The sequence below is a fragment of the Chiloscyllium plagiosum genome, unplaced genomic scaffold (assembly GCF_037043375.1).
Source record: "Chiloscyllium plagiosum isolate Xiang-an unplaced genomic scaffold, Cpla_swu_hap1 HiC_scaffold_47, whole genome shotgun sequence".
Classification (NCBI taxonomy): Eukaryota; Metazoa; Chordata; class Chondrichthyes; order Orectolobiformes; family Hemiscylliidae; genus Chiloscyllium; species Chiloscyllium plagiosum.
Window position 1 is genome coordinate 4,140,712 of NW_028270185.1, and position 207,296 is coordinate 4,348,007.

Here is a 207,296-nt window from a genome sequence, read left to right on the forward strand (position 1 = left end):
TTCTGAGGAAGGGTCACTCGACCCAAAACTTTAACTCTGATTTCTTTCCACAGATGCTGTCAAACCTGATGAGCTTTTCCAGCAATTTCTATTTTTGTCTCTGATTTACAGCATCTGCAGTTCTGTCAGTTTCCATTTCCAGCACTTGGCCCATCTCCTTGAATGCCCTGCAGCAACATCATTCAGGCTGTGTACAGACTTATTTAACTTTCACAATGTCCCCATGACATTTCATGCCTCTTTAGGAGAATGAAAAAAACCTTCCCTCTTGTGCTGATCTCTCTGAGGAAATGCAGTTTTCATATTCATTGAACTACACTTCCAAGCACTTGTCGTTAACAAAGCCAAAGCAAAATTCAAAATTGCTTTTCCTGCTATCAGTAAATCTTGATCCCAAAAACCTTGCTTCATTATCCTCGCTGTAGCCTTAGAAATCAACCCTTCAAGGGACACCTTTTTGGTGTATTATCCCATCTATCTAATGGAGCTAATTGTCCCCTAACTGGCACCTCAGTGTAAATTCTAAATTCTCTCCAGCTTTGTAGTTCATGTTACTTGTCAGGTTTTCTGTCTGTCCGTCCCCCGTCACTTATTGATCAAAAATCTGCCTAACTCAGCTGAGAATATATTAAATGACACAGCCTCCACCAATACTCTCTCTAAATATTGTGTTGGTCTGCAGACCACCAAAATCCATGTGCTGCTGTGGTTTCCCAAAGCAGAGGGCAATGTGTCAGCACATCGACTGATGTGTGTAGAACTTTGAAGGAAGCTCAGAGCAACTGTATGGCCTCCAGGGCTATTTGGAGAAGAGATCTCCATAGACAAATGACATGCAGTGTGAAAAAAATTCTCCATCTCTTTTCATTTTACTTTAATTTCCAAACTGTCTTCCCCAATTCTAGACACTAAGAGTCTGGCAAGCTGAAGTAATGACAGAAATACTCAGCAGGGGAGACAGCATCAATCAAGAGAGGACAAGAGCTAACAGAGTCCTCTTACCTTGTTCTTTGAACAAGGAAGAGATGGAATGGTGTTTAATCATACAGAGGCAGGGATAGATGAAACGTATGGAGGTTGGAGAAGATTAAATAACCAAAGGATTTGGCGTGAGGCAAAATGAGGTGGTGAGTTTGATTTTGAATTAGAAAGGATACTCTTATGCTTCTGAGAGTTGAGGGGAGGAAGAGGTGAGAACAGAATTGAACAGCCTGCAAATGAGATGAACACACTCAAGGGACCTCTCATCCATGGTGGAGGAGAATCCTCAACTGAGAGAAAAAGAAGGCTTATTGGAATGAAAGATTAAAAACAGAGAAACTGGGAGAATGGAACTGAGTTAGAACCAAGCTAGCTCTAAAGGGTCCATGGGCTCACTACAGCTCTGAGTCCACAGCTGACTGACAGAACAGACAAAGTCAGAAGTCACACGACACCAGGTTATAGTCACCTGACAAAGGAGCAGCGCTCCGAAAGCTTGTGATTTCAAATGAACCTCTTGGACTATAACCTGGTGTCATGTGACTTCTGACTTTTGCCACCCCAGTCCAACAGCAGCTCCTCCACATCGTGGCAGAATGGAGTTTGAGATGGGGAGGGAAGGGATCCAACATATATATAAGATAAATGTGATTTTAGGAATTGGCAGCAATTACAAAGAAAGCACAGGCCCAGCCACTTTTAAATCGGAATTAGGCAAGAGCTTTCAAAATCCGATTGGGGGCAGATGTTCGCAGGTAAAGGGATGGCAGGAAAATGGGAAGCCTTCAGAAATGAGATAATGAGAGGCCAGAGATAATATATTCCTGTTAGGGTGAAAGGAAAGGCTGGCAGGTGTAGGGAATGCTGGATGACTAAAGAAATTGAGGGTTTGGTTAAGAAAAAGAAAGAAGCATATGTAAGGTATAGATCGTGTGAATCCTTAGAAGAGTATAAAGGCAGTAGGAGTATACTTAAGAGGGAAATTGGGGGACAAAAAGGGGACATGAGATAGCTTTGGCAAATAGGGTTAAGGAAAATTCAAAGGGATTTAATAAATACATTAAGGACAGAAGAGTAACTAAGGAGAGAATAGGGCCTCTCAAAGATAGCAAGGCAGCCTTTGTGTGAGTCGCAGGAGATGGGGGAGATACTAAATGAGTATTTTGCATCAGTGTTTACTGTGGAGAAGGACATGCAAGATATAGACTGTAGGGAAATAGATGGTGACTTCTTGATAAATGTCCATATTACAGAGGAGGAAGTGCTGGATCTCTTGAAATGCATAAAGGTGGATAAATCCCCAGGACCTGATCAGTCGTACCCTCGAACTCTGTGGGAGGCTAGGGAAGTGATTGCAGGGCCTCTTGCTGAGATATTTGTATCATCGATAGTCACAAGTGAGGTGCCAGAAGACTGGAGGTTGGCTAACTTGGTGCCACTGTTTAAGAAAAGTGGTAAGGACAAGCCAGGGAACTATAGACTGGTGAGCCTGACGTCGGTGGTGGGCAAGTTGTTGGAGGGAATCCTGACGGACAGGATGTACATGTATTTGGAAAGGCAAGGACTAATTAGGGATAGTCAACATGGCTTTGTGCGTGGGAAATCATGTCTCACAAACTTGCTTGAGTTTTTTGAAGAAGTAACAAAGAAGATTGATGAGGGCAGACAGTGGACATGATCTATATGGACTTCAGTAAGGTGTTCGACAAGGTTCTCCATGGGAGACTGGTTAGCAAGGTTAGATCTCATGGAATATAGGGAGAACTAGGCATTTGCATATAGAACTGGCTCAAAGGTAGAAGACAGAGGGTGGTGGTGGAGGGTTGTTTTTCAGACTGGAGGCCTATGACCAGTGGAGTACCACAATGATCAGTGTTGGGTCTACTACTTTTCAGCATTTATATAAATGACTTGGACATGAACATTGGAGGTATAGTTAGTAAGTTTGCAGATGACACCAAAATTGGAGGTGTACTGGACAGCGAAGGTCACCTCAGTGTACAAAGGGATCTTGATCAGATGGGTCAATGGGCTGAGGAGTGGCAGATAGAGTTTAATTTAAATAACTGCAAGGTGTTGCATTTTGGGAAAACAAATCTTAGCAAGAATTATACACTAATGTTAAGGTCCTGGGGAGTGTTGCTGAACAAAGAGACCTGGGAGAGCAGGTTCAAAGCTCCTTGAAAGTAGGGTCGCAGGTAGATAGGATAGTGAAGAAGGCATTTGGTATGCTTTCCTTTATTGATCAGAGCATCGGGTACAGGAGTTTGGAGGTCATGTTGCAGCGTTACAAGACATTGGTTAGGCCACTGTTGGAATATTGCATGCAGTTCTGGTCTCCTTCCTATCGGAAGGATGTTGTGAAACTTGAAAAGGTTCAGAAAAGATTTACAAGGATGTTGCCAGGTTTGGAGGATTTGAGCTACAGGGAGAGGCTGAACAGGCTAGGGTTGTTTTCCCTGGAGCGTCGGAGGCTGAGGGGTGACTTTATAGAGGTTTATAAAATCATGAGGGGCATGGATAGGATAAATAGACAAAATCTTTTCCCTGGGGTTGGGGGAATCCAGAACTAGAGGGCATAGGTTTAGGGTGAGAGGGGAAAGATATAAAAGAGACCTAGGGGAGCAACTTTTTCACGCAGAGGGTGGTGCGTGTGTGGAATGAGCTGCCAGCGGAAGTGGTGGAGGCTGGTACAATTATAGCATTTAATAGGCATCTGGATGGGTATATGAATAGGAAGGGTTTGGAGGGATATGGGCTGGGTGCTGGCAGGTGGGACTAGATAAGGTTAGATATTTGGTCAGCATGGACGAGTTGGAATGAAAGGTCTGTTTCTGTGCTGTGCATCTCTATGACTCTATGACTCGAATAAAGCTTTTCCTCTCCACAGGAGCTTCCTCCCACCACACACCCCACCCACCCACACCCCCACCCCCAAACCCCTGACACCATTTCTCAGAATGACCCAATTTAGCCTGAGATTCACAAGTTGTGCCTTATTTATTCCTTGCATCATGTCTGCCTGACTCACATAATGCACACAAGCCCTGCGGAGGAAGTGAATGTGATGAATGCAGCGCATTAACACTGCTGAAAGTCACCCTGAAGGGAGGCGACATTTCTCGATCTTTGCGCTGGTGGCATTCTTCATCTTTGACAGTTTCTATTGTATAATTAGATTCAGCTCCATATCTTGGCAGCAAGACTGATTGTCAAGGCCCATGCTGAGCAGCAGGCGATTTATTCATGAGGTGACAGCGATGGTACAACTTTCTGCACACGCTCCATCATGCTTCTGTACAGCAACATAACAGCAATTGCCACTGGACAGATGAACCAGATTGGCAGTGATTAGCTTTGGAATAGCAGTGACCTGGATGCAATAATTGCCCTGATAACAAGAACAAATGCTGACCCTTCCTTGAGGTGAATACATCTCAAAGTGCTTTGAAGCCAAGAAAGTGGTGGTTGCCTCTGTTATAAAGTGAGAAACATAGCAGTCAAGGTCCAGAAGTCAAAACAGAAACAGTAAATGATGGTAATACCTATCATCCTCTGTGAGTTAACATTTCAGGTCGATGACCATTCATTAGAATCAAAATAGGATCATCATGGTCCAACTGAGCCACAGGGCTACTTTCTCATCAGAGGAAGGCAGCCAGCACAGTTTAACCTGAGGGTTGTTATGCCTCAGGTCATGGTAACCTCAGCCCATGTTGGAATTGAGCTGATGATGTTGGCATCACACAGTATTACATACTAGCTGAGCAGCCAACTGAGCTAACCCGCCCCTTTGTCAGGGGACTTGGTGCTGTCAAACTCAGCCAGAAATGGTCTCGGTGACCAACCTGATATGGGACAAAAAGGGATCACTGGCATGCCACCATCCTGAGCAGTCAGAGATGAGAGCTATCTTCTGGTAGAAGGGGTGGTGGTGTGGTGGCAATGTCTAGTAACCCAGAGGTCTGGTCTTGTGTTCTAGGGATATGGGTTTAAACCCCACTAGGACATTTGAGTTCAAAGCATTAATAAATTCAGTTCGTTACAACTCTGACATGTATATCTGGCCTTGGTGATGTGAAAAGATTGCTTCTTTAAACATTTAGCTCTCTGATGTCCTTAGGGAAGAGAATCTTACCCAGTGGCTGAGAGTCACAGCAATGTACTTGGCTTTTAACTATCTTTAAAGTTGCACAGCAAGCCACTGAGTCCAAGGTAAATTAAGGATTGGAAATAAATGCTGGACTGCTCACCGACACTTCCATCTCATGAATAAATAAGCAAACAATGTGTTTAAGCTTCAGTGGGAGTTACAAGAATAATGGAACATTTGAACTTTTTAACCGGCCCATTCCATCGTGAGCAGGCAGATTCAGGAAACCTGCAATTGAATAATAGAATTTGCGTCAAAATTGAACTATATATAGAAGATGCTTGCTTTGAATTTTAAGGGAGGAAAATTACTAGTTTGCCAGATAACACAGGTCATTGCACTCAGAATCCTTATCAGATGAGCTGTGAGCAGGAATAGAAGGAGAATATATTAGAGAAGAAAAGAATTTCTGAAGAAGTCATGCTGGACTTGAATCATTAACTCTGTTTCTCCATCCACAGATGCTGCCAGACCCGTGGAATTTCTTCAGTATTCTCTCGGCTTGTGGATGAATTGAACTTAGCTCCCATCAGCCCTGATTGTGCCGGAGGACTTTTTGTTCACTATTGGGGCATAGCCATTGCTGGTTGGACCGACATTTATTGCCCGTCCCTAATTGCCCCTTGAGAAGGTGGTAATGAGCTGCCTTCTTGAACAGCTGCAACCACCTACTGTGGGTTAACCTACAATGCCTCGAGGGAGGGAATTCCAGGATTTTAACCCAGCGACAGTAAAGAAACGATGATATATTTTCCATGTCAGGATGGTGAGTGGCTCGGAGGAGAAGGTACGTTCCCATGTATCTGCTGCCGTTTTGGGTGCAGGTTTGCTCGCTGAGCTACAAGGTTCATTTCCAGATATTTCATTACCTTACTAGGTAACATCTTCAGTGGGCCTCAGGCGAAGCAATGCTGAAAATTCCTGATTTCTATTTATATGTTTGGAACATATATGTTCCATAATGTTTATATGTTCCTGCTGCTTTTGTCCTTCTCAATGGAAAAATGTTCATGGATTTGGAAGGTGTTGTCAAAGAATCTTAGGTGAACTTCTGCAGTGCATCTTATAGATGGTACACTCTGCTACTCCTGAGTATCGGTGGCGGAGGGAGAGGATATGGTGCCAATCAAGCCGGAGCTGTTCTATCCTGGATGATGTTGAGCTTCTTGAGCATTGTTGGAGCTGTACCCATCCTGGGGCAAGTGGGGAGTATTCCATCACACTCCTGACTTGTGCCTTGTAGATGGTGGACAGGCTTTGAGGAGTCAGGAGGTGAGTTACTCGCTGCAGGATTCTCAGCCCTGATTTGTTCTTGTAACTACTGTATTTATGCGGTGAATGTAGTTGAGTTTCTCATCAATTGTAACTCCCAGGATGTTGATAGTGAGGGATTGGTCTTCACTCTCTGAAACACACTTTGGAATGTCATGGGATTGTAAAAGGGTGCTTTGGCATTGTTATTTGCTGACGTTACTAACAAATTAAAAAATCATAACAAGCCATTTAATTGGCAGCAAAAACAGTTTGACTGATCACGGTCAGGAGCTGAGCACGTGAATCCTTATTGAGCTGGTATCAACTTGTACACATCGTCAGTGAAATTGTTGCTGAAATCGCCACTGTCGCCCCTTTAGAGCTTTTCGTGAAATGTTTCAGATGTTAAATATATTCCCAAATGGCACCTTGTGGCAACAAATGAGTACTTTTAAGAAACAGCTGAAAGTTCAGTTTAATCCTCCAGTAATTTTATTGCAGGTAGCTGTTTCGATGACAGGGTACAGTACAGCAGTACGTCTATGCCAGTGTATTGCTGTGTCTAAACTCTCTTGTCCAATGGCATTATCCAACCCCTTCCCCACAGCCTGTAATACTCCTTTTTATCCATCAATTTACTTTTAAAAACCCTTATGGTTATGTTTCACAAGTTTTTAGCTGAGATTTGAACATTCTAATCACCTGTAAAGTACGTTCCTTGTATTACTCATCTTCAGTCATTTTCTCTCCAATCTGCATATTTTTTCCATCTCATACGGTCCATCAGGATTTGAGGGTGACTTTCTCCCAATGGGTCTTGAGTTAACTAACATTCTAATGCTGGATCCATGGGTGCAGTGGGTGGTGGGGGATGCTCACCTTTTCATACTCTCCCTCCATTTTTGCACTTTTTCCTCAAGTTGGAGGTCTCTCGGAGACCCTCGAGATGTTCAGCACCTTTGTAGCTGCTCCTTCGCCAGTGCACACTGACCCGGTCTATTTTTGCAGCTGAGCTGACCTCTACCACACCTGCACCAACTGGGTTGGCGAGGGTACACTCTTTCATATCTCCGTCCAGGCATGATCCAAGCTTCTCAACCACAAGCTTCCCAGCTACACTGAGCAAATACTTTGAGTTTCTTTGAGCTCCAGCTCTTAGCTGCAGCAGGGGGCCATCAATAGTTCCAAATGGGGAATGGATTATAAATGAAGGGGATGTTTTACTGCAGCTTCACTGGGTGCTGGGGAGATCACATCTGAAGAATGTGTACAGTTTTGGTCTCCTTATTGGGGAAAAAAATGATACATCTGTTTGAGAAGCAATTTAGAGAAGATTCATGTGACTCATTCCTGCGGGGAAGGATTTATGTTAAAAATTGAACAGGTTGGGCCTGTATCCATTTGAACTCAAGGTGATCTTATTGAAACGTACAATGACGTGGAGGTGCCTTTGTTGGACTGGGTTGGACAAAGTTAAAAATCATACAACACCAGGTTTATTTGGAAGTCCATTCACAGTGTATTTCTGCAGTGCATCTTATAGATGGTACACTCTGCTACTCCTGAGTATCGGTGGCGGAGGGAGAGGATTTGGTGCCAATCAAGCCGGAGCTGTTCTGTCCTGGATGATGTTGAGCTTCTTGAGCATTATTGGAGCTGTACCCATCCTGGGGCAAGTGGGGAGTATTCCATCACACTCCTGACTTGTGCCTTGTAGATGCTGGACAGGCTTTGAGGAGTCAGGAGGTGAGTTACTCGCTGCAGGATTCCCAGCCCCTGATTTGTTCTTGTAACTACTGTATTTATGCGGTGAATGTAGTTGAGTTTCTCATCAATTGTAACTCCCAGGATGTTGATAGTGAGGGATTGGTCTTCACTCTCTGAAACACACTTTGGAATGTCATGGGATTGTAAAGGGTGCTTTGGCATTGTTATTTGCTGACGTTACTAACAAATTAAAAAATCATAACAAGCCATTTAATTGGCAGCAAAAACAGTTTGACTGATCACGGTCAGGAGCTGAGCACGTGAATCCTTATTGAGTTGGTATCAACTTGTACACATCGTCAGTGAAATTGTTGCTGAAATCGCCACTGTCGCCCCTTTAGAGCTTTTCGTGAAATGTTTCAGATGTTAAATATATTCCCAAATGACACCTTGTGGCAACAAATGAGTACTTTTAAGAAACAGCTGAAAGTTCAGTTTAATCCTCCAGTAATTTTATTGCAGGTAGCTGTTTCGATGACAGGGTACAGTACAGCAGTACGTCTATGCCAGTGTTTTGTTGTGTCTAAACTCTCTTGTCCAATGGCATTATCCAACCCCTTCCCCACAGCCTGTAATATTCCTTTTTATCCATCAATTTACTTTTAAAAACCCTTATGGTTATGTTTCACAAGTTTTTAGCTGAGATTTGAACATTCTAATCACCTGTAAAGTACGTTCCTTGTATTACTCATCTTCAGTCATTTTCTCTCCAATCTGCATATTTTTTCCATCTCATACGGTCCATCAGGATTTGAGGGTGACTTTCTCCCAGTGGGTCTTAAGTTGACTAACATTCTAATGCTGGATCCACGGGTGCAGTGGGTGGTGGGGGATGCTCACCTTTTCATACTCTCCCTCCATTTTTGCACTTTTTCCTCAAGTTGGAGGTCTCTCGGAGACCCTCGAGATGTTCAGCACCTTTGTAGCTGCTCCTTCGCCAGTGCAGACTGACCCGGTCTATTTTTGCAGCTGAGCTGACCTCTACCACACCTGCACCAACTGGGTTGGTGAGGGTATACTCTTTCATATCTCAGTCCAGGCATGTTCCAAGCTTCTCAACCACAAGCTTCCCAGCTACACTGAGCAAATACTTTGAGTTTCTTTGAGCTCCAGCACTTAGCTGCAGCAGGGGGCCATCAATAGTTCCAAATGGGGAATGGATTATAAATGAAGGGGATGTTTTACTGCAGCTTCACTGGGTGCTGGGGAGATCACATCTGAAGAATGTGTACAGTTTTGGTCTCCTTATTGGGGAAAAAAATGATACATCTGTGTTTTAAAAAATTCTCAAGGTCAGGTTCGTAGGAGAGTAGTCTGACACAGAACAAACGACCAAGAGGCGAGTCTGCTAGAATATGAGCATTTTATTCCCCGCAGCGTCGCCACAACCAGGTCTCATACTTACAACGGGTCTGGCTTATACTCACTCTACATGTTACCGGAACTGGGAGCCGTCAGTTCTCGTAGAGCGGTTGCCAACAACCCACGCTCGGCGGTTAAACGTAACCCCGGAGCAGACTCTCCGAACTGGAGACTTTTCCAGCTGATATACTCTTTTCCAGATATAAACATTCATGTGAACAGCAGAGCAAGGCTAAAAAACACATTCCATTCTGGTTACATACAGATAAGAAGATTCACACGGGGAGGTGTGTAATAAGATTCACACGGGACTAAGCAACACCTCCATTCCGGTTAGATTCACACATGTATTGGGACATAATTTTTAACCGTTTCACCACATTCCACTGCTTGGCCCAATACATGTGTTACATTATGATTCACACATGTATTGGGACATAATTTTACACCACATTCCACTGCTTGGCCCAATACATGTGTTACATTATGCTTAATTCAGTTCAATTCGTTTCAGTTAATTTCAGTTCAATCAATTCAGTGTAGTTCAATTTATCTCAGTTCAGGTCTGTTCAGTTCAATTCAATTGTGTTCAATTCAGTTCCGTCCATTTCAATTCAATTTAGCTCAGTTCCATTTTGTTCCGTTCAATTTGATTCACTTCAGTTCCACTCAGTTCAGTTCAGTTCAATTCCATTCAATTCTGTTAACTCCGCTTCAGCTTTTTGGACATGCCCACATCCTCCGCTGTACCCCAGGCAAGGGGTTCTTCGGCAGGACTGGGATCCTCTCAAGGGTGGACAGCAGCGACCCTGGGGTTCCTCCGGTCGCCCCCCACCATTTCTCAAACAAACTGCCACATACATGCCCACATCCATGCCATCCCGGGACGGTCGGGACCTCCACAGTTTGTTCTTCTGGTTTCTTAGTCTTTTTCCAAAACATTGTTCTGTATCAAAATCTCTCCTCAATTGCGATTGACCCTGCTCGCTGCGCCAAAATGTTTTAAAAAATTCTCAAGGTCAGGTTCGTAGGAGAGTAGTCTGACACAGAACAAACGACCAAGAGGCGAGTCTGCTAGAATATGAGCATTTTATTCCCCGCAGCGTCGCCACAACCAGGTCTCATACTTACAACGGGTCTGGCTTATACTCACTCTACATGTTACCGGAACTGGGAGCCGTCAGTTCTCGTAGAGCGGTTGCCAACAACCCACACTCGGCGGTTAAACGTAACCCCGGAGCAGACTCTCCGAACTGGAGACTTTTCCAGCTGATATACTCTTTTCCAGATATAAACATTCATGTGAACAGCAGAGCAAGGCTAAAAAACACATTCCATTCTGGTTACATACAGATAAGAAGATTCACACGGGGAGGTGTGTAATAAGATTCACACGGGACTAAGCAACACCTCCATTCCGGTTAGATTCACACATGTATTGGGACATAATTTTTAACCGTTTCACCACATTCCACTGCTTGGCCCAATACATGTGTTACATTATGATTCACACATGTATTGGGACATAATTTTACACCACAATCTGTTTGAGAAGCAATTTAGAGAAGATTCATGTGACTCATTCCTGCGGGGAAGGATTTATGTTAAAAATTGAACAGGTTGGGCCTGTATCCCTTTGAACTCAAGGTGATCTTATTGAAACGTACAATGACGTGGAGGTGCCTTTGTTGGACTGGGTTGGACAAAGTTAAAAATCATACAACACCAGGTTTATTTGGAAGTCCATTCACAGTGTATTTCTGCAGTGCATCTTATAGATGGTACACTCTGCTACTCCTGAGTATCGGTGGCGGAGGGAGAGGATATGGTGCCAATCAAGCCGGAGCTGTTCTGTCCTGGATGATGTTGAGCTTCTTGAGCATTGTTGGAGCTGTACCCATCCAGGGGCAAGTGGGGAGTATTCCATCACACTCCTGACTTGTCCAACAGGTTTATTTGGAAGTTACCTGATGAAGGAGCAGCACTCCGAAAGCTAGTACTCCAAATAAACCTGTTAGACTGTAACCTAGTGCTGTGTGATTTTTTAACTTTGAAATGTATAAGATCTTGATGGGACTGGACAGCGTGGCTACCTGGGGATGGTGTTTCCACTTATGGAGGAGATTAAAACTAGGGGTCATAGTTTAACAGTATGAGGTCACCCCTTTAGGATGGAGACAAAGAGTCTCTCAAAGGGTCATTGAAATGTGGAATCCTTTCCCTAGAACAAGGAGTCTCAGAGTCACACAGCACGGAAACAGACCCTTAGGTCCAACCAGTCCATGCTGACCATGTTCCCAAAATAAACTAGTCCTATCTGCCTGCTCCTGTCCCATATCCCTCCAAGTCTTTCCTATTCATGTACCTATCCAAATATCTTTTAAATGTTGTAACTGTACCTGCAGCCACCATATCCTCTGGGAGTTCATTCCTCACATAGAGTCATAGAGATGTACATTACGGAAACAGACCCTTCGGTCCAACCTGTCCATGCCAACCAGAAATCCCAACCCAATCTAGTCCCACCTGCCAGCACCCGGCCCATATCCCTCCAAACCTTCTTATTCATATACCCATCCAAATGCCTCTTAAATGTTGCAATTGTACTAGCCTCCACCACTTCCTCTGGCAACTCATTCCATACACGTACCACCTTCTGTATGAAAACGTTGCCCCTTAGGTCTCTTTTATATCTTTCCCCTCTCACCCTAAACCTATGTCCTCCAGTTCTGGACTCCCCGACCCCAGGGAAAAGACTTTGCCTATTTACCCAATCCATGCCCCTCATAATTTTGTAAACCTCTATAAGGACACCCCTCAGCCTCCAACGCTCCAGGGAAAATAGCCCCAGCCTGTTCAGCCTCTCCCTATAGCTCAAATCCTCCAACCCTGGCAACATCCTTGTAAATCTTTTCTGAACCCTTTCAAGTTTCACAACATCTTTCCGATAGGAAGGAGACCAGAATTGCACGCAATATTCCAACAGTGGCCTAACCAACATTCCGTACAGCCACAACATGACCTCCCAACTCCTTACTACATGAAACACTCTATGTAAAAGTGTTGGCTCTCATGTCTTTTTAAAATCTTTCTCCACTCACCTTAAAAATATGCCCTCCAGTTTTGAACTCCCCCATTTTAGGGAAAAAGACCCTGTTATTCACCTTATCTATACTCTGACAAATGTTATAAACCTCTTTAAGGTCTCCCTTCAGCATCCTACACTCCAGTGTAAAAAGTCCCAGCCTCTCCTTAGAACTCAAACACTCCATTCCCAGCAATATTCTGGCATATCCTTTGTGACCTAACATAGTGGAAGCTGAGCCTTTCAATTCATTCAAGGTTGAGTTAGAGAGAGCTTTGATAGACAAAGGAGTCTAGAGTTGAGGGTGGAGGTAGAGTGGGGTCTGGGGCAGAGGTGCGAGGACTGCAGAACCAAAAGGTGGAGCAGAAACCTAAATAGGGTCTTCATCATCATCTTATTGAATGGTGGAGAAAATACACTGTGAATGGTGTCTTCCTGCTGCTAATCCAATGTTCCTTTCACTCATGGGGGCGTCAGGAACCCCAGACTGCTCAGTTACACGGAACCAACTCTCCTCTCTCCTCCCACTAAGCTGCTGTTCACTCTGACACTTGGACAGATCTATGTGATCTTTAACATCTCCCAAAAGGAGCCAACCCCTGCTTTAAGGTGGAATATGATGTAGTTGAGTTGGATACATTCTGTGGATTAAATATTACAATCTCTCATCAATCAAATGTCACACCTATAGTTGCTATAGTGGGCAGCACGGTGGCACAGTGGTTAGCACTGTTGCCTCACAGCGCCAGAGACCCGGGTTCAATTCCCGACTCAGGCGACTGACTGTGTGGAGTTTGCACATTCTCCCCGTGTCTGCGTGGGTTTCCTCCGGGTGCTCCGGTTTCCTCCCACAGTCCAAAGATGTGCGGGTCAGGTGAATTGGCTATGCTAAATTGCCTGTAGTGTTAGGTTAAAGGGGTAAATGTAGGGGTATGGGTGGGTTGCGCTTCGGCGGGTCGGTGTGGACTTGTTGGGCAGAAGGGCCTGTTTCCACACTGTAAGTAATCTAATCTAAAGTAATCTAATCTAAAAAAAACATACAAATAAAAGCAAAAATCCAAAAGAATATTCATTCTGCCCTAGTATCGAGTGAGTAAACCTATTCTTTTTTTTTACTGAATGCCATTGTTAGCCCTTTGAGAGTGAAGTGTTTGTTTTGGTTTTGTTTACTGGCGATTCCCTCGGGTTGTGATAAATTAACTTTGAACAGCCTCCCTTATTGGGAACTGGATTGGAATTGGATTTTGTAAAATAAATTCACAGGATGTGTGTGGGAGTGGGGATCGCTGGCTAAGCCAACATTTATTGTCAAGCCCAAGAGCTATTGAGGTGGGTTGGTGTCACTGATATTTTGGCCTGATGCTGACCACCAGGTGCACTGTGCTGTCAGCAAGGGAGTTCCTGAAGTTTGACCCAACAACAGTGAAGGAACTGAGTCAGAATATTAGATGAGGGCTGGGGTCTAATCCCTGTACAGCTATTGTCCTTGTACCTCCAGGTGGTGAAGGTCATCAGATCATGTATGCCATTAGAAGGCAGCCCAGCCATTCAACCCATCATCTCTATGCTGGTTCCACCTTTCCATCATCACAGCCCTGCAAGTTCCTATCCAATTTCCTCTCCAAATCATGGGTTGTTTCCATTTGTGCCTCTCTTGTAAGGCAGCAATTTTCCAGGTTATAACCACTTGTGCTATAAAAACATTCTTATGTTAGATTCCCTATAGTATGGAAACAGGCCTTTTGGCCCAATAAGTCCACAACTGACCCTCCAAAGAGTAACCCACCCAGCCCTGATCCCCTACTCTATGTTTACCCCTGACTAATGCACCTAACATTATGGGCAATTTAGCATAGCCAATTTACCTGGCTTGCACATCTTTGGATCGTGGAAGGAAACCCACACAGACACAGGGAGAACATGCAAACTCCACACAGTCACCTGAGGTGGGAATTGAACCCAGCTCCTTGGCACAGGGAGGCAGCAGTGCTAATTACTGAGCCACCGTGCCACCCCAACCCTCTTCCTCAGAACCCACATCCACCTCTTGGTTGAAACCTTAAACCTGTTCCCCCTAGTCCTTGTATCATCTGCTGCACCGTCAATGGGAACAAATAGCCTTTTGTCGCTTATCAAAACTTGTCACAGCCTTGTACACCTCTATCGAATCGAATCTCAATCTCCTTTGCCCTAGGGAGAACAATTGGAACTTCTCCCACCTTGTCTCTTGGTCCTTGCACATTCTTTGGAACAGTGCCATTAAATCCCTTACCCTTCTGAGGATCACAGGGTTGGAAGGAGCCTTGCTGAGTTGAGGCAAGTGTATCTTGTCGATGGTGCCCACTGCTGCTAATATGCACTGCTGATGGCGAGACTGGTGCCAATCAAGCAGGCACTTTTGCCCTTTATTCAAAAATGGAAACAGAAAGCAGGAAGTGATAAGCCAGGCAGGACAGGCCAGGCTTATATCCAATGGAATTTAGATAGGTAAGAGTTATCTTGATTAAAATGGAGCCTGACTGGGTAAGTGTGAAGAGTGGTTCCTTTGGTAGGAGAATGTGGAATTGAGGTGGTGGGGGTGTGGGCTGGTCACTGTTTCAAAATAAGGAGTCTCCCATTTAAGAAAGAGACGATATAAAAAACATTCTCAAACAGTTGTGCGTCTTTGAAAATTTCTTTCTCATAAGATGATGGAGGCAGAATCTTTGAATACTGTTAAGGCAGAGATCAATATATCCTTGATATATAAGAGGGTGAATGGGAATGTGGAGGTCTCATCAGCCATGATCCTATTGAATGGCAGAGCAGGCTGGAGGGGCCGAGTGGCCTTCTCCTGCTCCTAATTTGTTTGTCTATAGGTGCAGGATAGTGTTGAGTAGTAGAGGAGTAACAAGATACAAGGAATATATATTGAGCAGCAAGCTATTGAAAAAAAGAGTGGCTCAGTGGTTAGCCCTGCTGCCTCACAGCACCAGGGACCTGCGTTCAATTCCAACCTCCAGCCATGGTCTGTGTGGAGTTTGCACATTCTCCCTGTGTCTGCATGGGTTTCTTTTGGGTGCTCCGGTTTCCTCCCACAATCTAAAAATGTGCAGGTCAGGTAAATTGACTATGCTAAATTGCTAAAAATGTGTTGCTGGAAAAGTGCAGCAGGTCAGGCAGCATCCAAGGAGCAGGAGAATCGATGTTTCGGGCAAGAACCCTTCTTCAGGATTCCTGAAGAAGGGCTCATGCCCGAAACGTCGATTCTCCTGTTCCTTGGATGCTGCCTGACCTGTTGCACTTTTCCAGCAACACATTTTCAGCTCTGATCTCCAGCATCTGCAGTCCTCACTTTCTCCTATGCTAAATTGCTCCAGGTTATCCAGGAATGTGCAGGTTAGGTGCGATAACCACGGTTAAAAACTCCATGGGTGTGTGTGGTAATAGAGTCATAGAGATGTACAGCATGGAAACAGACCCTTCGGTCCAACCTGTCCATACTGACCAGATATCCCAAGCTAATCTGCCAGCACCTGGCCCATATCCCTCCAAACCCTTCCTATTCATATACCCATCCAAATGCCTCTTAAATGTTGCAATTGTACCAGCCTCCACCACGTCCTCTGGCAGCTCATTCCATACACGTACCACCCTCTGCATGAAAAAGTTGCCCCTTAGGTCTCTTTTCTATCTTTCCCCTCTCACCCTAAACCTATGCCCTCTAGCTCTGGACTCCCTGACCCCAGGGAAAATACCTTGTCTATTTACCCTATCCATGCTCCTCATAATTTTGTAAACCTCTATAAGGTCACCCCTCAGCCTCCGACGCTCCAGGGAAAACAGCCCCAGCCTGTTCAGCCTCTCCCTGTAGCTCAAACCCTCCAGCCCTGGCAACATCCTTGTAAATCTTTTCTGAACCCTTTCAAGTTTCACAATATCTTTCCAATAGGAAGGAGACCAGAATTGCACGTAATATTCCAACAGTGGCCTAACCAATGCGCTGTACAGCCGCAACATGACCTCTCAACTCCTGTACTCAATACTCTGACCAATAAAGGAAAGCATACCAAACACCTTCTTCACTATTCTATCTACCTGCGACTCCACTTTCAAGTAGCTATGAACCTGCACTCCAAAGTCTCTTTGTTCAGCGACACTCCCTAGGACTTTACCATTAAGTGTATAAGTCCTGCTAAGATTTGCTTTCCCAAAATGCAGCACCTCGCATTTATCTGAATTAAACTCCATCTGCCACGTCTCAGCCCATTGGCCCATCTGGTCAAGATCCTGTTGTAATCTGAGGTAACCTTCTTTGCTGTCCACTACACCTCCAATTTTGGTGTCATCTGCAAACTTACTAACTGTACCTCTTATGCTCGCATCCAAATCATTTATGTAAATGACAAAAAGTAAGGCACCCAGCACTGATCCTTGTGGCACTCCACTGGTCACACACCTTCAGTCTGAAAAACAACCCTCCACCACCACCCTCTGTCTTCTACCTTTGAGCCAGTTCTGTACCCAAATGGCTAGTTCTCCCTGTATTCCATGAGATCTAACCTTGCTAGTCAGTTTCCCATGGGGAATCTTGTCGAATGCCTTATTGAAATTCATATAGATCACATCTACCGCTCTGCCCTTATCAATCCTCTTCAAAAAACTCAATCAAGTTTGTGAGACATGATTTCCCACGCACAAAGCCATGTTGACAATCCCTAAGCAATCCTTGCCTTTCCAAATAGATGTACATCCTGTCCCTCAGGATTCCCTCCAACAACTTGCCCACCACCGACGTCAGGCTCACTGGTCTATAGTTCCCTGGCTTGTCCTTACCATCCTTCTTAAACAGTGGCACCACGTCAGCCAACCTCCAGTCTTCTGGCACCGCACCTGTGACTATTGATGATACAAATATCTCAGCAAGAGGCCCAGCAATCACTTCCCTGGCTTCCCACAGAGTTCGAGGGTATACCTGATCAGGTCCTGGGGTTTTATCCACTTTTATACGTTTCAAGATATCCAGCACTTCATCCTCTATAATATGGACATTTTGCAAGGTGTCACCATCTATTTAACTGCAGTCTATATCCTTTTCCACAGTAAACACTGATGCAAAATACTCGTTTAGTATCTGTGGTTCCACACAATGGCTGCCTTGCTGATCTTTGAGAGGCCCTATTCTCTCCCTATTACCCTTTTGTCCTTAATGTATTTGTAAAAACCCTTTGAATTCTCCTTAATTCTATTTGCCAAAGCTATCCCATGTCCCCTTTTTGCCCTCCTGATTTCCCTCTTAAGTATACTCCTACTGCCTTTATATTCTTCTAAGGATTCACTTGATCTATCCTGTCTATACCTGACATATGCTTCCTTCTTTTTCTTAACCAAACCCTCAATCTCCAGCATTCCCTATACCTACCAGCCTTTCCTTTAACCCTAACAGGAATATACTTTCTCTGGATTCTTGTTATCTCATTTCTGAAGGCTTCTCATTTTCCAGCCGTCCCTTTACCTGCGAACATCTGCCCCCAATCAGCTTTCAAAAGTTCTTGCCTAATAACATCAAAATTGGCCTTCTCTAATTTAGAACTTTAACTTTTAGATCTGATCATTCCTTTTCCATCACTATTTTAAATCTAATAGAATTATGGTCGCTGGCCCCAAAGTGCTCCCCCACTGACACCTCAGTCATCTGCCCTGCCTTATTTCCCAAGGGTAGGTCAAGTTTTGCACCTTCTCTTATAGGTACATCCACATACTGAATCAGAAAGTTTTCTTGTACACACTACAAATTCCTCTCCATCTAAACCTTTAACACTATGGTAGTCCCAGTTTATGTTTGGAAAGTTAAAATCCCCTACCATAACCACCCTATTATTCTTACAGATAGCTGAGATCTCCTTACAAGTTTGTTTCTCAATTTCCCTCTGATTATTAGGAGGTCTATAATACAATCCCAGTAAGGTGATCATCCCTTTCTTATTTCTCAGTTCCACCCAGATAACTTCCCTGGATGTATTTCCAGGAATATCCTCCCTCAGCACAGCTGTACTGCTATCCTGTATCAAAAACACCACTCCCTCTCCTCTCTTGCCTCCCTTTCTATCCTTCCTGTAGGACTTATATCCTGGAACATTAAGCTGCCAGTCCTGCCCATCCCTGAGCCATGTTTCAGTAATTGCTTTGATATCCCAGTCCCTTGTTCCTAACCATGCCTTGAGTTTATCTGCCTTCCCTGTTAGGCCCCTTGCATCGAAATAAATGCAGTTTAATTTTTCAGCCCTACCTTGTTCTCTGCTTTGTCCCTGCCTGCCTGGACTGCTTGACTCGCTCCTTTTGCCAACTGTACCAGTCTTGGATTGATCTCTTTCCTCATTATCTCCCTGGGCTCCACCACCACCTCCCTCCCCCTCCCACAACTAACTTACTAGTTTAAATCCTCTTGAGCAGCTCTAGCAAATTTCCCAGCCAGTATATTAGTTCTTGGTGGGATGCTCTTCAGAGGGTCAGTGCTGGCCGCATTCTGTTCTGTAGGGATTCGATATTACGTGTCGTTTATGTAATGACCTCCTGGTTAGATCCATCATAAAAGTGCCTGTGAAGAATGAGAATGGTTGTGAGGCATTCATAAAACAATAGAATTAGATCAAGACAGGATTTTCACTCCGTACTCCTAGACCCTATTTGCAAAATAGACCTAATTTATTCATTTCAGGCCCCTCTGCCCTCAACTCTTTAGTCCCAACTTGTCTGCAAAATCCCTACGAGATAAAATGCTCAGAGGCAGCTTCATGGAATTGTCATTGATGCTGTTTGAGTTTAAATTTATTTGACTTCCTTCAAAACAGGCGAGTGTGAGTGACTCTGCATGTGGTCCAGGATGTTGCTCCTCAGACATTGGTGTCAACATGTTCTCAAAAGTGACACATAACTGAGTCATTCCCGCTGGTTTCCCTGGAAGCAAAATAAGGCACTCACAACCGTTGCCAGGCAACCTGAATTCGGAGTGCTCTTGCTCTGGAGATTAACCCAGGGAGTTGTTTGGCCCTCACTCTCCTAAACATGTGTGACCTATGCCAATACAGAGGAGATTGTCTGTGATGAGTACAGGCTGTTCATCATTAAAGCACAAAACAAAACAATTGAAGGAGCTCTTCAGTTGAACAGCAACATTTAAAGAAAGCAGTTAATATTGCACACTCTTGTGGTGTGCTGGTACTGCCTCTGCCTCTCGGCCTGAAGCTCTGAGTTCAAGTCCCCAAATGTAGGTCTGAACAAGTTATTCAACAATGTCTTTAACATTGTACAACACAGAAGGAGCAGTGGGCAACTTTGGAATGAAAGCAGAGTTTGGAAAGTGGTGAATTTGGATTTTTGCAGTGCAGGGGGTGGTGAAGGCCCACCAATTCTACCTTGTCCTGCTTTTTAAACCCTTCTCGGATCTTCTCTCTTCAAGTGCATCCCATTGGGATATGTGCTCTTCCAACTTTATTTGGTCTCCCCAGCCCATCAGACACTCTTTTGCGACCTTTGAGTTCTGTGGGTTGGAATGGGAGCCTCCGCAAGAACTGATTTACTCTCTTTTCTTCAGGGTTTCCAATGACCTTACACTGACATCATGAACAAACAGTCCGAAGTAGCACCCACATTGGTCTACCAGTCTCTCATCACGCAAAACCATACATGAAACCTCAAATTTCTAATGAGCTTGGGGCAGCAGTAGGGGGAGTGCCTTGCAGGTTTGAAAGAGAATGGATGCATTGATGGGGTCATGTTTGTTTGTGTGTCTGTCTGCACAAATAGGTCGTCCATAGCTACAAATGTACACATGCGCACAGTGGGGGCATGAGTATTTATGCTTTCTTTAATACTCTCATGGAATATAAGGCCAGCATTTATCGCCTGTCTCTATTTGCCCTTGAGAAGGTGAGCTGCCTTCTTGAACCACTGTTGTCGATTTGGTGTAGGGACACCCAGAATACCATCGGGGGTGAGTTCCAGGATGCTGACCCAGCGACACTGAAGGAATGGTGATATTTTTCCAAATCAGGATGGAGAGTGGCTTCAAGGGGAACTTGCAGGGGGTGGTGTTCCCATGGATTTGCTGTCCTTGTCCTTCTAAATGTAGTAGTCATGGGTTTGGAAGGAGCTGTAGGAGAAATTTTACTGAGTTACTGCAGTGTCTTGTGTAGATGATATTTGCTGCAGCTACTGAGCGTCAGTGGTGGAGAGAGTGAATGTTGAAGGAGGTGGTTGAGGTGCCAAGTGGGCTGCTTTGTCCTGGATGGTGTTGAGCTTCTTGAGTGTTGTTGGAGCTGACACTATCCAGGGCAAATGGGGAGTATTCCATCACACTCCTGACTTGTGCCTTGTAGATGGTGGACAGGCTTTGGGGAGTCAGGAGGTGAGTTACTCATCTTAGAATTCCTACCTTCTGACTTGCTGTAGTAACCACTGTGTTTATATAGCCAGTCAGTTTCTGGTCAATGCTAACCTCCAGAATGTTGATAGTGGAGAATTCAATGATGGTAATACTATTGAACATAATGGTAGAATGGTAAGATTTTCTCTTGTTGGAGATAGTCATTGCCTGCTACCTCTGTGAGGTACATATTACTTGCCACTTACCAGTCAAAGCCTGGATATTGTCCATATTTTGTCGCATTTGAACATGGGCTACTTTAGTATCTGAGGAGTCACAAATGATGCTGAACAGTGTGTAATCATTAGGAAAAATCCCCACTTTTGACCTTATGATGGAGGAAAGACCATTGATGAAACAGCTGAAAGCTGGTACACTATCCTGAGGAACTCTGGCAGAGACATCCTGGAGCTGAGGTGACTAACCTCTAACAACCACAACCATCTTCCTGTGTGCCATGTATGACTCTAACCAGCACTTTTTACTGAAAATAGATGTAAGTATCTCAGCTGTGCGCATTGATGAGCTGGGCATCCTCCCGCATAATTGAAGACAGTGATCATTGTGGATCCTTAACCTCCGATTGGTTAATTAATAATCCACCATCATTCCTGACTGGGAGTGGCAGATCTGAGCTGTTGGTAAGGATAGCAATATTCCTTCCTGAAAGAGCATGAGTGAACCCAATGCATTTTGAAACAAACTGACTATCTTTGTAATTTCAGATTTTATTGAATTAAAATTTTATTTTACACTAAATCGACAGGACATTGGTCTGGGGCTATTATTCCAGTGACATTATCACTGCTAATGTGTATGTGTACAGTGTGAGTTGGATGAAAGTAAGAACAACAATTTCTGTTTTTGTTTCAGATTTCCAGTGTCTACAGTTATTTCTTTCAGTATTTAACTCACTGCCACATCTCTTACACCTTGAAGAAGTTTTCATCTGCTTTCTGACAGGACTTCCATTCCAATCTGTTTTTCTTCTTCTTGTCCACTGTCACTAATTTCGCTGTCACTCCTGGTGTTTGACCAGGTATTTGCCAAAACTCACTTCCACAGCCACATCACATTCCTCAGTGACTGCCTCGGGCTCCGGCTCCCTCCACGTGGATTCCAACTCAAGTTTCGTCCCTTGTGTTTTGAATCCACCCAGGATCACAGGTATCTCCATGAGGTCCAACATTCCTCAGATAGTCCTTGCCACATCCTGAGATCAACACTCAGTGCCATGCATCGCCACATGCACACTCTCAATCTCTCTCCAACGGCACCACCTCACACCAGCTCCATGTCATCCTCCAGTTCATTCAACGTTCCAACAAGGAATTTCTTCACTTCCTATCAGGCACTATGGAACACAGATGCAGCAACTCAGAGGTACCCACAGCCCTCCAGAACAATCCTCCCCTCCCCTTCCCTCTGACTTCATCCCCTCTCCCAACCCCACCTCCTGTCATGTATTCACTATCCCTCATGATCTTTCGCTCTCTGATGCTGAATGTCCTGTGCTCAACAAAGGTCTTAGTTTTCCCCCTCTGTTTCCCATCTTAATGAATTTCGGGAATGACATGACATTGAACTCTTCTTCTGTTGTCTTCACCTCCGTGCCCATTTCTTTGGACAAGAAATCTTCCCATCCCCCAGCTCCAATATCCTCCATCCACCAGAACCCCTCCCTCTGGCCTATTACATGCACTCTATCTGTTCATTGAAAACTGTTGACGTGACATTAGTCACCTCTACCTCCCCTTACCTATTCCAACCCGTCTCCCTCTGAACTGCCTGCACTCCCCGCTCTCAGATCCCACCCTGACTTTGTCATTAAGCCTGGGCTGGCAAGGGTGGTGCTGGTGCACTGACTCCTACATTGCAGAGGCTGAGCGCCGGCTCTCAGATACCTCCTCCTATCTCCCCTGGACCATGACCCTGCCACAGAACATCAGGCTATTGTGTCCACAATAGCTCACTAACCTTATTTCATCTGGTAATCTCCCCAATCCCCACCACTGCATCCAAGCTCATCATCACCCAACCCCACACAGCTCGCTTCTCCCTCCTTCCCAAAATCCACAAACAGGATGCATTGTTTCTGCCCGTTCCTGCCCCTTGGAACTCATTTCCTCCTACCTTGATTTAATCTTTTCTCCCCGTGTCCAGTCCCTTTCCACTTACAGAGGGATTCCACTGATGCTTTACGTAGGTTTCAGAGTTTCCAGCTCACGGGCTCCAGCTGCCACCTCTTTACCATGGAAATGCAATCCCATTACATCCCTGCCAGGATGGTCTCAGGACTCTACACGTCTTCCTGGAAAAAGGAGGTGAACCATCTCCATTCATGACTGCCCTCCTCTGCCTGGCCCAGCTCATCCTCACCCTCAACAACATCTGGAACAAAACCAGGAATTGCTGGAAAAGCTCAGCACGTCTGGCAGGATCTGTGGAGGGAAAGCAGAGTTAATGTTTCGGGTTGAGTGACCCTTCCTCAGAACTGCTCTTTTAACCTTCTTGCTTTCCTCAGGTCAGACGGGGCGGCCATGGGTATGTGCATGAGCCCCAGTAATGTCTGTCTCTTTGTGGGGCACGTGGAACATTCCTTGTTCCAGTCCTATTCCGGCCCCATCCACAACTCCTTCTCTGTTACATTGATGACATAATCAGTGCTGCTTCCCTATGCTCATCTGGAATTGGAAAAGTTTATCAATTTCGCTTCCAATTTCTACCCACTCTCACCTTCACCTGGTCCACCTCGACTCCTCCATTCCCTTCCTTGACATTTCTGTTTCCATTTCTGGGGCTAGACTGACCATCAATATCCACTACAAATGCACCATCCCCCACAGTTATCTGAACTATACATCCTCACGCCCTGCTCTCTGTAAAGACTCTATTCCATTCTCTTAGTTACTCCCATCTCCATCACGTCTGATGATGCCAACTTTGAAAAAGGGGCTTCTGAAATGTCCACCTTCTTCCTCAAACGAGGATTCCCCAGCACCATAGTTTACAGGGCCCTCAGTCATCTCCCACATTTCAGCCCTCAGCCCCTTTCTTCCCTCAACAATGATTGGGCCCCCCGACACTTCACCTACCATTCCACCTGCAATAACATCCAGAGGTGGCCATTTCGCCACTTCCAGCAGGATGCCAGTACTAGATGCATATACCAATCCCCTCCCTTGTCAGTCTTCTGGAAGGACCATATTCTCTGGCACACCCTGGTCCACTCCTCCCTCACCCCCAACATTCCCCCACAGCTCCATGGCACCTTCCCATGCCACCACAGAAAGGGTAACACCTGATAGTTTACTTCCTCCCTCCTCAGTGTCCAAGAGACCAAACACATATTCCAGGTGAAGCAGTGCTTCACATGCACTTCACTCAATCTAGTCTACTCCATTTGCTGCTCACAGCGTGGTCTCTACGTTGTGGAAATGAAACGTAGGCTGAAAAAGACCTTGAGCTCCCAGTTGCTTGCCACTTAAAGACATACCCTGTTCTCCTGCCAACATCTGTATCAGGTTTGCTGCAGTGCTGCATTGAATCTCAGCGCAAGCTGGAAGAACAGCACCTCATCTTCCACTCGGGAACTCCGCATCCTTCTGGATTTAATATCGAGTTCAACAATTTTACGGATTGAGGTACCTTTTCCCATGCTTTCCCCCCACCCTCACACACCAGACCTTGGCATCACATGGGCTGCTACCACACACTACTCATTATTGGTCACTAACAGTCCCCATTAGCAGCTTCAATGCCCCAGACTAACCTTTAACTACTCCTTTGTCTGTCCAACTGTTTTTTCTCTATGTTTTGGCTCGACCTTGTCCCCCTCCACCCACTCCATCTTCTGTATAAAAATATCCTTTTTCCTAGCTACCACCAGTTCTGAGGAAGGGTCATCAACCTGACCCGTTAACTCTGATTTCTCCTCACAGATGCTGCCTGACCTGCTGAGCCTTTCCAGCTATTTCTGTTTTTGGTTCAGATTTCCAGCATCCACAGTTCTTCTGGCTTTTTTGAAGGTTAGAGCATGACTGAATTTGCTTAAATTTGGACAGAGTGATTAGCGCTTGGTGGTTTATACCTGAGGAGTTAGTTTCTTCAGGGGATTAGGATGAAAAACATATCTAAGAGAACTATTTAAAAAATAGGTATGCAAAGATTTAAGTGTTTTCAGAAGAATGAGTGGTGAATACATGACAATATTTTTATTAGGCTTCATGTATTCATGTTGGAAACAATGATAATAGGGTGAGCGTGTTATCAGACTAATTCTGGAAAACTGCCCAAAATAGTCTTCTTAAAGTTCCATTTCGTCGTACTTTACCATTTCTGAATAAAGTGCTGAGGGGAACTGTTATTTATATCTGTTATTGTAAACACTTTGAATGTCACATTGAGACAGGAATTACAAGTTGTCATGGTGATGGTAGCAGTGTTAGTGAAGAGGTCAGAGTTCATGCAATAGCAAGGTCAGGAGTAGTCCATTAAGGAACACAAATTCTCTGTATAATGGGGTTTTAAGCACCCATGGCTCATCATTCACATATTTGGCATTTTCTTTTTATTTTCTATAGGTTCCTCTTAACGTATTTAGACAGGGATAGAGACTGAAATCAACCTCCACATCAACCCCAACCCTTCAAATTAAAATTTCCTCACTTGTTTTTTTTAAGAAACATGGCGATTTTTCTTCCAATCTGGCTTATTTCAAACCTGCCAGCTTCCATTTCTCACTGAATCTTTCTCTCGCCCCCAATTCCACAAAACTCTGTGACGGGGGTGGATTAGGAAAGATCTATTTGCCTCAGCAGTGAGCCTGGTGACCGAGGGCATGGATTTAAAGTGGAGGGAATTCTGAAGAAATGTTTTCATCTCCCCGACTTGCAGATGGTACAGGGGTCTCCTTGTTTGGTTACTAGAGCCAGAAACCCTCACCCAGTTTCGAAAAGCTTGCATAATTAACTGAAGTGCTGTAGCCTACATAGCTACAGACCAGTGGCTGGGAAGTGGGATAATGCTGTGTGGTTAGAATGTGGAACAGTACAACACAGGAACAGGCCCTTCAGCCCACAATGTTGTGCCAAACCTGACACCAAATTAAACTAATTCCTTCTGCCTGCCCTTGGTCCATCTCCCTCCATTCCTAGCATATTCATGTGCTTATCTAAAGATCTCTTAAATGCCCCTATCAGATCTGCCTCCACCACCATCCTTTGCAGTGCGTTTCAGACTCCTACCACTCTCTGTGTAAAAAACTTGCCCCTCGCATCTCCTTTGAACCTCCTCTCTCTCACCTTAAATCCATGCCCCCTAGTTTTAGACATTTCAATTCTGGGAAAAAGATTCTGACCGTCTACCCTATCTATGCATTTCAGAATTTTTCAGATTTCTAATAAGTCTCTCCTCACCCTCTGCTGCTCCAGAGAAAACAGTTTTTCTAGCTGCTCCTTATAGCTCATACCCTCTAATCCCGGTAAATATCTTCTTCACCCTCTCCAAAGCCTCCACATCTTTCCTGTAATGTGGCGACCAGAATTGAACACAATAGTTCTTTGGTTTTTTTGTGGTCAGCATCAACACCATAAGATCGTGAGGAGGCCAATTCGGCCCCTAGACCCTTTTCCAACCATCCAATAGGATCATGGCTAATGCAGCATTCCTCACATCCACTTTCCTGTATTTCCCTGTAATCCTCGATTCCCTGACTGATCAAGAATCTATTGATCTCAGCCTTAAATATACACACGGGCTCTGCCCCCACAGCTCTCTGGGACAAGGAGTTCCAAAGACTCAAACCCTCTGAGGGAAGAAATCCCTCCCCATCTCAGCCTGAAATTGGTGTCCCTTTATTTTGAGACTGTGCCCTCTGGTTCTAAACTCTCCCATGTGGGGAAACATCCTTCAGCATTGACCCTGTCAAGTCCCTTACAGAATCCGAGATATTTGATTGGGATCACCTCTCATTCTTCTCAACTCCAGGGAGTAGGGTCTCAATTTTTTTAACCTTTGCTCATAAGACAATCCCTCCATATCAAGTATCATGCTAGTAAACCTTCTCTGAACTGCCTGCAGTGAAATGATACCTTTCCTTAAATAAGGTAATAATGGCTCCTTGCCTCATAATAATTTTTTCTGATTCTGTGATTCCATGTAAGTTTCTATCAGTGAAAGCTCTTCATCATCTATTGTGGACTGCCCACCCAACCTCAGTCATTATTAATGGAGCCAGGAGTAGGCAACAATAATTATCTGTGAGCATTAGTGGACAAGAGAGGGAAGGAAAAAGATGTGACCTCATCAGACAGCCTAGCAACAAGACTGAAGTTTGACAAAGCATTGGCTGGGTCTTATAAATCAAGGCTTCTTCACAAAACCTGCTAAAGGCAACAAAGAGCAATGCATTCAGAAAACTCCACTCAATCCTAATTACCTCTTCCTCAAGACGGGAAACAACAATGACCATTGTCACCCTTTCTGTTTGGTAAAAGATGAAGTTTCTGAACAGACAAGACCTGGAGGGATTAGCAACCAGCAACGATCTTGTTCCAAAAAGACATGCCTTGCCATGTGCCGTTGCGAGAGATTAAAAAGTTCAGTCTGCAATGTGAGGTGCCCATCATCTTAATATGACTTCACCGTAGGCTGGACACAAATTGCTTGTTAAATCATCAAACAATAGTCCTGACTTAAAAGCCTCACAGCATTATTTAAGGTGGCCTAATTTCCAACATGCTGTTTCCCAGTACGATCGCATTGACAGACAGATTGTCTTCCAATCTGATTTCCTTCCGTTCCCAGGAAAGAGACTGCAGCCATTCACCAGAACACTGGTCAGTTTCTGGCTTCAAGGCTGTCAAGGCAACCTTGGAAAGTGCTGTTGAAGGAGTGTCAGTGAGTGCCTGCTGTACAATGGGATACAATGCTGCCACTGTGTGTGTTGGTGACCAAAGGGCTGAACCTCCAAAGAAGTGGATGGGATGCCAACCAGATGGGCTGCTTTGATCAGCTGTCAGTTGGAGGGGTCGATATTAGGCAGGACTCCTACTTTTCTCCAAAATATTATCATAGGATTTTTTACAACCACTTGAGAGAGATCAGGTGGGGGTTTGAATTAATGGTTCTGGGTACAATCAATAAATGCAGATACAAAAGTGTCCTTTTGCAATATTTATTTCATTTTCAAAACATAGATCTGATTCTTCTAAGAAAAATATTTTGCAAACTTGACCTCTTTTATCTTTTCTTATCACCTTTTATAAAGAATTATCTTCTGGAGTAGTAACATAAAGAAATATAAGGCCATAAGAAATAGGAACAGAAGGAGTACTAAGTTAAAACTCACACAACACCAGGTTATAGCCCAACATGTTTATTTGGAAACATTAGCTTTCGGAGCGTTGCTCCTTCAGGTGGTTGATGAACCTCCTGACGAAGGAGCGACGCTCCGAAAGCTAGTGCTTTCCAAATAAACATGTTGGGCTATAACCTGGTGTTGTGTGAGTTTTAACTTTGTACACCCCAGTCCAACACCGGCATCTCCAAATCAGAACAGGAGGAGGCAATTCAGCCCCTCAAATCTGTTCCACCGTTCAATAGGATCATGGCTGATCTGATGGCAAGTAGAAAATGAAATTGGCATTTGAATTTAGCTAAGGTTTTTGACAATAGGATGAAATTAAATTATCAGGACTGATGTTAACTTAATGATTAGTGGTAACTTAACCTGAAAGTCAGCATACCTCAGGCAAGAGAGGGGTTGAAAAATAGAGCCCTTCGTGGTCACATCAGTTAGTGCAGGAATTAAACTCATGCAATTAGATTAGATTACATTACATTACATTACATTACAATGTGGAAACAGGCCCTTCGGCCCAACAAGTCCACACCGACCCACCGAAGCGCAACCCACCCAAACCCATACATTTACCCCTTACCTAACACTATGGGCAATTTAGCATGGCCAATTCACCTGACCTGCACATCTTTGGACTGTGGGAGGAAACTGGAGCACCCGGAGGAAACCCACGCAGACACAGGGAGAACGTGCAAACTCCACACAGTCAGTCGCCTGAGGCGGGAATTGAACTCAGGTCTCTGGCGCTGTGAGGCAACAGTGCTAACCACTGTGCCACCGTGCCGTCCGTATCAGTATCATGCTGCATCACGGACCAGCTATGCAGCCAACTGGGTTAACCAATCCCCAGACAGGAGAATAGTTCAAATGGTGACATTCAGCAGTATTCAATCAGTGATGCTGACCATGCAACTTTCTGTGTGTGTGTGTGTGTGTGTGTGTGCGCTGACCATGCAACTATCTGTGGTAACCATACCCGATCAATGAATATTTTTAACATGTATGCCTTGAAACGGAAGGTGCATTAAAACAACACATTAATGCAAATTTTTTTAAAATTGCAATTGTTGGTATTGCTAGTTGCCCCTTGAGAAGAGGGAGGTGAGCTACTTTTTTGAATTGCTGTAGTCCATGTGCTGTAGGTTGACCCTTAGGAAGGAATTCCAGGATTCTGACCCAGTGACACTGAAGGAACGGCGATATATTTCCCAGTCAGGACGGTGAGTGGCTTGGAGGGGATCTTTCAGGAGCTGGTGTTCCCATGTATCTGCTGCCCTTGTCCTTCTAGATGGAAGTGGTCGTGGGTTTGGAAGGTGCTACCTAAGGAGCCTTTGTTAGTTTGTACAAAAATAAGAGAATTCAATTCTGTGAATTGATGAAAGAAACTGTGAGAATTCTCCTTAGCACAGACGTTTATGAGGATATTGAATAGAAGTGTTCAAATTAAACGATAGAGTAAATAGAGTCATAGAGTCATAGAGATGTACAGCACGGAAACAGACCCTTCGGTCCAACCCATCCATGCCAACCAGATATCCCAACCCAATCTAGTCCCACCTGCCAACACCCGGCCCATATCCCTCCAAACCCTTCCTATTCATATACCCATCCAAAGGCCTCTTAAATGTTGCAATTATACCAGCCTTCACAACTTCCTCTGGCAGCTCATTCCATACATGTAACACCCTCTGTGTGAAAAAGTTATCCCTTAGGTCCCTTTTATATCTTTCCCCTCTCACCCTAAACCTATGCCCTCTAGTTCTGGACTCCCCCGACCCCAGGGAAAAGACTTTGTCTATTTATCCTATTCGTGCCCCTCATGATTTTATAAACCTCTATGAGGTCACCCCTCAGCCTCCGACGCTCCAGGGAAAACAGTCCCAGACTATTCAGCCTCTCCCTTAGCTCAAACCCTCCAACCCTGGCAACATCCTTGTAAATCTTTTCAGAACCCTTTCAGGTTTCACAACATGTTTCTGATAGGAAGGAGACCAGAATTGCAGGCAATATTCCAACAGTGGCCTAACCAATGTCCTGTACATCCGCAACATGACCTTCCAACTCCTGTAGTCAACACTCTGATAAATAAAGGAAAGCATACCTTAACTATCCTATCTACCTGCGACTCTACTTTCAAAGGAGTTATGAACCTGCATTCCAAGGTCTGTTTGTTCAATAATACTCCCAAGGACCTTACCATTAAGTGTATAAGTCCTGCTAAGATTTGCCCTCCCAAAATGTAGCACCTCGCATTTATCTAAATTAAACTCCATCTGCCACTTCTCAGCCCATTGGCCCATCTGATCAAGATAAGGAGAAACTGTTTCTGGGGCCAGAAAGGTTAACAACTAGAGGGACGCAGATTGAAGTTAATTGACTAAAAATATAAAAGGGACCTAAGGGGCAACTTTTTCACACAGAGGGTGGTGCATGTATGGAACGAGCTGCCAGAGGAAGTGGTGGAGGCTGGTACAATCGCAACATTTAAAAGGCATCTGAATGGGTATATGAATAGGAAGGGTTTGGAGGGATATGGGCCGGGTGCTGGCAGGTGGGACCAGATTGGGTTGGGATATCTGGTCGGCATGGACGGGTTGGACCGAAGGGTCTGTTTCTGTGCTGTACATCTCTATGACTCTATGACCAGAAGGAGTGGAAGTTGCGAAGGAAGTTTTGTTTTTGCAGTGAGTTGCTGTGATCTGGAACACACAGTGAAAGCTGAGCCAATAGGAACATGCAAAAGATGAACTTGATAAGCATTTGAAAAGGAAAGTATTGGCACCTTTGAAGATCCTGCGCTTGCACAATGGACTGGTTCTGTACTGTCGAGAGAGTATCTTTAATCACACTCTCCACATTTTAGCTTCCTGGCTATGGTCGCACCTGAGTGAATGCTATCACAGAGGAGGGTCACAGATAGCCAGTTCAAGGCCCTGCGCACCATAACACCAGCAGATAGAGGAGCAGGGGTAGGCCATTCAGTCTGCCCCTGCAATTCCACGAGGAGAAAGTGAGGACTGCAGATGCTGGGCTGATCTGATTATGCTCAGCTCCATTTTTCCTGCCATTTCCCTATAACCCTTGAACCCACCAGCCAATAGTTCATTTCAGAGTAAGAGGCAATGGCCTAGTGGTATTATGTTGGTCTGTATATGTGTGGGTGTGTGTGTGTCTGTGTGGGGGGAGCTGTATGTGTGTATCTGTGTGAGAGTGAGTATCTGTGTGAGAGTGTGTGTCTGTGTGTGTGTGTGTATCTGTGTGAGAATGTGTGTGTGAGAGAGTGTGTGTGTGTGTCTGTGTGGGGGGAGCTGTGTGTGTATCTGTGTGAGAGTGTGTAAGTGTGTGTCTGTGTGAGAGTGTGTGTGTGAGTGAGTGCGATGGTGTGTGTGAGAGAGTGTGTGTGAGTGAGTGCGATGGTGTGTGTATGTGTGTGTGTAAGAGTGATAGTGAATATTTGTACTAATAGGTTACAAACATTAATGACCCATTTTGCAACCGCTCAGTTATTGTTGCTATTTACTCCTTTTCTGCAAAACAGCAGAAATTAAGTTCTACCTTTACAAGACCCTCGTGTCCTGGCCTTGTGAGCGCAGCTGGCTGTTATGAGTTGTTATGGTTACTGATTTACTCCAGAACTATAAAGCTGTGCAGCAGCTCACAGGCTTCGGAGAGAGAGAGGGGAACGTGCAGAGTTACAGTTACAGAGACAGAGACAGAGACAGAGACAGAGGGAGAGGGAGCGATGTCGAAAGTTGCAGAGAGAGGCAGGCAGGAACAATTGGGCACGGAGACTTTGGTCTGTGCCATGCAACAGGGACAGAGACGGCTGGCTCAGTTTGTCCTGGAGGCACTGGACGGGAGGATTGTCAATAGGAAGCTGGAACAGGGCAGAACTCCCCTGATACTGGCTGCACTGCTGCCTGAAGTCAAACAAAGTGTCAGGTTTGTCAAGTTGCTGCTGGCCAGGAAAGCTGCAGTAAATTGCCAGGATGCCCAGGGCAGGACCGCTCTCAGCTATGCCTGCCAAAGTGGCAACATCGACGTAGTTAAACTGTTGGTACAGTCCAACGCAGACCCAGAGATTGCAGACAACTGGGGAAACAGTGCCCTGATTTATGGGGCTTTCGCTGGGCATTCACTGGTGGTGGACTTTCTAGTGAGGTCCTTCAAGCGCCTGGGGCTGGACGTCACTAGGACCAACTTGGCCGGCAACTCCTCCATCAGCATTGCCCTGGATCTGGGGCACCACGACTGTGTGCGGATTTTGACCAGCCAGGCCAGGAAGCAGTCAGCTGGCTCGGTGGGTACAGCTGGTTCCCTGGAGGACATCACATTCAAGAGAAGCCCACATGGTCAGAACCAACCCTCGACTGAGGAGGGGGGGAGAGTGAGAGGATGGGAGCTGCCCCGAGTCTCTGGTGCCAGGGCTCAGCAAGGGCACAACGTGCCAAGGGGTAAGTGGCGAGACCAGAAAAAACCCCCACAGGACGTTCGTCTTCCGGAGAGTCTCCCTGGATGTGCCCGCAATGCGCCCCCCAGTCCTGATCCTTGCCCGAGATCTATCGGACTGCCCTCTGTCGCTGACCGGGCGCACGGAGCTCACTGCAGCTTTGTTCAACTCATCGAAGCCCCCACCGCGAGGGACCCAGGAAAGGCAGGGAGAGCTCGACAGCTTCTCTTACCCTGCATTGGAGTAGGCGGCCAAATCAATGCAGGCTGCGACAGATCTCCAGAAAGTCCAAGGCCCTGGGTGAATGAAAACTGCAGCCCGCACTCAGTGTCACGCAGGAGGGGACAAGGGGCTGGACCCAGCTGCTGCAAGGGCATCAAAGAGGGGCATCTTGGAGACTGCTGCAGACATCTAGAGGGACTGGAACCTCCAGATGGAGATGCAGAGGATCAGCCTCTCTCCAGGAAGCAGGACTCGGACACACCCCTGCCAGAGTCTCAGGTCTTGCCCCCACACCGGGTATGGGGACAGAGCAAGGCTCCCCGCTGTCTGTGCAGCCCATCTCACGGGGATGTACCCGTTGTGGGGAAGCAAGGGGTGACGGCGCCCTTCTCACCACAGGGTGATGGGAAACACGTTGAGAATGCCACATCTTCCTCCAGCAACCTACGGTCTGAGCACCCCGTCACTGTGGGAAGAGGGATGGGGCCAATGCAGAGGAACATTGGAAGCGAGATGGCAGTGACCTCACCCAACCTGGCTCCTCCATGTCCAGATATCCATACAGTTCCTGTGCCCACCTTTCCCAGGGGTCTGGAGAGCATGTTGAGTGAAATCTGTGTGCCAGGCGGTGAGATGTTGGGGAAGGTCGTCAGTCTGAGTGACTGTGAGCTTGAGGAACAGCCATTCTTTGACACCCACGGGCAGAGACGTTTCCTCTTTCCCCACCACCCCTGCCGTCCGCGAACCAGACCCAGGATCCCGTTGTGCCATCCCTCAACCACAAGCTGTAAGTCCAGCACCTCCTGCAGGTTGCTTGGGCTCTTCCGCAGGTTCACCGCCCCCCAGCTGAAGGCTGGCACTGAGGACAGGGAGGCTCTTGGGGGCTGCACACTGGGAGCTGGGAAGACTCTGTGCCGCTCTGAGACCTTCCCCCAACATCTCTCCAGCTCCAGGGGCAAGCCTGCAGCGGCCTGATCAAACAGCAACTCAACATTAGCCCCCAACAACCGAAACCCCAGTAACATTAAGGCACAACGGACATAGGAAGATCCCTCCACTGGACTTTACATTGCTAATATCCCCATGATCACAGTTGCATCTGACTGTGGTGAAGTTATAGACATTTTATTCTGTGGCTGCTTGAGGAACTGATGTAAAGTAGTTTAAATGCTGCAGTCTGGACCTGAACTTGTGTTACGTTATGTTTATCACCATCCCCAATGTCACTCATCAGCTTTGAGTCCAGACACATCGCCCATTTCAAACTTCACTCCCTTGTTCTCAAATCCCTCTATTCTCTTGTTGTGTCCCTATCTCTCTCACTCCCTCCAGCCTCTACACTCCTCCCCATCTAGGTAACTGCTTCTGGACCCTACACCCCTCCCTATCTCTGCAACCTCCTCCAGTCCCTTTACCCCTCCCTATCTGTGTAATCTCCCCCTGATGCACCAGCATCTCTTTGTCCCTCACACATCCTCAATTCTTGTTGATTCACCTCCAACTGCCTCTGCTCCAAGAGCTCCACCTGTCTCGACTCAAAGAATTCCTAGTGTGGGAGGAGGCCATTCAGCCCATCAAGTCCACACTAACTGGTCAATCCACCCTAACCCACACATCTTTGGATTGTGGGAGAATGTGTGAACTCCACACAGACATGGGGAGAATGTGTGAACTCCACACGGACACCTAAAGCTGGAATCGAACCCAGGTCTCTGGTGCTGTGAGGCAGCAGTGCTAACCACTGAACCACCTGGCTACACCCCATCCTTTCCTCCTTTAAACTTTCTTTAAAACCTACCTCATTGACCAAGCTTTCATTCACCTCTCCCAATATCTTCAATGTGACTCAGTGTTAAATGTTGTCTGATTATTTTCTTGTGCATCAGTTTGCTGCTTTTGACAACATTAAAGTTGTTATGTTTTGATTTTAAAAAAAAGGAGTGGTCTAAGACAATCCTTGTACTGGCAAACAAAGGCAATTGGAGCTAAAAAGAGCTAATCACATCTCACTGGTTTGTTTTTCTGGCTGTGAAATCTTGGCATCTTCTAAAGGAGATGGAGGCCTGAATACTGTAGAGAGTATTCAGTTATACTGAAAACATCAAACTCTCACAGTTTGGAGCTGTTTCTATACCCAATCTTAGTGACAGCCTGTGATTCTGGTCTTTGGCTTTCACTGAGGTGTGCGAGAAGTAAAACATGTAATTCAATTGAAATAATACAAAAGATGACCAAACAAACTGGATACCTTCTCGTGGTGCAGTGGCAGCGACCCTATCCCTTGTCCAGGAGGCCTTGGTTCAAATCCCACCTGGTGTAGGATAACATCTCCAAACAGATCGATCGGGAAAAATAAAGAATTGGATGAAATGATTCTGTCACAAATTCTCATGTCAATTTTAAAGATTAAGTTAGCCACATGTAACAATCAGATTTTATTTTTCACTCAGCGCAGTCCAATGCAATGACATTCTGATTTTCTACAATATCTTTAACATTGGAAAATAACACAACTGAACTTAAGAGATGTGAGCAGAATTTTGGCCAAGGAGAATTTTACGGACGGAGAGGTTTAGAGAAGGAATTTCCGAGAATGGGATTGAGGTAGAGACACCAATGGTGAGGAGGAAAGTCTAACTGGGAGACCCAAGAGATTTGTGTCATTGGAACTGGAGGTTGTGGGATGCAGGAGGGGGAAAGGGATGGAGGCTAATGTAACCCTGCACTGTGGAAAAATTATAAACGGAATAGTGTCAAAATTCCATAAATCTCTGTAATTACTTTATTCAAATGTGCGCATTACGAAATTAACAGGAAAAACCAGGTTAAAGATAAATTATTTCCACTGATTGGGGATTCTAGAACTGGTTCGGGGCATAGTGTGAGAATTAGGGCCAGAGCATTCAGGAAAGATTTTAGGAAACTCTTCCACATACAAAGGGCAGGAAACTCTCTTCCCCAAATGAAAGTAGATTCTGCATCAGTTGTTAATTTTAAATCTAAGCTAGATAAACTATTGTTCAGCAAAGGTATTAAGGGAAAAGGGCCAAAGGAAGGTATATAGAGTTAGGTCGCAGATCATCCATGATCTTAAATAGTGTAACAGGCTTGAGGTGGTTGAGGTCTGCTCCTTTTCCCATGTTTCTAATTTTCTCTGGATTGTAGGCAAAATGGTGTGCCTACTGTGCCATACATATTGAAAATAATTTATTGCATCCATATCAGTGTGATTTTCATTCTCAGATAATTCTGTTTGATAAAAAGTAAAAATAAAAATGGTCACTCATGTTTGAAGTGAGCAAACTTGGTCCCAGTTTCTTTATGTAACCGGTTGAGGAGGAGTCTGGGGATAGGGGCGGCACTGTTGTTGCAGAATGTCTTTTTTGGTTTGAATCCAAGTTGACAAAAGCCTCCTGTAAGAGTTCTAAAGGAAATGTCGCCTTGAACACACAATGCAGGGTGATGTTCTCATGGCAACTACAATGCTGTTTGTGGGATCTTGCTGTGCACTAATTGGCTGCATTTCCTACATTACAAGAGTGACTTGTTTGCAAACATTGTTTCAGTGTACTGGAAATGGCAGTTTTTCTATTCCTCTTCTGTCTTGGTTATATTAACTCACTGCCCCAAACAGCACAGCACTAGGGAGCTGAGCACAGAGGGGGGATGCACATAATTGTCACTGATATAGATCGGCACTCAGTAAAACCCATCCCTGCACCTTCTCCCCATCAGGTGGAAGCACCACATGCAACACAGAAAGGCAACTCCAAGAACAAATTGCACAGGAAGAGTCCATTCAGCCCTTAATGGCCATTGTTCTTAGCTCTTGCACAAGTCTCTTCCCAGCCCATTTCATCTTACACAATTAGCATTCCTTCCTGATTGCCTTTCACGAATCTTCCTTTGCTCCATTTTCAATTTGAAAACTCCAATCTCATTCTCCTGCAGCAGACCTCCCCCACGCCCCCCTCCCCTCCCCTTCAACACCCACCATCCACAGCCCATTGGTGCAGAAAGAATTCCAGATTTCTTCTTTGTTACTTGTTCCTTGGGAGTTTGGAATCTCTGACAAGCTCAGTATTTCTTGCCCATCTGTCATTGCCCCTTAAAGCGTGTGGAAAAACCCAGCCGCGTTTCTGTGGGTTTGGGTAAGGGTGGCAGATTTCCATCCCTAAAGAGCTTTAGTGAACTTGTTAGGTTTTTCCTAAATGCTAATTTGAGGGCAGATTCATAACACCACTAGACTATACTCCAGATAAATGAATTGAATTTAAATTCCACCAACCACTTCTACTATCCTTAAAATCTTAGCCTGTATTCAACACAGAGTTCATAGAGCCCATACAGGTCCACAGCCTAGAAACAGGCCCTTTGGCCTAACATGCCCGTGTCACCCAGTTTTCACAATTTAATCTAGTCCCATTTGCCTGGGTTTGGTCCATATCTATCCCACACACGTACCTGTCTAAATGCTTCTGAAATGACAAAATTATACTCGCTTCCACCACTACCTCTAGCAGTCTTGCAGACACTCACCACCCTGTGTGTGAAAAAATTGCCCCCTGGACCCTATTGTACCTCTCCCCTCACACCGTAAACCTGTGCCCTCTAGTTTTAGACTGACCTACCCTGGGGAAAAGCTGTCAGCCACCTACTGTATCTATGCCTCTCATGACTGACAGGACACACACCCTTTAAGTCAGAAATGTTCAGGTTTGGGTGAACCATAGGAAATTACCTCTCTGTTACAAACTTGAAACTTTATGGAACCTGGAAATTAACATCTCCAACAAAAGAAATAAAAAATAAAATAAATAAGGCATCCTGGTGCATTCCTACACCTCAGAGAACGCACTAAATAGGACCCTTCAGCCCATTGAGCCTGTTTTACTGCCCAGTGTGATGGTGACTGATCCCTGCTTTCAACTCAACTTTACCTGTCCACTTGTCTTATCTCTAGATTCCCAGAGAGACCAACAATGCCGGTCCTTGCCGAAAATATATTTGGCAAAACAGAATCCATAATCAACACAGAAAATGTTGGAACATCTCTGGGACACACACACTCAACAACCCTGCTGCCCTATGGCCAACCACTTCAACTTCCCCTTCCACTCCACCAAGGATGTGCAAATCCTGTGCTTCCTCCACCTCCTGACAAAGGACTCCTGCCCAAAATGTTGTATCTTCTGCTCCTTGGATGTTGCCTGACCTACTGTGCTTTTCCAGCACCACACTCTCGACACCAAATCCAAACCAACCAATGACTAGAGGGGGAACACCTCATCTTCTGCCTTGGGACCCTTCAATCACATTGCATCAACATCAACTTTACTAGCTTCCAAATCTCCCCTCCACCCACCTCATCCCAAATCCAACCCTCCGACTCAGCATCGTCCTCGACTTGCCCCACCTGTCCATCTTCCTTCCCACTAATACACTCCACCCTTCCACCGACCTATCACAATCACCCTCCACCTACATCCACTTTCTCAGCCACCTCACCACCCAACGTCCCATATATCTCTCAGCCCCTTCCTCCCGCCACAGTCCTGGTGAAAGGCTTACGCCTGAAACGTTGACTCGCCTGCTCCTCGGATGCTGCCTGACCAGCTGTGCTTTTCCAGCACTGCACTTTTCAACTCTGACTCTCCAGCATCTGCAGTCCTCAATTTCTCACATAAAATGTTGGGGAAGCTATCAAGTCAACAGAATTTGTGAAGACAGAAACAGAGCTAACATTTCAAGTTAGGTATGAATTCTTGAGAAGTATGTCATGAGTGTCCTGAGTTCCAAGGAAGAGTCACATCAAATTCAAAACATTCACTCTGTTTCTCTCTCCTCAGATGCTGCCAGACCTGCTGAGTTTCTCCAACAATTTCTGTTTTTATTTCAGATTTCTAACAATTACATTTTGCTTTTATGTGAGAATCCTCAAGCCCTGGAGTAGAAAATCCAAAGATCCACAAGCTTTTTGTGTAAGGACCTTTCCTTTCATATCTGCCCTAAATTCTCAGACCATGGCCCCAAATTTTTGTTTCCACTAGTCAGAATGTATCTTCTCCTTCATTTATACATTGCAGGCATCACTGGTTAGACCAGTGTTTATTGCCCATCTCTGATTGCCCTTTAGAAGGTGATGAGTTGTCTTTTTGAACCACTGCAGCCCTGTATTTAACCTATTAAACTCCTCCAGAATCTTATATGCTTTAATGAAATCACCTAAAATAGACAGGCAGGAGACTGGAAGAATACAGCAGACCATGCAGCATCAGGAGGTGTAACCCTTCTTCAGGACTGGGGGTGGGTGTGGGGGGAGTTGCAGACAAAGGGGGTGGCAGAGGCGGGTGGTGAAGTGGGATAGGTGAAGATGGGTAGAGGGTACGATCTGGTTGGTCAATGGAAAGAATGAAATCAGTTGGTGGCAGGGAGCAGTGGAAGGGAGGGGACGGGGTTGGGAAGGGAGTCGGGGGATGGGAAGGGGGGTTATTTGAAATTGGAGAATTCAATGTCGAGTCCTCCTGGCTGTAGGCTGCCCAGGCGGAAGATGCGGTGCTGTTCCTCCAATTTGCAGTGTGGTTCGTTTTGGCATTGGAGGAGGCCAAGATTGGTCATGTTGGAAAGGGAATGGGAAGGGGAATTGAAATGGGCGGTGACTGGGAGGTCCGGCTGGGATGCTTGGTGAACTGTTCCTTAAGTTTACGTTTGGTCTCCCCGATGTAGAGAAGACAACATTGGGAGCACATGATGCAATAAACTAGGTTGGAGGAGAGGCAGGTAAATCTCTGTCTCACCTGGAAGGACTGTTTGGGGCTCTGGATAGAGGACCAGCCAGTTTTATATCTTTTCCGGTTGCAAGGGAAGGTACCTGGGGGTTTGGGGAGGGGAGGGGGGGGGGGGGGTCGGTGCGGAGAGTGTGCAAACCAAGGACTGTTAGAGGGAATGATCCTTGTGGAAGGCAGAGAAGGGTGGGGAGGGGAAGATGTTCTTGGTGGTGGGATCTAGTTGGAGTTGGCAGAAGTGTTTAAGGATGAAGTGTTGGATGCGGAGACTGGTGGGGTGGTAGGTGAAGAGCAGGGGGACTCTGTCTTTACTGTGTTGGGAGGGAGAGGGTTTGGAGCAGTGGAACAGGGAATGGAGGTGGTCCAGTGGAGGGCTGTCTGGATGATGGGGGGAGGAAAAGCAAATTGGTCAATGTAGGTGGACATCTGGGAAGTCCATGAGTGGAATGTCTCCTCATCCGAGTAGATGCTTTACCTGCATCAGGTGCGCCCGGTATGGTCTTCTCTATCGGGGACACTGAATGTAAACTTAGGGAACGGTTCACCGAACATCACAGCTGGGCCCACAGGGGCCTTCCGGACCTCCTAGTCACCGCCCATTTCAATTCCCCCAACCATTCCCTTTCCAAAATGACCATCCTTGGCATCCTTTATTGCCAAAATGAACTACAGTGCAAATTGGAGGAACAACACCTCATCTTCTGCCTGGACAACCTACAGCCTGGAGGACTCAATAATGAGTTCTCCAGTTTCGAATAACCTCCCTCCCCATCCGCCTCCCTTCCACCAACTGGATTCATATTTCTCATTGACCAAACAGGTCGTACCCTCTACCTGTCTTCACCTATCCCCCTTCACCACCCTGCCCCTGCCACCCCCTTTACCTGCAGCTCCCCCCACACCCACTCCCTGTCCTGAGGAAGGGCTACACCCAAAATGTGGACTTCTCCCCCTCCTGGTGCTGCCTGGCTTACTGTGTTCTTCCAGCCTCCTGCCTGTCTATTTTTGATTCCAGTGTCTACAGTTTTTTTGTCTCAATGAGATCACCTCTCATTCTTCTAAATGCCTGAAAATATAGGTACAGTCTACAGGGTCTCCTGTAGGAATTTGAAGATTTAGATTATTGTGGGCGGTTTTGGGCTCAGTATCGAATGAAACGTGTCAGTTTTGGAGGGGATCAAGAGGAGATTTACAAAAATGGTACCAAGAATGAAAAGCTTGTCATATGCATATGAGGATTGGTTAGAATTAGAATCCCTACAGTGTGGAAGGGTCTGGATCTGACCTCAATGGAGTTTAGAAGGCCAAGGGGTGATCTCATTGGACTTTACAGAGTGGACATGGAGAAGATGCTACCACTTGGAGCAGAGACTAGGATCCAAGACAGAGACTCAGAGTCTTTAGAATTGAAATGTAGATGAATTTCTTCAGCCAGAGGGTAGCAAATCTGTGGAACTCATTGCCAAAGAAAGCTGTAGAGGCCAAATCACTGAGTGAATTTCAGGTAGAGATAGGGGAATCAAGGGTAATGGGGAGAAGGCATGAGAACGAGGTTGAGAAACATATCAGCCATGATCGAATGGTGGAGCAGTCTCGATAGGCTGAATAGCCTCATTCTGCTCCTATATCTTATGGTCAAGATCACTGTGGTGCCAGAAAAGCACAGCAGGTCAGGCAGCATCTGAGGAGCAGGAAAATTGACGTTTCGGGCAAAAGCTCTTCATCAGCTCATTCCTGATGAAGGGCTTTTGCCCGAAACATCAATTTTCCTGCTCCTCGGATGCTGCCTGACCTGCTGTTCTTTTCCAGCACCACAGTGATCTTGACTTTGATCACCAGCATCTGCAGAACCCATTTCTGCCTCCTGTATCTTATGGTCTGAGGAAAAATCAGACAGGCTTTAAAAAATAGATTTCTTTCAACAAGTTTGTGTACAAGCTCTGGAGTTACAGAGAAAATTGTTGACATTGATGTTCGGCCAGTTTGTTTTCCAGTTGGCTGTGGGAAATTTGAAAGTGGACAAAACCTCCAGGATTACTTTCAGTTGGAATTCGCAACTTCATCTGCCATCTAGTGGTTGGTTACAGAATATCAACTTATTTTAGCCCAACTGCAGAGGAGTGGGACACAACTGATTAAGAATGAAACATCAAAATAGACAATAGGTGCAGCAGTAGGCCAATCGGCCCTTCGAGCCAGCACCACCATTCATTATGATCATGGCTGATCATCCACAATCAGTATCCTGTTCCTGCCTTATCCCCATAATCCTTGATTCCACTATCTTTAAGAGCTCTATCCATCTCTTTCTTGAAAGTATCCAGAGACTTGGCCTCCACTGCCTTCTGGGGCAAAGCATTTCATACATCCACTACTCTCTGGGTGAAGAAGTTTCTCCTCATCTCTGTTCTAAATAACCTATCCCTTATTTTTAAACTGTGTCCTCTGGTTCTGGACTCACCCATCAGCGGAAACATGCTTCCTGCCTTCAGAGCGTCCAATCCTTAAATAATCTTATACATCTCAATCAGATCCCCTCTCATCCTTCTAACCTCAAGTGTATACAAGCCCAGTCGCTCCAATTTTTCAACAAATGGTAGTCGCCCCTTTCCGGGAATTGGCCTTGTGAACCTACGCTGCACTCCCTCAATAGCCAGAATGTCCTTCCTCAAATTTGGAGACCAGAACTGCACACAATACTCCAGGTGCGGTCTCACCAGGGCCCTGTATAGCTGCTGAAGGACCTCTTTGCTCCTATACCCAATTCCTAGTTATGAAGGCCAGCAAGCCACTAGCTTTCTTCACTGCCTGCTGTACCTGCATGCTTGCTTTTATTGACCGATGTACAAGAACAAAATGTTAATATAAACTTTGCATTTGGAGTTGGCACTGACTAGAACTGAATTTTAATAAATCTAACTCTCCAATACCAATCCCGGGTGCTGGATAGTCTATTATCATCAAAAACAGGAAAGCATTGTTTGTTCCTTTAATTCACCTCTCCGTGTGAGAGTGCGCTAAGAGAGTTCTGACTTCTCGCTCCTCATCACGTTGTTTGTGGGAGCTTGCTGTGCAGGCAGGAAGTGTGTTTTCTCCATTAAACAGCAACTGTCCTTCAAAAGCACTTCATTCATTGTTTCGTGTTTTGGGGCATTGAGGTCATGGAGGTCGCAATAGAAATTTCAAGCCAATAACAGGCAGAGCCATCAAGTTGTTGAGTTGTGGGAGGAGGATAGAAAATGAAGGTTGGTTAAGGCAGGTGGTGTAGTGATGTTGGGATAGGAGGAGGATTGGGGAAAGTGAGTGGCATTACAGGTAAACTTCCCTTTCTCCAACATGCATGCAAGATCTATCACATTTCACTTAAGGGGTGAAACATTCGAATCCATCGCTGCAAAAGCATATTCTTGTGTAAAATACGAGACACAGAATATTGGTGATCGAACACACATCATTCTACCTCTAAACTCTTCAATGCTCTAAGTATGGATTAGAGTGGTGCTGGAAAAGCACAGCAAGTCAGGCAGCATTGAGGAGCAGGAAAATCAACGTTTCGGGCAAAAGTTCTTCATCAGGAATGCTGACAGTATATCAAGGTTGGCCATTATTCTCCCTCTCTATTGTTTAGCCAACCACTTGTTTTTGCAGGCCTTATTGCCATGGCTAGTCCACACGAATATGCTTTCCCACATTCTTACATCCTCCAAAACCAGATGACAAGAGGAAATCAGAGGAAGGGCACCAGATGCAGTCGAGAGATTCAGTGCTAATCTAGTGTACTCTTCCCAAAAGCTGGAACTTTTCCTGAGACATTCCGACATGCAACATATTTCCAAATAGGATACAATTGTTGGAACAATATATAAAGGCTAGTGGGATTGGCACAGAAAAATGGAGATTCTATAAATAGAAAGCAGGAATTATCAGCCTGAGACTGAAGATGTTACCTAGTAGGGTGATGAAACATCTGGAAATGAACCTTCCAGCTCAGCGAGCAAACCTACATCCAAAATGGAGACGTGAGGAAGTTTCATCATGATGATGCTAGATCATCTTTGCTTGATGGGAGGCAGCAATGTAACCGTGATACCAATACATTACTGATTTCAGGGGCTCGGATAATGCTCTGGAACAAGGGTTCAAATCCCATTACTGTATCTGGTAAAATTTAATCAATCTGGAATTGAAAGTGAGTCTCACTGAAAACTACCATTGATCGTTATAAGAATAAACTATTTAATTTGCTTATGCTCTTTTAGGGAATGAAACCTCTCTAATGATAGTCTGACCTACGGGTTTCTCCAGATGCTATTAATTGTCCTCTGAAATAAGCCAATAGGACTATTTGGAATGGGCATTAAATGCCCATCACAGAAAAGAAAGTGCCAAGATTATATGTCAGGGCAAATCTTGCACACTAATAGGTATTGGTATCTGGAGAAGCAGCAGGAATGATGTATTATATCCCAAGCTTGCAATCAGGGCATCACAAAGGATGCAAAACAACTGAGCCATATGCAGTGACCTTCAGAATGAATTTACAGTTTATGGTTGCATACAGGAAGTATTTTCTTCACTCCTTGTGAGAAATGCGCTGTTGTCACTGATGCAGATAATTGCTTCAAGAGTTTGGAAAGAGTACGCATGGTCAATTACCATCATCGATTCTTTAAGAGAATTAATTATTTCCTAAATTGATCAGTACATGTAGATTGAGGGTTTATAGTCTATAGCATTCATTGAGTTTAGCTAGGTCCTGGAGGTGTGTCATAGCATTTTTGAACAGTCTGATAAAATCATTTTACATTACTATTTATGGCAGCTTGGTGTGCATATGCTAGCTGCTGAACGCTCTACAATGCAGCAGCAATATACTTCAAAAGTATTTCTTTGGCTGTAATGTGTTTTAGCACCTTGCAAAGCTGTGAAACAGGTACAGAAATGTACAGGTACAGCCAAATCTTCGACCCGTAAGGCAAAAGCCACGTTCCAGCTTTTGTCTCCAAGTAATAATGGAGTTATTCAGACCTGGGCTGCAGAGCCGAGACCGACCACAAAGGTGAAGCACAGATACAAGGGGAAAAAATCCTCGAAAGGGAGGGAGTGTTTGAGGTGTGCAATCTACTGCAAGTTCATATCCATCCCTATCATGGGAACTGCCTCATGAACAAGCCACACTGCAATAATGGCCTCCAGTCAGAGGTAGCGTTACACAGACAATGGTAAATTCTAGATACAAATAACATCACGAGATATGGGAACAGTGTGGGTGGGAGTGAGGAATGGATCCTGTCATCAGTGACATTGTCAAGAATGTGGCAAAAGCTTAATGACCTCAAGTAAGTAACAGATTCCTGCAAATTTCACTAGGGTGGTAAGCTCCTCTGCCACCAATGGCAATGCTCAACTTAAGGGTCTTTTTAAAAAGCAAATGTTCTTCAGGACAGTTAAAATGAATCCCTCAAAGTGAAACAAGTACTTATGCTTGATCTACTCATGAGGAGCTGAAACCATAAACACTGAGGTCAAATGCTCATTACTTAACATGCATCACTCACTGGCCCATGCCAAGGGTTGCACTGATGGTTTGGCTCGCTCCAGGAACAATATATTTGATTTGTGAGGAAAAGGCAGAAACTGATAAAATGGTTTAAGGTGAGGGAGAGTGAAGATATAAACGACACCTAAGGGGCAACGTTTTTACGCAGAGAGTGGTACGTTTTTGGAATGAGCTGCCAGAGAAACTGGTGGAGGCTGGTACAATTGCAACATTTAAAAGGCATCTGGTTGGGTATATGAATAGAAAGGGTTTGGAGGGATATGGGCTGGGTGCTGGCATGTGGGACTAGATTGGGTTGGGATCTCTGGTCGGCATGGAATGTTTCCATGCTGAACATATCTATGACTATGTAACTTCTATATAGTGAGGAACAAAGCCTTCTGCTGGTGGGTTTAGTGCTGCTCTAATTGCAGAAAAATATCAGAAGGAATTACAAGAATTGAAAAAGGTGCAGAGGGAACTATTCAGCAACCATTCCCTCCTTGTTCCCCAGTGCCCAAGATCAGAGGGGGCAGTTGTGAATACATTGATGAAGCAGCAGACTGACATCCTGAGTCAAATGATCTTGTGCTATGGCTGTAATGAAGTTTTCTATACTCACAGGTTATGTGAAACGTGTCAGAATTTGGGCAGCTGGAGTAAAGAGTTCCAGGTTTAGACTGATTCACATTGCAATACAATGCAGTGTACCGTGTGGTGAGATCTTGGATTCTAGAGTGTTCCAAGAATGAGGCAAAGGAAGAGTCAATCATATCTTTCAAAAGGGTATCAGAACATTTCTTGAGGAAAAGACATTGCAGAGCTGTGGAGAGAGGGCTCCAAGTCGCTCTTGCAGCAGGCTAGTAAAAACATGAAGGCCCAAAATGGCCTCTTGCATTGAAAGCTTTCCACAAGTCCATTCTATAATTAGAGGTTAGCCTCAAATAGGAAGCATCATTGATCTGATGAGAAATAGAGACAATTCCAATTGTTTAGTACACACTTTGACTTAAATCTTTTTTGTTTCCTTTGGAATAAAGAAGGGGCAAAGTTAGATTAAAAGGTTCAGAATTATTCAAACTTATTGCATATCAACACATAACTCAGGCATTCCAATAAAAAGCAAAAGAACTACGGATGCTGTAAATCAGAAATGAGAACAGAAATTGCTGGAAAAGCTCAGCAGGTCTGGTGTCATCGGTGGAGAGAGAATGACCCTTCCTCACTGGACGTGAAACATTAACTCTCTGAGTTCTCTCCAACAATGCTGCCAGACCTGCTAAGCTTTTCCAGCAATTTCTGTTTTTGACTCAGGAATTCTAAATAGTTTCACCTATGAATTACTGGCATCAGCTTACAAGCCATCACCGTGGGCGGCACGGTGGTTAGCACTGCTGCCTCACAGCGCCTGAGACCCGGGTTCAATTCCCGCCTCAGGCGACTGACTGTGTGGAGTTTGCACATTCTCCTCGTGTCTGCGTGGGTTTCCTCCCACAATCCAAAGATGTGCAGGTCAGGTGAATTGACCATGTTAAATTGCCCATAGTGTTAGGTAATGGGTAAATATAGGGGTATGGGTGGGTTGCGCTTCGGCGGGTCGGTGTGGACTTGTTGGGCCGAAGGGCCTGTTTCCACACTGTAATGTAATGTAAAAAAAAAATGTAAAAAAATCATGTAGAAAGCGAGAATCCAGAAAGCAGAAGTGAGATCAGTGGTAGTGTTGCTCAGGAGAATAATGCTAGCCATTGCAGTAAAACTCTCTGCCCTTCTCTGAACTGTACCACTGGACCCTTTTGCATTCACCAGCCAGACTGACAGATCTTTGCTTAGCACCGCAACAGACAACAGTTATGCCACTCCTTCTGTTACACTGACTAACCTTTTCCATTTAACTTTAACCCTTCTTTATTCCAAGGGAAATGAAGGATGCCAGTCAAAAAAAATCCCAATAGAGTAAAAAAAAATTGAAATTGTCTAACTCGGCCAACATTGTTCCATTGACTTGGCTCCTGGTGCAAAAGATCGAACCATTTGAAGGCAGAAACAAACACAGAACACTGGAAAAACTGGCAGCACTCCGTCAAACAGAGGTGACACTAAATTTAAAGCATTAACTATGTTTCTGTCTCCACTAATGTTGCCAGACCTGCTGGGTTCATGCAGCATTATTTTGATTTCCAGCATCCACAGTACTTTGCTTTTATTTGAAGAGAGCGCCTTTTTTCGTGTGCAGCTGATTCGTCCAAGTCTGTTTCAATCTTTTTGTACAAATACCCATGCTTGTTTAGAAAGGGGTCGGTTTATGCTCAGCCTACACCAGAACACCCAGCTTGCTACGCAGCTTAAAGGCATTAATCTTGCCTTCAATGAGAACATTGGGAATGGAGTCAAATCAAGAGGGAGTACGTGAAGAATAGAAAGAGTGGGAGAACAAAAGGGCAAGATTGAGGTTGGGATCAACAGCTGGATGAGGGTAAAGCGGTTGATGTGGTGTATGTGGACATTTGATAAGGTTCCTCATGGTAAGCTATTGCAGAAAATACAGAGGCATGGGATTGAGGGTGATTTAGCGGTTTGGATCAGAAACTGGCTAGCTGAAAGACGATACAGGGTGGTGGTTGATGGGAAATGTTCATCCTGGAGTTGAGTTACTAGTGGTGTACCACAAGGATCTGTTTGGGGCCACTTTTGTTTGTCATTTTTAAAAATTACCTGAATGAGGGCGTAGAAAGATGGGTTAGTAAATTTGCAGATGACACTAAGGTCGGTGGAGTTGTGGATAGTGTTGAGGAATGTAGCAAGATACAGAGGGATGTAGATAAGCTACAGAGCTGGGTTGAGGGGTGGCAAATGGAGTTTAATGCGGAAAAATGTGAGGTGATTCATTTTGGAAGGAGTAACAGGAATAAAAGAGTACTGGGCTAATGGTAAGATTCTTGGCAGTATAAATGAGCAGAGAGATCTGTGTCCATGTACATAGATCTCTGAAAGTTGCCACCCAGGTTGATAGGATTGTTAAGAAGGCATATGGCGTGTTAGCTTTTATTGGTAGAGTGATTGAGTTTCGGAGCCACAAGGTCATGCTGCAGCTGTACAAAACTCTGGTACAGCCGCACTTGGAGTACTGCGCACAGTTCTGGTCACCGCATTATAAGAAGGATGTGGAAGCCTTGGAAAGGGTTCAGAGGTGATTTACTATGATGCTGCCTGGTATGGAGGGAAGGTCTTATGAGGAAAGGCTGAGGGACTTGAGGCTGTTCTCATTAGAGGAAGTGGTTGAGAGGTGACTTAATAGAGACAAAAAAGATAATCAAAGGGTTAGATAGGGTGGACAATGAGAGCCTTTTTCCTCAGATGGTGATGGCTAGCACGAGGGGACATAGCTTTAAATTGAGGGGTGATGGATATAGGACAGATGTCAGAGGTAGTTTGTTACTCAGACTAGTAGGGGCGTGGAACACCTTGTCTGTAACAGTAGTAGACCTGCCAACCTTAAGGACATTTAAATGGTCATTGGATAAACATATGGATGTACATGGAATAGTATAGGGATAGATGGGCTTCAGATTGGTTCCACAGGTCAGCGCAATATCAAGGGCCAAAGGACCTGTACTGCGCTGGAATATCCTATGTTCTATCTTGAGCAGGGGTTTCCCATTTTGATCAGCACTTCACAATTCACAGCAGCATAAACAAATATATACACACGCATGCACACAATAAATGCAGTATGAAACACAACAGAGACGGAAAACTCTGTAAAACTGTTTTCTAATCAGTAATTAGAAAATGTAAAAACCTTAAGTTCACCCTCTTGGCACAGTTTTGAAAAACACTCTTTAAACAGTAAATCTTGTTGTAAAGTAGCTACTCAAGAAAATAAGTTGCTGCATTCTCAAAAAAAATACTGTATCGTGTTACAAAAAAATTACAATATAAATATCCTTAAACAAAACCAGGCAAAGCCATTCAGTAGTCACTTCATCCATCCACACCGAGAGTGAAGCTGCATTCAGGACACTGGCTCAAACACAACTTCCCCGGGACACTGCTGCACTGAGCTGCCAGGAAACAATTTGTGGAAACCCTTCTATTTTAGATGAGACTTCTACAAGGGCATGGATTAATCTCAAGTTTTCGAACCAATTGTTCACGCGCGAGCCAGTCCTCTCAGCCCAGTTAGATAAATGCAAACCTCTAACGTCAGGAAGGTTGACAGGGCTTGCCCTTGTTGGATTCCACATCTCTGGAAACTGGTCTGGTTTCTTCCAATCCCCCAATGCTGGGAATGGGGGTCGTCAGTGTTGAATGGCGAATTGTGGGCACTGGGCTGTTCTCTTGCACAGAGGGATAACTGAATTAGAAGATACTGATCACAGGAGACCTCACACTTGCCAAAGACTGCTCAGCCTTTCACTAAAGAAAAGGCCAAAATGAAAGGTGCTCTCAAAAGGGACATGAGGAACCATACAGAGCTAACAGGGATTTCTTGATGAACCACCTCCGAATTTATGCTGTGTGGCCATCTCACTCTGAATAAGCATCCTTTTGAGTTTTTAATCACACCCCCATCATTGTCAAAAACACGTTAGTATGCGAAGTAAACCAGACTAAATAGATATAGATCCCCTCAGCTAATTCTTCTGACCTGCTGACAAAAAGTGCATTAGTAACTCCTTTTACTTGGCAAAATTATTCTGAGGAAAACCATTCTTTTAGCACTCTACAACTTCTTTGTTTGAGATGAAAAAATGCCAAAGGAAATGATCTGAACGAAGAGGCAGGAAATTCCAGCATTGCAACGTTTGCATAGAGGCTTCCACAAGGTGCATCAGTCCCTGGTGAACAGGTACCAGCGTAGATAGGTGCCACTAATTTGCCCCAATTCACAGTGTCTACAGTTAGTGTCCTCCTTTTCGAACCGAGGGTGCTTAATGCTTTGTGACATACACAGTGTCCACTACTTCGTGCATTCTACTGCCCACATTTATCATGCCTGATGTGACCCCAGGGTGCTAGGAGAGACTGCCGTTCAAAAACTCTGCATTATCAACTACGTCTATGCACACATCCCCCATTTTCCATCCCCTTAAACTGACCAAATGGTAAAATAAACATGCACAACCAATCGCTAAGTCCAATGGGATGCAGAAAAGGCACTGAATGTACACATCATCACTCTCGCTCTGACAATACACCAGCATTCTTTGCCAAGATGAAGTCAGAAGATCGTTTCACAGGTAGCATCCCTCATTCCCTCCCTTACCCTCACCCTCCCCCCTCCCCAGCCCCACCCCATACACACACACACATACTGAATCCCGATGCATGCTCCATCCTGGTACAGCCACTATATCTAACAGTGTTTAAAATCAGCTCATGATTTGGAGGAAATAATCAATTCCAGTGTAGATCCTCTTAGTTGTTCTGTGTTCAAGCTACATTAAATCAACTCTCTTTAAGCAGTCTCTTTAAGTTACACTTTATAAATCAAAAGTCTTGGAGTTCAGTAGTATTCATATTCCTTTGTGGTTCTAACCCCCTTGAAAACAGTAGTGTCGAAGTTCAGAGTCAGAAGATCCAGTTGAAATGGGTGGTTGCTGAGGCAACAATTTGCCAGGGGTAGAAAGCGAATCTCTCAGGCCCACTATTCAGACAGGAAATTACCCTGTTCACATAAATGCCAAATGATTTATTTATGAGATATACGTTTCGAAAGTTTTAAATCAGATTCTTTCTGTTTCTCTCCCGATGCTGCGTCCTGCAACTTGTGAATTCTCTCACTTTATCCGATTTGCTCTCATCAGTAGTACAATGCAGGACGGAAGCCCAGCCTTGCTCAGGAAGGGGTGTTTCAGTAATTCGGAAGCCACTGCCCTCTGGGCGGGGTCTCGTACCAACAGCCGGTCCAGAAAGCCTTTTAGCAAAGGAGAAACCTAGCAGGAGAAAGGAGAAAAGAGTTCAGAAATAAAAACATTCCGAGAATGGACACATACTGCCTACATTGCTCAACTGACAGCAGTCCTGAGACCTGGAACAGTCACCCAGAAACAAAAGCTCAAATCCTTCCACCACAGTAGGGAATATAACATCGAGTTACTCAATTACGTTTGGAATAAAATTAATGGAGATTGTGTAAATAGCAGATTATTGGGAGCTCTTGTGGTGCTGTGGTAGTGTCCCTACATTTCAGTCAGGAGGCCTGTTTTAAAGTCTACCTGCTCCAGAGATTGTGTAATAATATTTCTGAACAGGTTAATGAGAAAACATCTTAAATACAGATTGTCCTAAAAGCCCATCGAGTTGGTTAATGCCTTTTAGAAAGGAAGGTCGCTTTCCTCTCATGCCAGAGATCTCAGGAATTAAGAGAACTAGGCCATTTGGTCCCTCTGACCTGTTCTATCACTAATCAGATCAAACAAGATCTTACTGACAGCCTCAAATCTCACCCATTCCCAACAGCCTTAGATTCTTGACTCACAACGGAGTCAATCAGTTTTGAACATGAATATCTTGAACAAAGTCAGTTACTTAACAACTGAAGGGAGAGGGAGGTTAAAGTCAGAACCACAGTCCTGGTACTGGGCTCTGACCCAATATTGACTGGAATTTGTTCCTAAGCTTTCTCTCTTCCCTCGAGCTGCTCTTTAAAACCTCGGTCTTTGACCAAGCTTCTTGCATGGCTCAGCATCAAATTTTGTCTGAGACGAACTTTCCTTATCAATTGCTTTGAATGCAGACTCTTGAATGCATTCAGCCTTCGATAAGAAAACAATTTCAGAATTTGGGATGCTAAGGCAGCTTTGAGGGAGGCAAAAGCATTAGTGAGGCAATAGCCTCATGGTATTATCATTAGACTACTAATCCAGAAACTCAGCTAATGTCCCGGGGAATGTGGGTTCGAAACCCACCACCACTGATGGTGGTATTTGAATTCAATAAGAAAAAAATCTGGAAAGAAGAATACTGAATCCATTGTCAGAAAAACCCATCTGGGTCACTAATATCCTTTAGGGAAGGAAACTGCCATCCTTACCTGGTCTGGCCTACACGTGACTCCAGATGCACAGCAAGGTGACTGGCTCTTAACTGCCCTCTGGGCAATTAGGGATGGACAATAGTGCTGGCCTGGCCACTGACAGCCTCATTCCATGAATGAGTAAATAAACTACATAGTGAGTTTTGAGAAGAACTGTAGCTCAGGTTGAGGTTCATGATGTAGGTTTGCTTGCTGAACTGAAAGGTTCATTTTCAGACGCTTCGTCACCATACTAGGTAACATTAGTGAGCCTCCGGATGAAACCCTGGTGGTATGGCCCACTTTCTATTTGTGTGTTTAGGTTTCCTTGGGTTGGTGATGTCATTTCCTGTGGTGATGTCATTTCCTATTCTTTTTCTCAGGGGATAGTAAATGGGATCCAAGTTGATGTATTTGTTGATAGAGTTCCAGGTGGAATAGCAAGCTCCTAGGAATTCTTGTGAGTGTCTTTCTATTTGCCTTGTCCTAGGATGGATGTGTTGTCCCAGTCGAAGTGGTGTCCTTCCTCCTCTGTATGTAAGGATACTAGCGAGAGTGAGTCATGTCTTTTTGTGGCTAGTTGATATTCAAGTATCCTGGTGGTTAGTTTTCTGCCTGTTTGTCCAATGTAGTGTTTGTTACAGTTCTTCCAAGGTGCTTTGTAAATTACATTAGTTTTGTTTGTTATCTGTGCAGGGTCTTTCAAGTTCATTAGCTTCTGTTCTAGTGTGTTGGTGGGTTTGTGGACTACCATGATGCCAAGGGGTCTGAATAGTCTGGCAGTCATTTCCGAGATGCCTTTGACTTAGGGGAGAGTGGATAGGGTTTCTGGATGGGTTTTGTCTGCTTGTTAGGGTTTGTTGCTGAGAAATCGGCGGACTGTGTTTACTGGGTACCCATTCTTTTTGAATACACGGTACAGGTGATTTTCCTCTGCTCTGCGTAGTTCTTCTGTGCTGCAGTGTGTACAGTATCCTTACATACAGATAAGGAAGGACACCACTCCGACTGGGACAACAGGTCCAATTGGACAAGCCAAACAGAGACATGCACAAGAATTCCTAGAAGCATGGCATTCCAGCCTGAACTCTATCAATAAACACATTGACTTGGACCCCATTTGCCACCACCTGATAAAAAGAATAGGAAATGTCACCACAGGAAATGACGCCACCAAGGAAACTTAAACACACAAATAGAAAGCGGGCCATGCCACCAGAGGGTCACTGATGATACCTAGTATGGTGACAAAACAATGTCTGAAAACAAACCTTCCAGCTCAATGAGCAAACCTATATCCATAAACTACATAAATTCAGACTTCCGAATGCATTCAACTTTAGATAAGAAAACAATCTCAGAATTTCTAAACTTATATAAATAAAGCCAAATAGACAAAGGTTGTTATTTTTGCAAAGGTTTTCCACCCTTAATAAGTTGTATGCTTTTTTTTTGTTGCAGCCAGACACAGCCATTCTCTGGGGGTGAATGGATAAACTTGCTGAGCAGCATTCTCTCACTGGTTCGGGCGAGGGAAAGTGCAATGAAAGTTAATCGTGATCTGGCTCTGTATCTGCAAGCAGCTGGTTGGTGGCTCACAGTCAGCTGACTGGGTGAGGAGACACCAGCTTTGGAGCTGAAGCTTGCTGTTACAAAGAAACTTTGGTGTCTCTCTCAACTCCAGGGCGATGAAAGTGATTAGGTTATGACTTTTAAGTTTCAAGAGTTTAAAAGTGATCACTCCAGTAAGACACACATTTCTCCAGAATTGTCAGCAGTCATTGGAGCTGAGTAGATTGTACGGAGATGTTATTGAAAGGGGGACTTGATAGGGCAGATGTGGCGAGATTTGTTTTCCCTGTGGGACAGTCCAGGACCAGAGGGCACAATCCCAGAATAAGGGATCACCCCTTTGAGACAGAGATGAAGAAAAAATCCTTCTCTCAGTGGGTGGTGAATTTGCAGAATTCTTTACCAGAGAGTGTTGACAAGGCTGGGTGTCATGCAGTATATTCTAGGCTGAGAGAGACAGATTTCTAGGGGAAGTAGGTAGGTGAATTAAGGATTATAGGGAAAAGGCAGGAAAGTGGAACTGAGGATTATCTGACCAGCCACAATCTCACTGAATGATGAATGGTTTCTACTTCTATGTCTAAAGATGTTAATAGTCCCAAATTCCTGCGACTGCTCAATTCACTGAAGCAGTAAAGATGAGGAACCTATTTTTATAGGTGTTGCCAATCTCTGGATTGTTCCACTTCTCTAAGTGCAGTCCATTCCTCACTGAGGTGAAGAATACTTCTGCATTAATGAATTATGCACATTACCTTTTGGCCATTCTTCAGTTTGGGCGGCAGATTGTCCCGTATCATTTTCATGGCCTTCAGAGGAGGTTCATTGAAATATGGAGGTTCCCCATCGACCATTTCAATTACCATGATACCCAAAGACCAGATATCCACCTGGAAACAAAGCGAGGGCCATGAGTTACTCATGCTCAACAAAAAGATGAACAGCCCTTGAACCCTTCATGCAGTTAACAAGGCATCAAGAAAGAAACCATTGAAATATTTTTAGAATGATAAAAAGCAGACAGCTAATAAAGACAGTTACTTGTAGTGATTGTAATGAGATTGCCAGATGGACCTCATAATGGGGCTCAAGAGTGTGGTGCTGGAAAAGCACAGCAGGTCAGGCAGCATCAGAGGAGCAGGAAAATTGATGTTTTGGGGAAAAGCCCTTCATCAGGAATGAGGCTGCTTTGCTTTTCCAGCACCACATTCTTGACTCTAATCTCCAGCATCTTCAATACTAACTTTCACCCTGATTGGGGCTGTTAAACTGGTCCAATCAAGGAACCCTGGCTGACAGATATAAACAGGAGGGTCCCCCTCCAACTCTATTTTGATTTAGTCCCTACCCTCCCCTTCACTGTTTTGATCACACAGCACTGCCCTTTGATGTGAAGGGCAGTGTTTGTCACTGGCCACCTGGGTGTTTTCCTATCTTCCTGGTGGTGGAAATTGAATAAAGATTCGTGCACTTTGTAAAAAAGAAAAAAAAGAAAAGAAAAAAAAAAAACAGGAGGGTCAGAGGTTCTGCTCACTCTGGGAGCTGGCTCTGAGGAAGCTGGAGCCTTGTCAAGTAGCATGTAAATGTAAAGAAAGGTTGACTGGGTGACAGAATACCAGCCTCTGGAGAGTTATTTCATATTCACTGAACATAATGATACCAAAAAAAAGTTCCTCCGCTGCCTTCTCAATAACATAGCAGATTTCTCTCTGACCACATATTTATGACAAGAGGAAAAAAAAATTCTCGTCAACTCCGATCAAACAACTAGTTTAATCAGAGAGTGTCAAATTTAGACTCAGCTTTAGACACAGCACCCTAAAACCTGTGTATAGGTGTCCATAATACCCGAGGACTGGAGACTGCAGTCCTGAAAATGGCCGTTCCTCACAAGTAGTTTTAGAAAGCTATTTGACTATGGAGAGCATCGCCAAACTAGTGCTCAGCCAACATCTTCTGATTCTTTTCATAGGGCGCTGACGTTAAGTGTTCAATACTTGATTAGTATAACTCAGCCAATAGAAAAGGTCAAATCTGGGTGCTCTTGATTTGTTCAGCTTACTGCTGTGGTTGTGTGCTGCACTTTTGTTTTTACAGAAGCACAGCTGACTTATTCCACTGTGTCAATATGAAACAGGCAAGTTTAATTTTCTGTGAAAAGGCATTTAGTTGGTTATATTAATATGAATGCCAAATTCAATTGTAAACGACGTACTGACTCTCCGTCATTTCCCAATGCAGGAATAAACCAATGAGGTTACCTCTGGTCCATACGGCAACCGAGAGATTAACTCTGGTGCCATCCAGTAAGGAGTGCCCACCAGTGACTTGCGTCTTGGTACATCTTTCGATACCTGGGCACAGAATCCAAAGTCTGAAAGCTTCACCTTTAAAGAAAGACAAAAAGAATGACAACTAGGCTTCACAGACATTAACTCAGAGAAACAAAAGCTGCCAGAGAAACCCAGCGTCTGTGGAGAGGAAGCAGTTTGTGTTTTGGGTCCCATTACCTTTCTTCACAACTGGGTCACTGGACCTGAAACAGTGACTCTGCTTTCACTCCAGATTTGCTGAGGTTCTCCAGCAACTTCTGCTTTTGTTTCAGGTTTCCAGCATTTGCAGCTCTTGGTTTTTTTTTGGTTTAGCGTACAACTCAGAGACTCTGCTTTCAAACCTGAATCAAGTTGCAAGCGACCCTGTTAGGGTGATTCCTTTCTAGTGAAAAAGTCAATGTAATTTTGGTGTATCCTCTAACATTTCAGATCAGATTATTTCAGGATGGACTACAGCCCCTTAAAACCTCATGTTTATATTCAAACCCTCCCACTTGCCCCATTCTCACTCTCATTCAGATATGTTTACTCCCATGACACCATGATACCAGTGAGTTTGATCCTGTGCTGACCTATCAGCAATGTGTAGTAATATCCCACTGTGGGTTACTGGGCATCAAGCAAATCCAGGACATATTGAATGCAACCTTATTATCAAGTGCAGGGAGAGCTGTTAACCTGGGGCTGATGCTGGCGGCGCTCACAGGACAGGTCAAGTCTAGGGACCTGTGCATTTACTCATTAAGCCACAGGGAGACAGGAGCACATACAGAGCCAATCGTGAGACGCCTACATGGTGACCGGCTACCCTCTTCCCTATGAACGAGAGCAAAAGTTACTTATCACCAGGCAAACAGAAAAGATTGTAGTATTGGATTAATTAGTTTCTCATCCTAAAACAATCAAATTAGCAAATGTTATAGGATGTCATTTTGAGGTTGTACAGGACATTGGTGAGGCCTCTCCAGGAATAGTGTGTCCAGTTCTGGTCTCCCTATGATAGGAAGGATATCATTAAGCAGGAGAGGGTTCAGAAGAGATTAACCAGGCTGTTGCAAGGAATGGAAGGTTTAGTTATAAAGGAGAGGTTGGATAGGCTGGGACCCTTTTTCACTAATGCATAGAAGATTAAGAGATAAACTTATAGAGGTCTATAAAGTCAGGAAGGGTGCAGATATGTTGAGTGGTCGGTGTCTTTTCCCTAGGATAGGGAATTTCAAGACTATGGAGCATATTTGTAAGGCTGGATGAGAAAGATTTATAAAAGACATGACGGTAATTTTTTGTTTTTACAGAGTGGTTCATGAGTGGAATGAACTTCCAGAGGAAGTGGTGGATGTGGATACAGTTACAACACTGAAAAGATATTTAGACAAGTATATGAAAAGGAAAGGTCTGGAGGAAATAAGGGCCAAGCACAGGCCAGTAGGACCAGTTTGGTTTGGGATTATGGTTGGCATGAACTGGTTGGACTGAATGGTCTGCTTCTGTGCTCTGTGACTCTAGGACTTCGTGACTATAAACCAAAAGAAGAATTTTGTGCTAGCTTTCACAACAGGACAATTCACGAGAAATACCAACGTAAAGGGAAAACCACATTTATACCGTGAGTATTTTTACACGCACAAAAAACTTTGACAAGATGTGTTTATTTCATTATTATTCAATTCTATATGAAAAAAAAACAATTTGTAAACAAAAAAAAGCTTTAACTTTGTCTCTCTAATTTCAGACAAGACAGATTTAAAATCTTGCTTCTGGGAAAAATCAAGTTCAATTTTGCCCTATGCAGTGCCTTTTGCAGCCACAAAGGGGCATCCAAACCCTACAAGATGAGAATTATTTCAGTCACTATGATTATATACGTTCTTTTCATGACTGGATTTATTGAAGTTCACCAATACCATTTTTACTCCACAATTGAAGGGTATGATCACAGCCCAATTGAACAGAACATCTACAAATGAGCAAGAAACAGTTTTAGGGTGGAAATTCCTTTTTTTTTGACAACCAGTGGTTTTCATGGATCTGCGTCCTGTTCCATCTGACTGCTGGCAGTCAGTCTTTCTAGGTTTGCTGAGGACTTTGGAGACAGAAACTGTGCCTTATGGACAAGGTGGAGATTTTATTTCTTACTGTGACGTTTCCAAACGGCAGTCCCAAGCACCATCCATTCACCAAAAATGCTCCCCAAGATATGAGGAAGTCAGTCAGTCAGCCAGCCAGTGTAAGCAGGAGACCACGAGCTCACTGCATTAGGACAAGGGAGAGTGAATGAGTGAGAAGGGGAAAAACAGGTGAAGGGCTTAGGGCAGGTGAAGGTAAATGAAGTAACAGAGCACATTTCAGAGAAGGAAAGCAATTGAACAGATGAGGACTGGGGATTTCAGCACCTACAATAATTAATTTCATAATGTTTTTGGATGTAGGTTTGCTCGCTGAGCAGGAAGGTTTATTTCCAGACGTTCCATTACCCACCAGGTAACGTCTTCAGTGGGCCTCAGATGAAGCAATGCTGAAAATTCCTGCTTTCTATGTTTGGATTGCTTTGGGTTAGTGATGTCATTTCCTGTGTTGTTATTTCCTGTGGTGAAGTCATTTCCTGTTCCTTTTCTCAGGGGCTGGTAGACGGAGTCTAACCCGACGTGATTGTTGATAGAGTTCCGGTTGGAATGCCATGCTTCTAGGAATTTTCGTGCATGTCTTTGTTTGGCTTGTCCCAGTCGAAGTGGTGTCCTTCCTTATCCGTATGTAAGGATACTAGTGAGAGAGGGTCATGTCTTTTAGTGGCTAGTTTTCTGCCCATTTGTCCACCTTAGTGTTTGTTACAGTCCTTGCATGGTATTTTGTAAATGACATTAGTTTTATTCATTCTCTGTAAAAGGTCTTTCAAGTTCATTAGCTGCTGCTTTAGTGTGTTGGTGGGTTTGTGGGCTACCATGATGCCAAAGGGTCCGAGTTGCCTGGCAGTCATTTCCGAGATGTCTTTGATGTGGGGGAGAGTGGCTAGGGTTTCTGGACGTGTTTTGTCTGCTTGTTTGGGTTTGTTGCTGAGAAATTGGTGGACTGTGTTCATTGGTTACCCGTTCTTTTTGAATACACTGTATAGATGATTTTCCTCTGCTCTGCACAGTTCCTCTGTGCTGCAGTGTGTGTTGGCTCGTTGAAATAATGTTCTGATGCAGCTCCGTTTGCGAATACCGTGCAAGAACTGTAACAAACACTACACTGGACAAACAGACAGAAAACTAGCCACCAGAATACATGAACACCAACTAGCCACAAAAAGACATGACCCTCTCTCACTAGTATCCTTACATACAGATAAGGAAGGACACCACTTCGACTGGGACAACACATCCACCCTAGGACAAGCCAAACAAAGACACGCACGAAAATTCCTAGAAGCATGGCATTCCAACTGGAACTCTATCAACAAACACATTGAATTAGACCCCATCTACTGCCCCTGGAGAAAAGGAACAGGAAGTGACTTCACCACAGGAAATAACACCACCATAGGAAATGACATCACTAACCCAAAGAAACCCAAACATATAAATAGAAAGCAGGAATTTTCAGCATTGCTTTGCCTGAGGCCCACTGAAGACATTAGCCAGTAGGGTAATGGAACATCTGGAAATGAACCTTCCAGCTCAGCGATCAAACCTACATCCAAAACCTCAACCTGAGCTACAAATCTTCTCAAAACTCGTTAATTTCATACAGTTACAGAAATGTACAGCATGCAAACAGACTTTTAGTCCAACTTATCCAAATCGACCAGATATCCTAAATTTTTAGTCCCATTTGTTATCGTCTAAACCCATCCTATTCATATACCCATCCAGATGACTTTTAAATGCTGTAATTGTACCAGCATCCATCACTTCGTTTGGCAGCTCATTCCATATATGCATCACCCTTTGCCTGAAAAAGATGCCCATTAGGTCCCTTTTATATCTTCCCCTCTCACCTGAAAGTTATACCCCTAGTTTTGGACTCCCCTACCCTGGGAGAAATATTTTGACTATTTATCCTATCGACGCCCCTTGTGATTTTATAAACCTCTATAAAGCCACCCCTCAATCTCCATGCTCCAAGGAAACCAACAACAGCCTATCCAGCCTATCCCTATAACTCAAACGTTTCAACCCTGGCAACATTCTTGTAAATCTTTTCTGCACCCTTTCAAGTTTAACAATATCTTTCCTACAGCAGAGAGACCAGATATGAAGTCATAATTTCTGTAGCAAGGTCTCTATAAAGGAGAAGAAACAGAGTAACCCCCATTGGTAAAGTGCCTATGTAGATTATATGTGGAGATTGGGGCCATCTTCACAATTAAAGGGGGTTCGTAGACCCAATAATTCAGCTCCTTCATAAAGGTGTCCAGTTGGGCGAGTTCCCAGTGTCCTTACCAATGTACCCCTCTTTCCACAAGCATTTTATCAGGGTGGGGCTGGGGGCAAAACATCATGCAATGCCGTGAGGGATAAATGACTGGTTGCTTAATTCAAAAACAATAATGTGACTGTTGATCCATATCCCAAACTTTAAATGTTCAATCGTATGTATTTTGCATTGGATATGCACAGCCTAAAGACTATTCTTACCAGGAATAATGCAGATAGATAGGGGGATTCCCAATCGTAGTTTAAATAATAAAAAGATGCCATTTTCTATTCCATCTGTTTTCCCAGCCTTGTCCTTCAAAGTGAATTAATTAGTATTACACTTACCCTTCCATCGTGTGTCAAGAGAATGGAGTCACTCTTAATGTCTCTGTGGATCACACCCTGCGCATGTAGAACAGCTAACCCCTTCAGAACAGACAGACAAACGGTTGCTATCTGCTCTTCATTCATCCTGTGGTACAGAATTCAACATTTGTCAGGTTGATTAATGCCAGTAACCTTAAGGAGAAAGATACTCCAAGACAATTTTAATTCTTTGTTACAATAACAAGATAAAGAGACATTTATAAAAGGCTTTGCTGCTGCCAAAACTGAAGTGGCTCTTGTGGCTCTGTGGTATGGTCCCACCTCTGGGCCAGGAGATGAGAGTTCAAATCCCACCTGCTCCAGAGGTGGGATTAGAAAAAGCAACCAAAATGAGGGTGCATGTTTAAGTGGAAAAGGCTAAAATTTAACGACAAGGAGAACACATCATAATTGTCCAAAATTGAACTCAGGAGCGAAATGCATTTTCAAACTAAATGTAATCATTTTAGATTAAAATTTCCACTTTGCTGTGCGCCCTTCAGCTGTACAGTGTACATTTTTAAGTACATCTTCACAAATCTGTGTTGCACATTATTCCTGGATTGCAGTAACCATGTATAGGCATATGATTTAAGAACAAATTCTTCAGAATGTAGGAACCTTTTCTCCTCCACAGAATTGCAGGTCTCAGAGGCTGATGTCTGGCCTATTCTAACTCTTTTTCAATGGATGGCTCTGGTCAACAGTTTGCCTTTGCCTCACTGCTCTCTGGACCAGCTCAGCTGAAACCAGCCAACTTAATGCACACATCACTACAGCACCAGCTTGTAACTGATTCCCACCCCGCCATCTCCATCATACACCAACCCTCTTCAGAGCTGTCGCCCTCACTCCTGCAAAGCAATCAGGAGCTGTTTGCAGAAGTGATCAGAGAAGGGAGTCATAGTTGCACAGCAATTGCCATTTCACACATTTATGTGCCACTGCAGACGCTGATCAGTCTTGCATTAAAACATCTCATCAGTGCTCGCTCCAATAGGCGATCCATACCTGGTATGCGTTACAATGTCAGTTAGTGCCCCTCCTTCCAGGAATTCCATCACCACCCACAGCTCGTCATCTACCAGGTAACTATTGTACATTTCCACAACATTTTCATGATGGTAGTCTCGCATTATCACAACCTGCAGAGAAACAAAGGAAGGCATGTGTGTGACTGTGACTGAGCTCACACAGACAGCTCAGTTATAATCTAAAGAGGCAATCTCCCTCACCAAAATTTATTGCTCATAAAACATTTTATAGCCAGATCGTCGTGCTATCCTCAATCTGTTATGGGACAGCCACGCTCGCATCTCGGTTTCAGTCAGACTGCGGCAGCCTTTTACATCAGATAGGTTTTTTCAAACTCAAGTTCCAAAACACATGAAATATATTGGAATGTAAGTTGCTTATTATTAATAACCACTGTACAGGAATGTAAGTCCAAGCATCAGAGACTACAGTTGCAAAGTGTCTCATGGCATAGGACAGGCAAGTGTTCAAACCTGACCTCCAATTTGCAAAAGGGAACTCAGCAAATCTGGTCCTTGGGGTCAGAAGATTCCAGTCTAAGTGAAGGGGTTTAAACACACTACACAGAAACAATATGTAGCCCGAACAGTCAACAGTAATGCTACACACAAGCCTCACCCCCTTCTCTACTTCACCTGCCTTTGTATATTTAACTAGAACTTAAATATATTTATGCCACTGAACTTACTGCCATTGGGATAAGTTCCAGGTTCTAACCACTCTGAATATGGATGCTTTCCCTGAATTCCTTATTCTTAATATCTTCTGGAGGTGGCCTAGCAAGTTGTTCATTGCTTAATAAAAAAAACCCAAGGCACCAATACTCCAGGCCTGTAATAAACAAACATAGACACACGTGGACTGCAGTAATGCATTGTCATCTTCTTATCAGCGTTTGGAAACTAGGCAATAAAATGGTGGCGTTGCCAGTAATGCACACATACTGTGCATGAAGTATTTTCAAAAATATTACGGTCATGATGGCAGGCACTCAGGGCCATTGCAAACATTCATCAGTAACCTTCAAGCACAACTTGTGTTGAGGAGCTTCTGCTTTGCAAGTCAATGCTACAACTGCGATTAGGCTATGTGCAGCCAGACCTACTCTGGTATCAGTAATGGCTTTTGCAAGTAAACACCAGACTTGGCATAAGTGTATTTATCATCCTGAAATTCCAAAGTGACTGCAAAATAAATGCTCAGCGCGGCTCCAATTCTTCTGTACTCCATTTAGCTTTCCTTAAAAACTCAACTCAAGAGTTTAAATTCCCACAGGGATGGCTCCTTCTTACAAAGCTGGAGGAACGCCTCATATTCCTCCCTGGGACCCTGCAACCAATTGGGATAAGTGTGGATTTCAACAGCTTCCTCATTCCCTCCTCCCCCCACATTATCCCAGTCCCAAGCCTCCAACTCAGCACCACCCTCTGGACCTGTCCATCACTCCCCCCTCTGACCTGTCAGCTTCTCCCTTACCTTCATCCACCTATCGCTTTCTCAGCTACCTTTACCCCAAACGCTACCCCCTCCCATTTATCTCTCAGCCCCAGCCCACAAGCCTCATTCCTGAAGAAGGGCTTATGCCCGAAATGTCGATTCTCCTGTTCCTCGGTTGCTGCCTGACCTGCTGTGCTTTTCCAGCACCACACTCTCGACTCTGATCTCCAGCATCTGCAGTCCTCACTTTCTCCTGGTTTCTCTTGTGCCAATGCAGTCCCAGAGCTGGACCCCAAGAGGATGCTCATTAATGCCTGAGCACCACATCCTCATTATCCACTGTAAGATCAGACCAAGTTCACAATGGAGCCTAACAGAATTAACATGGATCCACTTTACATAACCAGGTTATATGGAGGCCACGTCATTTGACGGTGGGATATTATTTTGCCAAGCCATGATTCCGATCATTTCAGGAGAAATCCTCTGCTCCACTGCCTTGAGGTCAGCCAGTAAATATACCAGGCAACAGAAACGGTCCAGGTTCAATTAAGGTCCACACTGCCTCAAAAGGAGACTTTCATAAGGAGTGCTCCCAGCATATTTAGGTTGGGGCAGCATGCTAGACAGAGCAAATCAATTGCAATTCCCTTTCCCGGTCAGAATCTGGTGGTCCCTGCACCAGAAACTGCATGGGGATTTAGCAAGGTGGTGACTCTCCCATAGTCGAATAACCCACAAATTCTAATCATGGAGGCTCACAAATTACGATTTCAATGAAGCTTTAGTTCTCATCCAGTCCTCAACCTGTCTCACCAACACTGACAGGAGAACACTGAGCCAGGGGATACTAGCAACAGGGGAGTTGGAACTGACTGACTGGTATGAAACAGGTTTGTGGTTAGTTACATTTTCAGGCCAGAGGAAGATTTAATGTGGAATCCTCCAGGGGTCAGTGTTGGGACCTTTACTTTTGTTGATATACATTAATGGCCTAGACTTTGGTGTATACAACACAATTTCAAAAGATGCAGAAGATATAAAACTTAGAAGCAATGTGAGTTGAGAGAAAGATACCGTAGAACTTCAAAAGCATGGAGACAAGGTTGTGGAATGGCGATTTTTTAAATTCATTCATGGATGTGGCTATCACTGGCTAGGCCAGCATTTATTGCTCAGCTGTAATTACGCAGACAGCAGGCCACATGTAGGCCTGACCAGGTAAGGATGGCAGTTTCCTTCCCTAAAGGACATTAGTGAACCAGACGGGTTTTTCAAACAAACAATCAACACTAGATTCATGGTCATCATTAGACTCTTAATTCTAGATCTTGATTGAATTCAAATTCCATCATCTTCTGTTGCAGGATCCAAACCTGGATCCCCAGAGCATTACTTGGGTCGGTGGTTTAACAGTATAGTGATACCATGAGACCACTGCCTCCCTTTGAAGTGGCAGATGAAGTTTAATTCAGAGAAATGAGGGGTGATTCATCTTTATAGGAAGAACATGCAAGGACAAGAAGAAACAAAGGAGCATCTCTAAAAGGGGGCACAGGAACAAAGGGATCTGGGTTTGGACATTCAGGGATCATTGAAGGTGAAAGGACAGGTTGAGAGAGCAGTTAATAAAGTGTACAATATTCTAGACTATATTAAAAGGGTACAAAGACAAGGCAATCATGTTGTACTTATGGAAGACAATTATTTGGCTTCAGCTGGAATATCACATCCATTTCTCAGTGCTGCACTTTGGGAAGGATGTGAAGGCATTAGAAAAGGTGGAGACAAGATTCACAAGAATGATTTCAAGCATGGGGAACCTCAGTTAAGAGAGGGCAGAACTGTTTTTCTTGAAGAGAAGTCATTTAAGGTATGAATAGAGTAGATCAGGAAAAACAGTTCCCACTCAGAGCCTCTACAGTGTGGAACTAAGCCATTCAGCTCATTGAGCCCACCTAGACCTGTCTGCCCTCCTCTCTCCCTGTAACTGCATTTCCCATGGTTAATCCACCGAGCTTGCACATCCCTGGACACTACAAGCAATTTCCTATGGCCAATCCACCTTAACCTGCACATCTTTGGACTGTGGGAGGAAACCGGAGCACTCAGAGGAAACCTACGCAGACACGGGGAGAATGTGCAAACTCCATACAGACAGTCGCCAAGAGTGGAATCGAACCTGGATCCCAGGCACTGTTAGGCAGCAGTGCTAACCACTGAGCCATCGTGCCATTTTCCTCAAGAAAGGATCAAGAACAAGATTTAAAGCAAAAGACTCAAAGATAGAAGACAGAGGGTGGTGGTGGAGGGTTGTTTTTCAGACTGGAGGCCTGTGACCAATGGAGTGCCACAAGGATCGGTGCTGGGTCCACTACTTTTCATCATTTATATAAATGATTTGGATGGGAGCATAAGAGATACAGTTAGTAAGTTTGCTGATGACACCAAAATTGGAGGTGTAGTGGACAGCAAAGAAGGTTACCTCAGATTATAATGGGATCTTGATCAGATGGGCCAAAGGGCTGAGAAGTGACAGATGGAGTTTAATTTAGATGAATATGAGGTACTGCATTTTGGGAAAGCAAATCTTAGCAGGACTTATGCACTTAATGGTAAGGTCCTGGGGAGTGTTGCTGAACAAAGAGACCTTGGAGTGCAGGTTCATAGCTCCTTGAAAATAGAGTCGGAGGTAGATAGGATAGTGAAGGCGGCGTTTGGTATGCTCTCCTTTATTGGTCAGGGCATTGAGCACAGGAGTTTGGAGGTCATGTTGCATATGTGGAGGGCATTGGTTAGGCCACTGTTGGAATATTGTGTGCAATTCTGGTCTCCTTCCTATCGGAAAGATGTTGTCAAACTTGAAAGGGTTCAGAAAAGATTTACAAGGATGTTGCCAGGGTTGGAGGATTTGAGCTACAGGGAGAGGTTGAACAAGCTGGTGCTGTTTTCCCTGGAGCATCGTAGGCTGAGGGGTGACCTTATAGAGGTTTATAAAATCATGCGTGGCATTTCCCTGAGGTGGGAGAGTCCAGAACGAGAGGGCATAGGTTTAGGGTGAGAGGGGAAAGATATAAAAGAGAACTAAGGGGCAACGTTTTCACTCAGAGTCGTATGTGTATGGAATGACGAAGTGGTGGAGGCTGGTACAATTGCATCATTTAAAAGGCATCTGACAATCATCTGATGAAGGAGCGTTGCTCCGAAAGCTAGTGTGCTTCCAATTAAACCTGTTGGACTATAACCTGGTGTTGTGTGATTTTTAACTTTGTACTTAATCACTGATCAAGTTTTTTTTTAATATCACTTTTACTTGGAGTCATAGAGATGTACAGCACGGAAACAGATCCTTCGGTCCAACTCGTCCATGCCAACCAGATATCCCAACCCAATCTAGTCCCACCTGCCAGCACCTTGCCCATGTCCCTCCAAACCCTTCCTATTCATATGCCCATCCAAATGTCTCTTAAATGATGCAATTGTACTAGCCTCCACCACTTCCTCATTCCATACACATACGACTCCGAGTGAAAAAGTTGCTCCTCAGGTCTCTTTTATATCTTTCCCCTCTCACCCTAAACCTATGCCCTCCAATTCTGGACTCCCCCACCTCAGGGAAATGCCCCGCATGATTTTATAAACCTCTATAAGGTCACCCCTCAGCCTTCGACGCTCCAGGGAAAACAGCACCAGCTGTTCAACCTCTCCCTATAGCTCAAATCCTCCATTCCTGAAGAAGGGCTCATACCCGAAATGTCGATTCTCCTGCTCCTTGGATGCTGCCTGACTGCTGCGCTTTTCCAGCAACACATTTTCAGCTTCAAGTATGAGTAACCTACGATTACCAGTGTCCAGAGAGCTCAGTGCCCACATTACCTCATTGAAGAGCAGCTCTCGCCTCTGCTGTTTCCGCAAGTCCATTTTCTTCACAGCGACCAGCTGGCCTGTGCTCTTCACCGTGGCAATGCAGACGATCCCTGTTGACCCTTCGCCAATCTTAATAAAGTTTTCCAGATACGTTCTTGGGTCGCCAGGGTCCACCACCATCTGGAGAGCTGCCTTGAACTGCTGGTGGGACACCCGCTGTGGCTCACGATGGGGTGACTTCGACTCGAGTCCTTGGGGCTGTGCTGGGTACGGAGCCTGAGAGTTCGGCTGTGCCACACGTGGCAAGTGTGTGTCAGAGGAATGAGGCACCAAGGCCTGGTGTGGCGGCTCAGAATGGCCCGGCCTGTGCTGACCGCGCTGTGCTTTACTCGCGTGACCCAAAGCCAGGTTGGGCCCATTGTGTCGGACATCATGGGGCATTCCTGCTCGATGATCAACCTTAACAGTAGACAGGGAGAAAAGGAGATGGTCAGCATTGTTTACACAAGGACACATGCACATCCCTTTTTAACTTTCATGGGACTCTCCCCAACTACAGCCTTAGTTATGTCACCACCTTAATTATCAACATTAACAAGCATCATGGAACTCAACATATTGGTATCAATATAGAAGCAATGTTCCCTGTAGTCACATTCAAAAGCAACTTAGAAAGTTCTGAACTGCATGACACAAAAACACATTCCCTATGTGACCCACTCAATTCACAACACAAAACTACCTCCACCAATGAACTGTAATCGTCAGTTAGCGCTGGAGAGTTAATGTTGTACAGAGCTGTCTACCACCACTCTAAGCTTTAATGTAAGGCATTAGACATATTCCTGCATGATTAATCACTAAACAAACACAGACTGTCACTGTGCAATGTCAGATGCTCCAAGTTTCTCAAGTTAAATTGTCGCTCCTGGTTCTCCCTCATCACTGTTGTCAGACCAGGAGCCCCCAGTATCTCACCTCAAAATTCATTAATAGATTTCAAGCCAGAGGGTGAAAAGTGAGACTAGATGCAAATCTGTTCCTTTACTGAGGCATTAGATATGTCTGCTTCCTACTTACCAAGCCAGCAGACCCTCTGTACAAGTCCCAAGACATTTTCTAATCACCTCGTCCACCCCCCGAAACAGAAATGTTCTAAACCCAGACTTCTGGAGCCAGATACTTATCACTGCACCACAAGAGCCCTCTCCGTACTTTTAATCAGCCTGCTCAGATTATGTTATGATACTTCTCTGGGGCAGATGGGACTTAAATTTGAGCCTCCTGGCTCAAAAGTAGAGGCCCTATCACCATAAGAGCCTGTAAAAGTAATCAAACAATGTCCTTCACACATGGATCTTAATATAATTAAGATTAGGAAAAACGACCACTTGAAAAGGGAAAATTCTATATAGTGTGCTTGAGACTAAAGTGGAGATTATAGATTTTAGCACATATTTGAGTGACAGCTCTATGTTCTCTATATTGCCATATAACCCTGATCATCAATGGTAAACTACATAGCTGTGATAGAAATGGCCTGGGTACGCACATCGCATTCCGACATCAATGCCATGTGGCAGGAAGTTCATGCGGAAACATAGATACATGCCAGCCCTGCTCCATTGTGTCTAATCCCACATCCGACACCATCTTAGTTTGAGATTCCTGGTACATCACAGGACCAAGAAGGGAGCCAGACTGCTCCAATGGTGCCTCTAGACTATTGTAGAGTCTTATAGCACAGAAAATGGCCATTCAGCCCCACTGCCCTGTTCTGGCTTTCTGAGAGCCTTCCATCTTGTAAGCTGTCCAATAGGACGTGGTCAAATAGGGACAGAATGGAGGGGGCAGAATCACCAGGAAATTGTCACACGCCTAGTCTTGGCTGGTTCGGAGATAACCTTTCACCTCCACAACTAAGGTGTAGAACTGAGAAGTCATCAGAAAGTAATTAGAGCGTAACCTAGCTTTAAAGTGATATCAAAACATACTTACTCCTGTAGAGATCCTACTCTTGACCTTATTCTGACACACAAGGTTTTTGTTAAATACAATGCAAAGACCATACACCTCAGAAAGGTCCAGCTGTAACAAGATAAACCATTGTTCCTAAAACATTGGGCCATTCAGCTCACTGCCTTCACCACATCCCCTGGCCCACATCAACCTGCAATTCAACAAGGCTCATCTTCTACTGTTAGCTGATCTTAATTTCATTCAAATTACCCAAATCCCCAAAACCTATCAGATTGTCTGCAACATATTCATCACTGTGCATCCTCAGCCCTCTGGGCTATAGAAGTTACCAGACTCTCAACGTGTTTATCATCTCAGTTCTTAATAGCCAACACTGTACACTAGGACCACTAACCCTGCTCCAATTCTAGAATCACCAGTGTCTCAAACTTACAAGTCACTTCTTATTTTACTTAATTTCTCCTCACAGGACAGTGCACTGTCCTGGGAGAGAGATAAACATGTGCCAGAGATTGCAGCAAAAAAAAAGTGTGCCAAAGTGAATGAGAGCGAACGAGAGAGAGAATGCGCGAGCCAGAAAGGGGAGGTTGGGGTGTGGGAAGCAGGAGGGACAGCATGCCATAAAGGAGAGAGCAAGCGCAAGCCAGAAAAGGAAGGAAGCAGTTACTGCAGCTGACTAACTTATCGCAAATTACTCTATTAACCACTTGAATATCTGTATCCTAAATGTCATTTAGGGCTCTCAATTCTCACAGCTCACATTGATCTGCATTCACCAAACTGATGATTTGCCAAAGCTTGCCGCAGAGAAATCTCGTAATGGTTCGTATCTGGTAACACTTTTTTACTGAAATATTAACCATCAGTTTAAATCTTCAACTTACATTAAATGCTCTGATGTCACAGCAGCATGTGTCATAAAGCAGTTAACTGCCTGAAACTTTTAACAGTCCAAACACAACAGTTACTCCCCACAAAAAACATCAACCCTCCCAGCTCAAGCCACTTACTTGGGGCGATGAGATTGATAACACTCAAAGCCCTGACTTAAATCATGCCACTGCACTGCAAATATACTGCTTATGTATTCTTCAATAGTTTTCTAAAACTCTTGACTTCCACCTTTTCGAAGACAAGGGCAACTGGAACATGGGAACACAGTTCCAAGCCAACTTGGAAGAGATTATCATCTCTCTCCTTCACTATTTCTAGGTCAAAACCCTGGAACTTCATCACCTTCCCCAGCCCCAGTAGCAGAGTGGTCCAACAACACTAACTCCAGCACTTCAAGGCAGCAACTCACCATCTCCTGAGTAATTCAGGATGGGTAGTAAGTGTTAGCCTGGTCAGTGACATACATGGTAACAATTAAACTTTTGAGTATAAGAGCTGGGACATCATGCTGAGGTTGTACAGAACATCGGTGAGGCGTCTTCTAGAATACTGTGTCCAGTTCTGGTTGCCCAGTTATAGGAAGGATATTATGAAGCTGGAAAGGGTTCAGATAAATTTACCAGGGTGTTACCAAGGTTTGAATTATAAAAGAAAGACTGGGACCTTTTCTCACCGAAGTGTGGGAGGTTGAGAGGTGATTGTACAGAGGTTTATAAAATCATGACGGATATAGATAGGGTGAATGGTAGGTGTCTTTTCACTAGGATGGGAGATTTCAAGATTGGGGGCATATTTTTAAGGTGAGAGGTGAGAGATTTAAGACCAACATGAGGGGCCAATTTTCCATGCTGTATGACTCTCTGGCGGAAGGGAATGGATCGGAGGGCGAGAATGCTCCCGAGATGCTTCTTAAGGCCAGATTCAGCATGACATCGACAGGTACTGAAGGGTCAGCAGAGGAAAACATAAAGAGGGTGCCTGCCTGCATGATTTAAACAAATCTTCACCCCACGCATTCTGGAATGTTCACAGGCAGGCTACAATGGTCCAAATGTAAACCCCACACTTTAAGATAAATGTGAGAGTCTAATTATGGTTCAACAGTTGCATTCGTAGAGAAAACAATTCATTTCTCTGTTATAAAAAGCTCTGCAATTAGGTAATCACCAAGTGAGCAAGATGCACTTATTCCAAGAGTTTCCACAGCAGTTTATCTTTTGGGATAGGAGCACCAGCGTGGATGCTCGGCTGAATACTAAAAGGTGCACACTGATTGACTGGACTTGTGTTACTGATCACAGTTCATCATTAAAACCAGATGCCTTGTATCACACAGAGACTGGATACAGTTGAGAAAAGTAAACACCAAAATAATTGTCAAATTCCCAAAGACAGTGCCTATGCTATTACATGGCATTTTCTGGAAATCACAGCAGATTCAAATCCACAAGTGAGGAGTTACATTCAGTTTTATAAACTGCACACCTGCCCTGGGGGCCTCACCTTACTACTGTACTCAAAGGAGGAACTGGAGACAGCCATTTGGCCTCTCAACTGGTTTAATCAAATCATGTCTGATCTGTATCTTAACTACATCAAACTTCCCTGGGTTCCATTCGAGTGAGAAAATGCTGACTCAGCACAAACTCCATCAATCACTGACTTTTGAAGTTTTCAACTAGCTTCTGGCCTTAGCAGTTTAGGGGAAGGAGCGCCTCAATCCTTTGTGAAGTGCTGCTTCCTGCCATTAGCCCCATCTCAAAATGTTAAGGTTATGCTCCATCTTCTGCATTCGATCAACAGAGAAAATAGTTTCTCTCCATCTACCCTGTCAAATCTTTAATCAGTTTAAACAATTAGATGATCCCTTAATCTTCTCTACTTCAGGGAACTCAAATTCATTTATATGCAACCTCTCCTTGAACCTGAACCCTTTTGTCGGTCTTGAAATCAAAATAATGCATCCGTGCCACATTCCCTTGAAAGGAATGGCATCCAATCAGAGCAGGGTGATTTACATGAGTCCTAAACAGAGCTTTACACAATTGTCACAGAAATTCCAACCATTTGCACATTACAACCACTTTCAGCCAAAGGCCAACATTGCATTAACCATTTCAATGATTGCTTTTGCACCTGTGATCCTGGACCAGGTTACACAGTCTATGGTTTCTCCCCATTTGGTACAATAAGTGTGTACATTTCTGCCTACTCACTTTAACTAATTGCTCACAAGAACTTTAGCATAGAGTGTGGAGTATGTGGTTTACAGACCTGACTGCTGCTCCCTCTGCCTGCTCCTGTCTCAGCCATTGGGTACGTGTTGAAAGGCCTCCCGGTCTGGTGCGCAGTCTTCACCGCTCCATCTCCACCAGGAGCATGTGGAGGACGGATGTTTGGGCCAGAAAGGGGTCGCTTGTCCCTTGGAGACTGTGGGCTGGTCTGGCCTGTGTGTGTGGATTTTGGCCTCTTGTCAGAGCTTTCCTGTTTCTCTCGCCTCGACGCCCGTTCCTGAGAGTTCGTGGGCTCGCTGAAACCAACATGGTTTCCTTCCCGATCACCTGGCTGGTCTCTCCTGCCATCTGTCTTGTCGTGAGGTTTGCTCTTGTTGTCAGGGTGCCTGTGGTGGTCAGGCCGGGCCTCCCTGCTGTTATGATGATTGGGCCTGCTCCCCCCAGTCCTGCTTGGCTCCTGTCCCCTGGGCTGCTGTGGGTGTGCCCGGCTGTCTGCCCGCTCAGCATTCCAGTTCTTTTGCCTGTCGTCCCTGCCTTGGTCACGCTCATCCCGGGATCCTTGCTTGACCCTCTCACCTCTCCCCTTGTGGTCATGGCGTCTGTCCAGTTCAGTGGGGTAGGTGCTCTTGGGAGGGGTCTCGTGCATGCCATTCTTTTGCATTCCATCTTGCATGGGCTCTTGACGGAGTAAAGAAGGTGGGCTTCCTCGTCGCAGGGAGTTGGAACGGGTTACAGAAACATTCTCAAATTCATCCAGAAGCCAATTCAGAGAGCCATCGATTCCGATTTTACTTCCTCGGACAATGGCCTGAAACACAGAGGAAAGAATGATTAGATGTTAAATCAGAGAGACCCGTGAGAAATATTCAGTGAGGAACTACTTACTGAGGTAAGAATCAGAGTCACAGAATCATACAGCATAGAAACAGATTCTTTGGTTCAACCAGTCCATGCCGACCATGTTCCTAAACTGGAAAAAAAATGAAAGAACTGCAGATGCTGTAAATTAGAAACAAAAGCAGAAGTTGCTAGAAAAGTTCAGCAGGTCTGGCAGCATCTGTGAAGAGAAATCAGGCCTGGCCAGAACTGCACATAGTACTCCAGAAGAGACCTCATCAACACCCTGTACAACATGACTTAATGAAATTGGAAATGTCCACAACTCAGAGGATGAGATTCCTGCCTCAGGATCAGATGGTCATGGGTTTAAGACGGACTCCATAGATGTGAGTAGGTAATCTGATGATGCAATGCTGTGCCAGGGAAATAAAAGCAAAATACAATGGAGAACAGGTGTCATATCGGACCCAAAACATTAACCTTGTTCCCTTCTCCATAGGTGTTGCCAAACTGGAGCATCTCCAGTACTTTCTGCTTTTAGATATTGAGGAAGTGTTGCATTGTTGGAAGTGTTACATTCAAGAGGAAATTGGATAAGGTGCCAAACTGAGAAACTATTGGCCTTTTCAGATGGAAGCATTTGAAGAGCAGAACAATATCCTAATGTATGGGCCAATATTCCTCCTTAACTCTCTCGTGACTGTGGGAATAACATTGTTCCAGAAGCACCAGCAACTATGCTTCCATGCTGTACGACTCTATGACTATAACTGTGTGAACATATTGATTAGCACTTTTGGATGGGAACTAGAGTTTCAAATTGCCCCTGAACAGCTTCCATGCAGTCTGAGCACGTAACCCTTAAAAAAGTGGAACAGATACAAGAAAATTGAACACTAACTTTGGAACGCTGAAACAAGCCATTGAGCTGTTGCACCAAAGATGTTAATAATAAATGAGCTAGCATTATCTCATGCTGTTGTAAACAGTGCTCCTTAAGCTGAGCCATTTAAAACCTGCAGTTCACATATAGAACCCCATCGACGCCCAAATGCATTTAAAATAACTGCCAGCAGAATTTGGATTAAAACATTTAACAGGATTAAAGAATGCAATATGGAGACAGGGTGTATGGTGAATGGATCCCACCCAGTGTTGTTCTTGCTGAATCTCAGATTACTATCAGAGCACTCTGTCTGGATGCATCACAGCACGGTTTGGCAACTGCTCTTCCCAAAATTACAAGAAACTACAGAGTCATGAACACAACCCAGTCCATCACACAAACCAGCCATACTTCCCACTGCCTCAGGAAAGCAACCAACATCAAAGACCCCTCCCACCCTCGTTATACTCTGTGCCATCCTCTTCCATCAGGCAGAAGACATAAACGTTTACATAACCAAATGAATAGATTTAAGAACAGCTTCCTCCCCACTGTTATTTGACTTCGGAATGGACCTTTCAAATTTTAAATTTAATGTTGACTTTGCTTTCTTTGCACCTTCTCTGCAGCTGTAACATTGTATTCCTCACTCTGTTCCATTACCCTATGCACTTTGTATGGTGTGATCTGCCTGTACTGCACACAAAACAGAACTTTTCACTGTGCCCAGGTACGTGACAATAATAAAGCAAATCATTGATTTTTATGAACTCAATACAGGCTGTTTTTTTTTATTATTTGTGCTTTAAAACGTTGGAGAGCAAAGGGAAACCTAAGACCAGTTGTGTTGCAGGTAGGGCCATAGGGGACAATGCCCTGTTGCTTGTCAAGAGGAGGAGGAAAATGGAAGAGCCTATAGTGAAGAAGAGGAGGAAGACACTGCAGTAAATAGGGGACAGCAGAAGAGGGAAATAAAATGTTATATACTCATTTACAATCTGTTCATTTCATGTTAATCTTCAGTGATGCATCGTTCTGTCATTCACATATCCACTTTCAGATTGTAGCATGGGACTGCCTTGCAACATGCCTCTGAGGTATGTTCATCCACCAAGACATCAGGTGAATAACATTGGACTTACTGAATAGAACATAGAAAAATACAGCGCAGTACAGGCCCTTCGGCCCTCGATGTTGCGCCGATCCAAGCCCACCTAACCTACACTAGCCCACTATCCTCCATATGCCTATCCAATGCCCGTTTAAACGCCCATAAAGAGGGAGAGTCCACCACTGCTAGTGGCAGGGCATTCCATGAACTCACGACTCGCTGAGTAAAGAATCTACCCCTAACATCTGTCCTATACCTACCACCCCTTAATTTAAAGCTATGCCCCCTCATAATAGCTGACTCCATTCGTGGAAAAAGGTTCTCATGGTCAACCCTTTCTAAACCCTTAAACATCTTGTACACCTCTATCAAGTCACCCCCAAATCTTCTTTTCTCCAATGAAAACAGCCCCAAGTGCCTCAGCCTTTCCTCATACAATCTTCCTACCATACCAGGCAACATCCTGGTAAACCTCCTCTGCACCCGTTCCAGTGCCTCCACATCCTTCCTATAGTATGGTGACCAAAACTGCACACAATACTCCAGATGCGGCCGCACTAGAGTCTTATACAACTGTAACATGACTCCGGAACTCAATTCCTCTACCAATAAAAGCCAGTACGCCATATGCCTTCTTCACAGCACTATTTACCTGGGTGGCAACTTTCAGAGATCTGTGTACATGGACACCAAGATCCCTCTGCTCATCCACACTACCAAGTATCCAACCATTATCCCAGTACCCCATCTTCTTGTGAATCACTTCACACTTACCTACATTGAACTCCATTTGCCATCTTTCTGCCCAGCTCTGCAGCTTATCTATATCCCACTGTAACCTGCCACATCCTTCCTCACTGTCAACAACTCCACCGACTTTCATATCATCCGCAAACTTACTCACCCAACCTTCTAGCCCCTCCTCCAGGTCTTTTATAAAAATGACAAACAGCAAAGGTCCCAAAACAGATCCTTGCGGAATACTGCACTCCAAGATGAACCTTTACCATCAAGTACTACCCTCTGTCTTCTTCCAGCCAGCCAATTCCTAATCCAAACCTCCAACTCACCCTCAATGCCATACCTCCGTATTTTTTGCAGTAGCCTACCATGGGGAACCTTATCAAACGGCTTACTAAAATCCATATACACCACATCTACCGCTTTACCCTCGTCCACCTCCTTAGTCACCTTCTCAAATAATTCAATAAGGTTTGTGAGGCACGACCTGCCCTTCACAAAACCATGCTGACTATCCTTGATCACATTATTCCTATCCAGATATTCATAAATCCTATCCCTTACAATTCTCTCTAAGACTTTGCCCACAACAGAAGTGAGACTCACCGGCCTATATTTACTAAGGTTATCCCTACTCCCCTTCTTGAACAAGGGAACCACATTTGCTATCCTCCAGTCTTCTGGCACTATTCCTGTAGACAACGAGGACATAAAAATCAAGGTCAATGGCTCTGCAATCTCCTCCCTTGCTTCCCAGAGAATCCTAGGATAAATGCCATCAGGCCCAAGGGACTTATCTATTTTCACCCTTTCCAGAATTTCCAACACCTCTTCCCTACATACCTCAAAGCCGTCCATTCTAATTAATTGTGACTCAGTATTCACATCGGCAACAATGTCCTGTTCCTGAGTGAATACTGACGAAAAGTATTCATTCAGTGTCTCCCCAATCTCTTCCGCCTCCACACGCAACTTCCCACTACTATCCTTGACTGAACCTATTCCTACCCTAGTCATTCTTTTATTCCTGACATACCTATAGAAAGCCTTAGGGTTTTCCCTAATCCTACCAACTAAGGACTTTTCATGTCCCCTCCTTGCTGCTCTTAGCTCTCTCTTCAGATCCTTCCTGGCTACCTTTTAACTCTCAATCGCCCCAATTGAACCTTCACGCCTCATCTTTACATAGGCCGCCCTCTTCCCTTTAACAAGGGATTCCAATTCCTTATTAAGCCACGGCTCCCTCACACGACCCTTTCCTCCCTGCCTGACAGGTACATACTTATCAAGGACACTCAATAGTTGCTCCTTGAACAAGCTCCACATATCAATTGCGCCCTTCCCTTGAAGCCTACTTTTCCAAGCCACGCATCCTAAAGTCATGCCTCACCGCATCATAATTTCCCTTCCCCCAGCTATAACTCTTGCCCTGCAGTGCACACTTACCCCTCTCCATCACTCGTGGTCACTGTCCCCAAAGTGCTCACCTACCTCCAATTCTAACACCTGGCCTGGTTCATTACCCAGAACCAAATCCAGTATGGCCTCACCTCTTGTTGGCCTGTCCACATATTGTGTCAGGAAATCCTCCTGCACACATTGGACAAACACCGACCCATCTAACGAACTCGAGCTATAGCTTTCCCAGTCAATATCTGGAAAGTTAAAGTCCCCCATAACAACCACCCTATTACTTTCACTCTTCTCCTGAATCATCCTCGAAATCCTTTCTTCTAAGTCTCTAGGACTATTAGGAGGCCTGTAGAAAACTCCTAACAGGGTGACCTCACCTTTCCTATTCCTAACCTCAGCCCAAACTACCTCAGATGGAGAGTCTTCATCCATCGTCCTTTCCACCGCTGTTATACTATCTTTGACAAGCAATGCCACACCTCCCCCTCTTTTACCCCCACCTCTGACCCTACTAAAACATTTAAACCCTGGAACCTGCAACAACCAATCCTGACCCTGTTCTACCCATGTCTCCGTAATAGCCACAACATCGAAATCCCAGGTACCAACCAACGCTGCAAGTTCACCTACCTTATTTCGTATACTTCTTGCAGGTCCAGGTCCTGCACCCTAAAGCTACAGTCTAGGTTCCAATGCCCCTGCAGAGTTAGCTTAAACTATAGAAACAGGCCAGGCTGCATTAGACCAGTGATTATGTTCCACATGAGACTCCTACTACCTTATTTCATCTAACACTGATATAACCTGTTTATTTTTAGCACATGTTCTTCATTTCCAACAACAAGTCCCATCTCACTATCGCCTGGGAGAGAGAAAATAAAGTTCCTCCTGAATTGTCAAGTGGATTTATCAGTGACTACCTTTTAATGGCTCCTGAGCTCTGGCTTCCTTCACAAGTAGAAACACCTATCCCTGTTATCAATCCAATCAAAACCCTTTATAACTTATGAGGTGCTAATCAGACACTCTTCAATCTTTCCTTTCTTAGATAAAAGAGCCCCATCCGATTCCTCTTTTTTAGTGACTATATTCTCTCAGTTCTGGTATTATGCTGGGCTGGTATTAATCGTTAATGGTTTGAGTGGATAATTGTGGACTGCAAACAGCAAGAGATGTCTGCTGGTCGACTTGCGGAGCAACATTCCACTACATCAGAGAAATAGTCTAAATGTGGGCAATAGGAATATCAGATGGGCTACATTCCAATCTCTGGGCCACACAGACGGCTCTGTTACAAGTCGAGAATTAATAACACACGGGTGCTCAAACCTATATCATCAGCAAGAATGTAAAATATAACTGACGTGTTCTCAGTACAATGTAAACACTCACTCAAACTATCCTGAGGAGAATGTGGAACTTGCTTGCACAGGGAATAGTTGATGCAAATACAGATGCACGTCTGATGACTTTACATAAACACAAAGAGAAAAGAATGGGAGATTATGTTAGATAAGGGAAAGGAGGACTACAGATGCTAGAGATCAGAGTCGAAAAGTGTGGCATTGGAAAAGCATCATAGATCAGGCAACATCGAAGGAGGAGAGTCAATGTTTCGGGCATAAGCCCTTCATCAGGAATGGGGGACGGATAGGAGGGGGCTGAGAAATAAATAGGAGGGTGGGGCTGGGGGGTGAGGTAGCTGGGAAGGTGATAAGTAGATGCAGGTGGAGTGTGATGGGGATAGGTCAGAGGAGAGGGTGGAGCGGAGAAATGGGAAGGAAGATACATAGGTAGGACAGTTCAAGGGCAGTGCTGAGTTGGAGGTTGGATCTGGGATGAGGTGGGTGGGGTGAGATGAGGAAACTGGTGAAGTCGATATTGATATCGTGTGGGTGGCAGATCCCAAGGCAGAAGATGTGGTGTTGGGAGGATGGCTTGGATTTGGCGGTGGAGGCGGCCCAGGACTTGCATGTCCTTGGCGGAGTGGGAGGAGGAGTTATGTTAGGTAGTTGGGGGTGGAGGAAGGAGTTAGATGAAGTAAGATAGATAAAGACCTACGGGCAGCTTAATCACTAGCATTGACCAATTAGGCTGAATGACCAACTTCAGTGTTGCTTGAAATTTATACAAGTTCCAACATGCTTCAAAAATGTTGTCTCTACAATGCGGTACAGTTCCAATGGAGCAGCGCAGTGGCTTACAGATGAGGCCTTAAATTGCAGACTTGTATACCTGTTTGAGCCAGTACAAAAACCTAATGGTACCATTACTTCCTCAATCAACACTATCAAAGGTTAACTGGCAATTATCCAGTGGTCTGAGATCATGATATGCACCAAAAGGCACTTACCTGCACATCCAAAAGCAATCTATTGAACTCGAAGCATTTTGAGACATACAGAGGGAGGGCAAGTTACAGTGCCAGTGAAATTTCTTTCTTTCCTTCAACAGAGGTGCTGACAGGAAACCAACTGATCATCAAAGTACGAGAACAAGACACACAAAAATCAATGCTGCAGAATTTATGGAGGAACCAAAACGCCTGGACTGTCCCTTCACAAATGCAAGGGATCATTTATTTTTGTTCACTGATAAATGCTGTGACTGGTTGGCTGGGTCACTGCAGTAAAAAGTCATGGGTCTGTTGCTGAACATTGTGGGAGGCATAATTGGATATACACTGAGACTTAACTGCTCGACATGTTTGCTGTTGAATTAACCAATCGCACTTTAGTCAATAATCAAATGGCCTTGCATTGCAACTGTGGTGTTGAATTTAATGTAAAATTGATTTGGTATCATTTTCACTCAATGTTCTGAAGCACATCTGATTCACTGACACACAACAGCTGCAGCAGTAGTTACTGCTCCCAAAGCGTCACACAGGATGTTTTACTAATAGTCATTTGTTCTCACAAACCACAAGTTACGCGGACTAAATAATGACTGGTGTATGATCAAGTCAAAGAAGAGTAAGTACAAATGTGCAGAGAATAGCAGTTGTTTCAAATTCATTTTATGCAACAAAAATTGAAAAAATGCTCTATGCTTATTCCCTGCTCATGCTGACAAAATGAAATACCCTGGAATTCCGGGAGTGGAAGAGGGTAAGAACAGAGATTAGGATATGGGTGATGAACATTGGTCCAGTAAATAACTTACAACATAAATTACACGCAATGATTACAAGAGCGTACCTGAATGGACCCTCACCCCCTCTATCTTAATTTATTGCTTTTGTATCCAGAATGGTATCTGTAATTCCCCTGAACAGCCTTGCCTCTAAACCAAAGTGTATTTTATCTCATCTCTGCATATGTAATGTCTAACTCAATGTTGGTACCCCACAATGACATGTATATAAAAATTCACATAGAAAATTAACTTGTGAATTATTCATCTTATTATTCATTAATGGGATGAGGGCATCTCTGGCTAGAGTCATAGAGACGTACAGCTCGGAAACAGACCCTTCGGTCCAACTCATCCATGCCGACCAGATATCCCAACTCAATCTAGTCCCACCTGCCAGCACCTGGCCCACATCCCTCCAAACCCTCCCTATTCATATACCCATCCAGATGATTATTAAATGTTGTAATTGTACCAGCCTCCACCACTTCCTCAGGCAGCTCATTCCATACACGCACTACCCTCGGAGTGAAAAAAATTGCCCTTCAGGTCCCTTTTATACCTTTCTTCTCTCACTCTAAATCTATGCTCTCTAGTTCTGGACTCCCCTACCACAGGGAAAAGACTTTGTCTATCCTATCCTTCCATACCCCTCATGATTTTATAAACCTCTATAAGGTCACCCCTCAGCCTCCGACACTCCAGGGAAAACAGCCCCAACCTATTCAATCTTCCCCAACCCTGGCAACATTCTTGTAAATCTTTTCTGAACCCTTTCTAGTTTCACGACATCCTTCCAATGGAAAGGAGACCAGAAATGCACGCAATATTCCAAAAGTGGCCTAACCAACGTTCTGTACATCTGCAACATGACCTCCCAACTTCTATACTCAATGCTCTGACCAATAAAGGAAAGTATACCAAACACCTTCTTCACTATCCTATCTCCTGCGACTCCACTTTCAAGGAACTATGACCGTGCACTCCAAGGTCTCTTTGTTCAGCAACACTCCCTAGGACCTTACCATTAAGTGTATAAGTCCTGCTAAGATTTGCTTTCCCAAAATGCAGCACCTCACATTTATCTAAATTAAACTCCATCTGCCACTTCTCAGCCCATTGCCCCATGTGATCAAGATCCTTTTATAATCTGAGATAACCTTCTTTGTTGTCCACTACACCTCCAATTTTAGTTAAGTTTGCAGATGACACTAACTCTACCTCCTATGTTCATATCCAAATCATTTATACAAATGACAAAACGTAGTAAACCCAGCACCGATCCTTGTGGCACTCTACTGATCACAGGCCTCCAGTCTGAAAAATAACCCTCCATCATCATCCTCTGTCTTCTACCTTTGAGCCAGTTCTGTATCCAAATGGCTAGTTCTCCCTGTATTCCATGAGCTTTAACCTTGTTAACTAGTCTACCTAGAAAAGCACAGCAGGTCAGGCAGCATCCGAGAAGCTTGTTGAATGCCTTACTGAAGTCCATATAGATCACGTCACTGCTCTGCCCTCATCAATTGTCTTTGTTACTTTTTGAAAAAGTTCAAGAGACATGATTTCTCACACACAAAGCCATGTTGACTATCTCTAATCAGTCCTTGCCTTTTCAAATGTGTGTAAATCATGTCCCTCAAGATTCCCTCCAATAACTTGCCCACCACTGACGTCCGGCTCACCGGTCTATAGTTCCCTGGCTTGTCCTTACCACCTTTCTTAAATAATGGTACCACGTTAGCCAACCTCCAGTCTTCAGCAAGGGGCCCAGCAATCACTTCCCTAGCTTCCCACAGAGTACTAGGGTACACCTGATCAGATAGGTGAAAGTTAGGACTGCAGATGCTGGAGACTAGAGTCGAGTGTGTGGTGCTGGAAAAGCACAGCAGGTCAGGCAGTATCCTAGGAGCAGGAAAAGCGACATTTCGGGCAAAAGCCTCATTCCTGATGAAGAGCTTTTACCCAAAATAACAATTTTCCTGCTTCTCGGATGCTGCCTGACCTGCTGTGCTTTTCTAGCACCACACTCTCGACCCTACACCCGATCAGGTCCTGGGGATTTATCCATCTTTATGCATTTCAAGACATCCAGCACTTCCTCCTCTGTAATATGGACATTTATCATGAAGTTACCATCTATTTCCCTACAGTCTATATCTTCCATGTCCTTCTCCACAGTAAACACTGATGCAAAACACTCATTTAGTATCTCCCCCATCTCCTGCGACTCCACACAAAGGCTGCCTTGCTGATCTTTGAGGGGCCCTATTCTCTCCTTATTCTTTTGTCCTTAATGTATTTATAAAATCCCTTTGGATTTTCCTTAACCCTATTTGCCAAAGCTATCTCGTGTCCCCTTTTTGCCCTCCTGATTTCCCTCTTAAGTATACTCCTACTGACTTAATACTCTAAGGATTCACTCGATCTCTCCTGTCTATATCTGATGTATGCGTCCATCTTTTTCTTAACCTAACCCTCAATTACTCTAGTCATCCATCATTCCCTCCACCTGCCAGCCTTTCCTTTCATCCTAAAAGGAATATACTGTCTCTGGACTCTCGTTATCTCATTTCTGAAGGCTTCCCATTTTCCAGCCACCCCTTTACCCGCGATCATCTAGGCCAGTATTTATTGCCCATCCCTAATTTCCAAGAGGGCAATTAAGAGTCAACCACATTGCCGAGGCTCTGGAGTCCCACATAGGCCAGACATGGTAAGGTTGGCAGTTTTCCTTCCCTAAAGCTTTGTCTTATCTGTGGAATACCCTACCCAGTGGAGCAGTTGAGGCTACCTTGTTGAATGTTTTTAATGTAAAGATAGATAGATTTTGAATAGAGAAGGAGTTAAGGATTAGGGTGAGCAGTCAGGTAAGTGGAGCTGAGTCCACGAAAAGATCAGGCATAATCTTATTGATTGGTGGAGCAGCTTGACGGGCCAGATGGCCTACTCCTGTTCCTATTTCTTATGTTCTTACAAGACTAACAATTTGACCCACCTTCGACAGTTGAAAAGTGTGGTGCTGGAAAAACACAGCAGGCCAGGCAGCATCCGAGGAGCAGGAGAATCGACGTTTCGTTGATTCTCCTGCTCCTCGGAGGCTGCTTGGCCTGCAGTGTTTTTCCAGCACCACACTTTTCAACTCTGGTCTCCAGCATCTGCAGTCCTCACTTTCTCCTCGTCCACCTTCGACAGTGCCATACTCCCTCAGTAACTTCACTGGGAGTTTTAGCCAAGGATCTGTGCCCAAGTGACTAGAGCAGGGTTTTAATCCACAACCTTCTGACTCAGATGAGAAAGCTAGCCACTCAGCCCCAGCATTTCACTGACAGACTTCAACTGTTGACAATAGATTTTGGAAATCTGATAAAATCTCAGATTTCAGATGGATTTGCTGCTCAAGTAATGTGCTTTGCAGGGCAAACACTTGCAAATAAAAAGTAAATTTGCAGTGTCTCAGAAATATTTATATGAAATTTATACGGCGGAGAGTGGGGGGGGGGGGGGGGGGGGGGGGGGGGGGCGGAGAGGGACGGGCACAGGCACACATGCACAGACAGAGCCAGAGAAGCAGAAGTACAAAATCAAATTTAAACCAATAGGGAACAGATTAATCTGTGAAGTCCACTGTATATGATAAGAACTGCCTTAAGCAAAAAGTGGAAAGTGAATTTCTTGCTCAGCTATTATGAGGGATGAAAGGATACCTGTTATATATGGATAATTTTATACATGTTTATGCATAATCAGGTGTAAAGTAGGGTAGACTGAATAGCTATTGCTATTACAAAGCTGTTGACAGGCTATGGTCAGAGACAGCTTCTCTCAGGCTCCAGAATCCCAACGTGGGAAACAGCAAGAAAACTGGCCACTCTACAGAAATAAACACAGCTCAGAAACAATGCGACTGGCTCCTGCTCCCACCACCCTGTCACTGAGTCTCAAATCACAGCCAACTTTGTGCTAAGGCAGATTCCTTCCTCTTCTCGTTACCCAAATCATAGGTCTCTAAGCTCAACGGAATGTGACCAGAATGGCAGTTGAAGAAAGAATAAGTCAGAGATGGGGGAGGGGCTGTACAGTGGACAGAGAAAGCAGCACAATGGACAGAGAAAGCAGCAGTAGAATCTGGTCCCATTTAAACATTGCTACTAAGGCAATTGTTCTGATTGGGATTTTATTTAATACATGATCTTAGCTAACCTACCTTAGGGGGCTTCGTAGTTTCCATGCACCATTTCTGTAAGTGTGCAGTGTTTTCTTTCTGGCTGTAATCAATATGCTAAAGCATTTACAAATCAGCAGAAATGATGTTATCACTGGGCATTTTGAAACTGATAAACGAACCACCTATCACTGCTGCAATACAGTGCTCATTGCACAGTCAAAGTCTGGCAATAAAATGCAAATGAATGACACGTTTCTGATAAGTTGCAATATCCAGTCTCCACCGCCACTAAGATCGCAAAGGTTCAATGCAAGGTCTCTCCCCTCACTGTCACCGTGTCCCCAACTTCAAGGACTATGGTCACGGCAGTAGGAATGGAAAGGAAACAGTGCCCTTGCAAAAGCCTGTGGACCTCAGCCTCCTATCAGCATATTTAAAATACACTGGGCCGGGACAAACTGTACTCTGTTTTAAGATAACATCTAACGAAAGAATTGTATGATTTCAGCATTGTTAAGTTTTTAAAGTCCCGGTCAAAACCTACTTTCGCCAATATTCCATGTCATTTGCGTCCCTTTGACCCATACATTAAATAATGTCTATTGACTTTTGTTCTTTTAAAACCTTCACAGCATTTCAGATGCTCATTCAATTGATTAAATGGATACTTCCTTCGAAAACTTCACAGTGATCTCGTTGCACATTATAGTAACTTCTGTTGAGCTGGATGTGGAGAGGGACAACGCACTGGACATAGCAGGTAAAAAGTAGTGAATCAAGATTGGCTGCTCAGGAAAGCTGCCTGAATCCCTATTGAGTTTCCTCTGCAGAGAGGGAGTCATCCAGTGGCTTTTCCAGATAGGGACAGGCTGCAGGTGCTTGGAGCCATTTGCTGATCAGTAATGCTATCTTAAAGTGATGCCCTAGCAAAACTAAAATGAATGAGTATTAAGAGGCAAACTCACCATTGATTGGAATCATACCTGGCACATAGAAAAATGGTTGTGGTTGTTAGAGGTCAGTCATCTCAGCTCCAGGACGTCTCTGCAGGAGTTCCTCAGGATAGTGTCCTAGGCCCAACCATCTTCACAGCTACTTCAGCAATGACCTTCCCTCCATCATAACATCAGAAGGTGGGATGTTTGCAGATGATTGCACAATGTTCAGCACCATTTGCGACTCCTCAGATACTGAAGCAGTCCATGTCCAAATGCGACAAGATTTGGACAATATCCAGGCTTGGGCTGACAAGTGGCAAGTGATGTTTGCACCACACAAATGGCCAGGTTATGACCATCACCAACAAGAGACAATCTAACTGCCGCCCCTTGACATTCAATGGTACTACTATCACTGAATATTCCATTAACAATATCCTGGGGGGATTACCATTGACCAGAAATTCAACTGGACTCACCAATAAACACACCGACTACAGGAGCAGGTCAGAGATAGGAATGCTGCGTGGAGTAACTCATCTGCTGACTCCCTAAAGCCCGTCCATCACCTACAAGGCACAAGACAGGGGCGCAATTGAATACTCCCCACTTGCTTAGATGGGTGCAGCTCCAACAACACAAGAAGTGTGACACCATCCAGGACCATGCAGCCCCCGCTCAATTGGCACTACATCCACAAACATTGATTCCCTCCAACACCGATGCTCAGTCGCAGCAGTATAGCATCTACAAGGTGCACTGCAGAAATTCATCCAAGATCCTGAGACACCAACTTCCAAATCCACGACTGCTTCTATCTAGAAGGACAAGGGCAGCAGGTACATGGAAACACCACTCCCCGCAAGTTCCCTTGCAAGCCACTCACCATCCTGACTTGGAAATATATCACTGACATGGGTAGACATCCTGGAATTACCTCCCTAAGGGGCATTGAGAGTCAAACTACAGCACATTGACTGCAGCGGTTCAAGATGGCAGTTCACCCCCAATTTCTCAAGGGCAACAAATGCTGGCCTGCCAGCAACACAAATGAATAAAAATAAAGCCTTTGTTGCGCCACTTAACGAGATCATGGTTGACCTGAGAGACTTAATTCTGTAGCCTTCTGCCTTTTGGCTAACAATAATGTATCTCAGTTTTATTCATCTCATTGATCTCACATCATCTGCCATTTGCAGGGAATTGTTTCCAGGACACAAAAGATAGATATAGAGATATTGTCATTTCTGAAGGAGACTGAAATTAGATGCCATTTGTGGAAGATAGTCTATATAAGGTAATTACATCCAATAAGGAAGTCAGGAGTAACCTTCACTCAGAGTGGTGAGAATGTGGAACTCATTACTATAGTTGGTAGTCAAGACAACTAGCACCAGTACATTACACACAAGTTAAGAAAGGATTAGAAGGGAATATTAATTAGGTTCGATGAAGTCTGTGGGGATGGTGCATTTGTATTAAAACAGACCAGTTGAGCCAAACTGTCTGCTTCTGTCATGCAAATATTATGCAATTCTGTGTCAACCTTACACAACACTGGCAGATATAATACATTATAAGAAGCACCTTTGAAATCAGATGCAATATGCTGATGACAAATGACCAGTATCACATTTCAGGAACAGAATAGTTACCTGCTGTAATTGAGGATACTATATCGTTGAGACTGTAATGTTGATGACTAAAGTTAAGAATCAGTCAGAAAGGTGGTAGAAAGGAGAATAAAAGGAATATGGTGACAGGATGGGCATGCGGGATTAAGTCAGAAACAGGATAAATGGGGTTATAATTCTTCTGTAATTGAACTTTCCTGTTCTACGGCATAACAGCAATGCTTTGATTACACGTAATGCTTGGGTTAATATGTGGCTGCTTGCCTGGATGTCTCAAAACTATACACTTAGAGTAGACATTTACTATTTTTATACAGAATTGGAATATTTATCTGTAGGACGCAACCAAGGACCAAGCGGAGGCTATTCAGGTCATCAAGCCTGTTCCACCGTTCAATTCGATCAGGCTGAACCGTATCTTAACTTCATCAGCTCACTCTATAACTCTGAATATCTTCATTGAGTAACAACTGGTTAATTTCAACTCTGAAATTTTCAACTGACCCCTTCCCACTCTAAATCTCAATAGATTTTTTTAAAGTGGAGAGAAATGAATAGATAACAGGAATATGACAGTAAAACACTGGTGAGAACCGCCTATGCGTGCAAACACAATCATTAGATTAAGGCTAACACACATGCATTTCCTACAGGTCACAGCTGCACTGGAAACAGAATTTGGATTCAGGGAATTACAAAAATCCACATCATATTGCATTCTGTTAAGCACACACAGCTCCATTTGGTAATGAAAGGTGCCTAAATTAAGACAGAATTTCAGAATGCGATACCCAAAAGACCAATAAAAACACTTGACTAACACGTAATAAAAATGGAATTTGGCCAATTCAATCACAATAAGGCAGTGGCCTTAATTATGGAGAATAGTAGTTCCTTTGTACATTACAAGCAAGCTTTTCTATTTACATAGAAATACATGCGATTCACAATGCAATTACCAAATCAGGAGCACTACAGCATTAATCTCATGAGGCCCACTCAGTCACTGTGAACGAGGGACTGGGGGCAATAGCACAATATTTTATTCAGTATGCAATGAGCTAAGTTGTAGTTACTCTGCAGATGGGTTCACACAATACAAGGGACAAAGGCTTGGGTGAAGATGGATAGGTTCAAGTGTGAGCTGGTCATGATTGAGCACTCAACGAGTCATAGAATCAGTCAGTGTGGAAACAGACAAAAACTGTACACAGTACTCCAGAAGAGACCTCACCAGCGTCCAGTAACCTCAACATAACATCCCAACTTCTATACTCAAATGTCTGATCAATGAAGGCACGCATGCTAAACGTCTTCTTTACCACCCTGTCTACCAGTGATGCAAATTTCAACGAATTATATACTTGACCCACTAGATCTTTGTTCTACAACACTACTCAGAGCTCTACCATTAATTGCACCATTCCTGTGCTTGTTTGTTTTACCTAAATACAATACTTCACATTTATCCAAATTAAACTCCATCTGCTATTCCTCAGTTGATCAAGATCTTCAAAGTTTGGGAGAAGATCCTCAGTTGATCAAGATCTCTTTGTAATCTTAAATAACTTCTTCACTCTATCACCAATTTTGGTGTCATCTACAAACTTACTAACCATTCCTCCTATAATCTCATCCAAATAATTTATACAAATGACAAACAAAAGTGGACCCAGTACCGATCCCTGTGGAACATGGCTGGTCACATGCCTCCAGTCAGTCTTCTACCAGAAAGCCAATTTTGTATCCAGTTGGCAAGCTCATCCTGAATCCCATGTGATCTAACTTTCTAATTAGTCTACCATGTGGAACCTTGCCAAAGGCTTTGCTGAAGTCCAAGTAAGTAACTCTGCCCTCGTCAATCTTTTTGGTTACTTCATTAAACAAACTCTATTTAAGTTTGAGAGAGAATTTTTCTCACACCAAACCATGCTGATTATTCCTAAACAATCCTTGCCTCTCCAAATGTACGTAAATCCTATCTTTCAGAATCACTTCCAATAACTTTTCCATCACCAATGTCAGACTCACAGATCTATAGTTTGCAGGCTTCTCCTTACAACCTTTCTTAAACAATGGCACATTAGCCATCCTCCAGTCCTCTGGTGCTTCACCTGTGTTTATAAATGATACAAATATTTTTGCTAGGTGTCTTGCAATTTCTTCTCTAACTTTCCAAAACGTCCTGGAGTACCACGTGGTCAGTTCCTGGAAATTTATCTACCTTTATGTTTTCCAAGACATGCAGCATTTCCTCTTATGTTATGTGGACTATTTTCAAAACATCAGTATTTACTTCCAAGTTCTCCAGCCTCCATTCCTTTCTCAACAGTAAAAACTGACGCAAAATATTCATTTGATATCTCTCCCATCTTCTGAGGTTCAACATAAAGATGACCTCGTTGATCTTTCAGGTGACTTCTTTCTCTCTATTTGCTCTCCTGCTCTTAATATATCTGTAGAATCTTTTTTGGATTATCTTTAACCTTATCTGCCAAAGCTATAGTATATCCCCTCTTTGCCTTCCTAATTTCCTTCTAAAGTATGCGCATACACTCTTATACTCTTCAAGAAATTCAGTCGATGCCAATTGTCTATATCTCAGTCATAGAGATGTAGAGCATGGAAACAAATCCTTCGGTCCAACCCGTCCATGCCGACCAGATATCCCAACCCAATCTAGACCCACATGTCAGCACCCAGCCCATATCCCTCCAAATTCTTCCTATTCATATACCCACCCAAATGCCTTTTAAATGTACTAGCCTCCACCACTCTCTCTGGCAGCTCATTTCATACACGTTCCACCCTCTGCGTGAAAAAGTTGCCCCTTAAGTCTCTTTTATATCATTCCCCTCTCACCCTTAAACCTATGCCCTCTAATTCTGGACTCGAGCACCCCAGGGAAAAGACTTTGTCGATTTATCCTATCCATGGCCCTCATGATTTTATAAACCTCTATAAGGTCACCCTGAGCCTTCGATACTCCAGGAAAAACAGCCCTAGCCTATTCAACCTCTCCCTATAGCTGAAATCCTCCAACCCTGGCAACATCCTTGTAAATCTTTTCTGAACTAATACATGATTCTTTTTTACTCTTGACTAGAATCTTAATATCTTTAATCATCCATTTCTCCCAATCAAATCAATCTTGCTTTTCACTCTAATAGGAGCATAAGGTCTCTAAACTCTCATTATCACAATTTTGAAAGCCTCCCACTTATCAGTCACCCCTTTACCTGCAACTAATCTACTCCAATCAAATTTTAAAAATTCTTGTCTTATCCCCTTGAAATTTGCCTTACCATGCTTAAAAATTTAACTTTTATGGAAGACTTATCCTTTTCCATAACTATTTTAAAACAAATAATATTAAGATGACTAGTCCAAAGCGTTCCCCTATGAACATTTCAGTCATTTGCCCTGTCTTATTACCCAAGAGGTCAGGTTTTGCTCCTTTTCTCATAGAAACATTTACATTTTGATAAAGAAAATTTTCTTGAACACATTTAACAAATGCTTCATCATCGAAACCTTTAACACTACGGCAATCCCTGTCAATGTTTTGAAAATCAAGTCCCCTACAACTACAAACATTTTAAAAAAATATTTGAGAGCTCATTACATATTTGCTTCTCAATTTCGCAGTGACTATTAGGGACCTACAGTACAATCTCATCAAGATTGTTTCAGTTGCACGAGACTGTAATCGTTTGCTATAAAATCTGTTTTGATACCACTCCACAGCTACCTGAAGGAGCAGTGCTCCAAAAGCTTGCGTTTCCAAATAAACCTGTTGGACTATAACCTAGTGTTGTGTGATTTTTAGCTTCCTTAACTGTGTTATTTCTGCCAATGAGTACAACAAATTCTAGCTCCTTACCTTCCCCTTTGACAATATGCTTCAAATGTCTTGAGATGCCCTTAACCCTGGCACCAGGAAACCAACATATTATCCTTACTGCTGCAGAACCTCCTGCCTGTGCCCCTTGACAGGAGAGTCTCCTAAACAATTATTCTTTTAAATCCTGACAAACCCTGTTTAACATAAGATTCATTCTTAGTGCCCAAGATCTGACTACAACTTCTGTTTTCCTCTGAGAGGCTGTCTCTACCCAAAACAGAATATCTGCTTCAGAGGGGAATAGCCACAGGAGGCAATGCTCCAGTTCACAAATAAAGGAAGGCCACTTGGTTGAGGAACAAGAGAGCTGCAGCATTAGTGGTCAACAGTTATGGCAGAGAAGAGCGAGAAACAGAAGTAAAGATGGATTTAGGCCAAATTTTCTATATATGATTTAAAAAGTCTCAAATTCTCTGCAGTTTCATATAGAATAACCACCAATAGCTATATGGTGCCTTTAAAGTAATAAACAACTTCAATGTGCCTCATAGGAGCAATTATGAGGCTGAGCCATATGAAGTGATAGTAGGTCAGATGAGTAAAACCTTGATCAGAAGATAACAGCTTTTATGCAGTGTCTTAAAGGATAAGAAAATTGGGGAAAAAAAAATCAAGGAGCTGGAGGTTAGACTTCACACATTGCTGTTTATACTGGGTCAGAGATATGCAAATCCAGCCAGGATTTCCTACCTACTAAACTTATGCCCAGTAAAGTGAATGACCTGTTGATGCCTGCTATTCACTCTGATTTTCCTTTTCTTTTTTATTCATTGGTGGGACGTGGGCATCACTGGCCACGCCAGCACTTATTGCCAAGCTATATCATGCCTCGGTTTGAACAACCTTGATGCCATTTTGACAAGATAGGATCAGAAAACAGCTATTGACACAGTGCATATCAATCTAGTGTACAAGATTACTCTGTTTTCTCAGCCCCAAAGAACACATTCTTCCACCTGCTTGACGAGTCAGTAAACCTTTGTTTTTCAGCTATAAGGTACAATTCTTGCATAAGCAATTAGGTTCGATTATTCACCCAGATGCATGTTTTACTTACTGGTACCTTTTTACTGGACATGAAAGTCAAGCAGACAATATGGCCAATGTTGTGAGGAGTTTAAGATATGCCTACACAGAACAGATCCCAAGTGGTAAATGACAAAAACGCGATAACCACCCAGACCAGCAGTTCACTATTCTACTCACTGAATGGACATCTAGATTGCCCTTTGCTTTGCAGGTATTCTTCAAGGCTTCAAAAGTTAACTTACAAAATGACACCAGCAGTAGGTGCACATCACACCATCTCACACTCACACCAGCTCAAAGCCAAGCCCCTGCCAGCCACCTTTTCAAGTCTTACTCCAAACGTCAAAGTGAAGAATAGTAGGGAAGGCAAGAAAACAATCAAAAGGTTAGGGCGGCACAGTGGCTCAGTGCCTAGCACGGCTGCCTCACAGCACCAGGGTCCCAGGTTCAATTCTAGCCTCGGGTGACCGTCTGTGTGGAGTTTGCACATTCTCCCTGTGTCTGCGTGGGTTTCCTCCAGGTGCTCCGGTTTCCTCCCACGGATGTGCAGGTCAGGTGAATTGGCCATTCTCAATTGTCCATACTGTTAGGTGCATTAATCAGAGGGGAATGGGTCTAGGTGGGTTACTCTTCGAAAGGTTGGTGTGGATTTGTTGGGCTGAAGGGCCTGTTTCCACACTGTAGGGAATCTAATCTAATCTAATCAAATCATAGAGGAAAGTGGTTAATAGAAGACTTAGTGAATAAAAAAAACTGACAAAGATGGAGAAGACTGAAAATATTCAAGAGCTAAAACAAAATGTACATTTTGTTCTGTGTTATACATCTCTATGACTCTATAATGAGCCAGTCATACCCATAACTATTCAAAGATACGAACATTTTAAATTTGTGTTTAAAGTTCGGTCATCTTTGATCGGAATACAAACAGACTCCAACCTCACACCTCTAATGCATCGTCTGAGCTATCACTTTTTTTTAATAAACCCTTAAGTTATCTTGGGAATGTGACTTGAAAGAAGTTCTTGGATTTACATATTAATGAATTGAAACCTGAAATCCATTCTTAAAAATCAAAGACTTGACAGGAATCTAGCTTTGTTCAATATATCGTATCAGTTGCATGACACTATGATCTTGAGCTATAAATTCTGTGTCTCATGATCCTGGCCCACTAGCTACCTGCTACCTCAAAGCTAGTACTTCCACCAAATAAACCTGTTGGACTATAATCTGTTGTGATTTTTATCTTTGTTCACCCCAGTCCAACACCTGCACCTCCTCATTTTAGCTGCTATATTTTGTCCACTTAAATTGTTTATACCAGACATTTGGTGGCAAGGGGATGGATGAGCTAACTTTTCTGTTCAGAAATGGATCCTGGGAAAGCAAGCTCTAGTTATCCCAGTCAACTATCACTCTCACAAGAAAGCTACTAGCCTTTGCTTGGGGTGTCCATAAAAAAATGTGACTGAGTGTCAAAACTCATTTCATGTGACCAATTTCAAACTCATATCTACATTGTAGTGCTACACCAATGCACATCAACACTTTTCACTCTAAGAAACCTAGGCTGACAGAAGATTACCTGTTTACTCGTCAACCCCAATCAATTATTCTGATTATTACAATTATTACAGTTACAGTACTGAAGAGTTGTGATGGCACAATTACCACCCAAATCCCCAGTCACATTTCTCTGTTTTGCCTCACGTCCAATAGAGATAGAGAATGGATAAACAGACAATTCATCTAGTTTTGTTTCCAACTCCCCCCCCCCTCCCCACCTCCTATTTCAGGGCTACCATTCCCTTATTCTCTGCAAAATCTGCCCCTTTGTCTTCTGAACGTACTACTGCTGAGGTACAATCGACCCCAATTAGCAGCCCTACTCGCAGTGTGAATTGCTAAGCAGTCACGGATGGTGTTAGGCTTTGCTCCTCTTTGCTAGTTTTTGGTCTTAAAAATAAATCGAATTGAAAAGGCAGCTATTTACAATCCCCATGCAAAATTAAACCAGGATTAAGCCTGAGTTTAAAAATACCAAAGTACTGCTCATTAAAGCAGAAATCTTTAAAATATTTATAGGAAACCTCATCAACAGATGTGTCTATTGATTTGTTAATATTTACAAGTGCCTTGATGAGAAGAATGAATGTTGACATTTGTGCAGAGACTTGACACCCGAATAACCTGTACTGCTTAACGCAATTCACCAGATAAAAACATTTCATCGAGCAAAGACCTGATGTAATTAAACATTCTGTACTACGCTGTATTCCTGAATGCCATCTATTGACAAAAAGACGGTTATATAAACTGAGATCATCCTAATGAGACATTTATTGAAGCCAGATTTCTTTTAAACACTGATGTCTTTAAAATCTAGGAACGTTTTGCCAAGTTAATGAAGAAATGAAGACAACCTAAACTACAGTCACATAATCCACTGGCTAGGATGTCTGTGCAGCTCAGTACCAGTCAGTCCCAGGCACAGACAGCTTCAGACCGACACTAGATTCCGTGAGGCCCATCTCAAAGCACATTTTTTCCTCCTCAATTATATTCTCGTTGTGCCTCATGATGGAGTGCTGCTGTCACCTCCCACTCCTCTGCAGAAACCTGCATTTACTCCATTTTAAAGACACTTTAAACATAATCAAGAGACAGCATATCTTAGTGCACAAAAATGACCTCAAATGTTTGAATCTTTATCGTTAGCGTTCATAGTTAGATCATGAGATAGAAAAACAGGTGACTAACAAGGAATGGCTAAATGCATGAATACTGAAAAATTAATTCAAAGAGATGAACCTGAGTGAGAAAGGGAAAATCTTATACCATAGTTGCACAAGAGGATCCACCAAAAACAGATAAAGATTAACTGATTATTTGAAGAAACCAGTTACACAACCAAACACAAACTTGTGTATACCTGCCATTATTTGTCCACAGTGATTTGAAAAACAATTTGACCCACTGAAAATCCTTTACTCTCTCCGCATTTTTTAAAAAAGCCTCCCCTAGTCTTGTGAAACTAACATATAGACCTTGTATACAAACAAAACACAGAAGTTAAGGAATGTTATGTATGGTTGCAAAGGGTGCAATAGATTAGGGGAGTCCTTGATGCGAGACCAAAATACTCCATGCTTCTCAAAAGTCCCTATGTCCAATTGCAGCAGAAAATTGGATAGATTGTAAATGATGCAAATAACAGCTGCTTGCTTCTTCAGATTAAAAGGAAGAAAGCACTTGCCTTGGAAGTGGTGGAGTTCAGAAATGATTTAGAAGGATGTTGCCAGGGTTGGAGGATTTGAGCTATGGGGAGAGGCTGAACAGGCTGGGGCTGTGTTCACTGGAGTGTTGGAGGCGGAGGGGTCACCTTATAGAGGTTTATAAAATTATGAGGGACATCGGTAAGGTAAATAGACAAAGTCTTTTCCGTGGGGTCAAGGAGTCCAGAACTAGAGGGCATAGGTTTAGGGTGAGAGGGGAAAGATATAAAAGGGACCTAAGGGGCAATGTTTTCACACAGAGGGTGATACGTGCATGGAATGAGCTGCCAGAGGAAGTGATGGAGGTTGGTACAATTGCAATGTTTAAAAGGCATTTGGATGGGTATATGAATAGGAAGGGTTTGGAGGGATATGGGCTGGGTGCTAGCAGGTGGGACTGGATTGGGTTGGGATATGAGGTCTGTATGGACGGGTTGGACCGAAGGGTCTGTTTCTGTGCTGTACATCTCTATGACTCAATGAGTGAAGTTTCATCACACTGGCACCTGGGAAGAGAGGCAGAGTAAGCCTATACCATCTGGCGTTGAGAAGAATGGGAGGTGATCTCATTAAAGTATACAAGATTCTGAGAGGGCTTGACAGGTTAGATGCTGAGGTTGCCTTCCCCGGCTGGGGAACGAACTGGCGCTTTCACAGGATAATCATCGGCCCATTACTAAGGACAGCAATGAGGAGAAATTTCACCATTCAGAAAACTGCGCATCTTTGTAATTGGCTGTCAGAGAACATTTTGGATATTCCATCCATTAAACAAATCCAAGATTGAGATAAATCAAAGGATACAGGGGAGGAGGCAGGAAAGTAGAATTGGGCTAAGAGATTAACATGATCAGATAAAATGGTGGAGCAGATTCATGGGCCACATGTCCTACTCCTGCCTTTACTTCTTCAGCTAAATTCTTAATCAGGTGCACGGATATATCCGGCAGAAACAATTTGCACGTTCTGACAGTTCCAAACTGTTTCACCCATTACCACCTCATAATCGAGCAAACAGAAAATGAAACCTGAAAAGGTGGTTCCAAAATCTCAGAAACAAACAAGAATTCCAATGATTTTAGGGACTTTCAGTAAAAGGCTGGGTTTCAAGAGGATGACAAAATTGCAAAGTTGAAGCATTTTGCAAACAATCACCATTAGAAGTTTGGATGCTCGGGACACAGACGTCTTAAATTCATAGCAGTTACAACATTCATTCAATAAACACAAAGAAGTGCAGATATTGGTGATCAGAAACAAACAGAATGCCGGCAGCATCTGTGAAGAGAAAGCAGAGTTAGGGTTTTGAATCCTGAATTTCACAGGACTCGAAACATTAACTTTGTTTTCTTTCCATTGATGCTGCCAGAGTCTCTCCAGCAATTTGTGTTTTTGTTTGTTTGTTTTAGGTCATTCATTCACGAGGTAACTTCAGAAAATCAAAGAACTAGCCTCAAAGTTCACTTCAACTTTGTCACTTAAACAAAATGGATACAGTCACTTAAAGAGAAAGCAGTCATCAATAGGATAGCAACTTGAGGTATCAACTTCTTTTCAATTTATCACTGGATTTGGTAATTCATTTAAGCAATAAAATGTCAATGCCACTGAGGATGAATTCAGGGAAGCGCTGAATCTAACAGACTGAGTAAGTAAACCAGTACTGCAGGCACACAATTGAAGTGATGATTAATAAAATACTTGTGTGTTTGTTAGGCAAGCAACAGTCCCTATGAATTCTGTCAAAAGGTCATCAATCTGCAACGTTAACTCTGTCACTCGGCACAGATGCTGCCTGAACTGCTGACCAACACTTTGTTTATTTTTCCAATTTCCAGCATCCACAGTATTGCCAAACTATCTAAACACTGTTTTGCACTCAGAACACGGAGGTGTGCCAAAGGAGAAAGTGTGTAATTCTGTGTCAGGCAAACAAACTCCAACTTAACACGGCTCTCTGTAGCTTGGACATCATAGCAACTGTCTCCATGCTTAAAGAATGCTAAATCAGGCTGGTCAGAAATAAATACTGGTTCATGCTAAACTTCAGTATTGAGACTCAGTGTCACAGCCAATGGCATTAGAACTCAATTCTTCTAAATAAATAAATATTATCAAACCAAAGTGGAGTGTCCAAACTTGAGACACACATAGCTGCCCAAACCTTGGCAATATGACTCTGGAAAGGTTGAAAAATTTCGTCTTAGGGGTGCATGTAATTCTTTACTGCTAGTTTGTTCTGTTTAAATTTCATGACCTTGACAGCCTCACTGGAGGATTCATTCTAAATAGGAACACCCAGGATGTGTCAGTATCAGCAACTCAAGATCTATGCAAGTTCATGTGAATAAATAGATTTTGTGAGCCCCTCCTCTGGATTTACAAGACAAGTGTCTCTCAAAGTTTGCCCCTACTGTAAAAAAAACTGAAGTAATATTAGAACTTTCTTTTGTTTTTCTACCCCACATGTGACACATAATCAGGTGCTTACATTAAGAATAGCACTTACATCAGAACACACCCAGAATCTAACCCTGTACAAGGGATTGTGAGGATATATCGTTATAGTTGAGCACAGGTCAAAATGTTGATGATTCAAACCTCTTCAGCTCAGAAAGCCAATTGAAGCACCAGAGCCAATTCTAACACTTGACCCCATTTGTCTGGGTGAGCACTGCAAGCTCAGCACACTTCAGGGATCTGCCACAACTCAATACTGCAATATTTACCTGCAGTCACTGGGGAGCTTCTGACAAATCGCTTTATTTATCTTTGAAAGTTCTTGAAAAATAGTAGGCGCCTTGGCAGTTGCAAGATTATTTTAAGTAACAAAGCCATTTGCTTATGACACAAAGGATGCCATTTATCCCCCACTAGCTGCGCTATGTCTTTGTTAAGACAACTGAAAAGTAATTAACAATGTTATGCTTTCCTTGATACCTCCTGTTTATAAAACTTGCATTGGGATACTCAAACTCCATTTCAACCATTGCCTGAGGCAAAGTACTTGATGTTCCAACTAGCCAGTGTGCAAGTTTTTTTTCAACTTCGATTCAATTTTAAACTGCTGACCCTCTATGACCCTTTACCATTTGATCTCCAATTTTAAAAAAAACTTTGACTATCTGCAACATTAAAAATCTTAATAATTCTCAATGGGAACAGCCCCAGATATTTTCACATCTCTTTTCAAAGATTTCACAGCCATGGAATTATCCTTGTTTAATCAATGGTTTATCACATCTTAAATCCTAAGGCAGTTCTTGTAACCACTGTGCAACATACCTTCCGCGGAGCAAGCTGAATAGGTGTTATGTATGACGGATCAACCAGTGGTTTAGGACGTTTAGCAGTGTCTTCGAGGAGGCTCTCCCATTGCCTGGGAAGCCCAGTAAACTTCTGCTCCTGCTGATCGAACCCAGTGTGAACACGGTGCTCAAAATTCACAGGTGCTGAGATCTCGACTCGCTTTTTCTTCTTTCCGAACATGGTTGAGATGAATGTCAAATCCTGCCAGGGTGAAAAGTCACTGTAAACCACTTCTCAAGCGACACAAAATAGAACCACCAAGGGTCTTTACAATCTACAAACACTAGCTTATTCCATTGCAAAATGGCCGCAAATTAAAAAATATTGAGTCATAAAATTTCCCATAAAATGTAATTATGTACAAGCACACCCTAACCACTGCACTCTAGAATTAATTCAACGCGTGAAGTGTTTTGAAGAGCTGTTTCAATATAATTTATAACTTATTAATGACAGAAAACGTAGGCAACATTTGCAGTATTTCACTGCTAGCTGAACACTGCAGCAATATAATGAGGCTGTTAGGTCTACATCTTACACAAATCCTGATTGTTTTGTTTTTGCTGTCTCCACATAAACTCTTGCTGGTTGTTCCATGATATTCTGCCCAACTACTGAATTGCCATGTTGGAACCTGGACAATAAATATGGAGTGCAGAAAACCCAAATGCATCAGCTGATCCCATTTTTCACCCTGTACATACACAATGGAAAATGGGATCAGGAGTAAGAAATTCAGCAGACATTTTTCTTTCATACATTCATGGTTTATGAGCAGGCTGATAAACCCAGCATTTATTGCCAATGAGAATGTGATGAGTCACTTTCTTGAACTGTTGCAGTCCCTGTGGTGTAGGTAGACCCACTGCTTTGTTGAGGGGTGGGAGTTACAGGGTTTTAATCCACCAATCAAACTCCTTACCAGCAACAAAATTGGAGGTGTAGTGGACAGCAGAGGGTTACCTCAGATTACAACAGGTTCTGGACCAGATGGGCCAATGGGCAGTGAAGTGGCAGATGGAGTTTAATTCAGATAAGTGCGAGGTGCTGTATTTTGGGAAAACAAATCTTAGCTAGACTTATACACTTAATGGTAAGGTCCTAGGGAGTGTTGCTAAACAAAGAGACCTTGGAGTGCAAGTTCATAGCTCCTTGAAAGTGGAGTCGCAGGTAGATAGGATAGTGAAGGCGGCGTTTGGTATGCTTTCCTTTATTGGTCAGAGTATTGACTACAGGGGTTGGGAGGTCATATTGCAGCTGTACAGGACATTGGTTAGGCCACTTTTGGAATATTGCGTGCAATTGTGGTCTCCTTCCTATCGGAAAGATGTTGTGAAACTTGAAAGGGTTCAGAAAATATTTATAAGGATATTGCCAGGGTTGGAGTTCTGAGCTACAGGGAGAGGCAGAAAAGGCTGGGGCTGTTTTCCCTGGAGCGTCGAAGGTTGAGGGGTGACCTTATAGAGGTTTACAAAATTATGAGGGGCATGGATAGGATAAATAGACAAAGTCTTTCCCCTGGGGTTGGGGAGTCCAGAACTAGAGGGCATAGGTTTAAGGTGAGAGGGGAAAGATATAAAAGAGACAAAAGGGACAACTTTTTCATGCAGAGTGTGTTACGTGTATGGAATGAGCTGCCAGAGGATGTGGTGGAGGCTGGTACAACTGCAACATTTTAGAGACATTTGGATAGGTATATGAATAGGAAGGTTTTGGAGGGATATGGGCCGGGTGCTGGCAGGTGGGACTAGATTGGGTTGGGATATCTGGTTGGCATGGACAGGTTGGACCGAAGGGTCTATTTCCATGCTGTACATCTCTATGACTCTAAGTCCAGGGGTGCTGATGCTTGGAAAGTCATTGCAGACAGGAAGGCATGCTAGAGGTGGGAGAATTTTTAAATTGAGACTGTCCTGCTAGGAGCCTATGTAAGTTAGTGAGCACAGGGTCGATGGTGAATACGTAACATAGCCTGATGCTTTAATACTATACTAAAGGAGTGCTACAACGCTGAACATCTAATTAGATACTGAGCCAATACTGTTCTTCTGTTTGAGAGGACATATAGCACTACTGGACAATGAGGAGGAGTGCTCCCTGTACCCTTATCAGTATTCATCCCTTGATCAATATACCAAAATATATTTATCAGCCATTTCTGGGATTTTGGTATGCGCAAATTGGCTGCCGTATCTGTCTTGAGCCTGACAGTACGAAAGTGTCACCAGGACCCAATGGTTTACAAAATTGTGACACGAACACAAAAGACCTAAAATGGCATTGCAAATTCCACATTGTAAGGCTAAACTGACTTCCAATTGCTTTTACATGCTTCAATAAACTTTATATCCAAGCTCTGAAATTATCCAATAATGCCAATGCAAGTTCACATAATATTATACAAATTCATATTCAGTCATCGGAACTGTTAAAATCATACGTGTGCTCAGACCTTCTTTGTATTGCTAATATCTGCTCTCTCTTATGATGATCAGAAAATCCAGTCCATGAAAAAATACTTGCAATGAAAAAGACACTGCTGCCTCGATTCATTTTATTGATTTACAGTCAGAAATCCTAATACCAGGTAGTACTGATGGATTACAAAACTGACATCCAATTGAGAACAAGTATTCAAATATAACAGTCTGGAGTTCGCTGCCGAGGGATTGGTGGATAAATGGATTACTTGGTGGGGTATGGAGTCTCTCAGACTGGACATTACCAGGTTAAATCCTCACTCCATGCTGAATTTAGTCATTTCTAGCAGAGCAGCTGTTGGGATTCTTTGTTTGGGTTCAGCAGCACAGGGTCACTGTTATTACCCTAGATCACAGCTTAGTGCAAGTGTGAGGACAGCCTCCAATATTGAACTGCCACCTGGTCAAGGAACCTCCCCAGACTCATGCCACAGACATTGCAAATATTTTTTGCAGTGGAGAGCAGAAGGGCTTTTTGAAAAACAAACGAACTGCAGTGTTTCCGTGAATAGAAACTATAATATTATAAAAACCACTATAAGGATCTCTACGCCTTAATTATTCTGTCACCAGTCGAGGTCAGACATTTCTGATAGTCAAAAATGTACCACACTGTCTCTAATTCCCAGTTGTTACTTTAACATTTGCAACTGGAAAACCCAAGGGAGAGCCTTATTAGCTTGCAATAGGTCACAATTTCCTAAAGCAAACGACATTTCTCAAATTGGTGTGGTTTGAATACACATTAGCACAAAACAACAGAGCAGAGGAAATAAGCTTGTTAGAATTCAGATAGCCAAACAGAGCTGGAAAGAACACTGGAGCCCAGTCTTTATCCACTTACAAGGAGAGCCACACATTGCTTACTGCACACTTCCAGCCAAAAACCCCTCAGCCTCCAGCCAAGTACACAGAAAACTTAATCAACATGTTTGGACATGCTATAACTAACCTCTAGAGCAGGTAGGATTGAACCAGAACCTTCTAGCCCAAAAGTAGGGGACAATACCATTGCCATATTGGCCCTGGGAGCTGCCAAGTGAATGCCCACCAACTGAACATAATTAACTCCCAACTGATTTTTTTTATTTAACAAAATTTATCTATAGTTTTGGAAAGGTTAACAATGCCTGGTTTAAACAATTTAATGAGAAACACACAAACATGAGCATTGACAGAATTCTTACTGACACCAGTTTTCAGAATATTAGATGAAAGCTCTATTCTAGAAGGGGACAGCTACCCTTTTATTACCACAACGCAAAGTCTAAAGTTAAGATTTTCGGGATTCTGAGCTCTCCTGTTTAGCGAGAGTTGCTTAACGCTATTTTATATTCGCATTTTTACTCTTAAATTGAGCAATAAAGTCAAAACATGAAGGAAAAAAAATACCTTTTAAAAAGAAAGATCCCCTCTCACAGTTCCAGTAACTGTTGCAGTGTACAGTAAAAGCAGTGAGACCAGTGGAGAACCCTGACGTGCCCTGAATCGAGCTTTTAATGTGGGCTGGAAACAAGATGGGAACAGTTGGCTATGTCCAGAGTGCCTTTGAAGTGAGTCCACATTCTGACCTGGAAAGAGAATTGAAACACAACATGATATCAGGAAGAATATGCTGTCCTGCACACAATCAAAAAGGCAGTACTCTTAAAAAGGTCCAGAATCAAACAATGGAATCAGATTTACGAGCTGCTCTGCAGCACAAAAGTCAACCATCGTGGTTTAGTCAGCACATAGCAATGCAATCAGTGTTTCAAAGCACAGTGTGCTTCTTGAACTGACATTGATAGAGGAGACAGACTCACAATCAAAGGATTAGCCTCTTCAACAGATGAGTGGGTGGAATAGTTTGTTTGCCTTTAACCAGTAAAACCCATTTTAGAAAGAAAATGAACAAACAGAAATATCAGATATACGCTGTTCACATTAAAGACATTTACATGAGCCAAGTTATTCTGTACAGAAAGATGAACAATGTATTGCAGCACAGAATTCAGCATTTCTGCCACATGTTAAGAGTTAACTTTGCAATAATGTCATAAGAAAATTAGTTTCATTAACCTTCAAGCTGCAATATTATTGAACAGTGAGATATAATTTCAATTTCAGTAATTCAAAGTGCAGATTGAGAATGTATTGTTTGAAACATACACTACAACCAGAGAAGGACGTTTCATGCCACTCCTGAATCAGCTCAAACGGCAAAGTCAGAACTTCAGTGATGGTGCAATTCAAAGCCATGGAATTAATGCAAAGAATGCCCCATCAATTGATGTTTGTTAAAGATTAGAAATTTTGAGACTTCTTTCCATGTAACATGGTTGCTATGATATGGGATTTCAGAACAGAAACAGTAGTGGAAACAAAGTCCAACTTTTTTTTAAAGAAATAAACAGGCAAATATTTGAAAATAAATATTAATAGGGTAAGTAGAAATAGCATAGGGTTAGGAATAAATGGCTGGATAATTTTTGGAGATGTCACATGGATGATGAAAGAGTTGCCGTATTCTAGCTGTAATAAGCAACAACAGCTAAGCTGGCCCTATATAATATATAATTATTGGCCCTATACAATATATTCGCGAAAATTATAACTTGCTCCAATTAATTAGTATTGTATTGTGACTTTCAACCAATGTTTGCAGAGGCTTTCGATGTTTAATAAGAATTTATGTTGCTGATACAGAACAGTTCTGACATGACGGGCCAAATGGCCTCCTTTCACAGAGCCTGTGTGCCCTTGCATTTAAGGCACAGAATAAGACGAAAGAGATACCCAGCCACACTACCAAGAGACCTGCGAGTGCATGAGTGCTGGCCAGAGAGAAAGCAATGTTCAGCTGTGATGCCCACAATGGTCAACTTGTGCAATCCACAAAATGCCCAAGCTCATGTATAAGTAGTGGATAGGATTGGTAAATGGAATCTATACTCACAGGGGAGGGGGATAAATGTTAATTTGGTAAGGAGATCTTTGAGAGAATATTAGTTTAATTAAAAAAAAAACTCCATTAGGTTTCATCACCAGCATAAGCAACATTTTTACATGTACTTCGCATAAATAGAAAGAGATATAGAACATGCATGAAAAAGGACGCCTCTAAAGCACCACTGCCGGTCACTTTATTCACCTATACTCCCACTTTCAAGCACTCTCTTTACTGGGTTGATGAGAACTTAGTGATGGGTTAGACCCAAATAGCTTCAAAAAGTGCTGGCTGTCAGGGTGATCACAGGCCATCCCAGAGTTTGTACTTTTTAAATAATTCTCTCTCAAATTCCAGGAACTAGCTTCTTACAATGAAATTCCTTTCACATTTTGGATTATGTTTTACCCCATCTGCAGCATGCTAATCTTTTGAATTGCATCACTGACACATGCAGTCAGAACAAAATAGCTGCTGTCTCTTTAAAGGCAAATTTATAATTATATTACAATTGGGTTTGGCACCATTAGGCAACTGAAAGGGACAAGGAGAATCAAAGTCTCCACTCCTGATTGCAATAAAGTGAGTTAACTTCAAAAGCAAATGTTTAAAAAGGTGCGGTGAACAATGCCTGCACATTGAACATTCATGCTCAAAATGGAGGTAGCTGCTTAGGTGAGGTTTGTACCAGAGGAATTTTTTTTCTCAAACACTAAAGCACCGGAAATACTCAGTAGGTCAGGCAGCTCATGTGGACAGAAACAGAGTTAACAGCACAGGTCAAAATGACCTTTGTACTGATGGCTTCTGATGAAAGGTAATCATGACCTGAAAACATGTGGAGAGACACAGAATTAATGATTCAGGTTGAGATGACGCTTTGTCAGTATCCGGCTTCATCGGCAGTGCTAACTATTTCTCTGTCCACAGACTCTACCTGACCTGAACACTTCCAGCAGTTGGGCTCTTATTTCAATTTTGCAACATTTGCAGTTTCTTAATTTGGTAGTAAGATATCCTTTCTTAACACTTAGGATAAAGTCAGTATTTTCAAGTGAAAATGAGGATAAAAAAAGGATGGAGACTTGTAACTCATTTCGAGGATTAAGTGAAATAGACTAAATCAACAACTAAAAGCAACAATTAACTAGAGTGAAACTGACTGCAGCATTTCAAATTTCCATATTAAATTGCATCTAAATGCTACAGTGAGCAACTACCCCAAATCACATCTTAAAACAAGATCCATCAGATGCCCTGTTTAGGTAGATAGCTCACACAAAATAGAAGAGGAATAGATGATTAATTAATGATGATGATTTAGGGTAGTGAAAGAAAATCCAACTCAAATTGTCAGAAATTATGGAATGTATAATTATCTTAAATACAGCCAGAATGTTATGGACCAGACCAAACCACCTCAAAATATATGAAGCATCCATCCTAGACCCTAACTTTTTCTTATTTTAAAGGCAGGTTCCAAGTGTCTCATTCTGCATGCAATTTGATTTGTCAAACTAGCTGTCTTGGAACAAAACACACTTTATTCATACAATATAATTAAAATACATGCAAAATAAAAATAAAATTGGCTTAACAGTAGCTCTATCAAAACGCTTAACATATTAACTACCACTACTTAGCCATTTCAAGATAGTAACATCCCATGAACACACCAATGGTAAAGCAATTTCAGTAAAACAGGTTTCTTCTTATGCAATTCTGGTAGCAGGAAGAGAACCACAGCTTTAGCTGTAACAGAGAGGGGAAATAAGAGCTTCCCCATCCAGCTTCAAGATCCCAGCAACTGCTGCAAGCTAAACCAAAAAATCATAGTTCGATGAGAGCTTGAGCACACCTATTCCGGCTGCTTCTATTGATAACTTTAAAAAAAAACCAAGGCCTCAAGTTGTTGACTTTATTGACTCTGGAGTAGACAGCCGGTCACCTTGGTCTCAAGTTCTTTTCATTTAAAGAAGGACAAACACAATAGTCACAATGTGAAGCAAGGCACAGGATGTTGTAAGAAATACACAAACCATTAATATAATATAAAATTAATACTGAACAGAACTGAGTGAACATCTAATTTGTGTACCAGGAAGAGTCAAACAAAATCCAATTAAATACTTGTGGGAATTTTGAAGAAATCCCTGAGCAGGGTAGTCCAACAACTTGTATTTTTAATGGAGCTTTTAAATATAGAAAAATGTCCCACGGCACTCACTAAGGCACAAGACAAATAGATGCCTGGCGAAAGGGTGGAAGATGTAGGACAGCCAACTCTGTTAACGAGAGGAGAGTTTTAAAAACAAGAATCTGAAAAAGAAGAGAATGCAGTGGAGGATGGAAGCCTGTAACTTAGGGTTAAGGTGCAACTGCCATATACCATTGAATGTAGTAGGGAAGGAGGATGGAAGGAAAAGGCATTGACAGTTTAAAGAATAAGTTGAAGGTAGTTAGAGATGGGGAGCAAATTATAAACAATTGAGTTATATATTGCATAGAGATTTCCAGCTTAATCCTTGGTTTGTCCTGAGTTAACCAATGGAGAAAGTGAGGACTGCAGATGCTGGAGATCAGAGTCTGTGGTACTGGAAAAGCACAGCAGGTCAGGCAGCATCCAAGGAGCGGGAAAGTTGATGTTTTGAGCATAAGCCCTTCATCAGGATTGAGTAAACCAATTTCAATCTAAGTGTGATCTTTGATTTCTCTTACCATCTAACCTTCCCCTCTGTTCCACTTGCTGCTCACCACTGAAATAACTCCACAGAGGCTGGTATTCCGTCACTAAGTCACCCTTTATTTACAATTGGACAATCCTTAACACTGATCAAGTTCCCTCAGAGCCAGCTTTGAGTGATTAGAATTTCTGATACTCCTGTTTATAATCGGTCAGCCAGGACTCCCGATTGCACCACATTGATAGCCTCAATCAGGGAACTCCTGCAATGAGGTCCATCTGGCTGACCTCATTAAAATCACAACATCCCTCCCCCTCGGAGTCAGAAGACTTGGACTGTTTTTTTTGTAGCTCCTCTTGGGGTATTCCAGAAGTGGGTCCTCCAACTCTGCCTCTGACACGAACACACAGTATCTTGCCTTGAGCTCCCATAGCGTCTCAGAAGAAATTCACTTTCTTCTTGAAGTGGCAAAGGCATCAAGACAGCAACATCTGCCGTGTCCATCTAAAGGTATAAATCCACCATTTTCCCTATGTCTCCAGTTCTGAGGAAGAGATTCACGTTGGACTTGAAACATTAACTCTTATCAACAGAGGGGAAAGGCAGGGAAGCAGGCAGCCATTACTGAAGTTACATTATTTGGGCCTCCCAACAGAGAGGGTAGCATAACAAAATATTTGGGTACCACAATACATAACACTTATCCTTGGGACAGTATTAAAAAATGTAATGTGGCCACTGGAATCCGAGCAAGAAGCCTTCAGAATTTCTGCATTAAAGGCAGACAGATGTCCTTTTGGATCCATTCTACCAATTGCTGTCTCACCCACCATTAAGATCCCATTCTAAAATGGTTGCGTCTCACAACACAGCTGAAAGATGTACATGGTACATGTGGGAAGTTCTGCTCATGCACTTTGAGAGACATTCTAACAGCATAACCATAGTGGCACCTAAATAAGCACAAACATTATGAACAAACAGGGTGGAATGATGCAACTGGCAATACTGGCCAGGGGGGTGTCATCAGATATTCATTCCGAAAATAAAAGTTGCACCTGCTAACTGTGTATGTCAAGTGCTTAAATGCTATAAAACCTTTGTGACTCATCATTAGATCACACCCTATATTCAGTTGCCGAGTTGGAATTTCCCAAACAACAGCTCATAAATAATCACCTTTCAGACCTGCAACCCCTAGCCTTCCAAAGAACAAGGGCAGCAAATGCTTGGGAACACCACTATCTCCAAGATCGCTGCTGAACCCAAACACCATCCTGCCTTGGAAACATATTGGTGCTTCATCATTGTAGCTGGGTCAAAAGCCTCAAACTTCCTCCCTAACAGCGCAGTGGGTTTATGCATACCCAAGAATAGTAGCAGTTCAAGAAGACAGCTCATCAACACATTTGTTAGGATAATTAGGGATGAATAATAAATGCTGGGATAGTCAGTGATAACCTGTGAACACACCCATACGAATATAAACATTTATATAACATCTTTAGTATCACAAAATGCATCAAATTGCTTTACAGGAGCATCCCCAGACGTTGGGAACAAAACCACGCAAGAAAGTAGGACAAGTGATCAAAAGATTGGTTCAAGATTTTAAGGATCGTTATTACAAGAAAAAAAAGACACAGATTTTTAGGGAGGGAATTCCAAAGCCTAGGGTTCAGCTAGCTGTAAGCATAGCTACCAACAAATGGAACGATTCACATTGGGAATACTCAACAGACTATGTTGATGAAGGTTATTGAAAGGGGGGAAGCATGGTCATGGAGAGACTTGGATACAAGAATGAGATTTGTTAAATTCTGCCAGGCCATGGGTCAATATAAATCAGCAAACACAGAGTGATACTTTGAATGGGATTTGGTCGTGTTTTGGTTACAATAAAGGAAAGACACAACATATGATCCACATTAACTATATCACAAAGACCAAACACTGACTTCAGTAATTTATCTGAACCACTGTGCACTGCCTCGGTATGGCAAATGTCCTGTACACAAGCAAACTGCATGCATACCTTGAATAAGCCACTCAAACAGGATGTACAGTAGCTGGTCTCTATAACTACACAGAATGCAGAAGCACTGGAAAAAACGCAAAATAATATTTACAAGTATAATACGGTATTGATAGATTGGAACACGAAGTCTGACCAGGCTGGGATGACTTTCACACAAACAGCAAATGCTGAGAGGTGACCTAATAGAGGCCTTGCAAAATTATTGAAGGAATTGGTGTCGTGAAGATGGAGGGAGCTGGAGCTTTTCTCATGGGAGCGAAGGAGGATGAGAAGTACAAGATGATGAGAGGCAAAGATAGAGAGGATAGCCAGAGACTTTTTCCCATTGACAAGCTGGTTCAGTGTGCTACGTGCTTGATGTAGGAGGTCAACGACTCTGGTGTGCCTGGCCCTATAAGTGTGGAAAGTGCGTGCACGTTCAGCTACTGACAGAGCACATTGCAGCACTGATGAAAGAACTCGAGGACCTTAGGCTCATCCGAGAGAACGAGATCTTTCTGGACAAGACTTTCAGCAAGGTTATTACACCAACCATACCAGAAAAGAGCAGAAGAGAGCAGACGATGAGGAAGGCAGAAAGGAGACAGGTGCAAGAGACCCCGGGGGAAGTACCTGTCAGGAACAAGTTGAATCTTTTGGAAACATTAGAGACAGATGACACTGCCAGTCCGCGAGGCAACCAGGTCTGTCAATCAAAAGTTGGCGTGGAGACAGAGCGGAAGAGTCGGACATCGCACAGAGCCGTGGTAATAGGGGACTCCATAGTGAGAGGAACTGACCGGGGTTTTTGTGGCAGCAGGCGGGACTTAAGGATGGTGTGTTGCCTCCCTGGTGCCAGGGTTAAAGACATCACAGACAGATTGCAGGAAATCCTCAAGGACGAAGGTGAAGAGCCAGAGGTGGTGGTACATGTCGGCACAAATGATGTCGGGAAGAAGAGGAGGAACATACTACAGCGGGACTTCGGAGAACTAGGAAGAAGGTTGAAAAGCAGGACGTCCAGGGTGGTTATCTCCGGTTTGCTTCCAGTTCCTCGGGCTGGTGAGGCCAGAAACAGGGAGATAATGGACTTGAACGTGTGGCTGGGGAACTGGTACAGGAAGCAAGGATTTAAATTCTTGGATCACTGGGGTATGTTTTTGTGGTAAGCATAAATTATACGAGAGACAGTTTGCACCTTAATAGGTTAGGGACCAGCATTCTGGCAGGCAGGTTTGCTACAGCTACGTTTAAACTAAGTAGCGGGGGGGAGGGGACAAACTGGATGTTTAAGAAGGAAATTGAAGGGAAAGTTAGAACAAGGGAAGTCAAGAACAAGGGAAGTCAAAAAAGACAACTGTACCAATGAGGCAGAAAACTCAAAAAGGGATCACGCTGTACGGTTGAGTGAAATAGGAGTTGATTGGAAGGGTGAGGGCAGTAACAAATTAAAAATACTATACATGAATGCACGAAGAATCAGACATAAGATGGATGAGCTTGAGGCTCTTTTGGAAATTGGCAGATATGATACTGTGGGGATAACTGAGACGTGGCTTCAAGTGGACAGGGCCTGGGAAATGAATATTCAAGGCTACACGTGCTATCATAAGGACAGACTGACGGGCAGAGGGGGTGGGGGTGGCCATGTTGGTAAGGGATGATATTCAGTCCTTTGCGCGGGGGGACCTAGAATCAGGGGATGTAGAGTCAGTGTGGATAGAGCTGAGAAATTCTAAGGGTAAAAAGACCCTCTTGGGAGTTATCTACAGTTATCTCCCAAACAGTAGTCTGGATGTCGGATGTAAGTTGAATCAGGAGCTGAAATTGGCCTGTCGCAAAGATGTTACTACAGTTGTTATGGGGGATTTCAACATGCAGGTAGACTGGGAGAATCAGGATGGTATTGGACCTCAAGAGACTTTGTGGAGTGCCTCCGAGATGGATTCTTAGAACAGCTGGTGCTGGAGCCTACCAGGGAGAAGGCAATTCTGGATCTGGTATTGTATGCAATGAACCAGAATTGATTAGGGACCTCGAAGTGAAGGAGCCATTGGGAAGTAGTGACCATAATACAATAAGTTTCAATCTGCAATTTGAGAGGGAGAGGGTACAATCGGAAGTGACAATATTTCTGCTGAATAAAAGGGAACTATGGAGCTATGAGGGAGGAGTTGGCCAAAGTTCAATGGTGCGACACCTTAGCAGGGATGACAGTGGGGAACAATGGCGGATATTTGTGTATAATGCAGAAGATGCAGGATCAGTTCATTCCAAAAAGGAAGAAAGATCCTAGGAGGAGGCATGGGTGGCCGTGGCTGACGAGGGAAGTTAAGAAACATATAAAGTTAAAAGAGAAAAAGTGTAACATAGCAAAGATAAGTGGTAAAATGGAGGACTGGGAAGCTTTTAAAGAACAACAGAGGATTATTAAGAAGGAAATACGCAGAGAAAAAATGAGGTATGAAGGTAAACTGGCCAATAATATAAAGGAGGATAGGAAAAGCTTTTTAGCTATGTGAAAGGCAAAAAAATGGTAAAGACTAAAATTGGGCCCTTGAAGACAGAAACAGGGAAATATATTACAGGGAACAAAGAAATGGCAGAAGAATTGAATTGGTACTTCAGATCCATGTTGACCGGGGAAGACACAAGCAATCTCCAGGAGGTAACAGTGGCTGAAGTACCTGAACTTAAGCGAATTTATATTTGCCAGGAATTGGTGTGGGAGAGACTGTTAGGTCTGAAGGTTGATAAGTCCCCGGGGCCTGATGGTCTACATCCCAAGGTACTGAAGGAGGTGGCTCGAGAAATCGTGGATGCGTTGGTGATTATTTTCCAGAGTTCGATACATTCGGGATTAGTTCCTGCGGGTTGGAGGGTGGCTAATGTTATACCACTTTTTAAGAAAGATGGGAGAGAGAAAGCAGGAAATTATAGACCAGTTAGTCTGACCTCAGTGGTGGGAAAGATGCTGGAGTCAATTATAAAGGATGAAATTATGTCACATCTGGATAGTAGTAACAGGATAGGTCAGAGTCAGCACGGATTTATGAAGGGGAAATCATGCTTGACTAATCTTCTGGAATTTTTTGAGGATGTAACTCTGAAGATGGATGAGGGAGATCCAGTAGATGTAGTGTACCTGGACTTTCAGAAAGCTTTTGATAAAGTCCCACATAGGAGGTTAGTGAGCAAAATTAGGGCTCATGGTATTGGGGGCAAAGTACTAACTTGGATTGAAAGTTGGTTGGCTGATAGGAAAAAAAAAGAGTAGTGATAAACAGCTCCATTTCGGAATGGCAGGCAGTGACCAATGGAATACCAAAAGAACCAGTACTGGGACCACAGCTTTTTACAATATATGTTAATGATATAGAAGATGGTATTAGCAATAACATTAGCAAATTTGCTGATGATACTAAGCTGGGTGGCAGGGTGAAATGTGATGAGGATGTTAGGAGATTACAGGGTGACCTGGACAAGTTAGGTGAGTGGTCAGAAGCATGGCAGATGCACTTTAATGTGGATAAATATATGGTTATCCACTTTGGTGGCAAGAACAGGAAGGCAGATTACTACCTAAATGGAATCAATTTAGGTAAAGGGGCAGTACAGAGAGATCTGGGTGTTCTTGTACACCAGTCAATGAAGGTAAGCATGCAGGTACAGCAGGTAGTGAAGAAGGCTAATAGCATGCTGGCCTTCATAACAAGACGGATTGAGTATGGAAACAAACAGGTTCTTCTGCAGCTGTACGGGGCCCTGGTGAGACCACACCTGGACGAGGTCAATTCCTGGAATGGCGGGATTACCTTACACTGAAAGACTGGAGCGACTGGGCTTGTATACCCTTGAGTTTAGAAGACTGAGGGGGGATCTGATTGAGACATATAAGATTATTAAAGGATTGGACACTCTGGAGGCAGGAAACATGTTTCCGCTGATGGGTGAGTGCCGAACCAGAGGACACAGCTTAAAAATATGGGGTAGGCCATTTAGGACAGAGATGAGGAGAAACTTCTTCACCCTGAGAGTGGTGGCTGTGTGGAATGCTCTGCCCCAGAGGGCAGTGGAGGCCCAGTCTCTGGATTCATTTAAGAAAGAGTTGGATAGAGCTCTCAAGGATAGTGGAATCAAGGGTTATGGAGATAAGGCAGGAACAGGATACTGATTAAGGATGATCAGCCATGATCATATTGAATGGTGGTGCAGGCTCGAAGGGCAGAATGGCCTACTCCTGCACCTACTGTCTATTGTCTGTTACGGAAATAGCTATCAGGAGGTGGTATAATTTTCAAGTGATTGTGTAAAAGTGATGGATGCATGGAACGCACTGCCAGCAGTGGTAGTAGAATCAGATACATCAGGGACAGTTAAGCGATTCTTGGATCAGCACATGGAAGATAGTACAATGAAGAGTATTTAGGTTAGTCTGATCTTAGAGTAGGATAAAAAGACAGCACAACATGGAGGGCTGAAGGACCTGTACTGTGCTGTACTGCTCTATGTTCAATATCTTAAGATGCTGCCAACATGTTGGGGGTTTCCAAATTAGGCATAAATCCAACAGGTAACACAAGCAAAAGTGTTCTTTTTTCCAATTCATTCATGGGATATGGGTGCCTTGGCTAGGCAAGCATTTATTGTCACTCTAACTGTCTAGTAGAAGACGCTGGTGAGCTGCTTTCTTAAACTGCATTGAAAATCACACAACACCAGGTTACAGTCCAACAGGTTTATGTGGAAGCACTAGCTGTCAGAGTGCTGCTCCTTCATCAGGTAGCAGTGAAGCAGGAGCATAACACACAGAATTTATAGCAAAAGATCAGTGTCATGCAACTGAAGCGATATATTGATCAAACCTAGATTGCTGTTAAGTCTTTCATCTTTTAGAATGGGTTGCAGGTTTCAGTTCATTAATATGTAAATCCCGGAATTACTTTTAAGTCACATTCTTGAGATAACTTAAGGTTTGATATAAAAAGGTGACATCTCAGCACAGACAGTGTATTAAAAGTGTGAGATTAGAGTGCGCCTGTTTCCCCATGTTGATTGAGGTTGCCCCATGGTTCTATTTCCAAAGTAGGAATTTATAAGATGTTACATAGATTGACTGTCTGCAGATTGTGCTTTTTGAGCAAAATAGAATGTGCCTGAAAGGCAAATTCACTCCATAGACTTGCGTGCGCGCAGGGGGAGGGGGAGGGACAGGGAATGTGTGTGCGCGCATGAGTGTGAGTGGGCGTGAGGGAGCATGTGTTTGCGTGCTTGGTAGAGTGTGTGCATGAGTGTGACAGAGTATAGACCTGAGACAGGCTGTGTGAATGGGTGAGAGTGTGGGGAATATATGCGCGTGTATGTCTGAGAGAGCACATATATCCTCCAAGAAGCACTTAGGGATATGCTACAATGCAGAATGGCCAAGCAGAGGCTGATAGCCAAGTTCAGTACCCATGAGGATGGCATCAACCAGGACCTTGGATTCTTGGCACACTGCAGGTGACACCACTATACTATACACCTACAAGCACATATACAGACACACTCTTACGCTCATGCAGACCCCCTCTCATACAAATGCTCTCAGACACACATACATACAACCCCCACACTCTCGCACACACCCTCTCAAAGGCTTGTACTCCGCCACACACACTCTACCAAGCATGCACACAAACACACTCTCTCATGCCCACTCTCACTCCCTCCCTCCCTCCCTCACATGCATGGACACAGACATTGAAGTCTATGGGGTGAATGTGCATTTGCACAATTATATTTGCAGATACATTCTATTTTGCTCAAAAAAAAACACAACCTGCAGGCAGTCAATCCATGTAACATTTTATACGTTCCTACTTTGGAAACAGAACCAGTCTGACTCAAGATTGGGATATAGACAAACTCTAACCTCACACCTTTAATGCATTGTCTGAGCTGAGATGTCACTTTTTAAAAAAATAAAGGAAGTGACTTAAAAGAAGTTATGGGATTTATATATTAATGAATTGAAACCTACAGCCCATTCTAAAAGATGAAAGACTTGACAGCAATCTAGATTTGTTCAATATACTGTTTTAATTGCCTGACACTGATCTTTTGCTACAAATTCTGCGTCTTACGATCCTGTCCTGCTGGTTTCTGATGAAGGAGCAGTGGTCTAAAGGCTAGTGCTTCCAAATAAACCTGTTGGACTATAACCTGGTGCTGTGTGATTTTGAACATTGTCCACACCATTCTTAAACTGCTGTAGTCTCAGGAACACACAACAGTGTTGCTTGGAAGTGAGTTCCAAGCTTTTGACCCAGCAAAAGTGAAGGAATAGCAGCAAGACAGGAGGATGCACAACTTGGAGGTGAACTTGTAGGTGTGTGCGCTAAGAGTGTTGAAACTTTTGCCTGACAAAGGGAGCAATGGAGGGTAAAATGTCAGATATATTTAAGAGGAAACTTAATAAATGTGAGGGAGAAAACAAGAAGAGATGTTGACTGGGTATGATGAGGAAGGGTAGGAGAAGCTGGTATGGAGAATAAATGGCAGAGTAGACCTGTAGGGCTTATAATTATTGCACTATACATATTATGTAACCGGAACCCCACAGAGCAGAGAATCCACTGAACACGATGACCTGATCAGAACTCCAAACAATGCAAGAGGAATACACTACCTGACAAGTCTTTGCAATATAAATACAAGAGTCAATCTTAATTCCATTGTAAAGTTTATCTGCTAAGTCACTTCATTTAAAAAAAAGTCAAAATATTAATACTTCACTACCTTCAGCAATTTATGGACCTCACCCAATTATTCTCATTAAAAAGTGACTTTCTGCACGGTGAATCAAATCATTGTTCAAGTTAATATTTGCTGTAAATAAATTATTTCAGTAGTTGGATAATCTGGTAGAGTAATGTTCTGTAACAAAGTGCTTTAAGACTTACCTTCTTTAAAAAAAAGGTATGAGTCCTGAGACAGCAACTCTTGTGTCCAACTATTTAGATTTGTTGACTGCGCTACTCTTTGAAATTGTAGTTCTCCGAAATAAATTTGTCTTTAATGAAAAGTCACCAACCTGAAAAGCTAACTACTTGCTCAACATTGCCTATGTTTTCTGTTATTGTTTTGCAGTGACTGCTCTTGAACTGTGAACATTAAATCATCAATTTTGGGCTGGTTTTCCCCCAAGTAAATCAATGACAGTGGCCTCAGCAAATCCCCACCTGAACTTATAATGCTGTGAAGCATCTACAAGCTGCAGAAACCTTGAGGGAGTCTCTGCGTGTAACAAAATTTCCATAATTCAGTAGCTGAACAGCAGCCAGGAGTGGCTGAATTCATGAACAGGGAAGCATCTCTAGACTCTAGGGGGAACAGTGTTATCAGGTTAAAAATAAACTGTAGCACATTCTAAATTCAAAGAAGCTGAAACAAGTATGCCTGCCAAAGTAACACATTTCATACAAATACACAGACTGCTATTTAAAGTAGGTGAAGGAAAGGGTGAAAGGGATTCCCTAGTGATTAGGGTAGTATGTGAGCTACAGAAAAGAGAATGTCTGCCTCCATCACCTGTCTGCAACGTCAAAAATCAAATGACGTCAGGTCATAGTGTAACAGGTTTATTTGAATTCAAGCTTTTGGAGCACTGCTCCTTCCTCAGTCCAACTCCAGCATCTCCACATCATACCTGCGATGGGCCTCCTTGGCTCCGCAGAATCACAATAAAGGATCACACTGGCCTCAAAGCAGAAGAGTAAGTGAAAAATCAATAAAGTCTTCGGCCCTCAAATCTGCCCTCTCTTGCCTCTGTGTTACACTTTACATCCCTACAGCTCTTTATCCACTAATGACAGAGGTGTGCATTCATAAGCATCAGATTCAGAATGAGCTGTGAGGCCTCTGACAGTTGAATAGTTTGCAGTACTTATCTGGTCTATCTGGCGCGATATCACAGAGAGACATGGACAGAAGCACGGATGGGGGAAATAGAGGAGCTGAGGTTGGGAAATATTAAAGAAACAGCACACAGGCAAGGTTATTGAACAGAATGGCAAGCTAATTGGGGATCATAGGAGATTAAGTGTGCATTCTAAGGAATTCATTAAAGTACTAATAGGCCAAGGGCAGGGAAATGTTTTATAAGGTGAAAGACTTTCATGGAGAAAAATCATTCCTTTTGGCAAGTGGCAAGTCACCAGAGATCTTAGATTCAAAACCCACTGGTGAAGAGATCTCAAAGAGAGACTAGGGAAGTTTTTTTAGCTCAGAGTTGTCAAACTCTAGAATGCTGAAAGGTGGTGGAAGCATAATGGCTCAGTGGTTAACACTGCTGCCTCACAGAGCCAGGGACCTGGGTTCACTTCCAACCTCTGGCGATTGCCTGTGTGAAGTTTGCACTCTCCCCCAATGTCTGCATGGGTTTCCTCCCACAATCAAAGGATGTGCAGTTTAGGAGAATTGGCGATACTAAATTGTCCCATAGTGTTCAGTGACGTGTAGGTTGGATGCATTAGTTAGGGGTAAATATAGGGTAAGGGAATGGGTCTGGGTGGATTACTCTTTGGAGGGTCAGTGTGGACTTGTTGGGCTGAAGGGCCTGTTTCCACACTGCAGGGATTCTAGGATAGCCAGAACATGGCATGGGAACGAGAGCCAGCACAGGCCACTACGGGCCGAATTGAACCCTCTGTGCTGCAAGACTCAGCAGTTCTATGAAAGGTTAAATGAACAAGGCAACAGATTGGTAATTTATAAAAGCTTGTAAGAAGATTACACAGGATAAAACCAAAGCTGGGAAGACACACCAATTTGAGGAACAAGAAGAATAATGAAATAATGCTCTGGGACCGTCTGATAAAGAAAGAACTTCCAAATTTAAAGTTTCATTCAAAGCAGAGCACCTTCGGGAATATAGTACTTCCTTGGTTAACTATAACTGTGCTCAACCCGAAACCTTTTGACTCAGAGATGAGCGGGCTGCCCTTTAAGAAGCTTCAGCCGCCAGCAATGTACAGCAGAGGTGCTGTACACACCTCTTGTGAGGACATCAGCATTTTTAGCGCAAGTGGTCAATTCAGTAACAATATGTAACATACCAAACTAAGTTTTGGTTTATTTCAGTAATATGGCTCGCTCCACTCAAATGGTTGCTGCTCCCTGGCCTCTTCCTTGAAGGAGGTCACTGAAGTGGAGATTCTCTCTGATTCAGTGGCTTAACTCTCTATGGAAAACAGCCCAGAAAATCATTTACGCAGAGGCTAAACTGCCAGGAACGGTTTAAAAGCTAATCCCCGTGACTGGCCTCCTGCCAATAATCATCCAACAACACCCCCTACTCCTTTATCAGAGGCTGTTTTAACATCTCATTTGGAAAACAGAGGCCCTATCTGTTGATTCGGATGTGTGCAAGAGGTCATATGCCACTCTTCCAACAAGCAAGGGAGTTCTCCCAATGCCTCAGCCGAGAGTCATACCTCAACTGACACCTAAAGATAATCAACCAGCTCACTATCACACAAAAGACCCAGATTGTTTGTTAAGTCTCTCATCTTTTAGAATGACCATGTTGATTTCAGTTCAAACAATCCAGGTCTTTACCAATATATCATTTCAGTTACATCATACTGTAAACTTGTGCTATAAGTTCTGTGTCTTAGGATCTTACACTCCACAACCACCTGATGAAGGAGCACCGCTCCAAAAGCTAGTGCTTCCAATAAGCCTGTTGGACTATAACCTGTGATTTTTAAACTTAGTACACCTCAGTCCAACACCAGCACCTCCAAATCTATAAAAGGAAGCTACATATTACAGTAGGAGGAAATGTTCAACATTACACCACCCAGAAAAGCCATTATTATCACATCACTACGACAGCAAGTCAGAAATGAGGAATTTTGTGACAAAGAATTCACCTTGAGTTTACCCAATGCCTGCTCACCATCTACAAGGTACACGTCAGGAGTGTGATGAAATATTCCACGCTCATCTGGATGAGTGCAGCTCCTATTTGAATCTTGACACCATTCAGGAAAAACGTTGCATGGAGAGAGAAATGGTTCATGTCAAGTGTCTGGGAGAAAGAAAGGACTGCAGATGCTGCAGCACAGAGTCAAAAGTGTGGTGCTGGAAAAGCACAGCCAGTCAGGCAGCATCTGAGGAGCAAGAGAGTCGACATTCGAGCATAAGCTCTTCATCAGGAATAGTCTGGAGTCTGATCTACCTCTCGGTCAGAACTGACAGAGGCTGGAAATTGTAGTTTTTTATGTTGTAGACAGAGCAGGGAATGAGAGTGAGGGGAACAGATGGTGAAGCTGCCCGGAATGTAACCTGTCAGGCAATAGGTTTAAGGTGAAAAAGGGGTAGCTGAGCTGAGGGGTAGCTTTAAACGGGAGCTGAGGGGTAGCTTTTTCACCCAGACGATACTGTGCATGCAATGAGCTGCCAGAGGAAGTGGTGGAGGCTAGTACAATTCTAACAATTAAAAGTCATCTGGATGGGTACATGACTAGGGAGGGTTGAGATGTATGGGCCAAATGGGACTGGATCAGATTGGGATGTCTGATTGGTGTAGACGGGTTGGACCGAAGGGTCTGTTTCAGTGCTGCATGACTCTGTAACTGTAACAGCTTGATTGGCTCCCCATCCTCCAGCTTCAATGGTACTACCTTCACCATTGACTATTCACCACACAGTACTGTATATAATATCTACATGGTACACTGCAAATCGACAGTACCTTCCAAACCTGCAACCTCTATCACTTAGAAGGGCAAAGATAGCAGATGCAGGGGAACATCATCTACAAGTTTCTCTCCAACCCCCACACACCATCCTGATTTGTAACTATGCCACCATTCCTTCTCTACTGCAGAGTTACAATCTTGGAACCCCCTCCCTAACAGCACAGTAGGTCTCTCTATATTCCCAAGGACTACAATAGTCCAAGGTGGAGCTTACCACTGCTTTCCTGAGGGCTTTCAGAGATGGTCTCCCCGTGCTTATGTAGGTTTCCTCCAGGCGCTCTGGTTTCCTCCCACAATCCAAAGATGTGCAGGTCAGGTGAACTGGCCTTGCTAGATTGGCCATAGTGTTAGGTACATTAGTCAGGGGTAAATATAGGTAGGGGAATGGGTCTGGGCGGGTTACTCTTCGGAGGGTCGGTGTGGACTTGTTCGGCCAAAGGGCCTGTTTCCATACGGTAGAGAATCTATCTAATCTAATCTAATCCTAGAAGAGTATAAATACTGGCCTAGCCAGTGACATCTATATCCACCAATGAATTTTTTTTTAAAAATTGGAATTTAATTCTCCACAATGCAACATCGACACGTATTGCAGTCAACTTGGCCAAAAGGAGTTGTTTCATTTGTCTGAAAAATACTTTGTGAAGAAGGGACTGCAGGCTATGATTTCAGCAGGCTATGATTTTTGGGTAACCCTTGTGGCAAGATTTTCATGTGTCAAGTTGATAGTTGAAATGATTATTTACTGCAAATATTGCTCTCTTCTGAGAGTCAGGAAGTTGTGGTTATGTGGGAAGAAATTGAGTTTTTGAAAAGGGTAAATTGTAGGGGGAATGAATGATTCGGGAAGGCAAGGAACTGAACTGTTTTGAAAATCAAAGAATGGACAAGTCAGAGTTGGAGAGGAGCAAAAGGCCTTGGCTGCAATGCTGTAACCACCTTGGGAAGAGGGGGATGATATTGATGAGCATATCTAAAAGGATGGCACAAGAGCATGATGAAGAATATCCCAATGAGAAAAAAAATAAACTTGTGCAATTATATTACATCCCTAAATAGAATCCTCGGCAAATCAAACACAGAGAAGAGGAGGTGGTCAGAACAATCTCTGGGCAAATATCTGTAAAACAACACAAGGGAATTAACCCCTCGAGCAAACAGATGAGTGATGAATGCACAGTGCATCTCTGTGGAACTGCTAATAGGATTATTTATGTTTGTCTCCCTTTGATTTTTTTGGTTACTCCTCATTGCTCACTAACACCATCTCATAACCTTCTCTCCCATTATCACTTCTCATGACTGACTGTGCCTTGCACTCAGTTCATTTCACCTGTTCACCTTTTCAGCATCTAAAGCAGTTTGCACTCCAACACATTTCTCCCTTTCTCAGTGCTTGCCTTTAATCAAGAAACGGTCAGTGGAAGCTTGCAAAAACAGCAGCTTAGAATTAAGTTTAGAATGACTGAACACCACACCAAACAGAGCTGTTGCAGATAAGTGAAAATAAAATCCAGACAATGGACGACAGTTGTATTCAGTGGCTGCTTTTAAAAAGACAAATCATGACCAAAAGGTGTTAGCTCACCACTACTTTCTCAAGGAGAAAGTGAGGACTGCAGATGCTGGAGATCAGAGTCAAAAAGTGTAGTGCTGGAAAAGCACAGTAGATCAGGCAGTTTCCAAGGAGCAGGAGAGTCTACATTTTGGGCATAAGCCCTTCATCAGAAAACGTCAACTCTCCTGCTCCTGAGAGGCTGCCTAACCTGCTGCGCTTTTCCAGCACCACACAACTTTTTCAAGGGCAGTTAGTGATACTGGTGCAGACCACTCATACTGCTGCCCATGAATATATAACAAAAATATGAAATGCACAATTTTTTTCCTCTACTGTATATCTCTATGACTAATTATTACCAATGTGGTCACCCATAAAATTCTTTAATACATCATTTTGATATTTATAATCACAGAATCATAAGAGATGTACAGCATGGAAACAGACTCTTCGGTCCAACTCGTCCACGCCGACCAGATATCCCAATCCAATCTAATCCAGCACCCGGCCCATATCCCTCCAAACCCTTCCGATTCATATACCTATCCAGATGCCTTTTAAATGCTACAATTGTACCGGCCTCCACCACATCCTCTGGCAGCTCATTCCATACACGTACCACTCTTTGTGTGAAAACACTTCCCCTTAGGTCTCTTTTATACCTTTCCCCTTTCACCCTAAACCTATGTCCTCTAGTTCTGGACTCCCCCACACCAGGAAAGATACTTTGTCTACTTATCCTATCCATGCCTCTCACGATTTTATAAACCTCTATAAGTCTCAGCCTCCAACACTCCAGGGAAAACAGCCCCAACCTATTCAACCTCTTCCTATAGCTCAAATTCTCCAACCTTGGCAGCATCCTTGCAAATCTTTTCTGAACCCTTTCAATAACATCCTTCCGATAGAAAGGAGACCAGAATTGCATGCAATATTCCAAAAGTGGCCTAACCAATGTCCTGTACAGCCGCAACATGACCTCCCAACTCGTGCACTCAACGCTCTGACCAATAAAGGAAAACATACCAAACGCCTTCTTCACTATCCTATCTACCTGCAACATCCTTTGCCAAATGACTGGCAAAGGCAGGATTGATCCTGGCTGCACTACCTATCACTCTAACAGCCTGGTAAAGCTGACCAGCTTGGGTATAAGGCAGGGAAGATTTAGCACTGCCCAGAGAACTGCCCACCCAGCAGAAATCAATGGCCCCAGAAGACAATAAAAGGTAGCGGAGAAAGTGGTTAGCTCATTGTGAAATATACATAACAATGCACCCAATCCACTATTTGTAATGTTCAATGTGATCAGGATAAAAAAGGAGAGAGGGCGTGGAGAGGCAGAGTCAGGGAACAAGTGTATGAATGAGTAAATGCAAGTGCTTTCTGTTGTCCTGCGTGCGCGCCTGTGCAGGAGGGTGTGTGGAGTATGCTGCGGAATTCTCTCTCAATTTGTTCTCACACTGCTGGTGAGTTTTAAAAGGGTTCAGTGAGCTCAGATTTCATCCACTCACTCCACATGCACAAGGTCCTCAATCACGGGGAACTGAATCAGCCAACACGCTCACCATTAAAACTCCTTAACATGCCATGTAAACTCTTCACTTCCAATATCACAAGCACAACCTAAACTGGCAAGGGGATCCTTGCTGTGCTATTGGGGGTGCAGGCGCCTCTCTCTGGAACAGCAGAAGCAGCTTTTGCTGGGCCTCGCTTTGCCTTTTTTTTTCCCAAACAGCCATGCTGTGTTTAATCGGTGACTCATTAACAGACAGCCCTCGACTCGATCCAACAAAACAAAAAACGGGATTAAAAAGGCCCAACTCTCAGAGAAGGGGCAAGCGCTTACCTTACAAGCTCCCCAGTTCTTTGAGATTTTTATCTTCACGAAGGGACAGGGATTCTGAATACTTTGCAAGACAGGATCATTTCCTCATACTGCTTTCAGCCTCCCAGATAAAGAAGTCAATGTTTTCCCTACCGTCACAGGGATTATGTTACATCAGTTTCGTTGGCTCGGTCCTTTAACCACTCCAAACAAGTTTCATGACGTTTACCAAAGGCATGGCTACGCCCCCTGATTCGGCACAAACCACAGGAGTGTAGTTTCACGCAGAGCTCCGAATCCTTCACTAACACTCAGAGCCTGAGCTGCTGCAGTCTGCTTTTTCACTCCAGGGCAGTCTTCTACTAAAGCGAATCTTTTCACTCTCCTTGCCACCAGAGCCCTGCACAAACGACCCTAGGAGGTGAAGGAACAAGACACACCGACCTCTCTCAAAGCAACTGAGCTGCAGATTAATGAGTTCATCTCCCTCCCCCGCACACCCCACCCCCTCAAAGAAACTCCCGTTTGATTTCTTAAATTAGTTTTTCCTGTGCAATGACGAGAAAGTTTAGTAGCTAGCATCCCTACACTCCTCGCCCTTTAAGCAGCAAAGGCTTGACTGCGTTGCATATAAAATCGCAGCTCTCCGAAAGCTAATAATTCCAAATAAACCTGTTGGACTATAAGCTGGTGTGTGACTTCTGACCTTGTCCAACACCCGCACCACCACATAGCAAATAAATAGGATGCAGGGGTTTATATTTTTGTTTGCAGCACATCTCAAGTATTCAAGTGCTTTGCGTGCAATGGATTTGCTTTAAAGTGCTGGGAATGCCACCAGCCTGGCAAACGGACCCGTTGAGGTCTCCAGCAGTTGTGGTGTTGGGGCAACACAGTGGCTCAGTGGTTAGCACTGCTGCCTCACAGCACCAGGGTCCCAGGTTCAATTCCAGCCTCGGGCAACTGTGTGGAATTTGCACATTCTCCCCGTGTCTGTATGGGTTTCCTCCCACAGTCACAAAGATGACTGTGCGAGGCACGATGGCACAGTGGTTAGCACTGCTGCCTCGCAGCGCCAGAGACCCGGGTTCAATTCCCGCCTCAGGCGACTGACTGTGTGGAGTTTGCACGTTCTCCCCGTGTCTGCGTGGGTTTCCTCCGGGTGCTCCGGTTTCCTCCCACACTCCAAAGATGTGCAAGTCAGGTGAATTCGCCATGCTAAATTGCCCGTAGTGTTAGGTAAAGGGGTAAATGTAGGGGTATGGGTGGGTTACGCTTCGGCGGGTCGGTGTGGACTTGTTGGGCCGAAGGGCCTGTTTCTACACTGTAAGTAATCTAATCTAATCTAAATGTGCAGGCCAGGTGAACTGGCTATGCTAAATTGCCCATAGGTTAGGTGTGTCATTCAGAGGGAATGGGTCTGGGTGGGTTACTCTTTGGAGGGTTGATGTGGATTTGTTGGGCCGATGGGGCTGTTTCCACATTGTAGGGAATCGAATAAAGATGATTTGACTCTCCTCCCCCTACCCCCCACCCCCCCCTCGTGGTTCTGGGTGCTCAAGAAGTGGAGAGGCCACAGTTCATTAATACTAATTTGAGACAATTTGCAAAATACAGAAACAAACCATTTTAGCCATGAAAACCATGCTCCACACCAGCCACCTCACTTTTTTTTTAAAGGAAACACCCAAGTGGCTAGTGACAAGCAGTGTCCTTCTCAGAGAGCAATGCTGCGTGATCAAACAGTGAAGAGGAGGCCAGGAATTAAATCAAACTAGAGTTGGAAGGGGAACTAAAGCACCCCACTCCCTGCAGTGCCCACTTCTCCCCGAAATTCTCCAGGGTGTTGGTAGACACCTCATGCTCCTTCACACCCTTCTTCACTTCACCCAATTAGCATATCCTTCTATTGCAGAGGCTTCTTGTAGCACACTGGTAGTGACCCTACCTCTGAGCCAAGGTTCAAGTCTCAGCTGCTCCAGAGATTGTGTCACACAGCACAGAAACAGACACTTCTCTCTAACTAGTCCATGCCAAACACAATCCCAAACTAAACTAGACCCACCTGCCCATATCCCTCCAAACCTTTCCTATTCATGTATCTATTCTAATGTCTTTTAAGTGTCATAATTGTACCCATATTCACCACTTCCTTAGCAAGTTCATTCCACACATGCACCAGCCTCTGTAAAACAAAATGCCTCATGTCTTTTTTAAATCTCTTTCCTCTCACCTTAAAAAAAAGTGCCCCCTAGTCTTGAAATTCCCCCAGCCTAGAGAAAAGACAACTATCATTAAATCTATCTATACCTCATTATATTATAAACTTTTATCAGCTCTCAACCTCCTATGGTCCGGTGAAAAACATCCTAGCCTATCCAGCCTTTCTTTATAACTCACTTTCCCTATCTGGCAACATCCTGGTAAATCTCTTCTGAATCCTCACCAACTTGATAATACCCTTCCTATAAACTGGGTGACCAGAACTGGACACAGTACTCCAGAAGACATCTCGCCCAATGTCCTGCACAACCTCAACATGACTTCCCAACTCCTATAACTCAAAGGACTGAATAATGAAGGCAAGTGTGTCAAATGCCTTTTTAACCACCCCGTCTAGATGTGATGCAAACTTCAAGGAATATGTACCTGCACCCCAAGGTCCCTCTGTTCTACAACACTACCCAAGACTCTACTGTTAATTGTATAAATAACTGTATTAAAAAAAATCATCTTTCACAAGGTGGGTTAAACCAAGGCCTGCTCTGGTCGTCAAAGTGGACTTAAAAAAAATCAATATAAAAACCACTGCATATTTCAAACAACAGGGCAGTTCTCCCTGATTTTCTCGACAAGAAACCAACTGCTGTTAGTGGGAGCTTGCTGTGTGCAAATGGACTGCCCCATTTCCTCCATTATAACAATAGCTATGCTTCAAAAAAGTGATTTACTGAGGCTCTGAAGGACAAAATGCAAATGCAAGTTTAGTAGACACAGCCAACATCCCCTAAACTCACCAATGAAATCATTCAGATAGGAGGTATGGAAAAAATGTCTTGAGGTCAGGACCGAGACATGTTGAGGTAGAGTAGAAGCCTTGCTCTGTATCTGCCGTGTTGCAACATTACTGAATGCTTGACCTTGACAACGAATGCTTCACATGGGTGGACATTAACAAAAATCCAACTGAGCCACGGGTCTGGTGGGCAGCAAGATGCAAGGGAGAACAGCTTTGAGAATGCATCAAAGTTTCAGCCTCAAGTATCTTCTTGTTCTTCAGTCTTCTGGTATAAATGCTCCCAAATTTTAAATCATTTCTACAGAACAGGTCATTAAATTGCTAGGAGCGAAAAAGTGAAATGTACAAGTCTCATAAATCTGACCCAAGCACGCAGAACATGAGCGCACACAATTAAACTGCTGTCTGCCTCCACTGTCTCCAAGATCACATTATCGTTTGCCTGACAACAGAGTTGAGCACTGACAGCATAAATATTCTTTTGCCTGACAAGAAGCTGGCAAAACGGTGGAAAATATAACAGATGGGAATGAGTATGGGTGCTGAGGGTGAAAGAGAGGAGTTAGCTCACTTTTGTTTTTCATCGATACAGCACACTGCAGAAGGACTCGTTTTTAACTGGGAACGAGCAAGAGAAAAAATTAAGGCAGCCTCACTTTACGAATTACTTGGGTTTATCTTTTTCCCCACCTTCAGCCCCTTGACAGTGCAGACTTGTATCCAGTTTCATAGGTCCAGATCTACTGCTGCTTTAACCAGGGGTGATTTGCCACATCTACACACAAGTAAGGATTGGAAGGCTGTGGTGGTAAGGAATATGGGAAAAATAGAACCATAGTTGATCCCACACCAATCCATATCCGCAGGAACTCAAACTGATCTTCCCTTTGCCGAGCAGAGGCCAAGGTTCTCCTGTTGGTACTCGGCTAGTTGGTATAAAACAGATCGCTTGAACTTTAATGGTTAAGTTCACAATGTGGACTGGAGAGATTTAGGGAAGGCAGTGACGTATTGGCAATATCAAGAGAAAGTAAGGACTGCAGATGCTGGAGATCAGAGTCAAAAAGTGTGACGCTGGAAAATCACAGCCGGTCAGGCTGCATCCGAGGAACAGGAGAGTTGATGTTTTGAGAATAAGCTCTTCTTCAGGAATGTGGGGGTGCTCAAGGTGGCGGAGACATAAATGGGAGGGGGGGAAAAGTGGGCTGGGGGGGGGGGGGAGAAGGTAGCTAGGAATGCGATAGGTAGATGAAGGTGGGGGATGATGGTGATAAGTCGGAGCAGAGAGGTGGGAAGGAAGATGACAGATAGGACTGTTCAAGAGGGCAGTGCCGAGTTGGAGGGTTGGATCTGGGTTAGGTTGGGGGTTGGGGAGATGGGGAAACTGGTGAAATTGACATTGATCCCGTGTGGTTGGAGGGTCCCAAAGCAGAAGATGAGGTGTTCTTCCTCCAGGCTAGGATTTGGCAGTGGAGGATGCCAGGCATTTGCATGTGCTTGATGGAATGGGAGGGGGAGTTGAAGTGTTTGCCACAAGGCTGTGGTGTTGATTGGTGCACGTGTCTCGGAGATATTCTCTGAAATATTCCGCAAGTTGGCATCCTGTCTCCCTAATGTAGAGGAGATCACATCGAGACCAACGGACACAGTAGATGAGGTGTTTGGAGGTGCAGGAAAACCTCTGTCGGATATGGAAGGATGCTTTGGGGCCTTGGATGGAGGTATGGGTGCAGGTTTTACACCTCTTGTGGTAGCAGGGGAAGGTGCCAGGAGTGGGGGGCGTGTACCTAATGAGGGAGTTGCGAAGGGAATAGTCTCTGCGGAATGCAGAAAGGGGTGGAAAGGGAAATACCTCTCTGGAGGTGTGGTCTGACTGTAGGTGGCAGAAATGGCGGAAGATGATGCATTGTATCTGATTGTTGGTGGGGAGGAAGGTGAGGACCATGGGACTCTATCCTTGTTGCAGTTGGAGGGGTGGGGTTCCAGGGCGGAGGTGTGAGAAGTTGAGGAAATCCACTAGAACATGGAATCAATGTCGATTTCACCAGTTTCCCCATCTCCCCTCCCCCAACCTTATTCCAGATCCAACCCTCCAACTCAGCACTGCCCTCTTGAACTGTCCTACCTGTCCATCTTCCTTCCCTCCTAACCGCTTGACTGTGACCTATCACCATCCCCCCCAACTTCATCTACCTATCTCATTCCCAGTTACCTTCCCCCCCAAGCCCCCAGCCCCATCCCTTCCCATTTGTCTCTCAGCAACCCCCACATCCCTGATGAAGAACCTATGCTTGAAACATTGACTGTCCTGCTGCTTGGATGCTGCTTGACCGACTGTGCTTTTCCAGCGCCACACTTTTTGACTAATGGCAATATCAATGGCCTAGTAATCCAGAAGCGCATGCTAATGGTTGAGGGACATGAATTCAAATATGACCACGCCAGAGAACAAAATTTGAATTTAGGAACAAAATTTTGAATTAAAAAGCTAGCCTAAATGGTGACCATGTAACCGTTGTCAACTGCCATTCAAACCAATCTGGTTCAGTAATGTCTTGCAGGGAAGAAAAGCTAGCATCCTTAAGTTGGCTTGGCCTGCATGTGATTCCAAACCCACAGCAATGTGATTAACTCTGAAATGCCCTATGAAATAGTCCTAGCAAGCCATTCAGATCAAAAAAATTGACAATAATTGCCAGCACAGCAAGCAACACCCACATGATTATTTTAAAAAGTCATATGATTAATACAGGTGCATATCTGATTGTTTACTCATTAACATGAGCAGAAAAGTGGCGCAATAGGGAATTTACACTTAAATACAATTGGAACTGACAGACAAAATTATACAATAACGTGGGAAGTATTTTAAAATGCAAGTTACTTTCAAATGCGCATCATTTTAAATTTGGAATTCAATAAATGAGGGTTCATATGCCAGTTTGCCATTTATATTGCTAAATAAAATGGTAGAGTTCTAAATGTTAGATGAAGAGAAACACATTTAGCGGCATAATCAGTAGGAATTGGTTCGGGAGTGCTTGTATCCTGGAATTAAAACTGCTCTGATAATAGGAACCTTTTTTTTTAATTTATTCACTAGATGTAGACATCTTTGGCCCCTAAAAGTTAAGGGTTAAACATATTGCTGTGGATCTGGATTCACACGTAGGCCAGGCAGGTAAGGATGGCAGTTTCTTTCCCTTAAGAATATTAGGGAACCAGATGGGTTTTCTGACAATGGTTTTACGGTCATTATTAGATCCTTCATTCCACGTTCTTTACTGAGTTCAAGTTTCCACCATCTGGCTAGCGGCAGGATTCAAACCCGGAACCCAGAACATTACTTGGGTCTCTGGATGAACAGTCCAGCAATAATATCATGAGGCAACTGCCTCCCCTTTAACAAGTCAATGAACACTTCCTCAAAAGATTACTTATCTTTAGTTTACTGCAGGTTAAAACTGCAACTGTGGGGGAGGAAAACTGATTTGAAACAAAGCTAAGTTACACGAGAGCACCTCACCAAGTCACTGATACTCAATAATGCATCAGGGCTTTTAGTTGGATTTTAGTACAGCAGAAGGGCGTACAAAAGCAAAATGCTGTGGACGCTGGTAATCTGAAATAAAACAAAATGCTAAGAGAAATTCAACAAGTCACAGTGGCTCAGTGGTTAGTACTGCTGCCTCACAATGCCAGGGACCCAGGTTCGATTTCCATCTTGGGTGACTGTGTGGAGTTTGCACATTCTCCCCGTGTCTGTGTGGGTTTCCTCCGGGTGCTCTAGTTTCCTCTCAGTCACAAAGATGTGCAAGCCAGGTGAATTGGCTGTGCTAAATTGCCCATAGTGCTAGGTGCATTAGTCAGAGGGAAATGGATCTGGGTGGGTTAGTCTTCGGAGGGTCGGTGTGGACTTGTTGGACCAAATGGCCCGTTTCCATTTGTAGGGAATCTAATCTGAAAAAAAAGGTCTGGAGAAAAAAAAGTTAACGTTTCAAGTGCAGCACGACTCTTCTGTGTAATTGAAAGGAGCTAGAAAATGCTGTTTTTTATGCTGTAAAGAGAGGAGTGGCAGAAAATGGAACAGAATGAGTGTATGCTCAGAGCAAAAGACATAAGCAGGTGATAATGCTGGTAAAGGGAAGTTAAAGAGATGTAAAATAAGTGCAAATGTTAATTGTGAAATGGAGAAAATGGATCCGTTCTGCCAGCCAGACACAAAGAAGACATCACCAAGAGCTGTAAGAAAGTATGAAGCACAAAGGTCATCTTCTGAATTTGTGGAACTCTGAGTCCAAGAGGCTGTGAAGTGTTTAAATGGAAACTGAGACGTTGTTCCTCCAGCTTGCACTGCGCTTTATTGGAACACTAGCAGACCGAGGATGAAAATGTTAGAAGGGAACAAGATGGTTTGTTATAGTTTAATATACAATACACCTACTTATAGAGCATCCATATCATAATTAAGATTCAACAACAAAAACAGAAATTGCTGGAAAAGTTCAGCAGGTCTGGCAGCATATGAAAAGAAAAATCAGAGTTCGCATTTTGGGTTAGGTGACCCTTCCTCAGAATCGGACCCGAAATGTTAACACTGATTTCTCTTCACAGATGCTGCCAGACCTGATGAGCTTTTCCATTGTTTCTGTTTGTGTTTCTGATTTACAGCAGTTCTTTCGGTTTTTATTCAGAATTCACATTATTGATTTTATTCCTTCAAAAGTAGTTTGTATCTGAAGATAGTGATTACTTTATCTCACATATAAATTATATAACACAAGGAGCAAGCACTGTTTTTACGTCTTGACAATTGCATGTGAATGGTTTTGATGAATATAAGTAATGAGAACCTGCTTTTAATGGAATACAGAGGGCACAAATTTAAGGTAATTGGCAAAAGAACCAAAGGAGAGATCGGGAAAAATATTTGCTCAGAGTTATGATTTGAAAGCACTTCTGGAAGTGGAGAAGGAAGCAGAATTAATTGGACAAATTTTGAAGGGAGTAATCTGATACGGTTGCGGGGAAGCAGTCAGACGGCAAAGCTAATTGGGTAGCTTTTTAGAAGGAGAAAGTGAGGTCTGCAGATGCTGGAGATCAGAGCTGAAAATGTGTTGCTGGAAAAGCGCAGCAGGTCAGGCAGCATCCAGGGAACAGGAGAATCGACGTTTCGGGCATAAGCCCTTCTTCAGGAATGAGGAAAGTTTGTCCAGCAGGCTAAGATAAAAGGTAGGGAGGAGGGACTTGGGGGAGGGGCGTCGGAAATGTGATAGGTGGAAAGAGGTCAAGGTGAGGGTGATAGGTCAGACTGGGGTGGGGGCGGAGAGGTCGGGAAGAAGATTGCAGGTTAGGAAGGCGGTGCTGAATTCGATGGATTTGACTGAGACAGGGTGGGGGGAGGGGAAATGAGGAAACTGGTGAAATCCGAGTTCATCCCTTGTGGTTGGAGGGTTCCTAGGCGGAAGATGAGGCGTTCTTCCTCCAACCGTCGTTTTGTTGTGGTCTGACGATGGAGGAGTCCAAAGACCTGCATATCCTTGATGGAGTGGGAGGGGGAATTGAAATGTTGAGCCACAGGGTGGTTGGGTTGGTTGGTCCGGGTGTCCCAGAGGTGTTCTCTGAAACGCTCCGCAAGTAGCCGGCCTGTCTCCCCAATATAGAGGAGGCCACATCGGGTGCAGAGGATGCAATAGATAATGTGTGTGGAGGTGCAGGTGAATCTGTGGCGGATATGGAAGTCTCCTTTGGGGCCTTGGAGGGGCTGGAATAGACACTGGACCAAATGGCCTTCATGTTTTGTATCATTGTAGGACTGTACACACAAAACTACAAAATTAATGACATATGCCCTATAGAAAACTAGCATTGATGCAGTAAGCAAGTTTATGATTAAACTGGTCTACCGTATCATCCCCAATTACAAGTGACCGTTCATGTCACTCCACTGCCCCTGGGATCTCCCCTTCTCTGCAAGGCCAACTCTTCAAAGGCATGTTATTCAGTTTGCCCTGTGGCACTCTGCTGTGTTTACGCATTGCTGCTGCTCATTGTCTAACTACAGTGGCTAGATTTCTTTTTGAACAACAGCCTCTCTTGTCTCTCTGCCAGTTGCTCATATTAGATTGGTGGAGCAGGAGACATTTCAGTTTTGCTAATAAGCTGGGAACAAAAATTTTGAATTATTACAGTACTGCATTATAAATGCGAGCAATCTATTTTCTGACCAGCAAAACGTACAAAGAATCTCAGCCCTGTGCCAGTTTCACAAATTATGCTCAATTTTAAATTAACTCCCACTTATTGCAAGTCCACTTCATTCATGGAATATCTCACAAAGATAAAACTTCACTGACAGCACATAGGAATGAAGAAAAAGGCAGAATTATTCCTCCAGGTGTCTCAAAGTACTCATTTATCAATGCTCTGGCAATGCAAGTTTATTGCCTGAACAGTTTACTTCCGATGAATGCTTTGCTCGGACTGGAATTTTCAAACATTTTAGACTCTGCCATCTAAAGGAGAAGGCTACCTTCAGGGAGGAGAGAATATTAAGTTTTAAAAATTTTTCTTAGCTAGGCAAAATATTCTTGAACACACAATCACCAAGTCCCAAAGGCCAAACAACTCAATGTTTTTGCCTGGTCCTGCCTACAAAATCCTCACATCGCAGTACACGTTGTAGCATTTTTCACATCCTTAAACTGCTTCACAGATAAGAAACTACTTTTTGAAAAGCAGCTGCTTAGTAATTGTGTAAACGTGGCAGCTAATTCCTTAGAGCAAAAAGCCGGAAACAGCAATAAAATAAATGATCAGTTAATTAATGTTGGTGGCAGAGGGATATATATTGATCCAGAGCACCAGGACAAATTATCCAACACATCTTCAAAGAGGACCATGAGATCTTTCACTACAACAGTGGGTATAACAACTCACGTTACTAGGAAATTATTCTATTTTCCACCCATCTAGCCCCACCTCTCCAAATTCTCATTTGCCTTAAAGTGATTGTTAAACACACAAAGTGCTGGATGTCGAGAATGCAACTGATAATACCAGCCAGTTCCAGCTGGTTCAGGAAAGTAAGTTTAAAATTAGCAATGCTCCCAGTGTACTCTTCCTGCAGCCCTGTGGGGCTCCTCTCATTGCCACACTTCAAACAGAATGCATCAACTGGAGAAGCTTCACGAAACTGACAGTATTGTATACTCTCGACTGCCTGGTAGTGGATGTATTACGCATTTAAATCAAGAAGAATTAAGCACTGTGCATTGTTAGCAAAATATCAACAACAGTACTCCATCAGTTATCATAGTCACATTACTCTGACAAGTCATATTAAAAAACAATTATAATTTAAACTATTCTTGATGAAACTTAAACTTCTCCTTGTTAATGTGGGGATCCTTGCCATATTTCAGAAACGTGCTGTGGCAGAAAGAATAATATATTCATATGCATCAACTGGTGTGTTTTAAGAACACCCAAATCAATTACACCAAGGTTCAGGCATAGTTAAGGAGAGGAACACAGCAACATTTGCATACTGTAAAATCGCACAAACAAACAACACCAGCCAATTCAATGGTTCTTGAAGAATGTTAAGAACACTGGGAGAATTCACTCTTTGTTCACTACTCTAGAGTCTTCAGAGTCCTCCTAAAGGCAGAAGGTTATCCATTTCAGGTTCTGCCCACATGCAGCACCTCCAACAATGCAGTACAGGTTTTCCCTTTGCACTGCACAAACGTACATATCTACATTTTGTACTATAGTCAAGTCAAATCTGTGTCCGTTCAATAGAGAACTAGGCAATAGATCTGATAAGTCTTGCATTCCATTTCTGGCCTGTAATGAGTTAGGTGAACAGGCTAAGGCTATTTTGGCTAGAATGACAACTGATTGGATGGAAGCATTTAAGATCAAGAAGAAATTTGATTGGGCAGGGAAATACTTCCAGTTCCGAAGAATCGTACTGAACTCGAAATATTAACTCTGTTTCTCTCCCAACAGAAATTTCCTGACTCATTGGATTTCTTCAGCACTTTCTGCTCCTTGTTAGGAATGTTTCCAGTTGTGTGGGGGATTGGGAAGGATCCACAGCTATGGATTATAAATATAAGATAGTCACTAAAAAAAGCATTTCAGGAGAAAGAACTTTACCCCAGAGAGTGGAATTCAAACAAAAGCAGACAAAGTTAAAGTTTTTTTTGTCTTGAACTCATCAGGCTAAGACACGAGATACAAACTTGTAAAAAGAGCTAGGCAAAAGTGAGGACGGCAGATGCTAGAGATCAGAGTTGAGAATGTGGTGCTGGAAAAGCACAGCAGGTCAGGCAGCATCCGAGGAGCAGGAGATTCGACATTTTGGGCAAAGGAGCTGCCAATTTATACAAACTGATTAAATGCTGCTGATTGATAGTGTTAAGATAGACTTAAGATTCAGAGTTCATTGTGCTTGCTGCAGCTCCATGGCAATAATGGCCCACCAATCAGAACCCTGTTCTCATGCTGTATAAATCAGTGCCTCTTTGCTTTGTCTTTGTTTCCTGTGTCCTAGTCCTGACGCGTGCACAGCAAAGAGATTCACCTTGTTTTCTCCACTGAGCAATGTTTAAGTTCTGAACTAATGAACAATTACTTAAAATAGAACTCACCACCATGTGAAGTGTCTAAAGTGCACAGCATTACGCATTTAAGATGAATGTAGATAAGTCCACGAGGGAGCAAAGGATGGAAGTATATGTTAAAGCTGTTTTGGAGCATAAATATCAACACAAACCATTTGGCCAAATGCTACATAAAATGCTAAGTAATTAAACAAATTGTCCCAAAGTTTTTGAAGAAAGTAAGTTTGACTGATAACAAAGGTTACAGTATCATTATGCAATGATGCACATGCTATTTAAGACCAATTAGAGCGTCAACATCTAAGGAAAGAATCCAGTGAGCAATACTATACAAAAACTACCGTCACAGGGTGCCAATGTCTGCTTACTTAACTGCTGAAACAGTTAAAACAAAAAAAAGCTTACTCGCTGAACCCACGCTTGTTCCTGCTGCTTTTAGATGTATCATATTCATTTAAGACCAGAATGTAACTGAAAATACGACAAATGTAATTCTTAATTATCTGTATATGCACAAGAAAGCTTTCGGAAGGTGAATAAAGGGAGAGGTTTCAACTCTGAATACTAGCTCACAGTCAAAGCTAATGTCCCCAAGTGGAATTCCAGATATCAACTATTTAAGCTCCTCTGGAGCCTTTACCTAACTCAATTCCCCAAACCAATTTACTGCAGCTTTACTTAATAATTATCCCAACCAACCCACAGACAAATTAAAAGGGAGAAAAGAGCTGACAGCATGGAGGGCCAATGTAGTTTGATAACACTGAGCCACGTCACAGGGATAGGACAAAACACTCTCTTCCCCCTATTCTCTTGTGATGGGATCAGCACAAAATAAAATGTGTGGGTGGTAAAGAAAAGGAAACTACAGCTATATTCATACCTATATCAGCTAAAGGAGGAGGAATAGTTTACTCCTGTTCCTAATATATATGTTTACACATTATGGGCTTACTCATTCCATTAACAATACAACGGATGCAAAATGTTATGAACTAATGTTCTTGAAAAGCCCTGAACAGCCAAAACAAAACCCAGATATATTAATCATAGAATTTTAAAAGCATAATGCAAGTGAAATAAATTTCAATCTCAAGTGCAATGCATACAATTTTATTGAAATCTAAAATCATCCTTTCAAAGAACTGGCATGACTTATCCACCCATTTCTGTTTTTAAACAGTAAGCCAGTAATTCCAAGGTTAGCTATGTAGTTTCAGAGGTAAGTATTATAATTCATTTCCAGTGGATCACTTGGTAACAAGTACAGTACAGATGCAGGATTACCCAAAGCCTCACATTGTCAACAAACCTTCCCCAACATAGCTGTGCAGAGATAGATCTCTGAAAACTCTGCAATAGCTACAGTTTATGGTAGTGTTGTTAAAATATAAGGTACATGTTTAATGCAGTTCTGATTATAATAAATGTTCCCAGGCTGGTTAGTAGCAGCCTGGGAACAGAACTTGTCTAGAAACCCAGATTTAAAATCTTCATAAATTTCCAATCTAGTGACACTCAGTGGAAGAAACAAGCCCTAAACAATCACAAGGTCATTAAAGAAGGAATTCCACACTGTAGAAGGTATAGTTTGCTTCTAACCAGCTTAATCATAAAATGTTGCAGAAAATAACTTAAGTTTCCTTGTTTGACTAGTCTCCCAACCTCAGTGGTTCAAGATTGAGCTGATGTTTCTGGACTTAGAGTTCAGTACAAAACCAGCTGGAATTATCTGCCAACTACCCAAGATAAACAAAGCCAGCACTCTGACTGCTGACAAATGCCTGTAGTTTAACATTTTAAATCTTAAAATTAGAATGAAATAATTCTAAGTTTTCAATCTTTCCTTCTTACATGTTGATTATGAAATTGCATCTATTTTCTCATTTCTTCACAGTATCTAATCCCCAATTTCTCTTCAAAATAAAACCTACAGCCTGTTAGTACAGGGTGCACTGACAAGTGGGGTTGACTCGAGAGCCCCTTAAAAAGTGGCAGACAGGACCCCATTCCCAAACTTTCCAATTTTCAGGAGTGCCTTATAAGGGATTGAGCTGGTTCAGGTCAAGACTCACACTTGCCACTCACTGTTCGGCCAGCACCAATGCACAGATTGATACAACCAACTCCTCTTGAATTTTCATGAAGTTGGGCCTGGTTTTTAAAGGCTTGTGGTTCAAGGCAGGAGAGGTGACCTGAACCAAGCATGAGGAACCTTCAAAAGGCAAGTTTAAAATATGCTCATGATCCCTTGCCTCAGTACATTCCTGATGAGGGGCTTTTGCTCGAAACGTCGATTTTCCTGCTCCTCAAATGCTGCCTGACCTGCTGCGCTTTTCCAGCGCCACACTAATCTAAACTCTGGTTTCCAGCATCTGCAGTCCTCACTTTCACCTCGGTACACGAATGCCCAGCCAGCCCCCAAAACAAGCTCCACAGCTATGCCTCTCTTCCCAGGATTCTAATCTGAGCTCTCCACTGGGAATACATAATAAGGCTTAACTGAGAGACCCGAAATCCATTATTATAGTCATTGAGACATACAACATAGAAACTGACCCTTTGTTCCAACTCATCCATGCCCAGCAAGTTTCCCAACTTAGGTGCATTAGTCAGGGGGAATGTAGAGCAGTAGGGTGGGGGAGTGGGCCTGGGTAGGATATTCTTCAGAAGGTCAGGGTGGACTTCTTGGGCTGAATGGCCTGTTTCCATACTGCAGGGATTCTATGATAATCCCATTTGCCTGTATTTGGCCCATATCATTCCAAAGCTTTCCCATTCATATTTCTGTCGTTTAAATGTTGTAACTGTACCTGCAGCCACCATTTACTCAACTTATGAACCACCCTGTGTGTGAAAACATTGCTCCTCAAGTCCCTTTTAAATATTTCTCCTCTCACCTTAAAAATATGCCCCGTAGTTTGAACTCCCTCACCCTAGGGAGAAGACCTTTGCTATTCACCTCAAAAGGTCACCCCTCAACCTTCTACACTCCAGTGAAAAGTGTCTTAGCCTATCCAGCCTCTCCTTATAACTCAAACCCTCCAGTCCCAGCAACATCCAAGTAAATCTTTTCTGAATCCTCTTCAGTTTAATAATATCCTTGCTACAGCTGACCAAAACTGTAAACAGTATTCCAAAAGTGGCCTCACTAACATCTTGCATAACCTCAACATGACTCCTATACTCAGTGATCTGAGCAAACTTGCTAAACACCTTCTTAACCACCCTGTCTACTTGTGACACAACTTTCAAGAACTACGTATCTGAACCCTTAGGTATCTCTGTTCAAAAACACCACTGAGGGCCCTACCATTAACTGTACAAGTCCTGCTTGTTCATTTTACAAAAACGCAATTCCTCACGTTTATGCAAATTAGCACTGCTGCCTCACAGCACCAGGGACCCAGGTTTGATTCCAGCCTCGTGCAACTATCAGTGTGGAGTTTGTACATTCTCCCCGTACCTATGTGGATTTCCTCCGGGTGCTCTGGTTTCCTCCCACAGTCCAAAGATGTGCAGGTTAGGTGAATTGGCAATGCTAAATTACCCATAGGGATGTGTAGGTTAGGTGCATTAGTCAGGGGTAAATATAAGGTAGGGGAATGGGTCTGGGTGGGTTACTGTTTGGAGGGTCGGTATGGACTTGTTGGACCGAAGGGCTTGTTTCCACACTGTAGGGATTCTATGATGACATCACATTCTAAACTCCATCTGCCATTCCTCAGCCTATTAGCACAATTGATCAAGATCCCTTTATAATCTTAGATAACCTTCACTGTCCACTATACCACCAATTCTAAAAATGTCCTGATAAATGGAAGTATTCTTATACTAGATTATATAATGAAAATTAATTTTGATGGGGATGGGTCTGGGGGAAGAGACGAGAAGGTGGGAGGATTTACTAATTAAGACCAATTCAAATAAGTTGGGTGAATCAGCTAGTGAGAAACAATTGTCAATAAACAAGCATATGGCAGTGTACAAAGTTGATTAAGTAAAATCCTGGATTAATTATTGGCTGTTTTAATGATGCCCAAATTCTGAAGATTGCTAGTGACAGCCACACATTCTGAAATTATTTCATTCATTCCTTTTAATATCCCCTTGTTTAATCCAGTGTCAATTTCTTGATTACACATCTTATGACGAGATTTATTTTTAAACATTAAGGATGCAATATAATAGCCAGTTGTATCACCAGGTCCTCTCTGCCTGGAATAAAGCGTTTTAGTGAAGGGTTGGCGAGTACAGTGCATTCTATACATTTATGATACAACCAACTGGATGCACTCAATGAATGAGATCTGGATCCATTGAAATGCAGAGAAGGAGAAACGAAACATGTTTCAGATTCAGTCTCATGGCAATTAAAATACTGTGAAGTTTTTCAAATTTGCTAACTGAATCACCACTCATTTATTTAACACCTGGTGAAAGACTATATTCAAAATTCATAAAAAATAAAACTCCAGTAACAGCTGTCAGGAAAAACTATCCTGAATGAAGTGCCAATTTAAAACCCATCACATGCGGATTACATACATGGAAATAGTTTTTTAAAAACTGGAAATTGATGTTCGTTCCTCACCCATAAAAGAATTAGGAATCCAAATTCAACTGAATTTTTTGTTAGTAATGGTTTACGCAGGACATGACCCTTTGTCTCTGATTCTATGCATTTAAGATGTTTAGAATTCTTAATAAACCTGTTCAATGACACTGAAATAACATTTTGAGTGAAGCTGACTTTGTTATCTGTGAACAAGGAAGGGTGCTTGAATGAAGGCACGAAGACAGGACTGCGTACACAAGAGATACAATTATTCTCACCAGGGTAATGGTTATCTTTAGACATTTTGAAAAACTAGTCGATAGATGCTGAATAAAAAGAGCAAGGTCTCTGGGCTGACTGTCCACAAGCGTGGGGAAGAAAGGAATAAGATGAAACAAAACTTCAGAAATCGTTATAGCTCAGAATTTTTCCCTTACCACAGCATTGAAGGCTCATTCTAAAGTCTCGCTATTAAAAGGATAGACACCTACCAAATGGAGTCTTCTACATTCCTGAAGTGATATAACGTTTTCATATGACAAATGACTATAGACCAACTGGGTCAGTTAGCTCCGTTGCTGGTTTGCAATGCAGAGTGATGCCCACACTGTGGATTCAAATCCTGCAGTTACTATGAAGGTCTCTCCCATCCTTATTGCAACCAAAGTGTGGTGACCCCCAGGTTAAACTACCACCAGTTGGCTCTCTCAGAGAGCAGCCCTATGGTCTGGTAGGAATATGGCAACTTTACCTTTTATAGACTTGTTAGAAAGACAAATGGCGTTGTACGGCAATCTATTCCTGACAAGGCATCCTCCTCCATTCTGCATGCAGTCCTTTCCAAGACAAACTTCAGAGTCTTGGACCCTTCCATGCTAATCCTCATTTATTAATATTTCTCCGTCCTGGAATAATCAAGAGTGCATAAGTTGGTGCATGATTGCTGCCAAAACAAAATTTGTCTTGCTTTTGTACAATTTATCATCTTAGTATGTCATTTCTTGGAGGCTTATAGCCTGATGACTACCAGCACTAACAACACAGGCACACCAAACTTGAAAGCCCAAGAAAGCTAAGTTATCAGAATGTTTGCTGACCTGTCTAACTAAATCAGTCATCACATTGTGGGACTGCAGGACAATATTTGATGTAAAATATAACACAAGTAATAATGAGATGAATGAACTGGTGTTACAACACTGGGCATAGGACTTGTCCCATCCAGGAGTTCCTCAGAAGGGCATGAGAAGCCAAAGTGAGGGCTGGGACCCTCGTGGGGTGGCAAGCAGAAACTTTGGGTCATTCAGAGGCAGAAATATTTTTCTCTTTTTATAGGTCTTCGCCAGCCATTCCCACAGCTCTCCCATCCCATCAAAAGAGGTACAACTATTTTTAAGCTATGAAGTGGGGTCACAGTGGGTAAACATTTAGGAAGCCCTGGTGTGGAGGATGCAGAATTGTGATTTATACATATTCAAATTTTTTTTTGGATTTTTGCATTTTTAACTAGAAGCATAGGTACTCTATATATGAAATGGGTTTAATGATTAACTAGTAGGTATGTTGTAGCTGCCAAAGGAAGTGGGGGAGGCTGGTACAATTGCAACATTTAAAAGGCATTTGGATGGGTATATAAATAGGAAGGGTTTGGAGGGATATGGACCGGGTGCTAGCAGGTGGGACTAGATTGTATTGGGATATCTGGTCGGCATGGACGGGTTGGACCGAAGGATCTGTTTCCGTGCTGTACATCTCTACGACTCTATGACTCTAAAACACAGTATTAGAGAGAGACTTCCCAGAAAGTAATGAGGTCGTTCATATTGGGAGAGTTTATGAACAAAATAAATAGAGTCATGATTGTGCTTTCAAATTCAGTTTTCTGGAATTTACTTGATGTGGAAGATACACCCATATCTTGGAAGAATCCTTTTTAGTTTCAGGAAGCTTGCAGAAGTCTTGGCTGAAGCAGTATGTGTAAAACAGTTGCTCCGGAGAAAGGGAGGCAGTTTTAGGACTGTGAAGTAACCTCTTTTGTCAGTGTAAAGAGTTTAGTTTGAAAGTTCCAGACCAGAGTGTTTGATTAAAGCACTAAAGGGGTTATTTGAAGGTAAGAAAGTATAAGATCAATTCTACGAAGCCTCCAAGAACAGACTATCAAGATTTTTATGATGGGAAAGTGAAACCACAGTTAACTTAAGTCCAATGGATTTAAAGAGAAGGAAATTCTCTCTGGTGTGGGTACTGTTGTTGAGATTAATGGAATAGTATTTTACCATGTGTTTGTGAATTTTAAAATATATATGTAAATAGTTTATTATGTTGCATCTTCATTCCTTTTGTGTAATAAACCCAAACTACAACATTGTGTACTTGCATTTCAGTGAAAGATCACCTTGGTAAAACAAAAACATATATCCATTCAGATTTCAATGCAGGTCACATCTTGTCCAGTAGTAACATCAGGTGGAATCATAACAGAATGATTCCAAGAATGAATGATAAGGTATCAGAACACGTACGATAATCATTGGTAGGGATGATATTAACACTAAGGTCACTATTATCAGACTAATTAGTATTATGATTCCAATTTAATCATCCAAGAAAATACTTAATAGGATTTAGCCTCCATTATTTCAAATTGCTACTCTATTTACTGTCCTGCATCAGCTCATATTCCCATCATTCCAACCCATGGTCTTCTCTCTGAAATGTGAGCATTGTTTTTCTCTTTAGCGGCTGCACAGCCTGTGGATTATACCCAGGGTTTTCTGCCTTTCCTTCCAACCATGTTACACAACTCAAAATGTCCTTTCCAAACACAATGCAATTTTGGACAGACAAAATCTATCCAAGTGCTGAGTGTTTTGAACTATTTAAATACACAAGATCTTTCAGTTTAGCTGTAGCCCTAATGACAACAATACGACTTCTCAATGTTGAAACATGAAAAATGCTAAAAATTCAGTCATTGCTAAGACAAATAGCAGGTTAACACATTTGGGATGAATTCTATTAATGCACATACATGTCAGTTTTCTGTCTAGAAATCCCCATGCTGAGGACCATAATAAATCAGTGCAACAGATAAGCTTAAATGTTTGCAGCCATCTAAGGATCCTAACATTACAGATGCCACTCTTTTGCCAACTTTTTTCAGTCCACAGAGGAGAATTCACTGGCTATAGCAAGGGCTATGGGCTATGTCAACATCCCAGCTGTAGCTCCAAAGAATTGAGCTCCAAAACCAGCCTCACTCTTAGCCAAGTTCTTTCAGTGCAGTTACCTGCAGTGCAAGAAAGCTGCTTAGCACTTTTTCAAAGAGCAATTATAGTTGGTCAACTTTTGGCCTTACCAACTTCCAAGTGCCAAGTCAAATATTGAAGGATGCACTCTGCATTTCTAATATTTTCTCTCCCTCGAGTTTTGGATATCCAGTGAAAAAGACTTTTTTAAATCAGTTGCAAAGTTAACAAAATAAGTTTAAATGCTCAATGCATAATTTTACTTCAAGGCTGCTGAAATTACCCAGGTTTAAGATGTCTTCTAACAGTACGTTGCATCTGATATTATTGCTTGTGTTTCTGGACAAAGAAAGGATAATTGCAACAGTTCAAATCTCAAATTACGAATATAGTTGGCAAAGTTTGAGAAGTATGATGTTATGAGCTCTCTCAACTTTTGTATACTTTTTAAATAAACAAGCAAATACACCAAATATAATGTTAAAAATCACATAACACCAGATTATAGTCCAACAGGTTTATTTGAAAGTACAAGCTTGTCCACCCCAGTCCAACACCGGCACCTCCATATCATGACCAAATATATTTAACAGCATTCTTTTCTGTTTTTGAGATATGGGTGGCTCTGACGAAGCCTACATTACTGCCCATCCAGAGGTGCCTTGAGAAAGGCTGGCCTCCCTTTGGAACTTGCTTGTCCTATGAAGGAAGTGTCCAAAGAATTACAGGACATAGATTCAGCGTGCAAAGTAAGTCTCACTACATGGTTTCTGCACAAAGATCAAGGCTGGCTGTACTGAGGCAACACTGCACTGTTGGATGTGCCATCTTTCTGATGATACATTTAGTAGAGCCCAGTCTACCTGCTGGGATGGATGTAAAAGATCTTGTGGAACTATTTTGAAGAGCAGGACAGTTAACCTCAGCATCCTGGCCAATAGTTCTCCCAAAAATAATTCTCTAATCGTTACTACATTGGCATTTGTGAGTGTTGGTGGGAGAAAGCAGGAACAGGGTACTGAGTTGGATGATCAGCCAAAATGTTTGAATGACAGAGTGGGCTCAAAGGGCTGAATGACCTGTTCATGCTCCATTTCCTATGTTTCTATGTACACATTTTGGAGGTCAGGTTTTCTAGACTGCAACAGTGGCTATACTTCCAAAAGTACCGCATTGTCTGTAAAGTACTTTGAAACAACTGGTACTTGGAAGAAGAGCTATATAAATTCAAACCTTTTACTACAATCAGATAAATGGCAATCAGACAAGTCAAATAGCATTTTGCAAGATCTGGAATTCCCTTTGTATGTAATAGCAAAATGTTCACAATGTCAAATTTTGACTGAAGAGAAAATATCCCTGAGCAGAAGGCTAAACGGTTATGACCAACTGAGATGCAAAGAGAAAGATAAAGTTTGAGATTCCTTATAATGTATTGATTTGAATAAATTGGAAAACAAGGAGTAGCAGGAGTGAATGGTATGGATATATTTAAATGGAAGCTAGATAAACACGAGTGCTACGGTGAGGGAAAAAAAAGAGCTCAAATTGCACTCCACAAAATAATGCTTAGCCTGTGTATATTTCTGGATCACTAATTTTTTAGATTGGTAATACACAATAATTTTGACCTTGAAAAGGCTGCAAATACTGTTAGAATGCCATTTGCATTCCCAAAGCCTCACATTTTACAAATAATCTTTTTACAGCAGCTCCAAAGGGGGTCACAAAGTTTACCCAGTGAGTAACTGAGCTACATAATCCAAGGGGGTCCCAGGTTAGAGACCTTGCCAGTGTTGGAGCTGTTGGTTTTCTGCCATCTGTCTTCAGTGGCACTCACTTAGGGAAGGTCAAAAAGTCAGCTATTAACCAATGATTATCACTGTGTGTGGCTCTCAGGCCTGGATTAGTCTTTCCAGGATAGTACACTTGTCTTGAAGTCAAACTGAGAATGTGTGTAGGGTTAAATTCTGTGTTTTGTGAAACAAGAGGTTCAGCTGAGCATGACTCAGAACAGATAAGAACTTGCAGTTAACGATGGGGTGTTGGATTCGTGGATAATGGGTTAACAAGGTGGAAAAACATTCATTATGTAGAGCCATTTAACAATATTGGCAGCATTTAGTAAGTAAGGTCAGTTTAAAAAGGTTGAAACTTTATTGCTGGAACAGCACAGCAGGTCAGGCAGCATCCAGGGAACAGGAGATTCGACGTTTCGGGCACAGGCCCTTCTTCAGGAATGAGCAGAGAGTGTTCAGCAGGAGAAGATAAAAGGTAGGGAGGAGGGACTTGGAGGAGGGGCGTTGGAAATGTGATAGGTGGAAAGAGGTCAAGGTGAGGGTGATAGGTCGGAGTAGGATGGAGGCGGAGAGGTCAAGAAGAAGACTGCAGGTCAGGAATGCGGTGCCGGGCTGGAGGGATTCGGCTGAGACAAGGTGGGGGGAGGGGGGATGAAGAAACTGGTGAAGTTCAAGTTCATCCCCTGCGGTTGGAGGGTTCCCAGTCGGAAGATAAGACGCTCCTCCTCCGACCGTCGCGTTGTTGTGGTTTGGCGGTGGATGAGTCCAATGACCTGCATATCCTCGGTGGAGTGGGAGGGGGAGTTGAAATGCTGTGCTACAGGGTGGTTGGGTTGGTTCGTCCGGGTGGCCCAGAGGTGCTCTCTGAATCGCTCCGCAAGTAGGCGGCCTGTCTCCCCAATATAGAGGAGGCCACACCGGCTGCAGCGGATGCAGTAGATGATGTGGGTGGAGGTGCAGGTGAATCTGTGGCGGATATGGAAGTTTCCTTTGGGGCCTTGGAGAGAAGTGAGGGGGGAGGTGTGGGCGCAAGTGTTGCACCTCCTGCGGTTGCAAGGGAAGGTGCCGGGAGTGGAGGTTGGGTCGGTGGGGGGTGTGGATCTGACAAGGGAGTCGCGGAGGGAGTGGTCTCTACGGAAAGCTGATAGGGGAGGGGAGGGAAATATATCCTTGGTGCTGGGGTCTGTTTGGAGGTGGCGGAAGTGACGGCGGATGATGCGCTGTACATGGAGATTGGTGGGGTGGTAGGTGAGGACCAGTGGGGTACTGTCCTGGTGGCGGTTGGAGGGGCGGGGCTCAAGGGCGGAGGAGCGGGAAGTGGAGGAGATGCGGTGGAGGTTAAGAACATTCATTGTGTAACAGCAGATGGCTTAATCTTTACTATTGACACTCACTGATTGTAATGGTCACCCAATTAATATGTATGTTGCCTTTTTTGGATGCTCCTCCCTGTAAAATGACTATATAATTCATTAAGAAACTACTGTTCAAGAGAGAAGACTGAGAACTCACGTCCCTGGGTACATGGGCAATTGTTCTCTCTCCCTCCAGGGCCCAGAATAAAGATGAAGGAGGTAAAACTATACTACGTCTCTGAGCATTTTGCTTTGACTGAGGGGGAAAACGGGACGATAAAATGGTTGCGCTTTTGAATCTCATGCTTGAAGCACAAAGTCAGGGTTCATACTTCCAGTGAAGTGGACTGCACCACTGTGGCGGAGTCATTTTATAGATGATAAAAACCAAGACTGCATCAGCCATCTCTAGTGGATGTAAATTAAACCGTGGCACTACTTTGATACAGCAGAGTGTACGGGCTGAAATTTATCCTGGTATCAAAACACAAAGAAATCATTTCATTGCTGTTCGTTGGGGCTTACTCTAAATGCAAAAACAACTACATTTCAACGTTCTTCCTTGATAAAGCACTTTGGGATATTCTGAGATTGCAAAAGATGCTACATAAACGCAAGTTCACTCTTTCCTTGGTCTGTGATGCTGTGCTGTCCTCCCTCTGCCACCAATGAGTTAAAATGGCCTCCAGTGACTGGTAATCTAGCGACAGTAGCCACTTGGAGGAGGTACTAAAGGGTAAGTCAGTGGACCTCAACAAAAGCCTGTACTTTCAGACAGACGAAAATAGGAGAAAAAGGCAAAATGGATAAAAAGAAAACTTTAAAGTATCCTGAATCCAGATTTTGGACCTTGGGTCTAGAAAGCAACAGCCATATCCTGTGAATGAATAAAAACCGATTGTATTAATTTACTTTTGCAAGGGTGGACAGCACACCAGCCTGTGGCAATGATGCTGGTTCAGACCATATGCTGTGCAGCCGTGCTCACTACCTTATGGAATTGGCCCCGTGCACCAGAGACCAAACATTACTCTTGAATGTCACTACAGCAGACTTCATTGTTATTAAAATGTCCTTTTGGTGATCGTTTAGAAGCTTTCTTGAATGAGCTCGTCACACGTAACCCAAAAGGAAATACAGGGGAGCACTAAATGACAAAATGCACAGGATGCATAATGCACATGGCCCTTCCACTGCCACCCTCCAAGAAAAGGTAAAGGTAAAGATGATGACAGCATCAAGAGAGAGATGTTCAAGGATAGGTGGAGGTGGTGCAATTAGGATGGCAGCTTGAGAGCAAATGACTTAAGGATCAGCTATCTAAGAGGTTGGAATTAGAGTAACAAGAAACCAAGAGGCAAGTAAGGCTGGAAAAGGTGCAGAGGAAAAAATGGAAGAACTTAAATTTGGGAAAGTTTAAAATTCAATACATCATTGGGTTAGGTGAGCAACGTAGGTTGGCAAAATACACACTCCTTTTTCTCAAACTTTCTTGTGCTCAAATGACTGGATGAACTTTGGACTGGCAAAATGTCAGTGCTGACATCAGATATCCCGAGAGAATGACATCACCCAGAAGCATGCTGCAAGGGGGAATGGAAAGCTGCCGAACTCACATGTCACAAGTCTACACTCGGCTCTGGTCGTGCCCTAATGTACAGAATTTTCTCAAAAAACACCAAAGTCCATTCCCTTCAGAGTTTGCAGCTGAAAACAAATTAGCCTCTTCGGTGATCTCAGCCATGAACTCTGAAATATAGCCCACACGTACAACTGAAAATAATCCATCATGCTGCCAAATGCCAAGCCAGCAAAGACATCAAAGAGCTTGGGACCGTCTCCTCCACTTAAGAACAGGCACATAAAATACTTCAAATTCCAAATAGGCGATTTTGGAACCTGGAGAACTTCCAGTCCAGGAAAAATACTTAAATTCTGCTTTTATTTTAAAGAACAAGTAAACAGCAAATTTTCTAAACTCATCCGCATGTCAGAGAATGCCCCTTGCTGAGTTTTACATGCTTGTCAACTGTTAATGGTGTATGGGTCTGCAAAGCAGATCACCTTCAAGAGCTCCAAATACAGGTGTCCCCACGTAACTGCGGGTGATACGTTCCAAAACCTATCACGGATGTCTGAAATTACAGATAGTAGTGAACTCTATCATATAAATGAGAAACTCACTCCCCGGAAACCCCCGGAATTAATTCTGGAATGTTCCGCGTAATGTTTTCGAGCCGCAGTAAACAGCGGTTAACTGCAACCAGTGAAACCAAATCCGTGGATTCGGGGGTTCTACTGTAAGCATTCTCCACATGTGAGACTCAATTGCAGTCAAGAAGACTATTCGTTTTGAAAAACTTCTTTGGCAATCCGGACATGTGATATTCGTTGGATTTATGATTAGTGACTAAAGTGGTCTCAGTCATTCCTACACATAATTCTTGTAAGGATTTAAATAAGCAGGTGGCTGTGCACCTGTCATTACAAAGACACAAGCTAACTGCGCAGCATGTCACAGCAGCCAGGTGAAAGGATTAGTAGCTAACCTTAAACTAGACAATGGAACAAACACATTGGCATTAATGCAATGCCTTTCAGGTCCTCAGGACTGTCAAAAGATTCTTTTCAAAACATAGTCAATGAAGCAAAACACGTTCTTCAATTTATACACGGCATGGCATCACCAACGGCAATATGGAAAATTATAGGTAATATACATTCATTGGCCTTTTTTTCTGAAAAAGGACAAATGTTGAGCCAAGTAACTGGGAGAACGCTTCTCCCCGGAAGCATCACATTACATGTTATATCTACTCAAGTCAACAGACTGGGATCTCAGTTTAACAGACGAAAACAGCGTCTTTGACAGTGCAGGATTGCCTGATGATAAACTGAAGCCTAGATTATGAGCTCAACTCACCGAACAGGGTTCAAACCTAAAATTTATACAATCCCTACAGTGTGGAAGTAGGCCATTCGGCCTATCAAGTCCACACTTCCAAAGAGCATCCCACCCCATGTAGTCTTGCATATCCCAGAGCTAATCCACCCATACATCCCTGGAAACTCTGCAATTTAGCATGTCCCATCCACATAATCTGCACATCTTTGGACTGAGAAAGGAAACCCACGCAAACACAAGGAGAATGTGCAAACTCAAAACAGACAGTTGTCAGAGGGTGGATTTAACATGGGTCCCTGATACTGAGAGGCAGCAGTGCTAACCACTGAGTAACCATGCCAACTTGAAGAGAAAACTATTCACTGAATTAACACAAGTAGATTTGTTATTTCTTTTTAAAAGGTTCATGACATGGACCACTATGACTGAATTTAGTGCCCTACTCCAGTTATTTCCATAAGAATTAAGATAAATATACCATTCGATCCCTCAAACCCTATTGACCATTCATAGCTAATCTATGCCCTCAATTCCACTTTAACGATGGAGCTCACTAAAATGGTGAACAAATAGAAAACATTGATAAAGACAATTTTCTAAAATGGGTTAACACTATCCATTTGATCTGGAGGGTTTTAAAGATTATATTGAAAGGATGAAACATTCAATTGTGCAACGTGAGGAAAGCAACAAAGCAATACAATTACATTTAAAAGGCATCTGGATGAATATTTGAATAGGAAGGGTTTTCAGGGATAAGGGCCAAGTGCTGGCAAGTGGGACCAGATTAGTTTAGGATATCTGGTTGGGATGAATGAGTTGGACCAAAGGGTCCGTTTCTATGCTATACATCTCTAACTCTGACTCTAAATAATATTGTTTTTCAGAACTGGTTCAGCAACTCTGAAGAACAGTCATAGTGGATTTGAAACTTTAACTGTTTCTCTCTCCACAGATGCTGTCAGACCTGCTGACTTTCTCCAGCATCTGCTGGGTCAGATTCCAATATTTCGCTTTTACTTAATCAATAAATATTTCAGTGGTTGGAAAATTTTTCAAAAGAAGTGAATCCATAAGCTTCCCAAACTATTTTTGTCTCTCTCCTGAAAATAATTCACTTTGTTCTTCCAATTTTTTCACCTACACCCTACGATGTAAATTTATTTGCACATTATATGAGTTAGTTAGTACATCATTTTAAAAACATTAGTTCCTCTCTCAAGATTTTTACCCCACCCTCTCTTCCTCCTCTTTGTTCTTATTCCACCCTAGGCTACAGCCAAGAAGTTCCCAAGTTTCTGGTAATATTTTTATTTGACAGGTGTGTAGAACAAGAGCAAAAACAGGTTGGAGTGCTCTCTTTCTCCTTTTTCCCCTCCAGCAGTAGTGTACTTGTCCTGGCAGGAACAATTCAACATTTTCTCGTGGTCTCATTCGACAATAACTTACAATCTGAAAAGGGACATCGACAATGCGAAAGCCAACAGAACATGCTTGCGCCCAGGCATGTGTTTTAGCAACTCAATGTTAGAAAGTGAAACTTCAGCCATGGGCCTGGTACAAATCCACATGTAAAAAATAGGTACAATGAGCACGTCCAAACCTCGGTGACATCAGTGGTGCTTTTGGTAGAGTCAGAAAAGTTGGAGAACCAAGTCCCAATTCAGAGACATTAGCACAAAAGCTGAGCTGATGCTCTGAAGTTTAGAATTAGAGTCCCTACAGTGTGGAAACAGGTTCTTCGGCTCAACAAGTCCACAAGTCTGAAGAGTAACCCACCCAGACCCATTCCCCAACCTGTTTTTACCCCTGACTAATGAACCTAACCTGCACATCCCTGAACACTATGGGGTAATTTCCCATGGTCTAACCTGCACATCTTTGGATTGTGGGAGGAAACCGGAGCAACCAGAGGAAACCTACACAGCCACAGGGAGAATTTGCAAACTCCACACAGACAGTTGCCCAAGACTTGAATCGAACCCAGGTCCCTGGCGCTTTGAGGCAGCAGTGCTAACCACAGAGCCACAGTGTTGCGCAAAGTATTGAGAGAATGATGCATCAGAAAGACAACATTAAATCAAAGATCCGTTTATCCTTTCCAGTTGACAAAGACCCAGTGTGAAGAGTAGGGCATTTCTTCTGGGTGACCATACCAGTTTGCGATTTTTGAGAAGATTTGTAGCTTAGGTTGAGGCCCAGGTTGAGTTTGCTCGCTGAGCTGGTAGGTTTGTCCTCAGACATTTCAACACTAACATCATCAGTGAGCCTCCGATGAAGTGCTGGTGTTCTGTCCCACTTTGTATGTGTGTGTCTTGGTCTGTTATGGTGGATGATATCAATTCTAGTTCTTTTTCTTCGAGGTTGGTAAATGGGGTCTAAATTAGCCTATTCAAGAACAATGGTACCTGATAAATAGTCTGCAGATTCTTAAACAACAAACTCAAACAACAAGACATAACACATCCAGAGAGAGACTCTAGCCACACTACCATACATCAAAGACATCTCAGAGATGACTACCAGATGACTCTGACCCCTTCGCATCATGATAGCCCACAAACCTACCAACACACTGAAACAGTTACTGATCAACCTAAAGGATCCTGTACCAGCTACCAGCAAGACGAACATCATTTACAAAATACCCTGCAAGGACTGTAACAAACACTACATCGGACAGACAAGCAGGAAACTAGCCACCAAAAGACATGACCAGCTATCACTGGTATCCTTACACACAGACGAAGGACACCACTTCGACTGGGACAACACATCCATCCTAGCACAGGTTAAACAAAGACACACACGGGAATTCCTAGAGGCCTGGCATTCAAATCGGAACTCCATCAATAAACACATCGAAATGGACCTCATTTACCAACCTCTGAGAAAAAGAACCAGAAATAATATCTTCAACCTTAACAGACCAATACACACAGATAGAAAGCGGGACAGAACATCAGCACTTCACCAGAGGCTCAGTGATTATGTTATCTAGCACAGTGATGAAACATTTTAGAACAGACCTACCAGCTCAGCGAGCAAACTTACAACCTGATCATACCAGTATTTATCCCTCAATCAGCATCACTCAAACAAAATTATCTGGTCATTATCATGTTTCTGTTTGTGGGAGCTTGCTATGCACAAATTTTATGGCACTTTATAACAATGGCATGCTTCAAAATTAATTCATTAGATACAGAGTACGGTGGGATGTTATCAAAGTTACTACTGACACTTTCTTGCCAGCTACCTATCAAGTTTTGAAGAAATTCATTTGAATAAATTCTGTTTATGTGGTCTTTCAATTTGGGACCAATTCTCAATAGTAGAAAGTGAGGACTGTAGATGCTGGAGATCAGAGTTGTAAGTGTGGTGCTGGAAAAGGTCAGGCAGCATCCGAGGAGCAGGAGAATCGATGTTTCAGGCACAAGCCCTTCATCAGGAATCCCTTTCCAGCACCACACTCTCAACACTAATATTCAATAGGAGTGTGTGAATAAAACAATGGGAAGATGGTTAAATGCACAGGTAAGTCTAAAGAAGGTTCTGAAGAGGGTTCTGAAGAGACTGTGGGGGAAACAGATAATAACATAATAAAGGAATTTGCAAGAAATTTGTAGAACATAAAAACAAGACAGCTTCAAAAAAAGGGGTAAGGGAAAGATGCAAGTAAATTCATTTCAGAACAGCATAGGGTACAAGTTAGGGTGCAGGGCAGGAGGTGGCAAAGTAGAGAGACTGTAAATAAATTGAAGAATACACTCTTCTTCTGAACATCCTGCCACAGGAAAATCTAATGTATGTTATTCATTCCTGAGGGAGATGGTGGCCTGGTATTATCACTGGACTGCTAATCTGGAGACTCACTTTATGTTCTGGGGAACCCAGTTTGATCCCACCATGGCAGATGGTGGCATTTGAATTCAAGAAAAAGAATCTGGAACTGGGGGACTAAATTATGTCAAAAAATCCCAACTGATTCACTCATGTCCTTTAGGGAAGGAAACTACCATCCTAAACTGATCTGGCCTACATGTGACTCCAGACTCACAGTATTGACCCACAGACTCTTAACTACCCTCTGGGTATTTTGAGATGGGCAATAAATTCTGGCACGTCAATGAATAAAAAATTTGTTAAGATCAGTCCTAAACAAGGTAGAGTTTTAGTTCTAAAGCCACTCATGACATCATTCATGATATTAATCTTTAGCTACTGACTGAAGGCCTCCACCATCTACAGCAATCTGCTAACCTTAGTCATGTATTAAATTTGGGAGGCACAAAATATTTCATCCCCCAGCTGGGAGAGAAAAAAAATCACCAGCAACAGGAGTTTCCATTTACTGTGTACAGCATCTTTAACACAGAAAGGCTGTTATGGGCTGAACATAGGTATGAACAAGAGTGATGCTGAGTCAGAGGCACAGACAGGTGTGAGCCAGGATGTTTTTAAGGAAGGTCTTAAAGAAGAAAAGAGAGGAAAGTTGACAGCTTGTACATAAACTTCTAGAGAAAAGAAACCTGGCAGCTAATAGCATAGGCGAAAGTGAGGACTGCAGATGCTGGAGATAAGAGTCAAGATCAGAGTGGTGCTGGAAAGGTGCTGAAGAGGGTTCTGAAGAGAGTGTGGAGCAGGAAAATCGACGTTTCGGACAAAAACCCTTCATCAGGAATCAGCTAATGGCACAGCCAGCAGAAGTCAGACATAACACGGGTGGAGGCTGAACCAAGTAAGTTACAAGGATGATCACAGAGAACATGGGGACACTGGGATCTTGGATGATATAAAATGATCTTAAAAATTTACCAAGCGTAGGGCAAGAATGACATAATCTTAACACCTTGCGCTTAACCTGTGACTGACTACCTCGCTTAGAGTGCAGGTAGCGTGTGGCATGGTGATACTAAGTAAGAGTGACAATTTAAACATTCTCTTTGCTCCAGATTAAAGAGCTCTGATTAAAATGCTAAGTACAAAAGCTCCAAAAGTACACAAGCTTTTCTTGTTTCACCTTCTATTGCAGAGGGTGGAGAAGGGCCTTTATTCCTGATGAAGGGCTTTTGCCCGAAACGTCGATTTCACTGCTCCTTGGATGCTGCCTGAACTGCTGTGCTCTTCCAGCACCACTAATCCAGAATCTGGTTTCCAGCATCTGCAGTCATTGTTTTTACCTCGTTGGTTTTAACCCTACTGCGAATCCTCTTGCAAGGATGCCTGCTTTGAAGAAGTTTTCCTCCTCTCTCTACAAGAATCTCAGGGAGTCCCTCTCCCACTGCAACTCCTAGGTCATTTCCTCTGCCTTGAAGCTCTTCAACCATGTCGTGAAACAAACTCAACTCTATGCTACTTTCTCCCCACCCCTACCCTCCTCTAGCTTATCTCTCCACGCTTCAGACTCTCTGCCTTTATTCTTGATGAAGGGCTTTTGCCCGAAACGTCAATTTCGCTGCTCCTTGGATGCTGCCTGAACTGCTGTGCTCTTCCAGCACCACTAATCCAGAATCTGGTTTCCAGCATCTGCAGTCATTGTTTTTACCACATCTAAGGCAGACTGGGTTAGGATGGCACATTTCCTTTCCTAAAGGAACATTTAGTAAACAGATGGATTTTTAGAGCAGTCCAGTAGTTTTCTGGTCACCAACACGGATACAGCACTTTTTCTCAGATTTAGTTAATTGAACTTAGCTTTTCTGTTATGATTAGAGGCCACAGCTCTGGGCAAGGGGGTCTGGTAACCTAACCATTGTGCTACCACCCCACACTACTTCCAAACCTGACAGAACTCACGCCTTGCACAATCACATCAATCATACTTCAACTTCCATGACATACAAGGTCACATACAGATTGCAGTAAGCAAGCGCTCAGTTACAAAGTAGTTTTTGGCATTGAATTGAGGAAACTATGCATGCAAAAATGCAGAAGTATAAGAATACACACTTGGGAAGGAGAATGTACGCAAAGATCCAGAGAAAGAGGTGTGCAGTGGTATGCTGGGCTTTCATTTTGTAAATGCTTTAGTTAGGACAGGCAGCTTGGTGGCTCAATAGTTAGCACTGTTGCCTCACAGAGCCAGGGACCCGGGGTCAATTCCACCTTCAGCGACTCTGTGTGGAGTTTGCAAATTGTGCCTGTGTCTGCGTGGGTTTCCTCTGGGTGATCCACTTTCCTCCCACGTTCCAAATATATGCAGTTTTGCTGGATTAGCCATGCTAAATTGCCCATAATGTCCTGGGATGTGTAGGCTAGGTGGATTAGTCATGGGAAATAGGGTTATAGACTAGAGTGATAGGTCTGGGTTGGGTCTTCGGAAGGTCAGTGTGGACTGAATGTCTGAATGGCCTGTTGCCACACTGCAGGGATTCTAAAGAAAATGTTTACTTTATCCACATCCACTTGTGAAAATCTGAAAAAGAAGCATCAGTCTACACAGTGAAGTGTGGAAAACACAATACCCTTACTTAGAGTTATATTCCCACTGCTGGGTCAAAATTCTGGAAGTCCTTCCCTAACAGCACTACATGCATTCTATCTATATCCCAAGAGAGAACAAAAATTGTATAAGAATTTAGGGTGAGTTAGAGAAATCCGTTATCACAACTATATAAATCAGTCCATTTAAAGTCAAAAAGTGTGGTGCTGGAAAAGACCAGCAGGTCAGACAGGATCGAGGAGCAGAGTCAATGTTTGACAGTCCATTTCTCAGGAAACAATATGATTGCTGAGACACAGACAAACCCCCACAGTCTTTGACAATCCAAAAGGGGAAGAATAAATTCAGGGATTTTTTTAAAATATTGAAACTATTGCATTGGACATTATTTAATAAGTGGGAGAGAAAACTACTTTAAATGCACACAATTTATCCATTAATCTTAACTTTACTACACTTTTAGATTAACATTAATCACTGCAAATTGCTATAGTAAAGCTTCCCCATTCAACTTTACAGTGCCAACTGTCAGAGTGTAGCCCTGGGCTCTGATGTATTTTTAAGCCTTACATACATTAAATAGCCATAGGGTTGATTAATAGATAGCTGCTTTAAAGATACTGGCTCAACCATAATGGAACAAATGGCCTCCCTTCTATCCGCTCTGCAATTCAAATCAGCTTTAGCCAATTAAGAATTTTTAATTGAAAACAACAAATGCTGGAGATCACAGCCGGTCAGGCAGCATCCATTGAGGGAGTAAGCTAATGTCTTGAAATATCTGACCTGCTGTGATCTCCAGCATTTGTTGTTTTCAGTTCAGATTCCAGTATCTGCAGTAATTTGCTCCTAAAAATGTTTAGCTGATGTTTTTAATGTCACTGCTTCAGGGCAACTCTCTGCCAGCCATGTCAGAGAGAACAGTATACCCGATGTAGCTGAATTCCATTCAGTTACAAATACAGTTTGTAAGCATTACATTGACACACCAAATTTTCATTTCCCTAGGGGGAAATAAAGAAGTTAGGCTACACCTTCATCCAATGAAGGGTCACTCACTGAAACATCAACTGTTTCTCTCCAAAGAAGCTGCCTGACTTACTGTGTTTCCAGCATGCTCATTTTTATTACCCTCAATTAACAACAGGGTGCAGTTTAAACATGTGTTGAGAATTTTTAAAGATGGAAATATTAACTCAGTAGAAATTATCAGATTTACAATTCCTTTTCTCTTTGAACTTCAAATATACCTTTTTATGGTAGTCATTTCATTCCAAAAACAAATTCATTTGCAATAATGCTGAAAATTGTATTTGTTTGAAGAAGTTGTTTTCTCAAAAATCAAGTGTGGTTAAACATGTTATTGGAATCATGACTGACAGCAAATTGCACCAGTTCAAATAGAGTTGCTGAAGCACAAATCTGCAGCATTGCTGTAGAATACCAGGATACTTGGAACAAAACCAACTACAGCACTAAAATCAAAACATTGACTGCCTTGATGTATTGAACCTGAATTCCAAATGAACATGGGGCATGTAGGGTAATTAATTGCACATTGCCTGTCACGGCTTATAAACGTAGGGGACAATGAAGAGAAATCTATTCTCCTCAATAAACATTCACTTTAAGGAGCAGAGGAAGATTTATGTTGAACATTTCCCTCCCATGCTAGTTCAGATTTCACACTCACCTCTTTGGCCTGTACTGATCTAGAGAGTGTGGAGTGTGCGTGTGAGAGAGAGAGAGAGAGAGAGAGAGAGAGTGTGAGAGAGAGTGTGAGAGAGGGTGTGAGAGAGAGTGTGAGAGAGAGTGTGAGAGAGAGTGTGAGAGAGAGAGTGAGAGAGAGAGTGAGAGAGAGAGTGAGAGAGAGAGTGAGAGAGAGAGTGAGAGAGAGAGTGAGAGAGAGAGTGAGAGAGAGTGTGAGAGAGAGTGTGAGAGAGAGTGTGAGAGAGAGTGTGAGAGAGAGTGTGAGAGAGAGAGTGTGAGAGAGAGAGTGTGAGAGAGAGAGTGTGAGAGAGAGAGTGTGAGAGAGAGAGTGTGAGAGAGAGAGTGTGAGAGAGAGAGTGTGAGAGAGAGAGTGTGAGAGAGAGAGAATGTGAGTGTGAGTGAGAGAGAGAGACAGAGACAGAGAGATGTGAGTGTGAGAGTGTGTGTGACAGAGAGAGACAGAGAGAGACAGAGAGAGACAGAGAGAGACAGAGAGAGACTTTAACTCCATGTAATGACTGATGAAGTCACAGGGCAATCATCTCACCATTCAGATTGCAATGATTTTCTTTTCCCAGATTATTAGATTGAGAAACTGCAGTGCCAAGGAGTGGAATATTTACCCATTTTGCAGATACTTAGAGCCAGCAAGCACTCCGAGCACTAGTACAAAAAGGTGAGAAAAGTGAAGATGCAGGATCTTCTCTAATTAATTATCTGGACTCAAGATGACTCTCAAATTACACTTCATTCTCCCTGTTCCCATAACAGCTCAGTACATGTTTGCACGGATAATGGGAATGTGCTATCAGATAATGTTATTTTTAATCAATCTTGACTGATGGTAATCATGATTTGGAGGTGCCAATGTTGGACTGGAGTGTACAAAGTCAAAAATCATGCAACACCATGTAATATTCCAACAGGTTTATTTGGAAGCACTAGCTTTCGGAGCACTACTCCTTCATCAGGTGGACAACTATCTGATGAAGGAGCAGCATTCCGAAAGCTAGTGCTTCTAAATAAACCTGTTGGACTATAACCTGATCATGTGTGAGTTTTAACTTTGGCTGATGGTAATACTGACGGGTCACATGCCAGAATGAGAGCTCTTGTGGCACAGTGGTTGTATCCCTACCTCTGGGCCAGGATACGCAGGCTCAAGAACCACTCACTCCAAATGTTTGCAAGAATATCTCGACTAGAAAATATCTGGAACATAACGTAAGATATGCACATTTCAGGATACGGGTAGTGATGTGGCTTAGTAGGTTTAAGCACCTGCCTAATAAATAGGAGATTCTGAGTTCAAATCTCAGTATCTTTCTTCCTAATTAGTCCTTCGATGAAGCTGGCCATAGAAAAGTAGCTGTGTCACGATGCTTGCAATGAAAATGAAAGTGCAATTATTCTTCTTTCTGCATAAGCCAAGAAGTAACCAAGACCTGTCAGAGATAGAGACCTGAGGCTTTTGTGGCACAATGGTAGTGTTCCTATCTCTAGCCCAGGAAACCCACATTCAGGTCCTACATACTTCAGAGATGTGTAAGAACAGACCCGAACAGACTAATTAGAAAATATCAATGGCAGAATAAGACCTAGGGTGCTTGTGATGGAGTGGTAGTGTCCGTGCCTCTGAGCCAGAGGGCCTGGGTTCAAGTCTCGCTTCTGGGCTGTGTAATAACATTTCTGAACATAGTGTCATAGTATGGAAACAGACCTTTTAGCCCAACTTGCCCATGCCGACCAGATATCCTAAATTAATCTAGTCCCACTTGCCAGTATTTGGCCCATGTCCCTCTAAACCCTTCCAATTCATATACCCATCCAGATGCCATTTAAATATTTACCAGCCTCCACCACTTCCTCTGGCAGATCATTCCATACATGCACCACCCTCTACGTGAAAAAGATGTCCCTTAGGTCCCCTCACCTTAAACTATGCCCTCTAGTTTTGGACTCCTCCCACCCCATGGGGGGAAAGACTTGTCTATTTATCCTATCCATGCCCCTCAAGATTTTATAAACCTCTATAAGGTCACCTCTCAGCCTCCAATGCGCCAGGGAAAATAGCCCCAGCCTATTCAGCCTCTCCCTGTAGCTCAAACCCTCCAATGGCAACATCCTTGCCAATCTTTTCTGAACACTTTCAAGTTTCACAACATCTTTCCTATGGAAGGGAGACCAGAATTGATTGCAGTATTCCAACAGTGGCCTAACCAATGTCATGTACAGCTGCAACATGACCTCCCAACTCCTGTACTCAATACTCTGACCAATAAAGGAAAGCATACCAAACGCCTTCTTCACTATTCTGTCTACCTGCAACTCTACTTTCAAGGAGCTATGAACCTGCACTCCAAGGTCTTTTTGTTCAGCAACACCCCCGAGGACCTTACCATTAAGTATATAAGTTCTGCTAAGATTTGTTTTCCCAAAATGCAGCACTTCGCATTTATCTAAATTAAACTCCATCTGCCACTCCTCAGCCCAGTGGCCCACCTGATCAAGATCCCGTTGTACTGAGTTAGCCTTCTTTGCTATTCACTACATCTCCAATTTGGTGTCATCTGCAAACTTACTAACCATACCTCCTATGTTCACATCTAAATCATTTACGTAAAATGACAAAAAGCAGTGGACCCAGCACCAATCCCTGTGGCACTCCAGTCTGAAAAACAATCCTCCTCCTCCACGTCCATCCTCTGTCTTCTACCTTCAAATTAGTTCTGTATCCAAATGGCTAGTTCTCCCTGTATTCCATTTGATCTAACCTTCCTAACCAGTCTACCAAGGGGAACCTTGTCAAACGTCTTACTAAATTCCATATAGATCATGTCCACCACTCTGCCCTCAACAATCCTCTTCATTACTTCTTCAAAAATCTAAATTAAGTTAGTGAGACACAATTTCCTATGCACAGAGCCAAGTTGACTATCCTTAATCAGTCCTTGCCTTTCGAAATACATGTAAATCCTGTCCCTCAGGATCCCCTTCAATAACTTGCCCACCACTGACGTCAGGCTCACTGATCTATAATTCCCTGGCTTGTCCTTACCACCTTTCATAAATAGTGGCACCCATTAGCCAACCTCCAGACTTCTGATACCTCACCTGTGGCTCTCGACGATGCAAATATCTTAGCAAAGGAATCGCTTCCCTAGCTTCCCACAGAGTTCTAGGGTACACCTAATCAGGTCCTGGGGATTTATCCACCTTTGTTGATCAAAAATACTTAATGTCTCAGTGATAGACCATTATTTTATTTCACTTTACCACGAAAGTCAATCACTGAACATAGTCACAAGAGGCTGCCAATACACTTTCAACAAAAGAAAAACATAAAACTAAGTTAAACTATACAAGACAGGCAGGATGGTAAAGAAAGCATGGTTTCTTTCATTGGACAAGACTCTGAACACAAAAGCCAGTATGGAGAGAGTGAGGATGGCAGATCAGAGTTGAGCGTGTGGTGCTGGAAAAGCACAGCAGGTCAGGCAGCATCCGAGGAGCAGGAGAACTGACATTTCCATCCTGATGAAGGGATTATGCCCGAAACATTGATTCTCCTGCTCCTTGGATGCCACCTGACCTGCTGTGCTTTTCCAGCACTACACTCTCAACAAAAGCAGATATGTAATGCTGAAACTATGAGAGATGCAGTTTGGCTACAGCTGGAGTTTATGCACAGTCCTGGTCACCATATTGCTGGGTACGATACATGTGCTGTACAGAGAGTAGAGGAGGACCCTTTTGCTAGGGTTTGAAATTGCAGCTATGAGGAACAATTTAACAGGTTAAGGTTGATTTTCTTAGAACAGAAGAGGGATGACTTAATTCAGGTGAACACAATCAAGAGGGGCTTAGACAGAGTGGATAGGGAAGACCATTTCTCCCAGCAGAGACGTCAATTATCAGGAGGCACAAATTTAAATCACTTGGAAGAAGGATTGCAGATAACGTGAGGAAAACATCTTTCATTGATAGGGTAATGGGTCTCTAGAATTCGCTACCCAATTTGTTAGTCAAGGCAGAAACCATCAACTCGTTTAAGGAGAAGTTGAATTCACACTTGAAGTGCTGGAACGTGCAAAGCTATAAACCAGGGGCTGAGGAGTAGGATTAGAAATACGTAGCTAGTTTATTCAACTAGCCAGACATAGTGGGCTGAATGGGCTCTTTTTCTTTGCCATAATGTTTCAAATCGAACCATAGAAACAATCTCATTGCAACTATCAGAAATAAAGATTCAAGCCTTTTACCCCCACAACATTACAGAACCTTAAATCTCAATGCAGGGTTACCCCAACCTCCACAGCAAAAGCTTTCTGCAGCTAATACAGATGTTACATTTAATTTTAGCTAGTCCCTGAATTCATAGAACCCCTACAGTGTGGAAGTAGGCCACTCGGCCTATCAAGCGCATATCAACCTTCCAAAGAGCATCCCACCCAATTCTTGTAACCCTGCATTTCCCACAGCTAATCCACTTAGCTTGCACATCCCTCAACACTATGGGACAATGTCCCATGGCCAATCCACCTTACCTGCACATCTTTGGTATGCAGGAGGAAACCAGAGCACCCGGTGGAAATGCACACAGACATGGGGAGAATGTGCAAACTCCACACAGGCAGTGGCCCAAGGGTAAGATCGAACCCAGGTCCCTGGTGCTGTGAGGCTGCAGTAATAATACCACTGCGCTGTATTCATTCAATGCTATTTTCTTGAGTTAATGTCTCTTCCCGAAACCTTTAAACAAACTATAATAGCTATTACCACTTAACATGGGTTCCTTAACCTCACATCTTTAAGAGCTTTGTAGGATGTCTTCCCCTCTGACTCACCCACAAGCCTTCGGTTTCTGATTTCCTACTAAGCAACTCAGGACCTTTGCCCCGGTCCTGGCTGCCTGGATTGCTAAAAACCTCTATGAAATCCCTTCCCAAAGTTGCTTAAAAGCAGGAATTATAAGCACTGACCTACCTGTAAACCTCATCAGCCACTTGTCCACAGGCCAGCCACTTCTATATATTAATCCTTCTGTTTCCTATTAGCAGTGTAATTGGTTATTAATTCCATGAGCTTTAACCTCTCGTTTCATTACATAGGTTTGTCAAATGCTTTCTGGGACTGAAGACTGTAGATTAGTGAAGCATGACTCCAAGCTTCCTAATCTATGGTGACAATTTCTACAGAGCCCTCTGGGCAAGGACCAATAGCACGTTTCAAAATTTTCTCAAGCATTTTCCACACCACAGAATGCAGGCCATTCGCAGCATAGTCTTCCAGCTACCACTCCTATGTTTTTCCATCCAGATCTATGTCTTTTTGGTCCCATGTTTCTAGGTTTTCCCATTCAAAATCTAGGATTGTTGTATCCCACAAAAGATCCTGTTACATATGTATTTATTCATTTAATTTGGAGCTAATCTATGCATTTCATAGATTATCACCAACTGACTAAATTTGTTCCCATTCCATGGTGATCATGCCGATGTTGGGTAGAATAGATTTGTTATTGGATATGATGTTCAAGACCAGTCCATGCACAGACCCAGCAGCTATTCCCATTTTGGTTTGGAAATTAAGACATCTCGTTGAGTTGTCGTCGAGTTACATTTGTATAGGTTTTTTCACAAGATGAAAAAACCATAGGCATAAAAGCGAGGTGGTATATTTTAGTTGTTCATGTGAAATTGTTCTGAAAAACAACTTTGATTACTTCATAATATTATGGACGAGTCACACAATATAACCATGTCAATATGATAGTATCTAGGGATAGCCAAGGTTTAAACTGTCTACGAAATCTAGGCACTGAGTAGATTTTTCTCAAAACATACCATGGCAACACTGCTGCTGCAAACCGGGGTTGGAAGTCCATGTAGATGGAAAATAAATTAGCAGGGACATTACATTTAAACTCTCCATATCACTTCCTTCGTCCTTTGCTCTGGGAACCCTCACAATCTGTGCCACCTGTGCCTTCTCCCCCCGCCCTCTGTCAAGAGCATAAAAACCACCACTTTCCAGCTCCTTTCACTTCTGAAGAGGGGTCATAGCTGATTCAAGATATCAATGGTTTCTCTCTACAAAAAAGATGCTGTCAGATCTGCTAGGTTTCTTAAACACTTTTTGTTTTTATTTCAGATTTCCAGTATCCATGGTATTTTGCTTTTATTGCACTTCACTTCAGTGCACTCTATAATCTTCAGAATTACACTTCCCACTATTAAGAGTATGTGGACTCAAAACTACTTTGCCTCAATGGAAAAGTGGTCATATAAATACAGCCTAAATACAGTAACCACAGTCCCACCCATGAGAATGTTAGGGTGTATACCATCTTCATAGCACATTGGTTACTAATGTCTACTTATGTTGTAGACTCCAGAGCCAAAATGTCTGGACACAAGCCTTGACCGCAGTTCTAATTGTGCTGAGCTTAGTCCACACAATTTCCTCAGCCTCTGTAGTACCGCTTCCGAAGTTAAAACCCAAGGAATCCATCTGATCTCCACAAGGCTGTATACAGCTTGGGTATCGAACTCTGGGTCACTTATGCTGCTGCTTTTTATATGCTGCAAATTTATACAGGATGTTTTTTTTAATTAGTTCAAACTGATCCACAAATATTTAGAGCAGCAAACACAATCACAGGCAAAAAAAACTACAGAAAATCTCAGATTTATGAACATCTGATTTACACAAAGTTACTTATGGATTACAATCCCATACAGGAGTGTAATTTTAAAGACCATACAAACATCTCCAGTACTTATGAACAATTGCTTTACATTGTCTTGTATTGTGTTACGACCTAAATTGACTTGTGAACAGAACTTGTTTGCAACTTGGGGGCTGCCTCAATACGGTACAATAGTCACAGAGGTCCAAGGCACAGAAAAAGGCCCTTTGGCCCATCAAGTCTGCACTCGCCAAAAGCAAGCACTTAATTATTCTAATCCATTTTTGACCACTTGGCCCATAGCCTTGTCTGACTCGGCATCGCAAGTGCACATCTACTCTATTTGCAAAGATGGCAAACAGATTAGAACAACTGAAAGCAGAATTCCATGGATAAGTCATGAACATCAGTCAAGGATGGCTTCAAAATCTCAACTGCTCAGAACTGAAGAATTATCATCAGAACTCTATTTTCTTTGCACTTTCATCTCTCTCTCTCACTCTCCTGTATTCAACAAGATATTTATGCTAAACACTCTACAGTGCCCCTCCAAAGTAATCAGTGTATGAGCATATGTAAAATCATGAATTTTGAGGGTGGATAACAATACGGTCACCTCTTATGACACTGGCTACGTTCAGGAAGTTCTTGTCCGCTGAAAGAGCTCAGTGTCTTCCTGCATGTGGGTGCCAAAAAGGGATGCAAACTGGTTTTGCTGATGAAGAGCCAGTTTCAGGTTGGAACTTGGAAGAATGGAGTTATGCAAAATCTATTCAAATTAAACTCTTGTCAGTACAGACTTTCCTGGTCATTTTTATAGCAAGTTATATATTTGACACAAGCCTAAAATCATAACACCCAGTAATCATTAGTATTTAACATAAGCAGAACATTTTCATTAAAATGAGATTGTTATTAACAACTAAACACCAGTGACTTTCCAGGCAGTTCTAAAATCTGTGCATTTTTGTTTTTAAACATCTCCCTGAAGGCTAGCATCCTGCAAACTAGTAATGTCCAGAATGCTTATTCTGGCTTCCACAGTTCCAAACAGGGCGACACCCAAGACCAAGTGTAAATATACAGCCAGCAAGAGAGTTACACCCTTCTTCCTCCCTGCCTTTCTTTTAAATCAAAAAGGGACAACGTGGAAGAGTTTATTTTTGGGATACAAGTGTTGCCAGAACCCACAGGGTCATTGCCTCAAGATGGTGACACGTAAAAACAGACTTACACAGTATTACTGGAACTCAACCAGGCTCCCCAGGGTTGGTGGGGTGGGGGAGGGTGTGAAGGATAACAGAAGAATAAGTGATAGCTGCTTATCTAGTCCATCTTGTATCTTGCCCAGATTAGCCTAATCAACACAGACTGCACACCAAACTCAGAACATCCTGGTCTAGGAAAATCTTCGCCGCCTTAATTTTGCAAGGAGGTAACTGAATGGTGATCTAAAAAAAATTACAATTATGCAGCATCAGTAGGCCATTTTAAAGCAGCTTTAAAACCAATGACCTACTTTTGAAACTCAGTCAATAATGTTTTGTAAGTAGAGTCTCTCAAACTGCCAACGAATAAACTGGCTGAAGCCATACCTAGCACAAAGGACGGAGATAGTGGTTGTGGAGACCAATCACCTCAGCCTCAGGATATTGCAATGGGAGTTCCTCGACCAGCTTTTGATGCCGTTAACTCCAACATGAGGTCGGAACTGGAGATGTTCACTGATAACTACAGGGTGCTCAGTACCATTCACGGTTCCTCAGATACTGATAGAGTCATACAGCATTGAATCAGACCCTTTGGTCCAACCAGTCCAGGCCGACCATAATCCCAAACTAAACTAGCCCCACCTGCCTCAACATAGCCCATATCCCTCCAAACCTTTCTTATTCATGTACTTACCTAAATGTCTTTTAAATGTAACTGTACTCACATCCACCACGTCATCTGGAAGTTCTCCCATGAACCATTCTGTATATAAAAATTGCCCCCATGTCTTGTTGAAATCTTTCTTCTCTTACCTTAAAAATATGCACCCTAGTCTTGAAATCCCCTGCACCAGGGGAAAAGATACCTGTCATTCACATACCTACATCCTTCATGATTGTACAAACCTCTATTAGGTCACCCCGAGCCTTCTACGCACCTGTAAAAGTCGTCCCAGCCTATCCAGCCTTTCCTTATAACTCAAACCCTTCATTCTGACAGCATATTTGTGCATAGCAAAACCCAAACAATAGTTCAGACTTGGGTTGAGAAAAGGCAAGTAACATTTGTGCTACAGAGGTCCCAGGTAATAGCCATTTCTAACAATTTAAACACCACTACAGCCCCCCACACCTTCACATTTAACAGAATAACCATAGCTGAGCATCCATCAAGATTCTAGTTCAGTTACTATTGCTAGGAACTTCATTGAACAAATTACATAAATACTATGACAGAAATAGCAGGTCAGAGGCTAGAGGAGGCAGCATATGCAAGTTCTCCTCCAAATCTCAAATTATCCTAACTTTGTAACTATAGTGGCATTCTTCACTGTCATAGAGATGTACAGCATGGAAACAAACCCTTCGGTCCAACCAGTCCATGCCGACCAGATATTCCAACACAATCTAGTCCCACCTGTCAGCACCCGGCCCATATCCCTCCAAACCCTTCTTATTCTTATACCCATCCAAATGCCTTTTAAATGTTGCAATTGCACCAGCCTCCACCACTTCCTCTGGCAGCTCATTCCATATAGGTACTACTCTGTGTGATTAAAGTTGCCCCCGTACGTCTCTTTTATATCTTTCCCCTCTCACTCTAAACCTATGCCCTCTAGTTCTGGACTCCCCCACCCCAGGGAAAAGATGAAGAACCTATAACTCTCTCCCTAACAGCACTGTGGATATACCTCGGCAACAGCTTAATTCTGCGACTATCAGCAGAAGATATAAAAGTTGGTAGACACGTACAAACAGATTCAACTATGGCTTCTTCCCCGCTGTTATCAGACTTTTGAATGGACCTCTCAAATGTTCATGTTGATCTCTCTCGCTCGGCACTTTCTCCGCAGCTATAACACTGTATTCTGCACTCTGTGCCACACAAGTTGCATCAGGATAGCAGAACAATCTGCCTATATAGCACACAAAACAACATTTTTCACTGTATCGCAGTACATGACAACAATAAATCAAATTCAAAATTAGAGACTGGCAATAAATGTCGCCCAGATCTTAAGAAAAACACAAAATATCCTTTATGTTACTTGATGCCACAGAAACAAAAAAACCTAGAAAAATGGTTCAAATTAATAAACAGCAAATTTAGGACACTAAGAGATTGACAGCTTATTATGGGGTGAGCAATTTGTGGATTAAATCTAGTAGACAATAGAGGAGACAACAATTCCTGGAAGAAATTGAGAGTTGGATGTTTCAAGGGGAGAGCTGGATGATTTTTTCAGATGGAGAAACTAAAATAGACTTCTCATCTTTCACTCTTGTAATCTTTAAGGCTGCACAGTGATGAGTTTGCTCATTGAGGCACTGGGAGAAGCCATCAAATTAAACTATTAGAAATTGTTTGGGAATACATGCTTTCAGGTGTCAGATTACACATTTTCAAAATAAATACTGGAAATTATAGACAATGCAAATCAGGATGCCAATCAGGAGTTTGCATTTCCACATTAAAACTGAGCAATACCATTACATTATATTAAGCTACATTAGAGTTGCTTTCAATCATGGCTCAAATTTCAATGAGAATTCTTGTCCTTCCTCTTTGTCATCTTGCCAATTCTTGTTGGAACACATTTGCAAAGGCTTCATCCAATACCGTGTCCCAGATGCTCAAATTCTGTGAGAGAGATAATGGTATTGATTGTTAGCAGACTACATGTTAGTTCAAGCCTACCCTCACCAATTAGAAGACCTGCATACAAAACCAAACTGCTCTTATTACACAGGAACAGGATTCCTGGATTGCTCAACATCCTGGGGATTACCAACCAGAACCTGAATCAGATGAGCCAAATACTATAGCTATAAGAGCAGGTCAAAGGTTATGAATTCCAGGGTGAGTAACTCACTTCCTGTCTCTCTAAATCCTGTCCACCATCTACAAAACATTAGTCAAGAACATAATGGTGTGTTCCCCATTTGCCTGCAGCTCCAACAACACTCAGGAAGCTCAACACGATCCAAGCCAAAGCTACCCACTTGATTGGCACCCTATACACTACATTCACAAGATGTACCATCTACAAAATGTGCTGTAGTAACACACCAACGTCCCTCCAACAGCACATTCAAACCATCGACCAATACCATCTGGAACAAGGGCATGGGAACTACATCTGCAACTCCCTTTTCAAGTCACACACCATTTAGATAACAATTAAGCCGACAGTGAGATAAAGTTAAAAATCACACAACATCAGGTTATAGTCCAACAGGTTTACATGTAAGTACTAGCTTTTGGAGCACAGTTCCTTCATCAGGTAGCTGTGGAATAGGATCATAAGACACAGAATTTATTGCAAAAGATCACAGTGTCATGTATGCAACTGATACGATATACTGAACAAACCTAAATTGCTGTTAAGTCTTTCATCTTTTAGAATGGATTGCACGTTTCGGTTCATTAATGTGTAAATCCCAGAAATTCTTTCAAATCACATTCTCAAGAAAATGTAAGGTTTTATTCAGAGCTGTACGTAGATGTTGTCCTGAAGGCTGGGCCATTTGCTGCAAACAATTGTCTGTTTAAGGTTTGGCGGTTGTTTAAAAGCAAGAAGTGGAGGCGCAGGGAAGGTCTTGGCGAGGTACTCATCCTCATCGATAATAGTCCAACAGGTATATTTGGAAGCACTAGCTTTTGGAGCACTGAAGAAGGAGCAGCGCTCTAAAAGCTAGTGCTTCTAAATAAACCTGTTGGACTATAACCAGGTGTTGTGTGCTCTTTTTAACTCTGTACACCTTAATCCAACACCAGCACCTCCAAATCATGACTCTCATCGATAATGTGTTGCAGGTTGCGAAGAACATGGCGTAGTTTTTCCGCTCCCGGAAAGTACTGGACAACGAAGGGTACCCAATCGATTGTATCCTGTGTCGGTCTCCTGAGGAGGTCATTACAGTCTCTCGTGTTGGCACGTTGGAACTGGCAATCGATGAGTTTGAGCATCATACCCTGTTCTTAGTAGGGCGTCCTTCAGCATTTTCAGGTGTCCGTCGCGTTCCTCCTCATCTGAACAGATCCTGTGTATGCATAGGGCTTGCCCGTAGGGGATGGCTGTTTTAATATGTTTTGGGTGGAAGCTAGAGAAGTGCAGTATTATGAGGTTATCTGTGGGTTTGAGGTAGAGTGAGATACTGAGGTGCACGTCCTTGATGGAGATGTGTGTGTCCCAGAATGAGACAGATACTAAAGAGGAATCCATGGTAAGTCTGATGGTGAGATGAAACTTGTTGATGTAAGACTTAACAGCAATCTAGGTTTGTTCACTATATTGTATCAGATGCACGCATGACATTGTGATCTTTTGCTATAAATTCTGTGTCTTATGAACCTGCCCCACTCGCTACCTGACAAAGGAGCAGTGCTCTGAAAGCTTGCACTTCCAAATAAACCTGTTGGACTATAACCTGGTGTTGTGTGATTTTTATCTTAATCCACCCCAGTCCAACACTGGCACCTCCACATTAGTGAGGTAGCTAGAGGAGGAGCGCACCTGGAGAAAGACAGACAGAGACGAGGATGTAGAACTCCTTACCAGATGGGGTTGAAGCAAATGCATTTAAGAGGAAGCTAGATAAATAGGAGAGAGAAAGGAACTAAAGGTTATGATGGTAGGAATGGATGGAAGAAGGGAGTGAGGAGACTTGCATGGAGTATAAAAAAACATGGATAAGTTTGGTTCAGTGGATACTTTCTGTGTTGCCCATTCCAGTTAATTCTTGAACAGAATGTTTCAAACTATCATGGTGCAAATGAATGCAACGCACATACTGCCTTCTGTCTCAACACTTTTACTTGTGATGAGCACTGTGCAAACCTTTTGATGTGATTCACATAGTCCTGAGAATTTTCATTTTCAGATTACAGTGGAACACTGTTTTCAACACAGTTTTGAGATTTCTACAGGCTGGGCAGCCTTTTTGTCTCCCTGCCATTGGTCAGAAGGGAATACTGGCTTCATCCCGGTTCAACAGTTTAACATCTGTCCAGGGCTGAGACAACACCCAAATTCAACCTTCAAAATATTCTCCTTGTACCGCACTTGTTGTGATAGACAATATTTTGAGGGGAGGAGAACAGAATGAAAAAAACATTCCTGAACATAAAAATTGGAGGATGTTTGAGTCTTTCTGTTCTGAGGTTCAGTGCTCCAATGTAGTTTATTTAAATCATAAATTTTATGTTGCTCAATTCTCAGCCTCAGCTTCAGGGACACCCACTGAGCATGATCCAGCCACTTCTCCATGGAGAACAAAAACTGTAACCACCCACCTCCACCACCCACAGGCCTGCTTTCTCGCAAACCAGCAAGCAGCTGAGAGCAGGAAACGCAAGAACTGGAAATTGCAACGTCGACCTCTTGGTACATGTCTTAAGAAGGGCAATGTGGCATTGGGGGATTTCTCTTCCTTAAGAAAAGGCCATAGCAAAAGTGTCTTTAACTTCCGTGAAACCCGCTCAAGTTAAACCATCTGTTGAAAAAGCCGCCTCATTTCTCAGAGCACCACCTGCATTAGATTATATTTCAGCACCAGCTATATTTAACACTTGGCCATTTCACGAGATAGTTGCAACCCTGCAGGCTGCAAAGGTTACAAGGGGAAAATTACACAATGTCCAACACATTTTATCAGTCTGAATTCTCAAACGGAGGAATACTGAGTGCACTGTTGAAATGTTAGCCAGATGTAGTAAAACATTACTTTGCCAGCAGACAAACAACTTACATTTATATAGCACCTTTGAAGCAGCAAAAGGCACGGCTCAGGATCACGATCCAACAAAGCTTGAAGCTGAGCTACCTAAGGAGACATAGAATGGGATTTATTTTCATTGAAATAGTGATTTAAATACCACAATGCAAAAAAACTGGGAAACTCACTAAGTTATCAGTGTCCCTTCTCTTGGGAGGGTTAGAACAAAATCAGGCCAGATTGATGCAAAGAAGTTCAGTTTTTCTGGTGATTGCAAGGGTCTCATAAAAGATAAAGGTCAAGTTACTCTCAACCAAGACCCTCAGCACAATACTTAGGTTTATATTCTGAATTCTGGAGATTGATATTTTGTGCTGTTTCAATATTTGAAAAAAATGAGTTGAATACATTGATAAAAAATACATAGCTAAACAAGGTAACCAAATACCCTGTATTTTATCATCTCCCATCTGCAACTGGCTAGTGATAGTGGCCAAACTATGTCAGCAGCACTGTGCAATCAGAAACTAATCTGCCCAAGTAAGTTAATCAGGTCTTTGAAATGCACAAAACTGCATAGATTCAAAATAGATATTTAAGAACAGCTTTGCTAGGAATGAGGTGTCAAGAGTTAACAACCCAAGAGGCAGGGGAGACACTTACTTTAGCACACCTACATCAGGGATTTAAAAAAAATTAATAGCATTTGTCTTATGTGCAATCAAAATATTTTTATCTTGAGTGTTGAGAATCCTGCAGTTTCCCCTCCCAAGGATTTGAATTATTTGCCTCACTTGGCATGTAACTAGTTAATTACCAGGAGCAACATTCAAAATTACTTAAAGCAATTGAAAAATTAGAAGTTTAGCTTCGAGTCCACTTCAGCACTAAGGAAATCAAATGTTGTGTAGCCAACTTCACTGCTGTCAAATAAAGTCAATGACCAGCAAGTTTAACCCAACCTTTTTGTTTGGCAACACTTGAAACAAGCAACTGAATGCAGTGGCAATCCCTTCTGTACGTACCATGGTTAAAAGGTTATCGTTAACCCTCTGCATCATAAGCCATCAACATCACATACTCAGGGCTGCAAGGTTAGTATGCTGGACAATCTGATCTGCTTACGAAACAGCACCTTTCCAAGTTCAAAGTTTGCGAGAAGATTTGTAGCTCAGGTGCTCGTTGCTGTGGTTCTGTTCGCCGAGCTGGAAGTTGTTATTGCAAACGTTTCGTCCCCTGTCTAGGTGACATCCTCAGTGCTTGGGAGCCTCCTATGAAGCGCTTCTGTGGTGTTTACTCCAGCATTTATAGTGGCCTGTCCCTGCCGCTTCCGGTTGTCAGTTTGTGGCACTCATCCACAAACTCCATCAACAAACACATAGACCTGGACCCAATATACCGGCCACTACAGCGGACAGCTGAAACTGCCAACCGGAAGCGGCAGGGACAGGCCACTATAAATGCCGGAGGAAACACCACAGAAGCGCTTCACAGGAGGCTCCCAAGTACTGAGGATGTCACATAGACAGGGGATGAAACGTTTGCAACAAAAACTTCCAGCTCGGCGAACAGAACCACAGCACCTTTCCAAGTCTCATAGGTTAAAAGCATTCAGAAGAAACCCAGATGGGAACACATTTACTGTAAATGTAGGCATCAATACATTACAGTCTTTATATGTAGCACAAAACTAGAGGATGACTGCTCTCTGCCTCAGTCTCATATGGAGCTGAATAACTCTCATTAATAGGAGTTTTCTGTCCATGTCACACCAGCTGCATGATTGATGGATCCCAAAAGACACTCACTTTGCCTTGCGTCGCTGTGGGTAAAGCCACGGGATATCCACCAATTAAACTGAAGGACTACATTGCAGTGATTTCAACATTACACACAAATGATAGACTATTCAAAATAAAAGTGCAGACGTCATTGAAAAACAACACAATATCCTGATACACTTAAATGGATGCCAAATCAGGACCAAGACAGCAAAATCAATGAAACAAAGGGATTTGAAAGTAAAAAAGCCTGGAAACATGGTCGCATCAGGTGCAACACCTTCATTAGTAAATTGTCAGGATCTAAAGCAATGTGAACCGCAAATCTAACTACACTCAGGATCATGTCAAGACCTGTTGGTAGACTGATTACCTGAATAGTTTTGTTTTGAATTGTCATGTTAAGTGAAAAACATCCGCTATGGCGCACTTCTCAAGCTTTCACCGTAAATTTCTCTGCCAATCCTGTACCATTTTTGCTTTCACCTTCTAAAATGTTCTCCATCAGCACTCCTGAAGGCAGCAACTTATGCATAGCAAGCTCCCTCAGTGAAAAGTGACAGTGATCAAATAATCTGCTCCTCGTGGTTTTGTTCAAGGACTAAATATCAACACTGGGGAGAACTCCTCAGCTTTACATGCACCTGACAGGGGATTTGGTTTAAGCTCTCGTCTGAAAGAGAGCATCTCCCTCAGTACTACTTTGGGGCATCAGTCTAGATCTTGCGCTGAAGACTCCAGAACAGGACTTGAATGCATAACGTTCTGAGTCAGAGTGAGTATTCCAGGAGAAAATGAGGACTGCAGATGCTGGAGATCAGAGCTGAAAGAAGTGTTGCTGGAAAAGCACAGCAGGTCAGGTAGCATCCAAGGAGCAGGAGAATTGACGTTTCGGGCATAAGCCCTTCTTCAGGAGTATTCTACCAACTGAGTCACGGCTGATACGAACATAAACACAATCTCATATAAACATAACATAAACATAACAATAAACATAAATCACAATCTCAGAACCTCAAAAGACAGTTCAGAGCTAACTTCAAAGTCTTACAACTATTCTAATGAAACCAAACTATGCAAACACGATCAGACAAACTGCAGGAAAGCAAATGGCCATAACTGATTTTTCATAATATTAGTTGAGGGGAGTGAGAGTGAGAGTGAGAGAGAGAGAGAGAGAGAGAGAGAGAGAGAGAGAGAGAGAGAGAGAGAGCACGAGAGAGACAGACCCAATCCCTCAATCATCAGGACAAGATTAACTGAACAAGAGGATTCAAACAAAGGATCCCTTGGTTTAAAATGCCAGGCTTGGCATGAATGGTAGCATTTCACTTCTGACCCAGAGCCAAATTGTCACTAGCTAAGAAAGGTGATATTTTAAACTTTCCAAGCCTCCAAGATTCTGTACAAGCCTGGGCCATTCTCTAATTAAAATTCCTGCTGGTCAGACTCACTGAGACATGCCAGTAGCTACTGAAGGCAACACTTACTAATCAGAATCACATGAAATGCTACTATTAAAAATGCAAGGACCAGCCCTGCTCACAGCACTACGTGTTAAATGCTGATTAGAATCATTAACACTTACTAGAGATTTAGCACTTGACATCTAATTATCTATTTTTAATGGAACAGATGTGAAAAAATTAACAGTTTAATCCCTTTTCCTGTGGCAATTCTCTCACCTCATGAAAGCACTAAGCCCCTGCAATGTTATAGTGCACTGGCCCTCTGTTACCTCAGCTTGAAGGATATTTTCCTATTTGCGCTGACATAGTCAGCGATGGGGAGCTGACAATCAGAGCTGAGGCCAGGTCTTACAGACAGAGATGTACAGCACGGAATGTCCATGTTCTCACTCAAGATTGATTTCTCGGAGCACTCTGGGGCAGGGCCCAGGTTGATTTTACAGAGGCCATCTCTAATACCCATAGCACGACCCCAGCTCAGATTAACTCTGTAAGGATACTTTTCTCTGTTAGAAGGCAGGTTGAGAAAGTCCTGGGTTCCTGGCTTCTCTAAACCCTGCCGTAATTCCTGTGGACAGGTACCAAAGGGAATTCGTTCACAGTGTGACTGTGATAGAGTGGGTCAAGACACACTCCAGAATAATTTACATTTATACAGTGTCTATCAGAGTAAAACACAGAAGGCAATTCAAAGGCATAATCCTGACCAAATCTGAAAGTGAGCCTCATGAGGAACAAGTAGAATGCAGTGAGGGAGGAAGGCTTTAAGGAGCATAGTCAGAGAAGGCTATAGGGAGGTTATTTCAGAACTTGACCCATGTAGCTATATAAATGCAAACTGTTGCTGAACCTTTCTGCTCCATATGGCTAACAAGTGAAAAGACAGGAAGCCTCATAACATTTAAGAAGTCCTCAGGTGCACACCTGGAACAACATAACCCACTAGGCAGCAAATCAAGAGCTGGAAAGTGGATTTGCTCAAATATCCTGGGCCAAAAGACCTCCCTCCATCCGAGAATTTTACATTTTTCTATTTTAAGAGGTGAAATCATAAAGGTACCTTGAAGCTTAAACAGAAAGCATGTGGGCTAAAGGCCCACTCCAGGGTTTGAGGACTTAAACTAGTGTCTTGCAATGCTGAGGGATTTATGTTTAGATGAGGTGTTAAATAGAGGTTCCACCAGCCTGTTCATTTGTGAAAGAAATTCCACAATACTATTTAAAAAGGAAGTGAAGTTCTTAGTGTGCTGACATATAAACTAAAAGCAAAATACTGTGGATGCTGGAATTTGCAATAAAACAAGACATTCTGGAGAAACTCAGTAGGTCTGACAGTATCTATAGAGAAAGAAACAGAGCTTACATCTGGAGTCCAGTGTGACTCTGCTTCAGGACTCAATGTTGTGTTCTGAACAGGACTTGAAACGTAAACTGTTTCTCTCTCCAAGATGCGGCTGGACCCGCTGAGTTTCTCCAGCAGTTTGCTTATATTTTAAAACCAAACTGGTAATTTGTCATATTGTTTCTTGGTGTTTGGTTAGACTTGTTGCTCAATTGTGAATAAAATGGGGGAATGTTTGAGGAGCTGGTTGGTAGATTAGAATAACTACAGCTAATATTTCTTCCCTGGCTTGAGACAAGACAATCAGGAAGGAATGGCAGAACACAGTCATCGAATGAGACAGCAGGACCTCATGAGTGACAGGGTTTTAAGTAAGTCAGTGCCATAATTAATAAGTAAAACATTAAATGTCCATTCACTTAGAGCTTTCTGTAACTGTGCAAAGCTGAGCACCTTTACAAGGCAGTCAATCACCCTTCTACAGACTTTCCAGGATCACCGATGTCCACAGTTAGAAAGAACGATCGAGTTCAGTGACACGTGGGCATGAGTTGGTGGGGGTTAGGAAAGTGTGCAACATGTGTTTTTAAATAAAGCTTTGCATTGTTCTTTTCCACCCAAACAAACAGTCAGCTGTTTGATCTTTTCAACTGCAGGGGAATAAAGTTCATGACAGGGATGCAACAGTGAAAATAATGAAATATAGCCAATCTGGTGAGGTCAGAGGGCAGGGCTCAGAGTAAGGCATACACCCACACCAACTCGCAGCAGCTACCAGTCAGTCAGAGTATTATAGCATGGAAAGAGGCCCTTCAGTCCATCATGTCCACCTTAGTCATCGAACACCTAAATCTCTTAATCACTGCTATCATTTAAAGCTGGAACTCTCCAGGTTTCACTCCAGTTCTTGATGAATTAGCCCTCCCTTCCTTAATCAGGCAATAAAAGAACTGTTTCTTCTAAAATAAGATGGAGGTGAAAGAAATCAGCACTCCCTAGAAAAGGCAAAAATTGCTTTCGTGCTGGGATATTTGAAAAGACTGGAGCCCATGAGTAGCTTCCCTTGTTTACACTGCTCAATCGGACTCCCTTCCCACCCCTTTGGAAGAGCTGCACACCTTTTCCTTCTGTGGCCCTCAGATCTTGCATTAATGAGGGGGTTCGCACCATGCAAGAGAGAAGCTAAAGGCTGCCGCACTGACTGGATTCAGAGCATCAAAACACAGGAATGCTCAATAGACAAGCCCCCAAAGACTTTCCTCTGCCTACTAAATGCTGGGACAATCCTCGATCACCAATGATTCATCCTGTAATCAAGAGCCAAACTCTGAACTAGTGACACCATTTGCGATCACTGGCAATCTGTTTAATACAAACTTCTTTGGATTAACTCAGAATGCTGACTTGCAACTACATTAGCTCTTCGGTTCCTTTTCAGGTGAAAGGTCTGCCTTTCATGCTGATTGGCCTGATTTTGGAAAAGAGACCCAGCCTTTACTGCAGAAGACCAGAAACACAGGCCCCAGCTCCTTAATGGGCCTTAAATAATTTCAGAAAATCAATTGAAAATTTACACATAAAAGTAATCACCACGTGTGGAGTCGTCCAAAACTACAGGATCTAGAACTTAAAATTGTGACTAATTAAGTCCACAGAGAACTCAAGTGAAATCTCTTTCCCCAGAGAGTGATAGCATGTGAACTCCAAGGAGGAATATCTGAACTAACTAACATAGGCACAATGTGTAAGTGAGGTAAGGACATGAAAGAAAGGAGTATAAGGAGGGGGAAAAGATGAAGAGAGTGGGACAAAGCTCTTGTGGAGCATAAACAACGCTTTAGATGAGTTAGGCGAGATAGTCTGGTTCTGGTCTGTAAAGTTCTTTTTTAACACTGAAAACAGAATCTGTAAGAGCAGATAATCGCCTGAAGAAAAATTTTAAAAGGGTGCGGGGGGAATACGAATGTGAATATGAGTGATGAGGGTTTAACATTTTGCCATAGCCTCCTCCTCTTGCTCTGTAGGTTACAGTTTGAGATGAGCTTACAGCACAGCAAAGCTGCCAAGCCTGAAACACAAGGAAAAGACAAAATGTGAGCCTCACTTAACAACTGAGCCACAGTCAACCTACAGAGGGGAAAGCCCAGCCAGCACCAGAGGTTAGACCACCACAGCTCGGGTGAGATGGATCTGCCACAGTTCAAACTGATCAAACTCCAGTAAGCCTCCTGTTAAAAAAGTAGGAGAAAGTGAGAACTACAGATGCTGGAGAGTCAAGAGTCAAAAAGTGTAGTACTGGAAAAGAACAACAGGTCAGGCAGCATCCGAGGTGCAGGAGAGTCAATGTTTCGGGCATAAGCCCTTTGTTAGGGCTTATACCCGAAACGTCTACTCTCCTGAACCACGGATGCTACCTCACCTGTTGTTCTTTTCTAGCACCATGCTTTTTGACTCCCATTAGAAAGTTCAGATGAAGGTTTTGGGTTTGGGCCCCTTGCTCCAAGATTTGAGTAGGGTTAAGCCCAAAACGTCGACCCTCTTGCTCCTCAGATGCTGCCTGACCTGCTGTGCTTTTTCCAGCATCACACTTTACTGACCATAAATTGAATCAGTCACTAATACTTTCTAGAAAAAAAGGTCAGAGAGCTGCCAGAATCCTATATTATCAGAGGGAAGAGAGAGTAACCGGAAATGGCATTAGAAAATATTAGATTTTATATTAAATCTATTAACATAATCAGGTGCAGTGTTAAATTAAAAAGAGTGTTTTATTTTGGTGCAACTAAAATCCACCTCCATAGTAAATGGATTCTAAAGGAGACTGATTATTCTAAGATCTAATCCAGCTCCCCCTCCACAGACCCCTGCTGCTGCTGCCTGTCACCACAGCACATGTGCTGGACAGGTTATCTAAGTCTGTTTGCCAATGGGGTGAATGTAAACAATAGAGAGATTAAATTCAGGCCTTTAACAGCCTACTCTCCCAAACCAACCAGCCTCCCCATACGTAATCAAACCACCATTACCTCCCTTCAATGGCTGGCTCAGAGATCACTCCCAAAGGAAAATAAACCAAAGCCATTTATCAATTCAGGTGCTCACTCTGGGAAGAAAGCTGCATCGAATGTCATGGTGATCTCAAATTACAAATTCCTGGCAGCACAGTCACTGTGGGAAGACAGTGGAACAATTACATTTCAGAGTTAGCTTACTCAGTTGTTGCACACTTGCAAGTCAATAAGTTCAGCATTCAACTGATCAGCAAGTGAATTCAATAGAGAAGTCTGAGACACTATTTTCATAGGAAGATCGCATAAAGAGCTGGATAACTAGAGAATAAGTCAGAGAAACAGATACACAAATCATTGAACCTGCATGTTATTATTGCCATTTTTTAAAAACACTTCTTCCTTCTTGAAGAACAAAGCTGAGAAGCAGGGACGTTGTAATACACTTTGTTAGATCACATGCACACCCACAGCAATGTAATTGACTGTTAAATGCTCTCTGGGCAATTAGGGAGATGAAATAAACACTGGCCTGGCCAATGACGCCCACACCCATGAATACATTTTTAAAAACTGTGCATAGTTCTGATCTGAACACTGTATTAAAAAGATACACATGCATCAGAGAATCTGCAAAACTGACTCATGGGGATGAATCCACAATTGAGGATTACAACATGCATAAAAGTGTGAAAAGTGTGAATGGGTCTCTTCTCTAAGGAGAGAGAAGACTGCAGACTGACCCAACCGAAGACTTTAAAATTATGGAAGAGGGATATATACGGAGATGTTCCCATTTGTGGAGGAGTTCAAAACTAAGGGCTACAAATCAAATATATCACTAATAAATCCAAGCTGTACTAAATAAGACAATCTCAGGTAAACGGATAATTTTGTGACAGTGCTAGTGACCCTACCGCCGAGCCAGGAAGACCACGTTCAAGTTCCACCAGCTCCAAAAGTCACAGGGTCAAACAGCCCCCTCAATCCAATCAGCACATGCCAACTATAATCCCAAACTAAACTCATCCTACACTTGGAGAAAGTGAGGACTGCAGATGCTGGAGATCAGAGCTGAAAATGTGTTGCTGGAAAAGCGCAGCAGGTCAGGCAGCATCCAAGGAGCAGAAGAATCAACATTTCGGGCATGAGCCCTTCTTCAGGAATGAGGAAAGTCCTCATTGACTTTCCTTATTCCTGAAGAAGGGCTTATGCCCAAAACGTCGATTCTCCTGCTCCGTGGATGCTGCCTGACCTGCTGCGCTTTTCCAGCAACACATTTTCAGCACATCCTACACTTGGCCATATCCCTCCAAACATTGAATTCAAACAATGCTGAAGATCACTGCAGGCCAGGCAGCATTCATGGAGAGAAAGCAAGTTAATGTTTCAGTCTAAATGACTTCATCAGAACTGAACATTTCTTATTCATGTACTTATCCAAATGTATAATAAAGTCTCAGAACAGGTTGAGTAGAAGTATCTAAATGGATCATTTTGGCTGCAACTAACCTTATTGCTCCAAGAGCAGAGAGGCAGAACTCAGTCAGCCTGTGAAACCACCACAAGGTGAGAAACTATAAACCTTACGCATCAACAAAAGCAGAGAAAGGTAAGCGAAGGTCAAATATCACTGCAGTCAGCTTTCAGATGATGAAAATTAGAACCAAATGAAGAAAAGGCAGCTTCACCCTCATTAGGAATTTAGAATGTTTGGAATTAAATAAGAAAATGATCCAAGTTGAGGCAACACCCTGAAAAGTGGGAATTAAATACCTTTCCTCTCATGAGTACATAGTGTCTTGTAACAACACTGTACTACGGCAGTGTACAAGCAAGGTACCTTCAAACACACTAATGTTGTTGTTGAGTCAAAGCTGTTTGTTACAAAGATTTTCCATCTTAAGACAACTTCAAAAATACAGATTCAAAAAAAAAACAAACCTTCGCTTGTTCCCTTTGCAGACAACATCAAGAGTCCTGACCTTGCCAGGAGAGGAATTGAATCACCCAGCCAACTGCAATTCACAGGAGGTTTTGATGCAGACAGAAACCATCACCCACCCAGGATTTAATCTCAGCCATTCACATTCAGAGATACTCCACCCTTGAGCACAGCTGCACCAACTCCAGTCCTTTCACTTCACACAGTAAAACAACGGCTGTTCCTTCTCCTCCCTGGTCATTAAAGGCAAATCCCAGTCATCCATAAATCACCAATGGCTGCTGTGTTCAGACTGGGCCCCTTTTAAGACACTTCCAAAGTTCATTCTTTACTTTCTCTCTCTCTCTCCACTTCACCTGCTTTGCATTCTGTCCCACCTTCATTTTATTCTCTTCCCTAGCACCTTGACCCTCCCTCTTCACTTCACGGTCTCCCTCAAATCCTCTTCTGCCATATCTCTCACATTTCTTTTCTTCAGGAATTTGGGGCTGCCATTCAGCCCATCAAGACTGTACTGTCAATTTGATAATCATGATAAATCTATTATTTTAATTATAATTTAACATGCTTTACCCACTACTTCCCATCTGGCAATTCATTTTAACCTCAGTTTGACCAGCCCCCACTGGTCTCACAACATCTAGCCAATGACTATAGCTCAGACCAATCTTTGACTAAACCCACTCATTTCACTTAGCTCAGTGGCTGACATTGCTATCATTGGAATCAAAGTGTCATGGGTGCAACACTCATTCGAGGGTGTAATTTAGGCTGACCACTCTCAATACAACACTGAGGGAGTGCTGAACTGTTCAGAGATATCATCTTTCAGATGAAACATTCAACTGAGGTCCTGATCATCCTCTCAGATGGATGCTGATCCAACAGGGTGTTCTCCTGGTGCCGTGGCCAATATCTTTCCAGCAATCACTAAAATAAATGTGGAGGTGCTGGTGTTGGACAAAGTCAGAAGTCACATGACACCAGGTTATAGAATCCCTACAGTGTGGAAACAGGCCATATGGCCCAACAAGTCCACACTAACCTTCTGAACAGTATCCCACCCAGACCCATTCCCTTATTATTGTACATTTCCCCTAATTAATGCTCCTAACCCACACAGCCCTGAACAGTATGGGCAATCCACCTAACCTGCACATCTTTGTACAGTGGGAGGAAACTGGAGCACCCAGAGGAAACCCACGCAGACAACATGCAAATTCCACACAATCGCCCGAGGTGGGAAGCGAACCCGGGTCCATGGCACTGTGAAGCAGCAGTGCTTGCCACTGAGCCACCACGCCACCCAAAGTTATAGTCCAACAGGTTTATTTAAAATCACAAGCTTTCAGAGCGCTGCTCCTTCATCAGATGAAGTCACCTGACTTAAAAAAATGATTTACTTGTTGCCATATCACCATTAGTGATGCAAACTTTTTTCTACAAAAGGAATTACCCTTCAAAATTAATTGGTTATTATGTTTTGTCAAATATGTGTGTGTCTGTACACAAACATATAAAAGTTCAACCTTTTGATCAAATTGATACCCTGCGTTTATCTGCCTCCCGAAAACAGAAACTTCTTCAGATATCCCATTTTGGTTTGAAGGTATGCCACCACACACACTGTTACATTACACTGTTTTTCTTATTTACCCTCCATATGATAACCACAATTTTCACCCAAATGAGGACATCAAACTATTAAAGTCAAATCAAGAAATTCCTAGTGGCAGTGATAGTTTTTGACTGTCAAACTCTGGACTCGCTTTGCAGTTCCCCACAGATGACTAGACACTAATTGCTCGAGTTCTGATTAACCAAATACTGTTAAAATGCAAAATACGCCTTTCCACACAGACCACCTGAGCAGAGGACCCTAAGGGTTTTGTTCCAGCTCAAGGGCTGTGGGCATCATGGTCAAGGTTGACATTTCTTTGGGAATCAGCTGATTCCCAGAGTACAATCAGGACTCAACCACATTCCTATGGATCTGCATTTACATGTAGGATAAGGATGGCAGATTCTCTTCATTAAGGACATGAGTAAACCAGAGGGTGTTTACGATAATCAACAATGGTTGGTTGCACGTTTCATTAGAATAGCCTCTTTAACTTCAGATTTTACTGTATTTCCCTTCATCACCCCCCCGAACAGCTAAAATCCCTGCCAACCCCTCCCTACACCCTCATTTCCCCCCCCCCCTCTCCCATCATCATTCCACTCTCACACCACCATCCATTAATCCTCCTTACCCTGCATTTCCTCTCTCTCAATCTCCCCCAACACTCCCAAACCTCAAAACATTCTCCCTCCACTCACTGCCCCATGTCCCTCAGCTCCCCCTCTCTTCCCTCCCATAATCCTCCCATTTGCGCTCTCTCACACACACACACCCATTCTTGCTTTCCATTCTCCCTCACCCATTTCCTGTCCTTCCTCTCCCCCGATCATCCCCTCACTCCCATCTCTTGCCCCAACTCCCCCATTCTCACTGTCCATCCCATCTCGTCTGTGTCTCTCCATCATCACTGATCTTTCTCTCTCTTTCCCCCACTGCCCCCCCACAATCTTTCCCCCAATCTTTCCCCAACTGCCCACCTCAACTCTTACCCCCACTCCTTCCCCATCCTTACGCCCCCCCCCACTCCTTCCCCATCCTTACGCCCCCCCCCACTCCTTCCCCATCCTTACGCCCCCCCCCACTCCTTCCCCATCCTTACGCCCCCCCCCACTCCTTCCCCATCCTTACGCCCCCCCCCACTCCTTCCCCATCCTTACGCCCCCCCCCACTCCTTCCCCATCCTTACGCCCCCCCCCACTCCTTCCCCATCCTTACGCCCCCCCCACTCCTTCCCCATCCTTACGCCCCCCCCACTCCTTCCCCATCCTTACGCCCCCCCCCACTCCTTCCCCATCCTTACGCCCCCCCCCACTCCTTCCCCATCCTTACGCCCCCCCCCACTCCTTCCCCATCCTTACGCCCCCCCCCACTCCTTCCCCATCCTTACGCCCCCCCCCACTCCTTCCCCATCCTTACGCCCCCCCCCACTCCTTCCCCATCCTTACGCCCCCCCCCACTCCTTCCCCATCCTTACGCCCCCCCCCACTCCTTCCCCATCCTTACGCCCCCCCCCACTCCTTCCCCATCCTTACGCCCCCCCCCCACTCCTTCCCCATCCTTACGCCCCCCCCCACTCCTTCCCCATCCTTACGCCCCCCCCCACTCCTTCCCCATCCTTACGCCCCCCCCCCACTCCTTCCCCATCCTTACGCCCCCCCCACTCCTTCCCCACTCCTTCCCCATCCTTACCCCCCCCACTCCTTCCCCATCCTTACCCCCCCCCACTCCTTCCCCATCCTTACCCCCCCCACTCCTTCCCCATCCTTACCCCCACACTACCCTCCATTCTATCCCCCCCCCCTCCTGCTGTCCCACTGTCTTTTTCCCTCCATTCCCCACCCCCTGGACTGACCTGTCCGGCTGCTGCTGCCGGTTGTGAGGGTGGGGGTGGGTGCGGAGATTGTGAGGGTGGGGGGTTGTTCTTGTTGTTTGGGGGGGGGGGGGGGGTCAGGAAGGAGAATTTTTTTCAGGGTTTCACCGCCACATCCGGAGATTCCCGAACCGCAGGCGCCGCATCCGGGCAACCAGGTCTCCCTGGCAACGGGGTTAGACCATCTCGCACTCTGGAGGGGGGGGAGAAGAGGGAGAGACCATCTCTCCCCATTGGAGGCGGGAGACAGGGAGAGACTAATTCCCAGACGGGAGTGGGGGCGGGAGGGAGAGACCATCTCTCCCCTTGGAAGGGGGATGGAACAGACCATCTCACCAAATGGGGGGAGCTGAGTGCAAATCTTGACCAATTTGCGCACAGCAAGCTCCCGCAGGCAGCAATATGAGGAAGACCGGTTTATTTGTGTTTAGAGACATTGATTTTTAACATTGATTTGTGCTCAGATTAAGGTTCTGGATGTAGGTTTGCTCGCTGAGCTGGAAGGTTCATTTCCAGACGTTTCGGCACCATACTAGGTAACATCTTCAGTGGGCCCCCGGACAAAGCCCTGCAGCAGTGTTCCGCCTGGAGGCCCACTGAAGATGTTACCTAGTATGGTGATGAAACGTCTGGAAATTAACCTTCCAGCTCAGTGAGCAAACCTACATCCAAGACATTGATTGGAAGCTAAACAGATTGGGGAGAGATCCCCTGCCCTTCCTGCAAAGAGACACGGGGATCCTCTTCATCGGGCCGAGGGGTGGCAGACTTGGCCTTGGTTTAACATCTCACCTCAGAGCCGGCTCGAAGAAGGGTTACACCAGAAACGTTGACTTCTCCACCTCCTGGCTTCCTGTGTTCCCCCAGCCTCCTGCCTGTCTACTTTGGATTCCAGCATTTTATTGTCTCCTGTGACAGGGCTGCACTCCCTTAGCACCACACGGAGGATTTGTGATTGAGGGGTATCCGAGGGAAACAAAGTCACTATCTCTCTCAGTGTCAACAGTTTTGGTCAAAACTAATTCTCTGTCAGATCTCATTCTGAAATTACTGGCCTGGACAATAAATGATTTGGAGACCCGGTGTTGGACTAGGGTGTACAAAGTTAAAAATCACACAACACCAGGTTATAGTCCAATGGGTTTATTTGGAAGCACTAGCTTTTCATTAGGTGATTGACAAAGTGCTCTGAAAGCTAGTGCTTCCAAATAAACATGTGGGATTATAACCTGGTGTTGTGTGATTTTTAATTTTGGACTAATAAACTTAGTGTTTATTGTACTATACCAGATGTAATGTGTCTGACAAACATCGCTCAACAGCAAAGTCTCCATCTGAAATATGATTTGGAGATGCCGGTGTTGGATTGGTGTGTACAAAGTTAAAATTCACACAACACCAGGTTATAGTCCAACAGGTTTAATTGGAAGCACTAGCTTCTGGAGCATCCTTTGGATGAAGGAGTGGCGCTCCGAAAGGATTTTTAACATCTGAAATATTGCTGCCTTCTGACACCTGCTGGTTTTATACAGTATAACATCTTAATCCAATTCTCAAAGGTTTTTGGAGCAGAATCATCAATGACGTAAGAACATACAGATTGTAAAAGGTGGGATGGGGGGGAGAACATGCCCCTTTTGAACCTGATCGCCTGTTCAGTCAGATTACAGCCAACGTTCTATCTCAATCTTCCAGACACGTCATGATTCCCTTAAGCTCTAAGACCTTATCGATCTTAGCCTTCAATATACTCCATGACTGAGTTGTCTCGGGCAGAGAATTCAAAACATTCTCACCCTCTCAGTGAAGAAATTCTCATTGCAGTCCTATCCTGAGACTGTACTCTCTTGATTCTAACTTAAGGAAACAGCCCCTCAGCATCTATGTTGTCATCCTCGAAGAATTCCACATTGAATATTGCATGCAATTCTGGTCTCCTTCCTATCGGAAAGATGTTGTGAAACTTGAAAGGGTTCAGAAAAGATATACAAGGATGTTGACAGGGTTGGAGCATCTGAGCTACAGGGAGAGGTTGAACAGGCTGGGGCTGTTTTCCCTGGAGCGTCGGAGGCGGAGGGGTGACCTTATTAGAGGTTTACAAAATTATGAGGGGCATGGATAGGATAAATAGACAAAGTCTTTTCCCTGGGGTCAGAAAGTCCAGAACTAGAGGGCATAGGTTTAGGATGAGAGGGGAAAGATATAAAAGAGACCTAAGGGGCAACGTTTTCACTCAGAGGGTGGTACGTGTATGGAATGAGCTGCCAGAGGATGTGGTGGAGGCTGGTACAATTGCAACATTTAAGAGGCATTTGGATGGGTATATGAATAGGAAGGGTTTGGAGGGATATGGGCCGGGTGCTGGCAGGAGGGACTAGATTGGGTTGGGATATCTGGTCGGCATGGACAGGTTGGACCGAAGGGTCTGTTTCCATGCTGCACATCTCTATGACTCTATTTCAATTAGATGACCTAATTCCTCTGAACTCCAGAGAGTATAGGCCCATTCTGGCCTTCATAACAAGAAGAATTGAGTATAGAAGCAAAGAGGTCCTTCTGCAGCTGTACAGGGCCCTGGTGAGACTGCACCTGGAATATTGTGCGCAGTTTTGGTCTCCAAATTTGAGGAAAGACATTCTGGCTATTGAGGGAGTGTAGCGTAGGTTCACGAGGTCAATTCCCGGAATGGCGGGACTATCTTATGCTGAAAGATTGGAGCGACTGGGCTTGTATACGCTTGAGTTTAGAAGGCTGAGAAGGGATCTGATTGAGACGTATAAGATTATTAAAGGATTGGACATTCTGGAGGCAGGAAGCATGTTTCCGCTGATGGGTGAGTCCCGAACCAGAGGACACAGTTTAAAAATAAGGGGTAGGCCACTCAGAACAGAGTTGAGGAGAAACTTCTTCACCCAGAGAGTGGTGGGTGTATAGAATGCTCTGACCCAGAAGGCTGTGGAGGCAAGTCTCTGGATACTTTCAAGAAAGAATTGGATAGAGCTCTTAAGGATAGTGGAATCAAGGGTTATGGGGATAAGGCAGGAACAGGATGGTGGTGCTGGCTTGAAGGGCAGAATGGCCTACACCTGCTACTTAATCTCTGCTCACAGGACACCCCTTTCCTTCCAGCAATTAGTCCAGGGGATCTTCACTGCACACTGTCCAAAAGGCAACTTATAGTCGAAATGGAGAGAAACTTCAAAGTACTTTGTAGAGGGATCTGGGTGTCCTTGTGCGTGAATTGCAGAAAACTACTATGCAAATACAGCAGGTAATAAGGAAGGCAAGTGGAATTTTGGCATTTATTGCTTAAGGAACAGAGCATAAAAGTAGGGAAGTGATGCTGCAACTGTATAAGTCATTAGTGAAACTACATTTTGAGTATTGCAGACAATGCTTGGACCATTTACCTGAGGAATAATGTTGAATTAGTGTGAATCTGTGGAATTCTCTGCCCCAGAGTATGTGGATGCTGAATAATTTAAGGAGGAGACAGACAGATTTTTAATTGGTAATGGGTTAAAAGATTGTGGGGGAATGGGCAAGAAAGTGGAGTTGAGGCCAAAATTAGATCAGCCATGATTGTATTGAATAGAGGAGAAGGTTCATACAGTTGAATAACTTCTCCTGTTCTTCACTCTGATGTAATGACATAGCACACAACTCAACAAAACACACTAAATATGAAAGCGAGATCAGAGGGAACATTGGTGGGAGTAATGTATTTCTGCATTTTATTCAGTGCACTGCCAAAGCATAAAGGTTGTCAATTTTTTTCATCACTTCACCTCCCTCTGTATTACAAAGCTCTATAAGTCAGGTAGATTGGCTGCTCAGTATGCAGTAGTGTGTCGCTTACCTGCCTGGTTTTGGTATTGGCTTATGGAATCTGGATTGAATTTGTTCTAAATTTCTTAACAGGGAATTCCATCTCAGAGATACTTTACCACGCAGAGACTCAGAACCTCTCCAATGGTATTGAGTCAAACAAGACTTACCAGAGAACAGCAGATGCCAAGACCTCCTTCAAAAAAATTGAGATGGCACAGTGGTTAGCACGGCCGTCTCGCAGCACTACGGAGGCAGATTCAATTCCACCCTTGGGTGAGTGTCTGTGTGGAGTTTGCATGTCTGCTCTGGTTTCCTCTCGCAGTCCAAAGATGCACAGGTTAGGTGGAAAGGCCATAGGAAATATGGGGTTATAGGAATGGGGTGGGTCTGGGTGGGATGCTTGTCAGAGGGGTGTTTTGAACTTGATGGGCTGAATGGCCTGCTTCCACACTGTAGGAAGTCTATGATTCTACTCTGCTTTCCTCCAATTCTGGCCTTTTGTATGGCTTCGATTGTAATCACTCCACCACTGACAGTCCTATTTTCAGCTGCTTGGGACCCAGGCTCTGGAAATCCCTTGCTAACCCTTTCTGCCGGTCTACCCAAACTCTCTCTTTTAAACTATAACTTTGACCATTAACGTATTCTTATACTTATTAACACACCTGCTTAGCCCCTTGGAGCAATTCGCTACATTAAACACACTTTATAAATATTAGACACATCTAATTCCAATAAAAAAAACAGAAAGTGCTGGGGCCAAAAACACAGCAACTCTGGTAATATCTGTGGAGAGAGAAACAGAGTTAACATTTCAAGTCCAATTTGAAAGTTCTGAAGAAGAGTCATACCACACTTAACGCTGTTTCTCTCTCTCCATGGATGCTGCCAGACCTGCTGAGTCTCTCCAGCACTTTGTTTTTATGTCAGACCTTCAGCATCTGTGGTGCTTTGCTTTTATGCATTTAGTTCCATATTCATTAGAGTCATAGAGTCATAGAGATGTACAGCACGGAAACAGACCCTTCAGTCCAGCCCGTCCATGCCAACCAGATATCCCAAACCAATCTAGTCCCACCTACCAGCACCTGGCCCATATCCCTCCAAACCCTTCCTATTCATAAAGCCATCCAGATGCCTTTTAAATGTTGCAATTGTACCAGCCTCCACCACTTCCTCTGGCAGCTCACTTCATACACGTACCACCCTCTGAATGAAAAGGTTGCCCTTTTGGTCCCTTTTATATTTTTCCCCTCTCACCCTAAACCTATGCCCTCTAGTTCTGGACTCCCCCACACCAGGAAAGATACTTTGTCTATTTATCCTATCCATGCCCCTCATGATTTTATAAATCTCTATAAGGCCACCCCTCAGCCTCTGACGCTCCAAGGAAAACAGCCCCAGCCTATTCAGCCTCTCCCTATAGCTCAAACCCTCCAACCCTAGCAACATCCTTGTAAATCTTTTCTGAACCTTTCAAGTTTCACAACATCCTTCCGATAGGAAGGAGACCAGAATTGCACACAATATTCCAACAGTGGCCTAACCAATGTCCAGTACAGCCGCAACATGACTCCCAATTCCTGCACTCAGTACTCTGACCAATAAAGGAAAGCATACCAAATGCCTTCTTCACTATCCTATCTACCTGTGACTCCACTTTCAAACTGACAATCAATAGCGTTCACAGAGAAATAAAGATGACAACCTTTTTGTGAATGTATTTAATTTTTCTCCAAAGATGCAGTGTCTTTAATCCGGATTAAAGTGTTAAGCTAAAGCTGTTACTATTTCTCAGCTTTTCCAGGTACACTGTGAATTGTCGTAGGTGACCATCACTCACTATTGAGTGTAACCACCCACCTGGGAAAACCATCTCACTGGTCGTGGGTTATTGTGTGGCTGATGACCCCAATCCTAGAGCCACATCCCCAACCATACATTTGGGCAGGTGTTTTCTAGAAGTGACTGTGGCTCAGTGGTTAGCACTGCTGCCTCATAGCACCAGGGTCCCAGGTTCGATTCTAGCCTTGGGCAACTGTTTGTGTGGAGTTTGCACATGCTCCCCGTGTCTGCGTGGGTTTCCTCTGGATGCTCTGGTTTCCTCCCACAGTCCAAAGATGTGCAGGTTAGGTGAATTGGCCATGCTAAATTGCCCATAGTGTTAGGTGCATTAGTCAGGGGGGAAATGGGACTACTCTTCGGAGGGTTGGTGTGGACTTGTTGGGCCGAAGGGCCTGTTTCCACACTGTAGGGAATCTAATCTGAATGTGGATCTCATTCCTTTCTCCAGTTCCTCTTGCTGGGGGGAGGAGTGAGTTCTCAAAGAATTACATCCCATCTCACATGAGGTTCCTCCAGTTCAGCAATGTCTGAGTGAGGGTCTCCGCTTGAACAGGTAAACCAAAGTAACGACAACACTGACTGAATCCCTCTGACATTGCCATTTTGGTGCCTACTCCATAAACAAAGTTCCCTTCATTGTGGCATTGCAAAGTTTTGCCGAGAAACCAGAACAACCAGTTACAGCAGAAGAGATTATATCTCCCTGTGAACTGAATGTCTGTGCACTTTGGGAAGGTCCCAAACCTGTTGATGCTCCCATGGACACCAATGAGACATATATCCAGTGTATGCAAAGCTGCACACCTCTGCAATTTTCTCCATTTTGTGTAATAATTGCTTTTCTGACTGCATACAGAAGGGCCTTAATCGAAAAACATTAAACTGTTCCTTCTTCACATGAGCTGAAAATGTGTTGCTGGAAAAGCGCAGCAGGACAGGCAGCATCCAAGGAGCAGGAGAATCAACGTTTCGGGCATGAGCCCTTGCCTGAAACGTCGATTCTCCTGCTCCTTGGATGCTGCCTGACCTTCTGTGCTTTTCCAGCAACACATTTTCAGCTCTGATCTCCAACATCTGCAGTCCACTTTCTCCTTCTTCACATGACCCTTGATCTAGAATTTTAAAATGCAAAAGGAGATCCGATCATAAAGTCATTGAGTCACAGTCATACAGCATCGAAACAGACCCTTTGGCTCAACCAGTCCTTGCTGACCATAATCCCAAACTAACCTAGTCCCACCTGCCTGCTTCTGGCCCATATCCCTCCAAACCTTTCCTATTCGTGTACTTATCCAAATGTCTTTTAAATGTGGTAACTACATCCACTTTCTCTGGAGGTTCATTTCACACGTGAACCACCCTCTGTGTTAGATAAATTGCCTCTCATGTCTTTTTAAAATCTCTTTTATCTCACCTTAAAAATGTGCCATCTAGCCTTGAAATCCCCATCTTAGGGAAAAGGCAACTACCATTAACTCTATTATTACCCCTCATTATTTTGTGACCTTATGGAAGTTTATGTCTCAACCTTTTACACTCCAGTGAAAAAAATCCTAGCCAATCTTTAGAACTGAAACACTCCATTCCTGGCAACAGATAAATCTCTTCTGAACCCTCTCCAGCATAATAATAACCCTCATATATAACAGGGCAACCAGAACAGGACACAGTATTCCAGAAATGTCTGTTCCAGCTCAAATCCACTTGATCCAATTCCTGTGCCCCATTCCCCAAACCCTTATAAATGAAACTGCAGCAGCTGTTGTTTCCATTGAACAACTTATATTAAAGGTGCTGCTTAAATGTAACGAAGCATCTCAAGACTTAGAACTTGCTGCCTGAGAGGGTGGAGGATGGACTGATGATGAATGATTTCAGAAGGAAACAGGTAATCAGGATTAAACACTTCTGTCTCTCCCTCTGCCTGTTCAGGTTTTTCCTGCACCATTATGTCAAACACTAACTGTGTCCACTAACTGAACCTCAACTCATTCATCTTTCTCTTTAGTTTTTGCTTTGTGCTGTGACTTATGATAGTGGGATCTTGTTACTACACAGTCTGAGAAAATACCAGAATATTTTTGTTTTAACTACTCAATTTCTTGATCTTCCATGGGCTTTTCCACAACAAGGGGTGTCACTCCCACATTGGACCCTGCTAAATCATTCCCAAGAACAAACTGGACTCTTGGAACTGACACTCTGTCAATCACTCCCACTGTTACTTTACCAGCCTTGAGTTGGCACTCCAATCTGATCTTACATAGGGAAATGCTAAATTTCTGTTTATCTGACCTACAAATGATCACACTCTCAGGTAACAGATCAGAAAGAATGCAAATTTGCCCATCCCTTACTATTAGACACTTAGATACGGTGTTTCTCAAAATTATAACTTCTTGCCCTTCTCCCCCTGAGTAAACTTTACCCACAGAGGTGAATTCTTTATAGAGATCAGGTACTAACTCCATACCCAGCCCCGGCCGAGGCTGTGCACTCTCCTGCAGCTCCTCAGCTCTTCCTGGGGTTTCCTTTACTACATTCACTAATGTCACTGACTTAGCTTCTTTTACCACATATTTTCCTACAGTGTCTTTCTTTAGTGACCAGCACTGTAACTTTACATGTCCCACCTTCTGGCAGTGAAAACACCTTTTCCCAATACCCTTCTGAAACCACCGGCACTGTAATTTTCTGTGTCTCATTCCATTACAGTGAAAACACCTGAGGCCTTTCACCTCCTGTCCACCCTCTTGGGCTTCTTTAACCTGCGGTAAACTCTTCCTAGAGTTCTCTACTCTTTCTTTCCTAGTGTAGATCACCCCTTCTCCCAACTTCTATCCTTCGCAGGACAAAATTCTGGCCGGAAGCTTGTCTTATGCACCAACATGTATTTATCTGCTAATTCTGCTGCCCTTCTCACTTCCTGAACTTTCTGTTTCTCCACGTGAATTCTTATCATCTCTGGAAGTGAGTTTTTAAACTCCTCCGGCAGAATAATCTCTCTTAGAGCCTATTAAGGCTTGCACCCATCAATCAAAATGACCATGTTTAATTCTTTTGAACTCAACATAAGTCTGACCTGGTTCCTTCTTTATGTTTCTGAACATCTGTCTATACACTTCTGGTACTAATTCATAAGCACTTATAACAGCTGTGTAACCTCTTCATAACCTCTTGACCCCTCATCTGACAGCACGGCAAACACCTCACTCCCTCTGCCTACCAGTTTAGTCTGAACTAGCATTACCCATAAATCCTTAGACCACTCCATCTGCCTAGTTAATTTTTCAACTGAAGTAAAGAAGGCTTCAACGTCTTTCTCATCAAATGGTGGCAGAGCTTTGACATATTTGTATATATCATTACTTTCTCTTTTCATCTCCATCCTGTTAACTTGACTTTGCTGACTAAGTCGCAACTTCTCAAATTCAAATTCTCTCTCTTTTTGCTCAGCTAAGGACTGTCTCTCTTTTTCTCTTCTTTTCTTCTCTCTCTTTGCTCAGCTAAGAAACTCCTCTCTCTCTTTTTCCTCCCTCTTTATCTTCTAACTCCATTTTCCTCAATTGTATTTTAAGTTTTTCTAACTCTCCTGCACTTGTCTGTTTTTCTGACACACCTATGTGTTGGAGTAATTCCCTTACAATTTCAGCTTTACTTTGGTCCTTGGTTAAACCCAAATCTACCTTCTTTGCAAATTCTAAAAGTATGGCCTTTTCTTTCCTTCTAAACTTTCTTGGGAAATTTGAGAATCATCTTCAAACCCCAGAACCTCTTTAGTAAAGAGGCATTTCTCTCACTTTTAATTCAACAAACCACAAGTAACCAACATTAAACAAATTGTCTCATCTATGTTTTATTTAAAGATCTAGGACACTAACCTGCAAGTGTTTAAATCTAATGGGCTTCCTCGTACCCTAAATTTATTCAAATTTGTCCAAATCTCAGACTGGATCTGTTCAAATTGTGGATGAAAGCCCCAAAACTGTTAGGACACAAAGTAAACCCCTCTCCTAATTTCAACCAACCACATAGAAAAAGTTCACCTCACGCCACAATCTGTTAAAATTCGAGGGAAAGAACTATCCCTGAGATCACTATTTAAGCAAAAATTAACAATTTTATTCTTTAAGTCCAAAAGAGAACATTAAACAACTATTTACAATCCTTTCTCATAAACCTATCTTTTGCCTCTCACTGTAAAACACTAGTCTGATAAAAACCCCAATTAAGAATTTTTAAAAATTATGTTTAAAAAACCAGTCAGCTTTGTCAATTCTCCTTTGTAGATTTTTTTTGTAGGTGTTCTCTAGATTAGTTTTGATGTTCTGTTGCACAAACTTATAGACAGGAAGATTTCAGACAGCTGTTCTGCTGACAGTCTAAACTTGATGGTGGCTTGGCAGTTCTCCCCCATCTGTTCAAAATGTCCAGTTTTATACCCCAAAACATCAGATTGTTTCATTGGTTGTAATATTATCAAAATACCAAATTCAAATTTGACTGGATTTTGATATCTTGGGGCATAATATAAACTGATTGGCTGAATTTGAATTTGATTTTGTTTTGTGGCAAATCAGCTGCAGCTTTTTGTTTCCCATTCTTACTTTGTTCAGCTCTGTGTGTGTTTTGTCAGTCCTTGCTAGTATTTCAACTCTCTTAAAGATATAATACACCTCTACACCTTCATAACAGTCTCATTATCAGACATCAGAGTAACATTGTGAATATGTTGATCCCCATCATACAACAATTCGATTGTTCTAGTTAACAAGCACAGAGCCAATGGGCTGAATGGCCTCTTTCTGTGTCATCATGACTCCATGATATTTCACAGGAGAGATTCCAACAAAGCCAAAAACAGAAACATCGAGGATGGCGCCAAAACACTTGTACTAAGCTTTATCTCAGAGGAGATAAAAGCAGAGCTTTGCGATGGGAATTTCAGATTAGTATCTAGATAGCTAAAGGCATGACCACCTACACTGAAGCAATGAAATGGGGGATGGAGGGGGAGAACCACAGGGAGGCCAGAAATGGAAGAGCACAGAAGGGTGGTATTGTAGGAAGTTTCAGAGATGCTGCAGTGTAAGGTCATTAAAGTAATAAAACAGCAATGAGAACCTTTGTTTGTAGCTTCCATTCCTATTGCATAAGGCACAAAATCCATCAGCTCTTCCCGATCTTGTTGATAGATCGTATTCAGATTGTGCTTTTAATCATAGTGGGATTGTGTATATCACATTACACGCTCTCCTGAGAACTTGCTCACAGCTGGAGATTCCCAGGAGGACACCAGACATGCGTTAGGGATGTCCTGAATCATCCCAGGAATGATCAAATATTCTGATTGACATCTAGGACTCCCCTGGCTTGTGACCAATCAAAATAGAGAAGGTTCATTTGGGAAAGTACCTACACATTGTGAGACTTCATGGGAACGCACAGTGGTGAAATGAGGGCAATGGAGGGAATGCACACACCTCCAAACAACCCACTGAGGACCAAGTGACACTGCCTCTACAGTTTACATATCTTTCCTTTCGTATGGCAATTAAAACCAGACACAATGCACCAGGCATGGTCTTGCAAAATCTCTAACAATTCCAGCAAACAACTTTACACCTGTACTCAAATCCGTGCAATAAAGGCCAAGTCAGATTGCACATTGACTTTAATCAGTTATCTCAGTCCTCATCAACCCAGAAAGGAAACAAATCATCCTTAATCCAGAGGGATAGCCTAACAAGAAGGATAATTCTGTGTGTGATACATTGTCCTTCCCTCTATTAAATACTACTGTCCCTGAGCATAATAGGCAATGACAACATAACAGAAATTGCAGGGAAAGCTCAGCAGGTCTCGCAGCATCTGTGGAGAGAAATCAGAGCTCTGAGGAAGGGTTACTGGACCGGAAACATTAACTGATCCTCTCCACAGATGCTCCCAGATGGATAGGATAAATAGACAAAGTCTTTTCCCTGAGGTGGAAAAGGTAGGGGACATAGGTTTGGGGTGAGAGGGGAAAGATATAAAAGGGACCTAAGGGGCAATATTTTCATCCAGAGGTTGATGCATGTATGGAATGAGCTGCTAGAGGAAGTGGTGGAGGGTGGTACAATTACAACATTTAAAAGGCATCTGGATGGGTATATGAATAGGAAGGGTTTGAAGGGATATGGGCCAAGTGCTGGCAAATGGGACTAGATTAGGTTGGGATATATGGTCAGCATGGACGAGTTGGACCAAAGGGTCTGTTTCTGTGCTATACATCTCTATGATTCTATGACATTTATGACCTGCTGAGCTTTTCCAGCAATTTCTGTTTTGTTTCTGATATTCAGCATTCACACTTCTTTCAGTTTTTATAAAAGGAATTGACCTTTTATTGACCACTAACCGAAATTTTCAGCTCTTCCTGTTTAAATCTGAGCTTAATATACAAAACTGTGAATTCAGTATGAAGTGTGACAAACAATTATGTTTAAGTGAAACAGCAGCGGAGAATGCAGGATGGGAAACTGTGCAACACTTTGATGTACTGTGTATCTCCTACCTAGTTGCTGCTTTCAGTTTTAATAAAATGTGCGCAATTCTGGTTGCCCTGCTATAGTAAGGATGTTATTAAACTGGAAAGGGTGCAGAAAACATTTACCAGGATATTACCAAGAATGGAGCGTTTGAGTTAAAGCAGAGGCTGGATAGGCTGGGACCTTTTTCCCTGGAGCATAGGAGGTTGAGGGGTGACCTTATAGATATTTATAAAATCATAAACAGCACAGATAAGGTGGATAGTCAAGATCTTTTCCCCGGGGTGGGGGAGTCCAAAACAAGAGGGCATAGGTTTAAGGTGAGAGGAGAATGATTTAAAAGGGATCCGAAGGACAATGTTTTCACACAGAGGGTGGTGTGTGTATGGAACAAGTTGCCAGGGGAAGTGGTAGAGACTAGTACAATTACATTTAAAAGACATTTGGACAGGTACGTGGAAAGGAAAGGTTTGGAGCGATATGGGCCAAATGCAGGCAAATGGGACTAGTTCAGTTTAGTGAACTCAGCATGAACAAGTTGGGCCGATGGGTCTGTAATGTATGACTCTGTAACCTCAGCAAACAAACTGTGAATCAGGCCCCCCAAAAATGTGCAGTTTTTCTGTAATCACTCTAGGATTTTATTTATTAACATTATGCTGATATCCTATAAATACTGTGTGTAATAGTTAATCACTAGAATTTAATCTGGGCTAATCATTGCTAATTGGCAAGGGTCAAAACTCCCTTTGCTCAAGAAAGTCAAACCCATTTGGGCTTAGAACACTGTTAAATAAATTAATTTTTTTTCTGTAGCAAAAACAGCACATCCATTTATTCTATATTACACAGCGACAGGGCATTCCTTAGTTTTGAGGTCATTTCAGGAAGCAAGGATCATGCAATGAGTTTGGATTTAAAACACAACAAGGATGTGACCATGATGGTAATATGCAATCTGAAGAATTTGGCATTCAAGGAAACAGGAACAGAGCAGGGCATCCCAAAGGGTGGATGAGGCCCCAAATGTGGTGGTAAACTGAGATTTTCAGGTTCCAAGGTCACAGTGGCTGAGCCTCCCTGCTCTAATAAACCTTCTTTGAAGTCCTTGAGGGGTAATGATGGGTTTTCAAGTCTCCAAATGGGGTCAAAGAGGGGAAAGAGTTTGGCAATTAAAATTAGAATCCCTACAGCGTGGAAACAGGCCATTTGGCCAAACAATTCCATACCGACCCTCTGAAGAGTAACCCACCCAGACTCATCCCGTATGAAGCCACAGTTCCCCTGACCAATGCACCCAACCTACACATCCCTGGATACTATGGGCAATTTAGCATGATCAATTCACTGTAACCTGCACATGTCTGGACTGTGGGAGGAAACCCACGCAGACACGGGGGAATGTGCAAACTCCACACAGACAGTCGCCCGGGGCTGGAATCGAACCTGTGTCCCTAAATTTCAACTTTAGTTGATCAGACAAGGGAAAAGAACAGTGCAGTAAAATGCATTTTAACAATTGAGGAAATTGCAAGGAAAGTACTTTTGTTTTATAAATCCTGAAGGAGGACTTATGCCCGAAACATCGATTCTCCTGTTCCTTGGATGCTGCCGGACCTGCTGCGCTTTTCCAGCAACACATTTTCAGCTTTTATAAATATAAGCGAGGAACAATTGCCCTGCATAAGGATAAAACAAAACAGCAGCTTTCATGTCTGGATGTCCTGAAGCACCTTACAGCAAATGAATACGAGGAAGTAGAAACATTATTGCAATATAGGGCAGAAATAGTTTAACATTGTACATGGAGGCTTCTTTTACAAGTTGCTTTTCATTATCTTCCCACTTCTTTGAAGGCGTGGCAACTGGGTAATGGCTTGTTGCTACAGTTCCCAATGGTCCAGACTCCAAGTGGCTACAAATTAACATCTGAGCAGAAAACCTAGTAATTCTGTAAGAGCAGAGGGAACAAAGATGCAAGATGTACGTCAAGATTGAGAGTAAAATGAAAAGGGGCAACACTTTCGGGTCGTTAAAAATTTCTATTGAGCTGCCTACTGTGACTGTAAACCATATAGATGAGTGAATTTGGATTGATTTCTGCACTATACAGAGGTGAGGTGCAATAATTGACCTGACTATTGCTGTGCTAGGGAGAGTAGAATGGGAAATAGAAACCAGCAAGGGTTCCTGGTCCCTCTTACACTTTGATTAGAGTGTCCTTGAGGTACTCTAGTCTTTCAGGAGCAGAAATATCTCACTTGTCATTTAATAAAAAATAACTGATGGGTTGAGAGTGTCTCTGGTTAGGCTGGCATTTATTGTCCATCCCACTTGACCAGTTAAGAATCAACCACATCGCTATGGGTCTAATGTCATACATAGTCCAGACCAGGTAAGGTCAGCAGATTTCATTTCTATTAAAAAAATTAGTGAAACATATGTTTGATAACAATTGACAGAGGTTATTTAGATTTAGATTTTAGATTAAAATTTTATTGTCATGTGTACTCAAGTACAAGAGTACAGTGAAAAATATATAATGTGCTACACGTGGGTATCTGAGGTACAAAGACACTGAGGTACAAAATACTCAGGTACAAAGTGGTAAAAGAAACATAGTTTTAAAAATTAAGCATTACCTTCATAGAATAAGTCAGAAAATAAAGAAATAAGGTATTAGGTTAATATTCAAGCCCTTCTAAATATAAACTAGAAAAATAAAGGAACAAAGTTAAACGTTCAACAGTCTGAGATGAGTCCCCCGCTTAGCTCACTCTCCGGGAGACCTCAGCTGCCTGTTATCATTGCTGCAGATATTGGAGGGAGCTTCCTCACCTCTCACTCTTCTCGCATTGGCTCACAATGCCATCGCTGCTGCTGAAGCTGCCATCTCCTTGATCTCTTCTGCACAGGATCGACTCACACGCTGAGATGGTGCCGTGCTGGGCCAAGAGACTTCTGCAGGGCACCAAGAGAGTGGGCCAAGACACCGACTCACTGGGTCTGCACTGAGGCCAGGAGTGAAGTAAAGAAAAAAAAAGAACACCGAGAAAAAAAAAAGTGAAAACAAGAAAGAAACAGGAAAGAAATGGATGGAGCGGGCAAGCTCCAGCTGAAGCCATCTACGCCCAGAGTTTTATTGAATTCCCATTTTACCCTCTGTTGTGGTGGAATTCAAACCCATGCCTCCAGAGTATTAGCCTGAGGTTACTGATTACTAATAGTTCCACTGCCTTCCAAAGCTTTCCTGCTAGGCTGCTTAATAATGGAAGAACAATGCCTGTTAGGAACTTCAAGTTCAGATGATTACTGTTTTCTCAAATGGTGCCTTAACCAAAAAGAATTTGGGAACTAAGTAACCAAAGGCACAATACCTACAGTGGATAAATAATAAGTGATGAAGAAAATGACAGAATTGGAGATTTGTTTATAATTTATTCCAACATTACAGAGTCTAAAAGTGTGGTGCTGGAAAAGCACAGCTGGTCAGGCAGCATCCGAGGAGCAGGAGAGTCAATGTTTTGAGCATAAGTTCTTCATCAGGAACGACGACTCTTCTGCTCCTCGGATGCTGCCTGACCAGCTGTGCTTTTCTAGCACCACACTTTTTGACTCTGATCACCAGCATTTGCAGTCTCACTTTCTCCTGGAAATTATAAAGACAGGGAAGAGGTTACAGGCAGATTTCAATACAAAAGTCAAGAATTTTAGATTTGAGGCATTACAAAGGGATGAATTTGGTTTGAAGGTTACGGTCTGCCTTTTTAAATGAGCTGAAGTTTACCCTCTTTGGGACACAGGAATTTAGAAAAGCAAAGTATTTTCTAAATTGAGAGAGATGGGAAGTGTTGATACACAGAGGAATCTGAATGCCGTTGTTCAAAAAGGTTATACTGAGCAAACTAAAATGCAGGTGCAGCAAGAAATTTATATGGCAAACAGTGTAGCAGCCTTTATTGCAGGAGGATTTCAGTGCAGGAATAGTCATCTTTATAGAATTATGCTAGAGCCTTGGCCAGACTCTGCCTGGAATGTATAATGAGCATATTGAAGGTTCACCAGACTGATTACTGGGATGGAGGCATTGTCCTATGATGAGAATGTGAGAGGAGACTGGTACTATAATTCTTAGATTTAAGAAGAATGGGTGATAATTGAATTGAAAGATAAATTATTAAAAATATTTTGATCAGGTGGGTATAGAGAAGATGTTTCCACCTTGCTTTAAGGCATGGGTTGCATGGAGTGAGTTCTAGAACCAGAGGACACAGTCTCAGAAAGATGTAAACAATCTAGAGCTGAAATGAGAGGCAAGTTCTTCACTTGGGGATGGTGAATCTTTAGCATTCTCACTCCCAGCGGAGCTGTGGTGTCTGAGTCATTGCGTATATCCAAGGCAGAGATTGATAGATTTCTAGATACAGAAGATATCAGGGATAAAGGGACAGTGTGAGATTGCATTGATGAAGATGATCAGCCATGATCTAGTTGAATGGTGGAGACATAATGGGCTGAATGACTATTTCCTTGGCAAAATATTCACCAAGGCTCCTTAGTCAGCACTTTCCAAACTCTCAACCACTACAATATAGAAGAACAAGTGTAGGAGATATGTGGGAACACTCTTGCAAGTATCTCCAAGCCACTCACCATCTTGCCTTGGAAATAGCACCATTCCTCCTCTCTCATTGATATTCTTTCCCTAACGACGTTGTGGTGTCCCAGCAGTTCAGTGCAAGAGCTTACCATCTTCAAGAGCATTTAGAGATAAGAAATAAAGCCAACAATCCCCAATCCCATAAGTGAATAAAACAAATCCAGCACCAGGACTGTGCAGGTTTGAATATTTGTATTGTGAGTTTACTCACTGAGCCTTGTTGTTCAAATGCCCCTAGTGGGCAGCGGTTTTCTGCAAACAGCTAACAATCAGTAACAAACACATCTACTGACACTTTACGGCCATAAACTGCAGCTGTTAAATAATGGGAGAGAGCTAGAATGTTCTTGTGACCTTTCTGTAGTTATTCATACATTTCCCAAGTGTACAAAACTTGTGCAACTGGTTTCTGATCTTAATTACTCTCTGCCAGATTAATTCTGTGCCATCTAACATGCTGCCTGACGTTTTTTTTTGCATGCAACTGTTTCTACCAGGCGTTTTGCCTCCTTTTATAGATCCAAACATAGTGAGCACTGTATTTCTCAGGTCATACCTCAAGTAACTGGATTGTTTCACTGAACTGTTCCAGAGGTGGTCATGTATATAAATCAGTCAACCTTTACAAAGGTGATGCAATGTAATATGATGCAGTCCTTCCCATACTCAAGCTGTCAGGATGCCAAAATTCAGGTCAAACCTGATATTGTATAAACTCCTCCCTAAACCACACCCAATTCAACTCAATGAGACACTTAAGAATTAAACACAGACACTATAGTGAGATTTGTACAGCCAGCAACTGCACAATGAGTATGCACGTTTTAGGCAAAACAAACCGATTAACCTGTCACAAGAACATTTTACAGTTTATTTAAATAGTGTTAAACTCTTAATGCGATACATTGAGTTTAGTTTTGCTATACAAAGGGCAGGAGACAGGCTCAACGCCCCTTGCATGTCCATGTCTATTGCCAAGAATCATTAGCTAGTTATGGACAAGAAAAAATTATTATGGGCCAGGGCAGACCTTGTTCATCTTAAAAACCACAGTTGAACCATTCATTGGAAGAGAGACTAATCCATGCATCTGGGCAAAAATATAAACTTGGTGACCTTGTTACTCATTTGTTCATAGGGCATGGGTTTAGTAGGCAACACCAGCATTTATTGGCCATCTTCATTGGTCAGGGAATTGAGTACAAGAATCAGGATATCATGTTGCAACTTTCTAAGTCGTTGATTTGGCCACGCTTAGTGTGTTCAGTTTTGGTTGCCACATTACAAGGAGGATTTAGAGGCTTCGGAAAGGGTGCAGAAGTTTACCAGGATGCTGTCTGGATTAGAAGGTACTAGCTATAAAAGGGAGAGACTAGAAAAAGCTAGGTTGTTTTCTCTGGAGCAGAGACTGAATAGAGACTTGATAAAAGTCTATTAAAATTATGAGATACACAGATAGGGTTGACAGTCAGAATCTTTTTCCCAGAGTTGAAACGGCTAATAGTAGGGGATATGCTTTTAAAGGTGAGGAGGGGAAGTTCAAAGAAGACGTGAGGGACAAGTTTTTTTTAAAACACTGGTTGGAGTCTGGAATATATGGCCAGGGGTAGTGATGGAGGCAGAAATGATAGGGGTATTTAAGGGACTTTTAGATTAGCACATGAACATGCAAGGAACAAAGGAATATGGACGAAGGTCAGGAAGAAGGGATTAGTTTAATTTGGTGTCATGTTCAGCACAACATTGTGCGCTGAAGGGCCCATTCCTGTGCTGTACTTTTCTAGATCTCCAACTGACCCCAACCCAATGGTAAACCACCTTCTTGAACCAGTGCAGTCCACATAGTGTAGATAAAATCAGTGCTGTTAGGAGAGCTCCAGGAACATCAATATGGCTCCAAGTCAAGGTAACAAAAGGCCTAGCACCAACTCAGCAGGTGCCATGATTCTTGTGCATCTGCTGCTGTCACCTTTCAGAGAGATGAGTATTTAGGACGTTACAACAGAGCATCGGTTAGATGATACCCTTCACCAACAGCACACTGCAACATTTTGAAAGTGGTAACTGAATGCCATTCAAGTTTTTGAATTGGTTAAAAATTATTTCATGGAATATGGGCATCCCTGCAAAGCCAAAAGCTGCACATCCCCAATATTCCTTAAAAGGAGCAACTTGTGGCCATTGCAGAAGCCTCATTTTAAGGCGCAGTTGAGAATCAAGCAACCAACCCAGATAAGTATACATTTTCATTTGCAATTTCAATTCAGAGGCTTTTCTAAAAGATCAGAAAGTCACTTGGAACAGCGATTGAAATACATCAAGAAGCCATGTGACTTTACTAAAATATCTGGTGGAACACCCATGGTGTTTATGGACAGTATATTTACTCTTAATATCCAGAACTACTCTTACACACAAGGGTCTTCAACCCACTTGCACCAAAACCCCAGTTGTATTTTTTAAAAATCTATTAACCACCACCAGCAAATCTTCAGTGTTCTTCAAATGTGGTTGACTTTTAACTGACCCTTAGGCAGTTAATAACAGGCAACAGTCTGCCACATCCCCAAATAAATTTAAAAATAACATCAACTTCCTGATTTGTACTTTGTAGATGGTGAATATGCTCTCAGGGCTACAATGTGGACATGTATGAGACAGTGGTGGTGCTGAAGGATAGGGGAGGTAGATTTGGGCAGCTCTTGTTAAAATACTGGCCGTCAGAAAGTCTTCTGCCCTGTATCATTCTACAATTTGAGTAGAGTTATGCACAGCAGAACTTGCAGCCTATTCTGCTGTCGTAGGCAAAAGTGAGGACTGCAGATGCTAGAAACCAGAGTTTAGATTAGAGTGATGCTGGAAAAGCACAGCAGGTCAGGCAGCAAAGAAGCAGGAAAACCAACATTTTGGGCAAGAGCCCTTCATCAGGAGTAGAGGCAGGAAGCCTCCAGGGTGGAGAGATAAATGGGGAGACACGTGCTAGGGAGAAGGTAGCGAAAAATACAATAGGTGAATGGAAGTGGGGATGGAGGGGATAGGTCAGAGGGGAGGGTGGAGCAGATAGTTGGGAAGGGAGTGTGGCAGGTAGGACAGATCATGAGGATAGTACTGAGCTGGAAGGTTGGAACTGGGGTAAGATTGGGGGGAGGGGAAATTAGGAAACTGGTGAAGTCCACATTGATGTCCCTGGGGTTGAGGTGTTCCAAGGCAGATGAGGCATTCTTCCTCCAGGCGTCGGGTGGTGAGGGAGCGGCAGTGGAGGCGGCCCAGGACCTGCATGTCCTCGGCAGAGTGGGAGGGGGAGGTGAAACGTTGGGCCACAGGCCGGTGGGGTTGATTGGTGTGGGTGTTTCGGAGATGTTCCCTGAAGCGCTGTGTGTTAAGTCCAGTGAAGGTGGCAGGAGCAGCACTCAGCAGTGCCATTAAGAAGTCAAGATGACAACCAATCTCTCCTTAGAGAGTCACTTTCTCCCAGCCTGAAGATTGTCCAAGTCTTGCTGGATGCAGGCTAGGCTTACACTGTTTAATTGTACATTCACAATTCCTTAAATTCACAATTCCATTACTAACCCCATGGAAGACATGGTAGACTTGAGGCAGCTGAAGAAGGGTGACCTCCAACAGCTACAAGCAACATTGCGTTTTTGTTCAAGAGGCCATGGCTGATCACCCATTCACCAGATGGTTGCAAACCCTTCAAAAATAAACTTCCCTAAATATATGCCAGTCATAAGGCAGGGCAAGTGACTGAAGTGATGGTCAGGAACACTTTGGGTCTAGTGATCATAATTCAATTAGTTTTAAAATGATTATGGAAAAGAGCAAGTCTTCCATAAAAGTTAAAGCTTTTCATTATAGTAAGGCAAATTTTAATGGCATGAGACAGGAACTTTCAAAGGTTCACTGGAGTAGACTGTTCACAGGTGAAGGGATGGCTGATACAATGAGCCTTTCAAAAGCATGATCAGAGTTCAGAGTAATTATATTCCTGTTAGAGTGAAAGGTAAGGCTGGTAGGATTAGGGAGCAATGGGTGAATAAAGATTGGAGGTTCTAGTCAAGAATAAAAATTAGCATAGACAACTGGGTTCAAATGAATCAAACAGTATAAAGAGTTAGGAGAATTCTGAAGAGGGAGATCAAGAGGCAAAGAGTATATGAGATGGCCTTGGTAGATAAGGTTAAGAATAATCAAAAGAAAGATACTACAAATACATGAAGAGTGAGTGAGCAACTAGAGAGAAAGCAGGGTCCCTTAAAGATCAAAGAGGTCATCTTTGTGGTGAACCTCAGGAGATGGGAAGATATATTAAATTAATATTTCACATCAGTTTTGAGAATAAAATGGAACCTAGAGGAGTCAGGGAAAAAGAGGTGATGTTTTGAAAACAGTTTAGATTACAGAAGTGCTGGAGGTTTTAGAAAACAAGCGTACGAAAATCTCTGGGCCTTGATCTAGTGCATCCCAGGAAGTTTTGGGAAATTAGGAAAGAAATTACAGGGCATCTTGCAGAAATATTTATCATCTTTAACTCGGAGTGAAGTGCCAGATAACTGGAGAATGGCTAACATTGTGCTTTTGTCTAAGAAGTGATGTAAGGAGAAGCCAGGAAATTATAGACCTGTGAGTCTGACTTCAGTGGTGGCTAAGTTATTGGAAGTGATTCTGAAAAGATTTATGAATTATATGCCTTTGGAGAGGCAAGAAATGATTAGGGATAGTCAGCATAGTTTAGTGAGCGGGAAATCATGTCTCTCAAACTTAATTGAGTCTTCTGAAGTGACCAAGAAAATTGATGAGGGCAGAGCAATAAATACTGTTCACCTGGACTTTAGGAAAGCGGTGGTACCTGGTCAGGTAGACTAATTAGTAAAATTAGATCACATGGGATTCAGGGTGAACTTGCAAATTGGATACAAAATTGGCTTAACGGCAAGAGACAGAATGGTTACTCTTCAGACTGCAGGCCTGTTACTAGCAGTGTTCCACAGGGATCAGTGCTGGATCCACTTTTGTCTGTTATTTATATCAATGATTTATGAGAAAATAGAAGGCACGGCTCAAGTTTGTGGATGACACCAAAATTGATGGTATAGTGGGCAGAGAAGATTGTCTAAAATTGCAAAGAGAACTTGATCAATTGGGACTATGGGCTGAATGGAGGCAGATGGAGTTGAATTTGGATAAATGCATGGTATTGCTTTATAGTAAAAGAAACAAGGGCAGGACTTGTACAAAAGTAGGACCTTGGGTAGTGTTTTGGAACAGAGACCTAAGGGTTCAGGTACACAATTCTTTGAAATTTGCATCGTATGTTAATAGGACGGCTAAGCTGACATTCAGCACATTTGCCTTTATTGCTCAGCCCTTTGAATATGGGAGATGGACATCATGTTGATATTTTACAAGAGGTTGGTGAGGCTTTTTCTGGAGTAGCTTACACAGTTCTGGTTACCTGTTGCAGGAAGGATATTAAGCTGGAAGGCGCTCAGAAAAGATTTACCAGGATATTGCCAGGAATGAAGGGCTTGAGTTATAAAGGAGAGTTTGGATAGGAAGGGACCTTTTTCATTGGAGCATAGGAGGTCAAGGAGTGACCTTATAAACTCATGAGGGGTTAACACAGGATAAATGGCAGGTAACCTATCCCGAGGATGGGGTACATCAAGACGAGGGAATACATTGTCAAGGAGAGAATTTGAAGTTTTAAGGACGAGGGGCTTTTTTTTTTTTTAAATACACAATTGTTCATGTGTGGAATGAACTTTCAGAGGAAGTGGTGGATGCAGGTAGTTACAACATTTAAAAGACATTAAGGTAAGTATATGAATAAGAAATGTTGAGGGATATGGACTAAGTGCAGGCATGTGGGACTAGTTTAGCTTGGGATTATGGCTGATATGGACAAGTTGGACCACAGGGTCAGTTTGTGTGCTGTAGGACTAAGTTGCAAATTGATGCATGTAGGAAAATAAGGAAAACTGACAGTCCAGTTTTGTGGAGATATAAACAAATGGAAGTTGGACTGCTAGGACTGTAAAACAAGGAAAGATTGATAACTCCACAATCAAGTGTTGCACATTGTTGAGCTGTACAATACAATGCTGCTTTTTGGAAACAGTAAGGAGTATTAAAGACCGAAAGGCATCCAGAATCTTCTGAGTTTAGGAAATTCGTCCCAGCAACAGCCCTCTGATAAGTTGAGCTGCAGAGTCTTAAAAATATCCAAGAGCAGCAAATATTCAGAGCCTGCATGTCCGAAAGTATCCATCTTTGTTGACAAAAAGTAGTCAGAAAACTCAAAAAAAAGACTGGACCCATACTCACTTGATCAACCCTTGACAATGACCCTACAGTCATTGCAAAAATTGAAAAAGGACAAGGATAATAATTTTCAAATCTTGTGACGTGGGCTTGATCTTCAGACATTTGTTTACCCTGTACATCCACAGAATGGGTTAAACTTGTTGGTCCTTGTGATTGTACGTTTGGGATTTTGAGGAAGTAGTTTCAGTTTCATAAATTATAAATGCTTTCTCACTGCTCATGTTAATATTATAGAGGAATAGTTTATGTTACAGAAGGAACCTGGTGTGAATTGCTTTTGTCCCAAGTACCAGGTACATTGATCATTTGTGATCATCTCATTGGGATCTTATACATTGTGATGGCTTGCCAATATCAGCACATACTTCCCAATTACACTGACATAGCAAACAAAGTGGTCAAAAGAAATTAACTTCTCTTTTGTCTTTATCAGCCTTGCACTTAATTCCACAAAATTAAGCTTTTAATGTTTCCTAAATTTTGGCTGGTTATCGTAGATTAGAATTGGTGATCTCTGAACAACAATTCAGCTGGATAAGTATTTGAAAGCCAACCAACCGGTGGGATGGAAGTCCAAATATAATCAACTGGATGCAGCAATATATTTTACTGGCTTTTAATAGTCCATGTAGGTATATTGTGTA

General features: G+C 43.1%; 1 protein-coding gene across 3 annotated transcripts; it reads right to left on the reverse strand.

The window, feature by feature from the left end:
* Positions 1-50,671: 50,671 nt before the first annotated feature.
* pak4 (p21 protein (Cdc42/Rac)-activated kinase 4) lies at positions 50,672-183,477 on the reverse strand. 3 transcript variants are annotated; one of them, XM_043680743.2, is made up of 11 exons: positions 183,442-183,477; positions 170,454-170,528; positions 102,757-102,935; positions 98,861-99,085; positions 72,539-73,306; positions 67,400-67,849; positions 62,063-62,196; positions 61,031-61,157; positions 56,217-56,342; positions 54,711-54,845; positions 50,672-51,301 (listed from the first exon to the last, which is right to left on the reverse strand). In XM_043680743.2, exons 4-11 carry the CDS (start codon positions 99,062-99,064, stop codon positions 51,146-51,148), a joined length of 2,100 nt encoding a protein of 699 aa, XP_043536678.1. In that variant the 5' UTR covers positions 99,065-99,085; positions 102,757-102,935; positions 170,454-170,528; positions 183,442-183,477; the 3' UTR covers positions 50,672-51,145. The 3 variants fall into 3 exon arrangements, with proteins under 3 accessions (XP_043536678.1, XP_043536677.1, XP_087839985.1); XM_043680742.2 differs by lacking the exons at positions 170,454-170,528; positions 183,442-183,477 and adding an exon at positions 123,150-123,486; XM_087983859.1 differs by lacking the exons at positions 102,757-102,935; positions 170,454-170,528; positions 183,442-183,477 and adding an exon at positions 73,384-73,468 and having other exon boundaries at positions 98,861-98,963.
* Positions 183,478-207,296: the final 23,819 nt, after the last annotated feature.

Excerpts from the sequence above, each read along its gene's own strand:
- pak4 (XM_043680743.2), bottom strand. The coding sequence starts at position 99,064 with ATGTTCGGAAAGAAGAAAAAGCGAGTCGAGATCTCAGCACCTGTGAAT. Across the intron at positions 56,343-61,030 it reads TCTTGACACACGATGGAAGG|GTGAAGCTTTCAGACTTTGG; the intron begins GTAAGTGTAATA and ends CTTTCTTTAAAG. Across the intron at positions 51,302-54,710 it reads AACTGAAGAATGGCCAAAAG|GTTTCTCCTTTGCTAAAAGG; the intron begins GTAATGTGCATA and ends TTCTCCTGCTAG.